This window comes from Quercus robur, chromosome 5 (genome assembly GCF_932294415.1).
Source record: "Quercus robur chromosome 5, dhQueRobu3.1, whole genome shotgun sequence".
In the NCBI taxonomy this organism is placed as follows: Eukaryota; Viridiplantae; Streptophyta; class Magnoliopsida; order Fagales; family Fagaceae; genus Quercus; species Quercus robur.
This window is the reverse complement of record NC_065538.1, coordinates 83,748,936-84,037,293: the sequence shown is the minus strand read 5'-3', so window position 1 is coordinate 84,037,293 and position 288,358 is coordinate 83,748,936. Positions and strand designations below refer to the sequence as shown.

Here is a 288,358-nt window from a genome sequence, read left to right as displayed (position 1 = left end):
CATATCAGGATAAGAACCTTTTACAGAGAAGAAGGAGAAGGAAGAAGAATTGGAACACATGGAAGCACTTCAGCAAACTCTTGTCGCTGAAGAAAGCAAGGGAAAAAGAAAATGGAGGACATGGGTAGGAAGGAGGAGAAGAAGAGGGAAGCAATGAAAAGAAAGTAAAAGGAGCAAAAGAGGGAGAAGAGGAGCCATATTAGGTATGCTCATGAGAGAGCGGATGAAGATGACAAGGGAGGTTTTCGACTCAGTCACACCGGGAATGAGGTGTGACGAGTCCCTGCTTCGGATTTTGGCTAAAAGAATAGGAAGGCAAATCTTGAGTCTCCGCCATCCTTGCCCTGACCGAGCCATCTCAAGTTTTGTTAGGACATGGCGTTTCTGAGAAAGGGAGGATTTATTCATGGCTGACTATTATAGAGGATGTATTATGGGATAAGGAATAACCATACGGAAGAGGTGAACTATGAAAAGGGCCTGAGGGATTCAGATATGAGAGAATCACCTTTTGTCTTCTCTCTTTATATAGGGGAGTAAGACGAGGGTGCGTAACACGTTCTGATCCCCAAGGAAATCTGTGAATAAATGTGCGTCCGTTTCATTCCCCCACGCTATCAGTAACCGTTAGATTGGGGAGGTCTCGTAAAAGGAAGATATTAAAGGCGTGCTACGGAAAACCAAGCGGAATAAGCGCATCACGCGTAAATCAAGGGAAATATCTTGTAGACCGGCGCATTCCTCGTGGAGGTGAAGAGTCGCCAACGTTGATCAAGGGCCGAATTAAATGAGCCGCAGTTAAGGCTCGGTGTTACCAAAACCCACCTTTCCAACCAAGACGTTGGACAGCAGGGTTTTGAGGGGCTATTGTGGGGCCCAATAGTTTATGGGCCCAACTCGCTCGCTTATAGGGAGTCCACAGGCTCCAAACTAAAGGAGGCCAAGGCCCACGCCCAAAAATAGTGAGCCCGATGTGGCCCAAAGATACGTCCGAGGACCGCTCAGTCCTCGGAGGACCCAGAATCCCATTGACGAAAGTGGAGTACAGGCAAACTTAAAAGATCAGAAAATATCTCAGGGAAATAGTCCTTAATACCCTTCATTGACATGACATCACACCTAACAGAGCCGGATTCTTAGGCTTTATGGACCATCTCCAATAATTTCGGGATGAGACTGATGGGACAAACCTCTGTCCTGGAAAAGTCGACCCTACACGTGGACGGGGGATAATGAACGTAGGCTAGTATAAAAGAAAACGCAAGGTAACAAAGTGGGGATCCCCATCTCACTTCATAAAAAAAAGACTCCAGGAATGAGAATGCCCGGATAGTATATACGCTCCACCAGGGATAACCCATCGACGGGTAATCGGAGAAAACATTAGTGCTCCTCGGACATTATCCGAGGAGCCAAATCTCTCAAGCTACAAAGGTGCAAGGCCTGAATATCCAAACTAAAACCTTTTCTGGTTTTGGTTCGTCTGAAGCCCGGCTTGAACTAACGCCCCGTGACCCAACCCTAGCCTTTCAAGCCCACTCTCTACAAATTTTATTGTGAGGGATCCATCACGCGCGAGCCCAACGCCATCGTTGTTGGGACGCCAGAGATTCGTGTCCCTACAACTATTATACATTTTCTTTTGAATATTCTTCTACTCTCCTTATTTTATATAATTTTGCTATTTCACTCGCATTCTCTCCTAGAATATGTGATTATTCTCTCTCTCTCTCTCTCTCTCTCTCTCTCTCTCTCTATATATATATATATATATATATATATATATATTATTTCTTACAACTCTAGTTTAGGGTGATGCATTTTGGTGGTGTGTTTTGTGAGTTTCTCATCACATATACTCTCTCTCCCTCTTATAGTTTTAGTTTGAGTTAATTCTTAAATATTTTGGAAGTGAGAATTTGACAAATTTATTTACTTGAATTTAAGTAAAATATTATATGTTTGATTTTAAGATGTTGTGAGAGTTTGTTTAGACCCCTTACACGGATTGTTTAACCTAATTAATTAGCCAAGTGATTACTTAGATTAATTTCCAGATCTAGGTTCAACACACATAAATCATATCATGCAAAGTTGCAGAAAAGTAAATAACACCACGATATGATTACATAGGAAAACCAATGAAACTAACTGTTTCAAGGTAAAAACCTAGAGAGGATTTGACCTAGCTATCCTCAAGGTAAATCAAATCCACTATAAGAGAATTGAAGTTTTTACAAAAGATTTAACCCTAAATCTAATGCTACCTCATGTAGTAACTTACTGACACGACCACATGCAAGCTCCAAATCCACGGACTCCTTTTCTTGGATTAACAGCAACACAAGCACACCCTTACTTGTGACTTTGAGACTCCACTCAAAGGTTTCAAATTACCATCAGTAGTTGATCTTGAATGCAGCAAGTAGTTCTACCAATCCTTGATTGTAGTTTAAGTTTCGGTAGAATCTTGTGTAGTTAGAAGGTACAAAAGCTCTCAAATCTCACAAAGAGTAACACACAAGTCTTCAAAAAGTCTTCAAAACATAGCTAGGGTTTTCTTTTAATATGTGGAGAAGTTTAAGTGAAACCCTAAACATTTTTGTTGTGATTGGACTGAAATTACCTTCTGCAGAAAACCCTATCTATGATTTTCGATCGGTCGAGAAAGGCAGAACTTGACTTCTCTTTTCTGCAATTAACTGGACTTGAAATCTTGAAACACACTTATTTAAGCACACTCTAAACACTTAGACTAGACATGTTTTGCTCTCGATTTGTCAACACAATACAACCACGATTCTAAACATTTAATCTAAATCTTTAGAACCTAACAATCTCCCCTTTTGACAATCCATGACAAAACATACATACAAAATGTAATACTTAAATAAAAACCAGCTCAAATACAAGTTATTATCCAAATACAAGTTAAGTAGCTCATAAACAAGCTTGAATTTGTTCGACAAGAAAATGAACTAAGCTTGAACATATAATCTTGTTTAGTGATGAGATCAAGCTTGGCTCATGTTCGAAATGAAAATAATTGAACAAGCCTAAAAATTTAATACTTGGCTTGGCTCGACTCGTTTAAATTACTAACAAATTTTTATTTTACAAGGATATATATTTTAATTTTGAGATAAAAAAAATATTATTTATATATATATATATTGAGATAAGCAATCATTTAAATATATATATATATATATATATATATATATATATGGATTTTCATAAGGTGGATTAATTTCACGGGATTTCAACTTTTTGTTATTGTTTTTCTTTATTTTAATTCTTTTATGTAAGTTATGAATTTTTTTTATTTTTTTGAATTAATTAAAAACTTTCATACTTTTAGGAAATAAGTTAAAGTTTTCATGGCCTCTTAGCATTTTTTATTTTTTTTTTGTGACAATGTAGTAGCTCCTCATTGTTATTGATAGTTTCACGTCAATTTATATCATCATAATTTTAACCCAAAAAAAAATAATAATAATGGATGCTTTGAAGGCATTGATTTAGAAATTTTTTGTGAGAAAATAAAAATACAACTAATAATTTTAATAGCATTTAATATTTCTTATAAAAGTGTTATTAAAACTTTCTTAAAATGGTTCATTAGCAAATACCCTAAAAGCACCCGCTAACCAAACCCTTTTCATAATAACATAAATACATTTATGACCCACGAAGATGTTTATGATCTCCATTTTGCCAAATATACAATATTTTTATTTGTAATGCACATGTATATTATCACCATTTTCAAACGTTAATTGGTGCAATGCAAGTCACTATCTTGAAAATGATCAAAAGTCTATTATTTATGTCTTCAAACAATTCACATATTTGTGAATTTCAAAGAACATTTAAAGCAAGAATGAATGTTAATCACTTTATATGGCCAGTTTCCATCCTCATATAGCTTCAACAACTTAATGCCTAGTTAAGATCTTGTTAGTTTGTGGGCCTTAACCTTTAGCACCTTTAATAACGTTAAGGACACAAAAAAAAATTATAATTGTTGATATTGTTTGTTGTTATTAGTGTTAGGACATATGTGAATTATGTTAGGAACATATGTCATTTAGAATTGGCTAATCCTTTGACAAAACGCACTTTACTTGTAATTGGATAGATCTAGGATGTGTTTAATACTTCAAGGAACAAGAGTTCAAGTCCAAGTGTCAAAGTCATGCAAATCTGTCCAAGAATCAAGTGAAGAAGTACTATATTTCAAAACTCGATAGCTAGCTCGATAGATAGTATCTATCGAGGTTTAAAAGGCATGTTTAGCTCAATGCTCGACAACTGCTTGATAGATAACCTATCTATCGATATTTACGAAAAATTAATTTTTCAGATCTGGTTTCACACATATTTGTGTATACTTGTTTAAGCTTTCTTTTCTCACAACCCTAACATATATAAGGATTATTATAAGGGCCATCACACTTGATGAAACTTGATGCAAAGGTTTTGTTCAAGCAAATTGTGACCGAAGACAAATTTGCCCTAATTCATCTTTCTCTTGAAGAAGTTGCTGGGTTTGTACGTCGTAGGGCTTTATGACCAAAGAGCTTTGTAATCTTCATCGTGTGGATGAACTGAAGAACTTTGCAGTCAACATCCTTCTCAAGTTGGTGTGTTAGTTACTTACTAGGACTCGTGTATCGATTGGTTAGTCATATACTGGGAGCTGTGCATTGAAAATGAGAGATTGTCACTACAGAACAAGTTCAATTTTTTACCAAAAAATAAAAAAAGTTCAATTGTGTATTGAGGTAAGGGTTCAATTGTAGGTTAGTATAAGGTACTAGGATTCCTTTACTTGTAACCGCTTGTTGTGATAATAGTAGATTCTCAGGAGTGGTGACCTTAAAATCACCCGATGGGATTTTTGCCTTAAAGGTTTTGCCCATTAGAAAACAAATCACCATGTCAACTTTATTTTCCAGTGCATTTAACTTATTTGGTGATTTGTTTGCGCTACCACACATATTGCATGTTAATTAACTTAATTAATTCACTTGGCTAATTTATCACAAGAAGTCAATACATTCTTGGTCTATCAATTAGAGTAACACAGCCATAAACATAGGCAACATAGTTCTTACACTCTTTTAATGCAGGACTTATTTATTGCCAGAATTGACACAACGTCAATCACAATGGTGATTGGAATATACATGAAATTTCCAGATTTTTGAGATGCAAAAATAGAAAAAAAAAATACATCAAAGAAAAATAATCACACACAAGACAATATTTACATGATTCAGCAATTTGCCTACATCCATAGATTTGCAGAGATTTCATTATTCTTAGGGAAAAATACAGAGTGCGGTAGTACAATTTTCTCTCTCAAAAACAACATAAAACCCTAAAGTACAGAGTTGCAGAGATGTCACTATTCTCAAGGAAAAGTACAAAGTGCGACAGTACAGTTTTCGCTATGACTTGGGCCTATCAACCCAAGCCTCCGCTCCATGGACTAAACCTCAAAAAATCTTCCATTAAAAACTGTAACAATATTATTTCAGGCCGGTTCATAATCAAGATCAAACACAACTAGACTCCACAAAACCCAACAAATCTCCCACCTGGAGACTAGTTCAATCACCAACATCAACCGCAATCCTCCAAAGACAATCCGTCATTACTGCAACTCATCCTCTTGTCCTCAAGTTAGAAGACCAATTGAAGCTACACACAGCTTCAGCTTCTCAATAGTGATACCCTTAATGAACATGTTTGCCACGTTCTTAGATCCACAAATCTTCTCAAATATTATCAGTTTATCTTCAATAAGGTAACGGATAAAGTGGTATCTCATCTGTATATGCTTCGACTTTGAATGAAAAGTTGGATTTTTAGCAAGAAAAATTGCACTCTGACTGTCACTGTGCAAAATGCTCATCTCTTGCTTCTTACCCAATTCATCTAAGAAGCTATGTAGCCAAATCATCTCCTTTCCTGCTTCAGTCGCTGCAACATACTAAGCTTCTATAGTAGATAAAGCAACAATCTTTTGTAGATTTGAAGCCCAAGATATAGTTGTACCACCCAAAGTAAATACAAACCCAGTAGTACTCTTTCCACTATCAATATCACCTGCTAAATCAGCATCTGCATAACCTTGTAGTTTCAAATTTGCACATGTGAAGCAAAAACATGTATCTGTTGAATCTCTCAGATACCTTAGAATCCACTTAACTGCCTCCCAATGCTACTTTCCTAGCCTACTCATGTATCTACTCACAATTCCCATTGCATGTGCAATGTCTGGCCTTGTACACACCATAGCATACATCAAGCTGCCAATAACTGAGGCATAAGGAACCTTGCTCATATGGTCCCTTTCTTCTTTTGTCTTTGGTGACTGTTCTTTACTTAGTCTGAAATGACTACTCAAGGGAGTGCTCACTAGTTCAGCTTCATTCATGTTGAACCTGTTAAGAATCTTCTTCACATATTCTGCCTGTGAAAGCTTCAATGTACCATTAGCCTTGTCTCTAATGATTCTCACACCAAGGATTGGTTTTGCAACTCCCAAATCCTTCATTACAAATTGTTTTGACAATTGCTTCTTCAGATTATTAATCTCCTCAGTGCTAGACCCTTCAATGAGCATATCATCCACATACAATAGTAAAATGATATAAGAATTGTCAAAAAACTTAACATAGCAACAGTGATCAGTTTCACATCTCTTGAACCCAATTCTATTCATAAAACTATCTGTTTGTTCGTTTAGACCCCTTAAACCAGATTGTTTAACCTAATTTATTAACCAAGTGATTACTTAGATTAATTTTCAAATCTAGGTTAAACACAAATAAATCATATCATGCAAAGATGCAAAAAAGTAAATAACACACGATATGATGACTCAGGAAAACCAATGAAACGAACCGTTTCAAGGTAAAAACCTAGATAGGATTTGACCTAGCTATCCTTAAGGTAAAGTAAATCCACTATAAGAGAATTGAAGTTTTTACAGTTAAATTTAACCCTAAATCCATTGCTACCTCTGTTGGTTTTTAGACCCCTTAAAAACACAATTAGATTAACCTAGATAATTAGCCAAGTGATTACTTAGTCCAAATTATAAGTCTAGGTTATCACAATCAAACAATCATATCATGCATAGCAGCGGAAAGATAAATAACACAACGATATGATAACCTAGGAAAACCAAACCGGTAAAAACCTGGAGAGGATTTAACCTAGCTATCCTCAAGGTAAAAAGCAAATCCACTAGAAAGAATCGAAGTTCATACAATAAGACTTACAAGCCCCCACGCTCGACTTCTTATTGCTACCCACCAGTAGAACTTATTAATACGACCACGTGCAAGCTCCGAATCCACGGACTCCTTCTTTCTTTGGCCTTTGCAAAACACAAACACCCTCGTTTGTGACTTTGAGATCCTACTCAAAGGTTTAACAACACAAACTCTCCTGTTTGTGACTCCAAGACCACCCTTGAAGGTTTAGATCATCAGCACCTTTGATGACAAGAGAAGGCAGCAACTTCTACAATACCGGATCTTGAGATTCTTCAAGGAATAGCACCAATAGAAGACATAAGAGAGCTTTTTAGGAATAAAACCCTAAATACAAAAGAGGCACACTCTTTTCTCTCTAAAAAGCCTTATAAAAACGTGCTTAGGGTTTCCTTTATATACTGGGAGAAGTAGATTAGAAACTCTAATCCTAAATGGGCTTGAACTGCTGTTTGGGCTTAATTAAAATTCTGCAGATACGACTTTCGATCGATCGAGCCTGTCTTTCGATCGATCGAACCAGACAGATTATGAAATCTTCTTCCTGCAGCTTGTATGTTCTTGAATCTTGACTTGAATCATCTTGAGCATTGTCTAATAATACCTATAGACTCTAAGATCTATATCTAGACAAATTTGTGTTCACAATTTGCCAATTGTTCTAAACATTTAGAACCTAACAAACTCCCCCTTTGGCAATTCGTGACAAAACTTTCATACAAAATGAAATGCTCAAATACAAGAACAACCCAATACAATAAAATGCCCAATTACATCACAAATCCCAATCTAAGACTCCTAACCTAGAAGTTGCAAGAAGAGGTAGAAAGTCTTGATCAGAATGTACTTGTCTTTCCTGAAACACTCAACAAACACATCACCGCATGTGTGGAAAGAAAGACATATAAACAATAATATGAAACAAGATATAAAAAACAAAAGTAAATTCTAACTCTCCCTCTAAGTTAGATACATCAAAAAGTTTTTATACTCTCCCCCTTTGAAAAACAATTTTATCTCCTCTTAAACAAAACAAACATGATTCCCACATATTCTCACATTTCATCTCCCCCTTTTTGTCACGTATTGACAAAGTCAACCCAATCAGAAGGTCGACAGAAAACATACGCAACATAGAATAAGAGAAAATAGAGACAACTCTCCCTACGAAGAGCAACAACTCTCCCTATGAACAACAAGGGTTAAAAACAAGCTTCTCCCTCTATAAAAATAGGAAAAACACAACAAGTTTTGGGAAAAACAGTTTTGGGGAAAAATAAAGGGGGTGGGGATAAATAAAACGACACAAACCAAGTTTTTTTTAAAAACTAAGTTGAGGATACACATGAAGAAAAAATATTCTCTCTTTCAATAAAATGCAAACATGGCACTATGTGACCCATAAACAATTGCATGAGTAGAGAAAATATTTGCACATTGATTATCCATCATAACTCTTAAGAAAATAATTTTCTACAATTCACACATAAAAATAGCATATACTAGAAAGTACATAACTCAAAAATTAATCAATCAATTTTTAAATCAAGTTGAGTACCCAATTTAGCAAAGTGTATGCTTGTTATGTGTGAAAACAATGAGAGATATGACTGCAAAACTGCAAGATGGATACAGAAACAATGCAATGCATGTGAATCCTAAACATAAATGATGCATGGAAAAATCAACTTTTTGAAAAACAAAACAATTTAATGCAGAAACTCCTCAAAGCACAATATTTCATGAATGAAATGCATGAGTATGAGATTAAAAGTTTTTCAAAAAAAAAAAAACAATTGAATTCAACCCAGATCTTCCAAAAACAAGATTTTTTAATCAATTTGTCTCCAAAACTCAAATATTAAAGACATTTTGCATCAAAATCCAAGAACATGTAATCTTGGATGGCCACAACAATATCACACACAATATAATGTACCAAGTTTAGCAAAGAGTAACTTGTGTAGTGTGTGCAACTAGCAAAAACTTGAGATACATGTGAGGTGATATATAAATAGAAATCAATCACAAAGTCTATAAAATTCATCACATAGAATTTGAAAGAGACTATTACCTAAAGAATTACATCATATAACTCCCACATCTCCTAGATCATAAGCTTGTAATCATGTAAGTTTCTTGATTTTATGCCTCATAATATACACACCAATTTTAATTATTTGATTTTGGCATCTAGCCTAATAGTACACACCAATTTTAAGTATTAAACAATTTAAACCGAGGTTTCACCTTATATTCTTTTCGTGCATGTGTTACACATTCTCGAGCACAAAATCTTATGATATGCACTAAGGTGTTCATGATTGGCTAGTGAACAGTGGTGAGATGGTTATTTATGCCTTTCTCAAAAGGTTCAAGTCCAACAGTCAAAAACATGTGACTTCAAGATCAAAACAAAGTGATCAAAACCATAAACATCTTTCCCACACAACATGTACTACAAAGCTTCAACTAGTAAAGTGCAATAAGTAAGCTCATCAAAGCTAAACAAGGTACATAAACTTGTTATGTAAAGATAATATGGTCAATCATTGATTATAAATCCAAGATGTGAAATACAAAACACAAAAATCTTTTTGATTTAAAAAAATTATGACCAAAAACAAAAAGCACACATTATGCTAAACGAACAATGCAAATGCAATGCATGACAGTGTTTAACTAAGCTATAGAGGGTACACAAACAAGAAATATCAATTTCTTAATTAACCCATGAGTACATGTACAAACTAGTACATACTCATACAAAATCAAAAAATAGCTTAGCACATATATAACACATTCTATTCAAGTTTCTCCACAATGTCAAGCATGTTCTAAATCAAGAGAGAGATATTATAACTCATGTAATCCTCAAGAAAAATAAAACTAGACACAAAATAAATTATTTTTGTCTTTCTGAAATTTTTTTAATGTTTTTGGATTTTTTTTTTTAATAAAAAACAACCTAAAAAAAACAAAACAATCAAAAATAGAAACAAGACATGTCCACAATTAATTGAAAGAATTAAATCAGGGACAAGTCAGCAGCACTCACCTTAAAGAATCTTTTCTCACCCATCTAACACGAGTCTTCGGCTTTGTAGGTGAAAATCCATGAAAAGCAGAGTGTATTTGAGGAATTATACCAATTTTCTGAGAAAGACTAAAATCCTACAAATTCCTTTCACAAGCCAACAAGCTTAAATTTTTCAAAAGAATATGAAACAATTTATATGGACTTAATGGCAGGAGAAATATCATCACAAATCCTAAATTGAAACACAGAATGCTTAAATTTCAATTTATGACAATTAGGACGAATGTGACCATGGACACCACAAAAGTGGCAGACAGGAACATATTTAGGAACATCAGTATTCCTAGTGGGGTTTCCGGTCACAGGCTTAGGTTCTTGCCTCAACAAAGAACAATTTGGTCTAATATGACCAACAACACCACAAAGGTAACAGGTAGGCACAAAAACAGATTTATTATGCTCTCTAACAGTAGGTTTAGACTTAGGTTTAGAAACTTCAGCGTCTACATCAGAATTTTTACCTTTGTCTAACCTAACAAAATAAGCCTTTTCTTTATTATTCCTTTTAAAAGGAGAGATATAAACTTTCTCAGTTTTAGGCTTAAGAGAAACATAAACACTTCTGTTATCAACAGCAGACTTGGTACAAGTCAAATTTTCAATTTTAGCTTTAGATTCAACTAACTCTTGTTCCAAGCTTTTCATCTTCTCATCTTGAGAGGAAATTTGATTTCTCAAAAATTCATTCTTTTTATTAGATTCATCTAATCTAACAACCAATTCCTCTTTTTCAAGATTAACCAATTTTAACTCTTCCTTGAATTTCTTAGCAATTTTCATAGATTTCAATAATTCCTTATGAAGAGTTTCACAGGCATCAATAAAATCAACAGAAGCATGAGTAGAAACATGATCAGAAAGACACTTCAAATTATCCATGACAACAGGGGTCAAGGATCAGCTTTTAGATCAAAAGATCTAAAATAAAAGAGCAACCTGCTCTGATACCACTTGTTGGTTTTTAGACCCCTTAAAAACACAATTAGATTAACCTAGGTAATTAGCCAAGTGATTACTTAGTCCAAATTACAAGTCTAGGTTATCACAATCAAACAATCATATCATGCATAGCAGCGGAAAGATAAATAACACAACGATATGATAACCCAAGAAAACCAAACCGGTAAAAACCTGGGGAGGATTTAACCTAGCTATCCTCAAAGTAAAAAGCAAATCCACTAGAAAAAATCGAAGTTCATACAATAAGACTTACAAACCCCCACGCTCGACTTCTTATTGCTACCTACCAGTAGAACTTACTAACACGACCACGTGCAAACTCCGAATCCACGGACTCCTTCTTTCTTTGGCCTTTGCAAAACACAAACACCCCCGTTTGTGACTTTGAGATCCTACTCAAAAGTTTAGCAACACAAACTCTCCTGTTTGTGACTCCAAAACCACCCTTGAAGGTTTAGATCATTAGCACCTTTGATGACAAGAGAAGGCAGCAACTTTTACAATACCGGATCTTGAGATTCTTCAAGAAATAGCACCGGTAGAAGACGTAAGAGAGTTTTTTAGGAACAAAACCCTAAATACAAAAGAGGCACACTTTTTTCTCTTTAAAAAGCCTTATAAAAACATGCTTAAGGTTTCCTTTATATACTAGGAGAAGTAGATTAGAAACTCTAATCCTAAATGGGCTTGAACTGCTGTTTGAGCTTAATTAAAATTCTGCAGATTATGAAATCTTCTTCCTGCAGCTTGTATGTTCTTGAATCTTGACTTGAATCATCTTGAATATTGTCTAATAATACCTATAGACTCTAAGATCTATATCTAGACAAGTTTGTGTTCACGATTTGCCAATTGTTCTAAACATTTAGAACCTAACAACCTCATGTAATAACTTACTGACACGACCACGTGCAAGCTCTAAATCTACGGACTCATTCTCTCCTTGGATTTACACCAACATAAGCACCCTTGCTTGTGACTTGAGATCCCACTCAAAGGTTTAGCAACCCAAATTCTCCAGTTTATGACTCCAAGACCACCCTTGAAAGTTTAGATCATCAGTTATTGTTGATCTTGTTGCACTAACTTTAGATCTATCGGATCTAATGATATGAGAATGATTTTCGGTAGTGACTTTGAAAGAGGAAGGCATAATACCTTTTAGATCTCACAAGAGCACCTCTAAAGTCTCTCAAAAGCTCTGAAAACGTAGTTAGAGTTTTCCTTTATATACTAGAAGTGTTTCACTTGAAACCTAAACATTTTAAGCAGATTTTGGGCTGAAATAGAATTCTGCAGAAATTTCATGTCTACAATTTTCGATCAGTCGGATCTAATTTTCGATCAATCGAATTTCACTAAATTCGAATTTTTCTTTCTGCAGCTTGTATGTTCTTGTATTCTGACTTGTAACACCTTAAGCATTGTCTAATAAATTCTATAGACTCTAAGATCTATACCTAGACAAGTTTGTGTTCATGGTTTGCTAATTGTTCTAAATTTTTAGAACCTAACACTATCAAATTTCTTGTACCACTGTCTTGGAACTTGCTTTAGACCATACAAACTCTTTCTCAATTTGCAAACTAAACTCTCTTTTCCCTGAACAATAAACCATTCTAACTAACTCATGTAAATGTCTTCCTCTAGGTCACCATGAAGGAATGTTGTCTTCACACCTAACTGCTCAAGATGTAGATTCTCTAAAGCCACCATTCCTAGTACCAGTCTAATTGTTGACATCTTCATAACTGGAGAAAATATTTCTGAGTAATCGATGCCCTTCTTCTGTTGTAACCCTTTGACAAGTAATTTGGCCTTGTAACGTTTGCTACCATCATGCTCATTCTTTATTCTGTATACCCACTTGTTGTACAAAGCCTTCTTTCATTCTGGAAATTTAGTTAGTTCCCATATTTGATTCCCCAACAAAGAATCCATCTCATCCTTCATGGCTAACTTCCACTTGCTTGAATTTTCATCTTGCAAGGCTTCATCATAACTCTTTGGCTCACCGCCATCAGTCAACGGGAGATAATTTAGAGCGGCTGAATAATGCTGTGGAGCTTTAGTGATCCTAGAAGATCTACGGACTTCAACTACAAGTGTACACTGATCTACTTGTGAATTTACATTCCCATTTTCTTCTTCACTCCTTTTCTAGACAGTATTTTCAGTCAATTCATCTAAGTTGACAAACTCATATTTCTTTTGATCTATCTCTGTAACATCTGGCACTACAGTTGATCTATCCTTGTACATAACATGTTCATTAAATATCATATTTCTACTTCTGATGGTTTTATGGTTTTGTTCATCCCAAAAATGATAGCCAAATTTCTCATCATCATAGCCAATAAAAAAACATATTTTAGACTTTGCATCAAGTTTACTACAAGCATTAGAATCAATATAAACATAGGAAAGATAACCAAAAACTTTTAAATTGGAAAACTTTACCTCTTTACCTCTCCAAACATCTTCAGAAATTCTGAAATCCATGAGAATTAATGGTCCTCAGTTCATCAACAGCATCAACCCAAAAAGATTTTGGTAATCCAACATGCAACCTCATACTCTTAGCACGAGCATTGAGAGATCTGTTCATGCGCTCAGTCATACCATTCTACTGTAGTGTCCTAAGAATGATCTTCTTTATCTAAATTCCATGTGCAACACAATACTCAATGAACCCTTCATCTATGTACTCTCCTCCATTGTCTGACCTTAAACATTTTATTTTCAAATCAGTTTCTGTCTCAACATGGCCTTCCACTTCTTAAAAACCTCAAATACATCAGATTTATTTTTCAAAAAATAAACCCATACTTTTCTACTTGAGTTATCAATGAAAGTGATGTAATACCTTGAACCTCCAAGGGATGCAACCGGAGAAAGCTCCCACAAATCAGTGTATACTAACTCTAATTTTCCAGCCTTTGGTGTCCTGCTAGTTTTCAAGAAGCTCACCCTTTTTTGTTTTCCTAAGATGTAGTACCTGCTTTAGCGACTGCAATTATGTCTTTTAGACCAAGGTTTTCAGACCCGGACCGTTCATTGAACCGTAAAAGGGAGAGGTTCAAGGTTTTTGAGGTCAAACCGAGGTCGAACCAGGGTCGAATTGTGATGACGTAATAATTAATTTAATAATTAATTAAAACCTAAATATAGATATTAAATTTATAAAACTAGCAAAATTAACTAATATATCTATATATGTGAGGGAAATTTAATGATTTTTAAGCATATATTTAATAATTAAATAAGAAAGTTAATAAAAAAAATAATAACCATGAAAACATTAAAATTTATGATTATTTTTTGAAGTAAAGTTGAATATCTTTGAAAGATTTTAATTATAATTTTTTTTATTCCTTGTAAGAGATGGATAATTTAATTAAGTAGAATAAAATTGTGTTAAGTTGTTTTTATAAAAAATAAAAAATAAAAAAAAAAATTGCTAAGGGGTTGGACCGCACGATTCTTGCCACCGGTTCGTGCAGTCCAACCCTGGTTTTAGGGGTTCATGGAATTGCCACATATGTCCGGTTCTTTATACTTAAAAAATCGGTTTTCATCCCGATTTCCAGTTTTTACAGTCCGACCTCCCGGTCCAATCCAATTTTGAGAACTATGTTTTAGACTTGAGGTCTGAGTCCAAAACCCAACCAAACAAAGCCTTTAATATAACACATAAAGACACACTTTAACCTAAAAGGCCTAAGCCTAATGGCTACGTGCTTAATTATGTTATATTAACCACTTATTCTTCTCATCTTTATTCAATGTGTGACTTCACTCACACGCATAACCCAACAGATTTTATTAGATTGAACTCAAAAATTGATGTGTTATCATTATAAAGAGACAATTTAAATATTTAGTTACGAGGTTATTAAAGTCCACCAATCACATTTATTATTACATCAATTTATAAGATTTATATAGTAAAACTTATAATACATTTACCATTTTCTTTCACTTATGTTTTTGCTTGTGTCAAAAAAAAAAATGTCAAACCACGTTTTTGTTAGTCAAAAATTTTGACTAATAAAAATGCATAAGAAGACCGGCATTTACGGATGGCAAGCTAGACGTGACTGGAGTCTGGTGCTCCATTATCGTTATGATAGATGTCTTTTGACTAACAAAAACGCATAAGAAGACCGGCATTTGCGGATGGCAAGCCAGACGTGACTGGAGTCTGGTGCTCCATTATCGTTATGATAGATGTCTTTGATGAGTTGACAATAACTTTGACTTTCATGTATTTAGTTTACATCCACATTCATCCCAACTGAATTCTCCAAAAAAAAAAAAATCATCCCAACTTTGACTTTGTCTCCTCAATAGATGTCTTTGACGAGTTGACAATAACTTTGACTTTCATGTATTTAGTTTGGGATAATTACACTTTACCCATCTGTGATTTGTCTCTAATTCTATGTGCCTACCTATGGTTTAAATTTTGACACTTTACCCATCTGTGATTCTCACCATTACCCAGCCGTAACCCACCTCTCCAATTTCCGTTACTCTAACACAGAAAAGGTAAAAAACAGAACTCCACATGGATCAAAACTCACTCTCTTCCAACACTCACTCACTCCCATCCAACCCAACGAAGATCCTACACAATACAATGCAATGCTAGTACGTGTCAAGTGCTTCTTCAAACAACTTAGTAAATCTGAAGCAACAAAACCAAATTAAATCCAAAAAAAAAAAAAAAAAAAAAAAAAAACCCAATAACCAACAAGTGAGAATCAAACCCAAAAATGAAAAAAATCCAAATTTCTGAATTTCAAATTGATTTTCTAATTTAAGCAAATACCCACAAAAAATAAAAAAGAAACTTCAGTTTTCTAATTTAAGCAAATACCCCATGATGTTTGACAAGATCTATATTTTGTGAATCAAAGCGAAACCAAATTTTGACAATAACCAAATATAATCAAGATCTATATTTACGTTTCCCAAGTTTGATCATCATGATTACGATGATGAGGAAGTGTTCGAGGAAAACGAGGAGTTTGAGTTCGAGTTCGTGTCCGTTTGTAAAGCCGAGGACGACGTGGTCGTGTTGGACGGTCAGATCAGTCCGGTTTTCTCAGTCTTCAATCGTGACCTCCTTCTATCTGATCAGAACCCCACCAAAAGTCAACAAATTACCGACGGCCAGGATTTGAAGAACAGAGAAGGAGAAGAAGAAGAAGAAGATAAGGATGTACGGTGTCAGTTTTAATTTGAAGAAGGTTAAATTCAAATTATTAAGCTTCATACACAATTTAGACGCATTTGAAGTGATTTTTCTCATCAAAATTAGAGGGTTTGAAATTTAAATTTCAAAACAAAAACCTGGAGGTGCAAGTCAAGAGATTGGGCCTGATGCTGTGTATATGACTGCCCAAGAAATGAATAAGGAAAACACAAATTTGGATTTAGGGTTTAACATCACTTGGAATTTTCCAGTGGGTTCAAGTGGTGCTTTATACTTGGTTCGATTGCATTTCTGTGATATTGTTAGTCGTGCACTTAACTTGCTGTTCTTTAATGTATATCTCAATGGGTACCTTGCTTATGAGGATCTTGATTTGTCAGTACTTACGTCCCATGTGCTTGCATCTCCGATCTATGTGGATTTTGTTGTGGATCTTCGTTGGGTTGGATGGGAGTGAGTGAGTTTTGGGAGAGAGTGAGTTTTGATCCATGTGGGGTTCTGTTTTTTACCTTTTCTATGTTAGAGTAACGGAAATGGGAGAGGTGGGTTATGGCTGGGTAACGATGAGAATCACAGGTGGGCAAAATATCAAAATTTAAACCACGGGTGGGCACATAGAATTAGAGACAAACCACAGGTGGGCAAAATGTAATTATCTCATTTAGTTTACATCTACATTCATGCCCAACTTTAACTTTGCCTCCTCAATCTACTATCAAGTCGGAAAGGGGTTGACAATAGCTATAACTTATGAGATATATATATATATATAATAAAGATTTCATGTGAGGGTGCATGGCGTCCTACCACGTGAAGTTTTAATTTTACATTTAAACTTTTTTTACCTCTTTTCATTAAGTATGTTTTACTGTTACCCAAAAGTTTTAATTGTCTGGGCTTACATTACACATTTCTCTCTTCTTCATGTCTTTTAGCATACCCACTATTTTAGTATTAAAAACAAAAAGGAAAAAAATAATTGAGTTAGGCATACTTGAAAAATAATAATTGAAAAAATTATAATTAACCAAATAAGGCACTAGAGAGAAATAAAGAGACACAAAAATGTTGTAAACGGTTAAATGAAATACACTGTTTCACTATTACCAAAATAAAAGACATAAGATTCACAAAGAATTTGTAAGAGAGAGAAAGAAGAATTTGAAGGGCTACTACCTCCATCATACTGGCCTCCCACCACTATCAAGCCACCAAAACCCCTACGAGTAATTATTTTTTCCCATTACTGTTCTAAATCATCTATAAGACACATGCTCACACCATATCTTAATGTTGCATTATCGATGAGTGGAAGGCGGTGAGAGGGTTAGGTGTACTTTCCTTTCATGGTATGCAATCTATGAACACAACACAAATTAGTTGATTTTCATGGTCTGTTACTCTTTTGCATTTATTTTTTGTTTCATGATAATAATAATAATAATAATTTTACCTTGAGAATACTACAAATGTACAGTGAAGCTACTAAACTAATTTTTAATATCTCAAAATGTATATGTTTCTTTACTCTAATTTAGTTTACTTTTTCATTATAATATATATACAACATTCTCCAAAACCATCTTACATAAAATATCACAAAATTATTCATGCATCGCAAGGGTAACTTACTAGTTATTAGTAATAAGAATATGTTAATAGGTCTGCGAATGTACTCGTCAAGGAGAAATCAAGCGAGTCTCTTTGCATACAGAAAAAGAAAAAGCTAATAAATAAATATCCTTTTAATTTAATTTTGTGTGACACCTAAAAAAAAGACGATCTATTTTAATAAAAAAACTCAACCTTAACCAATGCAATTGAGCACTTGTTAACCGAGCTCTTTGTAATATTACATAGTTGGTACGCTTAGTTAAAAAAGATTTGACGCGATCTGATATATTAGTATTGTCTGATCAATTATGATCCAAGAAGTCCAATTCAATTATAGGTGCATGTGGTTGTAGAACAATTAAATTAACCTTAGGTTAGTCTATGGTTAAGTAAGATTTATTTAAATTTTTCTAGTATATAAACCAACTAAGTCAAGTCATTTTCGTACTGGATACTATTTCAGTTTGACCGAAGGCAAGGGTAAAAAGTGGTTGAATATATATAGGAATTGATAGAGTGGGATATGGTTAGCTGTTGTTTTGTCTGCCTTTTGTGGAGTAATCTTTAGTGTGCCCCCCTGCCTTGGGTTTAAAGGGCACCCCCACCCACCACGTGCCATCTAGAAACTTTGGCTGACCCAATATAAATATGCAGTAGATTTTGGTCTTCAAACATTTTGTTTTTATTAAAATTCAAACTTTAGAAATAATTTGAGTCAAATATGCAAGCGTTACAAGTTATTTTGATTAGATTACCTTTTGACATGTGAGGTTTAACAGCAAACACATTTCCATCGATTGATTATGACAAGGATATTTACTTGAAAAATTTATAGATCTTTGCTTCCTATCATCCATCAAAGACTGCACGTTTGACTTTTATCTTTCCTTAAAATTCTTATGTTTGGCTATGACATATTCCTTGGAGCTCAGAAAATTATTCATAGGTTACATAATTCTCTTAATACGTTTCAATTATTAGCATATGAGGCTTGCACTCCAGTTATGGATCTTGAAAGGTCGGGAAACTACAATTCACTGAAGTAGGCTGTATAGTGTATACACCAGCATTTATATTTTACTTTTGAATTGCTTGGTACAAAAGGAAAGGAAGAAGGGAGAAAAAAGAGAGAGAGAGAGAGAGAGAGATTATAATTGTTCTTTAATACAAAAAGAGCTAAATGTTAATTTGTCCCACAAATCCTTTTAGAAGCAATTTAGATGCAGCTAACTAAAATCTTTACCTTTAGCGTGCTTCAAACTCAGTTATTGTCACATCATTTATAGAATAAAACCCCTCGCCTGTGATTGATCCCAAATCATTGCCAGTTCTTCTGAAAATGAAAGCAGGCTGTTTCGGAGAAGGAAGAGTTGTTTCACTACTTAGCATGAGAAGAACTGCCAACATTGTTGGTCGATCCATCACATCTTCTTGCACGCATAAAAGCCCAATTTGAATGCATCTCAAGACTTCAAGAGAAACAAATGACTCATTTAGAGATGAATCAACTATATCCAAGGCTTTATCTTCTTTCCATAGTTCCCAGACCTGTGTGGGTCATAAAATTATTTATAAGGGGCTGTGTTATAACTACAGGTGATAAAGATTGTTGCTTTTTTTTACTTACATGTCCTATCAAAGTTAGGGAAGTATGCTCCTGATAAGATAAGTTGTTCTTCTTGCCACTTAAAATCTCCAACAATATGACACCAAAACTAAAGACATCTGATTTTGTAGAAAATTTTCCGAATACTGCATACTCTGGTGACATATATCCACTGCATGTGAACAATATCAAAGAACATCTTAAACTTTGCATAGGCCTTTATTTTCTACATGTGTGTCAAGTGTGCAAGTTTACATGAGTGAGAAAATGTGTTTGTGAGTTGCTTACTATGTTCCAACAACTCTGTTTGTCTTGTCTTGAATTTGGTCCCCTTTGAATATACGGGCTATGCCAAAATCAGAAATTTTGGGGTTCATCTCACCATCTAGTAGAACATTGCTAGTTTTAAGATCCCTATGAATAATTCTTAATCTTGAGTCTTGATGAAGATACAGAATCCCACGAGCAATCCCAATGATGATTTCAAAGCGTTTCCTCCAATTCAGCAATGAACTTCTTGTAGGATCTACAACAACATTTTGCACCAATGTGCTCAAAATGTGATTTAAATAGTGTTGAAATATGTAGCTTTATGTACTTTAAATAAATTATTTGAACATATATGATAAAAGAAAATAAAACAAAAAAATGAAATAGATTTTTAGAAAAATATACCAAAAATGAAGGAGTCCAAGCTTTTGTTGGGCATGTACTCATAAATCAACATCTTTTCTCCCTCCTGAATGCAACAGCCAAAAATTTTGACAAGATTCCTATGTTGAAGTTTCACAATCAAAGTAACTTCATTTTTGAATTCTTCTATTCCTTGTCCTGAACTCTTGGATAGCCTTTTTACAGCTATTTGTTGTCCATTAGGTAATTGACCCTGAATTCATAATCCAAAATAAGCTTACTCATAACTATTAGTTTTAAGCAATTGAGTTCAATGCTTATATTTGCTACTTCAATAAGTTATTTCTTAGCTTTTGAAACTCACTTTCCACCCTCACATAATTGGAATGTGAAATAGAAAGAAAAATAGGCAAGATATCAACAATGTCACTATGAATTGTAACTGTACCTTAAAAACAGAGCCAAAACCACCTTGCCCAAGTCTGTTCGACGGAGAGAAATTGTCAGTGGCAGAAACTATGCAACTTAGATCAAAAATCGACAAATCAGGATGTCTACTATTGTCCTCAAGCTCATTCCCCTCCAAAGAGTCTTTGGTACCGATAAAAAATAATGATTGATTTTGCAAATTTCTCTTCACTGTCCTACAACATATTGATAGAAATTGCTCACTATAATTTTGCAATTAAGCAATTATATACCTCACATGGTGGACTAATCTAACTACGCCTCTGTGTGTGTGAAGAATACAAAGCGATTTGTTACCTTTTGTTTTCCTCTTCATTATCCACATGTAGGCTATTAAGGATACCAGAAACAGTGGCACAGAAACAGATAATATTATAACAGCCATCCGCCTCTTGGGGCCAAGAAAACCTTTGGACTTCCTAGCGTAAGTAGCTGGGAAAAAGAAAACCAATGAATCCACAATCCAAAAGGAAAAAATAGGCAGAAATGAGAATTTATGAAAAATTCAAGCAAGAATAGAGGCTACCTAACTCCATTGCATCCACACGTACATGTAGATCCCACCGTTCATATGTATTCTCCAAAATGTCCATCAATTCACCATACCATGCCAAACAGCGGGTCCCCTTTCCATCAATATTCATGCTGGTAAAAGCTGTGCAGGAACAATTACTCAAGCATGCCTGCTCGCACTCTGAGCTACTCATACTCATTTCCATCCACACTGCATTGAATGAATCTGGACCCTTCAAACGTGTCACCTTCACAAACCCTTCTCCATTTCCACACATAGAAAACCCCAACTGCTTCTTTACACAACCCCCAGAACCATCTCTGTGATACCAATCCTTTGGTGACTTGGGTTCATACCCTGGCAAACACGTACACTCGAACTTATTAAAATTGTCATCCGAATCAGGAACACATTTACCATTTGAACCACAGTGTCCATAGTTGTCACACCGGTATTTAGGCGCTGACCAGGACTCCTTCCATTGAAGATCACCATCATTCCACACAAGGTTCTGGAGCAATCCAGAGTTGTCAACAACTAGTCTAGAAATGATGGAGGGGTCATCCAAAAAGTATGCGTAAGATACCTCATCTTTGCTGTTAACAAAATCATAATAAAAAGGCGATGAGACTGATGCTGCTGCTGATGATGATGTTTTCCATGGCCATGGATCTGACCGCCAATAAAGAGTCGAACCCTTATACAAGGAGACCTGTGGGGAGCCAGTAGGATTCATCTTATAGAAGTAGTCCCCAGTTCCGGGGTCATCTTCTGACTTCCAAGATGTCAGGAACCTGTCTAGCCCATTTATCCGATTCAACCCAAGCCTCATGTTTGGAAGCAAAGTGTCTGTAGGATGGTCAAAGCTTTGCCATAATACTTTTTTGTTATTGCTCTGGACCACAACCAGATTTCCTGAATCTAGAAGCTGAGCAACAGAGGAGGTTGTCCCTTGGACAGAAACATTTGTAGACCAAAGAAGATGGTTAGAGCTGTCATGGAGGACAAGGTTTCCAATCTGGTTAATGGAGAGAACTCCAGAGGAATCTTTGATAGGATCATTCCTGTTCGCAACCCAAACAACAGTTTGTTTTGTCACTTTAACATACCAGATACCAAGATACCGATAGCTGGAGTTGCTGGGGCTGAAGAAGCCTAAGGCAAAATTATTTTCTTCGGAAATCAAAGATTGGCCGTCCTTAATGGATTGGTCTGGTGTGAAGGTGTTAAGGGAAGTGCAAAATGGAAACAAAAGAATGATCAGAATCAAAGACATCACTATTTTTTCAGCATCCATGCTTCAATTAGTGCTTCATCCTACCAAAAATTAGCATGACAAAAAGGATAGGATTGTGAAGTCTTCCTACAGAGAGAGAGAGAATTATGAAGTCTTTTCTCTCTGATCCCTGTCTCTGACTATTTGGTTTGATTGAGAATTATGACATCTTTTTTTCAACAAAAAAGTAGCGTATCAAAATGGATATTGCATCAAGTCAATAAGCCAGCTTACCTTTCAGTAACCATCACAAGTCAACCAGAATTGAGTCTTAGGGACTGGAGGCATTCCAGGCATCAATTTTTCAGTGAAGGCTTCTTTTACCTGAAATGACTAGCAAATTAAATATCACAATACCTAATCTTAAATATCTTTCTGTTTATTTAATGGATGGCTAGAGCTAGATGTTAAAATATCATTAACTTTTTAGCACATATTCCCTACTTAAGTGAGTAGTTGATAGTATGATGATGTCCAGAAAATTGGCTGAGATTAGCGTATTGGGATCTAAAGAGTTATCAAGGCAGGGGGCCAACTATACTGCAGCCTCAGCTGGTAATTGGTAATTTAGCATCATGACTAATCTTTGTCTAGCATCAGCTAACTCGGCCAAGCTTGATGCCCAGAGCTTTCTGCTGTTCTTTGGCTAACCTCATTTCGGCAAATCTCAATGGCTTTCATGAATCAACCTATTACTAGTTGATTACGGCCTTTACAATCTAGTACAGACTATGTAATCTACTAAATGATTTGATTGTATCTAAAAAGAAAAGGAAGAAAACCATGTCCTAAAAGGAAATAAGAATGGGACAAATACGGAAAAATAATACAGCTAATTCAAAGCACAATTTTTTAAATTTTAAAAGACTATTTAGATTCCTAACCAAGCATATGAGATCAAATTATATTCTCTGGCATGTAAGCATTAAGTACAACGTAGTGGACAAGGTAAACTGTATTGCATAACTAAAACACATGGATTTTATAATTTCTTCTATTGACCCATCAAAAGTGTAACATAATAGTTACCTCATTTATCCTACTATATCTCCCATCCATTGCAAAATTTACTATATGAAGATAGCTGATGTAGAGAATTTCAATAAATGACTGATTATGGGCCTCAAGTTAGTAGAAAGACCAAAGCTAATCGAACTTATTATTGAGATATGAGTTGCATTGCACAGATAGCAAGAGTTAGAACTATGAATTTAATATCTTTGAACACAAAGTTTCATCTCCAACTCAATATACTGCCAATCTAAATCACACACACACAAAAAAACACAACACACAGAGAGGGGGTCAATAAAAACATTGACTAACACAGATAATCATAGAAGTTTCACAGTTTAGGGAAACAAAACCACTGATTCTCTCACCTGCTGCTGGGTGCTTCTCCCTGCGACCCACCCTTCTCTTTCAGTTTCAACATACCACAAGGCAGGCACAAACTCTCTCTCTGAGCTCGCATTTTCCTTCAAGAATTGATTTGGGTTTATCACAAAGGACAAAAGCTGGTGAGTATCCCAGCTTATCTTGACTCCAAAAACCTTCATTTTATTTTGTCTTTATGGCCTTTGTGTTGTGTCTCTTGCGCTTCTGTATGGGCTTTTATGATTTTGATTTTGATTCTGATAATTTTGATACTGTCAACTTGTTGATACTGTGGATTAGGAATCAAAAACTTATTTTATTAAAACCTTGGAAAACAAAACCGTGGAAAACATATTATTTTCTAAAAAATATTTTTAATTGAAAAAAAATTTCGGTGAAACAAACACCTAAATTTGCTAATCTAGAGCTGCATTCACTATCATATTATTTAAAAACTAATATGTAACCCATGCTACTGCACGAGAATAGTTAATTATAGTGATGCTATTGGTTCTTTTTTTTCTTTTTTTGGTTATCATGTAGAGGATAGAACTAGACAAAACAATGAGAAAAAATATTGCATTTTATTATTTACAGGATGCTATTGGTATTTTTTTTTTTTTTTTTTGGTTTATTACTCGGAGGATGGCATTAGATAAAATAATGAATAAAAAAAATATTGCATTTTATTATTTGAGCCATGCTACAATGAAAAAAAAAAGAATTAAAAAAACCTATTAACCAACTTAAACATTTCAAGGTCAATTGAGCATCTGCTTACGCATAGGAATGGTCAATAGTAGTGTGGTATTATTAATATTAATTTGGGTTATTAAACATACAAGACATGAGAATAGTAGTGTGGTACTATTAATATTAGTTTGGGTTATTAAACATACAAGACATGAGAGAGAGAGAGAGAGAGAGAGAGAGAGAGAGAGAGAGAGAGAGAGAGAGAGAGAGAGAGAGAGAGAGAGAGAGAGAGAGAGAGAGAGAGAGAGAGAGAGAGAATTAATGTCCATGTTACTTATTAAATTATAGCAACCCAACTACCCTTCTTAGCAACCAAACATTAAGCTGAATTAGATACCTTAAACCTTTAATTCATTCTTCTGATGAATTTATTGATTTATCACTCAAGAATCATATACAATCAGTTCAAAACAATATAAAACACCGAAAATATAAAATACAAAATTGACCCCCAAGTAGGGATGGCAATTTTGCCCCGCCCCACTTAACCCGCCCTTCCCCGCTTCGCCCTACGCGGGTTTTTCCCGCCCCACAAAGGTGGTGAGGCGGGGATGGGTTTAGACTTTTTAGACCCACCCCGCCCTGCGTTGCTAAGGGTTATAATTGTAAATTTTTCATACCCTAAAACCCTACTATTTAAACAAACATATCAATATTAGCTTATTTTATTCTACTCAATGTAATTCTCTGCATTTATTTTATTATGTGTTATTCTATGAGTTTTTTTTTTTTTTTTTGTGATTGTCTAGTTAAATACTTGGATATATTATTCAATTTTTTCTAAAAATTGATTTGATCTGATAGGATAAATTTAGTTGTAATTTCAAGTATATTTTTATTAATGAAATAGGTTTCATTAAAAAGATTGTACTAGTTGTAGGGCAAATTAACAAAAAGTGAAGTTTTACGGGTTGGGGCGAGGCTTCGCAAGGCTCCAAGGGACGGGGATAGGGTGAGAAAGTTTTCTCAGTCATGCGAGGCGGGACAGGGATAGGACAAGACAAAACCATATGGGACGAGAATGAAGACCCCATCCTTCAGCCCTATCCCGCCCCATTGCCATCCCTACCCCCAAGGTGTACGCAAAAGGATAAGCATTTATTTCACAAAATTATTTGGGATTTTTTATGGTATCTTCAATCAACAACTTCAATTAAGAGCTTCATCAGAGGGTTCTAAAGTAAGCAATGATGTACTAGATTCACTCCTCAATCTCATTGAAGAAAATAATTCAGAGATAAGCCTCATCGATATCAAACACTTGTTTCTGGTAATTGACTACCTCTTTAAAACTGTGGTTCAAAGTAAGTACTCCAAAATGACTCATGGCTGTAGTTCTAACCTCAACTCCCCTTCTCCTTCCCTATTATTTACCTAAAAAATAATATATTTAATAGTAAGCTCAAAAACCAGTTTTCTGAAAAATAATTTTGTGAATAAAAACTTTGTTCTCAATTAAATATTATTTAAATTCATCATAATAGATAAACAACTTCTAGAGCTGTAAATGAATTAAGTTATTTATGAATAGCTCGAATTGGACTCAGGATAAAGCTTATTTATGTGTTTGTTTCACAAATAAGCCAAACTCAAACTCAAGTTTAGGCTCAACTAATAAACGAGTCAAGATCAAATATAACACTAATATGAATAAGCTTGTGAACATGATGACTCAATTTAATTATATATAATAGTATATATTTATATGTATACATGTTTAAAAATATACCTATATAAACTTGAGATTGGATTGTATATTTGTAAATAGGTTCAAATAATATCAAATTATTATTTGCAGTTTTGATAATACAAACAGTCCATTCGTAGTAAAAAAAAATATAGATTTGTGAATAGGTAAAACATTTTAGTTGTGGTTACAATAAATTTGAGAAAAGAATAAGCTAATTAAGTAGCTCGTGTTCAAGCTTGAGCTTGTTTAGCAACAAAATGAACTAAGCTTGAATATGTAATTTTATTTAGTGATGAGATCAATCTCAGCTCATGTTCTAAATTAAAATAAACTAGTCGCTAACCCGTGCGATGCACGGGATAATTAAACAAAATTTATACACATTCACTTTTATTGGTACAATCATTTGAAAATAATTCTAACTAATACCCAAATGTAAGAGACACATTGACTTACTATTTAAAGTAGCCTTCTGAAGAATTTACACATATTGTGCAACTGAGCCTTAATTCCATTATCTTTCATGCTATACTTTGTAATTGTACGGAATTAAGTCAACTCAATTTAAGTAGTTGTAATAAAATTGGCTTCTACTATTCTCTATTCTATAGAGATATGAACATATTGGATTTTTCAAACAATTACCGGTATTGTAATAAAATGATTTATTATTGAAAATAAGAAACAAAGAAAATCTGTCTATAGTTTAAGAAACACAATATACTAAAATTAAAGAGATAAAATTTTCGTAGGACAAAATATTATAGATAATTTTAGAAACAGATTATACACTTAAAAGGGTTAATAATTTATAGCACTTACCCCCCACTATTAGTATACAAACACCAAGTGCGGTCGTCGTAACCCTTTGAAAGAACCTTCCCCAATTGGACCCTATCAAAAAAAAAAAAAAAAACACCCAATTAACAAAATTGATCCAAAAGGGTCTAAAAAGCACACAAAATCAATTCAAAAAACAAAAATATGAGACAAAGTAATTACTTTCCGCTGCCAATGAAATTGTCTTTTGTATTGATGTTCCAAATTGCAACACTTATCTCTCTAAGGCCTTCAATTAACGAAAATACAAACTTCTCTTGGAATACCGGAGTATTATGACCATCTATACACACACACACAAAAAACAAAATCAGCATAACTCACTATAACTCTATAGAAGCCTCAAAAATATAAAGAGAAATTAAAGGGTTTGAATTTGATATTTATGTTTGGAGAGAGAGAGTTTGCAGAAACTGTGGCTTTATATTTCTTAACTTGAGAGAGGGGTAAGGTTGCTAGGGTTTTGAGGTGTTATAATGTTTTTATTTTTATTTTTTATTTTTTAAATATTGTGCTGACATGGAAAATTGTGGTGCCAGCAGAGGTTTCGATTTTATATATATATATATAGATGAACAAGTCTAAATTTTGATAATTGGTTGGACTCGTTCATAATGCTAACAACTTTTGCTTTTGTAGGGGTATATATTTTGATTTTGATATATATAGAGAGAGAGACCAGGAATCAATTAAATATATATATATATATATATATATATAGATTTTCTTAATGGGGATTAATTTCACGGGACCTGAATCAACTTTTTGTTATTGTTTTTTTTTTATGTAAGTTATGATATTTAAAAAAAAAAAAAAAAATTGAACTAACAACAAATTTTCATACTTTTAGGAAATGAGTATAAATTTTCTTGGCCTCTTAGTATTTTTTATTGAGACTATGTAGTAGTTCCTCATCGTTATCAATAGTTTCATGTCAACTTATATCATTGTAATTTTGATGAGGAAAAAATTGGCAAATGGTTTGAAGGCATCGGTTTAGAAAATATTTTTTAAAATTTTTATGGAAAAAGGAAAAAAAAACTGATTTTTTTAATAATTTTTTATATTTCTTATAAAAGTGATAATAAAATCTTCCTAAAATAGCTCATTAATAAATGCCCTGCACCTATTAACCAAACCCTTTTGTCAATTGCATTTATGATCCATGAAGACATTTATGACCTCCATTTTGCCAAATATACAATATTGTTTATTTGTAATGCGCAATGTATATGATCAGTTGATCACCTTTTAGAACGTTAATTAGTGCAAGCAACTATCTTGAAAATGATCAAAGTCTGTTATTTATGTCTTCAAACAATTCACATATTTGTGGATTTCAAAGAACATTTAAAGCAAGAATGAATGTCAATCACTCTATATGATCAGTTCCCATCCTCATACAGCTTCAACAACTTAATGCCCAGATGGGATCTTGTTAGTTTGTAGGCTTTAACCTTTAGCACCTATAGTAACCTTTAGGACACCGCATTTTTATAATTGATTATATTGTTTGTTGTTATTAGAGCAATATATAGACATGGTAAAATGGGTCAGAATTTTTTGACCCAACCTGACCCGAACCGAACTTGATTTTTTTCACCCGAAGCAAAAACGGATTAACCCATGACTCAACCTGTGTTTTTTTGCAGGTTAACCCGACCCACAACCTGACCCGTGACTTGAACCATTTTTTAAAACTTTTTTTTTTGTAAAAAATAAAAATAAAATTAAGACAATATTGGTTTAATTGTTTTTTGTGAGCTTTAAGGAAACAATTGAGACATTTATATAACTGCAAGCAAATGAATTGAAAGATAAATGGTTGAGCATTCTATAATGAGTAAAGATTTTTAGGTATCAAATAGTAAAGTACATGCCAAAATAATCTGGTTACAATAGAGTTAAAAACATAAATTTAAAATTGTAGACATATGTGAGAAACATTCATAAGTGTGAAAATAGTGAAACCAAATTGTCAAATTAGAATAAATTATAAATGCTTAGACCTATTTTTTAACAATTTATGCCCAAAATAAACGATTTTTCAAAATAAATTAAATATTTCTTAGAGTGTGTGTTACTTAACAATGATATGATATTTATAAAAGAGGTCATGTATAAATAAGTAAATAATCAAACTTTAATATATATTCTCAAATTGAAATAGAGTGCCAACCACAATTGATAATAGATTATAAAATTAATTTTTTAAGATTGTAAATTTCTTATATGTTTTTATTCTTTGTCAAATGAGTTATCCAATAAGTCATTTGTAATTTTGTTTTATATTTTGAGATGTTGATATTGTATAGAAATAAAACTTGTGTATTTGTTTTACTTATCTTTGTGTTATTTTGTTCAGTTAGCAATGTTGGGATTTGTATAATTTTAAAATTATTGAATAAGTATTAATAAGTTTAACTGAGTTCATTTTTGATAGAAATGGTGAATTCAAAGTAATGCATTTTGCATTAAGTAATTTGTTGCATGACTTTTCAAATGGAAAATACATGTTGTTTTCTTTATAAACCCAAAAAAAAAAAAAAAAAATCAAGTGAAAAAGACGGGTCAACCCGACCCGACCCAACTCAACTGGTAACCCGATTGACTTAAACATGTTTTTAACTCACTTAAAATGACTCATTTTTTACCCGCAACCCAATTGACCCGACCCGACCGTTTACCATGTCTAAGAATTAGACATCTCAAAGTTCCATTATCTTCAAGCTATAGTGAAAGAAACCTTACAGTTGCACCCACCACTACCTTTTCTATTTCCACGTAAGGCTGAGACAAACATAGAAATGTGTGGCTTCCTAGTGCCCAAAAATTCACAAATACTAATAAATATGTGGGCAATGGGACGAGACTTAAGCATATGGCCAAATCCAAATTTATTTATGCCTGAAAGGTTTTTAGAACAAGGCATTAATTTTAAAGGCCAAGATTTTGAGTTGATTCCCTTTGGAGCTGGAAGAAGAATATGCCATGGATTGCCATTGGGTAACAGAATGGTGCATTTGATGTTAGCTTCTCTTGTTCACTACTTTGCTTGGGAGCTCCCAGATGAGATTACGCCAGAAGACATGGACATGGGTGAGCTTTTTGGGCTTACCTTACATAGAGCAAAGCCCCTCAAAGCTATTCCTATCAAATCATTGTAACTTTGATGGTATATTTTCAGTCCAATAATATGTGAATTTGTATGTGTGTTTAATCTAATGCCTTCAATATTAGAATCTTGCAATATGTAGATCTATGGTAAAGTCCTTTGTTGTCAAATAAGGTTTGAATTCCATCTACACCAAAAACTAGTTAGCGTTTTGGACTTATGGTAAAAGGCAATCATGTAATCAGTACTATAAGTTTAAATCCTATCATATCTATCGAAATACATGGAGGTGCATGGTCCAACCCACACTTTATTGTAGTATAATTAATGATTTTGTGACTTGGTGTCTAGCACTAACAATGATTTCTAATTCTATTTCAAATAGTATTGTGCACTATTTAGACAATAATCATATCTAAATTAAAGAAAATATTTCAATAATATAATTTAAAGTGAATTATAACAATATAATTACAAAACTAGTTTGCAACTCGTGCTTACACAAAGAAAAATTGAACAATAGTGAAAAAATAATGTTATTATTTTTATGTTACATGTGACTTCATTATTTGTGAAGAATGACAAATACAACCACTGATGTGATGCAATCTCACATTTGTTGCATTGGATTCTATAAAGGGATCCTTCTCCATTCTAAAAAACGTAAACCAAGACATTGTTTCTGTTAAGCAATTCAAAACTAGTATTCATGTATATTTCTTTCTTTAAATGTTATATAAAATTCACAAATTTCTGATTTTTTTAGAAGAAATTTCAGAATTGCATGAACACAAACAATATATACTTCAATCTTTTTAAAGATATTTACTTGCACCCATTATCGGTCTAAAAGTTACTGTATACTTGTGCAATGCAAATCAAAATATGGTCCAATGAAACTTTCATCGGAACTCAAGTTTGACAAACTCGAGTTCCAACAAACATTTTACATAACTAAATAAGTTTGACCCAGTGCTTTTTCCTAATCTATCTATCTATATATATATATATATATATATATATATATCATATCATATCATATCATAAAAGTTGAGTTTAGAAGTTGTAGTTGCACCTAGTGACTTCACCAAATTGTAGAAATTTTTAAAAAATTTTAGATATAAAAAAAAAAAATTCTTCTCCTATAATTTTTAAGTTAATAAAAATCTTAATTTGATTATAATCTAAATTCTTCATCAAATCCTTTTATTAATATTGTGGGGTACAAGAATTTAAATAAGACACCTATGCCATGTGTCATATCCATGGCTGAGGAGTCCATTGCTAAGCCGAGGAGGCCACACGCTCGGACAATAAGGCCACATCAATGGCACATTGCCAAAGGAGGCCCTACTGCTAAGAAAAAGCTTCGGAGAGGGATTGGCCCTGACATGACTGAAGGGGTGGTGGCTGCTCCCACATTTAATGCATCCCACCAAACCCTTTGGCTGCATTTATGTGGAGAAAACCCCTGAACAGTGCTGCCTTAGCCACCGCAACTCATAAGGGGCTTGGGAATGTGTTTGATGGGACAAGCACTCAAGTGGTGTACTGGACAATCAACAAATGGAGGGTTAAGATCGCCTGAAGGGAGCTATATAATGTGAGAGACCCTCCAAAGGCCAGGGGACACAAAATCTATAGTAAAAACACTGTAATATTAAGAAAAGTGACATATTTAAGAACTACTCTCCTCAAACATTGCCGAGGAAGAATCTCTGTGAGCCACATTTGTCTATTTATTGCTTTTTCTAGTTCTCTTACCATCCTTAGCCCATTAAAGGCGTCGTCCACTTAATTGAAGCCTAGCTTTTCAGTCCACTCTCTACAAATTTATTGTACTGGGCTCTTTGGGCCTTAGTCCATTCGTCTTTTGGACTTAAGAGCTAAAACCCGCCCCTACAAATATAATTTAGAAGTTGATAAAAAATCTTAATTAATAAAAAAACTAGGTAATTATCAATTTGCCATATGTACTACTCTAATTTTTCTTATCTTTTTGATAAAAATTCTTCTTATCAATTAATTTACTTGTTTTTCCATCCACCAAGGTACCAACACTAACTGCCTTGGTGTTGGCATGTGAGTGTATTCCCTTATCTCATCCCCCTTCCCCTATATGTGTGTGTGTGTGTGTGTGTGTGTGTTAGTTAGTATTGTTTATCAAATAAAAAAGATATTCAGTGTTGTCAAGTTATCCCACATTGGTAAGATGTGATATTGAGAAGAGATTTATCACTTGCTCTGCAACACTAACTACCTTGGTGTTGTCGTGTGAGTGTATTCTCTTATCTCATCCTCCTTCCCCTATATATGTGTGTGTGTTAGTTAGTATTGTTTATCAAATAAAAAAGGTAAGTTTATATATTATTATATACACGGTTTTTCATTTATTTATTATCAATAATTTTTTATTTTGTTTTCTAATTAGTACACTATACACACCTATGTTTTTACTCCATTAGTATTTGACTAGCCTTAGGTTTCTCTTCACTACCAAATTCTTTATTTACATACATTCTCTTTATCTTATTATTTTAAAATTAATTAAAAATCTTAATCTCATTATAATTTAAAATCTTACATTAGTTAGACCTCTTTTAAGTTGATATATCATCTTTGGAGTATTTTTTTTTGGAGATTAGAAACTCGCGCCAATATATAAATCCTTGAATCCCTAGGACATAGCCGGTATGCATTTCTCTTCTCTCAAGCTTCTTGCGATTTTTAATTATAAAATTCAAACCATTTGCAAACATGGTTGATTGAAGTTTGATTTTTTTTTTTTTTTTTTTTTTGGGCTTACCATTATGTTTTGATTTGGACAATTTGCACTATTACATCCTATCTTCGTGGTTTGTTTAAAAGCTTTTTGTTGTTTGCTTTTGTAAATATTGTATTTTGATCAAAGTTTTTGCTAAATATGCAGTTGCAGGTTAGATGAAATATTGTATTAATGCTACAAGTATGTCTTATCAATAGAAATAGATTAATTTATTAGAGTATATTCCTAAAAATGAATTTCTTGATTATTTCTAAATACTTTGTTAAATGATTGTTGCAACATCACATGATTATTTTGATAATTTGTTAAATGATTGTTGTTGTTGACCTCACATGAATAACTATAGAATTATTTAAATTAAACTCTTCACGATTTACATATTTATTGCTAATATATCTGTACATCTTACGTTTAATTAAAAATTCTATGTTCTACACTTCTACTTCTATTATATGAGAACATTTTCCTTTTTAAAATTTTTGGCATGCATCAAGTGATTAGGTCTTTCTTTCGTATATTATTTTTTGTATTATGAAAACATGCAAGTCTATAAGGACTTTCCCATTATATTTCGAATCTTAAATTTTAATGTCTTGCAAATTTAGCATATGTTAGCTATGATTTATGTTGATTCATATTGGTGGGTATGGATGCCCAATTAATTTTGGACTTATATATGATTTTTTTTAATAGAAAAATTTTACTTTAGTTTTATTATCTATTTTAATTTAATTTTTATTAAATTAATAAAATATTTTCTTTAATATACACATGATTCTTGATTAAGCTGTGCATCACACGGGTATAATACTAGTATTATATATAAACCGAAACCTCTAACTTTTGGTTGACCTCTTCACATTTTACACATCAGCATTTTAAAAAAAAAAATTAAAAATTGATTTAAAAATTAAAATTTTGACTAAGTTTTTACTTCTCTCCTGAGAAACTTCCTCCCTCGTCCCGATAAACTCTTCCTTCTAAGTTCTTACTTCCCTGAACTATATCTCTTCTCCCCCAAACTATTTCTCCCCTAAAACCCGATACTTCCTACCTGTGGATGTCTCCACTCAATCTTTGTCTCTCTAAAGGTCTCATGGTTGAAGCCTTCTTCCTCTATCACTCTTTCTCAATTTCTCCTCAATGCAAACCTAGTTTGATACTCTGAAATCGCTCACTCCAATCATAGATATAGTCCCATCCATGGTGGGTTAATCTATATATATATATATATATATATATATAATAATAATAATAATAATAGGTAAAGCACAGAGAAAATCTAATTAAGTCAAATTGGAATTTAATTAGAGTCTAATTTTGCATCATGTGTCTCATTTAATCTAAATTTTAGAATTTTGTGCTAAGTAAGTTAATTTAGTGTAAAAATTGAATTTCAATTAGAGTTTAATTTTGTGCCACGTGTACCATTTTATCTAAATTTTTGTGCCAAATTAGTTAATTTAGTGTAGAAAACGATGAGTCCAATATAATAAACCATAAAAAATATAATCATATAACTAAAAAAAATTCAAATTTATAAGTCATCCATATATATATATATATATTAATAGGTAAAGTTTAGAGAAAATTGAATTAGAATTTAAAATTACAATCCAATTTTGCGTCATGTGTCTAATTTATATGGGAACTACACCATAATTATTCACTTAAACTTGTGCCATGTGTCTACTTAAGTTTTTTAATCTTTGTGTCAAGTGAGTTAACGAATGCAAAATATTAAGAATCTAATATTAATAAACTATAAAAAAAATAATAAAAAAAATCACATATACTTAATAAAAATCACCACATGTTTCTCAAAAAATGAATAAAATAAAAATCACCACATAACAAAAATCACCATATGTTCTATCTTATTAAAAATTAAAAAGAAAATGATCATAAGTAGTATTAAATTTAGATAAGAATTTTAATATGTGACTAATTACGTTTACTTTAAAAAAAATTGACTAATTATCTATATTTTATGATAAAAATTGTGTTTAATTTTAAATGTATCAATATGTATGCATGAACGCATGTATTACATGTTTTAAAAAAAATTAATTTGACTAATTTTTTATATTTTTATAATAAAAATTTTGTTTAATTTTAAATGTATCCATGCGTTTGCATGGAGTTACATGCTAGTTGTGATAAACCACTACCAAGAAATTTTGATATTGAGATCTTGATTTTCCACACCATGATATTACACCACCGTGGACCATGAGAGAGAGAGAGAGAGAGAGAGAGAGAGAGGGTTGCTTCTGCGAAAGTGGGGAAGGAGTTTTGCCTTTCTTTTTGTCTTTTATTATTAAGAGCATACAGTTTACAATATATATTTTTGGGCACTAGGTGCTGTTACTTAGGTTCCCTCTTAAGGAACAGTACTCAAGGTACTGTACCTAAGTTTTGTCCTATATTTTTTATCTCACATGGTCCAGGGCCATTAGTAAATTGCTTTTTGCCTTTTTTTTTTTTATAACTAACTGTCAAATTGATAAGAAAAAGATAATTGAATGAATTTTTTTTTTAGAGAATAAGGCATATTTTTAATTTAATTATTTATTATGACATCATCACGATTTGACTATGGTTTAACCTCAAAAATCTTAAACCTCTCCATTTTTCAGTTCTGTGAACAATCTAGGTTTCAAAACTGTGAACTAGGGTGAGTTCTTGTATTAAAGTTTTTGAGATTATTCAAAAGTTCTATGGAAAGTGGTTTAATTGTTTATACTCATGTAAAATATCTCGACTTAATTGTTTAATGAACTTTCTTATAATGATCGAAATAAACGACATGGGCTTAGGTTGCAATAAGGTTATTCTGATGTCTATTTATTTTGTTGTATAGGTTTCTAATTTTTAAATTACATTATTCTTAAAGTTTTTAAGCTAAGATTTAAGCTAAGTATTTGTACCAGTTTAACATCTCGGGTAGTGTTGGGTAGTGTTATCTTTCATTGTTTGTGTTACAGTTGAATTTTCAATTGACTTTAAAATAAACCTTGATTAAGGGTGCATTTGTTTTGGTGGTAAATGATTTCAGGAAATCATTTTCCCCCTGACCCGCGTGTTTGGCAGCTACGGAAAATTCTATTTTCCGGAAAATCATTTCCTTTTGACCAAAATTTACTCCTTTGACCCGGAAATGATTTTACACTTTCATTTTCACTTCAAATCATTTCCAGGTCACGCGCAAAAGAGAGAGAGAGCAAGAGAAAGAAAGAGAGCTCAGCCAGCCACTCCCTTCGATCCAGCCACCGACACCAATCCAGCTCACGCCGGGTCACGTCAAGCTCAGCCAGTCGATCACCGATCCCTCACGGTAGTCCAATCACCGAGCCAAACGACGCAGACCCATGGTGAGTGAGAGCTCAGCCACAAACTCACACCGATCCAGACAAACACACCCGATCCAGCTCACTCCGGGTCACGGCGAGCTCAGCCAGTCGATCACCGGTCCAGCCAGTCCGATCACCGAGCCAAACACAGACTCAAGGTGAGTTTTCCAAAACCGGTTGACCGTTTTACACCTCCGATCCACACACTCACCTCACCTCCGATCCACACACAAGTCCGATCCACATCCCCTCCAACTCAGATATGCCAAAATCCACAACCCATCCTCCCGACCCACCTCCTGGATCCGATCTTATCATATATATATATATATATATATATTTTTTTTTTTTTTATTTATTTATATATTTATTTATATAAATATTTATATAATTATTTATATAATTATTTACTTTTTTTTATTAATTTTTTTAATTATCCATTTTTTATTTAAACTGTGTATTATTCATGGGTTATGCGTATGAAATTTTGGAGCTTGACTGGTTTTTGTTGGTTATTCATGATTGGTTTTTGCTTTGATTTTTTTTAGAATTTTGGAGCTTGACTGGTTATTCATGATTGGTTTCTGCTGTGATTTTTTTTAGAATTTGGCTAGTTAGGTTATGTGTAGAACTTTTGCTGTGATTTTTTTTTTTAATTTGGCTAGTTGGGTTATGTGTAGAAATTTTGCAGCTTGACCCATGATTGGTGTTATTATGTTCTTGCAGTAGAATATGTGTGTGTTTAAACCTTAATTGAAGGTGCATTGGGTATATAGGTGATTGTAAATAGAATGCAATGTGATGGTATTATGATATATCAATGTGCAGTTATCAATGTGATGGTATTGTGATAGAGTAAATATTGATTGTAAATAGAATGCAATGTGATTTGGTACTCGTTATCAATGTGGTTTGGATGTTTTCTGTTTGTGACTGTTTTTATTTACTGTGTAATCAATAGCATGCTTGTTTACATATCTCTTAGACCACAGTGTTTATGTTTTTGTTAAATGAAGAAAAAAACCAAAGCCGCAATTCTTGCCTCAGTTGCATCTGTCCTCCTTGTGGGGGTTGCATTGTTAAGGAAATTGCGACGTAGACGTAGACAACTGCCTAGGGCGCCTTATGTTAACCGTGCCATCGAGAGAGAGGAATACATAAATAGTGTTCTGCATGGAACTGAGAGACATTGTGTGAATCAACTTAGGATGAAGCCTATAGCTTTCCACCACTTATGTCACATCCTCACTGAGGGGGAGCACGTACGCCCGACTATTCACATGTCTGTTACGGAGCAAGTGTTCATTTTCTTACACATTATTGGTCATAATGTGAGGTTTTGTGTAATGGGTAGTCGGATCTATAGATCAACTGAGACTATTCATAGATACTTCAAGGTCGTCCTTAGGGGGGTCCTGAAATTATATAGAGCTCTAATAAGACTGTGTAGCGAAGATACACCCCCAGAGATAAGGAATAGCAGAAGGTTTTACCCATATTTTAAGGTAAATATTGCGACTTGTGTATTTTTGTAAATTGTGAAGATTTGTATAATTTTAAACCATTATGTTTGTCGAAAATTAGGATTGTGTTGGAGCAATAGATGGTACACATGTTCGTGCATCTGTGCCACCTGAAATACAAGGAAAATTTCGTGGTCGCAAAGATGGAACCACGCAAAATGTGTTAGCTGCCATTAGTTTTGACTTAAAGTTCACTTATATATTGGCTGGATGGAAAGGCAGTGCATATGATTCACGTGTGTTAAATGATGCATTTACTAGGCCAGGGGGATTTTTAATTCCCAATAGTATTATACGATTACTTCACCTTTTTGGTTTATTAGTTTAATAAATATTGAACGTTTTCCTAAGCATAGTAGTGATTTGGTTTTATTTTTTAATATATGTAGGTAAATATTATCTTGGTGATGCTGGGTATGGTAATAAAAATGGAATATTGTCACCTTATCGGAGTGTGCGATATCACTTGAAAGAGTTTAGTGATCGTCCTCCTGAGAATGAGCAAGAATTGTTCAACCTCCGACACTCTTCATTGAGAACTACCATTGAGCGAGGGTTTGGATTGTTGAAGAAACGTTTTCGAGTGTTGGATGCAGAACCATTTTGGTCTTTCCCAACCCAAGTGAAAGTAGTGTTAGCATGTTGTGTGGTTCATAATCACATCATGGGGGTTGAACCAAATGACCATATTATGGAAGATGCAATGAACCAAGTAGAGTCTAGTGACCACCAACAAGAAACACAATCACGTCGGGAGTCCGTTGAAGACAGTAGATCGTGGAATGCTAAGAGAGATGAGATATGCCAAGCTATGTAGTCTGATTATACCAGGAGTGGAGAGTAGTATTTTATTTAGATTTCTATGATTGTAATGTGTTTTTTCTTTCTGTTTACTATAGATTTTTGGTGGTGTAATGAAAAAGTATTTTCAGCATTACATTGTTATTTGATGGTATTACATTGTCATTTCCAGTGTTAGCATGTTTCATTCTGTTGTGCACGTTTATAAGCGTGGTTGTATGTGTGTTTGATTTGTTGTTCATGTTCCGAGCGTAATTATTAAATGCTACTCTCACTATACTATTTTCATATGTAGTAATGTCAAAGGGTAAAGAGAAAGTTAGCAGCAGCAAGTAATTTAGATGGCTGCCACCCATGCATGAAATGATGCTTAGGATACTTACAGAGGAGGTTGCAAAGGGCAATAAGCCCTCTAGTACTTTCAAGGCCGACTCCTTTGCTCTTGTAGCGAAGGAGATAACGGCCCAATTCGGGGTTGAGTGCCACCCGTCCTATGTTGACAACCGGATGCGAACTCTAAGGACCATGTGGTCCACTATTCAGACTCTTAGAAAGAAGAGTGGATTTGGTTGGGACAATAATCTAAAAATGATAACTTGCGACGCTAAGACATACCAAGAAGAAGTCATGGTATGGCTTCCAACTATATTTTCTTAATATAAATGATAATATATGTTTTTGCCTTTTATATGAAATTTATAGTGTCATTCTTTTTAGGATTCCATTGCTTTTATAAGGTTTTTCAAATATAACTTTCATGTGCGGATCTATTGTAAAATCTGGGCTTAGCTATGTATTATATCTATACATACCTATGTGTTTTCATCTATCTATATGTGTATATGTGTCTGAGCTACAATTTTCTTTAGTTCTCTATTTGGTTGCTAATAAAATGTTGGAAAAGTAAAGAAAAGATTGATACTTTCTTTTTAAGGTTATTTTTGTAATGAGTTTTTCTCAGCAATGACTTGGGAATAATAGGAAATTAAGGACCCACTGTTTTCTTTGATCTTTCTATTTGGTTGCCAGGAAAAAGTGAAGGAAAGAAAACAAAGTTTTTGACCAAAAGATTTGTGCTTTCTGTTGTAATTTTTTTTTTTTTTTTAATTGGGCTCTCTCAGCAGTGAAGTGTGCATAATAGTAACACAATGTATTGACTTGTTCAATCCTTATTTGAGAGTTTTCTTGCATTACTTGTTTGATTACTGAGAAAATGTAGGAAAAAGTATGGAGTCTTTGCTTTAATTGTTATTTCATAGCCTTTTATATTGAATTTATGAGTGAAGTTATTATTGCATTGTTATATACGTTCCTTTCTCCCTTATAGATGCATCGAAAGCATGCGGACTATCTAAACAAAAAAATTGACATGTATGATGAATTAGCGATTGTTGTGGGGAAGAACACAGCCACGGGTGACTTTTCTAAATCCTATGTGGATATTGAGAATGAGCCAGACAATGGGGACAGTGCAAAGTTTGTTGCAGACAATGTGGAGGAAGGTGTGGTTAAGAAAGGGAAGAATGCAGTTGAGTCATCCACCACTGGGTCGAGAATTTCCAAGTCCCGCAATAGAGGGCGTGCACCTTCTAATGCTGATGATAGTGTGCTGACTGATCTGTCTGATCAGCTGAAGGAAATAGCTGTGGTTCTGAAAGAAATCAATCGGGGCCCGGTAGATTACACAGCTCTGTACAATGAGGTAATGACTATGATGGCAGATGGATATAGCAAAGATATGCTCGCAACTGCCTTCAACCATCTTTGTGAAAATGAGAAGACAGCTCGTGGATTTCTAGCCAAGAATGCTAGGTTGAGGAGGCTGTGGTTAGATGGTTTTTTGTTCTCACAAATTTGATTTGTTTATTTCATGTTGACTGTGATGGTAGATTTAGGAATTAACTTTTGTTGTATTACTAGTATTGACCTACCATTGTATTATATATGTAGTCTTTTGTATTATTGGGACGATACAATTGCCCAAATTATGTATTTGTACTATTCAGATACCACGAATAGGTATCATTTTTGTACACCATGGAGGTGTAATGTCAATGGTGAACGATTGATGTGGCTGTTTTTATATAAATATTATGGGTATATTCAAATGATTATTTTTTATGTTGAAGTGGATGATTATTTTTGTACTATTACAGATATGTCTAGGCAATGCAGGTTCTTGAATTTGAATGATTATTTTTGATGTTGAAGTGGATGATTAGTTTTGTACTGTTACAGGTTTGTCTAGATAATGCAAGTGCTTGAATTTGTAACACATTTCATATTTTCCGTAAAATGATCCACAAACCAAACACCAGAATTGATTTTCCGTAAAAAACGAATTCCATTTTTCGTAAAATGTTTGACCAAACCAAACATGGGAATTGATTTTCCATAAAATGAAAAGCATTTTCCGTAAAATGTTTGGACGAACCAAACACCGGAATTGATTTTCCGTAAAAGGATTTCCGAGACAGCCAAACAGCCTGAATACATTTTCCTTTTCCGAAAATTAGCATTTCCGAAAAATATGTATTTTTTAGAAAACATTTTACAGGATCCAAACACACCCTAAATTATATATGTACTCAATACATTTCCGTGCGCGAATAATTTTTTCCTAAAATTATATTTTTTTTGCCAAACAAAATGCCTAGCATTACTCATGGTTTCATTATAAAATTCCTCCCACACGTGCGACCTCATCTCAAAAAACCAACTCGGCCGAGGAGTGGACCGACCGAGTCAACTTGGACCCATATTTCTCAAAAGACAAAAAGTCAGTCTCTCTCTCTCTCTCTCTCTCCAAAAATACAAGTCCCGACTCAGAAGCAATTCTCCATTCTATTCTTTTGCTCTCTCTCTCTCTCAGGTACACAAACACAACCCAATATTTTTTTTTCTTCTTAAAACATCGTGGTTTTTTTTTTTAATTATTATATTCAATTTGTTCTCGTTTGGCTCCCGGGAAAAACTGAATCAAAAAGAAGAAAATTAATTTCCTTTTTCTCGGCAACCAAACGACACTATTAGGGTTTGTGACCCCTTTCAATTTTTATTCCAAATTCATCGTGTCATGAATTTTGGGTCTTTTATTGTTTAATCAGAATCGCTCATCTGTATCAACTACTACTTATACTCATGAGCTCAATTAACATTGGAAAACTGATGATTATTGTTGTTGTTATCTTATTGTTTATATAAAAAAGATTTATTAACTTTGAAATAGAAATTCAATCAGGGTTTTAAATGATGATGATGATCATGGTGATGATGATTGTTATGATTTTTTTTTTTTAATATTTGTGAACTTAGAAATAGAAACTCAATCAGGGTTTTAAATGATGATGATGATGATGGGGTTATTTTGTTTTTGATGAATAGGGTGTTAAAAGGAATCTGGTGGGGTTGTTTGATTGTGAAAAAGATAAGATAAGATAAGATGTGGGCAGCATCTTGCCTGGCGTCGTGCTGTGCGGCTTGCGCGTGTGACGCGTGCCGGACTGTGGTGTCTGGGATTAGCCGCCGCTCTGCTAGAATTGCATACTGTGGCCTCTTTGCACTTTCTCTCATGGTTTCGTGGATTCTCCGTGAGGTTGCTGCGCCTCTAATGGAAAAGCTCCCTTGTAAGCTACCTTCTCAAAAAAAAATTTCAATGTTGTTTGCTTTTGTTCCTCTTTTAGTATTTTGGTGGTTGTGAATATGTTTTATTCTTTATATGATCTGGAAAATGTGTTTTCTTTGGGGCATTCTGTTGTAAGTGATGTTGAATTTGTAACAAATAGAAACATTGCCTTTGTTGTGATCACACTATGGAAGTTTCATGTATTCCAGCAGCTAGCAGATAAACCGTATGACAACTTGGCATTGGCCGGTTCTGTCATTCGTAAGGAGACTGTAAATGGTTTAGTGCCAATGGTCTTTGCATTTTTTCACCTAAAATTATTTCAGGTTTGAATTGTATATAAGATGTTGTTTATTATACTCTGTTGCGTGTGTAAACTTGGTAAGGGGTAATGGATAAATGGAAAAGAGCTGGCTTTGTCTGCAGCAAATAAAAATAGCTGTAGATGCAATGTACTGAAATTAGCTGAGAGAAGATACAAAAAAATTGAAAGAAACCATGGAAATGTATGAAAATGTTGGGAAACATAAAATAAGATCTCATTAAAATACAAAAGTCAGTGCAGGAGTAATTGCAATTGATCACTATTTGACTGTGGAGCTAATTCTCATAAAAAAAAAACCTAGTATGATGACAGCTTTAAAAAAGAGAGGTTGCCAAAATGTCAATCAAGATTTCTTTATATTTTAGGGAGTTAGAAGTAATAGAAATTTTGATAAGGAAAACGTAAGTTATAACTTAGACTTTTTGCCTATTTTTATTCTTATATGAATTGTGTAACTTGTTCTAAATTATATAATATACATTATTCACATAGATAAAATATGGTTTAACTGTCATCTCAGGAGGCTGTAAGATTACCGTTAATAGAAAACTTGGATATAATTTTTTTTTTGCTAGGTAGAAAACTTGGGTATAACTGTCATAATCTTGGTTTTAACTGTAAAAAATGTACCCAAATTTTCCTTTCATATTTGAATGTTTTTATGTCTGTAACCCTAATGGAATGTCTACAAATGGGCAAAGAAATCCTCTTCGATGGAAGTTTGATAACAATTTACATAGTTGATGAATTTGACTCAAGAATTTAAAGGAGCTAGTGAGTTATTGGTTTTTTTTGTTAGTTAGTCTTTAAAGCTGAGTCTAATGCCATCTTGGTCATCAATGCAGGGATTAATCATTTTCATCAGACACCTAACAGGGAGTGGTTCGAAACAGATGCTGTTCTGCGTGTTAGCTTGGGAAATTTTCTCTTTTTCACTATTCTAGCAGTGATAATGGTTGGTGTGAAAAATCAGAAGGATCCTCGTGATAGTGTACACCATGGTGGATGGATGATGAAAGTCATTAGTTGGTGTATTTTGGTAATCTTGATGTTTTTCCTTCCGAATGAGATTATCAGCTTCTATGGTAAGCAGTATTTTCATTAAGGATTTTATCTAAGCACTAGCAGTTTTCCTTCTTGTTTTTCCTTGTTTAGAAATTTTATTAGACTGCAAAGCAGGTCGTGATCTCTATGATTAGATAAATTTTTAATGTATTTGGGTTTAATGCTCAAATTTGATAAAATACAAATTGTTATGGAATTTCAAGTCTGTCACAATGTTAAGGAAAACTTCTAGTTGTTGTTAATGGTGGAAAAGGGTATTATTGCTCTAAGCTTAAATAGTTTGAAATTTCTCAAGGTCAAGTCCCTACTACCTTCAAGTGACAAAACTTGTAGGCTTCTCAGATGGAGAGTATCAATGATTTAGTATCTGGAATGGTACATTGATGAATATGTACATGACATTCACCCCTATTGGATGTTCAAGTGACAAAACTGGTAGGCTTCTCGGATGGAGAGTATCGATGATTTAGTATTTGGAATAGTACATTGATGAATATGTACATAACATGCACCCCTCTTGGATGTTCCTAAACTTCAACAACATTATTTGTTATAAAGGACAAAACGTAATGCAATATTTAAGATAAAAATTTTAGTTAAGAAAGCTTAAGTTAAGGACATTGCTATATTTTTATGGAAATCAATAAAGTGTTTCTGAGAAGAAGTGTTGTACTTTCTCTTTGATCTGTTTGTATCCGCTTTTTTGCAGTGAGTTTACTATTGTAAACTCATTGTACTTTTCTTATCAATAAAGTTTTTATTACCTATCAAAAAAAAAAAAAAAAGTGTTTCTGAGAAGAAGTTAATGCTTCTTTCCACTATACTGGTACAGGCACTTAAATTTGATCCTATATTTTATGGAAATCAATAAAGTGTTGTACTTTTCATGTTTAATTTTTGGGTACCTGTTGTATATTTCCTGCGTACAGGGGTGGCACCGTTTTCGTTTACTTATTAAAAAAGTGATGATGATAAAAAACTTCATCTTAAATTTTTGGACTCTGGGGGTATAGGTTGTGCAGTGTCTTTTGTCCTGTTTTGTGGAGATTCTTTTTCGCTATCTCTGTTCGTCTGGACAGCTTCAGGTGCTACATCTGACAAATAGTAGCAGTAGCAGTGATTTTGGTGATGGTATGTATGTAAGTGGTGTCTTAGACCCAGCCACCGGTCATTTCAGTTGTTCCTTTTTTTTTTTTTACACTAAAGTATTTTTGTTGCTAACCTTTAAATTCTTTGATGTTACAAACATGTTATACTTTACTCCCTTTGATCCATTTTGTATGTCCAATTTTAAGGGAATATCATTTAATACTTCTGTCTATTTAAGAAAAATATATAAGCTTTCAACTTTGCCCTTGCGACACCTGAATAGGAGAAGGGCAGGGTTATATTAGGAAATTGGTAAATCAGTGACTATTGACTTTTAAAAGTGGCCAATTATTTTGCCCCTGCCCACTCCCCTTGGGACCAAAACTTACTGAAAAAAATAGACAAGTATTTTGGGACAACCAAAAATGGAATATTGGACAACAAAGTGGGATGGAGGGAGTAAAGATTTTTCTTTCTGAAAACATAAAAAGATCATGGGAGACTAACTCTAGGGTTTAATGATCTGGTTTCATTTGATTAATCATGTCAGCTGCCACATAGATCTCTCTAGTGAACTAATCAGTAATTGCATTTTGATATGTTTTTGTGTGCATATAGTTCCTTGCTAGCCCTGTGCGACTAAATTAGTATGAGGCAAGTGGCCAAGACATCCGTCTGGCCTTTCTTAGAGTGATCCCAGGAGAGGTTACAATATTCAGCTGTTATAGCAGAAATGTTACGTAAAGAAGAGCAGATGAAGATTAAAAGAATAACTTGATTCACCAAAAAAAAGAAAAAAAAGAATAACATGAGTTATCTTGTCCTATGGACATCATTCCATGAGATTCTTTTTTTATTAGTTTGACTCAAGCTAACACAGAGATTTTACATTTTGCAGAATCAATATCAAAGTTTGGCTCTGGATTGTTTCTTCTTGTCCAAGTTGTGCTTTTGTTAGATTTTGTTCATGGATGGAATGACAAATGGGTCGGATTTGATGAGCAGTTCTGGTTAGTTTTGGCTTTTGTTATTTCCTTTAGCATATCTTCTTTATTACCTTTCATAGCTTTTTGTTTACTTATTGAGTATATTTTTACACCCCTCAACCAGATTTATCTTCTTTATTTGTATAGGTACATTGCCCTATTTGTTGTTTCGCTTGTTTGTTATGTGGGGACGTTTGTCTTCTCGGGATTCCTCTTCTATTGGTTCACACCATCTGGACAAGACTGTGGACTCAACACCTTCTTTATTGTCATGACCCTGATCTTTGCTTTTCTCTTTGCTATAGTTGCCCTGCACCCTGCTGTAAGTATGCACTTAACTTTTTCTGGTATTCAGCATCAAGGCATTCTCAAATGCAAGTCTGTTTGTATATCTGATGCTTGTCTTGCCTGTTGCACATCCTCTCATATTGTGGTAGTTTTAGCTTTGATGTTTATAGTGCAGAATTTGTTATTATGATGTTCAGAAAAGTCTCTGTAGTATGGTTGTGCTAAGTTCATTGCTAATATGAGAATATCTGTGATCTTTTGCCCTTTTTTTTGTGTTTTTCAGGTGAATGGAAGCATTTTGCCAGCTTCAGTTCTTTCTTTGTACTGCGTATACCTCTGCTACAGTGCACTTGCTAGTGAACCAAGGGAATATGAATGCAACGGTCTTCACAAGCATTCAAAAGCTGTTTCCACTGGCACTCTTACCCTGGGTCTGATTACTACAGTTCTTTCAGTTGTCTATTCTGCTGTCCGTGCTGGATCATCTACAACTTTGCTCTCCCCACCAAGTTCACCACGTGCAGGTAAGGCTTAACATTAAATTTTGTGGATGTGCAGTACTTCATGACTTCAATGTGTTCAAAAGAGTATTATTATGTCCATTTTGCCTCAATAACTGACATTTTCTCTTGAAATATGACAATTCTGGTTTCCTGAATGAAGGTTCAGGGAAGCCTCTGCTTCCATTGGACAACAAGGATGAAGAGAAGGAAGAAAAAGAGAAGTCCAAGCCAGTATCATATTCATATTCCTTCTTCCATCTCATTTTCTCCCTGGCCAGTATGTATTCAGCTATGCTTCTTACTGGGTGGTCCACTTCAGTTGGTGAGAGTGGGAAATTGGTCGATGTCGGTTGGCCTTCTGTTTGGGTCAGGATTGTGACTGGGTGGGCAACTGCAGCTCTGTTCCTCTGGTCACTGCTTGCTCCTATTCTGTTCCCAGAGAGGGAGTTCTGAGCACCTCCAAAAGAAGGGCCTGGATATTGATATATAAGTAATACCATCATATCCATTGCTACATAAACTTATTGTATGTATGTGTGCTGTTTCTGACTTAAAAGGTATATTTCTATCCACTGTATAAAAAGAATGGTTTGTCTTGAATCCAGACATGATCAAGATACCTGTGTTTCTAATATACCATCTTAAACTGATTCTCTTTTCAATAATTTCTTAAAATTGAACTTGAAATTTGTGAATAATGGAGTCCTGTTATTGTAAAACATGTATCCATTGCTGCTTCAAATCTGGCTCCAGATAGGCTTTTTTGACCCATACCAGCCACTAATTTGCATCTTGGGGTGTTGTATATTTCTATTGGATACTAGGTATAATTTTATTATTTTTGGGAATCAGATATTAAGCATAACTTGATGCTGCCTATATATATTATAAATCCTACAAAAATATTGAATAGCTCAAAGTAATTTATTCATGCAAACATGTAAGACTGTCTATGAATACAAGAAAATCTAAAGATGGGGCTACCAAATTCAGTAATTTCTAAATCGGCTTGTATCATATTTGTCATCATAATGATAAAATAGCGATTACCATAGCAGTCAAACACAGAGCAAGTGAGCCAGCGTAGATGATGGCTATAGACCAGTTGGTCGAGTTCCCAAACCAATAGCAAGAAGTACAAACGTGTCATCCAAAGTACGAGTTAAATTTTTATTGTTTAATCAATTCCCCAAAAAAAATGTTGTCGTAGTATAATTTAAAATAGTGTGAACTTTCTAATTAAAGAAACTATTTTAAGTGGAATTATCCTACTATGAGGCCAATCTGTGGACGGGAAAAACTAGTGCTAATTCAACCGTATCATGATAAGATAAATCACTCCTTGATGTAAGTGGTCGCACCATGCTCACACCCATGCTTTTCCTTTTTGGCAAAAAAACAGTTCAGATTTTTACTTTTTACTTTTTTTGTCTCATATTTAAAAAAAAAAAAAAAAAAAAAAAAAAAAAAAAAAAAAGCTAGTTTTTTTTTTTTTTAAACAGGATAACTTTAATCTTTTTGTCTCACATTTAACAAATAAACTACCATAAACCATATAATAGCATTGCATCCAACATATCTAGCCAATCTTTCACAACATGTGGATCTCTCACACATAGTAGGATGCCTTTCATAGCATATGAACCCCACAATTATATAAGATCCATATGTTATGAAATGCATGCTACATATATCGAATACATTAAATAATTATTTGTCTAGTAGAGAGGTTAAGTCCTTTATGTAAAAGACCAAAAGGACGAAGCTAATATAAGTCAACCTTGTAAAACACATTACATATTACCTTCTTTTTTTTAGTTAGATAGTTACAATATGCTTCTAACTTCGTAGCTCAAACTCTTTCCCCCTAGGACCTCCAAGCACTTTGTGCATAAGGAGATATCCATTCAGCTATAAAGCCCTTAGCATCTCTCAGACAACATTGATTTTATACTAATTCCCTAACATTTGAATTTTAAATATCTGAGGTTCCATAAATTATGAAATTAGTCAATCAGTCTCACTTTTAGTTGGAGTTGTTAGAAAGTGATCATGTGCACCCCATGTGACCTCAAAACTTGTGTCTTTAACAGAGGTCACTAAATTGAATATGACATTTTGACATTTCCATATGCTAAATGATCATATTGATGACAAAATGTCTCGCCTCATCCTGACCCACCGTATGTATATTTTATCCGTGTCAAAACCTCCTCATTAAGGGTTGCAAAATGTATCCATTCTGCCTCGCCCTAACCTGACTTGCATCATTGACCTCTATGCAAGATTTACTACCCTTTCAGGCTAGGAACAAGACACCCGTGATCTAGTCCTGCCCTGCTATCAACATTGTGGATTGCATCCTCTCAATTGATTTTTACTATTAAAAACTTAAATTAAAATATTCATAAGATGCATTATTTAAAAGATCTTATTTTTTGATTAATATTAATTTTAAAAATAATAATAATTAAAAAAAAAAAAAACCTTAAATGACTTCATGTACTAATATTTAGATTTGGACACAATAATTAAATTAACTCAGTTAATTATTTACTAATTGATTACACTTGAAATGGATTTAAATGGACCAAAATGCTACTCGATATAGCTTAACATGAGCATAACAATAATAAATGCTATATTTTAGTTTTTAGATATTATTTAGATATAGATAACAGGTATTATTTAACAGTTTTTCAGATCAGTTAGTTATATCTCAAGAATGGAGTTTCCTTTATTGGTGGTGATTGGATTGTTGTGCTAAATTAGGAGACACATTATAAATTGTTAGTGATTCGGTCTTCCTAACTTTCTGGACGCAATAGTTATTCCTTAGTATTATTGGAGGGTAAACTCTTGGAGTTTGTAACCCCTGGGTGTGCCAAACCAAGATTTGTTGTTGGGGTTGCATTTCTAGGGGGAACTGTGACTTTCTGTTGATTGATTTAGAGTTTTAGAATATATTTATATATTTTGTGAGGTACATAATTTATAGTTTCTAACATTTGTAAATGTTTTATAAAATTTGACTTTTTTTTTTTTTGGAGTGGATAACATGTCAAGGTAATTTAACCTTGCAATTAATCACATACTTTAATTTATATGATCAATTTAAGTGTTTAAAACATAAGGGATAAGGAAACACAATGTCCCACAATTACTAGAAAGATTATTATGAAATTATTTTGAGAAGAGTGCATTGAATATATATGTCTCTCTTAAGTGCATCTTGAAAACGCTTATGCTAAACAACATTCTTAGGATGATGAACATAAACATAAACATAAACATTAACATTAATATATATATATATATATATATATCTGTGTGTGTAAACAAACTAACAAATTAAATTTAACAATTACTGATTTATATAAACTAACAACTACTAAATGAATAAATATATACGTTAATAACTTAAATTTAAATGTCTATGTACCACAAAGGACAAATTTAATGAGTTTGAATAGTAATTTTGAAGTTATTTTTTATTCTATATTTTTTAAATATTTGATTTAAAATATCAAATCTTATTCACCTTTTTGTTCCCACTAACTTATTAGGATAACTATTAGGGGTGTATTGATATAAAATGTTTTAATGTTATAGTTAGCAAAATCATATAATTGTGAAGGAAAAATTATTGAAATATATAATGAGAAATATTAATAGATGCCCTAAGGGGAAATTATTGGGTGGTCCATGACTACAAGGTCAGCTGCTGACCTTGTAGTCCCAACCAATAGATTTAAGACACCTCACTAAAATTTGCTTACATAAATTTTTATGCCAAATCAGCTGAATAAACTTCACCCACCTTAACGTCTGTTAACCCGTCAAAATCTGAAGAACAAATTCAAAATTTTTAGAAAGGAATTAATTGGGCGCGTTAGTGAAAATTTTCAGTCCCAAAACTCAAAACTCAAAACTTTCAAATTTCATTTTTCATTGTGCATCAAATCTCCAAGAACTTGCTCTATGTCTCCAATCCACCTCTTCTCCTTCAACTCTCAGATCACTTGCTTCAAACCCAAGCTCGATGAGATCTCCAAGGTTGGCAAGCTAAGAATTTCCCCCCCTCTCTCACTCTTGTGCACCAAAAGGATCCGCTTTGTTTCAATTCAATCTACTTGAAATGCGTGTCCCATCTCCTTATTCTCTTTCAATTCAATCTACTTTTAATGAACCATTTTAGGAAATGATTTTATGAAAAAAGAAAAAAAAATTAATATTTCGACAACTTTTTCAATTATCCATAAAAGTTGTGTTGAAACTTTCCTAAAATGGTTTATTAACAATTAACAATTGCCCGAAGGGCATCCATTATCATGACCCATAAATAAATAAGCAATAAAAGAAAATAAAGCAAAGTAATTAATTAATTTATTAGAATTACATATCCATTGAGGAAATTTCCTAACGACTTATTCATTATATTTGCACAACTTAATATTATCGATGGTTTGTATTTCTTCATTCTCATTGAATAGGTTAGTTAATAGTATATATGATACACGTCTAAGTTAGCATTCATGGTGAAGATCGCAAGAATTATAGTCAACAAATATTTTCCAATTTCTTAACAATTTAACCAATACCTTCCACACCGTAACGTTGAGCAGTTTTCATAATTAATATTGGGAGCCTTATTTATGGATTTTTTTTTTTTTTTCTTATTACACTCTTAAATGGATTATTTTCTTTTGTTTTACTCATTCTTGTCTTTTTTCAAATTAAAATTATCCTTTTGAGAAATTTTAATATTTAATTGATTCAATGCAAGTATGGTTTATATAGCTTTGCTTTACATATGCAATGACTCTTTTTTCTTTTTTTTTCTTTTTTTTTTTTTGAGAAGAAACATAAGCAATGACTTTGATAATTCTATAAACGAAGATGCCTCCAAAGTTTGCGCAATATTCTTAGAGGATGATGATTATGTTAATGGTATTTTTACTCCAAAGAAACACACACAAATGCACATACATACACTAACACAACCAAACATAAACAATACCTTTTAAAATAAATATATAAACATAACCATTAACATATGTATAAACACAAAATAACACACTAAATTATAAAAACAAAAAATTGAATGAATTAATATATACATTAATAAATTAAATTTAAATGCTTATATTCAAATATTCACAATGTAACGAATTGAATGAGTTTTGAAACATAATTTTTTATATTTATTTACTCCTTCGCACTAACTTATTAGTATAACATTTAGCAGTGTATCAATGTAAAAGGTAAATGTTTTAGATGACAAAAACCCATAATTGTGAAGGGAAAAAAATGGAAAACAATAACTAAATTGGAGCAAAGGCATGCAATGAAAGAAAGATAATGTAGAGGGACAAAGAATATAGTCCTCTATTTTGATGAGCTAAGCATGAATGACTCTATAATCTACTCAGCTCATTGGATGATAAACAAAAGCCATGGCTTCAATAGAATTCTTAACACCAGTAATTCGAACGGGAAATCATCTTATGTGCTGGAATTCCTCTATGTTTGTCAAGGATGGCACCATATGGGAAATTGATGAGAACCATTTTTAAGGCTAGTAGGAGTGGTCTGTGTTTTGTTCATACCATTTTTATAAATTTTATTGAATTGTTTTCTATAGGCTTTTGTATTTTGATTTTACTATATATTAACGAATTTGTTTGTTATAATGAAACCAAACAAAGAGAAAAATGGAAAATATGTGATATATCAAAACCATTATCTCTGCTAACTCTATACCACTATAACAAAGGGTTACTATAATGTTATCACTATAACAAAGTATAGTTACCATTTTACATTGCAGTTTTAGCTGGCAAATTTGCCAATTTAAATGTGTTGGATTTTCAGTTCACCATTCTATCTTCTTCTTTTTTCCTTTTTCTTTTTGGTTATACGTACATATCCCTTCAAAAGTGGAAACAACAACATCCCTTGAATATATAATCCTAAATCTGGTCCCCTACAAGGCTCAAAAACTTGCCTCCTCTGTGAATGGATGCCTCAAAAAGTATCGCAAGCTATTAGCAAGAACCTGCAAAATTGGGTAGAGTAAATTATCCATCAGTAAGTACTACAACGAAAGAGTTGTTGGGCTTTGTGGAGCCTAATTTTGTTTGATCCGGTTTGACAACCCGACCCGACCCGAATAATATTGCGTGGTTTTTAATGAAAGATTTACAATTTTTTGGGTCCATTTCATATATATAAACTGACTTTGCCGTGATTAGGGTTTTTAAGATTGTAGGTTGTTGTTGCCGCATTCTTGAGGGTGAGAGAAAAAGTATTGTAGCCGCAATTTTGTACTTTGTATTCTTCCTTGATAATAGTGAAATCCCTACAACTCCGTGGACGTAGGCAAATTGCCGAACCACGTAAATATTGTCTTGTGCGTGTGATTGTTTTTTTTGGCATGTGTTTCTCTATTTTTTTTTTTTTTTTTTGTTTCTCACAAGTTGGGAATTTTGGTTAAATTCCGTACAAGAGCCACAACAGACTCTCAGAGTTGTGATATCATGGACAGCTCAATCTGCTGTGAGCAAGCTCAGCGCAGCACAATTTGATATTATTTTGGGGAATTCAGTGGATAATGAGAGGATCGGAATTATCATTGAGGTTTAAAAAGGAACTTGATTCTCAAAAAAAAAAAAAAAAAAACAAAAAAAGGTTTAAAAAGGAACCTAGTGACTATGATCTTATATTCCTTTTAGACGGTGGAGTTTTGAGGATAAAGAGTTTTCATTTGACACTCTAGTTTCCATCCAAATCTTATCCACTTTTAGGTGGAAGCTAAGTCGGAAGAGATGGGGAAGACAGCTAGTGGGCCTGGAAGGTATATGTCAATAGAATGTTGATCAAAAAGTTTACAATCATGTTTCTCATATTCATTAAGAAAATTAAAAAACATAGGTAGTGGACCTGGGACAAATCAGAATGTTTTTTCAAGTGACACTAGTGACATGGATGTTAGGAAGGTACTTAAAATTCACTTGATATTAGAAAAAACAATTCTAAAGCTTTATTGTTAACAGAATGCTAGCTTACCAGCTGGAGAGGCTTGCTAATGGGTTTTTTTTTTTTTTTTTTTTTTTTTTGACTAAAATGTAAATGTTTAGTTGGCTTGTGGAAATATCATCTAAAATTTATGATGTCACGTTTATGTTATTGAAGTACGATACTGGTAAGTTAAACACTCAGTGAAAATAGTGATATCCTATTAATAGAATTTTATTATAATCCAAATATGTAAAGAAGTTGAGGTGTAAAGCTAAATGAAAAATTACTCTTACAAAGAGCCACATGACAGAATTGCATGATCTCTCACGTGATATTTTTTCTTTCTTAAATTTAAAAAAAAAAAAAAAACCATATAAAATTCTTATATATATATATATATATATATATAGATAATTAGTGCATACTTATAGATAATTAATGTGCATTCAGTTCATTGACACATTCAATGAATTAAAAGTTTTACATAAATGTAAACTTTGATGAGGTGGAAGCCTAAATGAGAGAAGCTCAACAAATATGCCATTTGGCATAACCTCATGCTCTCCTCCCACATGAGGTCTCTACTTATATATATATATATCAAATCTTTTTCACCCTTTTTGTTCTCACTAAATTTTTTTTTTTTTTTTTTTTTTTGAGAAACTCTCACTAACTTATTAGTATAAGTGCCCGTTTGTTTCGGCTTTTTGAGCCCAAAAAGCGCGTTTTGAAAAACGCTCAACCAATTTTTGCGTTTGGTAAACTCAAAACGCAACTTTTTTATAAAAGTTGCGTTTTGAGCATTGAGAAAAAACTGAGAACAAACGCGGAAGGATTATGGACCCTTAGGGGTCCATAAATGAAAACGCGCATAGCGCGTTTTGTATATTACCGTTGCAAATCCGAAAATTACCGAAATACCCATCAATCTCTCACGCCCTCATCTCTCATCTGTGTCTTTTTTCTTCGTCTTCTTCCTCTTCGTCTTCCTCTGCTTCTTCACCGGTCTACCCCCACAATCAACAAAACCCATTTCAACCTTTGATATTCCAAACACAGAATCAACAAAACCAAACCAAAAATAACTCAAAATCAACACAAAAACAACTTAAAATCAACTCAAATCCGGAAAACCCATCCCAAACCCAACTCAAAATCAACCCAAAATCCATAGAAAAAAAAAACCCAAAATCCCAAAATCCTTATCTTCAGCTTCAATCATCTTCATCTTCATCTTCATCATCATCATCATCTTCTTCTCTGGAGTGTGAAAAAAAAAGAATAAAGGATGAGTTCTGGCGTTGGTGACGATGGTTCCGATGTGTTCCGATTTGAAGTGCTAAGAGGAAAAAAAAATAAAAAAAGAGAAAGAAAAGGAGAGAACCTTGTCGAGGTTGTCAATCTGGGAGGAGATGAGAGAGAGGACGCGAGGTCTCTTCGCAATGCTTTGGAGGTGACGGAGCTCCTCCAAGTCTAGCGCCACTTCGTCCGCCATTTTCACTTTTGCTTCTCCAGCTAAACAAAACCAAAATTATTATTTTTACACTATCAAGTATCAACCGCGAGAGAGAGACAGTCTAGAGAGACCGTTTGAAGTGCTAAGAGGCAAAAAAAGAAAAAGAAAAGAAAGAGAGCTAGGAATGTTCTGGACTGAGAAGATGGTAGATGAAAGAAGGAAAAAGGAAAAGAAAAGAGTGTGGTTGGTTACGTGGGTGGATGAGAAAAAAAGAGGAGAAAAAAAAAAGAAAAAAAAAAGGAAGTAGAGCCACGTGTGTGGAGAGAAAAAAAAGGGGAGAAAAAAGAAATTATATCATAATATTTTCACAATATTTTTACAATAAATTTTAAGGTAGGCTATTATTAGCTAATATTGGTGAGAAAAAAATAATTTTTTTAGAAAGAGAAAAAAATAATTTTAATAGTATGTTAAAATTAAAATTACTATCAATTTTTATCACAATATTTTTACAATACTTTCACAATAAATCTTAAGTGGTAGATTATTATTAGCTAATATTGGCAAAAAAAAAATAATTTTTTTAGAAAGAGAAAAATTGATTTAAGTATGATGAAGTAATTGATTTAAGTATGAAACAAACTCACATAAAAAAAAAAAAAAAAAAAATTGAAATAAATTCCCTTATATATACATTGTCCTTTTTGGTCATTTACTCCTCAAAAAGCCACTTTTATCAGCTTTTACCAAACACTCAGTTTTTTCATTATGCACTTTTTAACAGTTTTTACCAAACACTCAGCTTTTTGAAACTCCACTTTTTACATTATGCACTTTTACAAAACTCCACTTTTTCATTATGCACTTTTTCAAAAAGCTGAACCAAACTCACCCTAACTATTAGTGGTGTATTGATATAAAATGTCAATGTTATAGTTAGCAAAATCATATAATTGTGAAGGATAAATTATCGAAATAAATAATGAGAAGTGTTAACAGATGCAGCAATTAATGTTTTGACAGTTTTTTCTATTACCCATAAAAGTTGTATAAAACTTTCCTAAAATAGTTTGTTAACAATTAACAATTGCCCTAAGGACACCCGTTAACATAACCCATAAATAAATAAGCAATAAAAGAAAATAAAGCAAAGTAACTAATTAATTTATTAGAATTACATATCCATTGAAGAAATTTTCTAACGACTTATTCATTTTATATGCACCACTTGACATTATCAATAGTTTGTATTTCTCCTTTCTCATTGAATAGGTTAGTTAATGGTATATATGATATGCATACACGATGGAATTCATTGTAAGGGTTGTAATCACCATACTCAATAGATTAGGTTCCAGTTTCTTAACAATTTAACCAATACCTTCCACACCGTAGTGTTGAGCAGTTTTCATAATTAATATTAGGAGCCTGTTTATGGATTTTTTTTTTTTTTCTTATTACACTTTAAAATGGATTATTTCCTTTTATTTTACTCATTGTTGTCTTTTTTCAAATTAAAATTATCCTATAGAGAAATTTTAATATTTAATTGATCCAGTGCAAGTATAGTTTATATAGCTTTGCTTTACATAAGTAATGACTCTTTTTTTTTTTTTTTTTTTTTTTTTGAGAAGAAACATAAGCATTGACTTTGATAATTCTATAAAACGAAAATGACTCCAAAATTTGCACAATATTCTTAGGATGATGATTATGTTAGTGGTCTTTTTACTCCAAAGTAACACACACAAACGCACATACATACACTAACACAACCAAACATGAGCAAAACCTTTTAAAAAATACATTAACATAACCATTAACATATGTATAAACACAAACTAACACACTAAGGGCACATTTGGTAGACTATAATGGTAATTACATAGGAATAGGAATAGGTATTACAAAAAATACAAGATGCTATAATGTAATACTTATTACTATTAATTTGTTTAGTGACAACACAATAATAGAATTTTGAAGACGATGGAATGAAAGCATTTTAAATCAAACTTAAGATATATTTTAGGAAATATCTTACTCATACAATTATATTTCCAAAAAAAATAAAAATAAATAAATTTGAAAGAGAGATTAGTTATTTTTTATTTTCATAATTGTTATGTGCATATGGAAAATTTGTTTATTTGGAAATATATTAATTTTAGAAATTAAAAAAAATAAAAAATAGCTATTACAACCCTTTAAGAGATAAATAGTAATTCCTCATTTTAACAAATAGCTATTCATAATTCCCTGTAATAAAAACATAACCAAACTACTGAATGCTAAACCATATGAATAACTATTACATTATCATGCCTATTACAATCTACTAAACATACCCTAAATTTAATAACAAATAATTTATAAAAACAAAAAAATGAATGAATAAATATATACATTAATAAATTAAATTTAAATGCTTGTATACAAATATTCACAAAGTAACGAATTGAATGAGTTTTGAAACATAATTTTATACTTATTTACACCTTCACACTAACTTGTTAGTATAACATTCAGTAGTACACAGATGTAAAATGTAAACATTTTAGATGACAAAAACCTATAATTGTGAAGAGAAAAAAATGGAAAACCATAACTAAATTGGAGCAAAGCCATGCAATGAAAGAAAGATAATGTAGAGGGACAAAAGAAAATAGTCCACTATTTTGGTGAGCTAACCATGAACGACTCTATAATCTACTCAACTCATTGGATGATAAACAAAAGCCATGGCTTCAATAGAATTCTTAACACCAATAATTCCAACGAGAAATCATCTTATGTGCTGGAATTCCTCTATGGTTAACAAGGATGGCACCATAAGCGAAATTGATGAGAACCATTTTTTAAGGCCAGTAGGAGTGATCTGTGTTTTGTTCATACCATTTTTATAAATTTTATTGAATTTTTTTCTATAGGCTTTTGTATTTGGATTTTACTATTAACGAATTTGTTTGTTATAATGAAACCAAACAAAAAGAAAAATGGAAAATATGTGAAATATCAAAACCATTATCTCTGCTAACTCTATACCACTGTCACCATTTTTTATCTCTCACTCTTCCTATTGACTCCACGTTTGTGGCCATGGGCCTTGTGGCCTTTTCAACTTTATATTTCTGGTTCCATCCATGTTGATGACCAGTATGCTTTTGCATGCAGATGAATCCAATGCCATTTCTCTCTAACTTTTCATTATCAGCAAATGCCACCAAGGGTTACTATAATGTTATCACTATAACTAAGTATAGTTACCATTTTACATTGCAGTTTTAGCTGGAAATTTTACCAATTTAAATGTGTTGGATTTTCAGTTCACCGTTCTATCTTCTTCTTCTTTTTCCTTTTTCTTTTTGGTTATACATACATATCCCTTCAAAAGTGGAAACAACAACATCCCTTGAATATATAATCCTAAATCTGGTCCCCTATAAGGCTCAAAAACTTGCCTCCTCTGTGAATGGACGCCTCAAAAAGTATCGCAAGCTATTAGCAAGAACCTGCAAAATTGGGTAGAGTAAATTATCCATCAGTAAGTATTGCAACAAAAGAGCCCCAACAGACTCTCAGAGTTGTGATATCATGGACGGCTCAATCTGCTGTGAGCAAGCTCAGCGCAGCACAATTTGATATTATTTTGGGGAATTCAGTGGATAATGAGAGGATTGGAATTATCATTGAGGTTCAAAAATGAACTTGATTCTCAAAAAAAACAAAAAAAGGTTTAAAAAGGAACCTAGTGACTATGATCTTAGATTCCTTTTAGACGGTGGAGTTTTGAGGATAAAAAGTTTTCATTTGACACTCTAGTTTCCATCCAAATCTTATCCACTTTTAGGTGGAAGCTAAGTTGGAAGAGATAGCTAGTGGGCCTGGAAGGTATATGTCATAGAATGTTGATCAAAAAGTTTACAATCATGTTTCTCATATTCAATAAGAAAATTAAAAAACATAGGTAGTGGACCTGGGACAAATCAGAACGTTTTTTCAAGTGACACTAGTGACATGGATGTTAGGAAGGTACTTAAAATTCACTTGATATTAGAAAAATCAATTCTAAAGCTTTATTGTTAACAGAATGCTAGCTTACCAGCTGGAGAGGCTTGCTAATGGGTTTATCCCTGTAACTAACATGAAACTTTGCCTTGGCCAACAACCCCTAGGTCCAAAAAGCAAAACATACAAATAAAAATAATGTCACTCAATGTCCAAATAAAAAAATAATAATTAAAACTTGCAGAGATGAATGAGAAATAACCACCTCAGTGTCAAATTCTCCTGATTGAACGGCAATATTGATGTCAGTTATGATCTTTACAAGATCCACCAATAATCCCGGGCGATCAGCTGTTTCCACAGAAAGCAAACTGCAAAAATAGCATTATGGAGGCGGGCAGGGGAAGGCAACAGGGAAAATATATTTTTTGCCAGCTGCTTTTGCATGTAATGATGTTATCATTCATGCTTAGCAGGCAACCGCTAATGTGAGGGCTTAGCCTCCAAAATAGTCATGGGGAAGATGTTGGGTTGCAGGATTTTAATTGCATGAGAAAGTAAAACTGATAAATGCATTACCTCCGGTTAGGACCATCATCATTGATTCTTATGCGGGTTGCTATATCCACATCAACCTGAGGAATAACAACACAACAAATTTGAATCGGGACAAATACGTGGGACTTCATTAAATGCATTTATTTTGTATGCCCAGGAAATCTCTCAGGATGCATCAACACAATATAGGACTAATAAGATTTGGAAACAAAGTCAATCGGAATATACTATCTTACCTCTACCAGGTTCACACAATTTATAATGAACAAAAACCATTACATGGCACAAACACCTCAATATGGAGTAAAAATCAGAATTTTGTTAATTTGATACAATACTACATAAGAACTCTCAAACGACTGCATTACACTACACATAAGGAGCATAAAAATACATGCAGAACAGTATTTACTTGAAAATATTTCTTTCTTTATTCTATCTATGTATTTAGTTTTTTCTGCTGAAGGGGGGCAACAGGGGGTGCTTCCACTTCCTACAGGGGCAGATCCAACTATGACTTCTTGAATAAGAACATTTCTACCTTGACTATGATGTGAGAAGGTGACAGTCATTGTAAAAAACTGAAAATTATCACATCATTAATTCGCTATCAAATGCACATTTTCATGTACTATTGTGCATGCATATTGGGAGTGTGGAAAAACTCAGAAACACATGCAAAGTGCACATGCACCCTCAGCAGTAGAGACCTCTAACTACTGGTTTGTATAATCGTATTACATGCTTGACTAAGAAAGGTAAAATATAAAAATAATTTTCTATATATGACAGCTTAATTAACTCAGCTAGTTAACTTCACAACAAGAAGTGCTCCACACAGACAAAAATAAATCAACATTACAAAAAAATATATAACAATTAAAAATAAATGAACCTGTTGTTTTGGTGGCACTATTCCAAAGGCTGCTCCCATTGCTAATTGGGTACTCGATTCCTGGACCATCAGTTTGACATGTTCAGGAAGATGGAACTCCAAGAAGATGTTCACTACCAGAGGTTAACTTAATAACATTCTTTTTAAATTTAAAAAAAAATTTAAAAATGAAATACCGGGTGATACTCTATCAAATTGTTTATAATTGTCAAGCGAATTGCCTCAAGCAACTCTGGATCATCTACTTTTCTACCTGTGTCACTGCAAACAAGCTCCACAAACAAATGAATCAAATCAACAAAGAACAGCTAGTGCAATAACTAATTCAATACTAGGAATGAGTCAAATGTCAAATTTTAAAGGTTTTTGAACTCATGTAGGAAACTAAGATTTGAAATCATTCCAGAAACTGCTAACATTTTCTTATCCATGTACTTATGACACCACCACTCTCTGCATCTTTAGGCATTTGCATTTGTTCAAGGATCATCAAATTTGTGATTTAAATACCACTGGCTGTAAGGAAGCTCACTTGAATACATATAAGAAAGTATTATACCTCTCAAGAAAAACCAAGATCTGAACTTTATAGTGAATGAACAAAGGAGTATGAAAACATATTAACCCGAAAATGAAATAGGAAGCAGAAAGACCAGAGTGTAATTTGCAAGTATGAAAACTGTCAAGACAATATACAAAAAGAAGACAAGGCCCCATGTTCAAATGTACATGTAAGGAGAATAACTTACGCTCTAGTGATGGCAAACTTGTTGTGCTTCCCAGAAGAATCCAAGAAAACATTTGCTTTAACAACATTGAGTCCAAGATTTTTGAGTGCATTCATCTGCAACCCATTTGCTGATAGTTAATGTCCACTAGCAGACACATTCTTGAAAACGTATGAAGATAGATCATATTGAATGAAAAAATTTCTCATTCATCAATATACTAAAGACTCAAACATCAAATATCAAACATAAATAACAGAGGTAAGCCTTCATACAGTGTCAAGAAGAGCTCCAAGCCGATCCCCAAAAGTTATCTCCACAACAGTCGCATCTGGATCAGAGTCTTGGTCGATAATAACGACTGGAGTTGGAACGGTATCACTTTCACTCTGACTTGCATCCTGTTTGCCGTCCTATTCCAAAAAACCAAAAGAAAACAGAGAAGTAAGCCACTTAATATGGAAAAATCCCATCACATAGATCAAAATTTGTTTAATACCTCCACAGTGGAAGTCGATGCCCGTGGAGTGATTGTAGTGGCTGAAGATAGCCATCTGACAGAAACCACACAGAAACTTAACACAAAGAATAGCAGCAATGCACTGCCTAAGTTTACTCTAAAAGGCAATGTTAGATAACATTGGTATTATCTAATGATCTCTTTGTGTGCTTATATTGCTTCTTCTTTCTCATTGCACAGTTTGCTGGGGTATGACCCCTTTGCTAGCTTCTGTAGTTTTCTCTCTTTAACACAGATTCTTACTTACCCAAAAGAAAAAAAAAGAAACAGCAAAACTATACAGACTACTTCCAAGTCATAATTTGAGGAAATAAAGAGAATACAATACAACCCAGAACATAAAAGTGAAAAAATTAAGTCACATAACTAACCAAAATAGTTACTTTGATAAAAATAAAACAAAAACAACACAACAAAATCAGTACACTAGTATGATCACATAGGAGCAAAGTCTTAAGTTTTACATAGTTGTGCAATGACATTACAGTTCAAAAGATGTAACAACAACAACAACAACAACAACAACAACTACATCAAATTAAATAGAAATGAAGAAAGAATGTAAAAAGTGAAACAAGGGGCTTACTTTCTCTGATGAAAAATGGAGAAACATTTGGCGCCTCTGATGAAAAACCCACTTGAAACTCGAGTTTCAGAGGCTTTCAGAATAGCATTACTGAGGTGAGCACCGAGAGCACAAGAAGCCATAGCTACAGCCATTTTTGAATAATTTTCTCACTCAAAAATACTATTAAAAAAAAAATCACAAACAGAAAAAAGAAGAAGGAAAGAGGCTAAAAGAGAAGAAACAAAAAGAAAGTAGGCAAGACAAGAACAAAGAGCATTGAGAACTGGCAGTAGATAACGTAGTGAAGAATAAATGGATGTGTGATTTTAGGTTGGTTAGCCTCTAGGAATATACGCCATTGGATTATTTGATGGATGGGATGGTGTACACAGAGTGAAAAAAAAAAACATTTTTTTTTTAATATCCTTAAATTTTTGGATTCTATGTTTTACTCTCTCTTTTTTAAGGTTTTTTAAAAATTGCTTAAAATCGAGACATTTAAATTAGTTTCAGTTAACTCTAATTAATAAAATCTCTAGTGTCTCAAATAAAATATTTAAAGTTCGATTCCAACCTATATCCAAAATTAATTGGCCATTTTTTTTTATAGGAATTAATTGGCTATTTGATCGAATGATAAAAAATAATTATCAGGTATAAACTTTATAAGTTGAAACTATATTTAAAATTAGTTGAATTAAATATAGAATATAATGCAGCTAGATAAAATAAGTCTAATAACACAATATTGTTTAAATTTTATTTTATAATTGTTAATATGATTTATTCTAATTGATTCAAAGTACAAACAGTGTTATAAGGGAGAAATGTGAAAATAATATTATTCCCATTGCAGCTCTACATGTAATAATTTCAAAAAATAAAAATAAAAATGTGCCCAGTGAGTTATAGGCGTCCATTCCTCATCTGATATATGGATTTATTCTCTTTTTATATTTAATTATTATTATGTTCCCGCATTTCTTTTTTTATTTATTATATATATATTTAATGTTAGGAATATTTTGTTCCCATTTTTGCATATACCACTAGTGGTAGTATCTAGTATCTACTTCTATCTACTGCTACAAATATCTGGTACCACAACAGTGACGCCTTTGGTTCAGACTTACGGATAGAAAAAAGTTAAAAGAGACATGAGTTTTGTGCTTTCTGAGTCCGTTCCCAACCTGGCGAGGGATGAGGAATCCATTCATTTCTTGTCCTTTATGAACCAAACAGGGCCCCAGGCTTCAATCTCTAGGCGCAGTTTTTTCTTCTCTTTTTTTCAGTAGATAGTGGGTGGGAGATTTGAATAATTTTAATGTATTTCCAGTTTTTGTTAGCATTTAAAAAAATTAATAAAGAAAGTTAGGACATTATTTTTCAACCTATTTATTAGTGGCGATTTCAGAAATTTTTCTCAAGATATTCCTTAAGAAGCATAAATTATACAATCTAATAAAAAAAGAAATTCATATATTGACAACAACAACAATAAAAAAACACGCAAATACATAAAGTTTACAATTGTCTTCTACCAGTTTTTATATTTTGAAATCAATGCATTATAGTCCCATTATCAATGCTACAAACTATATCTCTTTCAATGTACATAGCCAAACAATCATTCATCCACTGAATATAAAACAAATTATGGTGCAAAATTTAATTTTATTGACATAAAAAAACTGAGGGTGTTCTCAAATTTTATTTGAAGGGTAGATAATTAAAATTTTCTAAATTATTATATATAAAAAAAAATTTTCAAGTCAAGGTGGTCCCTGGCCTTAAGGTGGCGCCGTCCTTGATTTTTATAGAAATTTTTTTTTTTTTGGTAAAATAACTCATTTAAAATTTTTTTTTTTTTTTAAAAACTTTAATATTACTATCGCGTACCCTTGGCCCGATAGTCACTTTACAAGTATAAGTATTTGTAAGATGTGGGGGTAAAGGTCGAAATTCAAGCCTCCAAATTTTACATACATATAAACTTAGATTAGGCTAAAATTGAGTTTTTATCTTATATAAATTAAAAAGTAAAAAACAAAAACTTTAACGTCAAAAAAATAGAGCGCAAACGTCTCTATTAGAGACACAAGAATGTATTAATTGAACTATAAAACTTTTAACTACCTCTTATTGCAATTAACATTTCTTTCAATACTATGTTCTATAATTTAAATGGAATGGAACATAATGACTCAAATTTTAAGAAAAATCTTAAATGAATAAGATTTCATTATAAACACAATTTAGAACGTGGGATCTTATAGCATCATGATATTTTTTATAATTTTACCGATCTATAAATTATTATCTCTTTGTTTAAATCCACATGTATAAAAGCTATAAAGTTGTAAAAATTACACATATTTTAAATTTATTAACCAAAATACATTGTTGATTCTTAAATTTAACCTATAATAAGGGATTTTAGTCAAGTTAATTGACAAAATATTGCTTTAATTTAAATTTTTTTAGAGTTTTGAACCTTTGATACACAATTAAAGTTGTTTGCGGAAACTCAAAACAGTGCTAATTATAAAACTTTTTAGAGCCGAAAAGAACGTATAGCATCAGGTGGCTTAAAGTATTCAAGTAAAGTTGCTTGAGAAAAGTTTATTCAAGTACCCGGTGGCTTAAGTAAACTTGGAGCAATTTGCATTATCATCAGAAAAAAATTTTCATTTTACACTTTAAAGTAAAAAGTTACTTTATCTATTTTAACATATCATTTTATAACTCATCTAACATCTTGTTTTTTATTTTAACATACAAATGCAACACATTAAAATAATATAAAACTAATCCAAAATAAATAAAACTAATTTTTTTTATTTAAAAATAAGAAAGAGAGTTTATCAAAATAAGTTTATAACTCATCTACAATAACTTCTAAATTTAAGAAGTTACTGTAGTAAGGATATTAAAAATTATAAGAATACTCACCTGGATGAAGAGTTTAGTGTTTGAGGATGTAAAATAGCAATTTGGGTGGTATACATTCGTGTTTAATTCTAGTATCTCTCATCTCTCAGTTCTCTTAATTCAAAACTCTTACTCTAACTTATATCTCATAAACTAAGGTGAATGTGTGTGTGTGGAGTAATAAGACTTAACTGAGTTCTGGTGCAACTCAGAAAGAGCTATTATGGCTCTTAAGTGTGGTCTAACTTGATAGAAACAAGTCATGAGAGTGGATCACAGCAGTTTGATTTTAATTTACAAATCTACTACTGTAACTCAGTTTTTATAACCCAAAAACTCATCAAATTTATTCTCAGTTTCCACAATTTTAACTCAGTTTTTTGGGTAATGAGTTATGAGAATTGAGAACAAAAACTAAACCAATTAATCAAACAAACTTGAGATGAGCCCCCACAAAATTTGGGAATTGAACGATGAAAATTGAGAATTGAGTGCAGGTTTTGGCTACACCAAACATTGCCGGATGCTAATAGGTAGTTTCTCCTATCAACTTCCTTTTGGATTTTTTCATCATTATCCCAAATGCCTTCCTTCTCTTGTAATCTCTCGTATCTATTTCTCTATTTGGACTATATGGTCTTCTCGCAATAAAGTACAATTTCATCACCTTTCACTGCCACCACAACCACAACCACCTTCTGCTCTCTTTTTTTTTTATCATTTAAGTACCATTTCATCAAGACTTTATCTCCCTCATTAAGACGTGCTACCAAATTAATATGCATTCAACAGGAAAACATCTCTCTTTGGATTTCTTTTGACCCCTCCTCCCTTCGACCAAGTCAAAAGCAGATAGCAGTTGAAAAAGTAACATCGGTCACTCAACTACTCAAGTCCTTGTAGTCATATCCAAGTTCATAAAAAAACATCTCTTTAGCTAGTCTTGCTTTGAATCTATAATGATTTTGTCTCCTCGCTAAATTAGATGCTATTTATGAGAGGCTTGGATTGGATAAGCGACTAATCGTTTATGCAGATAAGTTAGCAGCCATGAGTGTCTCTTAGGTGTGATGTACTACATTTTTTTTTCTTTGTTCTAGAACTAGCTGCGCATCATAGCGTCAAATCTTATAGAATTTGTCCTTTCCCTTGCTCATAACATTTTATATATATACACACACAAAAATAAAATAAAACGAAGGGGGTAAATATAGTACTAAAATTTTCTTACAGTTATTATCATTTTGAAAACAGTTGATAATAATTTATCAAGGGTAGTGTTTGTAACTAAAATGTCTTCAGCTCACTATTTCAATTTTGAAAAATAAATATAAGTGTGTAACAGTTTTTATCCATTTATCATCGTATTAGCACAAGATCACTAAAAGTAGCATTTCTCCCTTTTATAGTTAAAAGGGAAAAGAAAATTGAGTTTTTCTTCTTTTCTTTTTTTCTTTTAGAATGAAAAGAGTTGCATTTTATTTTGCACGACATATTTATAGGTATTATTTCATCAAGACGAAACGATGAAAGTAGCCTAGTTACCTGGTTTCTGGAGATAATATGATCATGTGCTCCAGAGCTGTTGATTACCCACCATATTTTTTACCAATAATGTATACTTCATGGGGAAAAAATAATTGTAAAACTTAAAATCAGACACCACTTTTGTCACGTTCTCTATACTCAATTTGATAAAAATGAATTTCCTTAAAGAATTTTAGAGTACATAGTTTAGTCCAAACACTACCCAAGTAAAGAAAGGGAGAAAGAAATGAATCCAAGAAACCAAAACTATCAACCCAATGAAGGTATATCATCAATCCTCAAAATCTCCAGCATTCTCCAATAGGTAATTGGCTGCCAATTCTTCATTGCGATCGCATGCCAAAAATGCCTCAATGACTAGGGCTCTATCGAATCCCATTCCCTCCAGCTACAGAATGTGAACATAAATCAATCAATACATATTAATAACATTTAAGGGAAACAGAAAGAAATGAAGAGAGCATTGTATCACATAGAGAAGGAATCCATACTCGTTCAATAGCTTCCTGTTCAGCTGGCGTGACATGGACGGCATGAGGCAAATCTTGCTCGGGCTGATCAAATGCATCCCTGCAAGTAAAAAGAAAATTTATGCTGCCTTGTTGTTTAACAGTTCCAAGTGGAGGTTAATTTGCAGGGGTCAAAGGTGCCTATATCACAGTACATAAAAGCATTTCATCTCAAATCAAAACAAACAAAATCAAGTTTACACCACACACACACACAAAGGGTCAAGTTCCCAAGGTCTCATCCCTGTGCTTCAGAAGAGAGCCTGATCAGGCTTGATACATTGAATTTATCTGTTTATTAGTATAAGTCCACAAGTACCAAAAAAATCTCCAGAACAATGATTTTAGATATCAACATTGAAAGGAGTATTAACTAGAGATGATGACAGCATTGGGTGATCAAGGAGACAAGGACGATGATTATGCCTATAAGAAAAGGAAGGAGGATGACTGCAGCGTCTAAAGATTTCTATAAAATTGAAATGAATGAAGACATCTGACTCTTTTACTTTCTTTCTTTTTTTTCACTCAAAGATTTACTGGATATGCATATACTCACCCTTCAGAACCCTCTAGAGGTTCATTTATCAACTGAAGAAACTCTGCATGGTGCTCCTGAATTAGTCTTAAAAGCTGGGGATTTTGCTTTCCGAGCTCCTGAAGCATGGGCTGTACCAAAAGCAGTAGTTTTAATAATGAGACATTAATTGCCAAAAAAAAAATAGAAAATAAAACTCTAGAGACATCAAAAAGCCAGTAGGAATACAATAAAGAAATGATACAGACCTGTAATATCTGTGGATTTGCTTGCACCATTGATCGCAGTGCTTGAAACTAAAAGGCAAAGTGAAAAAATAAATAAATATATATATTCAGTCACATTGTAAGAGTTCAGTAAGTATAACAGGATGTAAATCAAACAGAACATTTGGTATCACAACTAATTGGCCATAAATGGATTTCAACACAATGCAGAATTGGGCTTAGACAAATCAATGAAAGTAAAAGTCCAAATGACAAGAGTGTGCTCTGGTTTGAGTCAGATGGATGCATGCTTCAATTTTACCTCTAGTCATGCCCTCTCGACCATATCCATTATAATATTGTTGAGGTTATAAGGTAGAGATAAAGAAGCTATAATTGAGAAGATCCAATCCATTTTATCATCCTTATGGGAAACAATTAGCACAAGTATCAATAAAAAAAGAAATTAGAGTGTCAACCTCAATATAGAAAGAAAAAGGTGCCAGCAAGTTAATTTAATTAGAATGCCTATGCTTTCGTAAAATCCCATACATAGAACTCAAAGATTCTTACATAAAAGGGCAGAAGGAAATGAATATAACAGGAATCCAACCTGTTGATTGTTCCTAAGAAATTCAAGGGATCCAAGTCCTCCGCCTCCGCCACCAGCAGCAGCAAGTGTCTCCTGGAAAATTCCAGCTTCTTAAAATTAGGGACCGGATGACAGTGAGTGAGTATAGGTCATGAAGTCCCTACCAAATTTAAAATTTTTTACCTGTGGAAACATATTCAAGGGTGATGAGTTAGGTGCTCCAGAGACAGGTGCAGTGGCACCACCTGTTTCAGTTGCCAGACTTTCTGGGATTTGAGCCACTGGTACTGCAACTTCTGCTGTTTCTGGAATACCCTGTAGTTACGCCAACATTAGTATCTAAATCAAGACTACCGCTACAGCAGAACAATTATGGATTTTAAACATACTGAGTATAAGTAATCCACAGCTCGCTCTGGGTTGTTAAAAGCTGCTCGAAGTGCACGGGTAACTGTTTCTCTGTCCCAGTTGCCACCACCCATATCCATTATTTGTTGAATAGTCTGCTCAAGAGTATTACCAGCAACTAGATTTGAAGCAGCTTGTCCATAGGCAACAGTAGGAGCACTGTAACAAGATATCATATCATGATACTATTATATTAAATTAATAAGAAATTTTGTTCTCTGCAACTAGAAAGGAAGTCCATTTATGTAGATTTGTTACTGAAGGCCAAAAAAATAAGAGAAATAAGAGAAAGACATATCAATCCTACTAAATTTCACATTATTGGTGCATATCTATGATAAACAAGCATGTAGTAAAGCATTTGATCTGGATCATGCATTGTCAAAATTAGAAATAATAATAAATAGACCCTGTCAAATAGCACACCCAAAATATATCTGGGGTTTAAGATTTGATTGGAAACCTTGGAATTCAGCCAGGCAATATAATGGATAACTGACCTCTGAATTTCAGTCTGTGCAAATGGCAAGATTGGACTGACCTCAAAATTTCAACCCAGCCACTTGAACCAACCAAAGTATCAGTAGATAGAAGCCATCTACTGGTTTTTAGACACTAAACCATGGTGGACATGGTTTTGGTACTTAATTTAGGAACAAAATATATACACACTTCAATGTGTACCATTCTTTTTTTTATTTATTTTTTATTTAATGAATACATACACTCCAGTGTTTACCATTCTACAAAATATATACCCAAGAGCTGCATTCTAGTAGTCCACACTATCATGCATTTTTTTTTTTTTTGGATAAGTAATAAGATATATTGATATCAAAAAGGAAACACCCTAGTACACAGGGAGTGAACAAGGGGACAACAAATCAAAAACAAAAATTGCAAGAATCTAGGAAAACAAAAAAAGAAGGGAAAGATTTGTTTTGCAAAGCAAACAACCAATCCAACAAAGTCCACACTATCATGCATTCAACACAGATTCAGCTCCATGTTTGATCCCATGGCTGAGCATGGATTATACCATGCTCTTAATACATGGTATCAAAAATATCGCTTAGTAAAAGGTATATATGAATATGCCACATTTCCAATGAAAAAACACATTTTCTGATCACACCATCACTCAATGAAATATCATCTTGTATGTGATCTAATCAACTTACCAATTATATGATGTTGATAAGCTAAAGAAAATAATATAGTCAGAAAGAAAACAGGAAACCCTTGTCAAGCATTTAAATTAAATGCAAGCAATTTTTACTGTGGCTGAAACTTGACAGAGCATCTTCTCATCTCCACTCTTTTTTTAAGGTAACTGATCAAAGGTTGCTTTCAAATCTTGATCATCATGTTCACCAATTTCAAAGCCATTTGTTCTAACAAAATACTAAGATGAATATCTTAGAGATAGAGCCCATACTTAGCTGCTCCTGTGTCTGAAGCAGATGATGTGCTCTTCGAGGCCCTACAACACATATAGCAAAGTGTATAGATTAATCCAGAAGATCCCCAAAAGCAACAATTGAAAGAAACCTGTCATAGAAACTCACGGTGCTTGTACAGGAGCTTCAGGTGCAGGAGGGATTGAGGTAGGTGCCGTTGTAGGTGGATTTGTAGAAGCAGGCTATCATACAGAGGTAAAATAAGTGGTTTATAAAGAAAACATAAGAAATCAGATGTGATCATTTTGGGGCAACAAATAAAAATGAGCAAGAATACCTGAGTAGATGAGGCCCCTGATGAGCTCAATGTTTTACTCTGCCAAAATGGCAATAGGATATAAAATTAGGGTACATATAAGTATCAAGATGTAGTAAGTATCTAAACTTACGCAAACATACCAGACAATAACAAGCAGAGAATTTTCTTAAGATCCTTAGTAGTATTGGCTAACATTTAGGAACATAATAATACACTAAAAATTGGAAACTCAATCACAATGATGCCAAAAATAACTAATCCAATAGCCAAAAAAGAAAAAGCTATGGTCTTTAAAACTAACCTAGAATTAACACAAAGTACTTTTTCATGATAATAAATAAATAACAACCATGCACCAACTGGGGGGAAAATCAATGATGCCAACACTAGCCCAGGTAAGGCAGGAGAGCAGGGTTGGGAATCCAACACAGGAGTTCAAAACTCTTTCATGTTTGGTGCAATATTGAGGAAAAGCATAATGCTGCTTCTTCAGATTTGTAGTGACAGCCATATGAGACTTCTGGTAACGAGGCTACTCTGCATACTTTTAGATATGTAGAAATATCTAATTGAGTGCATTCATGTCAGCATACTGCTGCTCAAGTTGACTTACAAATCATACTGTTCATAACACACAGAAAGGCAATGAAATAGGTAGTGAGGCTGTTCATTTTTTTAGGTATAACCAGGTTATACCCAGTGATGTAATTGGAAGCATTCAAATAGTCATATATGTCTTCTTTTATGAAAGTATACAAAATAAATACATAAATTCATACTCTTCATAACTAATTTAGGCAAAAAATCCCCAAGGAGTATCGCAATTGGTTGGGGACCACACCTCAAGAAGCAAAATCACTGGTTCAAATTTCCCTCCCAAATCCTTGCATTCAAGGAAGAGGGGGAATATTAAAATAAAAGACAAAATCCACCAATTCTTGATACAGAATGCTCAGCAAAAGCCTTAACTAGTATGTAAAATATTCACAGAGATGGAAGATATGAAATTCTAGCACTGGAAACTAACTTACCATCTTCTAACTTTGAGGAAAGGTAAGGTGTAATGATTAACTTACCTTAAAATTCTAAATGCGAATATTAACTAACATGATGTGATAATAACAAAATATTAATTACTGATTTGTTTGCTTTCATTAATGAAATAGCCTTTTTCTATTTTTACCGGTAGGTGTACATGCACCATTTCAAATATGATGAATACTAAGATATTGTTCATACTTTGGGTATTTATTAAATTTTTTTTTTTTTTATAAGTATTTATTAAATATATTCCATATAAACACATGGAAATAAACAGAAGCTGGATTGAATATCGCATTAATCAGTCAAATACCCAAACTTATAGTGTAGAAGCATCTGTAACATGGTACCCATGTCATGTATCATTTTGAGCAACCTTAAATATTTTTCTTATTATGGAACATATAATATCACATACCATAATATGCACTACCTTAAGTCTCAGTCTCACATAGCTGTAAATAATCTTTAGAATTCACACTTGTTTTCCGGAACTTAAAATATAATTAAATATCATAACAAAAACCAAACATGTTAAATTCACAATACAAACAAAATAAAAGCACGTTATGAAAAAATATACCTTGCTAAGCATGACAACAAGAAAACCATCTTCGGAAACATTGTTGTCCGCTAGCGTGGTTTCATCCTTCAAGACCTTCCCATTGTGAATCAACAACTGCTGTCCACATGGGTAATTGTCTTTTCCTTGCACATCTTCAATGTTCTTCTTGACAGCCATAACCTTTCAAAAATACCACCCATTAGTTGACTAATTAAAGTCCTTTTTTCTGATAATTCAATTATTACAATAAGTAGGGGAGAGGGGATTCAAACCCTGGTTTCCATTGAGTAAAAACACTTTTGACTAATCAATAAACACATAAACAATCCTTTCTTAGTACACCACGTGTCCGTTTTCCATGAGCTCTATTTGTTAATGTACAGATTTTTAAAAGCTCGCCTTTTCAATTACAAGAATACTTCAGCTCAATTCTAGCAAAAAACCAAATAGGCTGATGCCAAACGGACACGTGACCACTATCCAATCAGACATTAAAAAATTTCCCAATTTTATCTCTTTTCCTTATACTAGAGATCATAAAATACCCCTTTAGCTCATTGCCTTAGTGAGCACTACCCTTAAATTCTAGTTATCCATAATTTAATATTAAAAGATAACAAATCACCCACCAGTCCTGCTTTTTTTCTCAACTTACTAAATTTATGTATCCCCATAACCTTTTTTACTTTAACAACTTTAACTTGATCACATTCTGCATTATAATTCTGGTCAAAATTTATTTCTTTGCCACAAATTTAAATTTTTGAGCACCAAATCCTACTCTCTATATAACAATCACAAAAGCAATATACTGAATTAATGAATAAACAACAAAAATACAAATGTGAAACATCTACTGCTCGTTAATTTGGTTAACAAAACCTAAAAAAGATCAATTTTTTTCTTAATTTTAACGAAACAGATTACATGTAAAGCATTCAAAATTTGAAATTTGAAATTTGAAAACAAAAAGTTTAAGGAACTCACGGTGTCGGAGGGTTGAACCCTAATTTCAAAATGGCTGCCTTTGAGAGTCTTCACAGTGAGCTTCATTTTGGCGAGTTATCGATCGAAACGACGGCGTTTCGATAGAGGAAAACCCTAGGAAAGAAACGGCTCTGAGAAAAGAGAGAGAGCGCAGAGAGAAAGAGTGCCTTGTTTGTGTTTGCTGCAGGAAAATAAGGCACACACGCAAAACGAAAAGTAACAGTCTCTCAAAACGTATATAGGGGGACCAGCACGGGCTATGCACGTGACTTTGTCTTTATGATTTTTTATTATTTTCTTTTTTTTCTTTGAACTAGAATTTATGATTTTGTCTTTTTAAGATGTAAATAAAAATTGATTATTGATTGTTATTGATTTTCTTATTAAAAAGAATTGATTATGATTTCAATGAGTTTAGACGATATTTCACAATCTTTCAATGTTTTGATTTTATGCTAATGATAGTGGTATTAGTAGATTAACATAGAAGTAAAAATATTTCAATTATAACTGGTTATTTTTTAATAAAATATTATGTTTCTAACATTATCCTTGTTATTTATTTGATTTTTTTACTTTTTTTTTAACATATCTGATTTATTAAATAATATATATAAGGAAGTGTTGTATTGACCAAACTATTCCATTTCTTACAATGAAACACCTCGAAAACCTTAGAGCATCCACAGCAGTGGAGCTAAAAATTTAGCTTTTTAGCTCCACCAAAAGTTACTTTATCTATTTTACCTACATACATGCTGCAGCAGTGGATCTATTTTAGCTTTTCACACAATAAAATAATATAAACATCACAATAAAATAATATATCAACTACAATAAAATAATATATCTTATATAATAAACAACAACCACAACCACCTTCAACCGCCACCGCCACCGCCGCCGCCGCCGCCACCATTGCCGACGACTTTTTTTCCACCGCCGTCGTCGCCGCCGCCGCCACCGCCACCGCCACGTGACTCCATAAAATTAGAAAAAATATATATAAACTTCCCTGCACACAGAAAATTTCCAAACTAACATTTATATCGACACAACAAATTACATAGATAAATTACACAACAAACTTACATTTATATTACAGAGACATTTATATTACATTTATAGACAAATTACAAATTACAGAGACCATACAATAAATTACAGTGACCCAATACATTCATGTGGTTTTATGCAACACAATAATGTGGTTTTGTGCAACACAACAATTTACAGAGTGTGGTTTTGTGCAACACAACAATTTACAGAGACCACCCATACGTAACTCTGGCTCTGTGCAACACAACAAATTACACTAACAACAAAACATAAAAACTTTCCCGCACAAATTACAGAGACCACATAATCCAGACAACAAATTCTTGCAAATAGAAAATTCCCAATACAGAGACCACATAATCCACACAACCAATTCCTGCAAACAGAAAATTCCCAATACAGAGTGCACAGAATCCACACAACAAAATAACAGAAAATTTCCAAACACAAAATTTCCAATACAGAGACCACATAATTCACACAACTAATTCCTGCAAACAGAAAATTCCCAATACAGAGTGCACAGAATCCACACAACAAAATAACACAAAATTTCCAAACACAAAATTTCCAATACAAAGACCACATAATCCACACAACCAATTCCTGCAAACAGAAAATTCCCAATACAGAGAGCACAGAATCCACGCAACAAAATAACAGAAAATTCCCAAACAGAAAATTCCAAATACAGAGACCACAAAATCACAATAACCCAGAAAAATTAAGCTATGAAAAAATTCACTACAAAAGAAAAGAGAGAGCACTGACCTGAAGTGGATCGGCTGGGACGGCGACGGCATGGACGGCGACGGCGTGGAGAGCTTGATGAGTGAGATGAGAGCTTGCGACGGCAACGGTGATGAGTGAGGGAGATGAGCTGGAGTGCGATGAGTGAGGGAGATGCGGCGACGGACGGCGTGGGCTGGGCTGGTCTGGGACGGCGATGGGTGAGAGAGATGAGTGCGATGGGTGAGAGAGATGAGTGAGGGAGATGCGGCTGGGATGGCGTGGGCTAGGTTGGGCTGGGACAGCGAGGGAAGGCGTGGGCTGGGCTGGTCTGTGGCGGCGACGGTGATGAGTGAGGGAGGAGTGATTTGGGAGTTGAGAGTGAGGGAGAAGGAGATTGAGAGTGACGGTGAGAATGTGAGATATAAAATAAAAGAATGAAAAAAAACTGAGTGGAGTGATTATTTTAATCGGGCTGCTGATTAAAAAAAATTTTTTTTTTTTTAGATGAGTGCTACAGTGCACATCTATCTATAGATGTGCACTGTAGCAAATCAGCCAAATATTATGGCTTTGACTCCACTGCTGTGAGCTTATTTTGCTATATTGGTAGAGCTAAAATAGTATTATAGCTTTTTAGCTCCACTGCTGCAAATGCTCTTACCAACCAATATTATGGTTTCGTTTGACTTTGTAGTAGGCTTGGTAGCTTTAGGGAGAACACAAGCTAACAAATTTGTCTTGTTCGAGTCTTTCTTTATTTCTATTTTTAGCTTTGTTGTTTTCGATAATTCGAAGGATGTTAGCTTCAGCTTGTCCCTGTTGTTTGGTTGTTTATGCACCGGTTATGTACCCCCCCTAAAATAAAAAAAACCAACATAGCTAGTAATTAATGAATCTTCTTATTCCTAAGATAATATTTTGATAAATAGTTTTTTTTCTTAAGTGTATTTTTTTTTTTTCCTGAATGCATATCTTTTTTAAAGAAATATAGAGGGGTAGGGTTTGAATTATTATTATTATCATATATATTTATTGTTGAGAAGAAGGTATGGTTCATTACATACGTGGACATCACAAAGAATGTCTGGATTATTACTCAAAGTCCATATTCAACATAAATTGTAATTAATAAATAAATAAAAATGTTAAATTAACAACTGCATAGTTTAGGATTTAGTTAAGAGTGTAGAGTTGATTTTTTAACTATTATTTATAAGAAAAAGTTTGATTTCAACACGGTTTAAAGTTATATTTTTTTTCAACATACTACTTGACAATTGATGAGTTCAATTATATGTAGTTTTAGTCACATCACTTTTTTAATGAGTTATATGATTTGCAGAAACGGAGCCAGGACTTAGAGTTAGGGAAGTGGCTCTATTGCTAGTTATGTGCGGCAGCTTCGGCCTTTAACTCTACTACTTTATCACTAAAGATTTTTGTTTAAAACTTTTTAAATGGCCAAGTTGTTTGTTTTGGGTAAAATAAATTGATTGGGCTTAATTATTTTTTTAGCATTATTATTGGTAATTTTTGTTGTGGGGCTAATTTTTTTGGACTTGTATATTTTGTTTTAGATATAATCTATTAATTTTTATGGCCTTAAAAAGGTGAAAAATGCTAAAACTACAAAATTTTACAAATTGCTAATATGGTGAGTGGTTATCGATAAATAAAAAGTGATGCAAGTGTGGGAGCCAATAAAAATTTGCTACTTCAATAGTTTGTAAAAATATTGTAAAAAAGTGTGTGACTATAACATTACTCTTAAAAAAATTGATGGCATTGTTAAGGGGGGCAAAATGTAATTTTGTTGAACAAAATTACTAAAATTAGTACCTATTAATATACTAATATTTTTATTGAAAAAATTTAAGGAGGGCCATTGCCCCCCTTAGTCAATACATAGATCCGTCCCTGGTGATTTGTGTAAAGAATACACATGGAAAGTCTTATAATTTGCCATGTGATGTATTGGAAATGACAACTCTATATTGGTTTGGAGCCAAACTTTGTCCTTTTGTATAATTGCAATTGATTTTCAGGTTTGGTACACTAAGATCTTCAAGAACGAAACCAATATTTTAGTTTTGGGGTCCACGTTATAAACCAAAAATTATTAGAATTCAAAAAATGAAAAATATAGTAAGATTTAAGAAAAATATACTTTGAAATATAAACCTAGTATATATCCATTCAATGTTAACAAACTATGGACAAAAGGAAAGACACAAAGTATTTATTTGTTAACATATTATAAATCATTCATTTATCAAAGTGGAATACAACATTTTTTTTAAATCCCAAAAATTAAGTTATGACTGATTGCATATTTTATTCACAAGAATTTCCCTTTCAAAGGACAAAATTAAATTCCCTTAGAAACCATCTTCTGTTGTGTTAAGAAACCGAATGAAAAATTACCATTTTATAGTTTTAATAAAAACAATAAGGGTAAATACGAGTACAACCACTCTATAAACAAGTTGGTAATAAGTTGTTAATATGTTTATACTTGCCAACCATTCAACATTATTCATAAATAAATTATGATAATAAAAACACGTGGGCTATGAAGTTCGGACATACTACTATTTTGGTCAAAATTTTGAAGAAAAACTAACTAATATCAACACCACAATTGTTCCTCCACCCTTGTGTGTATATCTTATCATAGATCCATCCTCATCCTCAGGCTCTTCCTCTACAGCCCCTGATGATATCCTTAATATGATAGAAAACCTTCCCCCAGAGATAAAAGACCAAATAAAGACATTGACCCTTGAAGCTAGATCCAAAAAATTCATTAGAGTCCTCCATAATTACCTTAAAGAGCATCAAAGCCACTTCCTTGCCATTTATCCTGACATAGACCAACCATGGAAAACCTCTTTTGCTTTTTGGGTAACCAACTGGATGGTCATACATTATCTCTATATGTGGTATTTATTCAATGAGTATTATTTGTGTTTTCATTTTGAACCAGAGTTTTACAGTTTTATTTTCCCTTGGAAAATAGATATTTTCAAAAATTCTAGTTTGAAATTCTGAAAAATGATGCTCATAATGGAGATTGGAAAAAGTACCCATCACAGTACATTCAAGATTTGGTCACAAGATTAGTAAAAGATGTTTACTTGCTAAGCTCAATTCCAAAAATGATATCCAAGAAGAAGGAATCTTTCACCCATTAGAGATGCATTGGGTCACTAACCCGGATGACAGACTCCATTCACACATGGACACTTCTTGGGTATCTTGTTACCAAGCTCTTACAAAGGCAAAATCCCTTAATAAGGGAATCTTATCCGAAATAGTACCAACTGACCCAGCAGTTTGTAGACAACAGTGGTTACATGAAGATCATTGGAAAATGCCCAATCCTCTTATTGATTACGATGACCCCTATTATGATAACTATGACCCAGATGTCAATGCTGACGTCGACAAAGAATGGTTCCAAGGAAGAGATGGATGGGACCAGACAACTTTAACACTTAAAAAAAAAAAAAAAAAAAGGGGTCCTAAAAACGTCTTGGAACACGTCTCCCATAATATTGGCCTTATCCTCACCTTACAGGCACACTTATTGCTCTTGCAGAAGAAATGTCCTAATTCATCTCAGCCTTATCTACATTTGCCAGAAAAGCTTATTACCTCTGCAGAAGCTTATCCAAGAGCAGCTAGCCAGGCCCTTACTACCATCAACACTTGTTAATAAGAATCCAAGCCCCTACCATCTTGTGAAAAACAGATTGTAAATTGTATCTGAATATGGTTTGAGTTCCATTGCCTATAAATAAGGTCTTTGTGTCTTTGTAATGGCAAGAAATAGCCTCCCTCTGATGTCCTTATGTCCTATGTAAAATATCTGTTGAATCTAATAATATCAGTCAGTTTGTTGTATATAGTTCTCTGTTCTATTCCATGCTTCCAAGTAATCTCTATATTTCTTTAGCATTATATTTTCTTAACCAATTTCCATAATCTTCTTACACCCTCTTCTTCTCATGTGTATAATATCGAGAAAATATTAAGAATTTTTTTTTTTTTTTTTACTAAATGATTTTAGCAAGATAAAACACCAAAATGCAAAAAAAAAAAAAAAAAAAAAAAAAAAAAAAAAAAAGAAGAAGAAGAAAAGAAAAGAAAAAGAAACAAAAATTCTTGTTTAAAGTTTATTATTTAGAAGAGGGCCACAAGTTATAAGCTAGCTAACCATTTTTTAGCATATTATAACTAATTTAAATTTTATGAAATATATATATATATATATATATTTTTTTTTTTTTTGAGTTTGGAAAGTAAATGAGTGAAGGGGTGTTGGTGCACAAGGTTGTAAATGAGTCAAGTATGAAAAATTCAAGATTGTCTGTTTAATTTTATTTCAAACACAAACTGATCTTGAGCTTGTCACCAAAATAAATCACCTGATCAACTTGGTTCATTTTTTTTTTAAACAAGCTTGAGCTTGTTCACGAGTTACTCGAATAACTTATAATACTTTTAATATACAGTAAATATAAAACTAAAGTGTTGTTTAGGGATTATGTGAATTATTAAAGATTCCCATAGGTTTAGGGATTCATTTCCCCCCCTAACATGTCCATAGCCATTTCCGGGTTCTCCTATAATGTAGTTTAGTGTGATACTGTTTCCCCTCTATGCTAAAATGCTGCTAATTGACAATATGGTTTAATTGTTTAATCTATAATTTATATAAAATCATTTTTTTAAAGAAAAGATGTTTGAATTTTGGTTGACATAATAATATTTTGCCACATAAATTTAAGTTTTTGAGTCTTCACAAATTTACAAGTCAATATTTTAATATAATTTTTTTAATTGAATTTAAATTATATTATATATTTAAACCCTTAATTAGAATGCTTTTAAATCATATTTTCTTTAAATAATAGATTAAATCGTTCTATATACATATACAATCCAAATAAATATCTATTAGTAATTACCCATAATTATATGGTTAATAGTTGCCATATAAAAATACAACCATAATAAATATCCATTAATAACTACCATAATTATCAATTTTCATATTTAATGTTTCATATACAAACAATCAAAATAAATGTCTAATAATAATTATCATAATTACCAAATTTAATATTTATGTGGGGCCCAATAATTCGGGGGCCAGGCCCATTTATTCGTTGGGGCCCAAAGGCCTAAGCCAAGGAAGGTTATGGCCCAGGCTCGGCAATACAAGTACAAAATAGCCTTGGGATACAGCCGAGGACGATTCAATCCTCAACATGTCCGAGGTCTCACCGGAAGGAAGGGTAAAAACGGTATAGGACCAACTTGGAAGAAAATCTAAAATATCTGGGTCAATAGAGAAGGATACGCTGGAAAGTATAACGACTAGGGAAAGCTGTCCTTACTGCCATTCAATACTCTGCACCTGACAAAGCCATACTCTTCAGCTTTTACAACCACCCCCAACCACTCTGGGTATGGGCTGATGGGACAAGTATCAGTCTGGGAAAAATCGATCCTACACGTGGACGAAGGATAAGGAACGCATGCGAGTATAAAAGGAGAAGATTGGAATCCAAAAAGGAGGCTGGGAAAAATGACTAAAAACCAGAACCTCCCAGCCCGCCTCCAGGAGAAAGACTCCTAAGGCGAAAATGACTTAATCATGTATAAACACCACGAGAAACCCATCGTCTGGTGACTGAGGCCTAGCCTTTCAAACTCACGCTCTACAAATGATATTGTTCGGGCCTTTTTACATGCAAACCCAACACTGTTACGGTTCGTTACGAAACGTGTCCTTACAATTGGCGCCGTCTGTGGGGAAGGCTTGTGTGTTGGCATAGGCGGTAGGTCGAGAGAGTTCCCTTGTCATTTCTAACAGCCGGTCATAGAGTTCTAGTGTAAAGTTCCACCAGGGGCTATGATTCTTGACTAGGGGCTACGCTTTGTAGCGTCAATCGCATGGATGGTTCTAGGGTCTTGGCTGAGGAGCTAATTCCCCTAAAGCCAAGACCCCATGCCGAAAACTGAGTTTTGGACAGACCCAAGGTATTCTATGGTCTTCGAACTCAAACCTATGGGGAAACCAACTACTTAGATGAGAAAACTGAGTTTTGGATAGAACCAAGGTATTGCATGGTCCTCGGACTCAAACCTATGGGGAAACCAACTACTTAGATGATGAGAAAACTGAGTTTTGGACAGAACCAAGGTATTGTATGGTCCTCGGACTCAAACCTATGGGGAAACCAACTACTTAGATGAGAAAACTGAGTTTTGGACAGAACCAAGTTATTGTATGGTCCTCGGACTCAAACCTATGGGGAAACCAACTACTTAGATGAGAAAACTGAGTTTTGGACAGAATCAAGGTATTGTATGGTCCTCGGACTCAAACCTATGGGGAAACCAACTACTTAGATAATGAGAAAACTGAGTTTTGGATAGAACCAAAGTATTGTATGGTCCTCGGACTCAAACCTATGGGGAAACCAACTACTTAGATGAGAAAACTGAGTTTTGGACAGAACCAAGGTATTGTATGGTCCTCGGACTCAAACCTATGGGGAAACCAACTACTTAGATGAGAAAACTGAGTTTTGGACAGAATCAAGGTATTGTATGGTCCTCGGACTCAAACCTATGGGGAAACCAACTACTTAGATAATGAGAAAACTGAGTTTTGGATAGAACCAAAGTATTGTATGGTCCTCGGACTCAAACCTATGGGGAAACCAACTACTTAGATGAGAAAACTGAGTTTTGGACAGAACCAAGGTATTGTATGGTCCTCGGACTCAAACCTATGGGGAAACCAACTACTTAGATGATGAGAAAACTGAGTTTTGGACAGAACCAAGGTATTGTATGGTCCTCGGACTCAAACCTATGGGGAAACCAACTACTTAGATGAGAAAACTGAGTTTTGGACAGAACCAAGGTATTGTATGGTCCTCGGACTCAAACCTATGGGGAAACCAACTACTTAGATGAGAAAACTGAGTTTTGGACAGAACCAAGGTATTGTATGGTCCTCGGACTCAAACTTATGGGGAAACCAACTACTTAGATGATGAGAAAACTGAGTTTTGGACAGAACCAAAGTATTGTATGGTCCTCGGACTCAAACTTATGGGGAAACCAACTACTTAGATGATGAGAAAACTGAGTTTTGGACAGAACCAAAGTATTGTATGGTCCTCGGACTCAAACCTATGGGGAAACCAACTACTTAGATGAGAAAACTGAGTTTTGGACAGAACCAAGGTATTGTATAGTCCTCGGACTCAAACCTATGGGGAAACCAACTACTTAGATGAGAAAACTGAGTTTTGGACAGAACCAAGGTATTGTATGGTCCTCGGACTCAAACCTATGGGGAAACCAACTACTTAGATGATGAGAAAACTGAGTTTTGGACAGAACCAAGGTATTGTATGGTCCTCAGACTCAAACCTATGGGGAAACCAACTACTTAGATGATGAGAAAACTGAGTTTTGGACAGAACCAAGGTATTGTATGGTCCTCGGACTCAAACCTATGGGGAAACCAACTACTTAGATGAGAAAACTGAGTTTTGGACAAAACCAAGATATTGTATGGTCCTCGAACTCAAACTTATGGGGAAACCAACTACTTAGATGAGAAAACTGAGTTTTGGACAGAACCAAGGTATTGTATGGTCCTCGGACTCAAATCTATGGAAAGGTCAGCTACTTAATAAAAATTCTAAATTGCTCAACCCTCGGATCAAGTACCAGAGAAGGTTAAAGCTATGAAGGTTATTAGGAAGATGATGAAACGCCTTCCTACTCGGCAACCTGTAAAGGCTGTTCATTCTTAGGTTATATGTCCTCGGATGACTACCTCCTACACCTCCCCGAGCATTCAGCTGTCATTTCGGCCATTTTGGGGTAAGTATTGTTTTCTTAGGTCGGCATTATAATGCCGATCAACTCTATTAAGTTCATAATAATATGTTTTCCTTAGCAAGGGTTTCGACCCTAAGTGTCATTTGTTCAAATTGGCATTATTGTGTCGAACGTCTCTCATAAGTTCATAATAGTATCTTTTATCTTGGTAAGGGATTTTGGTCCTGAGTATTTCTTTTCCAGGTCGGCATTACTGTGACGAACAATTTTATTAAATTCATTATAAACATTATTGTCTCAATAAAGGTTTCTACCCTAAATGCCATTTGCTCAAGTCGGCACTATTATGCTAGATAATTCCAATAAGCACAGAGCAAAATCCTTTTACTAACACGGATTTTGGCCCTAAGCATCATTTATAGTATAAAAACAAAAAAGAGGTCCCAGGATAGTACATCTATTTACGGCACAACCATTTCGAAAAAGAAGAGATAGGATATATGAAATAAAGCAAAGACGTCTTTTATTAATATGAAGATGTATTATAGCGTACAATGAAGGGCTTAAACAAGCCTACATAGAAAACGAGCTACAAAAACAATAAAAAAAAACAACAACAACAATATGACAAATAAACAGTCAGATGTCCTTTTAAGCTCGTCTCCGAAGTCCTTCCAAACTCTGCCCCAGTAGCGCCCATATTGAGAGGAGGACCTTCTTCAGAAGAAGAAGGAGGAGATGAAGAGAAAGAAGGAGGAGAAGAAGAGAAAGAAGGAGGAGAAGAAGAGGAAGAAGGAAAAGCGCTAGGATGGATCTGGCGGTGGAAAGAAGAAGAAAGAGAGAGAAAAAGAGGCACCAGTGAAGGAAGAGAGGAAGAAGCAGGGATACTTTGTCCCTGCGTCAGTCCTGACTCCTAACACGCTGGTGCCATGTTAGCTATGCTCGTAAGAGAGCGGTTGGTACTGATAATGGGTGATCCCAGCTCAGTCGCACCAAAAGTTTGACACGACGAGCCCCTGCTTCGGATTTTGGCTGAAAGGAAGGTAAGAAGGATCTTGAGTCTTCGCCATCCTTGCCCTGATCGAGCCATTTTTAGCTTCATAAGAACATGGTATTTCTGAGAAGTGTATGGCTCCTTCATTACTTACTCCTATTTTCGAAACGAATTACAAGTTAAAGTATAACTAGAGGGTAAAGTAAACTCTGGAGGAGTCTAAGGGTTTCAGATTTCAGAGGGATTAAAAGGGTTTCTGTACAGGAGAAATAACCTCTTACTTTTTCTTTTTATATGAAGGGCGAAACGGAAGGTATTTAATTTGTTCAGATTTCCAAGAAAATCTGTAAACGAGAATATACCCGTTCCACTTCCCCTTACCATCAATAACTGTTGAATTTCAGTGGTCTCGTAAAGGGAAATCATTAAAGGCACGTTTTGGATAACCAAACGGCAGGAATGCGTTGTGAATGAATTCAGAGGAATGTCTCGTAGACCGGTACGTTTCCTGGGCAGATGAAGAAACGCCAACATTAATAAAAGGCTGAGTTAAACGAGCCGTGATAAAGGCTTGGTATTACCAAAACCTTCCTCTCCAACCAAGAAGTTGGACAGCAGGGTTTTGAGGGGCTATTGTGGGGCCCAATAATTCGGGGGCTTAGCCCATTTATTCGTTGGGGCCCAAAGGCCCAAGCCGAGGAAGGTTATGGCCCAAGCTCGGCAATACAAGTACAAAATAACCTTGGGATACAGCCGAGGATGATTCAATCCTCGGCATGTCCGAGGTCTCACCGGAAGGAAGGGCAAAAACGGTATAGGACTAACTTGGAAGAAAATCTAAAATATCTGGGTCAATAGAAAAGGATACGCTGGAAAGTATAACGACTAGGGAAAGCTGCCCTTACTGCCATTCAATACTCTGCACCTGACAGAGCCATACTCTTCAGCTTTTACAACCACCCCCAACCACTCTGGGTATGGGCTGATGGGACAAGTATCAGTCTGGGAAAAATCGATCCTACACGTGGACGAAGGATAAGGAACGCATGCGAGTATAAAAGGAAAAGATTGGAATCCACAAAGGAGGCTGGGAAAAATGGCTAAAAACCAGAGCCTCCCAGCCCGCCTCCAGGAGAAAGACTCCTAAGGCGAAAATGACTTAATCATGTATGAACACCACGAGAAACCCATCGTCTGGTGACTGAGGCCTAGCCTTTTAAACCACGCTCTACAAATGATATTGTTCGGGCCTTTTTACGTGCGAACCCAACACTGTTACGGTTCGTTACGAAACGTGTCCTTACAATTTATATACAAAATTAAAGAGAGAGAGAGAGGAAAAAAAAAACATTTTGTATATAAAATCATATTTTATTAAACTTTCCTATGTATTGCACAAGTGACCATGGTTGTCAAAATCCCAATCTGGATCTTAGGATTCTACGATTTTACGGTCTCACCTATCCAAAACGATCCAGATCTTTTAAGGATCTTAGTGATCATTCAGGATCGTAGAATTCTAATTATTCCAAACGATTCTAATTTCTTGTAATCTTCTTTAACTTGATAGGAGACTTAGTTGGAACCAAATGAAAAATAACATCTCAATAGACTAAGTTTTGCTATTTTAATATAGAGAGATAGAGTATTAGTTGAACCCAAATGAAAAATAACATCCTAATAGAGTGGGAAAATTATTAGGTACTCCCGGAGTACCATAAATGTGTACTCCCTCCTCTCACATGAATGGTGGGTCCCACCATGAATTTAATTAGTGGAACCCACCATTTATGTGAGAAGAGGGAGTACGCATTTATGATACTCCGGGAGTATACAATAATTTCCCAATAGGGTGTCACATATTGAGATTGTTGGCCTCTTTAAATGATCCTTACAAATTGATGTAATGATGTATGGTAATTACATCAAATGAATGCAAATTTTGGTTTTTTATGAATGTATAATTTATGTGATTATTTAACATACCAATTTGTTTTTTTTTTTTTTTTTTCAAATAATGTAGGATCTTATGATCTGATCCTCAATCCACGATCCTACCTACCTCCCACGATCTTATGTAGGATCCTGATTTTGACAACTATGCAAGTGACTGAGTTAGATAAGAATGTCAAATCTGAGACTTGTTTGTGCCGATGATCAAGACCAAGGTTAAAACAAGAGTTTGGCATATTAAAAATGGACCCAAAATTACATTTTCACAATTCACTTCACTTGAGTCCACCACAAAGCAAAGGCAAAGAGGTAACCTCTAGACTTTTCGTTAAAAAAATAAAATCTTACAAAAGTTTTACATCTTCAAAATGAAAATAACTTAAGTAAATTCTATGGGTTTTGCAAGATTCAATGGCCCCATAGTCGGGTTTTAAACAAAACAAATTGAGGTCTAAAAACCAGTCTATCTATTAGCTAAACATGTTGTAGGCATAGATGATTTTATTGTTTGGATGGAAGAGAATCCTTACTTTATTGAGCAAGCTCTTTCCCATGATGTACTTTCAGTTTCTCTTTCGGAATAAAGTTTCAGTTTTCCTATAAAAATAATAATAATAATAATTGGGATCTAAAAAATTCACTCTCTTGTCTACACTTAGATTTGTGTACTTGTGTGTCCTTTTATACACGAATCATATTTTTCCCCAACCAAAAAAAGAAGAAGAAGTTTAAATTATATATAATTAACTTCGTCAAATTATTGAGCAAAGTTTCAATTTGATTCATCAATTATTGTCCTAAATTTTTTTATTATATTTTCAAAAAGAAGGGTAAGTGTGTTTACACTATACGCACACTAGTCTCACTAGAAGTACAGGAAAGTTTCAATTAGTTAAAATTTTGTAATATTAACGTTTTAAAGTTGATTTATTTGTGAGGTTTTTGATTTAAATGTAATATGTTGGCGATTTTGGCCCATTAGCATTGATTTTTAAAATATTTAGGCCCGAAGCACTGTTTGGGAAATATATAGCAATATACCACTTTTTTAGGTACTCGAGCTTGCCAAGCTCGAGTACCATGTTTTTTTAATCCACTATCGCCCCATATTCAAGGAGCCCTATAGTGGCGTTTTTAATCCCTATAGTGACGTTTTCGGGCCCTATAGCGGCGTTTTTAAGCCCCCATACCAGGTTAAGGGGCCTTATAGTGACGTTTTCGGGCCCTATAGCGGCGTTTTCCTGCAAAATTTTTTTTATAAGTCCCCATAACAGGTTCAAGGGGCCCTATAGTGGCGTTTTTAATCCCTATAGCGGCGTTTTCCTGCAAAAATTTTTTTATAAGTCCCCATAACAGGTTAAGGGGCCCTATAGTGGCGTTTTTAATCCCTATAGTGACGTTTTTGGGCGCTATAGCGGCGTTTTCCTGCAAATTTTTTTTATAAGTCCCCATAACAGGTTCAAGGGGCCCTATAGTGGCGTTTTTTTTGCCCGAAAACGCCACTATAGGGCTTAAAAATGCCACTATAGGGCTCCTTGAATATGGGGCGATAGTGGATTAAAAAAACATGGTACTCGAGCTTGGCAAGCTCGAGTACCTAAAAAAGTGGTATATTGCTATATATTTCCCAAACAGTGTTTCGGGCCTAAATATTTTAAAAATCAATGCTAATGGGCCAAAATCGCCTAATATGTTCCTTGATAATATTTAATTCTCATTGGGCTGGAGTCATTGTTGAAGGCATGGGTTACTAATTTAACACGCCGACACAAACACATTCCAGCCCAATATGCTTTCAATTTCATGAGTTATTGGTGCCTATTGGGCTGGAGTCATGGGTTCAAGCATGGGCTAGTAATTTAATACACACACTCTAGCCCAATATTATTTGAATTTGTTTGTAAGAATTTCATTAGGACTCGAAGGCATGAGTTAGTCATGTAACACACAAGTACTAATTTGTGAGGAAAGCAATTTATTCAATAATTATCCATAGCCCAGGGCCGTAGGGTCTCAACTATACCAATACAGGCCTGCCACATCCTAGTGATGCTACCTAGTCATGTATTGGGTAAAGTTCATTATGGTACTTTTGACTATTAATTATTACTATAATTCAGTTCATCAACTATTAGATTAAAAAAAAAAACTATTAGGTATGTAAATTTAATCCTTAAAATTTCAAAAATTATAACTACTGTTTGGTTGTTTTTTCAAAATAGCCAAAAAATTAAGCCTATCAATTCGGGTTCAAAGTAAGGTGGAATCAAGTCCACAACTCGCTTTTAGATCACACAAAGACTAGTGGTGTAAAGCAAAGAAAAACATGCCAAGACACAAGCTCATAATGAAGACAAATGGGACATTTATTAAGAGTCCGTTTGGGAATAGCTTATTTAGTTGAAACTAAAAACTTTTTGTTAAAAGGTAGTTGAAATAGTATGGTGGAACCTATGAATGGTAAAAAAATGCAATGAGACCTATAAATAATAGTAAAAATAAGTTAAATAATAGTAAAAGGCAAATGTTAACAAGTACCGCATATGGTGGGTTCCAGTTAACTCAATTAGTAAAGTCTCTGATGGTTGTATAAGAGATTTGGGGTTCAATCCTCGCCTACACCAAAAACTGATTGGTGTCTTGGTCTGATGATAATGAGCTATCATTAGGAGTGGACGCCATAGATTGAAACTCTCTAAAAAAAAAATACGTCAAAAACAAAAAACAAGTATCGCATATGTGCTTGTTAAGGTTGTACAAAAGTGGGTCCCATTTAATAATAAAATAAAATAAATAAATGAAAAGGACACAAAACTAGTCATTTTGGCTATTTTAATATTTATTCTCTCTACAAAATTGACTCCACACTGAAAAATATAACATAAAACTCCAAAAAAAGACAAAAAATTGTACAAAAAAAAAAAAGTCAAAAGTTACTAGCCGTTAACACAATCCATAGTAAATTATGCTAAATAGTAAAAAAAGCTAGTTTTTTAAGTCAATACTAAACGCAACCTAAGTATTCAACAAATGATACAAATAATTGTCTACTTGTGCCGCCACCCACACAAAACACCATTTATTTGATTTGTTGTATTTATCCCAAGTCATAGTAGTAACGTGTTTGAGAATTAAGTAGAGTTGATGTTGAAAAGTTGGTCCATAATTATCTCATTCTTTTGGGGTTTATAATAGATTAAGAAAGCTTTTGTTGCCAAAGGCATTTTAGCTGAATTGGCACATCTACATGCATAAAGTACTTGGAGGTCTAGGGGGGAAAGGGTTCGAGTTGCGGAACTAGCAGCATGTTGTAATTATTTCTATAAAAAAAGAAAAAAGAAAAAAGGAAAAAAAAAGAAAGCTTTTGTTATCCATCTCTCTATAAGAACTAAGACTTTTAGTTAGATTTTTTTAAAAAAAAAATGGCAACTTTGAGGTTTGGTCTTGGTTGGATAATATGAAAATGATATGAATAGAGATAATGGGTCTATAAATAATTTGGGCTTTATTTTGTGTAAACCTGTAGGAAATTCCCAAAATTTACCAATAATTATTTTGTTTCTTTGGTATAAACTTAGACACATAGCAATTTTTTAGGTTTTCAATTAAATACAACTAAATAACTATAAGTGCTGTGGTCACTCCATAAGTATAAGTGCCTGTAGGGGGTGGGGGGCAAGGGTCGGGGTTCAAGCCTCTAAGAGGGAGCTTCACACACATATACACTTAGATTAGGTTAGAGTAGAAATTCTATCTTGTAAAAAAAAAAAAAACAATGATAATTTTCACAACAACAATTGTTCAATATAGTGACATTGTTAAATTTAACTAAAGTACCCAACATACAGTATCTAATGAACTTTATCTAAATTTTATCCTTATGGTCTCTCTATCTCTCTCTAAATTGTTTCTAAAAAAAAAAAAAAATCTCTCTCTAAATTGACATGCAACTTAACAATAAAATTTGATGCCATTTTCTCAAATTTCATCCTGAATTAAATAAATTTATAGTTTGTGGTGAAATTACAAATGATGTGAAATTTAAGATGAAAAAGTGTCATTCATCTAAAACATAGTATTGTAAACTCTTTTCAAATTACTGAAAAGAAAAGAAAACAAGAAACCAAAAAAGAGAGGAAAACAAAAAATTGACAGAGGTTTTAGCATTGTAGCTTTTAGTGGCGGGTTCATTGGCTTCCAGTTTGACGTACAGCCATGTGACAAAGAAAATATAAAAGATGTTGCCAAATCATAAAAATTTATATACTAATATAATAGTCTCATGTCATGAATTGTGATTATGCTAATGGCTAAGTGCTTATCTTTGATTTGCAACAATCTTCTTCATTATTATTATTATTAATATTGTTTACCTTAAATTAAACTCTCTATATATTTTAAAAAAAACTCCACCATCAATAGTTTCCTCTAACTAAAACTCTATTACCTTGAGTGTCATAACATTCTATTTCAACTAAACATCTATTACCAAAAGTTTCAAATAATTTTTAAAAAAATTTAATATTTATTTTAATTATTTTGATTTATGTCATAATTTTATGATTTAATAATATAAGTAAAACTCTTACCTTACACATTAAAAAAATGATATATTTTTTTCCCAAAAAATCAGAGAAGAAAATTCATTATAATTAAATTTTTTCCCATTTAAAAATATTATTATATTTTTTTTGAGAAAAATATTATTATAGTTTTAATTTATTTACAAATATAACTTTTAATTAAACCCTATCTTGTACCGGCATAATTTTTTTTTGGAGAACCCTATCTTGCACCGACATAATACTCCCAAAGCTAAAAATAGACTAATCCATAAATGATAGATTTTAATTTTAATGACTAATTTGAGTGTATATATCTTCTAGTTATACAAAACAAGAAGAACAACAATGGCACACGTAAATTAATAATTAATCAATCTATCCAAAAAAGTAAGCAAATATACGTAGTCACATGCGCAGGTCACGTGGAAGTTAGTTGGGGAAAGGCCAAAATACACAATTTAGGCTTTTTTCTATTTTTTGTTTTTTAATTTAGCTCCATAATAAATTTGCAAACAAAAGGAAAACTAACTAGTGGCGGGATTTCTGCTTACAAACGTTTTTCCCCTATTTTCCCTCTTTCCCCAGTTCCACCGCCGATCCGATAGCTTCGTTTCCCCTCTCTCTCTCTCTTTTTCCCAAAAACAAACAAAGGAAACAAAAATCACGAGAAATCTGGGGATTCGAGAAGAAAAATTAAAACGAACAAACAAACAAACCACACAAAAAAGAGAGGAACAAAAATAAAAATCTTCGTCAATCGTCATCATTGATCACTGAATAGCCACTTTTTTTTCCTTTTCTTTGCTTTACCGTGACCTTATATTAATAATCACAGCCCTAAACTTTTTCTTCATTTTATTCACTGAATTCGAAATTCTCAGAGAGAGAGAGAGAGGAACAATGGAGAAGAAGAAGTATCCGATTGGAGCTGAGCATTACACGCTTTACGAAGAGGTCGGTGCCGGCGTGAGCGCTTCGGTTCATCGTGCTCTCTGTACGCCTCTCAACGAGGTCGTCGCTGTCAAAATCCTCGATTTCGAACGTGACAATTGCGATCTGGTATTTCCTATTCTACATGTATATGTGTTTGACTGAAGAAAAGGAAACCGGAAGATTTGAATGTTGAGCTCTGTGAATTATAAGTGAATTTCATGATATTGAAATGGCTAGATCCAAAAAAAGTTGGTTGATTGCTATTGTTAGCTAATCTATGCTTCGAGATTTGGTTTTGGTGTGTTTGATTTAAGGAAAATTTGAATGTGAGCTCTGTCAATTAAGTGAATTTGCATGATTGCTACTATTAGTTAATCTAAGCTTTGATGATTTGGTTTCAAAACCGGGAAATTTTGAATGTGAGCTCTGTCAATTAAGTGAATTTTAAGATGTTGAAATTACTAGATCCAAAAAGTTGCTTGATTGCTCATATTAGCTAATTTAAGCTTTGTGATTTTGTTTCGGTGATATCAGAATTGTAGATGTGGTTAGAAAATATTCACGGTTATGTGTAGGAAAAAGGAAAATAGAAAATTTGAATGTGAGCTCTCTCAATTAAGTGAATTTTAAGATATTGAAATATCGAAAAACGATGCTTGATTGCTACTATTAGTTTATCTAAGCTTCGATGATTTGGTTTCAGTATGTTTGATTTAAGTATGTTTAATTTAAGCTTCTAGATTTTGTTTTGGCTGTATCAGAATTGTGGACGTGGTTAGAAAATATTGGCAGTTATTTGTACGAAAAGGAAAATAGAAAATTTGATTGTGAGCTCTCTCAATTAAGTGAATGTTTAGATACTGAAATGATTAGATTCAAAAAAAGGTGCTTGATTGCTAATATTGGCTAATTTAAGCTTTGAGATTTGTTTTTGGCAATATCAAAATTGATGTGATTACAAAATATAGTCTAATTTTTGTGTAGGAGAGAGGATTGAATTTGCGCTTATGTGTGGTACTGATTTAATGGTGTTAGCGACAATACACTAAAAATATAATAAAAATTACAAGAAATTCAGAACTAGAATGAAATCAAATAGAAATGCAAAGATAAAAATTAGAGCAAGAAAATTTTGGTTGAGGCACGAAAATCTCGCTGTCTTTAAGGAGATTCAAGCTCTCTGCAGTTAGTAAAGCTAACAAACCGATATCAATTGAAATTAAAATGTGCCAACAAATGGTATTATATTTGTGTTGCAACTTGGATTACATAGCTCAAATTACTCCAATATGGTTGTGCATATGCTATATATTTTCTTAAGAATGATCTTTTTGTATAGAATTTTATGACCAAATTTTGTCCCTTAATTTCATGTAAACCTTTTTAGGATGAATGCAGTTGGCACAATATTTTTTAGGTTTGGTAAAGCCATTTTGTATTAGAAAATATTTGGGGATTGAAATTTGCACTATTCAGACTGCCTGCCCTTATTATTGTTGCTATTTGCAAAGACTTGTTTTGACATATTCTTTCATATGTGCTCTCCACAGAATAATGTTTCTCGTGAAGCACAGACAATGAACTTGGTTGATCATCCTAATGTCCTTAAATCACACTGCTCGTTTGTCAGTGACCATAATCTGTGGGTTGTCATGCCATTCATGGCTGGGGGATCTTGTCTTCACATACTGAAGGCTGCATATCCTGATGGTTTTGAAGAGCTAGTTATAGCCACCATTTTACGAGAAGTATTGAAGGGTTTAGACTATCTTCATCATCATGGCCATATACATAGAGATGTAAAAGTGAGTATTGATCCTTCATCACGATTCAGTTACTTGTTTCACATATTTGGGCTGACTACTATCCATCTTTGTATAATTTTGCATGCCTAGAACTTTTATTAGGCCTCCTTGTTTGGAAGCTCAACTATTGTTTCATTGTTCTGAACCTAAAATGTTTTTGCTGATATGATCTATCTTATCCATAGTTTTGTATCACTAATATCTAATATTAAGTTCCTACAAATTTTTTTAACCAATGAGCTATATAGCTCAATTGGTACTTCCTCCAATAATAATGGGATGGAGGGTGAGGTCATGGGTTCAAGATCAACTAGGTGTGTGTGTAATTTACCAATCAAAAAACATAAGATGATTTTCTTTTACTAGAATTTTCACAGTATTATAGCTTAACCCTAAATTTCTTGACATGATCTATCAAACAATGGAGGGTAAGTTTGTGCTCCTTAGTTCAATATGTTGGAGGCAAGGCAGGGTTTAACCAATTCAAACATGCCTGCATGCTCTGACATATACCAATATGTTTGGTAGTTTTAATTTTTGATGAAGCCTGATAGTGGGCTATAAATATGAATAATTTAATTTTAGACCCCTTGGATGCCAAAATTTCCAGTCATGTTAATAAAACATGTAGCTTTTCCTGCAGAATCGTTGATCCCACCTAGCTTAGAATGCAAATAGAATGGTAACACAGTGGTATGTGACCAAACTTCTTATAGAAAGAGGATAAGGCCAAGAAGTATACTTTTGGTGAATTAAGGGATGAGGAAGTTGCGACTCTTTATGGGATTTTAAGTTCTTGTGCCCAGACAGAGATTTTGAGTTATTTGGTATTGCATGTTGCTACTTCCTTTAATTCCTGGCAGTGTGTAGTTAGTTGTTATAGAGCTCACAAGATTATTAACAATTGTTTTCAAAATTACTACATGTATATTTTGCTTCTAATTCCTTGCTCATCATCTTATATTATATTTGTCATAGGCTGGGAATATTCTCATTGATGCACGTGGTGGAATCAAGCTGGGAGATTTTGGTGTTTCTGCCTGTCTTTTTGATTCAGGTGATAGGCAACGCATGAGGAACACATTTGTTGGCACACCTTGCTGGTATTCTCTCTCTGCATATACTCATTCCTTCTAATTCTCAGTTCTGTTCTTCTTCAAAATCAAGATTAATGCCATATATTAGCTAGGCCTTGGTGCATCCTTAGCTGACATTATTAATATAACTATAGAAGTACATCATGATTGAATCAACTAACATTTTGAAACTCTAGAAAATTTTCCTTTAAATTAGATACTGAAGTGAATGTTTAAACAGCATAAGGCTCCTTCGTTTATTGCCTTATTGTTTCTTGCTATGAAATACTCAAGGATCAAGAATTTTGAATCTTTGTTTTGCAGGATGGCACCTGAAGTTATGGAGCAACTGCATGGATATGACTTCAAGTCTGTTTAAGTGTCCATTTACTTTTTAAAAAAAATTCTCCTTTTTTGACCCCACCACCACTATCCTCTTATTAGACAATTATGTTTGCTCTAAAATTTCTTCCTGTAGGGCCGATATCTGGTCATTTGGTATAACTGCTTTGGAACTTGCCCATGGTCATGCTCCTTTCTCAAAGTATCCTCCAATGAAGGTGCATAGACTAAAATGTGACATGCTTTTATCAGCATCTTTTTTGAAACACCCAGAAGCTCATTGAACCTACGAAGTTTACTGTTGCCAGGTACTGCTAATGACCTTGCAAAATGCACCCCCTGGCCTTGATTATGAAAGGGACAGGAAGTTTTCTAAGGTATGCTCTCAATAATATTTTTGCTCCTTCAAAAATGCCTTTTAGTTATGGTTCTGTCACTCTAAATGCTTTTTGGTCTTTCTTTATCTTCAGTCCTTCAAGCAGATGATTGCTAGTTGCTTGGTAAAAGATCCTTCAAAACGGCCTTCCGCAAAGAAGTTGTTGAAGCACTCCTTCTTCAAGCAAGCTCGGTCAAATGATTATATTGCACGAACACTTTTGGAGGGCCTGCCTGCTCTTGGTGATCGCATTAAGGCATTAAAGGTTAGCTTATCATTTTTGAGTATATGACCATAATCATTCTATGTTGTTTTGATCTGTACTACTATTAGTAACATCTTTTTCCACTCACAGAGAAAGGAGGAAGATATGCTTGCACAAAAGAAAATGCCTGATGGTCAGAAGGAGGAAATTTCACAGGTTGGAATTCTCCTCTTAAATCAAGAAGAGTAAATGCTGATATATTGCTGATACGGATGTGTGTCGTAAAATTTCTTCTTGTCTCTTTATATGTGTTATGCTACATCTTTTGATATACTTAATCAATATGTGAACAATTTGATCAATTTACAGGACCAGGAGTCATCTGACCGAGATTTAAAGAATAAGTATAATATTATTCAGTTGGGAAGATAATTAACCATGACCTGTGAAAACTATTAGGTGTGTTTTCATAGACTAGAGGAAAGCTTTACAAGAGTTGCCAAGAAAGTTGCTGCACCTTAGATAAAAAAAGGGTCAAATTGCATATTTGGTCCTCAACTTTTGACCTCTGTTTCCAAATCGTCTTTGTACTTTAAAATGTTTCAAAAAAGTCTTACTTGTTATTTGATAGATTGAAATGCAGACATAGCAAATGGAATACATGAAACCAATGTCACTTTGATGTGGAGCCTATGACATGGCATGAATTGTGTTTGCCATATTAAAATTTTTGTCCATCAAATAATGATAAGGATTTTTTTGAAACAAGGTTGAAAGTATAAGGACTAAAGTGAATAGGAAATAGAGATAAGTAATAGGTATGTAGACTGGATAACGTAATCTTTATCCGTGTGTAACTTATTAATTAAAAAACATTGATATCACAAAGCTTTTCTGTTTTACTGTTAATTTCTGTCAGTGTTGATGATTTGCATATTTACTCTGGGGATGAGTATCCTTTTTTATTTTTTATTTTTTATTTTAAATATATAATTTTATGGTTTCACTGTATTTGTATCATGATCAGTGATTTTTTACTTAGGGTATGATCTTTTGTATGCAGCCTGTATACCTAAGTCACTCCCTATGTTTTTATCATCTTTAAAATAGTCTTTACTCATCAAAAAACTGTTGTATCATGATCAGATTGTATTAGTGTCTGTATATGGACATTCTTAGAATTCTTAGAAAGGTTTTTATTTTTTGATGTTGGTGTCATCATTATGTTGTACGAGCCTGTAATACATTCTTGTAATTTTTTGTAGAATGAATATAAACGAGGAATTAGTGGTTGGAATTTCAATCTTGAAGATGTGAAGGCCCAGGCTTCCCTGGTACTGCTGTCTATCTTTTTTTTTTTTTGGTTGGTGATGTAATCATATGATATCTGAGGGCTCCTTAAATTTCATGATTATATGAATATGTTTCTCATTCTGTCAGATCCAGGATGTTGATGACCCTCTAACTGATTGCAACCGAGAGAGCACAAATTCTTTGTCTGCGCTCGATGTACCTGAAAAGCAATTGCAGTTTCAAGACTCTTTTCAAGTTGCAGAGCTGGTATATACTGAGAATCATTTACTTTAGTTGGATATAATGTTTCAGGAGGTTATATGTGTCTTAATACACTCACCCTTAAAAAATTACCAGTTTTTTTTTTTGTTTGGTATATTCTTCTAAGAGTTTCTGTGTGTTCCTGATCTAATATTTCACAGGAAGATAATGATGTGATCCAGAACCAACCAATGCTTTCTCCATTAGTTGACTCAACTATAAATGAAGTCAAGTATGTTATCTGAAATGGTGTTTGCGCACAGCTTTTCTACCGTAATATGTTACTTGCTTAGTTTCTTAATATTCAATTGTAAGAAGTGTTCTAGAAATACAATGGCATTGCTTTTAACTGGGAAGCTTTGTTGCTGTTTTAAAATTTAAATGCCATTTTCACACCTTTTGGTTATGATAATGATTAAATTTATGTAAATTACAGTCATGTTTTTCACTTTCCAGAGTCAAATGTGAAAAATCTGATGACGACTCCAGCATTGCTAGTTCATGCCATGAACAGCACATTTCACAGAATTCTTCACCCCGTCATGATGATCTTGCTGAAAGTAAAGGAGAGAGGTTTGACTCTGAATCTACATAATAATTGGGAGTTTTGGCATGTCTGAAACGGTTGGATTCTTGTAGTTACTGATTACCATCTTATCTGTGATTTTACTAGGGAAAAGTGTAATATTGCACCTTCTCACAATTTCTGACTACCTAACCAATATGAACCTATGTGTTTTTTAATTACCTTATCATAAATTCTAGTTCACACACGCAACTCACCATATGCATATTGTCTTATCTAGTTCTGTGCTTTTCAACTTTCTGAGTGCTGGATCATGCTGAAATTTTGATCTTTCTTCCATACTTTTTTTTTTTTTTTTCCTTTGGATGGAAAAACAAGTAACACATCCATATTTTTTTAACCTCCTAGCTATGGAGGAATCAACTGCTAAAAGTGGAAGTCTTAACTTGACATACAATGGTAAGGAATAAAATATTTTATTTCATAAAATCTTATACATAACTTGGTATTCTTTCAATGAATTGCTTAAAGTAAGAATTGGTCTAACTTCAAAATCTATAAATCTCAAATATCCAAATCTTGTTTGGTCTGAAGTCTCAAGATTAAAATGAGTACGGTATTCAACATCAAATCCTAGATATAAAAATAGTACATCTGCCTATTACTCTTCATATGGTGCTTTCTCTTGGCAATTTCACTACTCAAAGTGGTCATTAGAAGGAGAATACAATTTAATGACACGACAATGGGATTTTTATATCAACGTTCATATAGATATTGAGATCCAGACTCAGTTATTCTGAAAGCTATGAGAGAAAATTTAATAATTCTAGACTTTGTACATTTTCATTTGTAACAATTAGAAGTCAATAATTTCAGAAGTTAGTATTAGAAATGAATTGAAACTGCCTAGTCCTCTTGATTACTTGAAATTTCCAGTCACCTGTGGCCTTTGTAGCCAACTGGTACCTTTCTCCCTCAGAGAGAGGCAGGTCTGATGCTCAACCTATTCATTTAATAGAAACTGACTTCGAAAAAATCTGTGTTTCTTATTAATGATACGAAGTGTCTACTTCTTCTTCTTCTTCTTTTTTATTTTTTTTATATTTATATTTATTTTTCTTTTTTGCCCAGCGGTTGAACAAAATATATGAATTTGTGCACTTTATACTTGTATTTACATATATTGTTCAACTAGTGGTTATGATACTTGTTAGGATATTGATTACTTATAAAAAAAAAAGATACTTGTTAGGATATTGGTTAAGAAATTAAATTCACTATTTCCTATTAGCTTAAGCTTTTAGGACTAGTGGTAGTTTATCATAGTATTTTTTCCTAAACTTTTGGGACATGTGGTAGTTTATCAATACTTTTCTCTATTTGAGTCCGTTGACAGCTTTACTAAACAATTCCCTTGTGATGATAACATTGGCTTAACTCTTTTTGTTTTCTTTTTAAGGAAAAAGAAAATGATTACAGAATTGAATAATGCAAACATAATATGTGATATTTATTACACTCTTCTTCTGAAAGTTCTCATTTCAATTTTAATGAATTTTCAGTGATAAATTGCAAAATCTATCCCAGAACACTACAAATTGCTCTGCAGCGACAGTTATGCAGGCAGTAGATGATGTGCTATCTGAAGTTCCTTCTAAATCATCAGGCATCTGCTAATTTTTTTTCTTGATTTATATTTCATGCGGAAACAATTTTTTTTTGGTTTTGGTTTTGATGCAATTGATTTTTGATTTCTCTAATTTTCTTGGATGGTAATATCTGCCCTTTTTTCAATTAGCCAAATTATTGTTGCAGCAAACAGTGATGAGTTTGATGAGAAAGCAAAGGCACCTGTTGTTCAGCAGAGAGGACGTTTCAAAGTTACCTCCGAAAATGTTGACTTAGAAAAGGTGATTTTGTTAATTGTAGTTTCGATTTACCTTTCTTGTGGAGGCTAATTTTCCCCCTTTCTTTCAGGTGGCCCCGAGTCCCATACTGCAAAAGAGTCACAGTATGCAGGTGAGGTTGGGTTAATTATGCCAAAGTACATTTAGGTTTCTCCTCTCTCTCTCTCTCTCTCCACAAGACCAAAGCCTATGACCTACTCTTACACCATCCCACACTTTTACCACTTGAGGTAAAACCCTGGGGCTTTATTTGCTTGTCTATATTATGGTTCTGGTGTGTTGCTTGAATAACTATCTATCCGAACATTAAAATAGGTAAAAGTTAATTTCTATTCATAAAGTGGACAAATAACTCTCTCTCTCTCTCTTATGAATTTATATTGGTTAATGAGATTGCGTGACTTTTAATTTCTAAAAAAGTTATTGTTTTACATATATCTATATTGATAAGTAAGAGAATAATTTATTAGGTAGAAGGTATGCTCAAATGTGAGCGCCCTTAAAGAATTTCAAATGGACACTCATTAGGTCTATTCTTAATATCTTGCTCAATGATTTCTCTCTCTCCATATGGTTCACATAATGCAATGCGGAGTAGCTTGCCACACAACGGTACCGAAATATTCTGATCTAATAGCTAAATCAAAACTGTCCCCAAAGTGTAATTCAAAATATTGGTGCATAGGGTGTGGATGCAAAACCTTCCTAAAGAAATATAAGATAAATGATCCTGTCTCTTGCAAGATGCTTGTTCTGGCCATACTTATGTGCATCCTTCTGCTATTTCTAGACACACAACTTAGCTATGGCATCTACAATTTTTTTTTCCAGTTCAAGATACCTACTTTGCTTACCCTGAGTTGTCTTATTTTTACTTTGAAATTCATCACTTGGTTTCGAAGGAGATCCTCCTAATTTACTTGCAGGCTTGTAGTTTTAAGAACAAGCAGTGGCTCCTCTTATCTGAAATTAGTTAGAGCACTTTACATTGATATCCTTTGAGATCTTTCCCCTTCCTCTGTTCTGCAATCACTATCGCTTCATCTTACTTCTCTAACACTTAAGCTCCGGCTACCAAGTGAGTGAATAAATTTCATATCTATTTTTATTTTTGGGGATAAGATAACATTCTTTATTGAATTAAAAGAGTGTGTGGGCCAACCACTCAGAATGTATCCTATGGGTACCTCAACATCAATCACTAAAAGTACAATGATCAATCAAACCTAACATGGATAATAATGCCAACATACAGTTAAAAAAAAAAAAAAAAAAAATCTGAAAAACAACATTTTCAGGTCTAAAACAGTCTGCTTGCATCCCTTAAAAATTCTAGCATTTCTTTCCTGCCAAAGGCACCACATTATACAATAGGAATCACCTCCCAAATTTCTACACTCCCCTGTAAACCAAAACACCCTTGCCAACAGGTTTTTGAGTTTCTTCTCTTAGTCACTTGCATATATTGCGATCTCTTTTTCGGGATTTATTGGAATGTTGGTGGTGATTAATCAATATTTTTGTCTTGAAATGTGACCCAGAACAGCATTTTCCCATGTCTTCTGTATCATCTTTATACATCCTGTTTTACAATTCAACTATCCAGGAAGTTTTGATGGTTACCTTGTTTGAAAGGGCATAGATGTTAAGTTGGAGGCTCAACATTAGAAAATCAGGTCTTGAAGTATGGCATACATAATTTTCATGCCAATTCTGGACTTGCACTGTTATGTCTAAGGCTTGAACTGCAGGTGTAGCTAATAAGTCATATTTTATCAAAAATAGATGCACTGGTTTAGGGAGTTTCAAATTTATTAAGGCTAATTTTATTTTCAAATTATGCTAGATTTTTCTTGGACTCTATAGGCTTTACACCTTGACAGGTTTCCTTTGGTAAATTTTAAGGTTTGTGGCTGTTGCAAAGCATGTTGTAACTGTTGCAATGGGCATTAGAGGATTATTATTTTTATTTCAGACCGGATAAGAAATTCATTGGATGTGAAAGAAGAGTGTTAAGCATGGGAAATTGACCATGGAGACTATATTTCTTTTAAATTGTTAAACTACTAGTTTGCACATTATATGCCCTGAAGATATGTTTCTATCATATTTTACTAAATCTTTTGTTGCATTGGGCTATGTAGGTGATTACCCCACATCCTGCAATTCCTCTACCATCAACTCTACTGTCACCTCTACCATCACCTCTACCATCTCCTCTACCATCTCCTTGTGATGCTTCGTCATTAAATCTTTCTGGCTATTATCTTTTTCCAGCATTGAATACTGTTTTGCAGACAAATATTGTTCAAAGGGTATGATTAGCCATATAGTTTTACTTTATATTCTAATTAGGATTGAAGTTTATTTATTTGTCATATTGTTTTCTACAGGAAAGTATTTTAAGTTTAATGAAGCAAGTTGCTGGAGGTGACACTACAGGTTTTGGCAATAAATGACCCTTCCATTTTAGCATTTGAAATTTCATTCAAATTGGTTGATTCTAATGTCATTCCTTCCTACACTGCAGCCAACCGTGCAGCCGATAGAGGAGGCATGCCTGCACAAATTGCTGCAATGGAAAAATCTTTGGTATGTAATATAGGGTTCATGTGTGCTTTGCGTTCCAAACAAATCATCATGAAACTCCCAAAATTTGCATGCACTCTGTACCAAATCTTCTAACATATTAAAACTTGCGAGTGGTGCTTAAGAGCACTTCAGTTTAAAAAATACTGGTGTACATATACTGCAATCACCTTAGTTAAGAGTGTAGATAGTCAGGCTTAAGAGCTACATAATCAAAGTTTTAATTTTTTAATTATTAAAATAATTTTATTAAATGGAGGAAATAGATCAAGTACATAATATGTGTAATGATCTACTGCTAAAGAATTACAAATTCAGATCAGAAGATCTATAAACTCTTGAAAGAAGTCAAAGGGATGCTGCCTCAGACAGTCATCCACTCGTTTAGAGACCTCAGCATCAATTGATTGATTATTTAATTAGGCTGTTCAACAATGTAACAAATTCTTGTATTTCTCTCCTGCCAAATGGTCCACGACACACACATAATGAGGTAGCCTTCATATCTTTGAATTCCTATAACCATTGCACTTTCCTTGCCAACATTCCAGCAACCAAATTACTGTCCTTAGTATGACCCAAGAAATCCAAAAGAGAGTAAATACAAAATGCCAAGTCTGCTGCAAAGGAGAAATGCAAAATAAGGTGATCAACAAACTCTTTGTTGCTCTTACACATGCAACACCAGTCAATAATCATAAGAGATCCTTTCTAAAGATTATCCAAAATTTTATTAAATGCTGCTGTCCAAATGAAGAAAGCGATCTTATGAGATACCTTTACACTTCAAATACTCTTCCATGGATTTTGAGCTCTTCTAGATCCTTTGAGACCTCATAGAAAGAACGAACCTCAAACGTTTCAATTTTAGTTAATCTTCATGAAAGCTGGTCTTCGGGTTGCCGTTGATGAATGTGAGAGTACAAATCAAAGAAACTATCCACAGCTTCCAACTCCCAATCATGGAGAGAGCAGCAAAATTGAGGATTCCATGTACGTCTTCCACCTGAGTACAAAGCAGCAGAAGCATAGCGTCCTTATTTACTGCCAATGTAAACCACTCAGAACATGTCCTAATACAAGAGTCACCGTGCCAAAGGTCATGCTAATACCTGACCCTAGAGCTAACCCCAATAGTAAATTTAAGAAAACTGCAAAAGACATCCCACCCTTTTCTGATGTTGTTCCTTAAGCTTACCCCATGCGATCTCCTAGATATCTTCGTTGTCCAGCACCTCATGTTTCTCCATATTTCATACAAATAAAAATTTCTCCGTAAATGTTCCCTTTCATTTGCAAACATCCATAGCCACTTGCCTAGAAAGCCTAGTTCAAAAACCGTTTTCTGCCAAAACAAATGGAGTGTAAAAATATAAAGGCCTGGTTCTTGTTACATACGATTATGCTCTTGAGTTGATTTCTGTAGTGTTTAATGGTGAGGAAAAATTTTCCATGGTTGTGTTAAAATTGCCATTATTTAATGACAGCCAAAGTTTTATCTGGTGGCAAAATTTCTTTCCAGATTCCTGAGTTGCAACTTACAGACTTGCAAACAAAAAAAAGTTCAAACTAGTGTGTAGGAGCATCACATGGGAACATGCTTCAAGTAAAAAAACATTGAAATTAGATTAGCCAAAAGTATAAAATGCAAGGTGCAATTTAGTTTTCTTTTTTTTGTTTTTGGGCAGGCCGGCAAGTGTAGTATTTAGTCAAATATGTTATATTCATGTGATCTTTCAAAGGTTTGATAAAAAAGAAGCAACTGAATATGATGACGAACAAATGAATAAAAACTGATTGAATTAAGGTGAAAAATCTTGGTAGAATTCATTCCAATGTAGCTAAGAATGATTTTGTAACATAGCAACCTACTATAGGTCCTGTTGCAACAGCTTATAAACTGGAAAAAAGGATATGAATAAAAACTAAAATTTAGTTTGAAAACCTACTTCACATCCATGATGGATAAGAATCACCTTTACTTAAAAGGCCTTGTTGAAAACCCTTGATATATATACATATACGTGTGTGTGCGCGTGCGTGTGCACATGTTGCCATTAGGGTTATCCTAGAGATTATACATTCAAAGATCAGTGAAACTCAAGAAAATGGAGAAATGGTTACTCACACATGCAGCACCCAATCATAGAATGATTGTTGAAAATGGATTTTAGGACATTCATAGGAAGATCCACACAATTGAAGGTCCAGTTAGTCTGTTTTATCCATATATCCCACTTAATGCAGTGCCATATAACATTTCAAATATCTCTACTTTTATGGCATATAAACATTCCTATCCAACATCCAAAAACTTAAAAAACCTTCTCCAACCAAAATCCAATGAACTCCAAAACAACTAAAAATGCTATCCACCACAACTGTTTTGCAGTTGTGCAATATAGCAACAAGTGATCAGATAACACCAATTCACTAGAGTGATCCCTCTTTTGATGAGACCCTATTCACCTGTCCAAATGGAAAAAAACAACTTTCCCAGGAACTTTAGTAGTTGAAATACTCTTCCAAAGAGATTGGAAACCAATAAACCTGAGCAAAGTATGAAGAGATGTCCTTAGCATCCAACCTGTTATATCTTCTCAGCATTGTATAAAGAGACCCTTTCCAAACGATTAATAGTTTAATACCCTCTTCGCATTCCATATATGAAACTTCCTTGATACTTAGAGTTAGAACTTTGGACTATAGTTTGTAGCCCCTAAAACCCCTCAATAGGTTTCAGCCTGTAAACCCCTTCATAAACATAATATTATCTAACCCTTATGTTCAATATAAACTAACCATTCTTGTCATAAAGCCTCAATTAAAATTTTTTTCCCACCTATATTGATTCTTATCTTTTAATTTAAGCGCCATCTTAAATCAGGGGCACTGCTGCCCTTACATAAACCTGAATCATTTTATTCCCAGCCAGATGCTGTGTGTTTAAGATGTGTTTGGTTTAACCACCCTGATCATGCCTGTGTCTCATATTCAGCCCTTGGTATACATGACCAACCTCTATATACTCAGTAATATTCTTATGCAAATGCAATCAGTTTGCTTCTAGAATCTATTTGTATAATTAGATTGTGTTTTGATTTTGGTGATACAGCTGTTTAATTTGTAATTTGGAGCCTAGTACTGATGCTTTACATGAATGGCTCGTGTAGTTTTGCTATGTTACTTCAGCTGAAGAGTGTTCATGTCTGATTGCAGCTTGAAGCATCCCATGATAGGGAAAAAGAGTTACTTCATGAAATAACTGAGTTGCAGTGGAGGTAATTAGATTGATATACCACATGAAAAATCGGTAAATTAATAATCCTCAAATGCTAACATTATTTGAATTGTTGTTTGTTATATGTAGGCTCATATGTGCCCAAGATGAGCTTCAAAAAATAAAAACAGAAAATGCTCAGGTTAAAATGTGATATACTTTTATCACATGCCTTGTTTGGGTTGTAAAGATAGAATTCTAACATATCAGTTTCAGGTATGATTCCACTAACCAACCTGTGCTCGGGTGGATCTTGAACAAATTCTTCAAACTCCAGAATAAAAACTTAGTCTTAAAAGAAAAGGGGGAAAAAAAAGATACATTTACCAGGAGTTATATCATTTACTACTACAGGTTTATATCATATGTATTATAGGTTTGTTTTCTTGTAGTAGGTGATGAGAAACAAATTATTAAGAGTTCTCCAACAAGTGCAGATTCATTATTGATATAATCTTTGTACATGGTTTTAGTATATTTTTTTTAATGTTCTGCTTTTAAGTTGTAAATATGAAGGACCTCTAAGTGAGTCACATTCTTCAACTCTCTAGAATTGGGTTTTCTTGCTCATTTATTGAGGGAGTTTGGATACGGCGTTTTCTTTGCTGCGTTTTCCTCTTTTTTTTTTTTTTAATTATTTTTTATTTATTTATTTATTTATTTTTTTTATTTTGGAGCACGCGTTTTAACCCAACAGCAGTTACTGTTCATGTACTGTACATGAACAGTAGCCAAAACTTTTGACAAGTCTTTCGTGAACAGTGCATCCGTGCACTGTTCACGAACCCACAAATTTCATTTTTTATCAAAACTTTCATTAAAAATAGGTCCCACAGCACTATTTACACATTTAAAAATTATTTTGCTACAGTATTTTCAGTTTTCAGTTTTCAGTTTCAACAGAATAAGTTCTATCCAAACAGACCCATAGTGTTAAAACTTGGTTAAGGGTCTTTCTCTAGCTTGCGTACCTAGGTGCTGATTCAGTGGCAACTGTTGCACTAGGTGTTATCTCCAATAATAAAAGAAACCGAAATTCTTGCGATAGCAATGATTCCCAAGTACAGAAAGAGCTCATGGCATTCTGGGCATCGTTTCTGTTGTTGCACCTTGGCGGCCAGGACACAATTACGGCTTACGCAGTGCAAGACACTGAATTGTGGTTAAGGCATTTGCTTGGACTAGTTGTTCAATCAGGAGTGGCACTCTACATCCTTCTCTTGTCTTGGAAGGTCAGTTGGCTGTCATTTTTAACTATCCCAATGTTTCTTGCTGGGTTTATCAAGTATGCCGAGAGGACATGGGTCTTGAAATCAGCAAATAATCCAAAGTCTATATTGAGTTTAGGATGGTCAGATCGACATGGCATGTTTGATTTTACAGATCCATCCCTGTATTCATGGGATGAGCATGTTAATACTAGAGCCGAATTAAGGGATCCATTTCTATTGTTTAAAATGTTTAGATCTCTCTTTTTAAATCAGAAGGTCTACATCTTTATTAGTCATTTTGGATATTACTCCAATTTTCCTAATTCTCAAACCGCTTGGAGGACGATTGAGGATGAACTCGGATATGCTTATGATGTTTACTACACCAAGGCTCCTTTGTTTTTCACAGCTTGGGGTTTCCTCTTCCGTCTCTTCTCTTGTACTTCCATCGTTTTTGTGTTTGTGCTTTTCCTCATAAAAAAAGGCACAAACACCCTCAGATAGATTTGATTATTACTTATTTATTGTTGGTTGGAGCTGTTCTTATAGAGATATATGCTGTCATTTTACTGTGTGCCTCCGATTGGCCTCTGCATGCCTTCGATCGGCCACAGTATACAAATGGATGGTTAACAGAACATATTACTCATATAAGAAATGGTTTTGCAAAATTGACTAGCAAACAAAGTGGTCTAATTCAATGGGTCAACTCAATCTGCTTGGCTTGTGCCTCAAAGATAAGTCTCTTCAGGATGGCCATGGAACCCCAAAACTCTTTGCTAACTTGAGAGAGTATAAAATGTTGCGAAGACTAAATAGAGAACTAGAGATGCTCTTCTATAGGACCAATAAGCAGGTCTCTGCTGAGTTGAAAGACTTGGTGTTCAAAACGTTCTGGGAAAAACTACGTTCCAACAGCAATGGGTTTTCCGAAGAGTACGACAAATACATAACAAATGGAACTGTAACTGTGGAAACTTATCAAAGCATTATCATCTGGCACATTGCCACAGATCTCTGCTTTTACACAGATAGTGGTATGAACGAGCCTAATTTAAGTCGGAAAGTGATGAGCAAGGATGTTTCAGATTACATGATGTATATTCTTGCGATGTGTCCTCTTGCATTCTCAACAGGAAATGCGAAAGTCGGTTTTGAATCCACTCGCGTAAATGTTGAAATATATTTTCTTCTGAGAAATCTCTCCGGACTGCCTAAAGACCAAGTTTGTGAAAAAATGATATCAGGATATAAAGCTAATGACTTTCTGAAACAAAAGTATTTGTCGAGAGAACAAAAGTATTTGTCGATAGAATCTCTGTTACCTTCAGCAATTCAACTAGCAAAAGAGCTAAATCAGAAGAATGGAAAGTGGGAGATATTAAGTTTTGGGTAGAAAACCTAGCTTATGTTGCAACTCTTTGTCAAGGAAATAATCATGCTCAACTACTCAGAAAAGGTGGGGAATTTCTTACGCACGCCTGGCTTTTGATAGAACAATTCAACCTCACAGAAAGTTTTCAAAAGTCACCTATAAGACCAAAAGAGGAAGAAGCAAATGTTAGTCCTGAGTCAGAGTCAGGTGGCAGCGCAACTGGCTCAGTGTCTGAATCTGATTATGGACAGGGTTCTGGTAATGGATTTACTGCAGTGTCAGGTGCTGATGCTAGTTCCACCTCAAAGACCAATTAAGTGTACTTTAAAGGTTTACTTTGGTGCCAGCATACTCCTTAGTAAATACATTAGTGTATATATTAATATATAAGTCAAGCGAATGCTGGCTAAACTGTGGTTTGGGGCTTGAGTGTTGTATAAAACATGTTGTTGGGGCTTGGTTTGGGGCTTTTATGTGCCTCGAAAGACGCATAAAAGCCTAATCGTGGACTTTTTTTTTTCCACAACTGATAAGATATCTTGTCAATTTTACACAAATTGTATTAGTATAACAAATTGTATTCATAATGTTTCCCCAAAAGTGAACAGGTAAATCCTTATTGTGTATTATGACAACCAATCTTGGATTACCCAATTCTTCTTTTCTAGAACACCATTCTGATTATAGGGTAATCGGAGTAAATTTTTATTATGGATCCTAGACTCGTTGCAGAATAGTTCCAAACTAGAATTTTAAAATTTTCTTCCATGATCGCTTCAAAAACTAAAAATTGCATTGTATTGATCATTTTGGAGCTTTTTGCACAAAGGCTTAGCTTGTTGAAAACCATTGATTTTTTTTTCTCAGCACGACCACCTAAGTGTACCTAGTGAAATCATATACAACAACCATGGTGTACTTCCTCCCTGCCAAACTTTCTATCCTAACTCCAATTGTATATTCTCCTTTTTATCATAAACAGAATATTCCTTTTAGCAGAATTGTACAATGAGCTCTTCATAATATATTTGATTGACGCTCATTAAGTATTATTAAAGGCCATCAATGCATAGCACATCATTTAGGACCTATAGAACAGGAACATCAACAGTCACTTCACCAAGGACATGTGATTTACCACCCTCACCAAAGGAAGCAGTGTCTCCTCTACCATCATTTGGTACAGTGTCTTTCAACAAGGATTTATCACCATTCATGTGTCTAGAGCCTCCACTATCAAGGCATCATACATAAACTTCAAAAGACCTTCTGTGGAGCATGTACCACAAGACATAAGTGATCTTCCTTTGATTTTAATTTGTTGGGTCAGGGCTTTAACTTGGTTTGTCAAAACCCTTTTTCATTCAATTTAGGATAAACTGAATTATACACAGCGTTTGGAAGGACATTCTTCCTTTAGTCCCTGAGGGGGAGTGTGAGATGGATGGGATAGAGAATCCCTCACCAATGTATCATAGCTAGTCTTTTGAGAACAAAATAACTGATTCAAATTTTCCCTCAAGAACTTCTTTAGCAGAGATTTAGAGTTTTCAATTTTCTCACCACATTTCTTAGTTTTCTTTAAAAGAGGCATTTTCTTGTCATTTCCAGTCAACCTCTTTGCTCCATCCGATTCAACCAATTAGACCTTTTCATGGTCTATCTCATTCAAACTCTTTAAGGGAAAGCTTTGAGATTTTATTATATCTATTACATTCCTCAAAAAGATTAATATAGGCTACCTTAAGTCCTTCCTCATCATCAACCTCCTTCTCACTAGATTATTCACAACTCTTACTGGAGGCAGTAAAAGGCTAAGTAGCTATTTGCTCTCTTTATCTATTTTCCTAGGTTTGTAAATCTTTCTGAACTACTTAACAAATACGTCTAGATCCTCATCATTCAACCACTATTCATCTGAGGTACCATTTTCTTCTTCCTTCACTGTTTTTAAGGTAATGGACTTGTTTTTCTTAGGCTGAGGGAAGGAGAATTCATAGGTTTAAAGTGAGCTAACTAAGTTTTCTATCTTAACAGTGTCAAGATCCTTGCTTCCACAATGACAGCCACTTTGGGATGGAACCTCTTAGCAGGGAGAGATCTAATGACTTTCCTAGCTATATTGGACTCAGGGATTCATTCTCCTAGGTTAAAGCTTGAATTAACAGTCACTTAGTTTGGTGTAGAACTCACAAAAGCTTCATCCTAATCTCTTATAACCTAGATGTTAACATTTGTAATTTTGAGTTCTTCGCAGTTTTAATTCCCTCATTAGTTGTTTCCAAGAGATCCCAAACCACTTTACTTTTCTCACACATAAATATATTTTCAAACTCTTCTTGTGAGACAAACATGAAAATGGCATTCAATCCTTTACTACTCCAATTGCTTTCACGTCAATCATCCTTAGACCACTCACCTACACTAGTTTAAGGTTTGGTCCAACCCTCTTCAACAAACAATCATACCTTTTCATCTATAGATTTCGGGAACATTCTTGTGTGAACCTTACAATAAGCATAAGTATTGCCATCAAAGTCTAGACATTAATGGGCCATGCTTTATCCATGACAGCTAGGGCTCAAGCATCAGTGGATCACACTCAGGATAGTAAAACACAACTAATTAAGTGAACATGAACTCATAAAAAATCTTATTTAGACCCACTTATAACTTAACCAATAAATATTCAATCAACTAGATATTTTTATTTTATGCATAAGTAAACAATCTATCCAGTGCCAAATCTATCACAGCAATAAAGATAAAAACATGAAGATTTAGTAACAAAGTTTAAAACCAAAGAACTTCTTCAGTGAAAAAAAAAACAAAAAATACACCACTCCGGGATACTGAACCCCATAAGGCAGTTAATTATAATGAATGATTTTACAGACCCTCACAAAACCTTTATAACTAGACCCTACTAACACAATAGTATTGAGTTCACCACTGGAACTCCAAAAACCTCTACACTTCTTCTACATGAATTCCAAGATATCAATGCAAGCACTAATGTTAAGCAATGAACTTTTTAGTTTAAATAAAATTTGGAACTTGAAGTTAATCAAAGGTATGCCATGAGAATGCAAAGCCCAGCACAAGATCAAGATCAAACCAGGGGAGGTTAGAACTTAGAAGCAAGGAGGCTCTGCAGAGTTTTCTAGAGTGACTTGCCTACCTACTGAGTAAGATGTGCCTTGCTATATTCAAGAAATTGTGCGCATCTTGCTCACCAAGTCATGTTTTATAAAAACAATATCTGACCATCTCGCTTGAGTGAGACTTGAGCAAGATGCAAGCAAAACTTTCGGGTTGATCAAATGATTTGCTCAAGCAAGAATGAAGTTCCCATGTGCAACCTTACTGTTTCACTTGAGCAGAAATTGGTTCCACTCCAGTGAGTTTCCCTAAATTACACATCATCTAGAAATTTCAAGATTTGGCTCTCTCTTCACAAATGAACAAGGATACAAATCATATTGTAGATTACATTGCCAACAAATATTGCCAATCAAAATCTTACCACAATAGTATCTGTAACCCGGAGAACTTTGCAGTAGTTGTACTTCAAGCTCAATGCGTAACTTCCATAAAGTTGCAAGCATTTTTTCTCTACAAAGATTCAATCTTCAAAGAGAGATCAAGGCAGCAAAGACTAATCAAGTATAAGGATCAAGTATACATAGTTTCTGCATAATTAGCTTAAGGCCAAAGAATGAGTAATCAACATTCTTATCACAATTTTAACAATTACCATCAGAAGAATACAGTGTAGAATGCACTAAACAAATGATTTCTGATCCCTAGAGCAGATATTACTTTTCCTTGTCAATGGATACCTTATCAGATTTAGGCTGTGATGCTGAATGAGAAGAAACATACTGCAGAATCTCAAAAAACCTTGTTTGGCCAAAACTCACAGCCTTTTGCCAATACAGAATTGCAATATCCCCAGCCTTAACTCTCAACTCCAATAAGGTGTGATCAATTTCCCCTTCATGTTTAGCCACATAAGGCTGGAAGAAAGAATTATAAACATATGAAGTTCCCTGGAAACAATTAAAAATTATAATGTCAAAGAAACTGTTAGGGATGTATAAGTTAATTAAACAAAATAGTTCTGCAAGTTCAAGATGTCAAATGCGTGCCTTTGTTTTTGGATGCCAAAGATATATAAAGATTGCCAACTTTGCTTCATTGTACAGTGGTAGCCTTGTCCAAAAAAAAAAAAAAAAAGAAAGAAAGTCAAAAATCCAAAAATAAATGCAAAAGAGAACAGGACTATATGAAAAATCAACTTATTGGTGTTGTGTTAAAAAATTGCATACCATGAAATGAAAGTATCCCCAATTCTCTCAAAGACTGTAAGCATAGCAACTATAGTCCTACAAAATTAGAAGATGACACATTTTAGCACTAAAATAAGTTGTACCCTAAGATACTATCATAGTAGCACAACATGAAAATACATACCAGTATTGGCACCAAAAAAGAAGTTGCTCCATCTCTGGCTTATTCTTCTCCAAAGTTTTAAAACACTCATAAGCCGGATAGGTATAGCCAAAAACAAGCCTGCAAATACAAGTTAATGTTGTTAACTTTCCTGTATAACAAACAAGCAAAACTGATGAAAATGGGGAATTCCCATATCACTTTTTGTTACATACAGAGGTGCTCTTGAAAGAAATGACCCCATCATTTTGAGTCCCGAAAACAATTGGTGCATTTATTTCTCAACTTTATGACATCAATTCTATCTGAAATGAGAAAAAAAACAAATCCCTGATAAGTTTGAGGAAGTCACAACAGATATTTCCTAATCATGGGCCAATATCAAAGGTTGATAACTCAGTCGACTACCAAATATACAAGCAAAATTCAACATTTGAACAATAGATGAAGTTATTAAGATAAGACCCACTTGTCAAAATTTTTTTTTATTTTTTATTTTTTTGTGTCTTTCACTACAAATTTTATAATTGCTAAGTTGATCAACTGTGAGTGATGGACACCATTAAGTACTAACATTCAGGGACCCGTCATTTTTTCTCTATCCCTCATAATTGACTAACAGAATGAATGTGAAATCGGTTGTAAAAAAAGGTTAACATTAATGTATGCCTAAAGTCTAGAGAAGTGTTAGTAAAACTTGAAATAAATGCATTAACATATAGAGAGGACAGAGGAAAAGAGCATACAGGTTTAGAGAGAGTTTGAGAATGTGAAAAAGTTGTATTCAATTACGAAGTGGAAAAACTGAATTGACATTTGATCAAGCAGAATGTGGCACGAAACGCCGCGAATAGAGAGTGCCCTTTGGTTTTGAATTTCCTTTTGACAGTTTTTGTAGTTAACCGCAGGACTCCCTCTCGGTTGCCGTGGTTTAGTGCCATATCGATCATATTATTCAATCACTCTGAAACCGCTGTTCATAAGGCCGACTTCTATAAGATCATCACCATGCCTTTGGCTAGTAGTTTTTTAAAAAAAAAAAATCCTTTTTTGACCGGCATGCCTTTGGCTAGCTTATTTGTTTAAAAGCGAGATAAAATAGGTTTTAACCAAAAAAAAAAAAAAAAAAAAAAAGGGAGACAAAATATGATTTTAAGTAAATAAGATAGTATTTTTATGTTCCTCAAAAAAAAAAAAGATAGTATTTTTATTGTAGTTTTGGCTGGGTGCTAAATTATTGTGCCGAAAGAAAAAGGTCTGCATCTAATCTGATACGGCGTGAACCAATTATCAAAGAGAAAACGGAGCTGGGAGAAAAGGGGTTATTTACGCCACCAATCAGGAGCTGCCACGTCAGCTATTCAATGAGGCCTCAGTACACTCTAACACACAAGATTGTAGATCGAACAAAACCAAAATCACCAAACACGTTCTGTCCCTGGAGAAAACAGATTCCGGTTGCAACGCCTCCTCTCCTCTAACCAACGAAGCTCCTCCCCGTCGATGGAGCCGCCGCGGCGTCGATCTAAGCCGGCACCCACGCACCAAATACTGCGGTTTGTTCCGATTTCCCCTTTATTGTTTGATTAGTTATCTCCCCAATATTTAGGTTTCGAAATTTTGATGGGTTTGGGTTATTTTTTGAATATCAATCTGTTCATATTGGTATAGGTTTTGTTGATTTATATGGATTTTGCCTCTTTTTTTTTTTTTTTGTGTGGTATTTTAATGGGTTTTGATTAGATTCTTAAGTGATAGGCCACCCACCTGTACATACTTAAATTTCTTGGAAGTTCATGGATTTCGGTTTTAATGGATACAGACATAAATTTCTTGTACATGTATCCGTGTATTTGATTAGATTCTTAAGTGATTCCATGGTATTTTCACATAGAAGATAGTCTACTCATCTTGCATCATTGATGAAGAAGTGACAACTGAGGAGCCAATTCCAAGGTTACCAAAGGAGCCTAGTTTGATGAAAAGGCCCAAAAATGTGGTCCATGCATTGCCTAGTTGAAATCGTTTGGGAATTGGGAGTTTATTACATAAATTTAAGAATGATACATCAAATTGTTTGTTGATTGGAATCTTTGGATTCCTCTCTCAGTTGAAATCTTTAGTCTATTTGTCCAAATATGCTTCCAATTGTTTCTATTCCATCATTTAGTTAATTAATATAAACATATCGAAAGTGTGCATTATGACATTTCTTGAGACTGAAAATGGCAGAAATTGTCACCTTTGATATATATCTATGTTTGAAATGGGTGCATTCAGAGTTTCAGACAGTTATACTTAGCAAGCTTCCACCAATTTTTAGGTGTTTGGCAGTAGAGATGGTTGAGTTCAACCAAAGCAATCTTGGTTGAGAGAAAACGTTTGGATCACGACTATTGAAATAAATTTGGAGATAACTCTTGAAAGAAACGAAGTAGATACTTTTGGAAATTCAAAATTTGGAATGGATTGGATACAAAGAGATGTACAGAATAGTAAGTAGCAGCTTGTCCAATAATTTCCAAATTCAAACATGATGTGTAAGAGGAAGGGGGTGTTGTATCTGTGCATACCAGGTCCATTTTTATTGACTTAGGCTAATGATATAATTCTTAATGCTTTCAGGCAGCAAAAATTCACTTGACAGAACTGAAATTGGAAATTGACATGCTAGCACCATATCTGTGGTGACCTAACATGTAATGCTGGGCATGGCTTGTCCAAACATATGACTAGAACCCAATCCCCTGTTTTGACTATAGGGAGCTTTACTTTCTTTTTTCTCTCACCTTTTATTTTTAATATCGATGTGTTGTTGATTGCATACTCAACTCTGATTTATGTCATTGACTCATCTCCCCAACAAGTTTCATTTTATCTAGTTGAGGTTGCCACATTAGGTATGCGCAAATTGACAGAGTTTTGTTGTTAATATTTTTTATTTTTTATCATTGCTTGCTTCGTCCAATGTAAACAGAGTTGTCAAATGTAAGAGAGGTGGTCACCAGGTGCTAAGGCAAGGTGAGGAGTGCTCCTCTAATGCCTTTTGAGCTTTAAGGCAAGGAACACCCGCCTTTGGGTCTGAAGTGAGCATCAACAAAGTCAAACTGAGGTTATTTAATTATTATATATTCAATTTCACAATAATACATATCTTTAATGATATTTTCCAAAATGAACTTTTAATTTTTTGAATTAGGAATCTTCGATAGCAAGGTTGAACCCGTCAGTCATAACAAATACATTGCACTCCACAAGTTTTGTATAGGTATATGATGTATTTGATTTTTTTTTTTTACTTAGTATAAATTGTTCTGTAATGGATGATTTTGTTATTTATTCTAATTTGTATTTGTCAATCATCTTTAGGATTCTTTGCCAACTGTGACGCATCCTTCTACATTATCATCATTTACTATGCATATACATCCTAACCAGTCATCATGGATGATATGACCACTTACTGTTTAATTAGAATATATTGAATTTTTTCTTTTTTTAACTGTGCTCATTATATTTTATTTATTTATTATTATTTTTTTATGTAGGATTTATTACAACAATTCCAAGAAAGCTGATGTTCAAACAAGTTTTGCGACCAAGAGAATGCATTGGAAAGCAAATATTTTTTGCTTTATAATATTTTAATTGTGGTGGATAGAACCATCTTCTTGTAGTTTGAATTGAGACAAGTTTTATTTTAAGATGTATCTTCAGTCATATGATTCTCTTTTTGTATTCTGAATCATGACATGTTTTATTCAAGGTGAATGTATTGTCAATTAGAAACTTAAAAAAAAAAATTGTGACTAGTTTTATTTCAGATGTATTTGTAATCTTATGATTCTCTTTTTGTATTCTGAATTACGACAGGTTTTATTTCAAGTGAATGTATTGTCAATTAGAAACTTTTATTGTCTATTGTGACAGGTTTTATTGTCAATTAGAAACTCTGCATTTAAAAAAAAAAAAAAAAAATTTGGGGTTATATGTCATTATCCTGTGAAGTAAGAGCAAAAAAATGCATATAGAAATTTTTTTTTTTTTTTTTTTGGTCTTGTATAGATTCATTCAATCACGTTTTTTACATATTGTTTGAGAAACAAGGGTATCCATGAAAGATTATTTTTAATGCTTTAAAACTTACAAAATAAAACGTAATGCATTCATTTCATTGATTGAACAACGTCAGATTTTGTAGAGAGTGGACAAGTTTGATTTTCCTTGGGCTCAATTCAAATTAGGCTAGGATATATCTATCAAAAAAAAGTTTTGCAACTCAGGGGCTCGCTAGGGCCCCTTTGTAGCTTACTGTGGCTTCGGCCCTTATATATAACTATATAATTACATATTTAGTTCTTTACTAATGATTTTCATTGAGTTTCTTCTACTTTTACAAATGTAGAAGTATAATCTTTAAGGTGAATTGTTGTTTGTTATATGCTTTGTTTTTTCATATAAAGATCAAGAAAATAGTGTAGGCAAATTTCGAAATAGATCATTTCTATCATTCTGCATGCTTAAGTGATAAAATCCACAAACTAAGGAGCTGTTTGGTACGTGATTTTGAGTAACAATTTTCAGTTTTTAAATAATATTACATGTATTTTTACGCACTTTTTTCACTCACACGTATTTCTAAAAAAATACAAATAACATTACTAGAACAATATTACCAATCATCCTTTAAAACTTCCAAGTACATACTGTTCTCACCATGTGACATATCATATCATGGTCAAAAAGGCAGGATTTTATTTTTACTGTTCAAGATTGTTGAACGAAAAAAATCATTTGATTAGAGTGTCTTGGGTATTACGTGTTCTAAATTATTGGAGACATCTTGAAGTTGGGTCAGTTTTTGTGGGGAAACTAATCCACATTCTTTAGTTCACTGTGCACTCTAATAATGTAGTTTGTCACATTAGGAAAATGGTGCTCGAGATTTGCAATATAATAGATTGACATCCATTAAGGTCATTCACTTTTCAATCATAAATAGAAGTATCATGTACATAACAATGTCTACAAACAAAGTTACTAGTGAAACAGGTTCAGGCTAGGGGCTCGGGTCTGGTAGTAGTTCAGGCTTCCAGTAGCACTTGGCGCATTTAAGGTCTAAGTCAAAAATTGATTATCTTGGTTTAGATGTAAAATTATTACTAATTAACATAAATCACGTAGAATTTTTTATTTTTTATTTTTTTTATTTTAGAATTTTATAGACATAAAATTTGGCAAAACTTTTCATACTTGTTGACATGGCAAATAGATAGTGATAAGTAAAAGAGTGATGTTAATGGTAGACTTAAATGAGAAATAGTAAAAGTTTGCAAACTTATCTATTGTGAAAAATGTTATGAATCTTTTTTTATTACTCTATTTTTTTTTTTAAGAAGTGCAACATTCACAATATTTTTCACAACGAATCTTAGGTGTTAAGTTGATTCTTGTTTTCTATTTGAACCCACCACTATAATTATAATTTGCCATCAATAACAAGATAGAACAACTTGCTACTTAGGATTTGTTGTAAAAGTATTATGAAAAATATTGTGGACGTAGCATTTCTCTCACTTTTTTTTTTCTTTTTTTCATTTGATAAAAAATATGCTATTTTATTTATTGGTTATAAATAACTATATTGGGTAAAATTTGGAGGCTATTTTTTTTTTACTTGGGGCCTTAGACGACCTAATCAACAAAATCTAGCGTTCAGGCAGCACTGTCTGATTTTGGTTATGAATCTGCTGTAGTGTTAAGTGCTAATGCTAGTACCATCTCAAAGGCCGCTTAATTGTACTTTGGTGTCTTCTAAAAAAACGACGTACTTTGGTGCAAGCATACTTGTTAGCAAATAAATAAGTGCATCAATTAATAGGTGTAAATGCATTTTTAGTCCTTACATTTTGTAATTTTTTTATTTTGATTTCTACATTTTTATTTTTCTACTTTTAGTCTCTAATCCAATTAACACCTATCATTTTGGTCCTTTTTGTCACCCTACTAACAGTAGAATCAGACGTGGCTTACAGTGCAATTAAAAAATAGATGTAAATGCACTTTTGGTCTCTACATTTTGAATCTATTTCTATTTTGGTTCCTACATCTTTATTTTACTACTTTTAGTCCCTAAAATGAAAAACGTATTCCATTTTGGTCCTTACCGTTACGCACTTAACAGAAATTGCCTATGTGGCATATGGAATGCACAGTCAGCCCTCACAATGTTTACATTGCTATTAAAATAATAATAAAAATTTTTAATTTACCATTTAAATAATGCCATGTCAGCATTTTAACATTTTAAATATTAAAAAAATCACATCAGATAAACAATTAAAACAAAATTCTAAACTTAAGATTTTAAAAAATAAAATAAGTAAAACAATTAAAATAAAATTTCCTTGTCTTTTCATTAATTTTTTGGAAGAACATGTTCTTGTTCTTTGAGTTCTTTCCCCATAACATGATTGTTCATGTTCTTCATGTTGCAAATTAATCCATGTTTTATTTCCTTTTCTTTGTCTTTTTTTGTATTTTCTTTACAACCAAACACATTAAAATTCAAAATTTAGATCAAACAATAATCAACCAATATCAACAGATCTACATATGTGAAATTGAACCTAAAAACTGAACCCAAAAATTGAACCCAAACCGATTTGCGACTACCACATCCACCACCACCAATAACACCCATGGCAAATAGTCAATAACTCGCAAATACAAATCCACATAACACCCAAACCAATCTACAACCTATGAATCTAGTCATTGATCTCGCCACTTTACTTATCCACAAAGCTCCATTTTTGACGCAAACCCGAGCTTAAAATCTGATCTAGAGCACCCACTGATTTGAGAAAAAAACCACTCACCGATCCAAGAGCACCCACTGATCTAAGGCAAAGACCCATCAATCCGAGGCAGAGACCTGCCCCAAGAGCACCCACATGTTCCATTTTTTTTATTATTATTTTAATAGCCATGTAAGCATTGTGAGTGTTGATTGTGTATTTCATTTGCCACATCGGCAATTTCTATTAAGTGAGTAACAGTAGGGACCAAAATGGAACGCGCTAATTGATTTAGGGACTAAAAGTGGTGAAATGAAAATGTAGAGACCAAAATGAAAAAGATGCAAAATGTAGGGACAAAAAGTGTATTTACGCCTATTTTTTAATTGCACCGTCAGCCACATCAGATTCTGCCGTTAGTGGGGTGATGGAAAGGACCAAAATGATAGGCGTTAATTGGGTAGGGACTGAAAGTGGGAAAATAAAAATGTAAGGATCAAAATGGAAAAAGTGAAAAATATAGGGACTAAAAATGCATTTACACCTAGTTTATATCTTTAATGCTTTGTTTGGATGTTAGGGGAAGGAGGGGGAGTACAATAGAGAGAGGGAGAGTAATTAAATTACCTTATTTGGATGTTTTTTAAGGAAGGAGGGGGAGAGATTTGGAGGGGTTTGAAGGGATTTGAACTACTCTTAACCCCTCATTTTTAATTCCCCAAAATTTGAGAGATTTGGAGAGAGAGTTTTGAGAGATTTGGAGAGAGAGTAGAATATAGAAATGCTTGATCAAATGAATTACCAAATTTATTGTTACCATATTAACAAAACCACAAATTATGAAAAGGCTAATTATTCTCATTCCCTTACTTAATTTTAAAAACATCCAAACAAGGTGAAGGATAACCACTCCCCTTTTTACTCTCCTTCCCACTACTTTCCTTCCCTCTACTCTCCTCTTTCTCAAAACTTCCAAACATAGCATAAGTCAAAAGAATGCTGACTGAATTGCGGTATGGGGCTTGAGTGTCGTATGAAACATGTTCTATATGAAACACGTTCTAGATAAGGGCGTAGTCCTTGTGTTATGAGTCTTATGACATAAAAATCTAAATAAAAAAAGATGATATAGTTCTAAATAACTATGTTATATAAGATTGGAAGTGTTTCCAACCTATACATCTGTTGCTTGGTGTAGCAAAATCATTACTAGCCTGACAGTACGAGGGTTATTGGCTGAAGAGATTTGTATCCATAGTATTTTATGGCTTTCCATTAAAAATCAAGTTAAGAGTTATGATATGAAATGTGAAACATAATATCATATGCTTTAAATCGACCAATTTGAGCAATTGCAATATAGTTTTAATTGAGTTTCTTCTACTTGAGCTCTAAGCTTCGCAGTGGCAGAACCAGGGTTTTGACTCAGAGGGCAAGATCAAAAGATAAAATTGAAAGAAAAATGAATGTGAAAAATATTAATGATGTTTATAACAAACTAAGTAAACAATTTTATGGTAATATAATTTTCATACTAAAATTAATGTAAAATTTAATTTATTTTTTTATATTTAGAATTCGTTTTAAAACTCATATTATGATAAGGCTTCTCCATAATCTCAATCAGCTATAAATATATATTTCATATAAAATAAAGAAAATAAAAGTAATCAATTCATAGTTAATAACAATCATGCATGAGAGGATAGTAATTGCAGACATCAAAATTTTATGATGTATTCACAACCGTCCCATTTTTCATGATAAAATATTTGTGATCAAGTTAATCTCCAATTGATGAGGTGGATGATCAACAAATGAAATCAAGCCATATGGCAATGTCAGAAGAAAAGACCTATATGGAAAGTTCTTATTAAATGAGAGACAAAATTAAATAAATAATTAACTCTCAATAAATGCTGAGATAAAATTCAAAATTAAATACGATTGAGTTGCCTATAAATAGGGGCTTCTCATATGAGAAAGGGGGACAAAAAATTTAGAGAGAAAACACTACAGACATTATGCCAAAATAGAGAGTCATCTCTAAAGTTCACAAAAATTCCATTGTTCATCAAGGCCTTTTCGTACTTCTTCAAATCAAAGTGGGGATTCTCTTTTAATCTAGTCCGAGATCAAGTCAACGGCCCTCGCATCAAATCAAGCACGTTCAACTATTCATTCAACTTGGAGACATTAAAGCACGACTCAAGATCAAGCTTTATAGCCCCCTCGGATCGTGACGTTTCTTGGAGATCGAATTAGAGGAATTTATTGTACTCTTTCATTGTAAAGATTCATACAGAAGATTGTATTCATATATACACAAATCAATACAAGTTGATAATTTGTTACACTTGTTCGGAAATTTAGACCCCGATTGATATAATTAACAAGTTTTAAACCCAAGTTGTTAATTAGATTTATTATGAATAAACCTTATTAAAACAAACAAACATCAATATCATGTCAATATTATGCATAGTGGAAAAGTAAATAAGACAAGATATGATGTCCCAAAAAAACCAATGAAACAAACTAGTTTCACAGTAAAAAACCTGGGGGGAAACCTTCCCAAAAAGCAATTTACTATAGTAATGAGAAGTTTCAGATCTAGTACAAAACTTTTATCCCTAGACTCTACAATCCCTGTAGATGAACTTACAACAAAAACCTTCTATCGCTTCAGAACCTCTGAACTCTTCAATATATGAACGCTACCCTTTTGCAGGGATCCCAATATGTGACTAACCAATGATGCATGGTTCCCAATACATGACTAACACACCAACTTGAAGGAGATGTTGGCTACAAAGTTCTTCACTTCATCAACAATGAAGATCAAGAAGCACTTGGTTACAAAACCCTAAGGCATAAAAGACGCAGTAGCTTCTTTCAGAGAGAATAAGGCATTGGTCACCTTTTTCATATGTTCTCCTTGTATTCTATTATGTGTCGGCCTCTAAAATAAGCCTTATATATGTCTAGGGTTGTGAGAAAAGAAACTTTACACAAATACATAAGCATGGGCTAAAAATCAAATCTGAAAATTTGAATTCCCGTAACCTTGATAGATACCTTGATAGCTATCTGTCGAGCCTCATTAAACCTCAATAGATACCTCGATAGCTATTTGTCGAGCAGCTGTTGAGCTATCTGTTTGTAGCTGTCGAGCTGTCTATCTAGCTTTAATGGACAACTTTGCTTCACTTGTTTCTTGGTCCAATCTTTATGGCTTTAATACTAGACTTGAACAACATATTTCTTGAAGTATTAAACACATCCTAGATCCACCCAAATACAAGTAAAGTGCGTTTTTTCAAAGGATTAGCCAATTACACAAAATATGTCCTTAACAATCTCCTCCTTTGGCAATCTGTGACAAAACCACAACAAATAAATGAACATATGAGAGAAGTCATAAAACACTCAATCCATATTCACTTGTTGAATACAATAAAATCTATCCTAACACAAACTCTTGAAAAATTTTGCAAGAAGAGAGTTTATGGCAAGAAAGACTTTGATAACCTATATTTCTGAAACACTTTAAACAAAACTCATAAAGGTATCTTTGTATGAAACTGATATAATAAATTGCATACAAGATATAAGAAGCATTTGTATAAAGATAGAAAAGAAATAACACATGTAAAGGTAGGTGAAAAAGACATATATCATCATCATCATCATATATATATATATATATATATATATATATATCAAAGATAAGCACAATGTATGTAAACATGGTCACAAGACCGGTGTATAAGAAGAAGGAAGTAAGCACTCCCCCTAACAAGATGAAACACATCTACCAATTACAAGGAATGTATTTCTCCCCCTAACATGTAGAATCTTAGAAAGAAACCACATATTCTCCACAATTTCTCCCGCTTTTTGTCATGATTGACAAAGGGTACAAGAAGTTAGAACGCTTCACCCGAGAAATATAAAGATGATTAAAGATGATCAAGGGAGCACAAAGAATCCATAAAAAATGCATGAATGTAATGAAACAAGACGCTATGGATGACAAGATAAAAGAAGGATGCAAAACATGTGAAAAACAATGCATGCAAGAGGATCTCGATCAATTGAGAGGTGTCAAGAAGCTATTAAGCAGACATGAGCTTTCTCAATTGATCCACCTAGTTGTCGAGAGGTGTCTAGATTGCGGTAAGAAATAGCTTAAGAGCTCGACAAATAAGCTAGGTGTCAAGGAGGTGTCGAGGAGCTGTCAAGATTGCTTAAAAACAGTTTTTCAAGGGAGGGAAAAACACAGATATGAATGCAATCAAGCATGCAACTCAACCAATGATTCAATCAACATTTTAAGCTCTCAAAAACATCTCTCAACAACAATTTTAAACACAATGATCTCAAAAACACACACACACACACACACACACACACACACACATGACAAGTCTAACAAATTTTATATTTCAAAAACAAGTTAAGACAATTTAGTGAGCATACATTAACACATATAAAACCTTGTGATGGCCAAATCACATTGTACTTGCACATGTATCAAGAGTAGCAAAGAATATTGCATGTTGTGTGTGAAAAACATCGCAAAATTGCATAAGTGTATACATGTTATGACGATTTGAGATATGAGAAAATCAATTTAACTCACATACAATCATAACTGTTTGATAAGGACTATTACCTTCAAGGTACATCCTATAACTCCCATATCTCCTAGAATACACACTTGCAATCATATTTAAAGCATTTTTGATCTTTTTGCTTTTCATTTTCTTTGCATATTTTTATTTAAGCAAATCATGCATGGGCATATAAGAGAGAGAAAAGAAATAGCCAATGATGTTAAACTTTTGACATTCCAATTTTGCTATGCCGAAACACACAAATGTCATTGACACTGCACTTTTGCTATGCTGAAGCATACAAGTGTCATTTCATGATTGGTGGGCAACAGTGGTGAGATGATTATTTATGCCTTTCTCTTACGATTTTCTAGTCATTCCCATCAAAAAGAGTGATATGAGTGTTAAGTACAAGAGATAACTTAATCTTACTCATCACAAACAAGAGCCACAAAGCTCACTTGCTTAGTTGTGCATAAAGAAGCTCATCTAAGTTACAAAAGATACAAAGTTTAGAAAACTTTGTTTCAATGGTCATCCAAGGTACACAAGTACCAATGTACACAAAACACACACTGTTTTTGTATTTTTTTTTTTTTATGATTTTTCAATTTTTATTTTTATTTTGAAAACAAAACAAAATAAAAACTAAATAACCAAACAAAAACAGACAATCACATGAAAGCATGAAAGAAAGATGCATATGCTCAGGCATGATAGAAGGGTGCAGATGCATGAAAGCATGATTCCAAAGCAGATAAGAAATCAAGCAAGAAAGTCCTACTTTAGATAGAAAGAATTAAAGTAGAGGACAAACAGAAAAGACAATTAAGTCTTAGGTTCCTTTCTCACCCACACAGCATAAGTGTTTGGCCGTGAAGATGAAAATGCACGTGTCCTAGTATGTCTACTGACATAGAAGAATTAAGATTCTTCTAAAATTGAGTTAAAAGGCTCAAAACTTTTAATAACTCTCCAAACAAAGGTGTAGGTCCTTGAGAGGAAACTTGTGACCGTTTGGACAATTACTTATGAGGATACAACTTAAAGCAATTAGGACGAATGTATCCAAAAACACCATAATGGTGACAAACATGAGGTCTAATAAAGGATTTAGAATTAGCCAGATCAGTTTTGGATTTCATACCTTTATTACCTTTCTCAGATTGTGGCACAAAGACAGTCCTTGATCCAAAAGCCGTGGAAGAGAAGGGGCTGGAGGAAACAGCATATCCTAAGCCAGTTTTATTAGAACTAGACATTTAAGCACTCAAGACCTCATCAAGTTTTGCACTAGACATCCTCTCTATTTGAGTTCTAGCTTGACTAAGCTCAACCTTAAGATTCTTGACCTTCTCCTCTAATATGTGTTCTTCACAACAAGAGTCTCAACCAAACTTGTAGTCTCATCTAGTTTGACTAACAGATCAGTTTTTTCAGTTTTTACCTCATTAAGCTCTTTTCTACAAAGATGAGAAGTCTTTTCAGATTTTATGAATTCAGTGCATAGCTTATCATAGGCTTCTTGAAGGGTCAACTTCTTGGGTATTTCATCATCAGAAGAATCCTCACTGTCACTAGCACTCTCCACAATCACCTTATCGGTTGAGGCAACAAAGACCATAACATGACTATATTCATCCACATACTCATCAGAAGAGTCATTCTCAGTATCACTCCAAGTAGCAACCAACCCTTTATCTTTTGACTCCTTAGTCTTTTCCTTCATGAGGTAGTTTGGGCACTCTATCCTCATATGACTGAAACCTTTGCACTCATGGCATTGAATGAGGGGTTTCTCATTCTTGCCCTTCCTTGAGAATTTAGTTTTCCTAGGAGGTTTGCCCTTATCCTTTTTCCTAAATTGAAGAAGTCTGATAATCTCATCAGTTATGAAGGTTAGATCCTTATCCTCATCATCATCTTCATCTTCATCTTCACTTTTATCTTCATCTTCAGAGTCCTCAATCTTTTCCTCTATATCCTTAAGAGCCAAGTTTTTACTCTTTCCACCTTTTCCTATTGAGCCTAATCCCATCTCATAGGTTTGAAGGTTCCCTACAAACTCAGTCAAAGGAATTTGATCAATATCCTTCGCTTCTTCAATGGCAGTGATCTTCGAATGGAATCTTTCAGGTAAGGACCTAAGGATTTTCCTAACAATTTTGGATTCTACAATAGATTCTCCAAGATTGAAGGCAGAATTCACAATATCCTTGAGTTTAGCATAGAGCTCATCAAAGGTCTCATCCTCCTCCATCCTTATTTCTTCAAAACTACTAGTGAGTCTTTGAAACTTCACAATCTTTACTGTCTTGGTACCTTCATAGGTGGTCTCAAGAATGGTCAATGCTTCCTTGGCAACTTTTGTGGATGATATTTTCTTGAATTCCTCATTGGTCACCCCACAAAACAAGGCATTCAAGGCCCTACTGTTGAAATTTGCCGCTATGATTGTTGCATTATTCCAATCCACCGGCACTTCCTTTGGCTTAATCCAGCCAACTTCAACAGCTTGCCATACCTGTTCACCTAGAGCCTACAAAAAATCTTTCATACGAACTTTCCAGTACGCATAATTAGTCCCATCCAATAAAGGAGGAATCAAAAGAGATTGTCCACGATCCATGACAACAAAGGTCAAGGATCACACTTAGGAAATTAATCCAATCAAAGTGTACCTGCTCTGATACCACTTGTTCGAAAATTTAGACCTCGATTGATATAATTAACAAGTTTTAAACCCAAGTTGTTAATTAGATTTATTATGAATAAACCTTATTAAAACAAACAAACATCAATATCATGTCAATATCATGCACAGCGGAAAAGTAAATAAGACAAGATATGATGACTCAGGAAAACCAATGAAACAAACTAGTTTCACAATAAAAAACCTAGGGGGAAACCTTCCCGAAAAGCAATTTACTATAGTAAAGAGAAGTTTCAGATATAGTACAAAATCTTTGTCCCTAGATTCTACAATCCCTGTAGATAAACTTACAGCAGAAACCTTCTACCGCTTCAGAACCTTTGAACTCTTCAATATATAAACGACACCCTTTTGCACGAATTCAAGTACGTGACTAACCAATGATGCACGGCTCCTAGTACATGACTAACATACCAACTTGAAGAAGATGTTGGTTGTAAAGTTCTTCACTTCATCAACAATGAAGATCAAGAAGCACTTGGTTACAAAACCCTAAGGCCCAAAAGATGCAGTAGCTTCTTTCAGATAGAATAGGGCATCGCTCACCTTTTTGCATATGTTCTCCTTGTATTCTCTTGTATGCTCTTATGTGACGGCCTCTAAAATAAGCATTATATATGTCTAGGGTTGTGAGAAAAGAAACCTTACACAAATACATAAGCATGGGCCGAAAATCAGATCTGAAAATCTGAATTCCCGTAACCTTGATAGATACCTCGATAGCTATCTGTCGAGCCTTATTAAACCTCGATAGATATCTGTCAAGCAGCTGTCGAGCTATCTATCCGCAGCTGTCAAGCTATCTGTCCAGCTTTAATGAATAGCTTTGCTTCACTTGTTTTTTGGTCCAATCTTCATGGCTTTAATACTAGACTTGAACAACATGTTTCTTGAAGTATTAAACATATCCTAGATCTACCCAAATACAAGTAAAGTGTATTTTGTCAAAGGATTAGTCAATTACACAAAATATGTCCATAACAACACTATTTTGTGATCGTGTGATTTATCTTTTATGAAAATTGTGTGTACAATAATATTTGAAATGAGTGATTTGGATTTTAGTTTTAAATTTAAATGACTTCAATAATTCATTAGAGGATATTTTTTTTCTTTCTCCATAATCTCAATTAGCTATAAATATATATTTCATATAAAATAAAGAAAATAAAAGTAATCAATTCAGAGTTAATAACAATCATACATGAGAGGATAGTAATATTTGAAATGAGTGATTTGGATTTTAATTTTAAATTTAAATGACTTCAATAATTCATGAGAGGATTTTTTTTTTCTTTCTCCATAATCTCAATTAGCTACAAAAATATATATTTCATATAATTTAAAGAAAATAAAAGTAATCAATTCATAGTTAATAATAATACGTGAGAGGATAGTAATATTTGAAATGAAGGATTTGGTTTTTAATTTTCAATTTAAATGACTTCAATAATTCATGAGAGGATTTTTTTCCTTTCTAATTGATAAAATTTAGAGATGGATTTCAATTTTATTAATATGTGAATTTGAAATGATTAGATGTATAATACTTTTCAAATCTATATTATTACTAGTATTTTTGCTTGATCACATGATGAGACTCTTTATTTTTTTGGGGATTTAGTGTGTCATAATTTTCATTCATCTTAAGAGGTTTATACACATTTGTCTACTAATAATTACCCATTTGTGGACTACTATTGAACAAATCCATGCACAAACATGTGATTTTAATGCTATTTCATTTTTCATTTTTTAAATCTAGCCTTTGACACTTTTGGTTGTATTAGCAGTCTGCAAATGAGTAAATATTAATAGACAAACATGTAAACTTCAAATTGAGATGAATGGAAATTATGACACACTTAACCCCCCCTCCAAAAAATAAAAAAAGAGCCTCATCGCATGCGCAAAGCATGTGTGATGAGGCTAGTGTCTTTAATTCAAGTGAGGGCCCAATTTTGAAATTCTGTAAAGCCAAAAACTTCTTTTGCAGCAACTTCAAGCCCCTTAATCTTTCTCCTGCACATGCAAAACTAGGAATTTTTATTTGGGAAGGCTAAGGTAAAACTATCATATATACATGTCTTCATGCCCCTCACACCCTACCCCTTCTACCATTGTGACCGAAGACAACACCAACACCCTTGATTGCTATAAACCCTGCACAGTGCATGCCGAGGACTCACCTCTAGTCTGATGCCTAATTGCAGCTACCAAGCACTACCTGGCCATAGTTTGACTCCTAACCAACTCCTCAACTTGTTCCCCGCATAGGTACTTCACCTTTAAGTGTAGGGTAGAGGAAACAACTCCCATGGCATGAAGCCAGGGTCTGGCCAAACTAGCAATAAGGGGAGTAAGCATCCATCACAATGAAATCCACCTCCACCACTTCTGATCCTGCTTGTATGAGTAGCTTGATTTGGCCCTTTGGGATAACCGTCTTCCCATCAAAACCCACCAAAGGAGAGTCATAGCTCGTCAGATCCTCGGGCCTCAACCTAAGCCCTTTATATAGATCAGTGTACATGATCTCAGCTCCACTGCCTTGGTCAACTAGCACTCTCTTCATATCATACCCTCTTATCCTAAAGGTAACCATTAGAGCATCATCATGTGGCTGCGAGGTCCTAACCTTGTCCTCGTCAGAGAAGCTTAAAGCTGGTCGAACACCCATTTTGCTTCTCTTCAGATCAAGGGTTAAGTCCTCGGCAAATGAATGATCAATAGACATCACACTGGCTGGAAAGTACTAGTTCTCCCTAGGGCAGCTAGGATTACAATGATTGTACCCAATGGGGGCCTGGAAAAAGCATCTCTTTGTGTTCTTGATCAAGCTTGACTGCTCTACCCACTGGGTTGATACAGAAATTGTTTCAACTTTCCCATCTTAACCAACTGTTCTTAATGATTCCACAAAGTCCTACAATTCTTAGTGGTATGTCCTCGCTTCTGGTGGTATTGACAATGAAGGCTTTGATTGCACTTCATGCGATCCTTTCCCATCTTGTTTGGCTATTTAAAGTATGACTTATTCTTGATTTTTTCCAAGATCTGGTGTACAGACTATTGGAATACAATGTCAAACACCTATGCAGTAGTTGGACTAAAGTGCCCAGCGAAATCTCTTCGAGGTCGGTTGTTGTTATACCTATCCAACCTAAAATCTCTCCGGTCCTAGGGGACTGCCTTAGCCTTCCCTTTTCCTTACTGTTGATCTTCTTCAATCCACTTATACTCATCAACACAATCCATGAGTTAGCGCACACTCCTAACAGGCTTCCTAGTAAGGGATTTCCTCAAATCGTGCTCGGCGGGCAGGCTGACCTTAAAAGTCCTTATGGCCATGTCATTGAAGTCCCCATCTATTTCGTTAAACTTCTCCCAATATCTATTCGAGTACGTTTTTAGGGTCTCTCCCTCCCTCACGATCATGGACAACAGAGAATCTAGAGGCTGAGGAACCCTACTGCAAGTAACAAATAGAGCACCAAATACCCGAGTAAGCTCCTTAAATGAGTTAATAGAACCCTCTCTCAAGTCATCAAACCACCTTATCGCCACAAGTTCCAAACTGGATGGGAACACCTTGCACATCAGGGCCTCATTTTTGGAGTGAACAGCCATTCTCTGGTTGAAGTGACTCACATGCTCCGCAGGATCAGTTCGACCATTATACATGGTGAATGTTGGCTGAGTAAACCGCTAAGGGAGCCTTCCCTCCTCAATTCTACGCGTAAAAGGTGACTTGGAAATCTAGTTAAGAGCCCTACTCATAGCATTGTTACCCATACCTTTATGAGATGGACTCTTACTTTTCTTCTTATAATAGTAATCCTCGTCATATGAAAAAGACTCATTGGGAGGCGTTCTGGACCTGGGCCTATAGCTATCATCCCTATTATCATTGGAAGAAGGGTTAGAATCTAAAAGAGTCCTTCTTCGTTGCTCACGGTGCAACCTCATCCGCAAGTAGTCAATCTCAAGCTGCATACTTCTAGTATTATCTTCATGAGAAAGGTGGCTCCCTCCTCGAGATTGACTCCTACTAGTATGCGTTGTATGCATACTAACTTTTTGGTCCCTTCTCTGTTCAAGATTAAGAAATTGATCTTGACATTGGGAACCAACGGACTCTTCCCTGTTTGGTCTTGAACCCACCATAGTTGGATGTTAAACTCATCAAAGTTCGAGTTTCCTACAGACGACACTAATTGTAAGGGCAGGTTTTGGATCCTAAGCCCAAAAGGTCAGTGGATTAAGGCCTAAAGAGCCCCATGCAATGAATTTGTAGAGAGTGGGTAGAAAAATAGGCTCGGGTGTTTGAGACAATGTTCACAATGGGTTAGAGATGATAATAACGCAAAGATAAGCAAGTGTTATATAAAGAAATTCTTCCTCGGCAAAGTCTGAGGAGAGCAGTTCTTGAATAGGGTTTTCTTAGACTTGATTACAATTACAGTTCTTTGTGCTACGGTGTTTTTCCACAGTTTCTCAGATGATCCCTTTGTAATGAGATTTTTCCTCTTTATATTACCCTCTTTTGCTCCATCCTAGCCCTCCACATGTAGATCAAATGGCTGACTCTTTTTCTTGTCCCACTAGCACCTTCTTGAAGTCCTTAGAGATAGCTGTAAAGCTGAATCCCACTGTTCAGGTATCACCTCCACATAAATGCAGCTAGAGAGTTAGCTACAGAGCATTTAATACGGTGGTAGCAGTTTTCTCTTAGATATTTCCCACTTTCCTCTTACCTTATCCCTTCTTGATGCTTGTCCCTACTAGTAGAATTGTCCATAATGCTGCCCTTGATGGCAGATCAACCCTTTCGACCTCTGCCTGATTAAGTTGAGGTGAAATTTATCCTCAGACATACTTCCTAGAACCTCAAGACAAGACCCCTTTGCCCATCCACTATCTTGCACTCCCACACTCACGTCTACCTGTCCTCGGACTATTGAATGTCCTTGGACAGGGCCTACAGCCCAATACACCCTTTTGGGCTTGTCATCCCTACAATAATTGCTCTAATTGATTTTTTTTTTATACATCTCTATCAATTTTTTAGATAAATACAAAAACTAATACAATCATAATACACGTATACAACTACTAATATCAACCTTTAATTATAATTTTTTATTTTTTTTAAAACACCTAATGGATAGACCCAAAATTATAATTTGTTCTTATTGATTTTTTCTATACATCTCTATCAATTTTTTTTTAGATAAATACAAAAACTTAGTTGTTGTTATCTTTTGTTTAAGTTACATATATGATTTTTAATTAAACTGTGCATCGCACGAGCATAACACTAGTTTTAAATATATCACACTAGCTTAGTTTTATCATCTTTTTAAATAACTAGTATTATGCCCGTTCGTTGCACGATTTTAGTTACAAAATTTTAGTATAATTTTATTGAGAAATAGTAAATTAATAATCACTTGAATTTAGATTATATAAATTGTATATAAATTATTGTTCTTAAAAGTATCAAGCAATCAAACATATTCATATGAAAAAATTTCTAAATTTAATAATTAAAAACCTATGGAAATTTAACCAAAGGTATTTCATTTGCCAAAAAAAATAAATAAAATTCTCTTCTAACTTATCAGTTGTCTTATAATGACATTTTTTTAGTGCACACATAATATTACTAATAACAAAAATAAAAATGAGAAATAGTAACACCAAAATTTTACTATTAAAGAAAATTAATTTAATCTAGCCTATAAGAAAAAAAATGAGTACAAAAAATTCATAAATGCAAAACCAAACAAAATAAAAGAATTAAAATTGACTTTATAACTCATAAACATAGCCATAGAAAACAAAAACAATAGAAGAAAGATACCTCTAATAATGTGGATGGTGGTTTTGATAAAACTGACTACTACTACTACTACTATATATATATATATATATATATATATATATTTATAAAAACTCATATAATAATTGATGTTTGACAAATCATAAAGGTGAAATATTTAAAACTCATAAGCAAAACCATAAAATAAAAACAAAAAAAAAAAAAAGAATAGAAACATACCTGTAATAGTTTTATTTTAATAAAACGTTCTACTGCAAACAAAAAGAGAGGTACAAATTTATTATTACAATGGAGAGAGAAAATAACAATGAATTAGAGATAAGAATGAATTAGATTCTTGATTAATCTAATATTAATCTGCAGTTTTTTATTTCATTTTTTTTATGATAACAATAAATTGGAGATAATAATGAATTAGAGTCCTGATTAATCTAGTATTAATCTGTAGCTTTTTATTTATTTTTTATTTTTTAGAGATACACTTACCTACAATTTTACATGAAGCAAATGTGAAGCAATTTTTTATTTCATTTTTTTATAGAGATATTATGATAAGAATGAATTAGTGATAAGAATGAATTAGAATCCTTATAAATCTAATATATTATTTCTTAAATTTAAAAATATAATAAAATTTCTACAGTTTGGTGAAGCCATGTGGCGCAACCAAGGCGTTTAAACCTAACTTTTATTATATACTAGCCGTGAACCCGCGCGTTGCACGTGATAAATTTTTTGGGGTGGTCTCATTAAATTTATTTTTTACAATTTGTATTAATTTAATAAATAATAATGTATTAATTTATTTTTTACAATTTGTATTAATTTATGATTATAGGAACAATCATAAATGTAATATAGGAACAATCATAGTCATAAATATAAATTTAAACATTCTTATTTTTATTCATTATAGGAACAATCATAAATCATAAATATAAATTTTGTAGTACCAAAATGAAAACAAAATATTTTTTCTCAAAAATTCAAAAGGCAAGTTAACAAAAATATTCATTTTTTTTAATAAAAGTTATTTATAACATTTTGTGAATCATTAAAAATAATATAAAATTTGAAAATTATTCTTTTATTTATAAAAAAACTTTCTAAAACCTTATTTTTTCTGCCCTACAATCCAAACACAGAAAAACGTAACTAAAAAAATTAACAAAACTTAACAATGATTAATTGAACCAATTAGCAAAACAATTTGTTGTTGATAGTCTGTTAAGGTTATTTTCTTTGTTGAAATTGCAATTTCGTCCACCCAAAACATATTATTAGATAAACAATTATTTGCAAAATCTAAGAATTAAATTTCTATATATGTATTGCTATAAAATAATAATAATAATTAAAATATAGTTGCAAAAGCTAAAATATATCACCCTCCCGATTATTTTTGTTTGACTAAACCTTTGCTTCTCTTTGATAAATGACATTATAGAATACTTCTAATACAACTATTAAGAGTACTTTGTCCACCCCAAAGGGTTAAATAATAAACAAAAATTAGTAAAGTCTCATATAGTTTAACATCTAAATTGATCACGATAAAAAAAAAAAAAAAATCAAATTCTAACTCGTAAAACAATTAATTATTAGCCCAATTCAAAACAAACCAATGGGAGAAAGAAAAATAACTTGTGATCCGAAATTAGAATACCAAACTACCTAAACATGCATAAAAGTCAATGCAAATACCATAAAGATAAACACATGTGATGTGACAATTAATTCAACAATAAAAAATAAATAAAAAGCCATTAGTTAAAAAAAAATGGTTGAATCAATAAAAAAAAAATCCACCAAAAAAGAAATAAAATTGGAGAAAGAGAGAGAGTATTGACCTTTTTGTCGTGGGCAACTTGGAAGGAATAGGGGAGAGAGGTGGAAATGAAGTAAGAAGAAATTTATATGAAAATTAAGATGGAAGAGGAATGGTGGAAGTAGATGAAAGGTTGAACAAAGTGAAACTATAGAATTTAAGAAGATATAAAGGAAACTTTTTAAAATCTAAAGGAAATTAAATGAAAATTAAAAAAAAAAAATTATTGGAGGGGATGAAAGATTGAACTAAAAAGAAAATGATTGAAGAAGATTAAAAGTTGAAAAAATTAAATAAGAATTGCACAAAAAAAATGAATAAAAAATAAATTCTAAATTAAAGTAGATGAATATGTAAAGACAAAATTATATATAATGTTAAAACTGTCCAAGATGAATGTATAAAGGCAATAATCTATTTATATATTTTTTTGTAAAAAAATAGGAATAAAAAATAAATAAGAAAAATAATAATTATGTAGCCAATGACATGGCGATGAGGTGGCATAACAGGAGTTTAATTGCAATAAATGCTACGTTTCAGCTTTTAGATATATATAGATATAGATATAGATTATTAGTAATTTTACCACCACGCGATATGTGACATATATAGTTTCATGTTAGTTGTATTAGTGAAATGAATATACATAAACTATGTTATACATTTGTTGAAATCGCCAAACAGATTTCAATAATAATCATGAAAACTTAGTTACTTATTTGTGGGTGAAACATTACAAATCCAATCAATAAGAATTAAAAACTATTCGGTTATCTAATTAAATTTCTAAAATCACATGGAGTACTCATATTAAATGAATTAATCTCCTTGTAACTGGTAGTAGCTGGTTTTAGACACAAATTTTGCAAAGCCACAAATTGGTGGTAGTTGCTTTTAGACACAAATTGTTTTTTGCTCCACATGATCATTGAGAGATTTATCCAGATAAGATTGTTGTTTGCTTAAGCTTTGAAACCAACATAAATTAGATAGCTAGATGCTTTAACCTATAATAGAATAATAATAATTCAACAATTGAACCATCTAACAAAATAATAATGGCAATAATTAAGTAATCAACAAATAACGTAATAGCAATGTCACTGAGGTAAACAAGAAAAAAAAAACATGTTACAATGTTACATTTCTATAGGAGGATTTTGCAATGGGGTACAAATTTCAAATGTAACAATGAAAGTTATAAAATTTTTTTAAAAAAAAATAAAAATTAACAAACCATTAAGCTAAATACAAAACACAAATAACTTTTTTTTTCTTTCTTTCAATGGAGAATATGTAATAATGTTAGTTCATGCATTAGATTAAATGTGATAATGATTCATCAAGTCTATTTATAAATCTCACATTTTGATCATGGTCCATAAAAGAGGTTATTTTTAGTAAGTGGCTCATCAAGCAAAATTATTTTTTGTCTTATTGAAATTAAAAAAGCATGCAACTAAGAACATAACAATCATTTTCAGATCGAATATGATAGGATGATGAGAAATTGTCTAAAACTAACAAACCTTTGAATGAAAATCTAATGCTCTTAGTCTTGGATGGTTTATATATCTGTGTCAAGTTTGTGTATGATATGTTGTTGTATAATGTCAAAGAAGATAGGAAAAAAAGACAACGAGACCTGTACCTTGAGGAGTATTTGAATAGATTATAGTGCCCTAAACTTCGCGGATAAGAACTACAAATTCTGATAGAAGCAAGAACTTGGTCACCTCTCTGGGTTGCATTCCAAAAAAGATCTACATGCTTTCCAATTTAACTTATGAGGAATATGAGAGATGTTGATATGAAGGCACTGTGCACATCTAGCCTGTTCCAAATACTTGAGGGTGTAAGCAGTACTGAACTCCCTTGAACAACCAATAATGGTCCTACAAAGATAGAAAAAACAAATTGGGAAGTCTAGCTCAACCCCTCAGGCAAGGAATAGAAAGCATTAATATTCCCCTTTTAAAGAAGTGTAGAGGGAGGCCAAGAGAGCTAATTTAGGTGGGTTTTGAGTGGAGTGTAGGTGATGGCTGTTATCTGCAATGCCAAATTTTATTTTATTTTTTTTCCAATTAATTTGAAATGCCATCCTTTTGGGGTGAAAATCTAAAACGCCAAATTTTTAATCAATTCGAAGAAAGATGAGCTGGTGAAAAGAAAGAGAATAGAATGACATTCACTTATGTTTCAATAAAATGACACGAGTTGCTATTTTGTGCATCAATTAGTTCTAAGGATTCAACTTTTATAATAGATTATAGATTATATTTTTTCAAAATATGTTTTTAAAGATTTTATGCAATGATTACGGGGGCTTCAAATGCAAGTGATTGTTTTTTTTTTTTTTTTTTTTAAATAATAATTAATTTATTGTGTAAAGTCAATAATCTTTTATTTTTGGTAAAAAAATAAGAATAAAAAATAAATTATAAATTAAAGTAGATGAATATGTAAAAGCAAAATTATATGTAATGTTAAAACTGTCCAAGATGAATATGTAAAGTCAATAATCTATTTATATTTTTTTATTAAAAAAAGAAGAATAAAAAATAAATAAGAAAAATAATAATTACATGGCCAATGATGTGGCGATGAGGTGGCGCAACTGAAGCTCAGTAACAATAAATATTACGATTCAGCTTTTAGATATATATATAGATATAGACTAGTCGCAAACTCTCGTGTTGCGCGTGATAATTTTTTAAATAAAATACTATTTTAGTCCCTAGACTTTATAAAAAGTTTTTTTTTTTTTAAATAGTTTTATCATATTTTTCATAATCTTGTCCATAACATTTTTTTCCATTATCATTATATTTATTGGTTGATGATTTGCATAACATAGACATTAAATAAGAGGTAGAACTATTCATTAAATTATTTTTAAGTCATGTGGTGTATGAAGATTATGATTATATAAATATATATATATATATATATATATTTATATATATATAATTTCCCTAGTTAGAGTTTGATTAGTTTTAAGTTAAAATTTTATATTATTATATTTAATTGTTGATTTTATTGCACTATAAAGTTTTCAATATCCTCTGTATAGCCATCTCTATTTTATTTCATACTCCTCTTAACCACCTTTTTTATTTTCCAAAAAAAAGTTATTAATAGATGTTTGATTTCATTTCTTTTTTTCTTCCTTCATTTATTCTTTATTACTTTGTATGTTCTCTTGCTTGTTGTAAATTTTATGGTTATCAATAAGAATTAGATATCATGGATGGCTTAAATAGTTATAGATGTAGTTACATTAGTGGTATGTCAAAGGGTGGTTGTTGTTGTTGTTGTTTTTTTTTTCCTGAATTTTCAAGGAAATATGAAAGGCATTTCTCTAGTTTGGTCTCAATCAATTAAGATATCTATAATATATTAACGGAAGTAATAATGAGCCTTAAATTTTTTTAATGTATGAAGTGATTAGATTAGTGGTATGTCAAAGGGTTTATAAAAAATTTTAAAAAAATAATTCCAAAGAAATGTAAAAGGCTTTTTTTGAAAAAAGAAATTGTAACTTTTTGAATTGTAGAAATATGATTGTTTTAATTACCTTGTGTATAGATTTCATTATTAAGTTATAAACATCTAAATTAAAGTAGATGAATATATAAATGCAAAATTATACGTAAAGTTACAACTGCACAAGATAAATATGCATAGATAAATTTTTTTTTTTTTAATTATTCATGAATCATTATTTCATTGTTTACTTATAAATATCTAAATTAAAGTTTTTTTTTTTTTGTTGAAAAAAAATCTAAATTAAAATAGATGAATATGTAAAAGTAAAGTTATATGAAAAGTTAAAACTACCCAAGATAAACGTTTAACCACTTGTAGATGTTTGTTTTTGGAAGACTAAAAGTATACACAATTGCTTTGGTTGGAACTATATAATTATGCAAATATTGTTGCAAGTGGTTCCATCATTTGCAAATTATCAAGTTTGGTGGCTTTACAAAACAGATATTTCATTTTGCAAAAAACTTCACATTAACTCTCCTTTTGTGACAACCTTTTTTCTTTTTGCCGAAACAACTTAAGAATATTAAGACTTAAGTTAACACGTGGTAATTGTAAAACACGTTAGTGATATGAAAAATAGAAAGATTTAAATATTTTAAAAAACATTTTTAGTAGATTGTAATATAAAACATTTTTTCTCAATATTTTATGTAATTTTTCCCATAAGATCAATATTGTTGGCATCCTTTAAAGATGATACATAATATTTTTGAGAAGAAGAAGAAGAAGTAGAGACAATGCTAACACATAATATAAAATTATTAAGTTTGCGTGATTTAAATTTGTGGCAAAAAAATGTAGCAATAAATATCAAATTATCCAAGTCATTTTATCTAATATAATAATATTATATTATTATATACTATATGTATAATGCAATAGGATAATATTTAATCGAAGAGAATATAAAAGATAACAACTTAAAACACAAAACTAAATTACATCAACCCAAATTAGAATTCTAATTAACACAAAAATTCTAATTAGTAATATATAGACTAGGTTAAACATATTGGTTAAGGGGTCTAAACACATAATCTAACAGTATGTATTAAACAAACATTTTTCTATTCAACTAAAGCCGAAACTTTTGGGTGGGTAAGGCATGTCATAATTGATAATTCTATAGATAACATATTTTTTTGTCAAAAAGTTGGAGCTTTCACAACGATTTGGTTTCTTGCATTATTGTTAGCATAATTTGAACAATTCATTGGTTTCTTGCATTATTGATTTAAGCTGCACAATAAAATACTAGGTCAGTGACTCTTCCCCTTTCACATGATTAATGGATCTTATCTATGCATTCAACATTGTGGGGCCATTACTTGACCAAGGGGAGTCTACCTAACAATTACACCAAATCATTTATTTAAGGAAATTTATTAAGGAAAAGACCTGGGACTACAATCATCGCTATCTCCTCTAAACCTAATGCTATAAACGAGTCAAGCTAAGTCAAGCCATGTTTTAATCAGGCTTATTCATTTAATTTTATAACAAACATGTGCCGAGTTCAAGTTCGTTACCAAATAAGATTACGTGTTCAATCTTGGTTAATTTACTTTTTGAGCAAGCTTGACCTTGTTCACAATCTTTTTTTTTTTTATTTTTTTTTTTATTTAATTTTTTTAGAATATGAAGTATTTAACACACACACACATGGGGAAAGAGGAGAACGACACACACGGGAGAGGGAAAGGTGTTTTAACACAAAACTACACCACAACTCCATTCAAAAGCTACGGTAACTTTTAAAGGAAGGTGGGACAAGTTATACTACACACAACACACTTTCTTAAGCAATGTGGGAAGTTCACAATCTACTTGATTAACTTATTCTTTTCCTAACTATGACTAAAATGTTTTACTCCTTCACAAATTCATGATTTTTTTTTTTTTTGAAGTGATCAAATTTATGAATTTTGATAACTACAAATGAATTGTTCAAATTATGAATAAACTATAAATAATAATTTTATATTATAGGAACCAAATTACAAACTTATATAATCTAATTTCAAGTTTATATAAATATTTTATTAGACAAGTTTACATATACATATATAGTATTATATATAACTAATTTGAGCTCTCATGTTCACAAATTTGTTCATGAACACATTATTATGTTTGAGATTTGCATGTACAAACACACATAAACAAACTTTTTCTCAAGCAAGTAAAATCCAAATTGAAAAAACCTAATCTAAATTAGCTCATTAAAATCATCCTCAAATTCATCTCAATTCTCCAAACTATTTTTTTGTACACAATAAAAGGGTCTCGTCTATATCTTCCCTCAAACCACCTTCCATCTTTAGAAGCCACATTTCTCCAAAACATCTATTATTGATATGCCCACTTTTTCAATAATCTACATTCCCCTCACGTCCATTAAACTCAAGATTGCAACAACCAAACAATAACACAATTCCATTCTTTCTTGCTCAACAATAACTCGAAACTCAAAATCCCACATAACATTACACTCCATTAGTAACATAATCTTCTCCCTTCTGAAATATCCTTGCTCGCAACGAAAAACAGTACTAAATATGGCCTTACGCTTCAACCATTTTTTTTTAGAAGGATTACTATTCAAATTTCTGCTGGACTGTGCACGTATTTGTTAATTTTATTTTTTGATCAAGATGAATTTAAGAGAGAGAGGGAGAGAGAACCTAAAAATCTAAACGTGTGCTTCAGCTTTTCATTTACTAAAAAAACCCAAACGAGAAATGTCTTAATTTAGTCAAAATATTTTATTGATTTTTCAAATAAGAGAATAAAAAATAAATCTCTGTCTGGCCGCCACTAGCTAATCCATTAAATAAACAATATTAGCTTGACTAATATTAATTGTTAAAATGCAAGTGGATTTTTTTTTAATAAAAAGTAAAGACAATGCAAAATGCATGAATAAGACAAACATGTGGACGGTGCATGTATTTGTTAATTTTATTTTCTAATGAAGATGAGCCTCTACATTTTGACCTTCTAGTGCTCAAAGACCTGATGTAACGTTTGCAAGTTTATGTTGAAATGGAAATTTTTATATTTTATTTTATTTTATATTTTATAATTTATTTAAAAGATAGTTATGATTTGATGCTAAGTGCTAACTCTACAATTTGAACATTTTCCTTTAAACTCTAATGCATTCTGTACATGTAGAGGTGTCATTTAATCTACAAGGCTCTTAACAAAAGGAAATCTTGACTTGAATCTTGAAAAATAAAAATAGAAAGCATGAGAGAGAGAGAGAGAGAGAGAGAGAGAGAGAGTGTTGATGCATCTAACAATGTGCTTCCATATTCTTTTTTTCAAGCATCATTTCAAGCATAAGGTTGGATCTACAAAATAAAGAATGATTGTTGTGAGTTGTGACGTTGTTACCTTCCTTAGTTGAATGGCAAATTAAATGTAATTTAATTGTTGGTCCGTGCTCTTCCAAATTGTTGGATGTACAAAATAAAGAATGACCAGTTTTGAAGTGTGAAGTGGGAGAAAATGGGCTTTTGCCCTTTTTTTTTTTTTTTTTTTAAAATTAGCATTTTGCCCCATATCCCAAATTAATTAAGGAAATGCTCCTCTTATAACTCGATTGTCCAAAAATCGAGTTTCAAAGCACCACTATAGGGTCCTTAAAATGTCACTATAGGGTCCTTAAAATGTCACTATAGGTATGGAGCGATCAAACTTAAAGCTTGAGTTCCAAAATGTCGCTATAGGGTCTTAAAACGTCACTACAAGAATCCTTAAAACACCACTATAGGACTCCAATTTTTTTTTTTTAATTTTTTTTTTCAGTTTGTTATAACTCAATTGTCCAAAGATCGAGTTTTAAACTGAAACCCGATTTTTAGAAAATCGAGTTTTTAAACAGGGGTATTTCTCTAATTAGTTTGAAAAATGGGCAAAATGCTAGAATTTTTTTTTTTTGAAAGGGGCATTTGCAGGGGCGGCGTTATATATATTTGAGGGTGGTCACAGGACTACCCTCAACTTGGAAAATAAATATATTTTATATCTTAAGAGAATGAAAATCTAAATTAATATAGGTTGTTGACCACCCTAGAAAAAAAACTTAAACATCCTAAATAAAAATTTTTCCATTAAAAATAAAATTTTACCTCTCCAAAATTTTGGTCCATTGAAAATTGAACCAAAAAATTGCAAGAAATTCTATGTTCATAATATGTCCTTAATATTTTCACAACAAATCTTAAGTGGTAGGTTATTACTAGCAGACAATTTTTTTTTTAATGATAAATAAATTAGAACTAGGAACTATTGTCAATTAAAATTTATTGTGAAAATATTGCGGACGTAGCATTTTTAAAAAATTGTCCAAACAAACAAATTAGCCTAAATCGAATGTTTAATTGTAATATTTTAAATTGTGTATTCACAAGGCATGTTTTAAAATTTCCATTTAAAAAAAATGCCTATTTTCCAATAGCTAGTCAGTTAGTAAGCACTTTAGTCTTTAATTGAATTTATTGGATTTATGTGATACATCTTGTACATACACATATGCACTAAAATAATACCTCAATACTTTATTGAACATGATTAATGTAACGATTTAATGCCTAAGTTGAATATTATGGATGAACTTGTAGTTTACCCTTTATTTTTTTGTTAGCAATATGGAAAAAATTCTTATAAGGAAATCACTTTTATTGCAAAATTTATCTTCTAAGCAAATTCTTATTCACTTAAATAATCTTCTTTTAGATTCTAAACTATGAGAAAATGTCTCATCTTTTCATCCTAATGATCAAGAGAAAATAAAAAGAGCATATTGACAAAGATGTTCTTGTCAACCTCTTAGCAATGATTTCCCTAAAAAAGAAATTAGTGGAGCATTACATTGATTTAATCCTGATTAGTTTAAAGAATACAAAATATTGGTTGGAACATATCATAAAAAAAATAAAAATAAAAATAAAAAAGATGCATTTTGTTTATGTTGTTACTTATTTAGGTAATATATTAGTAATTGAAAGGGAGTTCGGTAGTTTAATGATTATTTGGTTGTGTATATTAAAAAAGATGTAACTAATAACATTGATAATGAACCTATCATATAGCAATTTCAAAATATGAAAAACTTGTAAAAGGAAATTTTAAAACTTTATGTACTTGCGACTGTTTTTTTTATTTTTATTTTTTATTTTTTTAATGTCAATGTATTAAGTCTTATTTTTATTAAATTTTGTCTAATTTAAATTTCTTAATGACCACCCTCAGCAAAATTTCTAGAACTGCCACTGGGCATTTGTTCATTTTGGCCATGTGAAGTGTGAACCCATGACTATATCTTGATAAGTCAACATGCAATGTCTTCTCGTAAAGAAAAATGGTGGAGGATTTCCAGCGTTGGTCAAGATCCTTTCTCACGCAAAAGATTTTCTCTTTTCTGATGAAGTACATATATATTTTTTTTGGATGAAAAAGCAAATCTTCTCTTTGGTCTGACAGCATTGACCAACGGATGCAGGAATTACTGTGAACTGGGTTCGCAGCAAATCCTCCCCAAAGAAAAAGTTAACATCCAACGTGTAACCCCACCAAGTAGAAGGAAGTATCCCTCTCAATAAGAGCATTGCAAAATGATTGGTACTTCACCTAGTTCTCGTCCACAAATCTCTGGATTCCAAGAAACACTTACCCATTTCCTCGAGAAAAAGGAAGGAGTAGAAGAAGAAGAAGCAAGCTTGCACCAAGAAAACTCACAGGCTGAACGAAGGATGCTGGCGCTTCTAACAGGTATGTTAAGAAAAAATATTTGATATAAGATATATATATATATATATATATATATATATATATATATATATTTATATTTACGGGTGAATTTCAATAAACTGCCCGAGTTTAGCTCTTTGGTTATTCTCAGCCTCTCTTCTCTGATTTCCCTCTCAGACTCTGCTCTACTGAATGCTTACGTTCATGCTAAGTTCTTTGAATTCTTTTCAAAGTGATTACACTGGTATGAGCATGCAATTTGTGATTTTTTAGCTTTTTGTTTCACATTTTTTTGAAAATAATTAACTTCTAGTTCTTTATCATACATTTAATATAAAAATTACCCAAAATAATATTTTTTAATAAATATTGTACAAAAAAGTTACATAGTATACCCATACGGACACAAAATTACATAGTAAAAACACATGTCTAATTTGCACTAAAACATTACCTACAAAATAAGAACACTTTTCCATTAATCTACATCTTCTAAGTAACTATACATTTAAAAAAAAGAAAAAGAAAAATAAGTTAAATAACCCACATTGCTGCTGTTTTTTTCCTTAAAAAAAAACACCCAATGTTTATCTAAAAACAAAACTAAATATCAGAAAAAAAAAAAAAAAAAAACCCCTAAACTAAACTAAACTAAATAGATATATACACTTTTTTTTTTGATAAGTAGATACATCTTTAACTCCCACTAAAATGTTGCTTACAAAATAGGACCACTCTTCCGATGGTTTTCAAATTGCTTTTCTATTTTTTTTAAATGTTAATAATTTGCTTCTATTATAATTTGAAATTACTACATTTTTCAATCACAAAAATACCAAGGAGTGTGATGAGTGTTTTGTGTTTTGAATGAAATAATTTACTTATCACTCCCCTAAGTTTTTTTGTAATTGAAAAATGTAGTAATTCCAAATTATAATGGATTTAAATTATTAACTTTTACCTAAAAAAAAAAAAAAAATAGAAGAGCTCTGTGAGCACGCGTGTGAACACATGCTCAGAGGTTAGTAGTTTTCTAATTGGAGTGTTTTTTTTTTTTTTTTTCCTGTAAATTCAAAAGAAATAAGAAGATATTTGGTAAAAAAAAAAAAAAAAAAAAACAAAGACAAAAACAAACAAACGTGAGATCATGGTTTAAGGAAAGAAAATTCTATAAAAAAGAAAAAAAATTGAAAACTTTTTGTAGGCAATATTTTAATGGGAGTTAAAGATGTATTTTTATTAGGTTGTCATTTAGTTTTATCTGGATCTAGAGATGTGGGGGTATTTTGGAACCAAAAAATTGTCTAGTCCAAATAGGAGAAGTATTTTTAATCCTAAAAGATAGCCACTTAGTTCTATAATGTAGCCACTAAGTATACATCCTTAACAAAAAAAAAATTCAAATACCTAAATACCAAAATAAATAAATTTAAAAAATTCAAATACCTAAAAACCAAAATAAATAAATTAAATAGGAAAGGCTCTCACAATCTCAGCTCTCAGGTTGTTGTTGTTGTTGTTTTTTTTATTTTATTTTTTTTATTTATTTATTATTATTATTATTTTAATTGGAGTTATGTAGTTATATTTAATTAATTCTTAAAATAAAAAATTATAAGAAAGGCCGTCAACATTAGCATGTACTAAGTAATAGTATAGATAAAACAATGTTTTAAGCAAAAAAACACTAAGTGGTTATCTTTTAGGATTAAAAATACATCTTTAACTCCCACAATATTTTAAGTAATAGCATCTTTTAAGCAATGTTTTAGTGAGAGTTAGAGTTGTATTTTTACCGGATTGTCATTTAGTTTCATCTGATGTGGGGGTATTTTGGAACAAAAAAATTGTCCAATCCAAACAGGAGAAGTCCCTTAAATAATAGTATAAATAACAAATAAAATTAAATGAAGAATAAATTTATTTTTTGATGAACATGAGTGAAAATTTTATTCAGACTAGCAAAGACAATGCACTTAGTTCAGTAGGATCAAACAAACATGCAGCCAAGTAGACTATAAGCAAGCACAAATCTAAGAACACGAAAAATTACCTAGACATTAAATACATATTGATGAAATAAACTGAATAGATAGATAGAAATAATATTAATTATATTACCATTTGGGGAGTGATTTGTCTGCCTCATCAAGATATTTATTTATTTATTTTTCAAATTTTTGTTAATGTGGGTGTTCAGTGTTCTTGGAACACTTAAAAACTATTCTTTAAAGTATTTATGGTTCTTCAAGGAATCAAGCACCTGCCACAAGATATAATTTAAGCGGAAGAAAGTTTAAATCTATAATGTAGCATAATTATATATGCTCGTATTAGAAAAACTTATTTCAGTAATTTTTTTATTATAAATCTATTCCATATAATTATTAGTTTTCGTTTAAATCGTGGAGAAGTTTTTAACAGTTGGGCTTTCCTGGAGACGCGAAGGCTTGTTCAAGTGTTTCCAGAGCATGTGCGGAAATTATGGAATAATTGGGAGCTACGAGTGTTGGTTCTTGTCAGTCTCACCTTGCAACTATGTCTTCTTCACTTCGGCAGTCGCAGAAGATATAGTGTTAAAACTTGGTTAAGGGTCTTTCTCTGGCTTTCGTAACTAGGTGCTGATTCAGTGGCAACTGTTGCACTAGGTGTCATCTCTAATAATCAAGGAAATTGCAATGATTCCCAATTACAGAATGAGCTCATAGCATTCTGGGCACCGTTTCTGTTGTTGCACCTTGGCGGCCAGGACACAATTACGGCTTACGCAGTACAAGACAATGAATTGTGGTTAAGGCATTTGCTTGGACTAGTTGTTCAATCAGGAGTGGCACTCTACGTCTTTCTATCGTCTTGGAAGGTCAGTTGGCTGTCATTTTTAACTATTCCAATGTTTCTTGCTGGGTTTATCAAGTATGCCGAAAGGACATGGGTCTTGAAATCAGCAAATTATGATCCATTCCATAAGCTCTCGCGTTTTTTAATTGAGCGTGAAAGGGATGCAATTCCATTAGTAGATTTACCGAGAATGCTAGTTGATGCACCTCCTGATAAATTTAACACTGGAGCGGAAACACAAAGGGCTTCATTTCCATTGTTTGGAATTTTTAGATGTCTCTTTCTAAATCAGAAGGTCAACATGTATATTCGTCTTCAGGGAGATTACTCCAATCAATCAATATCAATATATTACTAAAAGCTGAAGCGTGGCATTTATAGCTGCTGAGCTCCTGTTGCGCCACCTCATCACCACGTCATTCGCCACATAATTAATATTTATTCCTATTTTTTTTACAAATATATATATATATATATATATATATATATATATATATATATATATATATAAATAGATTATTGACTTTACATATTCATCTTTGTCGATTTTAACATCTATATATATTTCTTTTTTATTTCCAATTTTCCTATAATTTTTTTTTTTTACATTCACTTATTTTTTTTTAAATATTTACATTTTCTTCAACCTTTCTTCTTCCCTCACCTTTTCATCCCCCCACTACCCTCTACTTTAATATTGCTATTCATCATTCTCTTCATCTTCCTTTATTTGTCTCTTCTTATCCCTTCCCTCTTACTATAAATTTGTCACTCTTTTCCATTCTTTGCATAATTTTCTCTCACAAAAAGGTTCTCTCTCTCCCTCTCTCTCTCTCTCTCTCTCTCTCTCTCTCTCAATGTTTTGGTGGATTTTTATTTTTTATTGCATCTTCGCTTTAGGTTGATAAAATTTTGTATTTTTAAGAACTCTAATTTATGTTGATACGGTTTAGTTTTGTGTTTTAAGTTATTATTATTATTATTATTATTATTTTGCTCTTTGATTGTTAAATTTTATTCGATTACATTATAAAAAATTAAAGATAGTAGATAAAAATAAAATAATATTCCATTACATAGCATAATTTGGATAATTTAGTGTTTATTGTTATATCTTTTAATTTTTCTTATTGTTTTCTTCTCTTCCATTTTACTCAATATTGAAATTCAACCACATCCTCCTTATCATTAAATTATTTATATTTTCTCTCTCTTTTTGTTTTAAAAAATAAAAAATGTAATATTTTACTTAAATTCAAATAAAAGAAAATTGTGCTCATCAAATTGTACTCTTTTTTTTTTTTTTTAACATTTACACTTTTTTCAACCTTTCTCATTCTCTTTACCTTTTCATCTCCCCAAAAATTCTACCTTGATATCACTCTTCCTCTTTCCTTTTATCTTCCTTTATTTTGTTTTTTTATATTATCATCCTCTTAATATAAATTTATCATTCACTCTTCTATTCTTTACATAATTTTATCTCACAGAAAAGTGGTTATTTCCCACTCTTTCTCCCTCAATTTTTTGGTAGATTTTTATTTTTATTTTTCTTACATCTCTATTTTAGCTTGATAAAGTTTTGTATTCTTTAGAGCTCTATTTTGGTTTATGGGATTTAGCTTTGTGTTTTAAGTTTTTTTATTTATTTTTTATGTCTTTGATTGTTAAATATTATCATATTTCATTATAAATAATTAAAAATAGTATATAAGAATGTACTATTATTATATTACATAGAATTATTTGGATAAATTCGTGTTTATTGTTATGTATTTTATTTTTATTTTTTTTCTCATATCATTTTATTTAACATTTAAATTCAACCACATCCCCCATATATATCATTAAATTATTTATATTTCCACTCCTTTTTTATTTTTAAAAATTTTAAATATAATATTTTGCCTAAATTAAATAAATAAAATTGTCCACATTAAGTGGAGTAATGATAGGGAAACACTCATTCTCACACCCAATGCATCAAAGGAAGAATGAAATACAAAACAAATCAAGTTAGAAACACTAAATTAAATTAAAAAAAAAAAAAACTAATAATGCATATTTAATGTCATAGAATCATCATCAAATTTTGGAAAACAATAGGTTGCCAATGGAGAGAGAGAGAGAGAGAGAGAGAGAGATGGTATAGAAAAAAAAACCAATACAAAGTAATAAAGAGTAGATAAAGAAAAAAAAAACCAAACGTCAATTAGTAATCGTTAATTGGAAAACAAAGAGGTTGTTAGGAGAAGTAAAAAATAAAATAGAGATTACCGTCTGGAGAACATTAAAAACTTTACAGTGTAGTAACATAAACCGTTTAATTCACTTAAAAAATTAAATCAACAATCAATAATTAAATACAATCATAGTACTAAATATATGATAATGGTAAGAAGCGTTACAAATGAGATCACTAAAAAAATATATAAAATTAATTAGCCACTATCATTATGGAGTAGTAGTCTATAATTTTACGCATCCAAAAAAGTGGAATATATAGAGTTTTTTTAAAGGTATGTGTAAAGATTCACTATATGCGTGTGTGTAAAGGTGTAAAAAAAAAAAAAAAAAAAAAAAAAAGGGTATATTTAAGGTTTTTGTTAACTTAAAAACTAATGAAAATCAAATGGTTAATAACTAAAATTATAGTATTAATAAAATATTTAATAAGACCATCCTAAAAAAATTACCGCGCGCAACGCGCGGGTATGCGACTAGTTTTCATAATTCTCAAACCGCCTGGAAGATGATTGAGGATGAACTTGGATATGCTTATGATGTTTGCTACACCAAGGCTCCTTTGTTTTTCACAGCTTGGGGTTTCCTCTTCCGTTTCTTCTCTTTTACTTCCATCCTTTTTGTGTTTGTGCTTTTCCTTATAAAAGAAAGGCACAAACACCCTCAGATAGATTTGATTATTACTTATTTATTGTTGGTTGGAGCTATTCTTATAGAGATATATGCTGTCATTTTATTGAGTGCCTCCAATTGGCCCTGGCCACGGTATGAAAATGGATGGTTAATAAAATGTATTAAGACACTATTTACTCCAATAAGAAATCGTTGTGAAAAATTGACTAGCAAACAAAGGTGGTCTAATTCAATGGGTCAACTCGATCTGCTTAGCTTTTGCCTCAAAGATACTCATGAAGAGACTCATGAGTCTCTTCAGGTTGGCCGTGGAACCCCAAAACTCTTTGCTAACTTTAGAGAGTGGGTCTTCAACCAAATGTTGCCAAAACTAAATGGAGAACTAGAGATGCTCTTGTATAGGACCTATAAGCAGGTCCCTCCTAAGTTGAAAGACTTGGTGTTCAACACGTTCCAGGAAAAGGTATGTTCCCACAGCAATGGGTTTTCCGAAGAGTACGACAAATACATAACAAATGGAACTGTAAGTGTGGAAACTTATCAAAGCATTATCATCTGGCACATTGCCACAGATCTCTGCTTTTACACAGATAGTGGTACGAATAAGCCTAATTTAAGTCGAGAAGTGAGCAAAGACATTTCAGATTACATGATGTATATTCTTGCGATGTGTCCTTTTGTATTATCAACAGGAAATGCAACACTCGGTTTTGAATACACTTGCACATTGGTTAAGCGTTTTGTTCGAGGGGAAAAGCTCTCCAGACAGCTGACTAAAGCCCAAGTTTGTGAAATGTTGATCTCAGAATATTATGCTTCAAGCAACGAGGTAGACAACTATTTGTTGAAAGACAATATGTTATGTATAGCAGTTCTACTTGCAAAAGAGCTGAATCAGAAGGATGGAAAGTGGGAGATATTGAGAAAGTTTTGGGTAGAAAACCTAGCTTATGTTGCAACTCTTTGTCAGGGAAATAATCATGCTCAACTACTCAGAAAAGGTGGGGAATTTCTTACGCACGTCTGGCTTTTGATAGAACATTTCAACCTCACAGAAAGTTTTCAAAAGTCACGAACAAGACCACAAGAGGAAGAAGCAAAGGTTAGTTTTGTTGTGAGCGATGATGAATCTGTTGTCAACATGGTTGTAGATACAGTTACTGTGTTAGAATCAGGTGGCAACGCAACTGGTTCTGTGTCTGAGTCTGGTTATGGACAGGGTTCGGGTAATAAATCTGCTGCAGTGTCAGGTGTGGATGCTAGCACCGCCTAAATGATGAGTAATTCTTAGGTACTCCCGAAATACGGAGAATGGTACTTCCTCATCTCACATTCATGGCGGGATCCACTCATTAAATTCAAAGTAGAGTTCATCATGAATGTGAGAAAATAGAATACCATTTCATTATACTTCGAGACTACCTAAGAATTTTTCCTAAAAGAACAATTAAGTGTACTTTAAAGGTGTACTTTGGTGCCAGCATACTCCTTAGTAAATAAATTACTGTATTAATTCATATCCTTAAGTCAAGCCAATGCTGGCTAAACTGTAGTGTTTTGGGGCTTGAGTGTTGTATAAAACATGTTGTGAGTCTTATGACATAAAAATCTTTAAAAAAAAAAGACAAATGATGTTGTTCTAAATAACTAGGTTGAATAAGATTGGAAGTGTTTCCAACTTATTATATGTGTTGCTTTAGTGTTGCAAAATCATTACTAGCCTGACAGTATGAGGGTTATTGGCTGAAGAGGTTTGTCTCCATGGTATTTTATGGCTTTCCATTAAAATTCAAGTTAAGAGTTATGATATCAAATAAAACGTAATATCATATGCTTGCAATTGACCAATTTGAAATTTTGAACAATTGCTATATGGTTGTAATTGAGTTTCTCTTTCTTCTACATGAGGTTCTGCTATTATTTTATTTATTAATTTATTTTCATGTTTGATTTGGTTCGATTTATAATAGCATCTACAAACAGTTTCTCGTGATCAAGTTCTCAATTTTAGGCACTAATTTCACTTCAAGACAAAAAGATATAGAAGTACTTGCCTTCTTTTAGTAAAGTGGGGTTTTGTCCTCCATTGCCTTCTAACTCAAGTACTTTGCTTTCGATTTCCAAGTACCTTGTAATTAAGATGCCACCACTAGCTAAGATGTGGTTCCACAATTTTGGACTTTAGTTTACAAATCCAACAAATTCTTTAATGAATCACATGGATAGATATATTTGAAATGAGATATTTGGATTTTACTTTTAAATTTAATTGACCTCAGTAATATATGGATTTCATTTTATTAATTCAGGGAGTTAAAATGATTAGATCTAAAATACTAGTTAAATCCATAACCTCACAAGTATTTTTGCTAGATCAAAATCTCCAAACCTTAAACCAATTTGTCTTGTTAATATATAAATTTATTAACAATTTATACTAGCAATTGTTCTTCAAATCTAAGCTTGGCCTAAAAATTTTCAACTCATGCGTGAAGTTGTTTAGGCACATCTCGAGAAATTCTTTATGTTCCTAAGTGGATATTTGGTAATATGTAAAAACTGGAATGGAGTGCTAGTCGTAGTGCAATGTAGTAAAATTCAAAATGGAATGGACGGTCCGATCGGTTTGAACTTGAATAATTGAATATTGAGCTTAGCTGGTCCGATACGTATAAATTCTAAATACCGTAAAATTTGAGCCTTTGATTCTTGGGTTGATTGTCTTCCACTTCTAGGAACAATTCTTGTCCATCAAGCTTAAACATCCCATTTGAATGATATATTGTGTTATAGGTTCTAAAAGTTTAGAACAATTAGCAAACAATGAGCACAAGTTTGTCTAGCTATAGATTCCTAAGTCTATAGGTATGATTAGACAATGATCAAGGTGTTACATGTCAGAACACAAGAACAAAGAAGCTACAGGTTTAGGAATTCGAAACATGCTAGATTCAACCGATCGAGACAAAGGCTTAGCCAATCAAGATGTGGTTCTGCAGAATTTTATGTTCAGCTCATTAGCCCAAACTTGTCCGTGTGAAGCCCAAATCATAATCTTCTTGTTGCAATAAATTAAGGACATTATAAACTAACCCTAGAAGTGGTTTTTTAAAGAGAGAAGATTGCATCTTGTGCCTCCAATTGTTGATCTAGGGTTTTGTACCCAGAGCTCTCTCAATTCTTCTACTGGTGTTATTCTTTGAAGAAACTCAAGATTCGGTGTAGTAGAAGTTATTGCCATCACTAGTTATCAAAGGGGCTAGAGATCTAAACCTTCAAAGGTGATCTTGGAGTCATAAACTAGGGAGTTTGTGTGCAACAAATTCATAATAGAAGAGTCCATAGATTCGGAGCTGCGTGTGGTCACATAAGTAAGTACTACAAGAGGTAGCATTAGATTTAAGGTTGAGTGACACAGGACAACCAGAACAAAATTGAAATAACGGAAAAGTAAAAGATATGACCTAAGAGTCAGCACCTAGGCCTTGCTTGGAGTCAGCACCAAGCGGGAAAACCATTAGGAGTCAGCACCTAGGATAGACCTGGAGTCAGTACCAAACCAAAATAAGACCAAACGGCCATTATTTTCATTCATTAAAATATCAACTATCTCCTCAAGGAGTACAATAGGTTGCTTATAAAGGATTGCTAAACCCTAGTTCTAATTGACTAGGAAACCCTAATTGCCTTATTACAAAAATAACCTTGCTTCCCAAATTAAAATACTAATAGCCTAATAAACTACTAGGACCTAAAACATAAAAATACAATTGACTTGCAAACATAAATAATATTAAATAATAATTTTCTTGCATCTCCCGCATCATTGAGTATATTGTAAAACTTCAATTCTATTATAAATTGTTGCCTTGTGAATTGTTTAAGTTAAATCATCCCTAGGTTTTTTACCTTAAAACTGGATTGTTTTATTGATTTTCTTGGGTCATCATATCGCTTGTATTCTTTACTTTATTGCTTTTGTGATATGATTGTCATTTGTTTAACCAAGATCTATTTTGTTTAACTTGGCCTATCCCAAAATACCAAACTACAGTTGAACTTTCGCTTCAATATCCAATTGAACTTGATCTTGTAGCAGGCTTCTTTCTTTGTTGCACAAATCTCCAATCTATGACTAATTCCTTTGCATGGATCCCAGTACGTTACTAACTCCAGCAACATAATTGATTGTTGTTGGCTGCAAAGTTTTTCACTTTATAAATGATGAAGATTAGGAAGCACTTGGTTACAAAACCCTAAAGTGTACTGGTTACAAAACCCTAAGGTGTGCAAACACAGTAACTTCTCATAGAGTATATGAATTCTGAGTCTCTGTTTCCATACTTGATGACTTTTAAAATAAGCCTCATATATGACTAGGGTTGTAGAGAGAAAATCCCTAATCATCCAAGTCATCATGGGTAGAATTTCAGATCTGAGATTTCTGAAATTGTAATTCTCGATAGATCGAGCTTGTGTCGAGCTTTTCCATTAATCCTCAATAGCAGCTTGTGTCCAACTTTAATGAAACAGTTTTTCTTCACTTATTTCTTGGATAAACTTTCGTGTCTTTAATGATACCACTTAATATGTTTGAACAAGTAAAGTAGGCAACTTAGATCTACCTAATTACAAGTAATGTACGTTTTGTCAAAGGATTAGTCAATTATATAAAAAATATGACCCTAACATATTTAATTGAATTAAGTAACAACTTGGTATTAAATTAGGTTAAACAATCTGAGTTTACAGGGGTCTAAATTTATAACACATTGCCCTTCCATACTTTTTGTGTTTGTGCTTTTATTTTTAAAAGAAAGGCACAAGCGCCCACAAATGGATTTTATTATTACTTACCTATTATTGGTAGGAGCTATTCTTATAGAGATATATGGTGTCATTTTACTGAGTGCCTCCGATTGGCCGTGGCCAGATCATGAAGGGTTAGTGACACACCTTCAGACACTATTTGCTCCCATAAGAAACCGTTGTGCAAATTGCAGAACTGACTACAAAAGAAAGGTGGTCTAATTCAATAGCTGAACTTAATTTGCTTAACTTGTGCCTCAAAGATAAGACTGATCAGGTTGGCTATGGAACCCCAAAACTTATTACCAACTTGAGAGATTGGGTCTTCAATCAAATATTGCCAAAACTAAATGGAGAACTAGAGATAATTTTGTATAGGTCTCTTCTGACTTGAAAGACACGGTGTACAAAACATTCGGGCAAAAATTTAGTTCAAATAGCGAAAGGTTTTCGGAAGACTACAACAACTACATCTCTTATGGAAGTGTAAATGTGGAAATTTTCTATAGTATTATCATCTGGCACATTGCCACAGATCTCTGCTTTTACACAGATAGTGGTGCGTATGAATCTACAAATAATTTACGGGAAGTGAGCAAGGATATATCAGATTATATGAGGTAAATTCTTGTGATGTGTCCCTTTGTATTATCAACATGAAATGCCATACTCAGTTTTGAAAACTCTCGCTCATCCGTTGAGGATATTTTTTCTAGAGAAAAAGCTCCCTAGATTGCCTAAAGCCGATTCTTGTGCAAGGTTGTTCTCAGAATATGTAGCTTCAAGCAATGAGGTAGACATGTATTTGTTGAAAGACTCTGTTATCTTTAGTAGCTTTACTCGCAAACAAATTAAGTCAAATGGATGGAAAGTGGGAGATATTAAGTAAGTTTTGGGTGGAGAACCTAGCTTATGTTGCAACTCTTTGTCAAAGAAATAATCATGCTCAACTACTAAGAAAAGGTGGGGGAGTTTCTTACTCACGTCTGGCTTTTGATAGAGCATTTTCACCTCACTGGGAGTTTTCAAAAGTCATGAACAAGACCACAAGAGGAATAACAAATGGCAAGTGTTAGAATATAAGCTCAATCGGCTTAGATCCAATTAATGTGAAAGCTTGGATTTGTGTTAAAAACACAAGAGCTGTTTAGACGCTAAATTAAAAGATTACAGCTCGGTTGATTTTACTCTAACTTAAACTAAGTGCTGAGTAGAGTAAATGCGAGGGAAAAAACAATAAAACTACTCTAAGCCATATTCATCAAATCACATTAGTAAAAAGAAAGTTAAAAGAGTAGGGAAGAGAAATGCAAACACAAGATAACACGCTGATGTGTTATCGAAGAGAAAACCGAAAAATTTGGTGAAAAACCTCTCCGCCGCCCTCCAAGCGGTAAATCGATCCATTAGACAATAAGTTGGGATACACGAATAACAAGAGACCCTCCAAGCCTAATTTACCTAGTGCACTTAAGCTTTCCAAGCTCTTACTCCAACAAGGCTTCTCGGAAACGTGTCATGTTTAGCTTTCCGGATCCTGCAATGCGCCCAATTGCATCTGCCAAAGCTTGGCTTCTTCCAATGCTTCCCAACAGCACCAAAACCTCACTTGACACTTAAAATGGGTGTGGTAAGTGTTTGGACTATCAACCTCTCAAGGATGTGGATATGGAGAGGTAGGAGTATGAGGAAAACCATAAAGGATTGTGTAGATGATTGTAGGTATACAATCTCTAACTCTCAAGTGTGTTTGCTAGGGTTTTCTCTTTGAAAAGTACTCCTTGCAATATGTGGGTAATGTGGGTATATATAGTGTGAGTGAAGACATGGTGGAGCAGATAAGCCAAAATAGCAAAACAGAATATTTTGCAGGTATCTCGCTGGAAAGCCTTACCCACGAGCTACTTGCGAAAACCAGCTGTCACCAGATTGTCATGACTTTTCACGGGAAGATTACTCGCGAGATACCCACGAAAACCACTCTTTCTTCAATGCAAGCTTGAGTCTTCACACTCTCTCTCACACACAACCCATACAAAGAAATCCCACATAAAATACAGGGTAAACATGATTGAACAAAATTACAATCAAATTTGGCACGGACACAAAATAGTTGTAAATAACAACTTTATAATCTCCCCCTTTGACTATTCCATGACAAAACACCTAAAACAGACTCTAGACTTTGACGCGAGTTTGGAAACAATGGCAAAACTCACTCACACTTAATCTAGAAGCTGTGAAGCACTTGCACGTATACACCTGTATCTTGAAACACTCACATACAAACAAAACTTTCATTAAGCTTATGACAAGTTGAATACAAGGTATGTATAGGAACAAGTAAAGTGCGATCGAGGTAATAAGCAAGATATGAGCTATAAAGCATAACTTGATCATACAGGAACAGTTATTAAAGAACAACTACAATGATCTTTTAACAAGTAAAAGATCATCTGGATATGTATTGCAATTAAGAGCAATGCAATAATCAATTGCATGTCCAAATACACAACCAATGCAAAACACCAAATTATTTGCATTAAGGATACAAGATCCAACAAAGGCACAAGTGTGAAGTACTAAAGATAATATATGCATTAATCTAAAAGTACTTTAAAAAGCTACAAAAGCAAAGATACATAAAACAAAGTACTAACTATAAACTGAAGTTTTAAACTAGAGTACTTTAAAGCTTTAAAAGAAAACAAAATATTGTGCTTTTGATCTTGATTTCCAATGCTCCCCCTTCAATCTAGCTTTTTCTCCCCCTATTATGGACCATCTCCCCCTTTTTGTCATGGAATAACTAGTCTTCATCTTCCTCTAACTTCCTTTGAATTTGATCCATTTGAGTTTGGAGATGTGAACTTCGTGTTGGAACGAATGTGTTGGGAGTACATGATAGATGCAAGTCCAGATAGCTTAGTGCTGATGTCTCGGATAGACGACATGATGTTGTCTAACTTCTCATCATAGGAATGAGAGCTAAAGCTTGAACTAGCATGAGGAGCATGACTCTCTTGCTTGGTCCCCTTCCGGGTGTGACTAATACTAGCATTGAGAGTGCAGATGTTGATTGGATTTGGTCATGGGAATGGTTTTTCATCTTCCAACGAATGAATGCCTTTGACTCAAAAGCCATAGCCTCTTATCCTTCACTAGCTTCAGAATTTTTTAGATAAGGCAACTGAAGGGAAGGCAATTCCTTGAGGCAGTCCCCTCAGCTGTTTTGCTTATGATGTGGAAGATATGAGAGTAGATGTCAATCTCTTCATCATTGACCAGGTCATGAAGAAATAAGGCCTGACCGAGATTCATGTAACTGGTGCTTGAGAGAGGATAGAGGTTGTGGAACATGATTGTTGTGAGAAGCCTTAATTCGGGTGATAGTGATGCAACACTCATAGCTTTTCCATTGGAAGAGAATTCCAAGTTCTCTCCTAGAGTTTCCCGAAGTAAATCTTGCTTGGGATCTAAGTCATCATACACCGGTGGCTTTGGAAACATAGGCCGGTTGATACGCAGTATGTCAGCAAGATAAGTGGGTGTCACTGTGAAGCTCTTTCCTTTAACCCAACATTTCAGCTCATCTCCATCGGAAATGGTATTTGCATAGAATTCCTTCACCATATTCTTGTACAGTTCATCAAAGCTTGATAGAAGAAAATTCCAATCCTTGGTGGCAAACCATTTTGGAATGCTTGTATCGAGAAGAGTTGCTTGCTCAACAGCCCTCTCAACCAACAAGGGGGTATCTTTGAAATATTTCTCATAGACTTGAAATGCAGCGTATAATCTGAACTTGTCAACATCATATAACCTTGTTGATGATCGTGTCCTTTTTGGCTTCGGGGTAAAGCTATCGAGATCAATCAGGGTTCTTTCCCTTTGCTACTATCCCCTTTCACAGCTGATTTCTTGAAGGGAGACATCTGCAAAAAATTCACAAAACACATAGAAACAAGTGCAACAACACAAACACAAGAACACAAACTTGATTAGTACCAAGTTAGTCCATAAAACAACTACAAAGTCCTAAAAAGAACATAAACAAAGCTACAAGATCATGGCACGAGTACTAAACATGTAACAACAATTGTCTAGCATGAGTGATATGCAAAACATGACAAGTGAACAAGAATGTGCATCAAGTGTGCATGTGGTGTTCATATGTGATGCATGATCAAGGCATGACGAAACACATATGGGTCAAAGTGTATAAAACACACAACTAATGATCAAAACATGATAAACATGTATACTTATGGTAATCCCTAAAGTTTGGTACTCATCGGAGTCCAAAACAACACCAAAATGCCATTTGGGCATTTTATCAAACACTTGGTATGCACCCACACAACTAAGATGTAAACAATGCATGAACATGTGTGAATCTTACCTAAATACAAGTTAAAATGCCATAAGGGGCGAACACAACCACAGACAAAACAAATGGGATAGAGCCCAATCAAGAAATTGAATTTTTTTTTTTCACAAAATAGAAGTTTCCCAGCCCTTTTTCAAAAATATCCCAACACATGCAAAATCTAAAAACCAAGGCATAATCTATTGAAATAGAGAGAAAAGATTGAATGAACATACCTTAGAGATGATTTGAAGATGATTTCTCTTGAAATTTAGTTGGGTTTTCGAGGAAAAATTGGTTTTGGGTTGAGAGAGGCTCGAGGGAGGCAAAGGGTGTGTGTTTGAAAAACTGTCATGTTCACCCCTTTAAAAACTGAAAACACGCGTTTTTCGTGGGATATCTTCTCGCGAAGTTACTCGCAAAAAGAGCCACAGAAGCACAAAACTTTTTGCGGGAAAAGCTTAGTCACAAACAGTCGCAAAAGTTTCTGTCTGAATTTCATGTGTTTTCATTTTTTTGCCTATCTCATTTTCGTGGGAAGAGCTTAGTTGTGAGCTTCTCACAAAAATGCCTTTGAAGGAGTTTTTGATGAAAACATAGAAAGTGCATTATTAAAAAAAAAAAACTCAAAATTCAAAAACATAAAAATACTTTCAAAAACATATAAAATACTAAAAAATCTTTTTGGGTTTGATCGACAAGCAATTGAGTATACACATCACATTTGAGCATGTACAATCACACAAATGAAATAAGCTTTCATTAAACAATAGACTTGTGTGTTGTGTATGTGTATCAAATGTGGAATAGTTCTTAGTCTAAAGTGAAGCCTCAATGATCAATTCAATCAAATCATACATAACTAGTAATAAGTCAAGTGGTCTATCTCAATTATAGAAATGAGAATATATGACCTCCCACAAGAAAATGATCACAAAACTTTGAAGCTTCACTATTTAGCTTCTTACAACTTATAACATTTGATCATATAAAAGAACATTACATCTCATTTTGAGATTTATGCTTGAAATTTTGATATTTCAAATTTGTGAGTAAGCCTTTGGCTTTTTGAGGCACCGTACATTTCAATACAAGTTGCTTTCCCTTTTTCTTAGTCAAATACTAGTATGTGTGATGGCCTTTGCAGCTCCTTATCACTTTTCGAGATTTGACATTTGTTGAGCTATATAGCAAAAACATAAAAGACATGGGAAGATATATAGGCACAAGTCTATGTATGTATCAAGACCAACAACACTATTGACTAATCATTCATGACAAGCTTGAAGATCGATTTACAACAATCACACATAGATTTCAAGATTTTTCCCACAAAGATAGATGTGCATACAAAACAAGCTAAGCTCGTAAATGCACTACGCCATTAGTACGAAGGTACAACTCCAAATAAAGCTTTTGTGGCTAGAAAGCTTGTGAATTTGAAGCTTAAGGAAGGGAGATCCATTGCTAAGCATTTAAGTGGGTTCCAAGACTTGGTGAATCAGATGGTTACAATGAAGCTGATAATTGATGATGAGCTTCAAGCTTTATTACTTCTGAGTTCCTTACCTAACAATTGGGAGACTTTGGTAGTGTCAATTAGTAACTCTGCTCCAAATGGTGTGCTACAACTTGCAATGGTCACGGATAGCTTGTTCAATGAAGAAACAAGAAGAAAAGGCATGGGCAAAGATAATGCACAAGCTCTTGTCACAGAGAACAAAGGGAGGAGTAAGACTAGAAATTCTAAGGGGTGTGGTAAATCCAGAAGTTAGTCAGAATCAAAAGGAAAATTCAAGTGTTTCTACTGTGATAAAAGTCACATAAGAAGAAACTGCAAGGCTTGGTAAAATAAACAGAAAGATGAGAAAAATTAGAATAAGGCAGAAGAACAGAATACCACTGTTGTCTCAACAATTGAAGATGTGGTGATCTGTGTAGGAAAGGATGAATGTTGCAATGTTTCACATCTTTATGTTGAATGGGTGATTGACTCAGCCTCTTCCTGTCATGTCACTCCAAGAAAGGAGCTCTTTTCTTCATGCAAAGTAGGAGACTTTGGGAGAGTGAAGATGGGAAATAACAATTATGCTGACATTGTGGGAATTGGAGATATTTGTGTTGAGACTAACACTGGATACACCTTGGCATTGAAGAATGTGCGACATGTGTCTAATATGCGCTTGAATTTGATTTCTACTTATATTTTGAATAAAGAAGGCTATGACAACTATTTTGGAGATGTAAATGGAGACTCTCCAAAGGATCATTGGTGCTTGGTGGAGGGAAGATTTGTTGTATACTTTACAAAACACAAGTAAAGGTGTGCAAAGACGTTGTTAGTGCAACTCAGGAAGATTCTACGCCTAACTTGTGGCATAGGTGGCTGGCTCACATAAGTGAAAAAGGGTTGTAGATTTTTCCAAAGAAGTCTCTCATTCCTTTTGCCAAAGGTATGTCACTTAAACCTTGTGATTATTGTTTATTTGAAAAACAACATAGAGTGTCTTTTCGCATCCCTTCTACTAGAAAGCTCAGTGTGTTAGATCTTGTTTTTTTTTTATGTATGTGATCCCATTGATGTGGAGTCTTTAGGTGGTAATAACTATTTTGTTACTTTTATTGATGATGCTTCATGAAAGGTGTGGGTGTATTTTTTGAAAACTAAAGACCAGGTATTTGAGCACTTCAAGAAATTCCATGCCATGGTGGAAAGAGAGAAAGGGAAGCCTTTAAAGTGTCTTCGTACTGACAACAGAGGTGAATATATGTCTAACGAGTTTAAGAGTTACTGTTCCAAGAAAGGTATTAGACATGAGAAAACAATTCCTGGTACCCCACAGCAAAATGGTGTGGTAGAGGAGATGAACTGCACTATTGTTGAGAAGGTCAGATGTATGTTGAGAATGGCTAATTTGCCAAAGTCATTCTGGTGTGAAGCTGTTCAAACTGTGTGCTACCTAATTAATCGGTCTCCATTAGTTCTATTGGAGTTTGATATTCCAGAGAAAGTTTGGACTGGGTTTCTTACTCTTACTTGAAGGTATTTGGGTGCAAGGCATTTGCACATGTGCCTAAGGAACAAAGATTAAAGCTTGATAGCAAAGCCACTCCTTGTATATTTTTTGGATATAGAGATGCAGAATTTGGCTACAAGTTATGGGATCCTGAGAAAAAGAAGATGATCAGAAGTCGAGATGTGGTTTTTCATGAGAATGAAAATTTGGCAAACCTTGAGAAAACTGAAAAGACAAAGGATGCTGTTGTAGGTGTTCCTGACCTTACACCTACCTCTTCTTCCTTAAATCATGCCACAAATAGGGAAGAGGTGCAAAATGAGAATCTTGGTGATGATTCAATAGCAATTGATGGTGATGAGCCAGCAGGAGTTAATGGTGATGATGCTCAAGATATTGAAGATGTTGAATAGGGGGAGCAGCCTGTTCCCTCTTCTGAGTATATTTTGCTTACTGATGAAGGGGAGCCAGAACGCTTTCAAGAAGTAGAGTCTCATAAGAATAAGCAGAGTTGAATGAAGGCTATGCAAGAAGAGATGAATTCATTGCACAAGAATAAAACTTATGAGTTGGTTGAACTTCCTAAAGGTAAGAAGGCATTGAGAAACAAATGGGTGTTCAAGCTAAAGAAAGATAGTGAAAAGTTAGTGAAGTACAAAGCTCGATTGGTGGTCAAGGGTTTCAGTCAGAAACATGGGGTTGATTTTGATGAAATATTCTCTCCAGTAATAAAGATGAGTTCCATTCGAGTAGTTCTAGGATTAGTAGCTAGCTTGGATCTTGAGCTTGAGCAATTAGATGGGAAGACTACTTTTCTCCATGGTGATTTGGAGGAAAAGATTTACATGGTGCAACCAGAGGGATTTGAAGTGAAAGGAAAAGAACATATGGTGTGCAGATTGAAGAAGAGTTTGTATGGCTTGAAGCAAGCTCCAAGACAGTGGTACAAAAAGTTTGACTCATTCATGGTGGGTCACGGGTACACAAAGACAAATGCAGATCATTGTGTGTATTTCAAAAAGTTTCCTGATGGTAAATTTCTTATTCTACTGTTATATGTAGATAATATGTTGATAGTAGGGCAAGATGCTAGTATGATTGGTGATTTGAAGAAAGATTTGTTTAAGGCTTTTGATATGAATGACTTAGGTCCAACACGACAAATTCTAGGCATGGAAATTACTCATGATACGAAAGCCAAGAAGCTATGGTTGTCACAAGAAAAATATGTTGAGTGGATACTTGAAAGGTTCAACATGAAGCATGCCAAACTAGTCGGTACACCTCTTGGTGGTCATTTCAAGCTAAGTAAAAAAATTTTGTCCGTCGTCCATGAAAGAGAAAGAGAACATGGCATCAGCTCCTTATTCCTCTGCAGTCGAGAGTTTGATGTATGTTATGGTTTGCACATGACCAGATATTGCTCATGCAGTTGGTGTTGTTAGCAGGCTTAAAGTTAATCCCAGTAAAGATCACTGGGAAGAAGTGAAGTGGATCTTCAAATATTTGAGAGGTAGCTCTAAGTCTTGCTTGAGTTTTAGTAGCTCTAAACTAGTTTTGGAGGGTTATACAAATGCAAATATGGTTAGTGACCTTGATGGTAGAAAATCTACTTCTGGGTATTTATTTACTTTTGCAGGGGGAGCTGTATCATGGCAGTCAAAATTGTAGAAGTGTGTTGCCTTATCTACAACTGAGGCTGAGTATATTGCAGTGAATGAAGCAGGTAAATAAATGCTTTGGATGAAACAATTTCTCCAAGAATTAGGTTTGATGCAAGACAAGTATGTAGTTCATTGTGATAGTCAAAGTGTAAAAGACTTGAGCAAGAATGCTACGTTCCATTCTCGCTCGAAGCACATTGAAGTGAGATAACATTAGATAAAACTAGTTGTTGAAAAACGATTGATGCAACCGAGAAAGATTCATACTGAGAAGAATCAAGTTGACATGTAGACTAAAGCTGTGATCAAAGAGAAGCTTGAGCTTTGTGCCGGAACGGCTGACATGAATTCTAATTGAAGAGTTAGGATGAAGATCTCTTTCCTCAATGGGCTGGAGGGGGAGATTGTTGAGGTGCACGGCTGCACCAAGAGTCCAGCCCAATTAGGAATGCAAGCACATAAAAATCCTATTTCAATAAGAAATAGGTGAAAGTGGTCTACATGAATAAAACTTCTATTCCTAATGTAATTAGAAGAGTGGCAGGCGGTGGCAGGAGCTTTTATATAAAGCTTGGGATGTGTATTTCACATAGATAGAGATATAGAGAGAGATTCAAAGAGAGATTGAAGAGTGAAACATAGTTTTGAAGCCGACTGAAGGAAAAAGATTAGTGCTTTGTGCGGAACTGAGGGAAAAAAGAAAATGTGATTTTTCTTTTGCTCAAGACACACAAGGAAGATAAATTGAGAGTTTTTTCTAGGACGATTATTTGGGTGCTACAATCACAGAGAATTGAAGTATTCAATGTGGAAGATCTTGCTACCGTGTTTTGTGGTGAGGTTGTATTTGTTCCTAGAGATATTATTGTATTTTTCCAATTTATTGTGAACTCAGGTTTTAGGTATAACTTGAGTGTTGAAATTTCTATTTTATTATAATGGATTGATTAGATTTTCCCCATGGTTTTTCCCTCTACACTGGAGGGTTTTCCATGTAATTTCATGGTGTTCTTGTTGGTTGATTTTTTTTATCGCTTTCGTAGATTTCTATTTTCTCTGTTGCTTGGGTTATATTTAATTTAATTCACACATAGATGGGGATTTATCCCAACAATTTCTTTTGATATAACTCATTGTACATCAGTAAAAATAATTGAACCACGCAAGCTCATTCGATCTTTTGGCTAGCCGCATACTGGGGAAGACCTGAAGTAGCCTTTCTTAGCCACTTGATTCACATTCCACCTCCTTAGGCGATCCAACATCTCCTTAAAATTAAGGATTGTAGTGTTAACCAACCATCTTCTGCTCATAAACCAGGCCAATTTCGCGGTCATGACTCATGATTAATGATACAACTTAATTAAATCTTCTTAACTTGCGAAGAACAATTCTCATAAACACTACAATGAACTGTTACAATCACTATGAACATCTTGGAATAAATCATACACCACAAAGAAAAATGGAAAAGCAGCTGTAAACTCAATGGCTTAAATCATGATCTAATGTTTGAGAATCAAACCAAGTCATTCGCAAGAAACGTAGCTCAGCAAATACCAAAAATATGTACATGATCATATTACATTCCTAATTACTAAAGGAAGAATAACGATTACATGGAGAGAAACCATTTAATAGCAGTAGAAAAACACCAAAGCTCTTGTCCATTTGTTAAATAAGCTACTTTTAGGTCCCCTAAAGTTTAAAAATTTTGATTTGGTTCTCTAATATTATGTATCACTAGCTTGTAACTCCATGCATATGTATCGATATACTTAAAAGATACACATTAAGATGCATAGTATAATAATCTTACATATATAATTTGAATATTATTAATAGTCATTCTTATTTTTTTTTTTTAACTCTTTAAAAAGTCTTGTAAAAATGTTATTAGGTAGAAAATGTAAATTGTCTATTTTTATGTTCATTAATTCTAGACTCTTTGGTTTTTGTACACAACAACTCACTTGAATGGATATTTATGATATGGTCCTACATTTGATTCCAAAATTAAGAAATAAAACTCTCTAAAAATAAATAATTTAGGACACATGATGCAAAATTGGACTTCAATTGTAAAATCTAATTAGATTTTCTCTAAACTTTACCTATTAATATATATATATATATATAAATATAATTTTTGTGCCAAATGAATTGTTTTTAGTTATAAAAAGGCTCATAAATATAAAATCATTGAAACTCTCTCTTCCTCTAATTTTATATATAGTGTTAGATATATGATTTTTTTTTTATGATTTATTTATATTGTACTTGTCATTTTCTACTCTAAATTAACTCATTTGGCACAAAAATTAAAAAACTTTGATTAGATGGAACACGTGCCATAAAATTAAACTTTAATTGAAATCAATTTTTTACATTGAACTAACTAACTTGGTTCAAAATTTTAAAATTTTTTATTAGATGGGACACATAGCGCAAAATTAGACTCTAATTAAATTCCAATTTAACTAATTGTATTTTCTCTCAGCTTTACTTATATATATATGACTTATAAACTTGAATTGTTTTTAGTTCTACAAAAAAAAAAAAAAAAAAAAAAACTCATAAATATAAAATCATTCAAAATTATATTTTTTATGGTTTACTTATTTTGGACTTCTCATTTTTTACACTAAATTAACTCATTTGATACAAAAATTAAAAAATTTAGATTAGATGGGACACATGTCGCAAAATTAAACTCTAATTGAAATCCAATTTTTACATTGAATTAACTCACTAGGCACAAAAATTTAAAAACTTAAATTAGATGGGACACGTGGTGCAAAATTAGACTCTAATTGAATTCTAATTTAAAATCTAATTGAACTTTCTCTCAGGTTTATCTATTATTATTATTATATATATATATATATATATATATAGAGATTTTGATGCAAGCCCTTTCATCCCTTTCTATTAATGAGGTGGCCGTCAAGCACTACCTTAACTCAAACCGACAGAGTTTTAATGTGTTAAAATTATGTTATTTTGTTTAGACCAATGACATTGACAATGTGACCCCATTGCCAATTGTGGCGGTTGTACTGTAGCAACCGCAAGATCTTGTTTAGCACTATGAGGGAAGCGAGCTTGCATTGGTGGCTTGATTCAACCAGTCACTCGAGAAAGAGCTCTCGGTGTTGTTTTGGACGGTTGAAGCTGAACCACCGCATGTGATGGCTGAAATGGCATCAAGTTAATGCTCTCTTTTTAAAATAAAAAATAAAAAAAAATATCTATAAAATCTTGATCTTCAACTTCTCGTGATTTTTAATTAAGAGTTTGATAATACATATCTTGATTTTTGAATTGAGAGTTTAGTGATTGTGGAATGATTGTTTCGGTTTTGGAATCTTGATCTCCGTTTGGTTCCCAAGAAAATGAATAAAAATAACTGGATGAAAATTGGGATCATACCGAGATGTTCGGATACCTAGAAAATGTTTGGATGAACCACAGAGTGGGATCGTAAAAAAAAAATTGTTGTGTGCCCATAAAATTGAGCTCTATTGGGATACTAGAAAATGTTGTAAAGGAAGAAAAAATAATTATTTTATTTTATTATTATAGATTACATATTTTCAAATTTTAGAATATTTAGTTTAATTTTTGAAGTATTTTTAATCTATTTAATTGACATGTAATTAAAATTAATTGGATCAAAAAACACATGTGGCAGGTTTAGGTGGTAATTAACGACCACCTCATTAATAGAAATGGATAAAGGGTCAAATCATAATGATCGATAATATTAGGAGACCAAATGGAAATTTTAAAACTTTAGGGGAGACAAAATTAAAATTACCCAAAATTTTTAAGGTTTTAATTTGTAATTTAGTCAATAATAATATAATTATGGACAGTAAAGCTCTAATTACACTCCTACAACCTTAGGTGGCTCTTTCTCACAAAAATTACTCCCTCACTTCACATAAAGTACGTTTCCACCTCATATTTTACAAATATTACAATTCTATCCCTCTTTCACACAAATTGGCAAATTGCATTTTTACAAAAGTTATGTTTTCTCCCCTTATTTCACAAAAATAAAATAAATAAATAAATAAATAAATAAAAAAACGTTTTCACACACAACTTAACAAAACCCAAGGTTCTACACTCTTTTCACAGAAATTACAACATTACCTATTATTTAACATAAATACATCTTCATCCAGATCCTTTTCACAAAATTAAAAATTCCACATACAACTCGGCATTTCTCCAAAGTTGGTGACACGTATTTTAAATACTTGCACCTAATAAGTACATAGATTTTTGTTGATGGAAAGTGGGTTATTTCATGTTAAAAGAAGTTAACATCAATGATTGGGATTTTTTTTTTTTTTTTGGCCATAGTGATTGGGATTCTAAAGCGCAGTTGCTCATCATGCATATATAATTTATGTTACTACCAATGCTAGGTCAAGAGAGGTCTTCGAATTTCCTAACCATACAATTTTTTTGTTTTTATTTTTTTTGTTATAGATATGATATATTTTTAACTATGTCATCAATTTCATAATAATTGCTTTTTTATCATTAGGTTAAGATATTAGTTGATTTTCTCCTTTTCGATGTAAGCAAGATTCAAATCCAAAATCTCTTATTTCACGATAAAAGACTTTTTCAATTGAGTTAACTGTCCACATCCAAACAATATGAATTAGAGTATGCTATTATGAAAAATAAGTCTTGTTTAATGTGGTAACAACATCAAGCTTGAATGGTTTAAGGGATCAATTTTCGTTATAATAAGAAAGAAATTGTGACCCTTGGAGAGCAACTTTTCACACATTTATATCAGTAACCCTTATAAGTTTAGATAACTTTTTTGTTACAAGTTACCTAGTAACTATATTGTAATTAAATATACGTTTGTAGCCATAACCAAGGGACTATTAAATAAAAGTCACAAATGTTAAATAACTCTCAATTTAAATAAAACCTTTTTTTTAAGGAAAATGTTGTACCCTGTAGCATTTTGTGTTGCGTAAGCATTGATGCAATGTAGTACTTTGATCCAAAGTCATATATTTTAAAATAGTTGGGACAATTTATTCTATTGGTTTCAAATTAAAAATATCTATCATATATATTTGCAAAAATCCATTTTATCCTCTAAGCTTTTTCTCTCTCTTTATAAACACAAGTTTTTTGAATAATGTCTTCCATGTATAATGTTGACCATATATATTGTCTTGACATTAATAAATAGTTCAATAATTTGAACTCTATATATTCTAAATGACTTGTTTATCACGCTTTTGGAACTAATATTTTTCTTCAAAAGCTATTAAAATGGGTTCTTTGATCTCATAAATTTTCTATAGTTTGGAATGCCATAATTCATAAAGAAAACTTACTTGAACAAATATATTTTAATAATAAATCAAATTACAGTTTAAACTATTTTTATTTCAAATGTGTCAAATCATCAAATGTATATAAAGTATAAGGTTTAAATGCTAATTATTATTTTGAATTTGACATCAAAACAAGAAATTTTGTAAAGTAGGAGAATATCGATGGATAAGAAATTTATGAGAACACTTTTGGTGGTGATTATGGGTTTAAGGGCCAAAATGGACAAATGCCCTTTTTGCACAAACAAAATAGCATTCTGCCCCCTTTCTGAAACTAATTAGGGAAATGTCCATCTTTTGTAATTCGATAATAACAAAATCGAGTTTTGTGAAGAACTCGATCATATAATGATCGAGTTAGCTTCAGCTTTATGCCACGCTGGACAGCCAGTGTGGCATTTTCTATTTTCAATCCCTAAATAACTCGATTATTCTAAAATTGAGTTATGTAATTGATTATTCAGATATCGAGTTATACTCTTGTTAGACCTATTTTCAGATTGTCTTAGTGTCAAGCGTACGGGTACATGTCTTTTAATATAACTTGATTACTTTAATGTCGAGTTATAAAGCATACTCGAACTCCGTAAAATCGAGTTATTCTCGTATAATAGCTGCATATCTCTTCCCATTCAGAGTGTCTTGCATTCCGTCTGAACTGAATTCCACTCTACTCCACAGATCCACAGCTGCTTCTTGACTCAACTGAAATTTGTATCACCTCAGGTAAAAAACTCACACCAGAATTTTAGGGCAATGGTATTTGCATTTGATATTGTACTGAATTTTTATTTTTTTGGTTGAATGAGTGTGAAGTAAGTACATTGGTGTGATTTTAGTTGTTTGTTGTAGTAAATGTTGGTCACAAGAGAATGAAATCTTTACTATAGCAACATTTTGTATGGCACATAATCATCCTTGGTCATAATCATATAGGGGCGTGTACATAATTATCATTGGTCAGACATTAACAACAACATTTTGTATTGCACACAATGTGTAGACATTAACAACAACATCTAATGTTTACGGTCAAATGTTAGTGTTAGTATTTCATTTTTAGCATGTAATAGTACACAAATTTATGAATATTTTTGTCGTGTACCATCTTATGCAGCATTACATTATTTACCAACAGTTGATGCACACTGTTAACTTGATCATTTGATGTTATTGTATTCAGCGTCAATGTTTGGTTTTGACAACCCACAACTTTATAGGCCTCACGATGTGTTCACTGCTATAGGTCGTTGTTGGGTATTGGAAGATGAGTTCAGCTATCCAATCAATCTGAATCTGCGAAATAGTGCTTACGTTCACAATACCATGAGACAGGAATGGGCTTGGTTATTTCGTGAACAACAAATGTTTTATGATGAGTTAGTTGGTTTTAAGTTGCCAATGCCTCGACGACTCGCATCGCAGATGCCCAGAGACATGATTGATGAATTTTGTAAAGCATTGAATCGCATAAAAGAAGAAAATAATCGAATGAAAATACATCTTAATCGATACCGGACCCAAGTCGAGATTTGAGAGTCAGTGGAGAGAGGGTGGTACAAGCACACACAGTTCATGCAATCACTTCTTGTTGATCTCATTTATCAGTCAGATGTGGAGATGTCAGATGAAGAGTAATTGCGTTGTGGTGTAATTAGATTTTGTTGGAGAACTATTTTGCTTAACTATGTTTTATATGTATATGTGTCACCATTGTTGCATTTGTACTATGTAAACCTTATTATTGATTGTGAGGAGCATGCACGTTATTCGTAATCTAGATTATTCTCACATAACGTATAAAAGTTAAATATTCCCACACATGATGTTTTTCAATAACCACCTATGACATAACATAGAAAACTTAAAATAACTTACACGATGCCACCAATATGCATATGCATTGCATATTGAACACTAACGCTACTAACATTATTAACTTAACCCTAGACATAACACACACACCACATAGGCATTCACTCGGATAGGTAATCCTTGTAGTTGAGGACAATATTACGTTCCGCCAGAATGAGTTGCTTGTTGGCTGCGACGGCTACACCTACAGCATAGCACAGAAAACTTAAATATTATTACACGATGCCACCAATATGCATGCATTGCATATCAAACATTAATCCTACTAACATTATTAACTTAACCTATAGACATAAGATACACACCACATAGGCATTCATTCTGATAGATAGTCCTCATAGTTGAGAATATTGTTACGTTCCGTCGAAGTGAGTTGCCTGTTTGTTGTGGTAGCCAACTCCTCCACCAGTTGTAGCATGTGATACCTGGACCTACGGAATATCATAAGATTATTATTATTATTTTTTTTTTATATATTATTTTAGTCACTGCAGGCTCATATTGGTGCATGTTTCGCCGTGGCAGTGTGAGCGAGCTACGGTCGACAAGAGGAGCTCCGAATCGCACGAGATCATCATGCAGAGTGTTGGACTCGTTCACGCAAAAGTCCCACTCCCACAACAGTCTGGCATAGTATTCCCTTTCGTCGGAATCTCTTTCCCTTCTGTAGTTATCTGGAAAACGAGGTAACATCCAATTGTGCATTGACATTGGAAAATGTGACTTCAGATCGGGATGTGTAGATGTTTTGCAAAGGTAGATATAAATGGGATTTTGGTATGTGTAGATGTTTTGCAAGGGTAGATGTAAATGAGACTTTATATAGGGGTTTTGCAAGAGCAAGTATTCATGTGGATGTGACTATATGTAAGGGTAAATATTCACATGAATAAAGATGATATAACTCGACAGTATATTGTTTAGTAGCGAGGTGTAGAGGAGCACATGCAAAACTGCGAACATGACTTGGTTGTACAGTGGCGTCTATTGGTGCATGTGGTTCACTGAGGTAGATGTTTGATATGGCTATAGCTTGTGCTACAGCAGCGGGCTGGTGATGTGTATTGCAAAAGAGGTTGCGTATTTATTCACATGAAGACTATTCAGCATTCCTGTACTTCATCTGACATGACTTGACGAGACAGTGCCGAGCTATGTTAAATTTATCATAAACTTTTCAAGGATGCAGAGCATCCTTGAAAATGATGAATTGTAAAAGGATGCATATCTATGTATTGACGTGCGTGTAGGTGATATGACTGGACAAGGTTCAACAGTGCGAAACTGTTAAGCAGCACATGTAGCACTACGAACATCAGTGTAGCAAGGGTGGACAGCTCACCCCCAAAAATTGATGCATAAACTTTTCAGGGATGCTCTATGTATTCATCTGAGTATGGATGGGTACTTGTGGTTAGGGTTCAATAGTGTTGAGCTATCCACCATAGCTACACTCATTGCTCCCTATGGTGGTATTTGGCAAGTGGGATTGAAGAAAGCTGATAACAACATTTGGTTTTGTAATGGTTGGCAGGATTTTGTTGAATACCATTCTATCTGTTATGGTTATTTTTTAGTTTTCAGATATGTAGGAAATTCAAGCTTCCATGTTCTTATATTTGATAAGACTGCCACTGAGATTCAATATCCACCCAGTAAGAACTGTAAATTGGAAGATCATCAGGTAGAAATAATAAACTTAGATGAAGATGATACAAACATATCTTCCTCAATGTACAGACCCACAAAACATGAAGTCAGTGAAAATTTTGTTATGAAAAAATTTTCTAGCATGTCCAAAGGATGAGAGAGAGCAATCCAAGCAGCCGAAAAATTCAAGCCTAAAAATCCTTCTTTCATGGGTATCTTGTGGCCGCATAATATGGTGAGCCTTTATACATAATGTGATCATGATGTTCTCTTAAATATGACCTTGAAACATATATGCTTTAATGCTTAGTTGTTTCTCCTTCTTGTGTAGTATGTACCTGCTGAATTTTCTACCAAGTATATTATTGGGAAGCAATTTGTCACACTTCAATGTCTTGTGCTATTACCCCTCATCAAAACATATTTAGCAATGAGATTCAGGAAGGGATAGGTTGTATTTTCGAAAGACAATAATTTAGAAGAAGGAGATGTCTGTGTCTTCAAGGTGATCGAGAGGAAGTCTAATGTGCTTAGTGTCTCAATATTTTACGTGGTTGACCATCAGAGTTCGGACTAGGATAACCTGTTTAAATTTTAAACTAGTGATGTTTATGCTTATATTTAATTAGGGACTTTGATCACTAGTATGGTTTATATTTGTTGGATGCGGTTTTAAGACTTTTCTTTGACCAGTTTGGTATGTCTTGTTGAAGACTATTCAGCATTCTTGTGCTTCATCTGACATGACTTGACAAGACAGTGCCGAGTTGTGTTAAATGTATCATAAACTTTTTAGAGATGCTTTGCATCCTTGAAAACGGTGCATGTTAGGGGGAGAAATACATGCCTTTCTAAGGGAGAGTTGTGTTTCATCTTGTTAGTGGGAGTGTTTACCTCCTTATTGTTTTAGGAGCTTCTTTTAGCTTCTTCTTCTTGTACATCGGTCTTGTGACCATGTTGACATACTTTGTCCTTATCTTTGATATATATATGATGATGTATGTCTTCTTCACCTATCTCTCCATGTGTTGTTTCTTTTCTATCTTTATACACATGTTCTTATTACTTGTATGCAGTCTTTTACTTCTGTTTGACACTAAGATGCCGTGATGAGTTTTGTTTAAAGTGTTTCAGAAATATAGGTTGTCAAAATCTCTCTTGCCATGAACTCTCTTATTGCAAAGTTTTTCAAGAGTTTGTGTTAGGATATATTTTATTGTATTCAACAAGTGAGTATGAGTTGAATGATTTATGACTGCTCTCATATGTTCATTTGTTTGTTGTGATTTTGTCACGGATTGCCAAAAGGGGAGATTGTTAGGACATATGTAAATTATGTTAGAAACATATGTCAATTTAGAATTGGCTAATCTTTTGACAAAACACACTTTACTTGTATTTGGGTAGATCTAGGATGAGTTTAATACTTCAAGGAACAAGAGTTCAAGTCTAGTATTGAAGCCATGCAAATCTGTCCAAGAAACAAGTGAAGAAGTTCTGATTCATTAAAGCTCAATAACTCTCGACAGATAGCAATCTATCGAAGTCTTAACAGCTGTTGACAGATACAGCATCTATCGAGAATTACGAAATTCAAATTTCTAGATCTGATTTTCAGCCCATACTGACATATATGTGTAAGGTTTCTTTTCTCATAACCCTGGACATATATAAGACTTATTTTAAAGGCCATCACGTATGAGAATACAAGGAGAACATATGCAAAAGGTGACCGATGCCTTATTCTATCTGAAAGAAGCTACTACGTCTTTGCGCCTTAAGGTTTTGTAACCAAGTGCTTCTTGATCTTCATTGTTAATGAAGTGAAGAACTTTGTAGCCAACATTCTTCCTCAAGTTAAGCAGTGAGTCACGTACTGGGATTCGTGCAAAGGAGTTAGTCACGTACTGGGATCCGTGCAAAAGGGTGGCATTCATATATTGGAGAGTTCAAAGGTTCTGAAGCAGTAGAAGGTTTCTGCTGTGAGTTCATTTACGGGGATTGTAGAGTTTAGGGACAAAGGTTTTGTACTAGATCTAAAAATTCTCTTTACTATGGCGAATTGCTTTTCGGGAAGGTTTCCCCCACAGGTTTTTATTGTGAAATTAGTTTGTTTCATTGGTTTTTCTAGGTCATCATATCTTGTCTTATTTACTTTTCCACTGTGCATGATATTTACATGATATTGATGTTAGTTTGTTTTAATAAGGTTTATTCATAATAAATTTTATTTACAACTTGGGTTTAAAACTTGTTAATTCTATTAACCGTGGTCTAAATTTCCAAACACATGATAGTCTTGGCACGCTTGTAAAATTGAATTAGACAAAATAATGAAATTCATCTTTTGGAGTCATGATTTCAAATGAGTCATGTTTTCAAACTACCTAATGGACATTAAAATACATGGTAAATTGCAAATTACACCCCTAAAGTTTAGGAGTGATTGGATTTTACACCCTAAAGTTTCAGAATTTAGATTTTACCCCATAACGTTTGGGGTGTTTATATTTTATACCTTTACATTTCAAAATTTGGATTTTAGCTCCTTTATTTTAGGGGTGTTTGGATTTTACCCCCTAAAGTTTGGAGATGTTTGGAATTTATACCCTAAATTTTTTTAATTTTTGGGTGTAAAATCCAAATACTCACAAACTTTAGGAGGTGAAATCCAAATTCTGAAATGTTAGGGTGTAAAATCTAAACACCCCAAACTTAAGGGAGGTAAAATCTAAATTTTGAAATTTTAGGGTGTAAAATCCAATCATGCTCAAACTTTAGAGGTGCAATTTGCAATTTATCCTAAAATATATCTATGCTGCATTCTATTTTTGGATAATCTGTTTGGCCCTTAAGCAAAATTAAAACTATGTCGTTATTTGGATAACTTTACAACTATCCCAAATAGGCAATGATGGAAGGATTACATTGAATAACAGTTTTTTTTTTTTTTTTTTGAAAGTGGACTGACTTTTATTAAATTTTAAGCATATCCAGATACAAAGCTTCTCGTGCAGGAGGAGAGGTTTCCTCTAGCCAAAAAGTCTTATCAACTAACCCTCTAGCATACTTTGCCAAACAATGAGCCACTTCATTGGCTGTACGGCTAACCCACCCAACAGACACAACACGTAGACCAGCACACAAAACACTTTATATCTTCATACAAGTGCCCAAGTCGTGACCCATTAGGCTGTGACCGTAAAATCCTCTGCATAACTGAGACGTTATCCCCCTCTACCAGCAACTTGGTGAAACCCGCATCCACGGCGAACTCCAAGGCGTTGCGGTAAGCCAGCACCTCAGCCTCCTCACTACCTGAAATATATGGTCCTTTCGCTGCCATGACTTCTCCTTCCCCGTTGCGAATTACTGCCCTGAAACCTGACGCATTTAGTTCATCGAAAATGGCTGCATCAAAGTTTAGTTTAAACCCATTTCTTGGCGGTGGCCTCCACTGAACTTCTCTGGCAACCTGTCTTCGAGTAACCAAGTGTTGTTGGGCTTCTCTAAATTCTTTCAAGAAGTCAGCTGCTCTCTTGTTCAGCCGAGATGTGTCCTACAAGCTCCTCCCGTGGAAAATTGTATTCCGTTGGTTCCAAATCAACCAAGCCTGGACGAAGAAAAACTCGAGCTCCTCGGTATTTAATTTCTCCATTAGCTTCTCCACAAGCTGCAGCATATCAAGCTGTCCTCCCCCACATTTCTGCAACCGTCTCGCACACCCCGCCCACACGTCCTAAGCCACACTACACTCCCACAAGGCATGGATTGCAGATTCCAAGCCTCTTTTGCAAAGTCTACACCTGCCATCGTTGACAATTTGTCGTCGAGCTAGCTTCTCCCAAGTTGGCAAGATATCATGGCAAGCTCGCCATGCAAAAATCCGGACCTTATTTGGTATGTGGAGTTTCCAGAGCTTGCCCCACTCCTTGCTGCACCCCATTGACGAAGAACTCTCTCCATTTACATCATGCTCCCTTCTAAGCTCTCTAGCCAAATGGTACCTTGTTTTGACCGAATATTCCCCCTCTATTAAGTGCAGCCAAAACAGAGTATCATCATTTTGTCTACGGCTCAATGGAATCCGAAGTATAGCATCCGCATCTTCATGGTGAACCTCCTCTCAATTAAGCCTCTATCCCATAGCTTGAGTGACCAATCAATTAACTCCGAAACACGCCATTCCCATTCTTCTTCCTCTGGTGGATGCAACACCCTATTTGTGGGGTGGTTCGGAATCCATTTGTCTTTAAGCACCCGGATTCCAGAACCATCACCCACCCTCCAGTAACAACCTTTCTTCAGAATCGGTTGAGCCGCAATAATCCTCTTCCACACATAAGAGTTATTATTCACGTCCCCTGCCTCCAAAAAATTACATCGCGGGAAGTACTTTGCTTTGAAACACCTGTAGAGCAGAGTATCCTTTTCCTTCAGTAACCTCCATCCTTGCTTGGCCAGCATTGCTAAATTAAAACACCGGATATCCCTAAAGCCCATACCACCTTCCTTCTTTGGTTTAGATAGTGAGTCCCAACTCTTCCAGTGAATCTTCCTCTCATTACCCACCTGCCCCCACCAAAACCTTGTACACATGGTGTTAAGCTCATCACAAAGCTTTACAGGAAGCTGAAACACTCCCATAGTATAAGTTGGTAGAGATTGAGCAACGGCCTTTATCAATACCTCCTTTTCGGCTCTAGATAGCATAATCCCCTTCCACCCTCGTAGCTTTTTCCAGACTTTATCCTTTAGGACAACAAATGCTTGATATTTAGAGCGCTCAATTAGAGTTGGTAGTCCCAAATAATTCTCAAACCGGTCCACTTCCTTAACCTTCAGCCGAGTTTTAATCCAATTTCATTGTCCACCATCTGTATTGCTACTGAAGTCAATGGAAGATTTGTCAAGGTTTATGAGCTGCCCCGAAGCTGAGGCATAGAGCTGTAAAATATCTACTAATGCTTGAACTTCATCCCGAGTTGCTCTGCAAAATAGTAGAGAATCGTCTGCAAATAGCAAGTGGGATATACTAGGAGCTCTCCTACATATAGACACACCATGCAACCTATTCTCCGCCTCAGCTTTTGCAAGTAGTGAGGAAAAACCCTCTACACATAAAAGAAACAAATAAGGAGATAAAGAGTCTCCTTGTCGGAGCCCTTTGGAAGGAGTGATATTACCAAAAGATTTCCCGTTGATACGGACAGAAAACGATGGTGTCGAGACACAACACATGACCCGCTCAATCCACACCCCAAGGAAGCCCAGTTTTGTCATGATACATTTTAGGAAAGCCCACTCAACCCGATCATAAGCTTTACTAAATTGAAGCAATCAAATTGAAAGTTATAAAATTGAAAATAAAATTTTAGACGAAGTTAAAGAGTTTAATTTGTACTTGAGCAGTTGAGCCTATATTCTATGTAATAATAAATGAACGGTTAAGATTAGATATGTATGAATGATACATTAAAAAAAAAAAAAAAAGTGTTTATTTTATCCATGCGTAGACAGGCATTGAAGTCAGTGGAGATTCATTATGGGCCGAAGCTAAAGCTGCGTTATTAGCGTTCTCATCTGCACATAATTTGGGCCTTACTGCCTGGGCTCCTTTTTGTAACAGTTTCGGGGCCACTTCCATTTCCATCTCCATTTTTCTTCCCTTCGTGAAACGAACCTGGAAATTGGAATTACTCTTTTTATCCAACCTGTAAGTAAGCTAGTATCAAATAAGTCCTGTCCAACACACACTAAAGAAATTATATATTTTGGGAAAAAAAAAAACGAGTAATAAGGAAATATATAAATATTAAAAAATGCAGTTTGTAAAATAGAAAAACAATTCTACTACAAACATGCTACTCACCTTATTTGGACCACCACAACAAAAAAAAGAAAAGATATGGCGTGAAAATTTTGAAAGAAAACTTAGTGCCTATAACTTTTTCCATTAAACAAGATTTATGATAATAGAGTAAAAATGTAAAACAGATTTAGAGCTCATTTAGTAGGGTATCTTAAAATATATATACATACATATATATATATATATATATATATATATATTTATATGTTTTAAGAGGACCAAAGTGGATCAAATAAGACCAAATGGATCAAATAGGGCAAAAATTGTTGAATAGACTATTTCTAGCAAAATATTAGGCGCATGGAATGCATTCAAACTTATTTCGTTAGTTAGACTCTTTTTGAAAGTCGAGTTTGGCAAACTCGACTTTGGGCTGGAAAGCAAACACTATAATGGCATATTTTTTAAGTGGTGTTTGAAAACGTCACTATAGTGTTTGCTTTCTAGTCCAAAGTCGAGTTTGCCAAACTTGACTTTCAAAAAGAGTCCAACTAACTAAATAAGTTTGAACACATTCCATGTGCCTAAGAAATAGTCTATTCAACAATTTTTTCCACCAAATAGAATCAAAGTGGACAGATGGACCGAATAGGACTAAAGGGGATTGAATAGGACCGCATAGGACTAAAGTGGACCAAAGTAGACCATAGAGGACCAAAGTGGACCGAATAAAACCATAGTGGACCGATTTAAACTGAATAGAAACAAGGTGGACTGAATAGGACCAAAGTGGACTGAATAAGACCTAAGTGGATCGAATAAGACCGAATGGACCAATTAGAATCAAAGTGGACAGATAGACTGAATTGGACCAATTGGACAGAATAGGACCAAGTGGACTGAGGAGAACCGAAGTGGACCGCATAGGACCGAAGTGAACCGAATAGGACCGAAGTAGACTGAAGAGAACGGAAGTGGACCAAATAAGACCGAAGTGGACCGAATAGGATCAAGGTGGACTGTATTGGACCGAATAGAACCAAAGTGGACCGAATAGAAACAATGTAAACCAAATCGACCCAATAGGACCTATGTGGACTAAATAGGACCTAATACAACCAAAGTGGACAGAATAAGACCGAACTAACTGAATTGGACCAAATAGAACCAAGGTAAATGGAATGGACCGAATTAGACATTGGGGGACCGAATGGACCGAATATGATCTAAGTGGACCGAATAAGACCAAAGTAGACTGAATAGGACCAATGTGAATCGATTATGATGAAAGTGGAAAAAATAGGACCGAATGGACCGAAGTAGACAAAATAGACTGAATAGAACCGAATAGGACCAATTTGGATCGAAAAAGACCAAAGAGGACTGAATAGAACCAATGTAGACCGAATAAGACCGAAATGAACTGAATAGAGCCAAGTTGACCAAATAGGACCGAAGTTATAATAACAGTTTTATAATAGGGGCGTTATTTATTTATTTTATATCCTCTTTCAAAAAAATTGTTATAAAAAAAATCCTCTTTCAAAAAAAAGTTTATATGCTCTTTCAAATTCAAAATAAAGAACAATTGATATGAAAAAAAACCAAACAAACAAACCGTGAGATATATTAGGGAGTAAGGGGAGACGAAAATTCCAAAAAAAAAAGAGCTTTTTTTTGGGTTAAATTGTTTTTTTAGTTAAAATTGAGCTAATAGAGAAGCTGAAGTTAATGCATCGGGCCCGTTCGTTATTTATTGTTTGTATTTTGTTGCTTTTTTCAGCTTCTGTTTAAGTAAAAATCTTTATTCAGAAAAAGAAAAAAAACAAAAAAAAATCCTCACCACTTAAAAATAAACAAAACAAATTCATTTTACATTTTCATTAGTAGACAGTGCAAATTCAAACATTTCAGGAAGAGACAGAGTTTGAAGAAGAGACTAGAGACTAGTAGCAGCGAGTAAGTGTAAGAATTCTAATAACTGTTTCATCGTTTTTTTTTTTTTTTTTGGGTTTTCCTAAGTTTATGTTTTGGGTGTGTTATCGACAAAATAAATCTGTATCTATGAACTCCATTTGTTGCTTCTCTTCTCCTATGTTTTCACTTCTGCAAACTGCGTTTCCTATGTTGAGATTTCATGTTTTGGGTTTCTTGAATCTGTTTTCAGGTTGTTGATTACATGGGTGACATCAAACTTGAATGACTGGGGGTTTTGTTATTTACTGTTAGCTCTTAGAATTCACATTTCACAATGAAATTTGCTCTTATAAGCACTAATTCCACACACCCATTTGCTCCATTTTGTGCCTGTGCCTACACATCCTCTCACTCTAAGCCAAAGTATCAGAACCAGAATCAGAATCCAAATCCAATTACAACATTTTGCAAACCCTTTACTTTGCCCACCATACTCTCCTCGAAATCATCTCATTCTAAACCATCCAGATTAGTTGCGCTTTGTGCTTCCCGTGCTGCTAAACCATCCAATGCCAAATTGGAGAATAGTAGGTTGGATGAGGAGGTGTTGAGTGAAGAAACCATTGTTGAAGATGAGAATCCACAAAGCCAGTGGAATGTGGAAGTGGGGAACCCCATTGTTCCAGCCAATGTTGTCAAATTGAGCTTGAGTGACCAAGCCTTCTTGCTATTGGCGTTCATTGCCTGCACGGTACGAAGTACTAGTTTTTTAGTGTTTATTGTGTTGTGAGGCTTGCAGCCTTCAATAGCTTTAATGGGGTTTCTTTGTTTGTTTTAAGACATGTTTGGTTGCCCCATTAGAATATAATAATGGATCATTTTGATTCTCCATCATATTGGAAGTGAAAATTAATCGCTATTCAGAACAAGATGAAGCATTGAATGACAAGATTTTAACTTTTTCAACAAATTACAGGTTTTATGAGGAAATGAAAATGACATCCAAAGTTTTGCAAAATTTACAGTTCCCCTTCGTAACGTTTTTATAAATATAAAGATATACAACTGAAATTCCTATTTCACCCTTGAGTTACCCTATTTTTGTGTAGTATCTTGCTTTGGTTAAGTGATAAAGTTCCTAATTTTCCTTTGGCTTATGAAATCCTTATTTTCCCCTTCTTACCTGATTCTCCAAAAAAAGAGGAATGTTTAAATTGGTAACTAAAAGGTCAAAATATGCATTTCATGGTATTTGTTAGGGAGGGGGCTATCTTTTTTGCAAAAATTTGGGGTTCACTTTCATTTCCTTATATCTTAAGGGAGGTTGGGGTTATTTTCTTAAATTTTTTATGTATATTGTAGCAGTGGTTGTATCTCTAATGACTTGTCCAATTAACAACAATGATTTTTTGAAGACTTATAACCATAAAGATATATCTGTTCTTGAGGAACAAAATTTAGTACTTCATACTAATCAAATTTGTTCAGGTAATCTCATAGTCCCTAGAGGGGGAAAATGAAAACAGCAATGATGTTATTGGGAGTTTACAAGGGAGTGGAAAATATTTTCAGCTAATGACTTACCTTTTAAAAGTTTGAAGTAGTTCAATGAAAGTTGGGCATTACTATGAGCAGTAAAATGATTATTGTTAAAATCTAGCAAGCTATGTTACTTCCATTCTAATTTGCAGGTAGTCATGTATCTTAGAATTAATTAATATCTTTTAGTAATCTTTGGGAAAGGGGTATATGACAGAAAAAATGGTTATGATCTGAGTATGCTTTGATTTAAACTTGTAGTAGGCACTAAGTGTTCTGTTTTTTGGGACATACTTGCTAGCTTAAATTTTATTGAATTGACTATGGTTTATGTTAATTTTCTCTTATTAATAATCATGTATAATTTTCAATATGTGCAGACTTCTGTGGCATTTACTAGTCTCGTTATTGCTGCTGTCCCAACACTATATGTAAGTTGTCTTATGTCTGACATTATGTTCCAATGATTTCTATAACTTTTATGGCTCTTAAGTGATGTAGAAATTCGACAGTTACTACTTACTATCCAGTTTATGTTGCCATCTTCACCCATCCTCTTTTTGACCTTGCTGCCTTATTGGTCCCATAGAAGCTGATCAAGTGTTTTGCCTTTGGTCCTTGTTAGGCCTGGAATAGGCAACAAGATACTTTGCTTTCTTCATGATCAATTGTTTTCTTTCTCATGCTCTTTTCAGCTAATCGCTACAGTTTGATCCACCCCCCACTACACAGTAACCACCTAATCTCCTTCTTGCCAATAGATTTAATAGCCAGTAACAACTCTACCTTTCCTTGTGTCCTGACTAACTGTTTATGAACGCATATGATATACAGAAACATGCTCTATATCAGTCTGATATGGAAGATCAATAGTGTCAAATCTGGTTTATGTAATATAACAATAGGTGCTAACTTGTGTAGGTATGCATATTCTTCTAATTTTGATTGCCTAAATAAATAAATAAAATGATATACTAGGTAAAGCTTGCTTATACCCTACTTTCTAATAGTTAAGGGTTTTTTCCACTTTGTGTTTGTGCATGAGCGTTTGAATAAAGAATGATTAATGCATCATTAGGATTTGAAAATTTATCTGTATTCACATTTTTCACTTTTTTCTAGGTAGGTTTTGTTTACGCACTAAATTATGGGTATGAAAATTGGGATTTTAACATTCGTGTCATGTCTCCTAGAGAAGAAAACTTGAGTGTCATTTTTTATTGTATGAGGCATTGGTTTAGGTGCTTCTGCTCTCTCTCTCTCTCTCTCTCTCTCTCTCTCTCTATAAGTAATAATGATTTATAAAAGGTGTTCTGCATTTATGTCACAGAAAATATTGCTATCATCAGCAAATCAAAGATGAGAAATTAACAAGCTATTAGGAAATTTATTTCTTGCTCCAAAGCCTGATGCATATGCATCCTCCACAGCTCTCACCAATGTTCTGCTCAATACCTCCTCCATAACTGTCGTTTTTCTAATAATTAGATTTCACCATGCTGTTTTTATATTTTTTTTAAGATGTCTATCTATATATCTGTGTGTCTTAGTGTATTCTTTTCAACACTCATTTTTTTAAGATCCCACTCAAGCTGTGTCTTGTAATGAATTTTTGGCTTTTTACTCATCTTCCTTTTCAAGAATTTTGGGATAGTTTTTTTGTCCTGATTCTGCTTCCACTTTCAGTGGTTGTAGGGCATCCATAGTCTTGTCTTTTCGATTGATTCTTGTAAACTTACCTGCCCACTGACCCCCCTCCCTCCTTCCCTTCCTCTTTTCCTTTGGTAAAAAAAACTCTGTTTTACCTGTTAGTTGAGATGTATCTGGTGGTTGTTAGATGGTTTGAGAAATGCTTGTGGTGCTCGAATTGTAAGAAGGTTGGCTTTGCCACTGTAGATTATCTCCAGAAATATATTGTCTCACAGCTGTGGTGGGGATTGTAATGGAAAAACTCTCCCATGGGTGATAAGAATGTTGCTTAATTGACTTTATGCTCGCTGTTGGCTGGCCAACATTAATGTGAAGCTTTGGTGGTGCATAGTAATGAAGAAGCCCTCCATACATGTTGCTTTTGGGGCCATGCTGTAAAAACTGGCTTCTCAGTTGCTAGATAGGTGGACTTGCTGAGGGTTTTGATTTATTGTGGACATTAATTTAATTTGATGCTCTTTGGATAATATTTTCCTCAAACACATCCAAATTTTTTCTGTTTAAATGATCTGATTATTTTTATTGATTAGTCTATGAATCTGTAAATTTTAGGGGCAACACCAAGATCTTTAGGTTCTAACGTTAAAGTCCAGAGTTGTAAAGATATGATTTTGATTATTGATATTAAGATATACTACTGCCTGAGAACAATGTTAGAATTTTTTTGTGTGGGTAGTATCATATCATGTCTTAATTTTGGAGATACTGCTGCTATCTGTGTTGGACTAATGCCCTCATTTGATTCTCTGGTCTGACATAATAATGTGAGTTTTCTTTTATGTCCCAGATATAGGAATTCTAGATGGTCTTAAATTTTTATTTGGCCAATACTTCATGTTCCTAAAATTTGCATTATTGATCAGAAAATTAATAATGTTTATCAGACTTCAATTTGCGATCTGTTTCTTGCAAATTTGATCATTTGAGACTTGCAATTGTGATAGACATTTGGAAGTGTCTTTATTCTTGCACCATAATCTGTTAATGGCATACTAATAACTCTGAAGCTAATTTTGTTTTAGCTTAAGAATTGTGCAAAGCATCTCCCTTTCACGTTTTGAAGAGGTTTTCAAGTTATTATAATTTGGAAATTATAAGGTTCATCAGATTGAAAAGCTTTATTTATGCCTTTCTATCTGCTTCATTCTGATGTGTGGGATTGTCTCTTGCTCCCCACCCCAACAACACCCCCCCCCCCCCCCCCCCAGCCCTTTCTCTCTCCCATCTCTCTTATTTTTAGTAGATTCTGATTGTAGATATCTAAATCATCTGAAGTTTGATGACAAAGTTATTTTTCCCCTTTAAACATTTGGTTCTTATGCATCTGTTTTTCCTCTATATCCTTAAGGCAATGGGGAGAGCTGCAACATCTCTTTCAAAGCTAGCAGATACAGCTCGTGAGGAGCTCCCTAGTACTATGGCTGCCATTAGGCTATCTGGCATGGAAATCAGCGACCTTACACTGGAACTAAGTGATTTAAGGTGATTATAAGCTCCCTACTTTTGATTATCCTTCTAATTTTTTTTTCTTCCTTTATTTCAATTTTTGGTTGTTTTGTGGAATGCTACTGGTAAATTACCATAGTTTCTTTTTTCTCTGTTGCACATGTTTATCATTAGCTATACATGGACTTCCTTCTGTAATCTGAAAGGACCTTCCTTAAATTGTTACTTGGGTCTCATAAAATGTAAACTGGAACCCTTCTGTTACCTTGACCTTCTTCAGGGTTATATGGTATCTATGTATAGTCCAGAGAAAAAACCAGGAGTCCTGTAGCCCCATCTTGCTGGGTAAAACTCTTCTTTGCTTCTTAATTGAATAGTTTATTATGGAAATGATTGCTGTACTATGTTTTTATTATTCTCACTTCCACTGTTTCATCGATGATGCTTTGATATTAATATATGTTTATTCCATTTGGTGCTCAGCCAAGAGATAGCTGATGGGGTCAGCAAATCTACTCAAGCTGTGCAAGCAGCAGAAGCTGGAATTCGACAAATTGGTGCAGTTGCTCGCCAGCAAACTATTTGTATGTTGGAGCTGCAACTTTTCTTCCTCTACCTCAAACAACACCACCCCCCCCCCCCCCCCCCAAAAAAAAAAATCTCTCTCTTGCACCCCAAATCTCCTTTTCAATTTTGTTTCTGGTTATTAATATTGTTCCCCTTTCCTATTTTGAGGACTGTTATGTTTGTATGATACAGCAATGATTCAAGAGAGAGCAAGCCTGCCCATCATCTCTTTGCAACCTGTCGTTGCTGGAGCTGCAAAGAAGACTTCTCATGCTGTTGGCCAAGCAACAAAGACCTTCATGAATATGATCTCTCGGGGGGAGTTCAACCCAGAGAATGAAGACGACAGTGGAATTGATAGAGTGGAGATTTAAAGGTTTGCTGCTTCCCAATTATGTGTGGCCTTGTGTACATATTGCAGTGAACATAGACATTAGCTTCAAATGAGTGTGATTATGCAAACGCCCAAAAAATTTTGGGCTAATTTTAGTCATTTGTCTCATATTATTTTTCTTCTTTAAAACCCCAATAAATAAATAAAAATAATAATAATCCGTTTAAGTAATGCCTTATATTTTCTTAGCGGTTCCTCAAAAATAATAATAATAATGCCTTATGTGGCAGCCAGATACCCTTTGAGCAGTAGTATTTGGGCCTCAATTAATTTGTATATGGGCTATATCTTAATCCTACCAGTTTTGCTCCAAGCTTCACTTGGTTTTTGTCTCAACAAGACTTTACTTGCAAGTTTTCCCCTCTCAGCTACCTTGTGTTTTTCTCTCTGTCTCTCACTCTCTAGTTTTTCCAACCTCTATCTGTTTACCCTCTTTGACCTTTTATAGTCTCATGTTGGTGGGGTGATCATCATTATTCTCTCACTTCACACATATTCCCACGTTCGTTAGAATCCCAAGGGATCCTTGCAACTTTAGAGGATTCCCTTTTAACTTGTTCTAGACGCCAAATGATGTTCAGTTGTGAATTCCCCAATGGCACTGCCAGTCCTCGGTTACCGACCTCGCTATGTTCGTGTTTTATCCCGACTTCCCTCGTCACTAGTCAATATTAAGCCGACCAATTAAAGACTTCCTCAAGTGGCTATCCCTTTGACCCGTCACTCCGACCTTTGGATTGGGCCCATTGTCATAGGGCTCGGAGTTAACTCCCTCCATATGTACCATACTTAGCTCCTCTAATGGGCCTTGGGTCCCATTTTGGGTTTTGATTAGGTGGGCTAGCACGGGCCTTCTGGACCCAACCTTCCACACCTTATTTTATACCATAGTTTTGGAAAATGCTAAAACCATAAACTATTTTACAAGTTACTGATGTACTGAAAGATTATTTATTAGTAAAATAGTGTTGTTTTCAAATGAGAATTAGTAAAAATTTGCGACATCAATAATTTGTGGCTATCGTATTACTTCATAATTTTTATGCATTACAAGATAATGCATAAAGCTTGACCCTAGTAACAAACAGCTTACAATGTTTTTCCATCTGCAAACTTGTATTATACATATTCCAGCTCAAGTGAACAACTTTCAATGCAATTATTACTGCTATCCTATATCTGATGTCATCACAGAAATGAAAGTACCAATGCCTCAATTCCAAAAGCTTGTAACAAATCCAAGTCCGATGCTAGCATTGAAGAATAACCTTTCAGGATGATCCTAGTTAGATTAATGGATGAATTCAAGATACTCTATGCAGAGAGGCTTGTTATCTCGTCAAGGATTCTACCTGTAAGGTTATTTCCAGAGAGGTCTATGGCATTAGATTGCTGCCACAGTCGAGATCTCTTTGTAATAAATAATAATATTGTTGTATGCTTGTGTAATAGACTATAGTTCTAAGCAAAACTACTATTATCATAGAACAAAGTACTCAGATTGCCAGACAGTTGGGAATTAGTCCAGAAAACTTGTTATGTGCAAGATCTAGGGAGTGAAGAATTGGTAGAATGCATTATTGTTTAGGAATATATCCACTGTAATGTTGGACTTTAGGCTTAAAATCCAAATTTGTGACATGCTTTCTCACATCCATGAGGGTAGGCTTCTTGAAAACCTATACCCTTTGAGATCAATGCACTCTAAATTTGTGCAATTCAACGAGGAAAAAGGAATTTCAATTTGTTATTGCTCGACATAGATACACCGATGGAACTTGGAAATGAATTGAATTTGGAATACCTACTTGTTGCCTAAAGGATTGGGAATTGAAATGTTTGATACTTTGATAGTAATTGGAATATAGGGAAAAAGTAAGTACTAAAGCTATTATAATTCTGTTTTCATAATCCAGAAACACAAAAAATCTGTTCTCATTTTCAATTACTTTAACTCATTTTTTTGAGTTTGAGGGATAAAAAGTGAGAAAGAAAATCAAGCCAAACAAGTTGAAATAATGTGAGTCTTACGAAAAATGAATAATGGATGATGAGAATTTAGCGAAGAAAATCACTCAAACCAAAGATGGCCTTAACTTTGTTCGAGTTAGTCTTGCACAAGTTTCTTGATCCAAATCTCATGTCTCGTCCTCTGCATGTGTATTGTGCACTGATGGGCTGGTTTGCAACTTTGGGCTCATTACATTGCTCTCTCTTTTACAGCACCTTGTTAATACGGTCAGAATATACTGTTGCATGCTGTGACATTTAACTAGTTTTAAATTTGACATTTTTTTTATATATATAAATTAAACGTTAACTTTTTTTTTTTTTTTTGAGAATCAATTAAACGTTAACTTAAATTAGCTATTACTTTATTTTAGATAAACTATATAAAGTAAATGGTAAATTAAACCTAACCTCCTTCAGGTTTTATGAGTGGACTTTTTTTTTTGGTTTGGTTTTAAGATTTGTATAAATGTAATAGTTAAAACCATGAGCACTTATCGTATGACTTTTTTAATGGAATATATATATATATTTTTTTTTAAATCAAACAATGAACAAAATTACACTCTTCCATGAGATAGGTGATAAATGACACCTATTCTTAAAGATTTGTATAAATTAGTAAGCTTTTTTTTAAATATAACTTTTTCTAAGAAAAGAATTAAATATTTAATTTGGAAAGTAACATTATGTAAGGATATCTGGTTATAATATTTTTCATTCATACAAACCTCAATAAAAAAAGTGACATTTCACTCATAATTAAGAAGTCAAATTTAGCCAAACCTCAAGTGGGTTTGACTTGTTTTATATAAAGTACCTTAAAATATTAGGGAAAAAACAAAAACAAAAATACCTTAAAATAAATAAAACCAACTCAAGTGAACTTGGCTGTGATTTTGATAAACATTCACTAAAGTTTTTTTTTTTTGATAAACATGAATCTTAATAATTTAATAGCTGTTTGATAAAGAACCCAAACCAAAGTGTCTCCAAACTCCAAAAAGCGGTGACCGTGTCAACACCCCTACCAAAAATGAAGGCCATAGTGATTACCAGTCCTGGAGGCCCAGAAGTGCTGAAAATACAAGAAGTTGATGAACCCCAATTCAAAGACGATGAGGTTCTCATCAAGGTCGAGGCCACAGCGCTGAACCGCGCTGATACGTTTCAGAGGAAAGGTGTGTATCCACCACCCAAAGGTGCCAGTGAGTACCTTGGTCTTGAATGTTCTGGGACCATCGAAGCTGTTGGTAAAGCCGTTTCCAAATGGAAAATAGGCGATCAGGTCAGTTTTTCTCGAAAGTTTGTTCATTTCTTTCTTGGGTTTTGTGTGTTTGATGGGTATTTTGCTTTTGGTTGATGAGAAAATGAGAAGGAAAAATGGAATATTGGGTGTGTTTAAAGTTTGAAAATTTGAGGGAACTATTTGGATTTAGCTTGGTTGAGATCTAGTGGGTTTTTCTTTTTCTGTTTTTATTTTATCTTAGAATAATGTTTTGGAAAGTTTCATGTAATGAAGAATCTGAGGCACAACCCATAAATTAGTTTTGTTTGGTTAATGGTTATTTATGATAATTGAATATAATTCTCCTTGGAATTTGGAAAGATAATATGATTGTGCTATTTTGATCAATGTAGACTTGTTTGAATTTAAATGGGAAACATAATGTATTGCACTTAAGAAATTGTACTTTTTTTTTTTTTGATAAGAAAGAAATTGTGAGAGGGAAGGAAGGAAGCTACCCATTTATGGCGTAAGGAAATAGCCACCAAATATGGAGAGGGTAGTGGAGGTTGGTGTACTAGAGTTGTGAGAGGGACTCATGGTTGTTGGTTATGGAAGAATATTAGAAAATGTGCAGACAATTTTTTCGGTCATGTGGTGTATGTTGGGGAGAGGGCAATCGTATTTGGTTCTGGCACGACCCTTGGAGTGGTCCTATTCCTTTGAAAGAATTATACCCGGAATTGTTTGCCTGTGCTGTGGTTCAGGAAGCTCTGATTTCTAACATGGTTATTTTTGCACTAGATGGGGGAGGTAGGAGTTGGAACTTCCTTTTCCGTTTCAATTTTAATGAATGGGAGTTGTGGAGATTATATTCTTTCTATGAGCATGTCTTTGCCAGGATACCTAGTGGGGAGGGTGAGGATATCTTGATTTGGCAGTTGAATCGTAGTAGTGTTTTTGATGTGCGATCCTTTTATATTGCTTTATTGAAAGCCCCTTCAGTTTCTTTCCCTTGGCAGAGCATTTGGTGTGTAAAGGTATCTAAAAGGATATATTTCTTTCTTTGGACTGCTGCTAGGGGTGGGATTCTTACAATAGATAACCTTGTTAAGAAGAACTTGCCCCTTGTTAATTGGTGTTGTCTATGTAGGTGTGATGAGAAAACTGTAGATCACCTTTTGCTTCATTGTAAGCTTGCATCTGCTTTGTGGAGTGAGGTCCTTATTATGTTTGGGGTTCAGTGGGTGATGCTGGGTTCTATTGTTTCGCTTCTTTTTGCTTGGAGGAATTGGTTGGGAACTTACTCTTCAAAGGTTTGGAATATGATACCAGCATGCCTTATGTGGTTAGCATGAAAGGAACGCAATGCCCAACTTTTGAGGACATTGAGAGACCTATAGATATGTTGAAGAACTTGCTTGCTAGGACTTTGTTGGAGTGGTCTCGTATTTGGGGTCTTACGCATTGTAGTTCCTTGTCTAATTTCCTTATCTCTATTAGTCTTTCCTTATGATTTGTTTGTATTTGTTTCAAGGGCAGTGAGTTTACAATCGTAAACACATTGTTCCTTTTCATCAATAAAACTCTTATTATCTATATAAAAAAAATGGTTATTTATGATAATTAAATATAATTCTCCTTGGAATTTGGAAAGATAATGTGATTGTGCTATTATGATCAATGTAGACTTGTTTGAATTTAAATGGGGAACATAATGTATTGCACTTAAGTTTTGTTCATATGATAAATTATTAATGGTCCAAAAAGCTTAAGCTATGAGATGAAGAACTTGATCATTTAACTAATATTGCAACACTCCTCTCATGTGCGGGTCGAACTTAATCATTTAACTAATATATATCATGCACATGTTCCTTGGACTTTTCTGGTTTATTTTGTATTTTACAGTGCTTTAATTGTGGTGAAGAAAGTTATGACCAAGGATTTAAGGCTTAGTGTGTCTTTATAGCTTAAAAATGAGAAGAGAAAACAGAAAGGGATATTAGATTATTTTATCGGATACAGTAATGTAATTATAAGTTAATGGGTTTAGTGATGCAACACCAAAACTCTTTGGTAGGCCAGCTACTTGTTAAGCCTTATAATACTATTCTTCCATCAAAATGATGCAATGCTTTTTTGTTAATATAAATCAGAGTATATGAGAGTTGAGCCACTGTGGAGTGGTTCGTTGATGGTGCTTACAGGTAGAGTTGGCCTTTTAACATGATTGAATAGCAGTAGTACACTGTATCAAATTAACTAGTCATAATATTATAGGTATGTGCTCTTCTTAGTGGAGGAGGGTATGCCGAGAAGGTTGCTGTTCCAGCTGGACAAGTTCTTCCTGTGCCACCTGGTGTTTCTCTCAAGGATGCTGCTAGCTTACCTGAGGTGGCAGGCACTGTTTGGTCAACTACTTTTATGATGAGTCGGCTATCTGCTGGGGAAACATTTTTGGTAATTTCTAAGCCAACTTTCTCCAATTTCACTTTATGATTATGGAGCATAATTTATGGTCCCAATCATAAATGGTTCAAAATCACTGGGACCATCTTGTGCGGCTTTTTTTTTTTTTTTGGTAAAATATTATAATACACAATTTTCTTTTAAATTTTTTCGTTCCCACATGAAATCTGAAATGTCTATGGTAACAACATATGTGATTGATAGTAATAACCACTGTGTATGATACATGCTCTAAACGATAATTTCTATCTTTTTTGACTTTATCAAGATGGTGCCTCCAATGCGTAACTGATTAATATTAAATTTTCAGGTTCATGGGGGCTCAAGTGGTATTGGTACATTTGCAATTCAGATGGCGAAATACCAAGGGGCAAGAGTGTTTGTTACTGCAGGTCCAGTGTCACTTTTCTTCTGATGCATAAGCTTAGTGTCCATGTATTCATATATTTTTAGATTGTTAATGGCAGGGAGTGATGAAAAATTAGCTGTTTGCAAGGATCTTGGGGCTGATGTGTGCATCAATTACAAGACAGAGGACTTTGTTAAAAGGGTAAAGGAAGAAACAGGTGGAAAAGGTATTTTCTTTAATATTGAAAAATCTTTCCTCAATGTTTATAGAGATTGATGTTTTTATTATTATTCTTTTTGCAATGATTATTAGGTTAATAACTAACCAAATGTTCAATGGCAGGAGTTGATGTTATTCTTGATCATATTGGAGCATCCTACTTAAAGCGAAACCTTGAGAGCTTAAATTTTGATGGGAGGCTTTTTATTATTGGAACTATGGGTGGCTCTGTTACAGAGATCGATCTCCGTGCTCTTCTTTCGAGGCGCCTCACAGTGCAATGTATGACACTTGATATTGGGTCTTAGTACCATAGCTTTGGAGTTGGATAAATTTGTTATCTCTCATTCTTTTTTGTTTTAAGTTATATAATATGTACAACTGCTGAATTATTTAACCATTTCAGATGTCATGTTTTACTTCTTATAGATGAATATGTTTCTGTCATGATAATGATTTATGACATATTTATTGATATATGGGAAGTAAAACATGACATCTGAATTGAGGCTATGTGTTGGAATGTACAATCTGTGTAAACCGAGCTATATAATATTGATACTGGGTAAACTTACTGACCAACAATTCTATAGTAAATTTTTTGAAGGATGCACCATCACTAGAATGTGAATGTTGCTGGGTACTAAGAAAATTATGCCATCAAGGGGGAAACTATATTTACCATAAATTGCTTTCTAAGTTCGTGTTTGGAAAACCATCTCTAGATCACATTTTAAGTTCTGGAAATTGTTGTTGGCTGTTCCTAACAAGTATGTCCAGTATGAGTGTTTTTCTTCTTAGGTTGAGAAAAAGTGTGGAGCGGGATCAGAAAACGTGTCCAAAACATGAAGTATTTCATTCTAATTTCTGGAAATAGTTGTTTGGCAGTTCCTATTAAGGATTTCCTGTATGAGTATACTTTTTTTTGGGTTGAGGAAAAGAAGAGGGAGGATGAAAAAATCTATCTAAAACATGAAGGAATTCAGGTTCCCTAATGTTTTCACAATAAATGAACCTCTTTAATTTTGGCTCTGAAGACTTTTCTTAATTTTTTGTCCATCTTTTTGTTAGGATTCTTTCTGCATTCATAATTATGCAAATTCTCTCACATCTTTTTTTATCCTTTAATTATTTGACATGTATCTGTATTACAATTCATCCTGCATACTTACTATGGATAGTTCCAAATTTGATGGTAAAAGTAAATTTGTATAGATAAATGTCCTATTGAGAAGTGTTTTTTCCCCCCTGATTATAAACACTTTCTTAGTATATGCTTTTTCTTTCCCTGCATATAATTATTGTCTTCTTCTTTATTCTTTTTTATTGTATGTAGCGGCTGGCTTGCGATACAGGAGTACAGAAAACAAAGCAGTGATTGTTAGTGAGGTTGAGAAGAATGTTTGGCCTGCAATTGTGGCAGGCAAGGTGAAGCCAGTGATATACAAGTATTTCCCATTATCAGAAGCAGCAGAGGCGCACCAGCTCCTGGAAACCAGCGTTCATATTGGAAAGATACTGCTTGTTCCTTGATTTAGTAGATATTCTTGTGGCTCACATGGTTGATATGGTTATAAGACCTTTTGCATATATGTTGTGGCAATGCTTTTATATGTGTCTTTTGTCTTGTAATTTGGGAACAAAGCAACTTAACGGCAATGGATTTTGGACGTTCCATGTTACCTACCTACGTTGAATAGATTGAATTTGTGCTTTCTAATAGTAGCAAATGGCATGGTTGAATCTAGCTCATGTTTTAAAGTTCAATAAGGTATTTAAGGGTATGTTTGGTTTGGGTGAAAAAGTAGAGAGAATTGTTGGGTGTTGGTTTTTTTCTTCTATTTGGCTGTACTGAAAATGGGTGGATTTCAATTAGCTTAATTGGTAAAGTCCAATCGGGTCCACAAATACAAATTGCCCAATTAATGAGAGAATGAAAAGGAAATTAAGTTAGCCAAATGAAATATCAATTTTGCTCATACATGCTCAATGTCTCTTTAGTCTTTACTGGCCAGAAAATTATCGAACTCCTCCAATTTGTAATCATGCTTTGCAAAAAGAGTATTAAACAGAAAAATTCTGCACACAGGGAATGTGATCCAACCATCTTTCATAAAAGACAGAGGGAAGAGGATGGTACATGTATCAATGGCCCTTCAAATGGAAAGAAAGAAAGCAAAAATGGGAAGTAATAGAGGGAATTACAATGAGCTACTAGCTCTCACCTTCGCTGCCAAACCCATCACCATCAAGCTGTTACACACTATGTCCGTACACACATTGCATGCAAAGAACTGAAAATTTACAATCACGATTTTCAGTCGTTTGCACCCTGTGTGTGTACATACATACACAAAATGTGTGCAACATTCAGTAACGTAGGGACTGTCTTTACATTTTTTTAATGTACAACGGTTTATACAATGTCAATATTTTGCACGCGTCAGCTGATATCCTGTTGTGTGTTCAAAACACAATGTTATGGGACGGGAGTTTGCAACAAGAGCGTGTCAGTTGATATCCTGTCGTGTTTATTTTATGGGACGGGAGTGTGTGTGCGCTACAAGAGTGTGTCAGCTGATTTCCTGTCATGTTTTCAAAACACGATTTTGAGTGTGTAACAAAGATTTTTGCATTTTACAAAATTTACACACTTTCCCTTGGGTGTGAGTGTGTTAGGTAAAGTGCACTAATCAGTGCTCGTTAACTTTAGCCAAACGAGTGTGTCCAAGACTCAAGACTCGAAAGCTGTGTGTAAAGTGTGAAGTCAACGCCCAAAAAATGAAGGCAATAGTGATAACCAGTCCGGGGGGGCCAGAAGTGCTGCAACTACAAGAAGTGGATGAGCCAGAACTCAAAGACGACGAGGTTCTCATCAAGGTCGAGGCCTCGGGGCTCAACCAGGCTGATACGGTTCAGAGGAGTGGCGCGTACCCACCGCCCAAGGGTGCCAGTCACTACCTTGGTGTTGAATGTTCTGGGACCATCGAGGCTCTTGGTAAATCCGTTTCCCGTTGGAAAATCGGTGATCAGGTCTGTTATTTTCATTTCCCGTGTTCATTTTATGAGTTTTTACTTTCTTTTGGAATGAGAAGGAAAAATGGAATATTGGGTTTGTTAATGTTAGTTGGTCAAAGTTTAGCTCCAAACATTTCGAGTTATTTTTTTCAATCTATTATGTGCCAATTTATAAAACTATATATGTGTATTATTTAAATAAGTTGTATGATTTATTACAAAGGTTATGTAACTAAAACTATATATGTATAGTCTCTTTAGTTACAATATAATAGGTTGGAATAAGATGGCTCCGAAATGGTTAATCCCTCCATTTGTTTTCGAAGACCCATTTTTCTGGAAAACATTTTCTAGAAAAGTTGTCCTGTGTTTGGTTGTGACCTTGAAAATGAGCTAGAAAACGCTTATGTGGGTGAAATTTATTTGTGGTGGTTTGTTGAGTATGTGATGGTCCCAAAAATGTTTTGTCTGTCATATTGAGGTTGTTTTCTGTTGAACATGAAAAACGTTTTTCTCTGACCTACTTTTTCTGATCTGACTTCAAAACCTGTCTCAACTTTACCTTACAATTAAAAAGTTATAAGAAGTTAAAAATCTCAGGTGTTGCATCCCACTTCTTGGTAGGTCAGCCACTTGTTAATGCAATGCTTCTTTGATCTTATAAATCAGAGTATAGGAGAGTTGAGCACTGTAGTACGATTCTTTGAGGGTGCTTACAAATAGAGTTAGCATTTTAACATGATTGAATAGTATTAGTACACTGTATCAAATTAACTAGTCGTGGCATATATATAGGTATGTGCTCTTCTTAGTGGAGGAGGGTATGCCGAGAAGGTTCCTGTTCTGGCTGGACAAGTTCTTCCTATCCCACCTGGTGTTTCTGTCAAGGATGCTGCTAGCTTACCTGAGGTTGCGTGCACTGTTTGGTCAACTGTTTTTATGATGAGTCAGCTATCTGCAGGGGAAACATTTTTGGTAATTTCTGAGCCTTAATGATAATTTAGTATAATATATGGTCCAATTTACAAATAGTTTGATAATTTATGCATGATACAAGCTTAAAATGATAATTTCTATCTTTTTTGTTTGTTGCAACATGGTTTCTCCAATGCAAAACTGATGTATATTAAAATTTCAGGTTCATGGAGGCTCAAGCGGGATTGGTACATTTGCAATTCAGATAGCTAAATACCATGGAGCAAGAGTGTTTGTTACTGCAGGTCCAGTATCACTTTTCTTCTAATGCATATGTTTGGTTTCCAAGTATTCATACATTTTTAGATTGTGATTGGCAGGGAGTGATGAAAAATTAGCTGTTTGCAAGGATCTTGGGGCTGATGTGTGCATCAATTACAAGACAGAGGACTTTGTTAAAAGGGTGAAGGAAGAAACAGGTGGAAAAGGTATTTTCTTTAATATTAAAACCTTCCTCAATGTTTATAGAGATTAATGTTTTTCATTATTCTTTTTGTAATGATTATTAGGTGATAAAAAAAAGAACAACTAACTAAATGTTCAATGGCAGGAGTTGATGTTATTCTTGATCATATTGGAGCATCCTACTTAAAGCAAAACATTGAGAGCTTAAATTTTGATGGGAGGCTTTTTATTATTGGAACTATGGGTGGCTCTGTTACAGAGATCGATCTCCGTGCTCTGGCTTCGAAGCGCCTCACAGTGCAATGTATGACACTTGATATCAGGTCTTAGTACCATAGCTTAGGAGTAGGATGAATTTGCTATCTCTCATTCATTTTTGTTTGAAGTTATATAATATGTACAACTGCTGAATCATTCAACCATTTCAGATGTCATGTTTTACATTCCAAATATCTATATATTTCTGTCATGATCATTCAATCATGATCATCACAGAAATATATTCATTTATGGGAAGTAAAGCATGGCATTTGAAATGTAGCTCTTTGTGTTGGAATGTATGATCTGTGTAAACCAAGCTACATAATATAGATACTGGGTAAACTTACTGACCAACAATGCTATAGTAAAATATTTGAAGGATGCACCGTCACTAGAATGTGAACATTGCTGGGTACCAAGAAAATTACGCCATCAAGGGGTTACTGTATTTACCATACATTACTTTTTAAGGAGGATTTTAGAAAACCATCTCTAGATCACATTCTAAGTTCTGTAAATTGTTTTTGGCTGTTCTTAACAGGTATGTCCAGTATGAGTGTTTTTCTCTTTTGGTTGAGAAAAAGTGTGGAGGGGGGATCAGAAAATGTGTCCGAAACATGTGGTGTTTCATTCTAAGTTTTGGAAATCATAGTTTGGAAGTTCCTATTAAGGATTTCCTGTATGAGTATTTTTTATTTTGGGTTGAGGAAAAGGAGAAGAGATGGAGGGGGGAGGGAGGATGAAAAAATCTATCGAAAACATGAAGGAATTCAGGTTCCCTAATGTTTTCACAATAAATGAACCTATTTAATTTAGGCTTTGAAGACTTTTCTTGATTTTTGTCCATTTTGTTATGATTCTTTTTGCATTCACAATTATGCAATTTTATTCTCTCATCATCTTTCATTATCCTCTAATTATTCATCATGTTTCTATTTTACATTTGATGGTAAAAGTCATTTTGTGTGGATAAACGTTGTATTGAGAAGCGATTTTTTTTTTCCTGAGTAAATACTTTCTCAATGCTTTTTTTCAAGCATATAATACTCTCTCTCTCTCTCTCTTAATATTGTATGTAGCGGCTGGCTTGCGACACAGGAGTCCAGAAAACAAAGCAGTGATTGTTAGTGAGGTTGAGAAGAATGTTTGGCCTGCTATAGTTGCAGGCAGGGTGAAACCAGTGATATATAAGTATTTCCTATTATCTGATGCAGCAGAGGCTCACCAGCTCATGGAAAACAGTGGTCACATTGGAAAGATACTGCTTGTTCCTCAATTCAGTGGGTGATCTTGTGGCTCAGATGGATGATGATATGGTTTTAAGACCCTGTGCATATATTTTGTGGCAATGCTTTTATGTGTTATAGTCTTGTAACTTGGGAACAAAGCAAAGCTTAACGGTAATGGATTTTGGACGTTCAGATTTACCTCCCTACTTTGAATATATTAAAAAAATCCTGTGGAATTGAGTTCTTCTTTCTAATATTAGCAATGACATGATTGAATCTATTTCCTATTTTAAAGTTCAATAAGGACTTTAAGGATGTGTTTGGTTTGGGTGAAAAGAGAGGAGAGGATATGGTTAGCTGTTGGTTTTTCCTCTATTTGGTTGGACTGAAAAGGGGTGGAAAAAGGGAAGACCAGGTGTTTGCCAATCGGGTCCAATACAAATCTGCCTAACGAATGAGAGAAAATGGAAAGGAAAATAAGCTAGCCAAATGAAATATCAAATTTTTCCTACCCGTTAACAATGTCTCTTTAGTCTTTACTGGACGGAAAATTATCAAACTCCTCCATTTCGCAATCAAGCTTTGGACAGAGAGTATTAGATGGCAAAAACAATTGCACACAGGGAATGCGATCTAATCATCTTTCAGAAAAGAAAGAGTGAAGATGGTAAACTCAGACAATGACACTACAAGTGGAAGGAAAGACAGAAAGCAAAAATGGGATGCAACAGAGAGAAATACAATGAGCTGCTAGCCCTCACTTCCATTGCAAAACCCATCGCTGGCAAGAAGCTTTACAATTTCACCTTCAAATGGATAGATTCCCACCACCCAAAATGATGCCACTAATGCCATGTAGGGATTTTCTGTACTCTATATATGAGGCTTGCCACATAGGAGTCTTTTTACTTGCCCTAGTGTTAAACATCAATAAACACAATCCTTCAAATTATTGGTTTAATTTGCAGCTAAGTGGTTCTCCAATAAGTTCAAAGAAAAAGGAGGATGCAAGACACCATATGAAATAGAAATTGTAAATATATCTTGCTTATAAGTTCAAATAAAAGGGAGTACAAAATATAGAATTTAAAAAGCTCGAAAAAAATTGGAGATTGACTGGCTTAAGAAGGTTATTTTGGCTATGACACCTAGACTAATCAGAGCATATCAAGAAAACTGTCCGAAGCACCAGAGTGTCTTGTGATCAAGGATCTGTTTGCTTTGATTTCTCCTCTAAAGAAGTAATTGAAACATTCAAACACTGCAAAGAGCTTCAATTGCTAAGCTTTTTAGCACTTGAGGGCATGGGTCACCAAATTTGGTAGTGGAGATTGGGATTGCACACCCCTCCTGGCCAATGCAAGCCTGCAAGTCCTCAATATGTGAGAATCAATACTAAGCAAATAATTCAGAAGACAAGCTTAGGCTGAAATGAGATGGGCTGCTCGTACACTCTATATCAGACCCTAGTCAGGTTCCAAATATATGTTCTTAATCCACATGTATATGCTATATATAAAAATAAAAGTGTAACATTTAATGTTGCTACACTCCAATTGTGTCACATTATCTACCACAACATCAATAGCATTATCATTCTTTTTTTCTTTTTTTTTTTTCTTTTTTTTTACAATATTAAATAAATGAATAGATGAAATTCACACATTCATCTTGAGCTTGGGTGGTTTTAACTATACATATATCTTTGCCTTTATAAATTAATCTAATTTAATTTAGAAGTTTATAACTAAAAATTGAAATGAATGAAGAATCAAAAACTTTGCCATTATTCATCTACTTTGATTTAGATGTTTATAACTAAACATTGAAATCAATGAAGAATAAAAAGTAAAAGATAATTTTTTTTTTTAGAGATAATTATAACATGCTGCTAACCCCGCAGCTCGAACCCTTTCCCCCTTAAACCCCCAAGCACTTTGTACATGGAGAAGTGCCAATTCAGCTACAAGGCCTTTGGCAAAATATATTTTCTATGCATATCATCTTAGGTGGTTTTAATTTTACATATGACTTTGCCTTTACATATTCATCTACTTTAATTCGATGTTTATAACTAAATAATGAAATCAATGAAAATATTGTTTATAAAAAGGTATTTACAAATCCTGCTTAATATTTGATGGTGGAGATGATACAACCTGTTGGAACATTTTAATATTAATTAATTAAAATTGATTTATATTCAACATAAATGTAAAGATGTGAAAGTTAATATGGAAGATGAGGAGTTAATGAAAATGTTTAATCACACATTGAAAATGAGAGAGACTATTTTATTATTTTTAATTGTGGTGATTAATAGGCTAATATGAATTGATTTAGATATTGGGCTAGAAATGTACACAAAGAGGAGGTGAAGGGAGGAGATGAGGTTGTACCGTCGTTGTTCTATCCTTAAATAATTATTTTGTGTTCTATAATGCAAGTTTTTTTTTTTTTGTTATTTTCTTTATAATGTTGAATGCTTTTAATGAATGGTGTTTATTGTTGACCTAAGTAGGGAGAAAATTAGATTATAATGTGTCTTATTTCATGTTTTTGTCAGGTTTAAATTTATTTTGTATAACAAGATGTTGAGGAACAATTTGTGTAGTTAAAGAAAATGGTCTACACAAATTAATCAATAAATTCTGAAGATTAAAAGATTTCATCATTTTAGTCGCTTGGACTTTAGTCACTTTTTCATATTCTTATTGATAATTATACAACTTATTCGACTCTTCCACTACTAATTTATTTATATTTATGAAATCAAAGAGTTTCTCCCATTATTTGCATGTTATAAAATCATGTTATAGCTGACAAAGAAAAGTGAACCTCTAATTTTACTCTCCCATTTTGCCCTTTCTTTCTCACTCAATGCCAATATGCTTTGAAGCTTATATCTTCCTCTGATAGCTGTGCTTCTGATCCAAACTTAGATCTGCATTTCATTCTTTCTTGGCTAAACTCAAGGTGTTCTTTGCCTTTTATTGTTTTCTCTCCTTTTTTATTATTTAAATAGTTCTGTTGTTTACTTGAATATCAAATGGGTATTTTGTACACAAAGTGTGTGTTAGAATTCTTGAGTGTTTTGCTCGGTTTTTTAAAAAAAAAAATTGATTTTTGATAACATACCTCCTATTTCATTTTACCAACCCCTAATATAAATGAATAATAGGATGAAATTACCCTAAACCTTTAACTTTTATGATTTTACTTTACTGTTATATAAATCTCCACATGGAACAAAGTCTTAGGGTAATTAAGCTTTACTCCACTTTATTGCATTTGAACCATTTGCACAATAGAGTGAGCTTAGAAACCTTTTGTTGTGTGTGGTAATGGAAGAAGTGAAAGTAGAATGCACGGATTTTGTAAAGCTCTCAGATTTTTTTTTTTTTTTGTTGTTGCTTATTGTATTGATGTTAAGGACTTAATGTCAACTTATTTTGTTTAGGTACTATTGTTTTAGTTGTGTGGGAAAAATTTGATGGGTTTTGACGCTTGTGTTTGCAGTTCACAAGTAGAGGGATGTCGCTACACTGGAAGTGAATGGCAATGCTAGGGTCTCAGACAAAGATGATGAGCTACATGTCTTCGATATCAAGATTTCTAATTTCCTTTTATTGGTTTCAGTTTTGCTCAATATTTTTTTTTGTTAATTTTAAATTTTTTCTTTTCAGTTATTATGCAAAGATTAGTCATTTTTTTTCATAATAATTATGTTAGTAATATGTCTTCTTTTGTTTTTGTACAGATAAATCATCTATGGTGGTGCTTAATGCTTTCAAACATTGGAATCTAATCACAAGTAGCATATGCAATTAGTACTTTCCTAAGTCCAATACATTCTTCTTTTATTTTTTGTTTAGTGACATTTAGTGCTGCCCCTATTTAACTAAAAGTGAATAGGTAATTCATTTTTTGTTTTATTGAAGTCATCTGCAATTTGTGGAGCCAAGGATAAACGTTATGTTAATGGAAAATTGTATTGATGTAGCATGTAACTACAATTTGTTTCGCTCAAAGGACACTTAGTGTTGCCCCTATTTTACTTCAAGTGAGTTTTGTTTTATTTTTGAAGTCAAGGATAAATGCTATATCAAGCAATTCTAATTGAAAATTAATTTAACTGCAATTTTTTTTTTTTGAGTTGATAAAAATGTGTTACTTCATGTTATTACTTTAACATGTGTTCAACATGCTACTTAATTTTCTTATATAGCAGCTTACAATATTATCCATGTATCGCACAGATAACTTACTTACTAATTTTTATAATATTCATAGCATTACTCTATTAACAATTTAACTACATGCAAAAAAAAAAAAAAAAAAAAAAAAATCAGAGTGGCAGCCATATGACTTTGTCTTTTAAAACTCTCTCTCTCTCTCTCTCTCTCATTGTCAAAATTTTTGTCTAACTTTTTAGTGGTAAGTTTGATGTTGGACTTTTTTCCCCTTGAGATTTTAGATCACAAACTATTAATTTTTTGTTGTTTGCTTCCACACACACCCCCCCACCCCCCCCCCCCCCCCCTATTAGACAAATAAAATTTGTTTTTGGGATTTTTATTTTTGCTTAAAAGGGTCAATGATATTGCTAAGGAATGTCAAGTTTTAATTTAGTTTGGCTTAATTCCTTAAATCAATCACCTAAAAAGGATTTGAGAAGTGCTAAGTCCATAATATTTTTACAACAAATCTTATGTGATAAATTGTTTATTAGTTCTAATTTGAACTCACTATTAAAACTATTTTTTTTTTTCTATTGTAATAGTCAATAACAACTTGCCACATTAGATATTGTAGGGATAAGGGCCCAAAATCATATATTGGGCCTTGAGCTTTGTCCGAGGACGTTAAATGGTCTGAGGAGGGACAAATAGTTATGAGGGGTTCTAATTTAAAGTCTCATGAGTAAAGAACGAATGGAAGGTGGTCCGAGGAGGAACTCCTCTTCGAATATGATGAATACAGCTCAAGTATGTATTTCAGCAATTAGAGTGACTCTCCAAGAATCTCCAATTATAGGGACGTGTCTCATGAACATACGAGAATGAAGGAAACTCAAAAATATTTAAGGGAAAGCTGCTACCACCGCATTAAATGCACTACATCTATTTTTCTGGCCGCATTTATATGGATAAGACCTCTGAACAGTGCTGCCTTGGTTACCACAACTCACAAAAAGTCAAAGAGGGTGTCTGATGGGACAAGTACTCAAGTAAGGGTTCAAATGATCAACAAGTGTAGGATCAAGATAGTCCAAAGGGAGCTATATAATGTGAGAGACCCTCCATGAGAAAGGGATCGGAAAAATATAGAAAGCATACTGTAGCCATCAGAACTATACTTGTACTCAATTGTAATTGATTTGTATGACAAAATACCTCCTCGGACAGTGAATTCATTCAACTCTATTTTCCTTGTTCTTGCTTGATCACTTTTAAATCCATACTAGCCGTTGTCAAATTCATTAGGGCCTAGTTTTTCGATCCACTCTCTATAAATTTATTGTACGGGGTTCACTAGGCCAAGACCTCATACATCTTGGGCTTAGGCTGCAAAACGTGTCCTTACAGATATATTGTGAAAGTATTATGAAAATGTTATGGATAATTTTTTTTTTTTAATTTAGGGTGTTCATTTTTCATTTATGATGGACAGAAGAAAAATATTTCAAAAATAATATATATATATATATATATATATATATATATATATATATATATATATATATAATTTTTTTGTTATGGTCAGGCTGCACCCTCACCATAATGTGGAGTTGCCCCTATTGAGCAACCTTACTATTAATAACAATACACATAAACATAAACAAAATAAAACAAATATTAACAATAATATTAAAACTTAGAATGAAAGTAATTATGATGGTGGTACTTCTTGATTCATAAACTTAAGCCTTCATTGTTATTTTTTTTTTATCAATAATTATAGGTTGGCAAATATGCATTAGAATATGGATACTTAATTATTCTTTCTTCATGCATTTTTATCTTTTTATAATTAGGACTTGAAATATGGTAAACCCAATCAATGTGCTTGGTAGTGGAAAATTGAATTGAATAATTAATATCAATTTTGATTACATTTGTATTTGAGAAATAAGTCACCATGTACAAAATAAAAATTAAATTAAAAAGACAATTTCAACAATTGATCTCCAAGACAGTTTTCAGAATTTAATGGATATTAGAAAACATAATTTTGTAGGGACTCTCTTTTGTAAATCAGGGAAGAGTTCGAAAAGAATTGCTATTTTCATAACATCAAATTAGTTTTCTAGATATTAAGAGTTCATTTGGTAATGTTGTTCTAGTAATGTCGTTTGTATTTTTGGGAAATACGTGTGGGTGAAAAAGTGTGTGAAAATACGCGTAATATTGTTTAAAAACTAAAAATTGTTGTTTAAGTTGTGGTACCAAATACCCCAAGTCTTATGATGGAATATACAGCAGGAATGGGGTGCCTTATAGTGATAGCTTTAAGAATGGCACGCAAGGGAAGAAGCAAAATATATTTTAACATATAACTACCATGTAGTTTTTGTTCCTATATCTACATAATCTGAAAATCATACAAAAACCAATGTTCAAGCCTAAAAGTTGTTAAGACTCTTATTTATGTCTTCAATAGCTACTTCGTCATGTCATTTTGAACTGCAATTAGTAACCATGTCTTTTTAGTAATAAATAAATAATGGAGAATGAAAATAACTTTTTGTGATAAAAATATCATTTATATAATATCATGGAGTTGGTCCCCATAACAAAAGTCAATAGTTACAGAGGGGATAAAAGTACAAAGCTACAAATCCTGAAAGAAGTTTATTATAAAAGGTGCTGATAACATTATGAATCTGTCTCATAATTATAAGCCTAACTCCATCCCACTTAGGAAAGACCCTTTATCACAATTCACAAGGGTAGAGCTCATATATGAAATAATGTGATACGGTAGACAATTACTATGAAATAATGTGATATTCTCATCGGTTTTTATATAGATAATTATAATGGGCTTGTAGGATGAATAATCACCATGGGTCTTGTTAAACATAATTTGATAGTTTTTGTTAAACATAATTTAACAATTTTTGTTAAACATAATTTGTTAAATTATGTTTAACAAGTCTTGAATATAATTACTATAGAGATGAGTTTTTGAGATATAAGATAAATAGTAACCATGAGATTTTTCAAGATAAATTCCATAGATTTTCAATAAGTTATGAAGTAAATAAGTATCATAGGTTTAAGATAAATAACTATGACTTTCCATGGGCTTTTTAAAGATAATTGCCATGAGTTTTAGAAATAAATATTATGAATGTTGTGATATAAAGATAAATAGTGACCATGAGTTCTTATATAAATTCCATGGGTTTATAATATGGTACAAAATAAATAAATGTCATAAGTTTAAGATAAATAATCATAACTTTCCATGAGCTTTTATAAGATGATTGTCATGAGTTTTGAGATTAGATCATTTCCAAAGATTCCATGGGCTTCTAATATTATAGTAATAGGTTTAAGAACTTAAAACATTGTTCATCATTAGAGTTTAAGCGAAATACTTATGATATAGTATTTTCCAAGTGGTAATAACCTTAGGCTTTTGATAAAATGGTATCATGTAGCGATGGGCTTTTAATGGTGACAAATAATTAGCTTGGGCTTTAGTGGTGCCAAGTAGTTAGCTTGGGTTTTTGATGGCGCTAATAAAAATTGGGATTTGATGTTGCCAACAAAAATTGAGCTTTAATGGTGTCATGTAGCAATAGCCAATAGGCCTTGATGTTGTCTTGTCAATAAGAATTGAGCTTAAATGGTGCCATGTAGCAATGGGCTTTGATGCTACCAATAAGAATTGATTTTTAATAAATAATTAGTCATGAGCTTGAACTATGGGCTTTAATTATTGGATTTGAATTTCATTGATAAAATTGTCATAGGTTTAAACTATGTGCTTTGATTATGAAATATTTCCATGCATAAATAGTCTTCAACTTTAAAAAGAATGAGATGTGCACATTGGGCTCATAGGGCTAATTTGGGTTTAACTAAATAATGAAAAATAAAATTGGATAATATATGGATAATACTATTAAAAATAGTTCAATTTTTTGGAGACAACAGATTATCTTCAATAAATTTTAGATAATAAATTATACATTATATCATATTACAAAATAATTATATATTATCACGTATCGCATGGATCTGCAACTAGTTCTATTAAAAACAAAATTGGTGACTGTTACTCATTGTCTCATTATGTATGAACAAGCAACAGTGTCTTTACCTGCTGAACAATTAATGTCACGTTTACATGGCAAATCCCTGGAGTGAATGTACCACAGTTTCCCCTAGGAGTACCAAAGCTAGCAAAGTTGATCGTGTTGATGTGCCATCCTTGTTCACAGTTTAGTCGAACTTCAGGGATTTGAGACATGAACTCCAAGTTTGATTTTCAAGAATCAGCAGGCAGAGGATCGACTATGATACATGTGCACATATCTCTTGGCCAGTTCTTGTTAACAAAGAAATCATTGAAAGGTCACCACCAAGGTCTTCATGAAGAACCAGAAGGTTCTCTCCATGATGAAACAAGTACGTGGGATATGATACCTGAACATTACTCTCTCTTCACGATTAGTTATAAATTTACCTATAGCATACACAAAAGACTCTAGTACTGATGGTGATATAGTAAAGTAAAGTAATATATTTTGAATTATTTAAAATGCCAGAATGTTATAATGTTGGTTTAGAAGAGACAAATCAATATGTTAACAAAAGCAAGTATATGTGAAAGCTGAGGAATAAACACATCGTGTCATGTTGATTGAATGATTCAACTTACTATTCTCATAAAGAATTACTTATAAATTTCATCAATTGGTAGATATATGATATATCTATTGCATTCCTTTTTTATTTTTCTATTCTTTTTTCTCATAAGTGTAATAACTTCATTCTGATAAATGAATTAGTGCCCTTAAATGGATAGAATAAACTTGATGCACTATCCAGCATGAAGTGCACTAGTCTAATCTAATGGCGGGTCTAGAAATGTTTTTTAGGGTGGTCACTAAGAAACTTAAATTATACAAAATTTAATAAAAAGACAATTTGAATATATCAACATCACAAAAAAAAAAAAAAACATGTAAATACACGAATATTACAATTTTTTTGTACTAACAAAGAGAATAAGAAAAAAAAAGACTAATAAAAGATAAATTGCAAATTGAAAATACTGATTTGAGAATAATAAAGTGACCACAACAATTTCATAACAAATCTTATGCAATAAATTGTTGGCTTGTTATTAGTGGGTAAAACATGTCAATATTGAACCTGAATTAGAATTAGTAATAGCTTACCACATTAGATTTATTGTGAAATTATTGTGAAAATGTTATGGATGTAGCATTACTCTTATATTTATTGAACTCAAATTTTTATGAGTCTCAAGTAAAAGTGTTCAAAATTTTTATTAGGGCAGTCAAAATAGGTTAATTTAGTAAATAATATATATTTTTAAAATATATATATATGTACAATTTTTTCAAGTCAGGGTGGTCACAGAACATAGTAGTTTAAAATAATTATTTATATAAATTTTGTTTGCATGTATAAATTTTTTTTTTTTTGACAAGTGAGGGTTGTCCTAGGACCACGCTCACATACAAGCAGAGCTGCCAGTGGTCTAATCACTAGGTGCAGAATAAACTTGATGCACTATCTAGCATGAAAGTGCACTAGTCTAATCACTAGATGCGAATACGACCCCAAATTTTAATTACAACTTGATTAATTCTAAGCCAATTACAATTAATGTAGAATTTACGTAATTAATCGATTAATCAACTGAACCACCTAACAATTGCATGGATGAACATAAAAGTGCAATGCAATAAAGTAAATGGCAGTAGGGAAAAGAATGTCAAACCCAAGATAACACCCGATGTATTATCAAAGGGGAAAATTGAAGAACTTGGTGTAAAAACCTCTCTGCGGCTCTCCAAGTTGGAAATGATCCATTAGGCACTAGTAACTAAGTTGGAGTACAAGGATAATCAAAGAGTCTCTCCAAGTTTAAGCTACCCAAAGTACTTGAGCTCTCCAAGCTCTAGCTACCAACGGACTACTCAAAATAATTATAAGTTGTTGGTGATATTTCTTGATTCTTAACCTTAAGCCTTCATTATTTATTTTTTACCAATAATTATAAGTTGGCAAAGGTGCGTCAGAATATAGATACTTTATTATTCTTTCATTATGCATTTGTTGCTTTAATCATTAGGACTTGATTTGATAAACCCAATGAATGTGCTTGGTAGTTGCAAATTGAATGGACTGGTTAATATCAATGTTGGTTGCATTTGTATTTGAGAAATAAGACTCCATATACAAATAAAAATAAAACTAAAAAGGAGATTTCAAGCATTGACGTCCAAGACAATTTTTTGAATTTAATGGTTGTTGGAAAACATGATTTTTAAGGGACACTCTTTTGTAAATCAAAGAAATTATTTGAATTTTAAAAAAATAAGGTAAAAATTGCAATCACAATTTTTATAATGGAGAATAAAAAATATCTTTCATTAATAAAATATCTTTTAATATCATGGAGTTGGACTCTATGGCAAAAACGATAAATTTGTAATTCTATAAAGCCTGAAACAGGTTTGTAGTGAATCTATATACCATGTCATACATGACAAAGATCAAACGTGAAGATTATAATGATGACTACAACAATTTCTTTTTTGATTCCCCTTTCACAGCTTTTCTGATATGAAGATTGCCAAGAAAAGGGTAATGACTTCGGGGAGCCATCCAATTAGGAATATTAACAAGGCTGATGCATCTCCATAGATGGCCCTCTCATATACCTCTACCCTTGAATTGTTATTATTATTATTATTATTATTATTATTTTCAAGGAATTAAATGGAACTCTTTTCTTCTAATTACACTTAGCCAAAATCTACCCAACCATTAAATATTCTTCGTTGAGATGAAAATTTCTATTTTATTACTATTTTTATTTGCTTAACTTTCAATAATATATCACTAATGAGTGTTTTTGGGGGCATAGTGCTACTAATAACAATAGACATAAACATAAACAAAATAACAATAAAATCAACAAAAGATAAAAACTAATGATCACCCTAAACTTCCAATTTTGGCTAACGTATCTTTGATTGTTGAATGAAAAAAGATTAAAACTATTGATGATAATGATACCCATAATGTTATTTCAAATAAAAGTGAACTATGAAGATTAAATTTGACATAAAAATAACCAAAGAAATGCATAAAGACTGAAATTGGATAGACATAATATGCATGATTGTAGTTACAGGATATTTTAGAGGTATTTTTCTTTCCAATTCCATTAAAAACGAAATTAGTGATGGTTACTCTATTATCTCATTATATATGAACAAGCAATAGTTTCTTTACCTGCTGAACAATTGATGTCACATTTACATGGCAAATCCCTTGACTGAATGTACCACAGTTTCCACTAGGAGTTCCAAAGCTAGCAAAGTTGATCATGCTGATGTGCCATCCTTGTTCATAGTTTAGTCGAACTTCAGGGATTTGAGAGTTGAACACTTGGTTTGGTTTCCAAGAATCAGCAGGCGGAGGATCAGCCTCTGATACATGTGCACATATCTCTTGGCCAGTTCTTGTTAGCAAAGAAATCTTTGAAGGGTCACCACTAAGCTCTTCATGAAGAACTAGAAGGTTCTCTCCAGGATGAACCCAAGTACATGGGATATGGTACCTGAACATTACTCTCTCTTCACGATTAGTTATGAAGTTACCAATGGCATACACAAAAGACTCTAGGACTGATGGTGATATATAAAAGTAAAATAATATATTTTTAATTATATCACTTGCCAGTGTTATAATTTTGGTGAAGAAATAAGTCAATATATTAACGAAAGCAAGTATCTGCAAAAGCTGAGGAATAAACACATCCTGTCTTGTTGATTGAATGATTCAACTTACTATTCGCATAAAGAATTACTCATTATAACTTCCATCAATTCGTAGATATATCCATTTCATTCTTATTCTTCTTCTTCTTCTTTTTTTTTTTTTTGGCTCATATGTGTGATAAATTCATTCTGATAAATGAATCAGTACGCTCAAATAGATGAAATAACTTGTCTAACTTGATGCACTATCCAGCATGAAAGTGTATTGGTGTAATTACTAGGTGCAAGTATGACCCCAAATTTTAATTACGGATAAAATAATTTTAAGCTAATCACAATTAAATGAATTAATACATAATTTATGTAATTAATCGATTAATCAACCGAACCACCAAACAATTGCATGGATGAACATAAAGGTGCAATGCAATAAAGTAAAGGGAAGTAGGGAAAATAATATCAAACCCAAGATAACAACTGATGTATTACTGAAGAGGAAAACCGAAAGAACTTGGCGTAAAAACCTCTATGTAACCTTCCAAGCTAGAATATATCCACTAGTAAATAAGTTAGAGTTCAAGGATAATCAAAGAAACCCTCTAAGTCTAATTTACCCAAAATACTTGAGGTCTTCCAAACTCCAACTACTAGCGAACTACTCTGAATCTTGTCCTTAATAGCATTCAGAATCCTGCAATATCACCCAATTGCAACAACAAACTTTACCGGCTGAATATGTGATTTTGCACACAGGAAATGTGATCTAACAATCTTTCATAAAAGAAAGAGGGAAGATGGTAAACGTAGACAATCACCCTACAAGTGGTAGGAAGGAAAGGAAGCAAAAATGAGATGTAATAGAGAGACATACAATGAGCTACTAGCCCTCACTTCCATTGCAAAACCCATCACTGGCAAGGAACTTTACAATTGCACCTTCAAATGGATAGATTACCCCCCAAAATGATGCCACTAATGCCATGTAGGGATTTTCTATACTTTATATGTGGCTTGCTACATAGGAGTCTTTTACAGTACTTGCCCTAGTGATAAACATCAATAAACATAAACACAATCCTTCAAATTATTGGTTTAATGTGTAGCTAAGTAGTTCTCCAATATGTTCAAAGAAAAAGGAGTATGGAAGACACTATGAAATCAAGATTGTAATATATGTTGTATATATAAATATATATAAGAATAGGTTGTAATAATGATGTTTGAGTTTGGAGAGTATGGTTTTATAAAGTGAAAATTCAAGTTCTGGAATTTTCTAAGTGAAAATTCGAAAATCTGAATTTTTTCGAATTTTCTGGTGAGTGTTTAGAAAGGTTGAAGAGGTTTCAATCTTTGTTAACTGTTTTATGAAAAAATAACTAACTCTCCATATGTGTCTTTTCATAAAACATAACCCTATGGGTATGAATAAAGACTTATGTTCGCTTGAAAAAAAAAAAAAAGTTTGAGAGAAACACAAGAAATCCTGTGGTCATTCTCCAGAATTGCTATCTATAGAACCTAATATTTTGGTTGTATCCTAGAGACAAATTTGCAATAACCCTTTAACAACAAAAGTATAAAGAGCAAATATTGTCTAAGGAAAACGATATAGTGCCTCCAAGTTATCTATTTTCTGTTTGTCTTTTATGTTAATCTTGTTCTTCCAGTATTACTTTGTGTAATATCATCATCAATCTTAGACAATATTTCCTACAATGGAAGAAACAAGTAATGTTTCAACGTTAAAGATGTTGAATTATGAGTTGGTGAAATTAGATCGCTTTGATGGAACCAATTTCTCTTAATGGAAAGACAAGATGAAATTCCTACTTACTGCATTGAAACTTTTCTATGTCTTGGACCCGAATTTGATGCATTTTCCTACTGCGAGTGATGAAGATACTGATGAAATTAAGGCACAAAGAAAGAAACGGGAGGAAGATGAATTAATATGCAGAGGGCACATTTTTAATACTCTTTCGGATCGTCTCTATGATCTCTACACATCAATGAAATCACCGAAGGAGATTTGGAATGCTTTGAAGGCAAAGTACAAAATTGAGAAAGTAGGTACGAATAAATTTATTATTTAAAAGTATTTTGATTATAAAATGCTTGATAATGTCTCAGTTTTAGATCAAGTGCATGAGTTACAGATTTTGGTCAATAAACTTCGTGATTTGTCAATCAATATTTCTGAATCATTCCAAGTGGGTGCAATCATTGCAAAACTCCCACCAAGTTGGAATAATTTTAGGAAGAAGCTTCTGCATATGTCGAAAGATCTCACTTTAGAACAATTCGAACAACATCTTTGAATTGAAGAGAAAAGTCGGGTTAGAGATGTGACTAACACCGATTCTAAAGTAAATGTGAGCAATGTTTAAAGTGAGAGTTTGAGTAAGACCAATAAGCACTTGAAAGTGAACAAAAGTGGGAGTGGTTTCAAGAAGATCAACTCTAAGAATTCCAATAAGGACAAGAAGAATCGAGCATGTTTCCATTGTGGAAAGAAAGGTCATTACATTCGCGAATGTAGCCTCTTAAAGAACAAGAAAAATGATGAAGAAGGCAATGTCATTGAAACGAATTTCATTGAGGACATTGTTGCTATGGTAGGTGGCATACATATTGATATGATCATTGAAGTTCATATGACAAGAAGAATCGAGCATGTTTCCATTGTGGAAAGAAAGGTCATTACATTCGCGAATGTAACCTCTTAAAGAACAAGAAAAAGGATGAAGAACACAATGTCATTGAAACAAATGTCATTGAGGACATTGTTGCTATGGTAAGTGGCATACATATTGATATGATCACTGAAGTTCATATGGCTGTGATTGCAAATCCTTTTGATTGGTGGTTCGATTTAGGTGCAATGGTGCATGTGTGCAACAAGTAGGAGCAATTCAAGAATTATGATGAGTTTTCCATAGAACAACAAGTGCTAATGGGCGACCATAATAAAGCAAACATTCTTGGAAAGGGTACCGTTGAAGTGAAGATGAGTTTCGGCAAGATGATGATCTTGACCAATGTTTTTCATGTACTCGATATCAAGAATCTTGTGTCTGCTAATTTGTTATGTAAGAGTGGTGTAAAAGCTGTACTTAAATCAGAAAAGTTAATTTTGTCCAAGAATGGGATATTTGTAGGAAAGGGATATGCTACTGATAGCATGTACAAACTAAGTATTATTAATAAAGAAGTTTTTGGTTGTGCTTATATTGTTGATTCTTCATATTTGTGGCATGCTAGATTAGGACATTTAAATTTCAAATACTTGAAGTTTATGTCAAAGCATAGTATGATTTCATATAAGCATGATGATGAAAAGAAATGTGAGATTTGTATTCAAGCAAAGATGATAAAGAAACATTTTTCTAAATCAGATAGAAATTCTATTATGCTTGAACTTGTACATTCTGATGTATGTGAATTGAATGGTGTATTAACTAGAGGAGGTAAAAGATACTTCATTATATTTATTGATGATTTCTCTAGATTTACATATTTGTATTTAATGAGAAATAAAGATGAATCCTTTGACATGTTCAAACATTATAAAATTGAAGTAGAAAATCAAAAAGATAGGAAAATAAAGATCCTACGAAGTGATAGAGGCGGTGAATATTTTCCTAATGATTTTTCTACATTTTATGAGGAACATGGTATAATACACTAAAGTTCAGCCCCTTATACACCCCAACAAAATGGTTTGACTGGAAGAAAAAATAGGACTCTTGTAGACATGGTAAATGACATGATCTTAAATGCAGGGCTCCCATTTAATTTATGGGGAGAGGCATTGCTTACAGCATGTCATGTGCACAATAGAGTACATTCCAGGAAAAAGTATCTCCATATGAGTTATGGAATTAAAGGAAACCAAACCTTGATTATATCAAAGTGTGGGGGTGTTTCACCTTTTAGAGAGTGGTTGATCCTAAAAGAACAAAATTAGGACCAAGAACTATGAAAAGTATGTTTGTAGGTTATGCTGAAAATTCAAAAGCATATAGATTATTAGACTTAAGCTCTAATACAATGGTGGAATCAAGAGATGTTGAGTTTATTGAGGATAAATTCAGTAAAGATTCCATAGATGCCTTGATACCTACTCAAACATGTCAAGGTGACTCTAATCCTAATACTACTTTGAGTGGTACTAAAAGGATTGAAAGTGGCTCACCAAGTGAACAAAGAAAAAGTCAAAGGATAAGAAAAGTAAAGGACTTTGGTTCAGATTTCATTTCTTATCAAGCTCAATTGTACTTAATTGAAGGTAATAGACAAGTGATCCTAAATAAAATACCCATAGTGTTTAACACAAAGGATGATCCTAAAACATTTGAGGAATCTATGGCTTCTAGAGATTCAGCTTTCTGGAAAAAAACTATAAATGATGAGATGGACTTAATATTATCCAATAATACATAGGTCTTAGTGGATCTACCTACTGGTTCTAAACCAATTAGTTGTGAATGAGTATTTAGAAGAAAATATAATACTAATGGATCAATTCAAACCTTTAAAGCAAGATTAGTGGCAAAAGGCTTTAAACAAAAGGAAGGAGTAGACTATTTTGATACCTATGCACCGATGGCTAAGATCACATCTATTCGTGTGTTGTTAGCACTTGCATCCATATATAAGTTGATTGTACATCAAATGGATGTTAAGACAACTTTCCTAAATGGTGATCTTGATGAGGAAGTTTACATGGAACAACCTGAGGGTTTTGTACTTCCTAGAAATGAAAAGAAAGTTTGCAAGTTAGTCAAGTCTTTGTATGGCTTGAAACAAGCTCCAAAACAATGGCATGAGAAGTTTGACTCAGCAATTTTGTCAAATGGCTTTGTGCATAATAGTTCCAACAAATGTATGTATTCCAAATTCATAAAGGAATATGAAGTCATTATATGCCTTTATGTGAATGATATGCTTATATTTGGTACGAATATGAAAGGTATATGTGAAACCAAAAATTATCTTTCTTTTATGTTTCAAATGAAAGATTTAAATGAAGTAGATACTATTTTGGGAATCAAAATTAAAAGACATAGTGAGAGTTTTGCACTATGTCAATCTCATTATGTTGAGAAAGTGCTTCAAAGATTTGAACATCTTAATATAAAGGAAACAAATACACCTTTTGATTAGAGCATAAAGTTGGGTGAAAACACTGGAAAAGCAATAGCACAGCTTGAGTATGCTAGTGCTATTGGTAGCATGATGTATGCTATGCATTGTACAAGATCAAACATATCATTTTTAGTGGACAAACTTTCTAGATTTACAAGTAATCCAAGTGTGGATCACTGGAAAGCAATTGGTAGAGTTCTTAGTTATTTAAAGAAAACCATAAGTTTGAGACTCTTTTATTCTGAATTTCCAACTGTGTTGGAAGGTTATTTAGACGTTAGTTGGATTACTAGTGTGAGTGATAACAAATCCACGTTGGTTGGATATTTACTCTTGGTGAGGGTGCCATCTCTTGGGCATCAAAGAAACAAACGTGTATTTCTCACTCCACCATGGAATTATAATTTATAGCCTTGGCGGCAGCAAGCAAGGTAGTAGAATAGCTAAGAAATATGTTGTTAGACATAAAGTTATGGCCACAACCAATACCAACCATTTCGGTGTATTGCGATAGTGAAGCCACCTTAGGCAGAGCATACAATAAAATGTATAATGGTAGGTCTAGACATATAGGTCTAAGACATGATTATATAAGACAATTAATAGAGTCTGCTACCATTTCAATTGTCTATGTAAGGTCAAATAATAATTCGGCAGACCCTTTAATCAAAACAGTGTCTCAAGATATAGTTGGGGTAACATTCATTGGGATGGGACTAAAACCCTTCTTTTAACAGAATCACCAATAGTGGGAACCCAACCTCAAATTGATTTAATCTAAAGAGGTTTAAAGGGTAACAACAAGCTATTGATATGTGGTTAGTAAGACCACTCATTTTGTGTCTCATTCAGGATGGATTAGTGCAAACTGTTATGATGTAATTGAGGATGAGTTTTACACTCTTAATGAAGTTCATAAAGAATAAATGTCTAAGTAACAGGGACATAAGAAGGAACTTTACCTTTGTGAACATAGAAGTGGTACCGCTTCTAGCTAGAGTAAAGGGTTTTCTCTTGTAAATGTTCACTAAACTAGGAAGAGCACAAGGTCATAATAGTGCTAACAACAGTGGATTTCTAAATGTGTTGTGGGTGTTCTCATGTGTGTGTTGTTTCTGATTTCAACACATAAGACTTTTAGTTTAAGCACTAAGCCACCATTAACTCTATTGATTTCTTGAGCAATTACACTAAAGAGAGGTTTAAGTTGAAAGACACATTTCATTATACATGATAGGATATCAATCAAGTGAGACATACTATTACAACCTAATGGGGGATTGTTGTATATATAGATATATACAAGGATAGGTTGTAATAATGATGTTTGAGTTTGGAGAATATGGTTTCATAAAGTGAAAATTCAAGTTCTGGAATTTTCTAAGTGAAAATTCAAAAATCTGAATTTTCTGAAATTTTCTAAAATTTTCTGCAGAATTTTCTAGTGACTGTTCAGAAAGGTTGAAGAGGTTTCAAACTTTGTTAACCGTTTTATGAAAAATAACTAACTTTCCATATGTGCCTTTTCATAAAACATAACCCTATGGGTATAAATAGAGGCTTATATTCGCTTGAAAAAAAAATAGAAAGTTTGAGAGAAACACAAGAAATCCTATGGTCATTCTTCAGAATTGCTATCTCTAGAACTTAATATCTTGGCTGTATCCTAGAGACAAATTTGCGATAACCCTTTAGCAACAAAAGTATGGAGGGCAAATATTGTCTAAGGAAAACGATATAATGCCTCCAAGTTATCTATTTTATGTTTGTCTTTTATGTTAATCTTGTTCTTTCATTATTATTTTGTGTAATATCCCCATCAATATATCTTGCTTACAAGTTCAAATACAAGGAACTACAAGATTTAGAAGTAAAAAGGTTTGAAAATTTGGAGATTGACTAGCTTAGGAAGCATATTTTGACGATGAACAACTAGACTAATTAGAGCATGCCAAGAAAACTGTCTGAACACTCTGTGTTTTGTGATCACAGTCCTGTTTGCTTTGACTTCTCCTCTGAAGTAGTAGCTGAAACGTTCAAGCACTGCAAAGAGCTTCAATTGCTAAGCTTTTTAGCACTTGAGGGCAAGGGTCATCAAATTTGGTAGTGGAGATTGGGATTGCACACCTCTCTTGTCCAATGCAAGCCTACAAATCCTCAAATATTTGAGAATCAATACTAAGCAAATAATTCAGAAGACAAATTTACACTGAAGTGAGATAGGCTGCTCATACACTCTATATCCGCATCTATATCTATATATTTGTATGCTATATAAAAAAATAGAAGCCTAGCATTTAATGTTGCTATACTCCAATTGCACCATCTTGTCTGCCACCTCATTGGTTGCTTCATTATTCTTTTTTTAATTTTTTTTTTTTACTCCTAATTTTTTGTTTTCACAATATTAAATATATGAGTAGATGGACTTTACACATTTATCTTGGACGGTTTTAATTATACATATAACTTTGTCTTTATATATTTATCTAATTTAATTTAGATGTTAACTAAACATTGAATTGAATGAAGAATAAAAAACTTTGCCTTTAAATATCCATCTACTTTGATTTAGATGTTTATAACTAAACATTGATATTAATGAAGAACCTAAAACAAAAAAAAAAATATATATATATATATATATATATATATATATATATATATTTTTTTTTTAGGGGGGAAAATATATATATTGTTTGTACATTCATCTTAAACAATTTTATCTTTACATATAATTTTGTCTTTACAGTTTACATATTCTTCAACTTTAATTTATATATTTATAACTAAAAAGTAAAATCACTAAACACATTGTCTATAAAAGGTATTCACAAATTTTGCTTAATCTTTGATGGTGGAGATAATACAACCTGACAATTGTCCTGTAAGAAAAGATCAAATCAAGGGTGTTATAAATCTACAAGAGGTTTAACCCTCATTGTCCAATCCTTAATAAATTCGTATATGTTCTTTGATGCAAGTATTTGTTTTGTTATTTTATTTACAATTTTGAATGCTTTTAATGAATGGTGTTTATTGTTGACCTAAGTTGGGAGAAAATTATATTATGATATGTTTTATTTCATGTTGCTGTCAAGTTTTAGTTTATTTGTATAACAATAAGATGGTGAGGAATAGTTTGCACAGCTAAAGAAAATGGTCTATAAAAATTAATTTTGTGTAGTTTCCCCTCTGTTTTAAATATTCTGTTTGAAAAATTAGCAAAAAATTTTTATGTTTTTTGTCATATGATATTCCTAGATATCTTAGTGATTGTTTTAAGTATTTACAAATATTTTATTTGGTCTTCATCTTCCTCAATTCATTATTGTTTTCTCTGAGATTTTTAAGAAAATAAATTCATTTTTGTATTAAAAAATTATTCATTTTTATGACAATATTTTTTTTTCCAAAAATTTTCCTTTACCTTTTTTCGCCTTTGGAATTGTACTCTAGGTTTTTATATTAAAAAGAAAAAAAAAGTTATAATTATCAAGTATATGCCTATAAGGTTACAACCAACACTTCTGCTTGGGATCAACCACCTATTTCTATTGCATGACTTCAAAACCTTATTAAAAATTTTGAATTTAATTATGCAATCCTGCAATTTTTGTGTAGTGCAACATAAACTATATGAAATAATTTTGTTTTATCTATTTCTTATAGATGATATATTCTCAATAAGAAAATGAACAAAGATCCCAAAACATACTATGTTTTTTTTTACCCCAATTCTTTCTTCTCATCTCTTATTCCAACTTCGGTCTTAATGTCATATAAGAGGAGTTGATGTAAATCTCTTTTCACTTTGGTTTTTAACAGTAGGTCAGTAGCTTTGTTCAGTTTTATTTATTTTTGAGATATGTTTCCAGTGTTTTGAATTGTATTAAGAAAAAATTGGGTTTGTGAAAGTCAATTTAGTACTAATAGAATAATTTCCAATTTCTAAAGTACTTTTTAATGATGCGCAAAATCTTATAAATAACTGTTATTAAGAAATGAATATATTCCCTAACTTACCTTTTGAATTCTTGAGAAAGATTGAATTATTTTCCATTTTGTGATGGCATAAATTGTTCTACCATATATATATATATATATATATATATATATATATATATATATACATATATCACACAAATTAGTGACTAGGTACTATTAATAACAATACACATAAATATATATAAATATCAACATCAACATAATATTAAAACTAATAATGATGGTAATTATGATGGTGGTACTTCTTGATTTTTAACCTTAAGCCTTCTCTTTTTTCTTTTTTTTACCACTAACTATAGGTTGTCAAAGGTGCATCAGAATATGGATACTCTATAATTCTTTCATTATGTGTTTTCGACTTTAATAATTAGGGCTTGAAATGGTAAACTTAACCAATGTGCTTGGCAATGGCAAATTGAATGAATTGGTTGATATCAATTTTGGTTACATTTATATTTGAGAAATAAGATACCTCATACAAATATAAATGAAATTAAAAAAAAAAAAAAAAAGATTTCACGCATTAATGTGCAAGATAGTTTTTAGAATTTAATGGCTATTGGAAAACATGATTTTTAAGGGACCTTTTTTTTTTTGTAAATTCAAGAATTATTTGAATTTAAAAAAAATAAATTAAAAATTACAACACCAATTTTTATAATGGAGAATAAAAATAACTTTTATTAATAAAAATATTTTTTAATACCAAAGAGTTAGCCTCTATGACAAAAGTCAATTGTCATAAATGGGATAAAAGTAGGAAATTCTAAAGTGAGGAATGTTCTAGGAAGGTTCTTCAAAACATGGGAATCTTCTACCAACTTAGTAAGATACAACTCACACAAACTAATAAGAGCATTAGCATTGGGAAATGCTAATGCTACTCTATTTTACAATTCTAAAAACTCACTTTATCATTATACCATCTTATTTTACAATACCTCCACATCCCAAATTTCTATTTTCCTCTTTCACTCATTAAAATAATATATTTACAAAATAAAATAATATATATCAAAATTATATCTGTTCTCTCTCATCTCTCTCCTCTCTTCCATTTTCAGCTCTCTTCCAGACACAGCAACCCAGAAACCTCACAGAAACCTCACAGCAACCCACACAGCAACCCAGAAACCTCACAGCAACCCAGAAACCTCAGACCCGAAACCCATGGCCACCACCATCACCACGGCAACCCCCCACCTTCACCACCATGAACCCACATGACCCATAATAAAAACCCCACCCCCTTCCACCACGCCACCACCCCACGGCAACCCCAGAAACCCATGGCCACCACCATCTCCACGGCAAGCCCCTACCTTCACCACCACGAACCCACATGACCCATAATAAAAACCCCACCCCCTTCCACCACGCCACCACCCCACGGCAACCCCAGAAACCCATGGCCACCACCATCTCCACAGCAAGCCCCCACCTTCACCACCACGAACCCACATATGACCCATAATAAAAACCCCACCCCCTTCTACCACCACCACCACCACCACGACAACCCCCAACACCACCACCATGAACCCACCAAAAAAAAATCCATCCCAAAATCAAATCAAACCAATAGCAAATTCCAAATCCACAAGATGACCCACAAAAAAAAATCAAGTCAAAATTTACACAAACCCAGCTACAAACCGATCTCGCCGCTGCAAACCACACCGGAAACCCAGAAATCGCCGCTGCAAATCAAAAATACCCAGAAATGGCCACCATACCACGCCGATCGGACTTCCCAGTCTCACCTCCACGCCGGACCCACGACCCACGCCATAAAAGCCCACCGTGAGAGAGAGACGTGATGAGAGAGAGAAGCCGTTATGGTGAGAGAGAGACGTGATGAGAGAGAGAAGCCGTTGTGGTGAGAGAGCCGTTGGGGAGAGAGGAATGAAAAGAGAAACAAAGGGAGAGAGAGAGTCAGAAGAAAGGGAATAGAAAATTAATATAACTTATACAATTGTGCTACAGTACTATTCTACCTTTAGAATTGTATTGTAGCACAATTCTAAATATTTTTGCAATACTTCCTTATAGCATTCTCTGATGCAGTGGTTATTTGGTCCATTTATGCTAAAATACCCTTAGATATGGCTTTAGCATCTTCTGATGCTAATGCTCTAATGAAGGCCATGGGGAGGGTAATGACTTCGGGGAGCCATCTTATTAGGAATATTAACGAGGCCAATGCATCTCCATAAATGACCCTCTCATAAGCCCCCATTCTTGAATTTTTGTTTTTTTTTTTTGTAAGGAATCAAATTAAACTCTTTTCTTCTATTTACACTTAAACGAACTCTAGCTGACCATTAAATACTTTTCGTTGAGATGAGAATTTCTGTTTTATTATTTTTTTACTTGCTAAAGTTTCAATGATACATATCACTAATGAGCGCTTTTAGGGTCATAGTGCTACCAATAACAATACACATAAACATAAACAAAATAACAATGAAAAAAAAAAAAATATATATATATATATATATATATATATATATAAACACTAATGAATATCACCCTAAACTTCCAATTCTTGGCTGATGTATCTTTGATTGTTGAATGAAATCCTTTTTTTTTTTTTTTTTTTTTTTTTAAAAAAAAAAAAAAAAAGAAGATTAAAACTATTGATGATAATGATACCCATAATGGTATTTCAAATAAAATAAACTATGAAGATTAAATGTGACATAAACATATCCAGAGAAATGCATAAAGAATGAAATTGGATAGAAAAAACATGCATGATTGTAGTTATGGGATATTTTAGAGTTTTTTTTTTTTTTTTTTTTTTTTTCAATTCCATTAAAAACGAAATTAGTGATGGTTACTCATTGTCTCGTTATATATGAACAAACAACAGTTTGATTACCTGCTGAACAATTGATGTCACGTTTACATGGCAAATCCCTGGACTGAATGTACCACAGTTTCCCCTTGGAGTTCCAAAGCTAGCAAAGTTGATCACGTTGAAGTGCCATCCTTGTTCACAGTTTAGTCGAACTTCAGGGATTTGAGAGTTGAACACTTGGTTTGGTTTCCAAGAATCAGCAGGCAGAGGATCAACCTCTGATACATGTGCACATATCTCTTGGCCAGTTCTTGTTAGCAAAGAAATCTTTGAAGGGTCACCACCAAGCTCTTCATGAAGAACTAGAAGGTCCAAGATGAGCACAAGTACGTGGGATATGGTACCTGAACATTACTCTCTTCACGATTAGTTATGAAGTTACCAATGGCCTACACAAAAGACTCTAGGACTGATGGTGATAAATTAAAGTAAAATAATATATTTTGAATTATATCACTTGCCAGAATGAAATAATGTTGGTTTTGAAGAAACAAATCAATATATTAACAAAAGCAAGAATATGCAAAAGCTGAGGAATAAACACATTTTGTTTGCTTGATTGAAAGATTCAACTTTCTATTCTCATAAAGAATTACTCATTATAAATTTCATCAATTGGTGGATATATCCATTGCATTCCTTTTTAATTTTTCTATTCTTTTGCTCATATGTGCGATAACTTCATTCTGATAAGTGAATCAGTGCCCTCAAATGGATAGAATAACATCTCTAACTTGATGCACTATCCAGCATATATGACGATTTTCATCAACTATCAAGAATATAAGAAACCTCATGAAAATGGGAAAATAATACATTGGGCCTCTGTCTTGTCCGCCGCATTAGGAAGGTAAATAAAACATGCAATGTGTTGCACACTTACAGAGTTTGAGCAGGTTGACCACAGTCCTTCAGACATTTATATGGGTCATAAGTTCCTCTATAATCCCAATTGTCGGTGCAGCCAGTTGATGGTGAGAGATACACGGTCCAATATCGCCCTATGCTCTGACCATTAACCCAAGCTTGACCCTTCCCCATGCTAGCAAGGTTTAAGGCTAGGGGACCCTTCCCTTCAGGTGCAAGGAAGATAACCTGAGGATGGAAAAAAATATAAATAAAAAAGATATAAATAGGCAGAGAAAAAGAACATCAAAACAGTCATCAGTATCTTTGTAAGTAGACTGAGCAAAAAAACCTAAAATAAAAAATTTCATCATGTAATATCATGTGCTGCCAAATTCCAACCATAAATACCTGTTTACAATCAGAAACTTTTTATGTGCTAAAGTCTGCTGAGACCTACGTGATGACAGCAAGCACATATATGTTGAGTTGCCATTTGCTAAGACAAATGTTTCTGTAATTTGTGGTTGCTTCATTTGAAAGGTCTCAGCAGGCTTAGCACTGAATAAGTTCACTACTCAAAATTGAATGCTACAGAGAATACTGAGATGTTGACTTGATGCCATGTGCAATCCATAGAAACCTAAAAATATGTTTGGATACTAATTTATTATTTAATAACATGATTTATTACCACGATTTATTACCACATCCACCTACCTTGTACCATATCAAACTATGATTAACTGGTAGAGCAGTCCCCTGAGTCCACAGAGAACCATTTGCAAGACTAACTTTATCTAGTCCAAGGTATTCTCCTTCAAGTCCCACCTGAAAATATGGATACATGTGGAGTTATATCATATTTTGAGCATCAAGTAGAGATCCTCTAAATGGTGAATATATGTGAACCAATATTTCCTCCTTTTTTCCCTTTTTTAACTTGTTCATTGTCCAAGTATGTTTTTCTTTTCAACAAAATGAGATGTGCATAGCAAGCGAGGAAACCGTGACCCTGGCTCATAATCTGTGTTTGTATAAGATTGTATTCAAGACCTGTTGAACAACAATGAGGGAGCATCTACCCAAGAGGAGAAATTGGTCTCACAGTCCCACCTAGCATTTAACCAGGCAATATTATTTTTGCAAGTTTTACCCATCATAACCTCCTTTTTAATATTCTTACATCATATTCTCATCAGAATGATCTGGCGTGTTTCTAATATACTAGTGACATCTCACCTTTAGTCAATCTACCAAGCACAGTGAGATCAGGAATGACACTCAAAATAATTTACTTCCATTTGTCAATTGCTGTACAAGTTTATATGTATCCAATGGCAAGCTTATTTTATCAACATATATAATCTGACCTAATAGGACCATTCTCCATAAGACAGATAATTTTTGCCATCCATTCAGTCACTAAGAATGACAGAATAAATTCCTGCTCCCGCAACATCAAACCACAGCCCATAGTTACAGAGATAGAAGATCTTTAGAATCCTGACATGAAGAAAGTAAGATCCACAATAGAAAAATTAGCTAGTTTATAATTGCTCCACAAATAATGTAGTTTAAGCAAGTAGACCATCCCACCCTGAACTATCATCTTGCTAGAAGTATTTTCAGAATTAGCCATAATATGTATCATATTAGTGTCATTGTAGTGTAAAAATGGGTAGTCTGCTGAAACTTTTAAGGCTTCCATTTGTGTTTAAGTAGCATGTAAACAAACACTAACATATGGTTTTCCTATTTATGTTCAAGCACCTCTAGCAGATTATAAATACATAATTCCCTTATTCAAAGATATATTAAGTCATCAATTAGCCAAAAAGGAGAGAAGAAACAATAGCTTAAGCCTATAAAGAAATGTTTTCAATATGATGCACTCATCAGTCTCATCATATTTCAGTAATACGTTCTTGTTGCATTTCAGGCACGTCACAATTTTAGCATAAGATGCACATTGAAATTCAGCCTGTTTCTGACTGATTATACCAGTTTTCAATGGAAAACAACCAAATGTTATACTGAGAGCAAACTGTTAGCCTCTCTTTATATTATTTTTCGGACTACCTATTGATATATCTTGCTCTTGGGTGATAAACATTACACATGAAGATGAAGCATTATGAACAACCATGTCGAAACTAAGTTTAATTCGTAATCTGCATGTATAACTTCTTGTAGCCATCAAGTAGTAGTTCTCGATTTGGAGAGAATTCAAATGCAGGAAAAATATATCAGAGTCCATGATCATTTTATTAAGAATGGAGGTCCACTAATGGATAGGCTAGAAATTCCAGCAGACTGATTCCTATATGTTCAGAAGCTCATTTCATAGAAACAAAACATAAAAAGCATCCACACAAGATAACAGTATTTAACGTGGTTAAGCCAACTCAATTTACAACCATAAACAATGTTAACCAAAATCCACTACAATTTGGATATAATCACTAACATACTCTCACAAAAAACACTCAGAAACCTCACAAATACTTAATAACCTTACGAAATGAACACTCTCACAGTCCAAAGCCCCAATACACCCAATGGTGCTCTCTCACTCGAAAAATAAACAAATTATCAACTCACACACATGGGTGTCTTTCAATCCCCAAAGAACTACCAAACTGCCCTTTTAAAAAACCTCACTCCATACTTTCTAAAAGTCTGCTCCTTTCTGTAGATGGGAGGACCTCTTAGGCCAATACCACCAAACCTTTACAGGACTATTTATATGTAAGACTCCAACTTCTCTTCAGTGGTGGACAAGAAATACTAAATTACTTCATTGACAAGGAACAAACTTTCCTTCCCCACACCAAGAATACTTAACAAATAACCAAGACTAAATAGGATATTGAGTCAATTTGTAGCACTATCTTTGTGTAAAAACTAAAATTAAACACAATACACAGAAAAGAAGATGCTTATGTGCAAGAAATTGGTCAAGGTGATATTATGAAACGAGGAAAATTTATATACCTGTAGACCAATCATCATACTCAGAACATCCAGAGTATTGTTTCCATGGTGAAAAGTAATTTTCTTAGTGAGGTTGAAGCTTTCATCTTCATGATTACCATATCCAAATCCTGCATTATATTCCACATACAATGTTATCAATCATTATATTCACACACACACACAGAGTAAAACAGTTTCCAAATCTGCAGTCCGACTGGAAACATTGTAAGTAAATAGTAGATGGGCATAATTATGAACCTTGAAGCCTTTTGTTTACAAAAACAAGAGCTGCATGTGATGTCCCAAACTCTCTATGTGCAATAAATAATCTTTCTCTTTACCCGGCATAATGTCCTCTTCCACATTGATACTGCCAGAATAGTGAAGCATGTCCATAAAAAAAATGTAACAAGAATTGAAAGGTAATAAAAATAACAGAAAGACAAGAATGCCAAAGATTTGTGTTAGATAAGCCTGATGAGCAAAACACTTTATTGAACTTATATATTCTTTACAACAACTAAATTAAATTAATTTTTTAAAAAAAAACACAGATACGGGCAACGCATTGTCAATTATAGATCTAGTTTCTTATTTGAAATCATTTTTGTATTTTATCCTACCAAATGAATCATGAATATTCAGAAAACAGAAAGAAGAAATTCTTGAATGAACGTAACAATCTACAATCAACAAAATATATCCGTAAAAAATTCTCGAACGACCTTATAAAAATTCAGAGCAGAGAATTATGGCAAACTTGTGCTTGATAATAATAATCAATGCAATATCAAACTCATCGTCAAAATTTGGTACGTTGGAAATTCTTGCCCTCTTCTGGAAAGTGAAACCTTTCATTAAGATTTTATCTCCACACATACCGGCATTGCATAACTAATAAGAATGATTAAAACTGAAAAATTACCTTGTTGTGTACCATAAATAATCACTAGTGTCTTTTGTTGTATCTATATGCCCCAATAAACTGGACTCGACAAATGAGTTGTTACTCCAGATACCCACTTTTTCTTTATACCAACTCCATGCGGATGGTGCCCGTAAAAGCTCATTAACACTATGGGCAGATGATATAACTTGAAGATTTCTTTGTGCAACAACCTAGAATCATAGCCATTGTTGCAAGAAACAAACTTAATAGATATGACATATTCAAACAGTTTAAAACATAAATTCTGAGAAACATCTGACAGAGATGTGAGAGAGAAGGAAGACTGAGGTAAAAAAAATTATTCAAGCGATGTAGATAGAGTCAATTATATGTATCTCCAATCTGGTAAGACAAACTATTTTAAGCCATGTCTTCTACTTGGGTCATTGGAATTTGAGAGTGTACATCAGTTGTAGGTTCAATAAATCCTATAACATATAGGTTCAATAAATCCTATAACATATTTTCTGTGCTAAAATAAATGCAAATTTGATTGACCAAAGGTCTAAAAAATGCACCTTTGCTGTGTTAAAAATGACATTCTTGCAATCTGGAAGGATGCTCACTGACCAAGCAGGAAGTATGAATTCCCATTAAATGTGACATTTGCATCTAAACTGCTGTCATAATTTGCAAGGAAGGCCGCACAGTCATTGGAAGTTTTGGAGTAGATATGTGCCTAATGAAAGAAGCAACTATGGTGTCAATTAATTAGTTGGATGCAAGAGAATATAATAGTGATAATTATTAGGGCCAAAATGCATAACTGCAAGTGATAATCCAATTGCTATCAGCATGAGTTCCAAAAGGAATGGCACCCAAATAAAAAATAATGGCATCTAATAAGAGAAAACTGAAGAACCATTTGTCCTGAGAACACAGGCAAGCACTTTAAACCAGATTATGCAGAAACTTGAGAATGTCATATAATGTGAACTATAACTCAATTACATCAGCAAGCTTGGCCTACATTGCATCATATTTCATAAATAGAATAAGATCATCATATCCTTTTGTGACTGGATGAAGGTTAATAGGTAGTCAGCTAGACACCAATAGAAAGGCTAAACACTGTGCATATAAGAATCTATCAGCCCGTAGGTAGTCAGATGACTTCAATCTTATTTTCTTGAGACAGCATCATATACATATAATTTTATGTTATCCATTGTATCAAAAGGTGATCAAATAAATGCAATACCAGCATCAATGAAGTAAAAGCGATTATAAACTTTATGCAGCAGGAGAACAGAAACGTCAAGCTTGCGTTACAACAAGAAGAATGCAGAGATTTGTTTACTCTACAATACTTTGTAAATGAGGATGTTCTTCATTTTTTTTCTTTAGAAAGTTTGAATATTGTTTAAATTGATTAAACAGTCCCCCTAGCCTTATACAACGTCTTTCTTCTATTGTTCAACGTCACTCATACTAGGATTTTTCATCAGTTTAGACTAGAGAAGAACTGCTAGAGCTGCAAGAATCACTGCTTAGAATTTAATTTGATGGTTTCTTTCAATTGTACATAGACCAGCTACATTTAGAAATTTATATCAAGTTACATACCTCTAGATTAGTGCCAAGTTGCACTTGAATTGGATCTGAGCTGATCAAATGTTCTTCACACAGCTTTATTGCCTTGTGCAAGTCAAGTAGGTGACTCCACTTTGGTTGTCTAATATAACCTAAATACAGTATTTCAGCCATTAAAAAATAAATAAATGCATAAATCCTACATATAGTAAACTTCACAAGATGAACATCTTCAGGTACTTGTAAGGTAGTTCTGAAGTTCTGAACTTAGCCATTGCAAAAGGTTGTCAACTGAGATTCACGTTGCCTCTAAAGGTTGTACACATGAAGTATCACAGAAATTGCTCAAAAAATTGGAGGCATATTCTTATACAGTCAAGGCCATAACATTACATTACTCAGTTGGATTGTCATTTATCAGATTCTCGACAACTTGGTAGTTCTGCTAAAGATTAAAAATAATTCTAAAGAAGAAACATTAAAATGCAGTCCAACCAGTTGATTTACTGGTTGAACGATCTACTAATTTTGAAAGAGCATAAAATTTTAAATTTCAGGTGCTGAAAAATGTACCATATTCATCTATTGGAGCATCATAATCATAGCTTGTTGCTACCAGAGGGCCTCCAGCCGTTCATCCAAAGTTGGTCCCACCAAAATACTGCAAGGAAAAATCAGCAGAAAATCATAATGATGTTGATGAAGTTTTTACAAATTTGAAATAGAGAAGTTATAGCTTACCATATAATAATTTTGAAAAGTGCCTCCTGTTTCAAAAAACCGTGCAACAGCAAAAGCAAGGTCCTCAACAGGTCGATAAGGAATTGCATTGCCAAATGCAAGGAACCTACAACACTAGATAGGATACTTAACACTATCTCAGATGAATCAAAAGCTAGAAATCTCGGCTACATTAATGCATAAACAAACAAGCCGATTTAACTAAAGTCCATTACCATCCACTGTAGTTCTCTGTCCACATTTTAGGTTTGGAAGGGGAATTGGGGGAAACCGTTCACAATAAAATCCATTGCATGTGTTTATCTGCAGGTAAATTTTAGTTAGAGAAGAATTGAACACAAATATTGGAAAACAAGAACATCAAGGAGGAGAAAACTTGATGCATTGTATGTTCAAGTATAATACATGTTAAAATGATGAGCAACAGCCAACAGCTTTAGTCCATGACAGATTAATTAAATCACTTGCAATTGGATCAGGTGCATCATGTTGTGCGCACATCACCCAAGGTACAGTCATGTTCAAATTAACAGCAGTTTCTGCTGCCCATTTGACATATAACTCTCCACCAACTCCATATGACCCCTCAATATTTCCATATTCATTCTCAACCTATCACAGCACATATGAGATGTGAAATTAAAATAATAATAATAAATATCCCTAAAACAATTTTTTTTTAATTGTCTGACAATTAATTATCATAAACATGAACTGGAATGCGTAAGATGACAAATCATGCAAGCAATTGTGCAACTAAGCAGAAATGAAGCTCCTAACCAAAAGAAAAGGAGGTATAACTGAAGACTCCAACCAAAAGAAAAGGAGGTATAAGTATAACTGAAGCCTTCAATAGGACACTTGTAAAAATATAACACAATGTAACAGAAAGCTAGTTATTAACATGATAGGATAAGCACTCAGCAGGCAGCATGTTATAGTCAATCATATAAATGCTAGCAAATTCTAGTTCTGATATGCATACAAAGAATTTCTAGCAAGATTCACTTTAGCATATTTGCTACCCATTGCTTTTTTAAAATACAAAACAAAAACATAGCGAGTAGAAAATGTGACAGAATCCAGTATCATGTACTTTTTGTCTGGGTAATTATGGTGTCATTGATCAAAAGATAAAGTTGAATCTATTAAAGAAATCATCAAATATTGATTGGTTTTTAGCATACATTCATTAACTAAGAACTTGAATAAATCCAGCATGACTAGATACAATGTCTGAGCAACAGCGCCATGACATGAGTGCCACTGTACATTTTGATCGACCGATTCAAACAACTACATGGAAAATTTATTTTGAAGAGGCACATGACTATTAAATATAGCCTGTTCCATTAACAAGAAACAGGAATATACTATTAAGTAAACACAGAGTCTAAAAGTATGTTGAAAACAAAAATGTCTAGAATCAATGAGTTTGTTCCAATACTTGGCTATAACATAGTAGGTAATTACCTGTACCAGAATTATTGGCCCTCCTTGCGATGCAAAGAGATTCTCATCCTTCATTAATCCAACAATTTTAGCTAGAAAAAGCTTCATTTCTTTCTGCGCTCACAATTAGACGAGTTGAAAGATCTACAAAAGATCAAATATATTAATACCTTGAAAAGGTTATTTGTCGTCCGAAACTGAATTCCAGGAATGAAATGTAACCAAACAGGGAATCCCCTGCCAAAAGAAAATGGAGTTTAAGAATATGTGTACAATAAATTGGAGAGAAAATTATTTCAGGTTCAGATTTGAAGCAATTCTCCACAATAGAGTGAAACTCTCAAGCAACTTTATTAGGTTTAATTAAAAAAAATCGAACAAACTCTTTTTGCCAATATAAATTTAAAGACCATGAATATATGAATCTACAACATTAGCTTGACTATATAACAGTGCAGTGATCAACCACATATTTTATAGTTAGGCAAACCAAGGCCAGACACAACACACTTTCAGTTATTATGATTGGTAAAATAGTAGTACAGGAATAAACATACAAAACTATGAGAGAGAGAAAAAGAGTGAATGTACAGCATCACAAAAAGAAAGCATGTAATAGAAACAAACCCATAGTTCCATTCAGCACAAGCATATGGGCCAATCCTCAAATGCACCAAATGTCCAGCTTCCTGCACTGTCTTCACAAACCTTACCAAGTCAAACCTGCCTTCAAAGTAGTACTACCAGAAGGGGAAAAAAAATCAATCAACAAGAATAATAATATATTAAGAAAGACAACTGCCATATTATCAATTAAAAAGCCAAATAAACTAGGCAATCAGCCATTGTAGACATCATAAATTGTTCCATTACATTTAGAGAGGCCTAAGCTCCATACCTTTCCTTTCACAGGCTCATGATAGTTCCAGAAAACTAACTCTCAATTGTTGAAGTGGGCCGTGTGGCTTGAATTGCCACAAGCCCACGTCGGTCACTATTGACCAAATCCTATTTGTAATAGGAAAGTTTACTCCTGCCGACTTTAACATATATATATATATATATTATATTTTAAGGGCTGCCGTGTGAGATCAAAAAAGAAAGAAAAATTCCAATTAACCTAGTGAGCAGCCGCATGAGAGAAAATAGAGAAAAGAGAGGCAGCCAACTTATATTCTTATTTTTTCTGTGAGAGAGTGCTAGGATGTAATTGGGATTTGGGTTTCTTGAGAGTGTTCTTGTGCACTATTGTATTTTCCCTGATAATAGTGAAATCCCTGCAACTCCGTGGACGTAGGCAAATTGCCGAACCACGTAAAATATTGTCTTGTGCGTGTGATTATTTTTCTTTGACGTGTGTTTTCTCTATTTGTTTTGTTTCTCACAGGTTGGAATTTTTGGTTAAATTCCCTACAACTGGTATCAGAGCCTAGGGTTAGGTTTGAGTGGGAGCAATGACAGAGGAAGCAGGAAAGGCGTCTGGAATAGAAAAGTTTGATGGCACAGACTTCGCGTATTGGAGGATGCAGATTGAGGATTACCTTTATGGGAGGAAATTGCATCAACCGCTTCTAGGGGAAAAACCTGAGGCTATGAAGGCTGAGGAATGGGCTCTTCTTGACAGACAGGTACTAGGAGTTATCAGGTTAACTCTGTCTAGGTCTGTTGCACACAATGTTGTAAAGGAGAAGACCACAGCAGATCTGATGAAGGCTTTGTCTGGTATGTATGAAAAGCCGTCAGCAAACAATAAGGTGCACTTGATGAAGAAACTGTTTAATCTGAAGATGGCAGAGAATGCATCAGTAGCACAACATCTGAATGAATTTAATACTATCACAAATCAATTGTCGTCTGTAGAAATTGATTTTGATGATGAGATTCGTGCTCTGATCGTCTTGGCTTCTTTGCCAAACAGTTGGGAGGCAATGAGGATGGCAGTAAGCAATTCTACAGGAAAGGAAAAACTCAAGTACAATGATATACGAGATTTAATTCTGGCTGAGGAGATTCGCAGAAGAGATGCAGGTGAATCCTCAGGATCTGGTTCTGCCCTAAACCTTGAGACAAGAGGCAGAGGTAATAACAGAAATTCAAATCGGGGCAGATCAAAATCCAGAAATTCTAATAGGAACAGAAGTAAATCTAGATCAGGCCAACAAGTACAATGCTGGAATTGTGGGAAAACAGGTTACTTTAGGAATCAATGCAAAAGTCCTAAGAAGAAGAATGAAGATGATTCTGCTAATGCTGTAACAGAAGAGGTACAGGATGCATTACTTCTTGCAGTAGACAGTCCACTTGATGATTGGGTTTTGGATTCAGGAGCTTCGTTTCATACCACTCCACACCGAGAAATCATACAGAATTATGTTGCAGGTGATTTTGGTAAGGTGTATTTGGCTGATGGTTCAGCCTTGGATGTTGTGGGTATGGGAGATGTTCGAATATTGTTGCCCAATGGGTCTGTTTGGTTACTGGAGAAGATTCGACATATTCCTGACCTGAGGAGGAATCTGATTTCTGTTGGACAACTTGATGATGAAGGACATGCAATACTATTTGTTGGTGGTACTTGGAAGGTTACAAAGGGAGCTAGGGTATTGGCTCGTGGAAAGAAAACTGGTACTCTGTACATGACCTCAAGTCCAAGAAACACAATTGCAGTTGCTGATGCAAGTACTGATACAAGCCTATGGCACCGAAGACTTGGTCACATGAGTGAGAAAGGGATGAAGATGCTGCTGTCAAAAGGAAAATTACCAGAATTGAAGTCCATTGATTTTGACATGTGTGAAAGTTGCATCTTAGGAAAGCAGAAAAAGGTGAGCTTCTTGAAAACTGGCAGAACACCGAAGGCTGAAAAATTGGAGTTAGTACACACTGATTTGTGGGGGCCTTCTCCGGTTGCATCCCTTGGAGGTTCAAGGTACTACATCACTTTTATTGATGACTCAAGCAGAAAGGTATGGGTTTATTTTCTGAAAAATAAATCAGATGTATTTGAAACTTTTAAGAAGTGGAAGGCCATGGTTGAGACAGAAACAGGTTTGAAAGTAAAATGTTTGAGGTCAGATAATGGAGGAGAGTACATAGATGGAGGGTTCAGTGAGTATTGTGCTGCACAGGGAATTAGGATAGAGAAGACCATTCCTGGGACACCACAGCAGAATGGTGTGGCTGAGCGCATGAATAGAACTCTCAATGAGCGTGCTAGGAGTATGAGGTTGCATGTTGGACTACCAAAAACTTTTTGGGCTGATGCTGTTAGTACTGCAGCTTACCTGATAAACCGAGGACCTTCAGTTCCCATGGAGTTCAGACTTCCTGAGGAGGTTTGGAGCGGTAAAGAGGTAAAGTTTTCACACTTAAAAGTTTTTGGTTGTGTTTCTTATGTTCATATTGATTCTGATGCTCGTAGTAAACTTGATACAAAGTCTAAAATATGTTTTTTCATTGGCTATGGTGATGAGAAATTTGGCTATAGGTTTTGGGATGAACAAAACAGGAAAATCATCAGAAGTAGAAATGTGATATTTAATGAACAGGTTATGTACAAGGACAGGTCAACTGTAGTGTCAGATATTACAGGGATAGATCAAAAGAAATCTGAGTTTGTCAACTTAGATGAATTGACTGAAGGTACTGTCCAGAAAAGGGGTGAAGAAGACAAGGAGAATGTAAATTCACAGGTAGATCTGAGTACACCTGTAGCTGAAGTTCGCAGATCTTCCAGGAACATTAGACCTCCACAGCGTTATTCACCCACTTTAAATTATCTCCTGTTGACTGATGGTGGTGAGCCAGAGTGTTATGAAGAAGCCTTGCAAGATGAGAATTCAAGCAAGTGGGAGTTAGCCATGAAGGATGAGATGGATTCCTTATTGGGGAATCAAACATGGGAACTGACTGAATTGTCAGTAGGAAAGAAGGCTTTGCACAACAAGTGGGTATACAGAATAAAGAATGAGCATGATGGTAGCAAACGTTACAAGGCCAGATTAGTTGTTAAAGGGTTCCAGCAGAAGGAAGGCATTGACTACACAGAGATATTTTCTCCAGTTGTGAAGATGTCAACAATCAGACTAGTACTGGGAATGGTGGCTGCAGAAAACTTACATCTTGAGCAATTAGATGTGAAGACAGCATTCCTTCATGGTGACTTGGAGGAAGACCTTTACATGATTCAGCCAGAAGGGTTCATTGCTCAAGGACAAGAGAATTTAGTTTGCAAACTAAGAAAGAGCTTGTATGGCCTAAAACAAGCTCCTAGACAGTGGTACAAGAAATTTGACAGTTTTATGCACAGAATTGGGTTCAAGAGATGTGAAGCTGATCACTGTTGCTATGTTAAGTTTTTTGACAATTCTTACATCATATTATTGTTATATGTGGATGATATGCTTATTGCAGGGTCTAGCATTGAGGAGATTAATAATCTGAAGAAGCAATTGTCCAAACAGTTTGCAATGAAGGATTTGGGAGCTGCAAAGCAAATCCTTGGTATGAGAATCATTAGAGACAAGGCTAATGGTACATTGAAGCTTTCACAGTAAGAGTATGTGAAGAAAGTTCTCAGCAGGTTCAACATGAATGAAGCTAAACCAGTGAGCACACCCTTGGGTAGTCATTTCAAACTAAGTAAAGAACAATCACCGAAGACAGAAGAAGAAAGGGACCACATGAGCAAGGTGCCCTATGCCTCAGCTATTGGCAGCTTGATGTATGCGATGGTGTGTACAAGGCCAGACATTGCACATGCAGTGGGAGTTGTGAGTAGATTCATGAGTAGGCCTGGAAAGCAGCATTGGGAGGCAGTCAAGTGGATTCTGAGATATCTGAAGGGTTCATCAGATACATGTCTTTGCTTCACAGGTGCAAGTTTGAAACTGCAGGGTTATGTAGATGCTGATTTTGCTGGTGATATTGATAGTAGAAAGAGTACTACTGGGTTTGTTTTTACTCTGGGTGGTACAGCTATATCATGGGCTTCAAATCTACAGAAGATTGTTACTTTGTCTAGTACAGAAGCTGAGTATGTTGCAGCAACTGAAGCTGGAAAGGAGATGATTTGGCTACATGGTTTCTTAGAAGAATTGGGTAAGAAGCAGGAGATGGACATTCTACACAGTGACAGTCAGAGTGCAATCTTTCTTGCCAAGAATTCGGCTTTTCATTCAAAGTCGAAGCACATACAAACAAAATACCACTTTATCCGTTACCTTGTTGAAGATAAACTGGTAATGCTTGAGAAGATTTGTGGATCTAAGAACCCGGCAGACATGTTGACTAAGGGTGTCACTATTGAGAAGTTGAAGCTGTGCGCAGCTTCAATTGGTCTTCTAGCTTGAGGACAGGAGGATGAGTTGCAGGGATGAGGGATTGTGTTATGGAGGATTGTGGCTGATGTTTGCAGCTTGTGAGCCCTTAAGGGCTAAGGTGGAGCTGATGGAGGAGTTTGCTCGTGTAGCTTGATCAATTCAAGCCAAGGTGGAGATTTGTTGAAGTGGGCCGTGTGGCTTGAATTGCCACAAGCCCACGTCGGTCACTATTGACCAAATCCTATTTGTAATAGGAAAGTTTACTCCTGCCGACTTTAACATATATATATATATATATTATATTTTAAGGGCTGCCGTGTGAGATCAAAAAAGAAAGAAAAATTCCAATTAACCTAGTGAGCAGCCGCATGAGAGAAAATAGAGAAAAGAGAGGCAGCCAACTTCTATTCTTATTTTTTCTGTGAGAGAGTGCTAGGGTGTAATTGGGATTTGGGTTTCTTGAGAGTGTTCTTGTGCACTATTGTATTTTCCCTGATAATAGTGAAATCCTTGCAACTCCGTGGACGTAGGCAAATTGCCGAACCACGTAAAATATTGTCTTGTGCGTGTGATTATTTTTCTTTGACGTGTGTTTTCTCTATTTGTTTTGTTTCTCACAGGTTGGAATTTTTGGTTAAATTCCCTACATCAATTACATCCAGCCCGCCTTCCTTTGATTTCTTAATAATATCTGGCCACATCTACATTGCATCCCAATTTATACAATTTAAATTAAGAAGTAATGATACATCTAACAATACTAGATATCACCAAGAGCCTTGTAGCTCAGTGGCATTATCTAGTTCTCCCATTCTCATAGAGTTGAACTTTACTTTCACCCTCCCCCACTTAATGTAAGTACACACACACAAAAACAGCTATCAACTTAGTCAATAAAAAACTCCATCATATAGTAAGAAATAATGAATATGAAAAAATTCACCTCAGGAGTGCTTCTTGGATAATGAATAGAACCGGACTGCAAAATCTGTCTCTTCCCATCAATAACAAGTGCTTTATGGTCATATGTCACAGTGGTAGAATGTCCTTTCTCCCAATAATAACCTTCGAAGACTAAAACAACTAGTAGAGCTATTACTCTCACTTTCTTGCTTCCCATAATTTGAATTCAATAAAGCTCACAGTACCCAGAATGGCAAATATAGTGAAGTCTAAACAGACTTAGCAAGACAATCCAGACAGCTCAGCAACATCCTCAACCAATACTAGGACAAGGCTGTTTTCACCAACATGAGCAAAGTTTAATACTTTAAAAAAAAACCCAAAAAAATTTAAATATTTTTGAGATTATCAAAGACGTATATTTTGATGATTGAGGTCAGTGGTGATAGTGGGAGTTGTTTTGTTTCATTTGTTAGCATCGAAAATGTATATGCCAGAGCTACAAAGGTTGGTTTTGGTCCTTTTGGAGTGAAGCTGTGGTACTTACTGACCCAGAATTGTAAATTTAAGGGTTGCTTTCAAAGGGAGATTACAAAGAATATGGAACAAAAGGTAGCATTTACAAGTTTCTTCAGCTTCAGCCGGCAGCTGAGAACTAAAAGACAGTTAACACTGTTCTTGTTCTAAAATATTTTAGGAAATTATTGTGGTAAGATTCTACACGTATGATATTGATAAGGCACAAGCTCCAAACTAGAATCTATATCAAAAGAGACCAATGCAAGTCCACAATGGTATATACAAAGCCTAATAGGAACACACTCCTAAGCATTATGTGACTAAGAAATAACCTACTAGTGCTTAGAAGACGCCGACATATAGAACAAAAGACAACACATTTTCGAGGTGCCTGTGGCTTCCATTTCAATTTGAAGGGAGTAGCACTGTACCAGACCTTATATCCATCCATATGGTTGTAGGTTTTTTGTCATTTGGTCTGTAATAATGTATAATTAATCATTACTTCTTTGCAGCCCCGTACCTTGATAATGGAGTATATTTAGAAATGAGGGGTGTAGTTATACACTTAAGTTGCGTTTGGATTGGGCGGATACGTCTGCGTCTGCGTTTTGTTTGCTTTTTTTTTTTTTTTTCACGCGTTTTTTCAGATTGCGGTTACTGTTTATGTACTGTTCAATGAACAGTAGCCGTAAACTTTGACTTTTCAAACTTTTTTGGACCCATAAGTGCACATCGTGTACTGTTTATGGACCCACAAATTTCACTTTTCAGTAACTTTTTTTATTACAAATGGGTCCCACGGTACTATTTACACATTTAAAAATTATTTCGCTACAGTGTTTTTCAGTTTTCAGTTTCAGTTTTCAGTTTTCAACTGTATTCAAACGGACCCTTAGTGTACTGTGTACATACACACTTTTTGAAAACAGGATTTGACATCATTTCATAATTATAACTGAAATTGTGTTTCGAAATACAATTTCAGTTGTAGTGTGTATAGCAATATGTAACTTAGTGTGTACAACAATAATTAGCTTTTAAAATGATTATTTGGTGAATCAAATAATTTTTTTTAACAAGAGTTTTGAAAGTGGAGTAATTATTCACTTTGGAAATACAAGTCTTACTAATTAAATTCATGGTAAGATCTATTATTTACATGAAATAAGATATACGGTTCAATTCCTGCCTACACCAAAAATTAATTGGTGTATTGGTATGATAATAAAGAATTATCATCAGAAGCGAACATCATAACTTGAAACTCTCTAAAAAAAACATGAAATGACATGTTATGAGATATGGTGCCCACTTTATTTCAAATATTTTAATAGTATGGATTTTTTTTTTTTAAATAATTGTTACAACAACAAAGGGATTCCAACTAGTTATTACAAAAAGGGATTCCAACTAGTTATTACAAAAGGGAAGGGGATTCTAATAGTCAGGAGCCATGCCCCTGGCCTCCACCCTCCTCTAGTGAAAGGATATAATACACAGCACAAGGTTTTTTTTTTTTTTTTTACTGAGCAAATACATTGTACAAGTTTAACCTATTGAAATATAAAAATATGATCAATGATCAATCAAATTAATAATTAAATCCTTCTCAAAAAAATTAATAATTAAATATAAATATTAATTATTGATTTGGCATTTATTATATAATTTATATTTATTATCACATCATTTTTTTAATTATATTCTAATAAAATTCATCCTAAGTTAAGCATTTTTCTTAACATTTTCCTAGTTTCAACTTTCAAGTCTCAACTTGTCCACTTTTAGACATTGCCACATATCAGTCAACAGTCAACAGTCAACACAACCATACGGTGGCCCACATGATGAGTTGGCAAAATCTTACTCGCTATCAGAATTGTACTTTCAACAGCAAAAAGCAGCATATCCCACCACCGTCTCAAGCATCCTACGACTCTTCGAGTTTATACGAAGAAAAAATCAAAATCCATTTTTTTTTTTATAATCTGAAAATCTCTCAGCTTTCTTCGATCCACTCGTTCCAGTGATTAAAGGTGAGTTCGGTTAACTCTTCGCCATTCTTTGTTTGTAGTTTTAATAATATTTTCATTGCTTTAGAAATCAAAAAAAAAAATTGCTTTTATTTTTGCTTCAAAATAAGTGCTAGCTGAAATTCAAAGTGATACCCAAATGGTGACTAATCAAAACTTTCTTATATTTGCTGATATTGAACCGTGTTGGGTTCTTTCAATTTTGTGTATTTGTTTGATGAGTGTCAATAATCACAGGCATAGCAAACTTGATATTTCACAATTGAAGATGTTTGATTCAGTAATCTTAAAAGTTAAAACCATGTAGTTTTAGTTTAGTAGAGTGGGTTTTTGCACTTGTATGTTTTTTGTTCTTTTAATCTGACATACATTTAAATCTGAGGTTATAATCTTAATGGGTGTATAGAATAATTATACTATTTCAATGGTTATAATGGTACCAATAACAAATGTAAGAGCCAAAGGGATTCTTTTTCTTTTTTTAATTTTTGATTTCCATTAATTGGTAATGTTTTGTGGACCTTGACTAGTCTATTGAGAATCCATAGAAAAGTCGTACCCCGAGCACAAAACTCGCACTTTTGCAGGGCTTGGAAGTTGGGAGAGGTGATTGGTAGTACCCCTTTATTTTTGAGAGGCTGATTCCTAGACTTAAACTTACAACCTATCGCTTTTAGTGGAATGCACTTGGCTTTGCACCAAGGCCCAACCTCTTGTAGAGAATCCGTAGTTAGCTCTATAATCTTGGGACTAAGGCTTGGTTGTTGTTATTGTAGAATTAACTAGTAACATTAACTTATCAAAAAATTAGAATTCACAGGTAATGTTTTATATGTTGATTTCTCTTAGACCCATGTACTTTTTTGTTTACAACATGTGGGGTTGAGGGAAGTTGTACCCAGATTCTCCCCATGGAGAGAATTAGGCAATGCCACTAAGCCATAGAGCTCTTGACCAGTCAGACTCTTAAACTCGTATTATAATTGTGCCTTTAATAAGAATAGTGCAGCTACAGCACCATATCGATTAGTAACTGTGCTGTCAAAATATGGAATTGGGTTTGCAAGATTCAGATGGGTAACCATGCCACTAAAATAACATATGGAATGTAGTGATGAATGAGATAGCTTAACAAAATAAGTTATACATGCTGCTAAAAGCTCTTCATATGATGACTTAAATGCATCATAATTTAAACTTCACATTTTTTTCTTGCAAACTCTCCTAGAATGGAGCATGGTTTTGTCTCATTTTTCTAGTTTTTCCTTTCCTGTTTTACATGATCATTGTAATTTTGGTTCCTAATTTTTGCCCCCACAATACATCTCCAATGTACTCGGGTTGGCTATTTTTTTTAATAATGTTTTACATTACCTATCAAAAAAAATTTAGAACTTTACATTCATCTCCCTAGAAGCAGCAGAGGATTTCTCATCCACCATCACCTTCTATTTTGAAATCAATTATTTTGAGGGTTAATGTACTTTTATGCATACGTGCATAAATATGTGGCTGTGATGTTTTCAGTATGACTTAGTTCAATTTTTTGGAACTCATGCATTTTATTCTTCAACACACTTAAATATGATATGATTATTAATTTTTATGGTAAATAGTTAAGGCAGTGATTAGCTTTTTGGAAAATGCAGTGTCAATATCCTAATGTTGATATCCTTTTAAGTGTGGCACATGTTCCTATAGAATGGATGAGAAAACCAACAGTCAAAATATAACCTAGAAGTACTAGCACAATGTAACATGGAGATTGCTGGAGCCTTATATAATTGTTTCTGTTATGAATATATACTTGGTTTCTTCTCCTTGATTCTGCCACATTACTTGGTATATGGCTGAATGCTTAGTTCCATGCATAATAAAATGAACATATAGATCCTGATTTTCTATTTTTTTGAACTCTGTTGCAGATCCTGAGTTAGGTTCTTGTCTCTCTAGTTAACAATGGATATAAGTAAAATGAGTCGGGGAGAAATGACTCTTTTTGGATCTGCATGTTGTTCAATGCTTACGATGCATTTCACAGTACAGTTATTGTCACAGCATCTGTTTTATTGGAAGAACCCAAAGGAGCAGAAGGCCATAATAATTATTATCCTTATGGCTCCCATATATGCAATCGACTCATTTGTGGGTTTGTTGGATATCCAGGGAAGCAAAGCATTTTTCATGCTTTTGGATTCAATTAGGGAATGTTATGAGGCGCTGGTGAGTGCCTTCCACTCAGTTTTGATTTAATTTTGTTTTTGGCTTATCATCTCATGTCTAACTTTTCATTTTTTTTTTCTTGCAGGTGATTGCTAAGTTCATGGCTTTGATGTACAGTTACCTGAATATATCTATTAGTAAAAATATTGTACCAGATGGCATTAAAGGAAGAGAAATTCACCATTCATTTCCAATGACTCTTTTTCAGGTGCAAAAGTCAGCTTCTACTTTGTAATATTCTGAATTTTATCTTGTTATGGGAACTATATTTACAAATAGTGTATGCTAGCATCATGAATGGGATTTTGGCCCACATGGGGACATGGAAAGTAAACAATTATGTTTTCGAGATTATGTCATAATTGCTTCATCATAAACTTACCAAATTTCAGTTAGGAAGGGACTGAAGCACATCATTCCTTTAATGCTGGTGTTTATTAAAATATTATTTTCTGAGATGATGTGTTGAAACATGTCAGATCTAAATACATTCTGCAGTATTGTAAGCTTTTCCTTTCTTTACAGCATCATTGACCCAATCTCTTAGGTCCATTTCTGTTTAAGTCTATGTAAGATAATTGAAATGTAGTGGTTTCACAAACTGCAGCCTCACACTGTCCGGCTAGACCACCATACCCTAAAGCTCCTCAAGTATTGGACATGGCAATTTGTCATCATCCGCCCAGTTTGCTCCATTTTGATGATAGCACTGCAAATGCTTGGGATGTACCCCAGTTGGTTGAGCTGGACATTCACCATCATTCTTAACATTTCAGTTTCATTGGCCTTGTATTCTCTGGTGCTCTTTTACCATGTGTTTGCAAAGGAACTGCAACCCCACAAACCACTTGCAAAGTTCATGTGCATCAAAGGGATTGTCTTCTTTTGTTTTTGGCAGGTAAATTTTATTGTATGTTATTTATTATTATTTTTGTGTGTGTTCTTTGTTGTTTGTGCTTATGTTTTTTAGGCTACTTCATCTTCTCTGATTGAAGCAGCTCTCACACTTAAGAAAGATTTCTTACCTATCCAAAAAAAATTCTCATCCCATTCATTTTTTGGCATTTAAGCTAAATTCTTCACACAACCCTTCCCCCCTGAAAAGAAAGAAAATTACTCTAAAAAGGATAGAATGGAAGCCTAACACAAACTTATGAAATGCACCAAGGACACAAAAGAACTCCCAAAGTTTGGACAAGAAATACTTATCAAAAAAAAAAAGTTTGGACAAGAAATCAAAGCATCTCTAAAAGCCTAAAAGTTGGACATAAAGACACCAGCCTTTTTCAGTCCCTACAATTATAGTTCATAGCCTTTATAGTTGAAAGTCCTAGGTGAAGATTTTTTAGTTTCCAAGGTTAAAAAAAGGCTCCTAGGATTTGGTGCCTTTTAGATATAAAAACTAAAGATAATATGCACAGAAGTCTACTTCAAATGTACTCCACCGTGAAACTCCTAATGACCAACTTAAGCCAATGGTTCTAACCATTTGAACTTTTAAGGACTATTTAACATGCTTGAATTCCTTTCACCTCCATGTGGCTGAATGATATTTCTAAGTGAAACATCCAAATTGGGCACCCGAGGTCTTCACTATTATTTTTCCAATTTAGTTAGACTCTCAAAGTACTTGTTAGCTTGGTAGTTTGTGTTTATAGACTAGCACCCAAGTCTGGCTTGAATTGATAGGATGCCTAGAGATTCTTTAAAGACGCAAACTAGCAGTTGATTTTAAACATCATATGCCTTAGGCTGCGTTTGGTTGAATGTAAAATATTTTTAAGTGAATATTTTCGGGAAAGGAAAATATTTTCAAGTGTTTGGTTGCATTCCAAAAAATACTTTGGAAAATATTTTCTAGTGTTTGGTTGTGTTCCTGAAAATGCTCTATAAAACCCATTTTTATCATGTTTCTCATATTTTCTTAGGATCCAAACAAATATTATTACAGAGAATCAAGATATATAAACAATCAAAGAAACAAAAATCAAAACAAAAAAATCAAAATCCCAAGATCAATCATGAGAGAGGGACTTAAGTGACAGAGAGAGAGAGATCGAAACAAACGGTGCTATGTGACGATGAGGAATGGGTTGGCGGAGTGGGTCGTTCACTGGATCAGCTCAGGGTGGGTTGCTTAGGGGTGTCTCAGGGGTGGGTCAGCTCAGGGGTGGGCTGCTCATGGCGGTCCGATTGGCTCAGGGGTGGGTCGTTCATTGGGTCGGTGACGATGAAGAATGAGTCGGCGGAGTGGGATGGGTCTTCTTTTGCCGAAGTGGGATGAACAGAGCACTCACCGTCGCGTGGAGGGGACAAGGACGGCGATCTGACCGGCACGATCGTGGGTTCGATGACGCAATCTCTCTCTCTCTTTCTCTCTGTTTGCGCGTCTGTGAGTCCTTCTTTCTCTCTCTCTTTCTCTCTTTGTGCGTCTCTGGAAATGGTTTGAAATGAAAATAACAACAGAAAATATTTTACGCCCCGTTGCCCTTATTTTACAGTCAACACTGAAAACATTTTCAGTTTGACCCAATTTTCAGTAACAACCAAACACCCATTTTTACGGAAAAGCATTTCTAGAAGTGGTTTGAAGCCAAAACAAACGCACCCTTAATCTTTAACATAATTTTAGATGCTTTCATGTAAACTTATTATACTATTGGAAAATTAGTGTGGATGTTTTCTTTTTTAATAGAGTAGAAAACTTAAGTGATTCTAGTAACTTATACCTTAAGGGTAATCCTGGAACATTGTGTTGATCCAGAATACCCAAGCATTGTCATTTGCACTTTGAATATCTTAATGGTTATTATCTGATTACTTATTTTCTTAAAAAAGGTGTTCTCTGGGTCCTGGGTCTTTGTATTGCCTTAAATGACACTTAAACAGAACATAGTGTATGACCTTTCTGCCTCAAAATTTTGTTCTGATACAACTCTCTCTCTCTCCCCTATTTATTTTTCCTTCTTTTTTTCCTCTAATCTATTTTGAATTTCTTCTTTATAAGCATGGAAATAATATGTGGACGCCTCATGTCAATACTTGTTTACAAATTTCCATCTTTGACCAAACGCAGGGAGTGGTGCTTAAAGTACTAGCTGCACTGGGTATCATTCAATCTCATCATTTCTGGTTAGATGTGGAGCACACTGAGGAAGCTATTCAGAATGTCTTGGTATGTTTAGAGATGGTTGTCTTTTCTGTTCTCCAGCAATATGCATACCATGTTTACCCTTACAGTGGAGACGTTGAATCGAAGTTTAAATTAAATAAGAAGGACAAATGATTTGAAAAGGCTCAAGAGGAAGCAGGGAGAAATCTATAGTAATATTTGCTTTGAGAATTGGCCTGACTCCTGTGGTTTTGGAGACATGATAATGTGGATTTGAATGTAATCATGTATGTGTATTTTTTTTTTTTTTTTTTTCTTTTCATAGTTTGAAAGACAAGGCTAATTCCAGACATTTTATAATGCATTTTTGGTGAATGTAATCATGTATGTCATATGATCACTTACTCTTCTCCTTATTATTTCATACTAGTTGCAAACTCAATGATAATATAATGTAAAATTTGTAAGTTAATAATGCATGTCATTTAAAAGTATTTTTCATTTTTATAAATTTTATGTAATGGAACAAGTAATGTATTTTGCATAATTATAATATTTTTTTATATAAATAGAGAAGATGTTATTAAAAGGAATTTTTTAATAATATATCATAATCAATTGACTAATTTGAACACATCCAAGATTATTTAAAAAAAATATATACTCTCATATTCCATGGAATACATATAACATGTTACATTAAGTTTAAATTACTATATCTAAAAAAGTTTAAATTATTATATAAGTTTAGATTTGTAGCACTTTTTTTTTCTTTCCAAATATTAGTATAACGTCTATATTATTGAAACTTGAATAACAAGGTATTCTTTTAAATATTTATCATTTTTATTGCCTATTTAGGTCCATATCTCTAATTTCTATTTCATTTCATTTTGTTTGTATTTTTTAACCCAAAAGTAAAGAGTTTAGCCCAGATGGAATAAAATTTCATACTTTTCAACCAGAAATGTAAGGAAAAAAAATGTTAAGCCAATTAAAAATGAAACCTACAAAAAGAATCAATTTAAAGCTCAATTAGTTTAAAATAGATAGAAATGGTCCAAAGTTACCAAATATATCGCAGTGGACCGAATGAACCTAAGTGAACCGAAATTGACTAAATTGGACTTAATAGACCCAAGTGGACCAAACCAGACCAAAGTTGACTGAATGGACCAAAAAAAATACCAAAATAGACCAAATGGACTAAGGTGCTACATTGATGTGGCTCAAAACAAATGCAATAACAATAAATGATACGCTTCTATTATATAAATATAGATATGTAAGACTTATATGTAATAAAATTTGTACTAACTACAATATCACTAAAAAATAATTAGGAATTATGTTTATTATGTTGTTGATGTGAAACTAACAAATTATGTCACTTTGTAGTTAGTAAACGGTGCCGTTTAAATATTCTTTTATATTAAAAATCTAAATGAAAACATTCATAAGATGCATTATTATCATATAAAAGATCTTATTGTTTGATTAATATTAATTTTAATAAAAATGCTTAAATGACATCATTTACTAATAGATTTGGACAAAATAATTAGATTAACTCATTTAGTTATTTGCTAATAGATCTTACAATTAAAATGGGCCTAATGGATCAAATGCAATATTATTATATAAAAGACACATCTCACTCTTATTTTTTTTAAAAGAGTTTCAACGTATAGCATTCGTTTCCAATGATAACTTTTTATTATCAAACCAGGATACCAATCAGTTTTTGGTATAGGTGAGAATTGAATCCCAGATCTCTCATTCAACCATAAAAAACTTTATCAATTGAGTTAACTGAACCCACCACATCTCACTCACTTGTCTACCCAACAAAGCAACAATTCTGTTTCCATGAGCTCCTGGATGCGTTCATCCAAGCCTCACCCGACCGAATTAGTCATATACCCAACGTCTCATCCTGTGTGTACACAGCACGCACGCACGCACAAGGAGCCGCTTTGTTGGCAGTTTTGAGGCCTAGCAAAAGCTTCGAATCTGGCTCCCTATCAAGAACCAGGACCCAAAAATCCTGTGTCATCCTCTTTGACACATTTCAACACCAAACAAAAAGACCACTGCTCCCAAAGTTGAAAATTTACCCTCTTTGACTTTTGATGGTAAAAGCTACATGCAAAATTCAAATGGTTAGGTCAGGTAATACTAATACATATATTCCCAGAAGATACAACCTATGATTATGCATGGCGTACACAACAACAGTGTTGTCATGATGAAACTCACTGTTTCCTATCCAACTCCATAAATTAATGCAAAGGGACTTTTGTAATGAATTTGCTTTAATGGTTTGGTTGAAACCAGCATCAGTGATAAGGAAAAGGATCTTTCGTCAATTTCTCAATATATTAAATATTAGAAGTTTACATTTTTGTTTTTTTAGTTTTATTCTTGTATACATCCCGTGTATAGAAACCTTTATGACTTTGGAAATAAATCAGCAACATTTACAGATTTTATGAATAAATAATGCAATATTAAAAGACATGCCAAAAGCATTTGATTCACAAAAACCCCAACAGGAAAAACCAACAAACTGCCCCACATCAATAAAAAGGAATTACTGCATTCAGATTACAGAGGAGCTTGTGTCAACCAAGAAAATACTTGTCACGAAAGCACAAAACAAACATCACCACCTTATAAAGAAGTCTTTCTTGGACAAGGACAGCAGCTGCTCAATCACATTCTATGACTAATAGATCACTCAATAACATGCTAATCTTATGAATTAAGATGCAAATCCAAAAACACAAGTTAAATCATTTAATTCCTAAAAAGCCTAACAGGGCAAAGCAAAACTGATATTATTCTACCCCGGCAACCATAGTTGGGTCACAATCACCGTTAATCGGTGTCCCAAACCAACAAGAGACATTACCACATTTGAATAGGATGAGCTTTTCAGAAAAAGTTTAACAAAAATTACATGAGTGCAACACAACAGGAAAAGAATTCAATGAAAGTTCAACCAACACAGAGTTAGATTAGGATTGTAGGAGAGAACAATGAAAGTGGGAGGAAAAGAAATCTATGCTACAATATAAATACTTTACTTTCTAGGCATTTGGAGTAGTAATGTTTAAAGAATGCAACTCATAACACATGCGACTGCCCCATGATGACAAATCACAAAATTTACAAAGCTCCGAAAAGCATAAGGCTGTAGTGCTAAAAGACCAAATGAATGATCTCAAGTTTTGAAAGGTTATGATAAATGATAGTAGATGGCAATCAAATAAGAAACCACAAACAGTCTACTAGCACACTGACCTTCTATGAGTAGGAATCAAACTCAAAAACTTAATGCACCAAGAGATGCAGGAGTCGCCAAACAGCAAATAAAAGAACTATTATATTTCATAAGAATCCAACAAATATAAAGATAAATCCTTCTGGTGGATCTTAAAATAAATACAAACAAAAGTAACGTGCTTGTGCAATACTACAATCATCATACTGGATCTCTAGATCTTTCACAAGAGGTAGTTGTTTCATTTAATAACAACACAATTGAGGTCTTTGTATAAGGAAAGATCCACACAATAATAACCTCATTAGGGACCCAACAATACAGCTTCCAATGAAGTATATCCCTTCTTTACACTGATCAAATCATTCCTATATCATCTTGCAATGCCTGTAAGAATAGTGACTAGTCTAAAAAGATGACATGGCATGGGAGGGATCATGCAAGTGTAAAAAACTATTATGAAAATTGGAATGCAGTAAGTATTCACACCAACCCATTATCGTCCCACTGAAATTAGCAAGACATCCAAGCATAATATTTATCCAAATCCTCTGAGTAAGGGCATTTGAAAAAGAAACAAGCTCTACTCTCATTATTGTTTCTGTATAAAACAGATCACCTTTGAAACCCCACTGCAGTAGCCAATGGTCAGTATGCAATCTGCTTCTAATTGCTGGCAAGCCTAGAAATGCACCTAACAAAATAAAATGAGAGAAATACTCACTGCTAACAGCCAGGGGACCAATTACAAAGAGAAATACTTTGGACTTTTTTATTCTCCATGTGCAGAGGTAGACAACAGATTCCAAGACATAAGAGTTGGGTACTTAACCACAAAGCAGATTGAAAAATCAATTTGCTTTGGCCAATTTTAATCCTTAAAAAATGATTAACCTATTGGAATACAAGTTGCCAAAAAAGAAAAAAACTAGAAAAGGAGTAATTTGAGAGAAGATACATGAGATAATTAAATTTAAGACAATTAAAAACTGCCACCCACAAGGAAGGCATTTTAATATGAATAATTTAAGGTTTGCAAAAGAGAAAATGGGCTATCATATTGTTGGGACAAAGGAGTTTAATTAGACAAATAGAAAATTTCCAAAAACACGTCAACCCTACAAAAACTAGATAGTCTGCAGTGAGTCCTTTAATAAGTTATCCAATTCAGGAAACAGGGATGAAACAGTTAACCTAAACAACCTTTAGTTGATGTTGTACCAGATCTCTAGAGCTTTCACAAGAGATAGTTGTTTCATTTATTTAATAACAAAAAAAATTGAGTTTCCAGATTATACAAAACACGTTTAACATCCAAAAAAACTGAAACAATAAGGCTACACATGGTAATTCAAGGTCTTTATACAAGGATCCACATTTTGATGAAGTATATCCCTTCTGTACACAGATCAAATCATTTGAAAAGAGTACTATTTTGACTAGTTGATAAGATGACATTAAAGAAAGTGAAGAAGGAGAGGATAGAGAACGGGTTAGAGGAAGTTAGGAGAGAGAAAGAGAGAAGCTGGCGTGAAAGTGAAGAAGAAAGAAAGAGAGTTGATACTTGATAGCATGCATGTTTACTGGGTTTGTGAGAGAGAATGTGAAAGAAACCGAGTCTGAGTAAGAGTAGTTAGAAAGCGTGTTTACTGTGATGGGGTTTGTGGTTTGTGTGTGCTAGAGATAGATTGCTAACCTAAGAGCATTTAAAGCATTGGAAAATGTTAATACTACTCTATTTTATCATTCCAAAATCTCACCTTATCATTATACCATACCATTTTACAATACTTCTAACATCTCAAAACTCTATTTTTATTTAAATATTATTTTTTAATCTTTTTTTATTATTTCTTTCTAACTCTCACTTTTTTTCAGTTTTTTCAGCTTACCTATGATTTCCAACGGTCACATTTTGCTGGGTTCCGCAACAATAGTTTCACACTGATATAATTCACAACAAAACTTATATAATTCACCAAAATATCCAACACATATGTATCCTAATCAAAATATCAAACCCGAAAACCCAGCAACACCAAATCAATCCCTTCTCACTTTAGCATCAATAGCCCAACTTTTGTCATTATTCAATATCAAACCCGAAAACCCAGCAACACCAAATCAATCCCTTCTCACTTTAGCATCAATAGCCCAACTTTTGTCATTATTCAATATCAAACCCGAAAACCCAGCAACACCAAATCAATCCCTTCTCACTTTAGCATCAATAGCCCAACTTTTCCCATCTGAATAATGACAATAACATTCACAGCCTTTGTAACATTCAAACATTCAAACATAAGACAAATAAAAAACCCCTCTTCTCTTTAACAGCCTTTCAAACATATCACAGCCTTTGTAACATTCAAACATTCAAACATCACAACTGAATAATGACAATAAAAAACCTAAGTGTTGAGGTAATCCAAGTGTTCATACAACAAGTGTCGGCAATAGTTACTAACTGCCATACAACAAGTGTTCATACAACAAACTCAATCCTTTGTAACCCAAGTGTTCATACAACAAACTAACTGCCATGTTTAAGAGTCGGCAATAGTTACTTCCACCTCCACACCAGGCTCAATCGTAATGGAGGTAATCTGCTTAACAACATCTGGGGAGCTAAACAGGTCGATAACACGCTTGTGGATACGAAGTTCAAATCTATCCCAAGTGTTGGTACCTACAAACCAAAAACGAAAAGAATTCACAATAATATTCATACAAGGAAATGAACAACACAAAAACATCTTTCATAATAGATACATTTCTCACACACTTACCAAGTTCCTACAACTCCCCTTGTAATTGCCATATATGCTCAATGAGGTCTGTTTGGAGTTGAAAATGATTTTTATGGTCTCAAATACATTGATGGGTTTCAATGAACTCCGTAAATGTATTTGTGTGCTCCCGTGACAGTTGTATAGTAGGATTGTCATCAATTTGCTCATAATCTAATTCCACCGCTCCATAATGACCCAAAGCCCAACCCAAATTAAGTAGAGAAATTTGAGTTAATAGCCCGTATGGACCAAACTTACAGTCCAAAATGGAAAACCCACGTAGCAAACCAGCCCATAAACAGCAAACCGTAGCCTCCATGAAAAAGTATTTTGTATCAAATAATACCATGTCAATCGTATCAAAACCTAATAAATGAGTAGCATGTGTATAAAAATAATTACACACTAACACATGTCTTTCATTTATTAGTGGAATAATTATTTTTTGCTGACGTGTTTCACAATTACTATATTTTGATACCACTGACATAGAATCATTTGATACCAAATACCTTCTCGGCCTCCACACCCTCACAGCTTACTCATATTTCATTTCTTATCTAATATCTCTTCCACCGCTTAGGCTCAGCTGAGTTAGCTCTAAGGTCAGTTTGTCTCATATAAAAATAAAAAATAAAATAAAATAAAAACAACTAAACTCGTAATAACTCAGCATCTCACTCTATACTCTGTACATGTTTGAGAATATAAAAAAAAAAAAAAATATATATATATATATATATATACAGATACATACACACACAAGTATAAGTACTTGTGGGGCATGGGGGCAAGAGCTAGGATTCAAGTCTCAAGGAGGAAGCTTTACACACATATACACTTAAATTATACTAAAGTAGAATTTCTACCTTGTATTAAAAACAAAAAGTTACTTTTTTTGGACTCCAAACTCAATCTATCCTCTTTCTTTCTCCTTAGAAGATTAAGATTGTGCGAAGAAAAAAAAAGAAAAAAAAAAGAAATTAAAGACTAACATCATCTAGAATTATAAACTGGGAAAATTAAGATCATCCTGGGATCTATGGCGACAAAACAGAAAAAGGAAAAAAAAATAAAAGCTATAAAATAGAATAAAAATATGAAAAAAAAAAAAGAAAGAAGAAGAAGTTAATATCAACTATTATGCTTTTTATTTATATGATTTAAGATTTTTGTTCATTCTAATATCCATTCCGTATATTGATAATCAAGGAGTTATATCTAAATCTAGAAAATCATGGAGGAGCAAAAGAGGCAATTAGACCTTTTTTTTTTAAAAAAAAAGAAGAAAATTATAAATGTTTTCAATTAAAAAAATAAGAAGAATTAGATTACACTACATTGCTACAATTTAAGATGTATTGGACCTATTTTTTAGTGTAGTATACGTTGTTGCAATTTAAGATACATTCGACCTCTTTTTTTTAGTGTAGTATATGTTTCTACAATTTAAAATGCAGTAGACCTCTATTTTTTAGTGTTGTATACATTGCTGCAATTTAAGATGCATAAGACCTCTCTTTTTTAGTGTAGTGTATGTTGCTACAATTTAAGATGCATTAATCCTCTTTTTTTTTTCTTTTTTTTTTTATAATACACAACACATATATATTTTTAAAATTTAAAATTTTAAAAACAAATTCTGCAATATGGTGAAGCCACTTGGCACAATCATAGCTTCTAAACTCAATTTTTCTTTTATATATATGTTGCCGCAATTTAAGATGCACTAGACCTCTTTTTTTTCTTTTTTTTAGTGTAGTGCATGTATATATATTTTTAAAATTTAAAAATTTAAAAAAAAAAATTATGCAATATGGTGAAGCCACTTGACACAACCACGGCTTCTAAGCTCAACTTTTCTTTTATGCGTTGCATGATTTTAGTTACAAACTTTTAGTATAATTTTATTGAGAAATAATAAATTAATAATCACTTGAATTTAGATTATATAAATTATTGTTCTTAAAAGTATCAAGCAATCAAACATATTCATATGAAAAAATTTCTAAACTTAATAATTAAAAACCTATGGAAACTTAACCAAAGGTATTTCATTTGCCAAAAAAATATACATAATTCTCTTCTAACTTATCGGTTGTCTTATGATGACATTTTTTTAGTGCACACATATAATATTACTAACAAAAATAAAAATGAGAAATAGTAACATCAAAATTTTACTATTAAAGAAAATTAATTTTATATAATAATGCACATATAAGCATAACTCAAATACAACCTAGATATAAAAAATATGAAACCCTTGTTGTAGGAGAAAATACAAAATTTGATCATTCTTAAATAATAAATAGATAAAGCCTATAAGGAGGAAAAAAAAAAAAAAAGGATGAGTACAAAAAATTCATAAATGCAAAACCAAACAAAAGAAGAAGAATTAAAATTGATTTTATAACTCATAAACATAACCATAGAAAACAAAGACAAAAAGAAGAAACATTCCTCTAATAATGTGGACGGTGGCTTTGATAAAACATTACACTACAAACAAACTCAAATAATAATTGATGTTTGACAAATCATAAAGGTGAAATATTTATAGAGGTTCATATAATTGATTTCATAGATTTAAAATTGCATTTATAACTCATAAGCAAAACCATAAAATAAAAACAAAAACAAAGAATTGAAACATACCTGTAATAGTTTGATTTTAATAAAGCATTCTACTGCAAACAAAAAGAGATATACAAACTTATTATTAATAATGGGGAGAGAAAGTAACAATGAATTAGAGATAATAATGAATTAGAGTTCTGATTAATCTAATATTAATCTAAAGTTTTTTATTTCATTTTTTTTTATAATAACAATGAATTAGAGATAAGAATGAATTAGAATCTTGATTAATCTAATATTAATCTGCAGTTTTTTATTTCATAACGCTCAAGAGGAAGCAGGGAGAAATCTATGGTAATATTTGCTTTGTGGATTGGTCTAACTCCTGTAGTATTGGAGACATGATAATGTGGATATGAGCGTGATCATATATGTATTTTTTTTTTTTTTTTCCTTTTCATAGTTGGAAATACAAGATTTATTCCAGACATTTTATACTGCATTTTTGGTGAACACCCCCCCCCCCCCCACACACACACCTCTGTATGTTCAACTAAATGAGTCATGTCTCTTATATAAAATTATATTAGTATTATACCCATGCGATGCACGGCTTAATCAAAATTCAAATGTAAACAATTTTTTTTATTAATTTACTTAAAATTAAACACTAAAATAGACTATAAAAAATAAATGAATATTTTACTTTTGAGTTATATAATGAATGCATATTGTGTGAGACTAAAGTGTTATAAAAGCATATATATGTCTAAAATAACTGAATGGAAGATGGTAGATGTAACTAATATAAAATGAGATACATAAAAGAAATATAAAAGGATTTTGCATAATATATTGAGATTTAAGGCTCAAGTAATATTTAAATGAAAAAACCTTGAATTTAATAATTAAAAGCTATTAAAAAAATGATTGAAAGTATATTTAAGCAGAAACCTCAATTCAGTAATTAAGAACAATCTAAATAACTAAACATTTAAAAATCTGAAGTAGAGAGACTTACATGAAAATTTAATTTTTGTTCTTGAAAGCAAGGGAGAAGACACCGAAACTTGAGTGATTTTCACCTAACCAAATGAAATAAATAAATAAATTCATTAGCATTGAGATATGATGAGAATTGAGAAGTGATACCTTTCAGTAGGTTGTACAGAAATTATTAGTGTTTACAGATTTTCTTTTCATTGCTTTAGATATAAGTGTCTGCAACTGTGGTAGTTCTTCAATTTTGGATGCTAAACATTTATACATAACACAAAACGTATGTTTAAGAACCTAATGACTGTCTTCATTTGTTGACATTAGGATATTCTATTGATGACCCTATGTACTTGTTTATCTTAATGACAAAATGTTTTTTTTTTTTTGATAAGTAATAAAATTTATTCAAAATGAAATCAACAAGTACACAGGAAGTATACAATCTGAAGGTAAAAGATTCATGTGCCATGTAGGATATCCTACAACCAAATTCAAAAAAAAAAAAATTCAAGAAAAAAAATTCCACTTTCTCCTGTGGTAGATAATATAAAAGGCATATTCACCAATATAATGATCACCTCTCTATATGGAGAAGGTATTTGGTATCAAATAATACTATGTCAGCGGTATCAAAATCCAATAAGTGTAAGACATGTTAGCAAAAAACAATCAATCCAATAACAATTGAAAAACATGTGTTAATGGGTAGTTATTTTTACACACGTTTCTCATTTATTGGATTTTGATACGGATGGCGTGGTATCATTTGATATAAAATACTTTTTCCCATATATGGGGCAAGAGGAGCAACAGCAATAACCCACGCAACTTTACCTAAATATATAGACCTGTCAAGCTTATCTGCATCCAGTTTGGTAGTATTTAAACCTGTTGAACCCAAAAACAACAATTTTGACACAACAAATATAAATCAATGAGCCCCATAAATCACAATATTAGTTTGCTCTGAGCCATTACCCAGATAGAGAGAGGGGAAAAAAAACAAACCAGCAGCAACAACAACAGACAAAAAGAAGAGAAAACAAAGCCAGCCCACGAACCTGAAAGAATACATCTGAGGTGGTTGGAGCATGTACACATGAATCATAAATAATCATGAACTGATAAAGTATCAAGTTCAATCCAAAAAAAAATAAGAGAAAAGGCTTAATCAAAAAACGATCAACAAAGGAAGCACAGTGCTTTAAACCTGAAAATGAACACCAAATATTTGGAAGCATGATGATGTAGAACAGCATAGGAAAATAAAGATAAAAGAAGAATGAAAGTATAAACAGGACAACCCCTAGGCTTCACCACGCCCTAGGCATCACCACCAAACAAAGAGAAAATCATCGAATTATTCTAATTCAAATTGTAATGCCCTTCAGAATTACAAGAGCACTACTTTAATGGGGTTTAGGGATTACACCAATATGGGAAGTACTTAATTTAATCCCTTAAAATCCTCAACATCAGAAAAACTAAAAATTCAAAAACAAAATTCATTTCAAATTCAAAAATAAAATGATTTTGGTGCTCCCTACATCACATGAAACTCTAATTAAAGTGCAAGGTACCAATAAGATACTGATGCATATTTTTGGCTAATGTCTGCTAGCTGGCTAGTGAAGCACTTTGAAGGAAAAACAAATAAAAGGCATCTCATCCTCATCCCTTTTGCCTTATAATTTGTTGGTTTCTTCCCTACAAGCTCCAGTTTGCGAAAATTTTAGAATTCTAGACCAGGTTGGCATCCAAAAACTTGAATCAAGACAAACTCTTTACTTTGTTTTGGTTTGGGAGATGGGGGGTAAAGATGATGAGAAACTAGTAGCTTAAGTAGAATCATAACTTAGGTCTGACAATAAAAAGTTATAATGAATGTCAACTGCCCAAAACCTATCCTTTAAGCTCCGAAATAAAATTAAAAAATAAAAAATAAAAAATAAAAAAAGCGCCCCTGATTAAAATAAGCAAAGGAAATGATAATAAATAACCGTACAATGGAGCAGCAGGAAAGTGAAATGGCAATGAGATGAATGATAATAATTAAATGTCAGTAATACCTAATCTACAAACTGAGGCAAGGAAACATAGAGAAACAGGGATATAGAGAAAAATAGTGGTTCAGCAATAAACAAAATCTAGGGATTAATCATCAAATCAGCACACTAAAACATTCTTGTGAGGAAATGAAAGGGATATTATCATCAGAGCTACTAAGTAAGAAGCATATGCTAAAAAATAATAGGCGGGCAGTGCAAGTCTATCTCAGGATTAATACAATTAATTTACCACCAAAACAAGAAGAGAAGCTTGCACGACTACAAGCTGACTTATAACTAGTGTCTGCTATTCTCAGCTGCACTCTCTTCCTACCCAAGTGCAACCACTAATTCTTTTAGGATGGCTTCAGTTGGCTGGTGTGAATTCTCTACAGCCTTGGATATTGCTTGCCATTTCTCACCATGCTTAGGTTCAGCAGCAATGCATCTCTTTAACACATCTTTCTGGCTCTCTTCACTCCCATGCTGAAGTTCGAATTTATAATATAATGCCCAGAAATCTCCAATATCCGGGGCAAGTGTGACTGCCCTGTTAAGCCAAGTTCGAGCTTTATCTACCTTCCTATCAAGCCAGAATAACTTGGCCACAGCAGCAATCACATGGGGATCATGATCACATTTCTTGAGAGCATCCATACTCTTGGATTTTCGTTGTGGACGGGGGACCATCTCAAGTGATGCTGCCCATAATATACCGCTGTTGGGACACTCCTGCAATGCCTTTGCCATCAAAATATCAGATTCCTTCCTATTACCATGCCTCGTTTCAGCTCGGACAGCAGCAAGCCATAGCTCAGGGTTCTGAGGATTTTTCTTCCTTGCCATGGTGAGGACAGCTCGAGCTTTACTCAATCCATTCATCCTCTCTTCCAGATTAGCAAGAGAAAGCCAAAGGTGTATACAATGAGGGCAACGCTTCAAACCCAACTCGTAAGTTTCCTTGGCTTCCTCCAAGTGACCTAGCCTTTCCTCTAGCTGTCCAAGCATCAACCACAATTTAAAGAATGCCGGGAAGAGTTTCAACCCTTCATCCAACAACATCCTCTCCTCGTCGGTATTCCCCAATTCTCTCTCAACAATAGCAGATTTCATCCATAATCTTTTGGTGCCACCTCTCTTTCTAGCCTTAGTAAGAAGACTTCTAGCTCTCTCGGGCTCATAATTCTCGAATTCAAGCTTAGATGCTGCGAGCCAAATATCCTCAGAGTTAGGAATGGCAGCATAAGCTTCTTGAAGGATTGCTCGTGCAGAATCCACATCCCCTGCAAGCCACTTCTCTTTAGCACCCATAAGCCACAAAACCTCAGCCTGTGGCCTGTAAGTAACTGCCTTACGAAGCAAAGCATCAAGAGAATCCCTAGTTCCATGACTCTTCTCCAGCTGTGCTGCCTTAAGCCATATGCTCTTCTTTGTCAAGAACACATTCAATGCATGAGCATAGATAGCTCTGGCCGTCTCAATTGAACCCCTCTTCTTACACTCCTCCGCATCTGCCACCCATGTCCTCTTCCTATCCTCTTCCTCCACACCAATCCCAATTGTATTCTTAACAATGGCTTGACAAGTCACCACAGAACCTGCCCGTTCCGCGGCCTCTGCCTCTCTCATCCATGCCTCCCTATCAATTGCCAAACCCTCCCTCTGCAAGGCCCTTATACCCCTCTCAATAATCTTCACCACCATTTCTGTATCCCCGTTTGCCTCTTCCAACTTTGCAGCAGTTATCCAAATAGCTGGCTCCTTTGGCAGCCTCTCCCTCGCCCTATTCGACACTTTCTTTGCATGATCATATGTCTCTAGTCTTGCCAATGCCAACCACAATTCAACGTGCAACGGACAACACTCCACAGCCCTGTGCAGTAACAGTCTGGCATCCTCCTCATTGGCCAACTCTACAACCGCCTTCCAAAGCCGAACCGAATCTGGAATATGCTCTAACCCTTTCCTTAACACTCTGCTCTTGTTCATCTCATCATGCTCCAATTTCGCTGCCTGTAACCACAGCTTAACTGAATTGGGTATGGATTTCACACCTTTTGCAATAACTGCCTTGGCCTCATCCGGGCTTGCTAATCTACAACCCTCCAACCACACATCCTCGCTCTTCGGACATTCCTCACAACCCTTTTGAATCAACTGTCTAGCTGCCTGAATCTTTCCAGCCACCTCTTCCAACCTTGCCGCAGCAATCCAACCCGGTGGATGCTTGGGATTCGTTTGAGTCACACTCTTCAACAACAATCTCGCCTTCTTAATATCAGAAATCTCCGCATCACTCGTGATCTTCATACTCTTCAAATCAGTGAGATAACCTTTTGGATCCACCACAGTTTGTCCCGAAACCGAATCCGATAACCTATCCAACTTCAATGACAACACAGTACCTCTTCCTTCACCCACAGCAGTCAAATCCGTGACCGGAGTTTGCGCCCACGGTGTCTCAGTACCACCAACAGCTCTACTCTTGGGGTCCAATGCCGTAACATGCTCTTGCTCTTGCCTAGCTTTTTCCAGTAGCGTATCCGGCACAGGCACGAAGCTCTCAAACCGCTTCTTCTTGTTTCGAAGCGAATAATCTCCGATTTCAGGAATGCTATCCCACTCCTGAGTCGATAAAGTACACAATTTCCTCTTCAAATCGGCAAATTGCTCTGTGATTTTTGGATTCGACGCACGGTACTTCTCGATTTCCTGCTTCAACCTAGCTTCTCTCCTATCCTTCCGCCGCGAATCCATTCGCTTATCAATCGCTTCCCAAACAGCATCAGCCTCCTTATCATCTTCATCATACTCACCATTAGCAAACAGACCAACATCGTTTCCTTCAAACTCGTCAAACTTCTGATTCTCATCGTATCCTTTCTCGTCCGCATCGTCGCCATCTTCACCTTCGTCAGGCTTTCCTCCGCGGCCCAGGTCCTCTCCAGAGGGCCCGCCGATGGTAGTGGCGGTGCGGTCAGGGGCAGCACGGGCAGGTCCGATATCGGAACGGGTGGTGAATCCGGTGGCACCACGGCCGAGGCCGGCGACGTAATTGGGCGGAGGCTTGGAGTTGAGGAAGTCGAGTTTGGAGCCACCGAGGAGAGGGAGGTGGAGAGAGAGAGTGGAGTAAGGGGTGATGCGGAGGCGGGAGAGGAGGATGGCGTCGTTTTGAGAAGGGAGAAGGTGGGATTGGGAGAGGTAGAGGCGGTGGAGGTGGTGGATTGGGATGTGAGTGTGGCGGTGGAGAGAGAGTTTGAGGGAGTGGAGAGAGGTGGTGTTTGGGTCTAGGGTTAGGGATAGGGTTTTCTGGTTTGGGATGGTGATGAACACCATGGTTATGGTTTTGAATTTGATAGAAGAGCAGAGATGGATCAAGAAGGAGAAGGGGATGAAGAACTGATTATTTGAATTTGATTCATTATTTGTTGTTTTTGTGTTCGTATCGTGTATGGGATTTGATAACTGTGTTTTCTTGATGGGTGTAAAGCTTTGATGATTTCTTTTTGATTTGTTTGGGGTTTATGGGTATGACCCGAATATATATAGTTGATTGAATAAAAGTCCTGCTTGTAGTCGGAGAGTGTTTTTTTTTTTTTTTTTTTTAAATGAGAAGACTAGACATTTTATTCATTATTCCAAAAAGAGAAAACATAATGAGTACATGCAAGCTCTACGTGTCTAGGACACTCCTCTAGCCATGCAACGTTGTTTTCTATATTAGCTGCATGTTGGGCCAACAAATGGGCAGGGACATTTCCCTACCTTTTTGTATGGGAAAAAGCAATAGTTCTGCACCGAAGATGACGTCTCACCCATTCCTTGGAGCGCGTTGCATAGAGTCTCCCTCTAACATTACATCCCTTACCCCAACGTCCATGGCGAACTGAACCCCGACCTCTATTGCCTTAGTTTCTATCTCCAATGCCCCTAGGGGAAGAGCAAGCTTCCGGCTGAGCGCAGCAATCACCATGCTTGCCGAGTCACGTATTATCACTCCAATACCTACCTGCTTCCGTTTGGAGAATACTGCTCCATCAACATATAGATCCTGATTTTCTATTTTTTTTGAACTCTGTTGCATATCCTGATCGAGTTAGGTTCTTGTCTCTCTGGTTAACAATGGATATAAGTGAAGATGGTAAGATATAGATCTTGACGGGCCTACTCGACGGGCCTACGTTGACGGGCCTGACGGGCCTACCTGACGGGCCTGCCTGACGGGAATACCTGACGGGCCTGCCTGACGGGTATACCTGACGGGCATACCTGATGGGCCCACCTTAATGGGCCCGACGGATCAGAACTGTTGGGCCTGTGTAAAGATTATCCCATGCGCTTTGAAGGCCCATCGCTGACAAACACAGTAAGGGCTCATGATCCGAAATCTCTATTGCCTAGAAAAGCCCTAAGATCCGAAAATGGAAATCCTTGCTCACCACGCTCAGAAGAAATCGAAGTAGAGTCCCACATGGAAAAGATTTGGAGACCAAGAAGGAAAAGTCAACTCCCTACCACTATAAAAAGACCTAACACCCACGCAAATAAGGTACATTTAATCGACCCTCTCTAGTGCTCTAAAGTGGTGAGAAGAACTCTAACTTGACCTTCGGAGAGTGTTTGGCCGGCACCACACCGGTGCTCTCTAGAGGTTTTTCTTTCGATTGCTCTTGTTGTGCAGGTTCGCTTTGAGTCGTGAGTGCGGTGTGACCTATTGGTGATAATTTTCAATGTCATCAGTTGGCGCCGTTTGTGGGAACACGTAGCACACTATCGCTTCCTAGACAAAAGAGTTACATGGTACTCACACGCTCGATGGCAACCACTAACGACGTTCAAGAAAAGGAAGCCCCTACGACTGCCCTTGAGAGACAAGTCAGGACGCTCGCCGCAGCCGTGGAGCGCCTCACCAAACAAAACCACGACCTAGAAGAGCAGCTAAACCAAAAGAGTGCAGCGGTCAATAACCAAGGAGCGGATCAAGAAGGGACCAGCGCTGAAAGGAGAAATCAAGACGGACCACAGGAGAGTAACGCCCCGAGCAGACCAGTGCGACGGGACACTAGCATCCCTTCAGTGACGGATACGGCTCCACAACCCATCATCACGGAGATGCAGGCGATGAAGGAACAGATGGAAGTACTGATGAACGCTCTCAAGGGGCGAGTGTCCAGTGATCTTGACGACCTTGTCAACCGGACTGACTCGCCATTTACGACAACCGTCAATTCCTTCCCCCTGCCGAGTAAGTTCCGCATGCCAAGTATGGATAGTTATGATGGAATCAAGGACCCTCTAGATCACCTAGAGACCTTCAAGACCCTGATGCACCTTCAGGGAGTGGCAGACGCGATTATGTGCAGGGCATTTCCTACGACCCTAAAGGGCACAGCAAGGATTTGGTTCAGCCGGCTAGCACCAAACTCCATCAGCACCTTCAAGGAGCTAAGCGCTCAATTTACCACGCACTTCATCGGAGGACATCGGTATAAGAAATCCACGGCTTGTTTAATGAATATCAAGCAGCGAGAGGAGGAGACGTTACGGGCCTACATATCACGCTTCAATAAAGAAGCGCTCTCGATCGACGAAGCCGACGACAAGATATTGGTGGCAGCGTTCACGAACGGGCTGAAGGGGGGTAAGTTTTTGTTCTCCCTATACAAAAACGACCCAAAGACCATGTCAGAGGTGCTTTACAGGGCCACCAAGTATATGAACGCTGAGGACGCACTATTAACCCGAGAAGATAGACCCAAGAAAAGAGACAGACAAGAGGATCCCCGACAGGACCAGGGGCGGAAGAAAGGAAGGATGGGAGACCGGAGGGAGGAGAGACGTCCAAAACCCATGGGCGGAAGGTTCACAAGTTTCACCCCGTTGACCGCTCCGATAGACCAAGTCCTAATGCAGATTAAGGACGAAGGATCCCTAACGTTTCCGGGAAAGCTGAAGAGTGATCCAAACAAAAGGTCCAGAGACAAATATTGCCGCTTCCACCGTGACCATGGTCACGACACGGCCGATTGCTATGACTTGAAGCAATAAATCGAGGCCCTTATCCGACAAGGAAAGCTGAAGAAGTTCGTCAGTAAGGAGAGAACGGATCAACCCCCATAAGAACAACACCCCCGTCGAGAAAACGAGCGACCAAGGCCCCCATTAGGGGACATAAGGATGATAATCGGAGGAACAGCTGCGGCCGAATCGTCAAAAAAGGCTCGCAAAACATACCTTCGGATGGTACAGAATGTCCAGTTGGCGGGTACAGTGCCAAAGATGGCAAGAAGGGAAAGCCCCATTATCGGGTTCTTGGAAGAGGATGCACGGCGCCTACACCATCCACACGACGATGCCCTCGTCGTCAGCATGCGGGCAGGCGACTACAATATGCACCGAGTGTTGGTCGACAACGGCAGCTCGGCCGATATCTTGTACTATCAGGCGTTCCAGCAAATGAGGATTGATAGGGAGCAGCTAATGACAAACGCCCCGCTCGTTGGTTTCGGAGGGAGTAGGGTATTCCCTTTGGGCGCGGTCACGTTATCGGTGACAGTAGAAGATTACCCCCAACAAATCACCAAGGACGTAACATTCTTGGTGGTCGATTGCTCGTCCGCCTACAATGCTATTATTGGACGACCCACGCTCAACTCGTGGAAGGCGGCAACATCAACTTACCACCTGATGATCAAGTTCCCAACGGAGTATGGCGTAAGAGAGCTACGTGGAAGTCAAGTTGCCGCACGAGAATGCTACGTAGCTATAATGGAGATGGAAGACCAAATCCAGGCCTTGAATATAGAAGAGCACCGAACGATGGCAGAACCCACAGAGAAGTTAGAGGAGATAACTCTCGACAGTTCCAACCCGGACAGAACAACCAAGATCGGAACGCTTGCCAAACCCGCAATCCGTCAAGAGCTCGTAGCTTTCTTGAGGAGCAATAAGGATGTGTTCGCCTGGAGTCATGACGATATGCCAGGAATCGATCCCTCGGTCATGGTACATAAACTGAATGTATTGCCTTCATTTCCACCCGTCCGACAAAAGAAGAGAGCATTCGCGCCAGAACGAGACCAAGCGATAGCGGAAGAGGTCCACAAACTCCAAGAGGCAAGCTTCATCAGGGAAGTCTACTATCCCGATTGGCTGGCGAATGTGGTAATGGTAAAGAAGACGAGCGGTAAGTGGCGGATGTGCGTGGATTTCACCGATCTTAACAAAGCATGCCCCAAAGATAGCTATCCCCTTCCAAGGGTCGACGTCCTGGTAGACTCGACGGCTCAACACCAATTACTAAGCTTCATGGACGCTTTCTCGGGTTACAACCAGATCCGCATGCACGAGGCCGATCAGGAAAAGACTTCGTTCGTAACCAGTCAAGGACTCTTCTGTTACAAAGTAATGCCATTCGGCTTGAAGAATGCGGGAGCAACATACCAAAGGCTAATGAACAAGATGTTCGCACAGCAAATCGGGAGGAATGTGCAAGTCTATGTCGATGACATGCTGGTGAAAAGTCGGAAGGAGGAAGACCACCTGGAAGATCTTAAGGAAACATTCGGTACGCTTCGATCCTACAACATGAAGCTCAATCCGGGAAAGTGCGCATTCGGCGTAACGGCAGGCAAATTCCTAGGATTCATGGTATCCCAGAGGGGGATTGAGGCTAACCCGGACAAAATCCGAGCCATAGTAGAGATGGCCCCACCGAGAAATGTGAAGGAGATACAAAGCCTTAACGGCAAGATAGCGGCATTAAATAGATTCGTGTCGAGAGCCACGGACAAGTGTTTGCCCTTCTTTCGCACGTTAAAGAAGTCTTTCGAGTGGACGGACGAGTGTCAGCGAGCATTCGAGGAATTAAAAGCATACCTATCCTCACCGCCCCTATTGAGTCCCTCGCAACCTGGTGAAGAACTTTTCCTCTACTTGGCTGTCTCCTCTTTGGCAGTAAGCGCGACCTTAATTAGAGAAGAGGATAATGCACAGAAGCCTGTATACTACGCCAGCCGGGCGTTCCGCGGTGCCGAAAAAAGATACCAGCCTATGGAAAAACTCGCTTTTGCATTGGTCACGGCGGCTCGCAAGCTCAAGCCCTACTTTCAAGCCCATACCATGAACGTAATGACCGACAAGCCCTTGCGAAGGGCACTGAGTAACCCTGAAGCCGCGGGTCGACTAACGCTGTGGGCAATAGAATTGAGTGAGTTTGATATCAAGTACCGTCCACGTGTGGCCATTAAAGGACAAGCTGTAGCCGACTTCATAGTGGAGTTTACGTGTGACGAGGACAAGGGGGCAGAAGAATTCCCCCAGTGGAGCATATATACCGACGGATCATCCAATCGGCGAGCCGGAGGGGCCGGCATAGTATTGCTGTCACCTGAAGGAGACAAGATTGAATGTATGGTCCGTCTCGACTTCCCCACCACCAACAATGAAGCGGAATACGAAGCCGTGGCGCCAGGACTCGACCTAGTCAAAGCCGCCAGAGCTGAAAATGTGGTGGTTTACTGCGACTCTCAAGTCGTGACCAATCAAGTAAACGGAGATTATGAATGCAAGGGGGAAAGGTTGAAGAAATATCTTGATCAAGTAAGGGCGAGAGTCGACGGACTAAAAGCAATGGTCGTCCAAATCCCCAGGGGAGAAAATGAGCTCGCTGATCGACTAGCCAAAGCCGCTTCAGCAGAACATATGGTGACACCGGGTAATGTACTTTCTTTTGTTCAACTTTTTCCACTAATAGACCCCGACAACATGCAGGAGATACGCTCCGAAAGAAACTGGACCACACAGATAACTTCATACTTAAAGGACGGGTTACTGCCAGAAGAAAAGGAGGCAGCAAGAAAGCTAAAAGTCCAAGCGGCAAGGTTCGTCTTAATAAAAGACATTCTTTACAAGAGAGGTTTCTCCCGTCCTTATCTAAGATGCCTGGGGGCTGAAGAAGCAGACTACGTAATGAGGGAAGTACATGAAGGGATATGCGGGAACCATTCTGGATCGCGGTCGTTAGTGCACAAACTGGTACGAGCTGGGTGGTATTACTGGCTAACCATGCAGAAGGATGCCGAGTCTTACGTTAAAAGCTGCGACAAATGCCAGAGGTTCAGCAATTTTATCGGACAACCAGCTGAGGAACTAACCCCTATAACGGCTCCATGGCCGTTCGCTCAGTGGGGACTAGATATCATGGGACCTTTCCCAACGGCGATAAGGTAGCTAAAGTTCTTGGTAGTGGGTATTGATTACTTCACAAAATGGGTAGAAGCGGAAGCCTTGGCCACTATTATAGAAAAGAACATTAGAAGTTTTGTCTGGCGATGCATCGTATGCAGGTTTGGTATTCCTAGAGTCCTTGTCTCCGATAACGGGAGGCAGTTCGACAACGGCCACTTCCGGGATTTCTGCACACAGCTGGGAATAAAAAACCACTACTCATCACCCGCCCATCCTCAGGCTAATGGCCAGGTTGAAGTCACGAACCGATCTCTGTTAAAGATTATCAAGACTCGGCTCGAGGGGGCAAAGAGCATATGGCCCGAAGAATTTCCGAGCATACTGTGGGCATACAGGACAACGGCGAGGACTCCAACAGGAGAGACGCCATTCCGACTGACATACGGGAGCGAGGCCGTCATCCCAGCAGAAGTTGGGCTCACAACTTACAGGGTTCACAACCATGACGAGAACAGGAATGACGAATCTATGAGGCTACAGCTGGACCTGATAGATGAGGTTAGGTCGGCGGCGGAGCAAAGGATCGCTTGATACCAGGACCGCATGGCCAGGCATTACAACTCCCGGGTCCGACACAGAAACTTCCAAGTAGGAGACCTCGTACTCAGGAGAGTCATGGGTGCAACTAGAGACCCTACACAGGGAAAACTCGGCCCCAACTGGGAAGGACCTTACAGAGTTACGTCATGGAAAAGGAGAGGAACATACCACCTGGAGACAACAGATGGAGAGAAGCTACCGCATCCGTGGAATGCCGAGCATTTGAGAAAATACTACCAGTGATAGAAACACGGCGAACGGCAACCAATTTTCTTTTTTTTAAGCTTTTTTATAAGTTTTTCTTTTAACTGTTTTTCTTTTGCTACAATCTTGTTGTGCCTTTTTTAAGCCCAAGGGGGCAGGCACTTTTCCTTTACGCATTTCTATAATCAGATGCAATTTTGATCTTCTACTTGGATGTCATTACAATTGTCCACAAAGTTAACGGAAACTAAGTCAAGTCCACAAGATGGACGGATACAATATGAAGTCCACAAGATGGACGGATCATCCTACAAGGACGATCACTTTAAGTCCACAAGGTGGACTGACACAAAATGAAGTCCACAAGATGGACGGATCATCCTACATGGACGATCACTTTAAGTCCACAAGATGGACGGACGCAAAATTAATTCCACAAGATGGACGGATCATCCTACAAGGACGATCACTTTAAGTCCACAAGATGGACTGACACAAAATGAAGTCCACAAGATGGACGGATCATCCTACATGGACGATCACTTTAAGTCCACAAGATGGACGGACGCAAAATTAAGTCCACAAGATGGACGGATCATCCTACAAGGAGGATCACTTTAAGTCCACAAGGTGGACGGATACAAAATGAAGTCCACAAGATGGACGGACCATCCTACAAGGACGATCACTTTAAGTCCACAAGATGGACGGACACAAAATTAAGTCCACAAGATGGACGGATCATCCTACAAGGAGGATCACTTTAAGTTCACAAGGTGGACGGATACAAAATGAAGTCCACAAGATGGACGGATCATCCTACAATGACGATCACTTTAAATCCACAAGATGGACGGATACAATATGAAGTCCACAAGATGGACGGATCATCCTACAAGGACGATCACTTTAAGTCCACAAGGTGGACGGACTATCCTAAAGGGGTGATAACTTAGTCCACAAGATGGACGGATACAAAATAAAGTCTACAAGATGGATGGATCTTCCTAAAGGGATGATAACATCCTACATGGATGATAACTTAGTCCACAGGATGGACGGATACAAAATGAAATCCACAAGGTGGACGGATCATCCCAGGAAGATGACCACTTAAAATTCACAAGTTGGACGGATCATCCACAACGTGGACAGAAATAAAATAAAGCAAACAAGACGGACTGATCATTTTACACAATAAAATAGTATCCACAAGGTGGACGGAACATTCCACAGATTTCCAAAGAATAAATTTTTAAGATCAAAAACATACCTACACATGAACGAATATAAATAGGTCAAGCAATGACAAAATTCAAAACATATAAAATGAAGTGCACGGATTCATTTAACAAAATAGGCCATTAAAAGGCAATGTTTACATATCATCAACAACGGATGAGAATTGTTCCAAAAAGTATATATATAAAAAATAAAAAAATAAAAAAAAAAATCCCTCTACTGAGCTTTGTCCGCATTGTCGACGGGCTGAGGAACCGTCTCCGTGTCAGGCTCAGCTTGATCAACTTTCGCTGGTGCAAACACCCCGTCACCAACGGCATCGTCGACATCAAAGAGGTCATCTGTATCCTCTGAGGCAACAGGCACGACGGATGACTGAACCGGGTCTTCAACTTTGAACTTGGAAGTGCCCACGTCTGGATAAGCTTGCTTGACTTGACGGAGGGCATCCATGAAGCCCTGATGGAAAGAATCGCCTAGCTCAGTAATTAGGGCGTCGGAGTCACGGTATTCACGAACCGCAACGTCCTTAGCCTGACGGACTTCATTTTTTAGCTCTGCTATCTCTTTGTCCTTGCTCTCTAGAGCCTTCTTTGCCTCCTCCGTCACCTGTTCAAGGCTCTTCCTTGCCTTCTCCGAAAGCTCAAGCTTCTTCTCTATCTTGGGTTTCCAGTTTCGCAACTGGAGGAGTTCTTCCTCCGTCTGCTCCGCCTTGGCCCGTACACGATCCAAAGCCGTCTCATGGCTGAGGCACCGTCCCATCAGCCCCTTCATCATGACCATTGCCTAAAAAATAACAACATAGTTATAAAACGAACTTTCGGCAGATGATTTAATTTGTATTTGAATAGTAGACGGACTATCTTACCTGTGTAATTGCAAACAGGCCCGTCTCACCCATGGCCTCCGTCGAGTGATTGCCTAAATCTTCATAATCCTCCGCCGAAATGATGGAGGAAATCTGTTCTAAGGCATGCTTAGAATCCTCTCGAAGAAGGACGGGCGGCTTCTCTTCATCCTTCGACGGGCCCTTCATCAGGCCCTTGCCAACCCCGTGCTTGGTTGGAGTGACCGTCTTCGGAGGCTCCGCCATGAGTCCCACGACGGGATCTAAAGACACTTTGGCCTTCTTGGCCTGACGATCCGCTTTGGGCTGAGTTTTCCGCTTCGCAGACGGATTGCTTGGGCCCGTCGCAGGGGGAGCGTCGTCAGCAGTCTTCTTAGCAGCCTTTGCCCGGATCATGGCTCTTCTCTTAGCGTCGTCCATCTCTAAAACATGGACGGGGGAGTTAATTAGCAAAAAATAAGATACATAATTTTTTCAAGTAAAGGGTGACGAACTTACGCCTCCTTATCTGTGCTTCGTACTTGACGGCTGCCGCTGTAGGTTCCGGTCCGTCGCAATACCAGTGAATGGTATTTAGTGTTACCAACTTCGCCCAAGTCCTTTCCTCCGGCTTGGTCTTTAAGAAAATTTTCTCAAGGAAAGCAAACTCCTTAAGGTCAATTTGGGGGCGTCGTCTAACTACAAAAGAAGATAGAGGACGGTTAGATTATATTCAAAAAACTTAGTAATGTTAAAGTTTGAAGGATAGTCCATACTAGACGGGTCCAATATGCCCCAAGTAGTGTCGACGGGCATGAAATCCGTTTCCCCCGGACGACCCATCCAACCGTCGCCTTCTAGGAAGAAGAACCGACTCTTCCAATCTCTATTTGAGTCCGGCGTGTCATAGATGACTTTCAGCAACGGACTCCTGGGGACGAAGCTATATATTCCCCTGGATTTGTCAATTTCGTCCGGACGGTAGCAGTGAAAGAACTCCCTAACCGTCAGCCTTTTCTCTCCGTTGGACATAGCACCGTACAAGACTTCCATCGCTATAAAAACCCTCCAGGCATTAGGGGAAATCTGGTTCACGGATAACCCCAGTTAATGGAGGAGCGAACGGTGAAGCGAACTCAATGGGAATCTGAGTCCGGCCTTCAACATTTGCTCATATACCTCGACTCCCTCTACCCCGTCATAGTAACACTTCTCTGATTCGTAGGGTAGACGGATCGTAACATTTTCTGGAATTTGATAATTATCCCTAAATGTCTTAAAGTGCTTTTCTTTGATAACAGACGTGAAGTAATTCACCGTCCACTCCGGTAGCATGACGAACTCCCTGAGCCCATCAGCACCAATGACGGATCTGACAATCTGATCCTCACCGTCACCAGGTCCCTCGTCTGGATCAACCACCTCCAAATCCTCATATGTTAAGGACGAGGAGGAGGTGGACGGACTACTATCATTTGGACTACCTTGTTCTCGATGACCGGACGGATATACTTCCTCGTAATCCAACCCGTCACGAATAACCAACTGATTACTCGACGCACTAGACATTTCCTACATGAAACGACAAGAGCCTAAGACTCTGACGGTCTATGTGTCTATAACGGGTGTGGATTGTAAGGAAAATTAAAACAAGTATTAGCTTTAAGAAGAGCACTTACCAGTTTTGCCAACGAAGTGATGAAGGATGGCGTTGACGATTAAGGTAAATGAACGGATCAGCAGATTATGACGGGTGCGCTCTGACAAGAGTGACGGGTACGCTCTGACAGCCTGATTTCTGCTGAAACTGAAGAAATGAGAGGAATCACTCCCTTATTTATAAGAGAGATGCACGGAAGTCGAAGCGTCGCTTCGATCCGAGACAAGATCCAATCAATTTGTGACACGTGTCATCAGCATTAATTACCTTCGTACAGCCTGTCTGTAGTTGGTGTGATCGACGGACTCCTCATTTGCACCGTCATCCTATCTTGCATAGATCCGTCAACCCGTTATGACTATAAACTTAACTCTCCTTTTGTCTCATGGGCCTCCTTCCATCATAAAAATAACCGTCATACCCTCACGTTTGGATCGTCACCCCATCGATCCTTTATCCTAAATGATGACGGACCATTGGGGTGAAGGGGGCAACTGAAGATGGTAAGATATAGATCTTGACGGGCCTACGTTGACGGGCCTACGTTGACGGGCCTGACGGGCCTACCTGACGGGCCTGCCTGACGGGTATACCTGACGGGCATACCTGATGGGCCTACCTTAATGGGCCCGACAGATCAGAACTGTTGGGCCTGTGTAAAGATTATCCCATGCGCTTTGAAGGCCCATCGCTGACAAACACAGTAAGGGCCCATGATCCGAAATCTCTATCGCCTAAAAAAGCCCTAAGATCCAAAAATGGAAATCCTTGCTCACCACGCTCAGAAGAAATCGAAGTAGAGTCCCACATGGAAAAGATTTGGAGACCAAGAAGGAAAAGTCAACTCCCTACCACTATAAAAAGACCTAACACCCACGCAAATAAGGTACGTTTAATCGACCCTCTCTAGCGCTCTAAAGTGGTGAGAAAAACTCTAACTTGACCTTCGGAGAGTGTTTGGCCGGCACCACACCAGTGCTCTCTAGAGGTTTTTCTTTCGATTGCTCTTGTTGTGCAGGTTCGCTTTGAGTCGTGAGTGCGGTGTGACCTATTGGTGATAATTTTCAACGTCATCAATAAGTAAAATGAGTAGGGGAGAAATGACTCTTTTTGGATCTGCATGTTGTTCAATGCTTACGATGCATTTCACAGTACAGTTATTGTCACAGCATCTGTTTTATTGGAAGAACCCAAAGGAGCAGAAGGCCATAATAATTATTATCCTTATGGCTCCCATATATGCAATTGACTCATTTGTGGGTTTGTTGGATATCCAGGGAAGTAAAGGATTTTTCATGCTTTTGGATTCAATTAAGGAATGTTATGAGGCTCTGGTGAGTGCCTTCCACTCAGTTTTGATTTAATTTTGTTTTTGGCTTACCATCTCATGTCTAACTTTTCATATTTCTCCTTACAGGTGATTGCTTAGTTCATGGCTTTGATGTACAGTTACCTGAATATATCTATTGGTAAAAATATTGTACCAGATTGCATTAAAGGAAGAGAAATTCACCATTCATTTCCAATGACTCTTTTTCAGGTGCAAAAGTCAGCTTCTACTTTGTAATATTCTGAATTTTATTTTGTTATGGGAACTACAAATAGTGTATTCTAGCATCATGAATGGGATTTTGGCCCACATGTGGACATGGAAAGTAAACAATTATGTTTTCAAGATTGTGTCATAATTGCTTCATCATAACTCATCCAAATTTCAGTTAGAAAGGGACTGAAGCATATCATTCCTTTAATGCTGGCGTTTATTAAAATATTATTTTCTGAGCTGATGTGTTGAAACATGTCAGATCTAAATACATTCTACATTATTGTAAGCTTTTCCTTTCTTGACAGCATCGTTGATCCAATCTCTTAGGTCCATTTCTGTTTAAGTCTACGTAAGATAATTGAAATGTAGTGTTTTCACAAACTGCAGCCTCACACTGTCCGGCTAGACCACCATACCCTAAAGCTCCTCAAGTATTTGGACATGGCAATTTGTCATCATCCGCCCAGTCTGCTCCATTTTGATGATAGCACTGCAAAAATACTTGGGATGTACCCCAGTTGGTTGGGCTGGACATTCACCATCATTCTTAACATTTCGATTTCATTGGCCTTGTATTCTCTGGTGCTCTTTTACCATGTGTTTGCACAGGAGCTGCAACCCCACAAGCCACTTGCAAAGTTCATGTGCATCAAAGGGATTGTCTTCTTTTAGTTTTTAGCAGGTAAATTTTATTGTATGTTATTTATTATTATTTTGTGTGTGTTCTTTGTTGTTTGTGCTTATGTTTTTTAGGCTAGCTACTTCATCTTCTCTGATTGAGGCAGTTCTCACGCTTAATAAAGATTTCTTACCTATCCAAAAAAAATTCTCATCCCATTCATTTTTTGGCATTTAAGCTTAATTCTTCACACAACCCTTCTCCCCCTGAAAAGTAAGAAAATTACTCTAAAAAGGATAGAATGGAAGCCTAACACAAACTTACGAAATGCACCAAGGACACAAAAGAACTCCCAAAGTTTGGACAAGAAATCAAAGCATCTCCGAAAGCCTAAAAGTTGGACATAAAGACACCAGCCTCTTTCTGTCCCTACAATTATAGTTCATTGCCTTTATAGTTGAAAGACCTAGGTGAAGATTTTTTAGTTTCCAAGGTTAAAAAAAGGCTCCTAGGATTTGGTGCCTTTTAGATATAAAAACTAAAGATAACGTGCACAGAAGTCTACTTCAAATGTACTCCACCGTGAAACTCCTAATGACCAACTTAAGCCGATGTTTCTAACCATTTGAACTTTTAAGGACTATTTATGTAATACCTCGCATACTTTTATTTGAGATTATTATTAAGTTTTCTTTTAAATATAATTGGTGAGCCATAGATTTTCTTTTATTTGTAATTGTAGCCCGCTACCCCATTAAGCCTACATCTTTAATACAAACTACAGGGTAGAAGAAGAGACAGTCAGGATTTTCATAAAAAAGGTTTTATCAAAGAGGTTAAGAGGTTTTTCTTTGGAGTTTATAGTACCTACAAGTGAAAGGGTAATCAGATTGTTCAAGGTATGATTTCTCACCGTTAGAAACAAGAATTAAGGAGTTAGAATTTTTATTATAAAAGAAACTTTAGTGATGTTTAGATTGTTGAATTGGTAATTTCTTAGATTATGGTTTTACGTGGTTTCAATTATTCAGAAATCTTGATTGTCACTGTTCGGACCCTTGAGCAAAAGCCGAAACTGTTAAACCCATGTATAAAGCTAGCGTCACTTTTGTAGGGCCATATGAATTTTTGGGCTGCCATAACTCTAATTCTAATTTGCTGGAATTTTGCACCTGACCCCACCCATATGTCACTTGTTATCTCTCATTTTTGTCAGGATCCCATTCTTCTTATTGTAGCTTTAATGGTCTATAGCCTAGGTGTTGACTAATTCCAAACAAAGTGATACTAAGAGCACTCACAGCAGTGGTGCTATATAGGTATAATGCTATTTTTTAGCTCTTCTATACCCAAAAACCATTACACAGCAGTGGAGCTAAATCTAAAAGATTTAGCTCCTCAGCTATAGTGCACATCTAAAAATAGATGTGCACTGTAGCTCAAAGCTAAAAAAAATATATTTTTTTATTACATCTCTCTCTCCTCTTTGATTAAAATAGTCCTATCCTTCTCTCTCTCTCTCCGGCTTCTCTTCATTCTTCTTTCTTCCTCAAAAAAAAAATTTTCTCTCCAGCTCACCGGCCTCCCTCATCCCTCAGCTCGCCGGTCTTTTTTTTTCTCTCTAGCTCTCAGCTCGCCGGTAAATTTTCTTTTCCTCTCTAGCTCTCGCCGGCCTCCCTCATCTTCCTCATCCCTCAGCTCGTCGGCCAGCTCCCTCACCGCCGACCTGTTCCACCGACCCAGCTCGCCGACCCATGCCAAGCCCCATCGCCCAGTCTGCATTCCTCCGCCGTCCTCAACGTCACCGACCCAAGCCCCCAGCCGCCGATCCATGCCTCCGTCCAATCCTCTGATCAAACCCACGCCGCCCAGTCCTCCCCACTCCGGCGATCAACGCCTCCGCCCAGTCCTCCGATCAGACCCACGCCATTCTCTTTGCTGTGATTGAGTTTGTTTGTTTGTTTTTTTTTTTTTTTTTTTAATGTATTTTCATGTGGGAATGATGTTTGATTTTTGTTTTCTTCTATGGGTTTGATGGCTGTGGTGGTGGCGATGGTGGTTGTTGTGGCTATGGTTTGGTGGTACGGTGTTTGGTTTTTTTTTTTTTTTTTTGTGGGTTTGGTTGTGTCTGCTGGTGGTGGTGATAGTGGTGGTTGCGGGTGTGGCTGATGGTAGAGGTGGTTGTGCACGGTGCTGGGTTGTGTTTTTGGGTAGTGGGTTATATTATTTTATTATAGGGATATATTATTTTATTGTGATGTTTATATTATTTTATTGTGTTGATAGCTAAAATAGATCCACTGCTGTAGTATATGTGTAGGTATAATAGATAAAGTAACTTTTGGTGGAGCTAAAAAGCTAAATTTTTAGCTCCACTGCTGTGGATGCTCTTAAGGTCCAACGTCTACCATTCTTTAAAAGGTTAATGACAGGTTTGTTTCTTTTGTCCAAATTGTAATTTCATCCCAAAATATTGTGGTATTAAATCCATTAGGGTCAATGAAATTAAGTCCTTGAGCAAAGTCATGATAGATGTGGCCCACAGTTTTTCTTTGGAGTTATATAATTAAATCGTATAGTATTAGCTGCTGCCTATGGGTTTTGATAAATTCAAGGAAACACATTTTTGGGTAGAGATGCTTGGCATTAGTGCTATCATTTAGTTCAGCAAAGTATTTTACTCATGAATCAGTTTGTATAGGTTAGTAAGATTTATATTTTATAGAGGATATTAAGTAATTTCCATGATTGATTTTAGGTCTCATCTAAGAGTATTTTGATACTATTTGGAGGGTGTTTCAGCTGGACTTTCGGAGTGATTCAAGTGCTGTAAGTAATTATGCAAAATATGCACAAGTTTTGTCATTTAGGTTCTTAGATGTCAAGGTTTTTCAAAAGTCATATTTTTAAGTTAAAGTTTCCTAAAGTTTATTGAAAGCATTTTTATATCATTAAAAGAGAAATTTCGAATTTTAATTAATGTTTTGAATATCCGAATCTCATTTAAAAGATGATTTCTAAACTAAACTCTTTTTAGAAAATAATTGAGTTTCATTGTAAGTTTCCAAAATGGTGTTTGTTCTTTAAATTTGTTAAAACCAAGTGATTTTAGTCATATTCCTATTCTCCAAATGGTATTTAAAATGTTTCTTTTAGCAAATTAAATTTTTAGATTTACTCAAGAATTGTAATATATTTATATAAACTCTTCAGTCCTTATTCATTCCCTAGGAGAGTCAAGCATCCTTTGATTTATGTTCTATTCGATTTTGTGATCTTTGATATGTCTCTGTATTTGAAAAGAAATTGTTAATATCAAGTAAATTATTATATTTTGTACAAACTTTGCTTTGTGATATGTGACTCAAAATAAGTGTTTTTAGAATTGATCAGATATATCAGATATATGTGTAAATCCGCTCACAGGATTGTATGTGAGAATATGTGTTGATCCCTCACCAGCAGGGGTTAGATGTTGGTATCCGCTCACAGGATTGTATGTGAGAATATGTGATGTGTATATATGAAACTGTGCTCTGATCAATTTTATGTATATGATTTCAAATGATTTTAAGATGTGATTACATATGTATTAAGTGATTCATTATATGCTTTGTGGAATAATTATTTTTGATATCATTGAATGATTTTGTAAAAAAATAAAATACTCGTCCTTTGCTTGACTCTATTTCGTTGTGTATTCTGTATAATTACTTACTGGATGTGTGGCTCACCCCATCAATTACAATTTTCAGATTAAAGTTGGTTGGGGAACAGAACCTTTGGATTGCTTAATAAGGTGCAAGGTAGAGCGTGGGAGTTTTAGGCGAAGTCAATAATACTTGAAGTCTTAAAAGATTATTAGTTATTTCTAAATTTGAGAAGTTTGGATTTTTGTAAGAGATTTATCAATAGCATTGTTTATTTGGAGTTTTGAATTATGTTTAAATTAATCATGTTTATTGAGTGATATTAGTTCAACAAGTTAGTCATGCATCAAAATTCATGTTCCATGGATTTGGGTCGTGACAATTTAACATGCTTGAATTCCTTTCACCTCCATGTGGCTGAATGAATATTTCTAAGTGAAACATCCAAATTGGGCACCCGAGGTCTTCACTATTATTTTTCCAATTTAGTCAAAGTTCTTGTTAGCTTGGCAGTTTGTGTTTATAGACTAGCACGAGCACCCAAGTCTGGCTTGAATTGATAGGATGCCTAGAGATTCTTTAAAGACGCAAACTAGCAGTTGATTTTAAACATCATATGCCTTAATCGATCTTTAACATATTTTCAGGTGCTTTCATGTAAACTTATTATACTATTGGAAAATTAGTGTGGATTTTTTCTTTTTCGATAGAGTAGAAAACTTAAGTGATTCTAGTAACTTATACCTTAAGGGTAATCCTGGAACATTGTGTTGATCCAGAAAACCCAAGCATTGTCATATGCACTTTGAATATCTTAATGGTTATTATCTGGTTACTTATTTTCTTAAAAATGGTATTCTCTGGGTCCTGGGTCTTTGTATTCCCTTAAATGACACTTAAACAGAACATAGTGTATGACCTTTCTGCCTCAAAATTTTGTTCTGACACAACTCTCTCTCTCTCCCCTATTTATTTTTCCTCCTTTTTTTCCCTCTAATCTATTTTGAATTTCTTCTTTATAAGTATGGAAATAATATGTGGAAGTCTCATGTCAATACTTGTTTATAAATTTCCATCTTTGACCAAACGCAGGGAGTGGTGCTTAAAGTACTAGCTGCACTGGGTATCATTCGATCTCATCATTTCTGGTTAGATGTGGAGCACATTGAGGAAGCTATTCAGAATGTCTTGGTATGTTTAGAGATGGTTGTCTTTTCTGTTCTCCAGCAATATGCATACCATGTTTCACCTTACAGTGGAGACGTTGAATCGAAGTTTAAATTAAATAAGAAGGACAAATGATTTGAAAAGGCTCAAGAGGAAGCAGGGAGAAGTCTATAGTAATATTTGCTTTGAGGATTGGTCTGACTCCTGTAGTATTGGAGACATGATAATGTGGATTTGAATGTAATCATGTAGGGAAATTATTGTGTACTCCCGGAATAGCATTAGTACCATAAATGCATACTCCCTCCTCTCACATAAATGGTGGGTCCTACTAATTAAATTCATAGTGAGACTCACCATTCATGTGAGAGGAGGAACTACGTATTTATGGTACTCTGGGAGTATCTAATAATTTTCCTATCATGTATGTATTTTTTTTTTTTTTTTCTTTTCATAGTTGGAAAGACAAGGCTAATTCCAAAACATTTTATACTGCATTTTTGGTGAATGTAATCATGTATGTCATATGATCACTTACTCTTCTCCTTATTATTTCATACTAGTTGCAAACTCAATAATAATATAATGTAAAATTTGTAAGCTAATAATGCATGTCATTTAAAAGTATTTTCCATTTTTATAAATTTTATGTAATGGAACAAGTAATGTATTTTGCATAATTATAATATTTTTTTATATAAATGTAGAAGCTGTTATTAAAAGGAATTTTTTTTAAAATATATCATAATCAGTTGACTAATTTGAACATATTGAAGATTATTTTCAAAAAAAATATACACTCTCATTCCATAGAATACATGTAACATGTTACGTTAAATTATATATCTATCTAACAAAGTTTAAATTATTATATAAGTTTAGATTTGTAGCACTTTTTTTTTCTTTCCAAGTATAAGTATAATGTCTATATTATTGAAACTTGAATTTCAAGGTATTGTTTTAAATATTTATCATTTTTATTGCCTATTTAGATCCATATCTCTAATTTCTAATTCATTTAATTAATGGCTAGACCTGACCCATTTGTTTTTGGACCTAACTAGGCTCGATTTTTGGGTGGTGGTGGTGGCTGTGGTTGGGGGTTGGGTGGTGGTGGTGGTGGCTGTGTCTGTGGGTTTGTGGGTAGTGGTAGAGATGAGATAGTGAGGAGATTCTTCGAAGTGTCTGAGAGAAAGAGAGAGAGTGTGTGTGTGGGAGACTAGCTAAAAACGAAAAGGCGCTAAAAATGAAGAGGGACAAAAAAAAAACAGAGGGAAAATTTAGGTCCAGGTGGGGGAAATGTAAGGGCCTATTGCGGCGGGTCATTGACACGTCGCTATATCTAAGCTTGGGGCCGCTAAAACAAGTCTATTACGGCAGGTTATTGGCCTGCTGTTGTAGTACGCCACAAATACTATAACTATTGCGGAGGGCTATTGGCCCGCTGCAATAGATTTCATGTACAGTAGTAGGCCCAAAACGCACCGCAATAGGGGACCTGTAGCGGCTGTTTTTGCATCCATTGCAATAGGCCCGCCGCAACAGCTCGTTTTTCTTATAGTGTGTATTTTTTTTAACTCAAAAGTAAAGAGTTTAACCCAAATGGAATAAAATTTCATACTTTTCAACTAGAAAGGTAAGGGAAAAAAAATGTTAAGCCAATTAAAAATGAAACCTACAAAGACCCAATTAATATAAAATATATAGAAATGGTCCAAATTTACCAAATATATCACAGTGGAGACTAAATTGGACTTAATAGACCTAAGTGGACTGAACCAGACCAAAGTTGACTAAATGGACCAAAAAATATCGAAATAGACCAAATGGATTAAGATGCTACATTGATGTGGCTCAAAACGAGCGCAATAACAACAAATGATACACTTCTATTATATAAATATAGATTTGTAAGACTTATATGTAGTAAAATTTGTACTAACTATAATATCACTAAAAAATAATTAAGAATTATGTTTATTATGTTCTTGATGTAAAACTAACCAATTATGTCACTTTGTAGTAAGTAAACGGTATACAAAGCATGTCACTTTGTAGTTAGTAAACGGTGCAGTTTAAATGTTCTTTTATATTAAAAATTTAAATAAATACATTCATAAGATGCATTATATAAAAGATCCTATTGTTTGTTTAATATTAATATAAAAAATGCTTAAATGAAGTCATGTACTAATAGATTTGGACAAAATAATTAAATTAACTCATTTAGTTATTTGCTAATAGATCTTACAATTGAAATGGGCCTAATGGACCAAAATGCAATATTATTATATAAAAGACACATCTCACTCAATTTTTTTTAAGAGTTTCAGCCTATAACCTCCACTCCTAATTATAACTTTTTATCATCAAACTATGTTATTGGTATAAGTGAGGTTTGAACCTTAAATCTCTCATTCAACCATCATAAAATTTATCAATTGAGTTAACTGAAACCCACCACATCTCACTCACTTGTCTACCCAACAAAGCAACAATTTTGTTTCCATGAGCTCCTGGATGAGTTCATCCAAGCCCTCACCCGACCAAATTAGTCATATATATACCTAACCTCTCATCCAGTGTGTACACAGCACGCACGCGCAAGAAGCCGCTTTGTTGGCAGCAGTTTAAGGCCTAGCAAAAGTTTCGAATTTGGCTCCCTATCAAGAACCAGGATCCAAAAATCCTGTGTCATCCTCTTTTTGACACATTTCAACACCAAACAAAAAGAACCCTGCTCCCAAAGTTTAAAATTTACCGCCTTTGACTTTTGATGGTAAAAAGCTACATGCAAAATTCAAATGGTTAGGTCAGGTAATACTAAATTACTAATACATATATTCACACAAGATACAACCTGTGATTATGCATGGCGTATACACAACAGTGTTGTCATGATGCAACTCACTGTTTCCTATTCAATTTCACAAATTAATGCAAAGGGATTTTTGTAATGAATTTGGTTTAATGGTTTGGTTGAACCAGCATCAGTGATAAGCTTTTACATAGTGTTATTATGTCAATTATATAACCTCGCTTCTCCCAGCTTTGCCATGTGCCCTCTTAACTTGTTCTACCTAGTAAGACCCAATTGGTATAAAGATTGGTTTAATGTTAGATTACATCCTATTCCTAGCTGAAGCTATGATTAGTATTTAATTATGGTCAATCTTAATAAACTATAAAAGAAGAATGGAAATCTTTCTTTTCTATATCCTTTAGACCATCCCAATATGGTTTGAATATGAAACAACAATGAGCATTATGTGGATGTTCCATGAAAATAGAATGATTTCATTCATTTTCCAAAGCTTGAAGGAGTTAATTGGAGCCAAAATAAGTCCAAATATTGCACATAAATGGAGTACCTGAGCTGTAACATTTGACTTCGGGGGGATGCATTTCTATTCAATCATTCCTAGCTTTTCATATTTTCCTGAGTAAGCAATCAACAAATTATATATTCTTGGTCCAAAGTTTTGATATTTTGCAATGACACATTCTCAATTACCAAAAGTCAACACGATTAAGATTAACACTAATTGCTCATTCGCACCAATGTTCATTTGCAAGTTATAAAGATGACTATGACTTTCAAAGTGATGTTATTCCATCAGAGTCATGCTCAGCTGACTAATATGAAAAGTCTATAATAACATGTCCAACCAAACCAAGTCTAGGTTTCTTTTCTCTGTTGTTTATATAAAATTATTCCACAGCCAATATCCCTATGTATATACAGCTTTCCTAGTATGATTGATTCGTTGCCCAATCGATTAGGTGGAGAGATTCCTATTGATGACTATTGAATTTTCTTAACATCATAATGTTCAATTTCAGATATATTTTTGTAAAGGAAACACAACATTTTATTAAATATATGGCCTAATTGTTGGTGTCAAAAACAAGATACATACATAATATATTGATATCATCTCCTGGGACTCGTACTCTTTATTTGAAAGTCATAGAGACCTCCTTTTGCTTGGGCAATTAGGTGTGGGCGGCCAGAGAAGTCCACCTTCTTCGAAAGACTTTGGCTCACATTCTTCTTTGATCTTTCGTCAATTTCTCAATATATTAAACATTAAAAGATTACATTTTTGTTTTTTTAGTTTTATTCTTGTATACATACCGTGTATAGAAACCTTTATGACTTGGAAATAAATCAGCAACATTTACAGATTTTATGAATAAATAATGTAATATTAAAAGACATGCCAAAAGCATTTGAATCACAAAAACACCAACAGGAAAAACCAATAACCTGCCCCACATCAATAAAAAGAAATTACTGCATTCAGATAACAGAGGAGCTTGTGTCAACCAAGAAAATACTTGTCACAAAGCACAAAACAAACATCACCACCTTATAAAGAAGTCTTTCTTGGACAAGGACAGCAGCTGCTCAATCACATTCTATGACTAATAGATCACTCAATAACATGCTAATCTTATGAATTAAGATGCAAATCCAAAGACACAAGTTAAATCATTTAATTCCTAAAAAGCCTAACAGGGCAAAGCAAAACTGATATTATTCTACCCAGCAACCATAGTTGGGTCACAATCACCTTTAGTCTACCTGTCCCAAACCAACAAGAGACATTACCACATTTGAATAGGATGAGCTTTTTAGCAAAAGTTTAACAAAAATTACATGAGTGCAGCACAACAGGAAAAGAATTCAATGAAAGTTCAACAAACACAGAGTTATATTAGGATTGTAGGAGAGAACAATGAAAGTGGGAGGAAAAGAAATATATGCTACAATATAAATACTTTACTTTCCAGACATTTGGAGTAGTAATGTTTAAAGAATGCAACTCATAACATATGCGACTGCCCCATGATGATAAATCACAAAATTTACAAAGCTCCAAAAAGCATAAGGCTGTAGTGCTAAAAGACCAAATGAATGATCTCAAGTTTTGAAAGGTTATGATAAATTAAAGCAGATGGCAATCAAACTCAAAAACTTAATGCACCAAGAGATGCAGGAGTCGCCAAACAACAAATAAAAGAACTATTATATTTCATAAGAATCCAACAAATATAAAGATAAATCCTTCTGGTGGATCTTAAGATAGATACAAACAAAAGTAACATGCTTGTGCAATACTACAATCATCATACTGGATCTCTAGATCTTTCACAAGAGGTAGTTGTTTCATTTAATAACAACACAATTAAGGTCTTTGTATAAGGAAAGATCCACACAATAATAACCTCATTAGGGACCCAACAATACAGCTTCCAATGAAGTATATCCCTTCTTTACACTGATCAAGTCATTCCTATATCGTCTTGCAATGACTCTTAACTATTGTGACTAGTCTAATAAGATGACATGGCATGGGAGGGATCATGCAAATGTAAAAAAATATTATGAAAATTGGAATGCAGTAAGTATTCACACCAACCCATTATCGTCCCACTGAAATTAGCAAGACATCCGAGCATAATATTTATCCAAATCCTATTTGAGTAAGGGCATTTGAAAAAGAAACAAGCTCTACTTTCATTATTGTTTCTGCATAAAACAGATCACCTTTGAAACCCCACTGCAGTAATGAATGGTCAGTATGCAATCTGTTTTTAATTGAGAGCAAGCCTAGAAATGCACCTAACAAAATAAAATGAGAAATACTCACTACTAACAGCCAGGGGAGCAATTACAAAGAGAATATTGTGGACTTTTATCCTCCATGTGCAGAGGTAGACAACAGCTTCCTAGACATAAGAGTTGCAGAGAAGTTGGAACTTAACCATAAAGCAGATTGAAATCAATTCTTATGAAATGCAACACGATCAAATCCTTCCTACTTGCTTGCAACTTTAACAAAATCCTCATCCTAATCAACAAATCGTGGTCCTATGAGAACCACTTTCTGCTGCACATTTGAACAGATCTCTGATTTTGATGTGGTAGCTTCACAACTATTGCAAGACTTCATCATGTATTGGCGAACAAATTCCTGCAAAATTTTTTTTTTTTTTTTATGAGTAAAAATATTATATATGCCAAAAAGGCTACTCTATGCAGAAAAAGCACAGAGCAAACCAACAATTACACCCAAAAAAAAAAAAAAACTATATCTATATATATATATATATATATATATATATAAGCTAAAATATAACATTTATTGTTGCTACGCTCCAATTACACCACATTAGCATTCACGTCATTATCTATGTAGCACGGGTGCATTTCGGGACTCAGGTGCGGGTGCGGGACTCGGCAATTTTTAAAAAAGGTGGGTGCGAGTGCGGCGGGAGAGCGTTGCACGCAAAAGAAGGTAGAGAATGCCGAGAAGAAAGCTCTTTCTTTCGGAAAGCACATTTGTTGGTCGGCGATTAAAAAATTATTAAAAATATTTTTATTTATATTTTTAATATATTGCTAAGTATACTTTTTCACATTATACAAACATATACCAAATTTAAGAGCAATAGACAATAGACAATAGTGTTGATACTTGAGTTAAGAATGCGTGAGAGAGAGCTGAAGAAAGAATGAGCTGAAGAACAGAGTCACAGCAAGCAGCCAAGCAGAGACAGAGGCAGAGATCAGAGCACAGAGAGAGTGAGAGACGAGTGAGACGAAATGAGAGAGAGGCAGAGAACTAATGAGAGTGAGAGACGAGTGAGCCTTTAGTACAGTTTAGTATTTTGCTCAAACGGTGCGTTCTGTGCCTTTTTTTTTTTTAAATTTCGGCCGTTTCAGCCTGAATCGGCCATTTCGGCGGTTTCGGCCAATATCTGCCGATACGGCCAATACGGCTCGAGTCGACCCAATTCAGCGCTAATCGGCCCGAGTCAGAGCCGTGTCGGCGCAAGTCGGCTAAAAAATATAAAACGCCACATGGCATGACGCGGTCGGACGCGGCCGGATGCGCGGGCAACAGCGTCCCTCGCGAGTCGCTGCATCCCGCCGCGTCCAACGCGGGTGCAGCACCTCCGGTGCCGCGTCCATGCTTCATAGGTCATTATCTTTTTTTTTTCAATTTTCCTATAATTGTTTTTAACATTTTTTTTTTAATATTTACACTTCTTCAACCTTTCTTCCTCCTTTACCTTTTCATTTCCTCACTACTTCTCCAACATTTCTCCCTCCCTCACCTTTTCATCTCCCCACTACCCTCTATATTAATATCATTCTTCGTCTTCCCCTTCATCTTCCTTTATTTTTGTCTCTTCTTATTCACACCCTCTTACTATAAATTCATCATTATTTCTTCCATTCTATGCATAGTTTTCCCTCATAAAATAAAAAAGGCTCTCTCTCAATTTTTTGGTGGATTTTTTTTTTCCTTATATCTCTACTTTAGGTTGATAATTTTTTATGTTCTTTAAAATTCTACATTAGGTTAATGTGATTTAGTTTTTTTTTTTTTTGGTTCTCTTTGATTGCTAAATTTTATCTTATTGCATTCTAAAGAATTAAATATAGCATATAAAAATATAATATAATTCTATTATATAGCATGATTTGGATAATTTGGTATTTATTGTTTTTTTTTTTTTTGGTTCTCTTTGATTGTTAATATTATATTATATAACATGATTTGGATAATTTGGTATTTATTCTATTACACATCATGATTTTTTATAGTGCTCAACTTAAATGTTAAACTTTTCTCAAAAAAAAAAAAAAACTTAAATGTTAAACTATGAGATTTACTCATTTTTGTTTATTTTTTAATCCTTTGTGGCGGAAAAAGTACTCTTAATAGTTGTATTAGAAGTACTCTATAATGTCATTTATTTGGTAAAAAGCAAAGGTTAACCAAACAAAAATAATCAGATGGGTAACAAATTTTAGCTTTTGCAATTTTACTTTAATTTTTATTATTATTTTATAACAATACATATATAGAAATTTAATTATTAGATTTTTATAATAATTGTTTATTTGATGATATGTTTTAGGTGGATGAAATTCCAATTTCTAAAAATAAAATAACAAAAAATTGTTTTTCTTAATTGATCCAATTAATCATTGTTAAGTTTATAAATTTCCTTTCACATTTTTCGGTGTTTTGGATCCTAGGTAGAAAAAATAAGGTTTGAGAAAGTTTTTTTAAAACTAAAAGAATAATTTCTAAATTTTATATTCTTTTTAATGATTCACAAAATGTTATCAATAACTTTTATTAAAAAGTGAATATTTTCATTAACTTGCCTTTCGAATTTATGAGAAAAATTGTATTGTTTTCATTTTGGTACTACAAAATTTATATATATGATTTATGATTATTCTTATATTACATTTATGATTATTTCTATAATAAATAAAAATATGATTATGAAATACATTTTTCTTTATTAAATTAGTTTAAATTGTAAAAAAAAATAATAATAATAAAACCAACATAAAAATAATTATCACACGCAATGCGTGGGTTCACGACTAGTTGAATTAATAACGACAAACATACATTTGAAGATGAGTGCAAGGGCTGTATGAATTGGATAACCAATTCCTGAACGAATGAATCTTGAAGCAGAATTTCTATAGCAGGAAGGTCCTCCAAAATCATATCTATAAGCACCATTAAACCTTTGCAATCTAATGAAGGAGAAGCCAACCCGTTCATTGCCAGTATAGTTAGAACCTATGTAAAAGAATATAAATTGGGTAAAATAAAATATTCAAAGCAAAATCACATTGTACACTTGATTGCTTTAGATTACTTTTCACTAAATACAATAGACAGTAAACATGTAATAAAATGTGTGTACAAACATGTTTTTAGTGGTGTGTGGTGATGACATTGTTGGGTCTGAAGGGAAAATGAAAGTGGTTGTGACGTCTCTCACGGGTCATTTCAGCACAAGAAAATGAGGGCTGACCCAAAAGAATGTGCACATCAAAAGACATTGAAAGCTCACTTAATATATAAAACACTTGTAAATGTTTAGACCCCAAATTCAAAATTTACTACATAAACTTATATTCAAACAATATATGTGCGGAAAGATAAATATAAGTTATACCCAAAATGCAAACTACTCTAAGCCATAATTTAATCACAACTCAACAGTAATTAAAAGCAAAGAGTAAAGGATAGAGAGAAGCAAACACAAGATAACACCGACACGTGTTATCGAAGAGGAAACCGAAATACTCGGCGAAAAATCTCTCCACCGCCCTCCAAGCGGTAAAATGATCCACTAGAAAATCAGTTGAGATACATGAATAGCAATAGACCCTTCAAGCCTAACCTATCCGATGCACCTAAGCCCTCCAAGCTTCTTGTTCCAACAAGGTTATGCCTAACCTTATCTCCTCTAGCTTGGGATCCCGCAATTAGCCCATTGCATCAACCAAAATGAATTGGTTCTCTCTTGAAACTACTTCCTAAACACTAAGAACCTTCTCACAACTATGAATGTGGTGAGGTAAGGATTTGGCCTAAGTTCCTCTCAAAGGTATGAAAATGGAGAGGGTGAGAGTAGAGGAATTTGGAGAATCAAATGTGTAAAATTGTGGATGAGCTAATTTTGTTTTTCTCTAGGGTTTCTCTCTCAAAATTCTCTCTGGAAGCTCTCTACATTTCGTGGGTTTAAAGGTATTTATAGTAGGATATGAGAGGAATGTGAAAAATCATTTTTCTGCAAAACAAGGTGTTCTAGCAAGTCACTCGCGACTGGGATGAGTTGCGAGTTCCAGTCACCAAAAAATAAAATGGTCAGATTGTACTTTTTGTCCTGTAGTGATCTAGCTATCCTGACCCTTCAACTTCCTACATGCTCCACATGTGTGCCTGATTCTGGCGGATGGCCAGTCGCGAGTCAGTCGCGAGTTCCAGTCGCAAGTTGCCTCTTTGATGCACACTCTCTCGCACACAATCCTTACATAATTTCCACCTAAATACAGGGTTTCTAAATGCTGAATTAAAAGCAAATTTTGCAAGAAATAAAGCCAAAACATGGTTGAATAAATTCAACCTTACAGACAGGTAATAAAGCTAACTGTAAATACTTCTCACTTCTCATTCATCATGTAAAAGCTTCTGGGCCAATTGAGAAAAGAGTTCATCACATCTCCTAATTTTTTTAACAATATTGTTCTAGCATTTGATAATTATATAGAGAGTGTGCTCTCAATAGTCAAATCTCGAAGGGATATAAATGTTGTGTAAGAACAACTGCAAGAAGATGATTCTCTACGAATTTTAATTTCAACATTTACTATCATCAATCCTTCCATGTCCCCTATCTTTTGTGTACAAAGAGAACTCGAAAAGTGTAATAGCCATACTCAAAGATTTTGAGCTTTAAGTAGTACTCTAGTTGTCTAGCTTGTCACATGCCTAAATCAATTGACAAATTAATTGATATTGCAAGCCCATTAACTAATTAAGAAGTGCAGCCTATTCTAGTCCATTGATTTGAGTTGATAACAAGTTGGCTATTCATGCAACCAACGTTGCAATTTAGTTCCCAATGAAGCAAACTGGCTATGTCAGAATGCAATTCAAAATGGAAAACAATTGATGAGGAACATAAGTGGTAGCCCACTTTGACGACCAAACTATAGCATAATAATATAGTGGTTAGCAGCCTTAGATTTTGGGTAATCCCCATTCTCATAGGCCCATATAATGATTAGAAATGAGTAAAATGATGACCAATAAGTGTTTTTGAATCAAGTCAATTTTGTACAAAGAATTAGAAATACCTTTACACACCATCCTCTAACCGTGATGTCTTTGGCATGGTTCACACTTGTAAGAAATTTTGATCATCCATGACTTCCATTAGATTGTTGTTTGTGATAGAGATTATATTAGAGACAATAAGCCTAACTTTAACCAAAGTCAATACATCCTTTATTTGAATTTTCCTGACAAAATTAACACTGCCTTCAATATGAAGTGACTCAAGTTTTGGAGCCACAATTTCTAGTTCTGACAGTGCTAACATGTGCTTAATTACAATCATAGTGTTCAAACCCTCAGAGATTATATTGCACACTCCTGTACAGGAAATTAATTTCATCGTGTGTAGTTTAGGCCTGCCTTTTAACACATCCCTTATTACACCAACCCCAGAGCTCATATCCCTCAAATGCAGTTGCACAAGTGAATTCCAATTCACATAAATTCCTTTTTCTAGGGTTATTAGATAGTCATTCAAAGAGATTTCACAAAGAAAGGGATTTGTATAGAAATTTAGAGGTAGAACATACTTGAACAATATAAGGCTAAGATTTTCTACTCGGGCATTGACAGCGAAGCTAATCCAACTATCAACGTTTGGCTTATGATGTGGCTTGGCTAAATTGTAATGGACATTGGAACTTTCTAGTTTTCTACCGAGGTATTGGCACAGAGTATTATCAATAGCATCGGGTACGTGACTCCTCCTCATGTCCTAGAAATGGAGATAAGGAACAAAGCTCCATAGATTGCCCCATCCTCGTGACAATGCACTCGCCCGTATGACATCCCTTGTATTGGATTCATCAGCCAAAAAGAAAAGAATGAGGAGCTTTAGCTCATTTGATAAAACACTCAATCGATCTTCATCTGCAGCGATGTCGTCTTCATCAAACATTGGTATTTCATCCAATAATTCAGAAGTTTATGTAGAGAGCTTGGGGGTGATGGTAGAATCATCTTTCTGTGTAACAAAGAAAGCATGGCACTGTCGGAGAAAGCTTGTTTCTGTTTCATCCTCCTCAGCCGGAGAGAGCTTGGTGGTGTCGATTAGGGTTTTGTGGATTGTAGGTAAGTCGCTCAA

General features: G+C 34.3%; 17 protein-coding genes and 1 pseudogene across 21 annotated transcripts; 9 read left to right on the top strand and 9 right to left on the bottom strand.

The window, feature by feature from the left end:
• Positions 1 to 19,220: 19,220 nt before the first annotated feature.
• LOC126727458 (G-type lectin S-receptor-like serine/threonine-protein kinase RKS1) lies at positions 19,221 to 24,329 on the bottom strand. The gene is made up of 8 exons (XM_050433135.1): positions 24,067 to 24,329; positions 21,421 to 23,008; positions 21,192 to 21,326; positions 20,875 to 21,065; positions 20,469 to 20,679; positions 20,082 to 20,319; positions 19,815 to 19,965; positions 19,221 to 19,735 (listed from the first exon to the last, which is right to left on the bottom strand). Exons 2-8 carry the CDS (start codon positions 22,703 to 22,705, stop codon positions 19,433 to 19,435), a joined length of 2,514 nt encoding a protein of 837 aa, XP_050289092.1. The 5' UTR covers positions 22,706 to 23,008; positions 24,067 to 24,329; the 3' UTR covers positions 19,221 to 19,432.
• A 17,324-nt stretch (positions 24,330 to 41,653) lies between these two features.
• On the top strand, positions 41,654 to 47,467 carry LOC126727457 (uncharacterized). The gene is made up of 7 exons (XM_050433134.1): positions 41,654 to 41,793; positions 42,306 to 42,547; positions 43,717 to 43,956; positions 45,924 to 46,035; positions 46,159 to 46,333; positions 46,583 to 46,823; positions 46,963 to 47,467. The coding sequence occupies exons 2-7, from the start codon at positions 42,364 to 42,366 to the stop codon at positions 47,253 to 47,255; spliced, it is 1,245 nt and encodes a 414-aa protein (XP_050289091.1). The 5' UTR covers positions 41,654 to 41,793; positions 42,306 to 42,363; the 3' UTR covers positions 47,256 to 47,467.
• A 5,275-nt stretch (positions 47,468 to 52,742) lies between these two features.
• Positions 52,743 to 62,893, bottom strand: LOC126727456 (ACT domain-containing protein ACR11). Of its 2 annotated transcripts, none has more exons than XM_050433133.1 (10): positions 62,574 to 62,893; positions 61,967 to 62,021; positions 61,743 to 61,880; positions 61,489 to 61,583; positions 60,916 to 61,000; positions 60,740 to 60,799; positions 59,866 to 59,921; positions 59,552 to 59,657; positions 59,381 to 59,449; positions 52,743 to 52,860 (listed from the first exon to the last, which is right to left on the bottom strand). In XM_050433133.1, the coding sequence occupies exons 1-10, from the start codon at positions 62,705 to 62,707 to the stop codon at positions 52,798 to 52,800; spliced, it is 861 nt and encodes a 286-aa protein (XP_050289090.1). In that variant the 5' UTR covers positions 62,708 to 62,893; the 3' UTR covers positions 52,743 to 52,797. The 2 variants fall into 2 exon arrangements, with proteins under 2 accessions (XP_050289090.1, XP_050289089.1); XM_050433132.1 differs by lacking the exon at positions 52,743 to 52,860 and adding an exon at positions 58,454 to 58,790.
• A 4,283-nt stretch (positions 62,894 to 67,176) lies between these two features.
• LOC126727455 (ubiquitin receptor RAD23b-like) lies at positions 67,177 to 73,819 on the bottom strand. The gene is made up of 12 exons (XM_050433131.1): positions 73,600 to 73,819; positions 72,631 to 72,792; positions 71,025 to 71,063; positions 70,856 to 70,929; positions 70,726 to 70,770; positions 69,269 to 69,446; positions 69,063 to 69,194; positions 68,901 to 68,972; positions 68,330 to 68,377; positions 68,103 to 68,212; positions 67,526 to 67,604; positions 67,177 to 67,422 (listed from the first exon to the last, which is right to left on the bottom strand). The coding sequence occupies exons 1-12, from the start codon at positions 73,663 to 73,665 to the stop codon at positions 67,306 to 67,308; spliced, it is 1,122 nt and encodes a 373-aa protein (XP_050289088.1). The 5' UTR covers positions 73,666 to 73,819; the 3' UTR covers positions 67,177 to 67,305.
• A 17,499-nt stretch (positions 73,820 to 91,318) lies between these two features.
• LOC126727454 (serine/threonine-protein kinase BLUS1) lies at positions 91,319 to 105,926 on the top strand. Of its 2 annotated transcripts, XM_050433129.1 has the most exons (21): positions 91,319 to 91,836; positions 93,261 to 93,515; positions 94,494 to 94,618; positions 94,916 to 94,960; positions 95,070 to 95,151; positions 95,242 to 95,310; positions 95,404 to 95,574; positions 95,665 to 95,730; positions 96,780 to 96,848; positions 96,955 to 97,074; positions 97,230 to 97,300; positions 97,525 to 97,641; positions 99,160 to 99,263; positions 99,413 to 99,507; positions 99,575 to 99,616; positions 101,649 to 101,819; positions 101,898 to 101,946; positions 102,035 to 102,096; positions 105,313 to 105,374; positions 105,464 to 105,515; positions 105,590 to 105,926. In XM_050433129.1, exons 1-21 carry the CDS (start codon positions 91,678 to 91,680, stop codon positions 105,593 to 105,595), a joined length of 1,992 nt encoding a protein of 663 aa, XP_050289086.1. In that variant the 5' UTR covers positions 91,319 to 91,677; the 3' UTR covers positions 105,596 to 105,926. The 2 variants fall into 2 exon arrangements, with proteins under 2 accessions (XP_050289086.1, XP_050289085.1); XM_050433128.1 differs by having other exon boundaries at positions 105,464 to 105,926.
• Positions 105,927 to 107,257: 1,331 nt separating this feature from the next.
• LOC126727450 (uncharacterized) lies at positions 107,258 to 150,331 on the top strand. The gene is made up of 2 exons (XM_050433125.1): positions 107,258 to 108,043; positions 150,248 to 150,331. The coding sequence occupies exon 1, from the start codon at positions 107,285 to 107,287 to the stop codon at positions 107,978 to 107,980; it is 696 nt and encodes a 231-aa protein (XP_050289082.1). The 5' UTR covers positions 107,258 to 107,284; the 3' UTR covers positions 107,981 to 108,043; positions 150,248 to 150,331.
• On the bottom strand, positions 107,712 to 113,439 carry LOC126727451 (HVA22-like protein i). The gene is made up of 7 exons (XM_050433126.1): positions 113,161 to 113,439; positions 112,630 to 112,719; positions 112,436 to 112,534; positions 112,291 to 112,347; positions 112,111 to 112,174; positions 111,486 to 112,011; positions 107,712 to 107,798 (listed from the first exon to the last, which is right to left on the bottom strand). Exons 2-6 carry the CDS (start codon positions 112,686 to 112,688, stop codon positions 111,778 to 111,780), a joined length of 513 nt encoding a protein of 170 aa, XP_050289083.1. The 5' UTR covers positions 112,689 to 112,719; positions 113,161 to 113,439; the 3' UTR covers positions 107,712 to 107,798; positions 111,486 to 111,777.
• Positions 128,891 to 129,226, bottom strand: LOC126728856 (uncharacterized). Its single transcript, XM_050434615.1, has one exon. The coding sequence runs from the start codon at positions 129,224 to 129,226 to the stop codon at positions 128,891 to 128,893; it is 336 nt and encodes a 111-aa protein (XP_050290572.1).
• Positions 143,319 to 146,777, top strand: LOC126727453 (uncharacterized). The gene is made up of 2 exons (XM_050433127.1): positions 143,319 to 143,552; positions 145,946 to 146,777. The coding sequence occupies exons 1-2, from the start codon at positions 143,396 to 143,398 to the stop codon at positions 146,143 to 146,145; spliced, it is 357 nt and encodes a 118-aa protein (XP_050289084.1). The 5' UTR covers positions 143,319 to 143,395; the 3' UTR covers positions 146,146 to 146,777.
• Positions 149,122 to 150,519, top strand: LOC126728854 (uncharacterized). Its single transcript, XM_050434614.1, has one exon. The coding sequence runs from the start codon at positions 149,122 to 149,124 to the stop codon at positions 150,517 to 150,519; it is 1,398 nt and encodes a 465-aa protein (XP_050290571.1).
• Positions 150,520 to 176,088: 25,569 nt separating this feature from the next.
• Positions 176,089 to 176,658, bottom strand: LOC126728853 (uncharacterized mitochondrial protein AtMg00310-like). The gene has a single exon (XM_050434613.1). It carries the CDS (start codon positions 176,656 to 176,658, stop codon positions 176,089 to 176,091), a length of 570 nt encoding a protein of 189 aa, XP_050290570.1.
• A 2,959-nt stretch (positions 176,659 to 179,617) lies between these two features.
• Positions 179,618 to 185,567, top strand: LOC126727449 (uncharacterized). Of its 2 annotated transcripts, none has more exons than XM_050433124.1 (6): positions 179,618 to 179,782; positions 179,991 to 180,491; positions 181,660 to 181,710; positions 184,338 to 184,471; positions 184,919 to 185,019; positions 185,195 to 185,567. In XM_050433124.1, the coding sequence occupies exons 2-6, from the start codon at positions 180,075 to 180,077 to the stop codon at positions 185,374 to 185,376; spliced, it is 885 nt and encodes a 294-aa protein (XP_050289081.1). In that variant the 5' UTR covers positions 179,618 to 179,782; positions 179,991 to 180,074; the 3' UTR covers positions 185,377 to 185,567. The 2 variants fall into 2 exon arrangements, with proteins under 2 accessions (XP_050289081.1, XP_050289080.1); XM_050433123.1 differs by having other exon boundaries at positions 179,624 to 179,788.
• A 2,791-nt stretch (positions 185,568 to 188,358) lies between these two features.
• On the top strand, positions 188,359 to 193,421 carry LOC126727444 (uncharacterized). The gene is made up of 6 exons (XM_050433119.1): positions 188,359 to 188,694; positions 190,918 to 191,097; positions 191,417 to 191,498; positions 191,574 to 191,681; positions 191,798 to 191,956; positions 193,011 to 193,421. The coding sequence occupies exons 1-6, from the start codon at positions 188,443 to 188,445 to the stop codon at positions 193,205 to 193,207; spliced, it is 978 nt and encodes a 325-aa protein (XP_050289076.1). The 5' UTR covers positions 188,359 to 188,442; the 3' UTR covers positions 193,208 to 193,421.
• Positions 193,422 to 194,199: 778 nt separating this feature from the next.
• On the top strand, positions 194,200 to 197,809 carry LOC126727443 (uncharacterized). The gene is made up of 6 exons (XM_050433118.1): positions 194,200 to 194,707; positions 195,488 to 195,667; positions 195,831 to 195,912; positions 195,988 to 196,095; positions 196,218 to 196,376; positions 197,413 to 197,809. Exons 1-6 carry the CDS (start codon positions 194,456 to 194,458, stop codon positions 197,619 to 197,621), a joined length of 990 nt encoding a protein of 329 aa, XP_050289075.1. The 5' UTR covers positions 194,200 to 194,455; the 3' UTR covers positions 197,622 to 197,809.
• Positions 197,810 to 198,815: 1,006 nt separating this feature from the next.
• LOC126727448 (beta-galactosidase 8-like) lies at positions 198,816 to 237,055 on the bottom strand (annotated as a pseudogene).
• A 1,652-nt stretch (positions 237,056 to 238,707) lies between these two features.
• LOC126727447 (uncharacterized) lies at positions 238,708 to 276,751 on the top strand. 2 transcript variants are annotated; one of them, XM_050433122.1, is made up of 5 exons: positions 238,708 to 238,861; positions 240,784 to 241,081; positions 241,167 to 241,289; positions 241,689 to 241,979; positions 276,527 to 276,751. In XM_050433122.1, exons 2-5 carry the CDS (start codon positions 240,818 to 240,820, stop codon positions 276,734 to 276,736), a joined length of 888 nt encoding a protein of 295 aa, XP_050289079.1. In that variant the 5' UTR covers positions 238,708 to 238,861; positions 240,784 to 240,817; the 3' UTR covers positions 276,737 to 276,751. The 2 variants fall into 2 exon arrangements, with proteins under 2 accessions (XP_050289079.1, XP_050289078.1); XM_050433121.1 differs by lacking the exon at positions 276,527 to 276,751 and adding an exon at positions 244,158 to 244,668 and having other exon boundaries at positions 238,709 to 238,861.
• LOC126727442 (protein STABILIZED1-like) lies at positions 255,980 to 259,416 on the bottom strand. Its single transcript, XM_050433117.1, has one exon. The coding sequence runs from the start codon at positions 259,232 to 259,234 to the stop codon at positions 256,229 to 256,231; it is 3,006 nt and encodes a 1,001-aa protein (XP_050289074.1). The 5' UTR covers positions 259,235 to 259,416; the 3' UTR covers positions 255,980 to 256,228.
• Positions 267,322 to 268,928, bottom strand: LOC126727446 (uncharacterized). Its single transcript, XM_050433120.1, has 3 exons — positions 268,479 to 268,928; positions 268,002 to 268,402; positions 267,322 to 267,919 (listed from the first exon to the last, which is right to left on the bottom strand). Exons 2-3 carry the CDS (start codon positions 268,398 to 268,400, stop codon positions 267,350 to 267,352), a joined length of 969 nt encoding a protein of 322 aa, XP_050289077.1. The 5' UTR covers positions 268,401 to 268,402; positions 268,479 to 268,928; the 3' UTR covers positions 267,322 to 267,349.
• Positions 276,752 to 288,358: the final 11,607 nt, after the last annotated feature.

What these genes read in the sequence shown, in the direction of transcription:
- LOC126727446 (XM_050433120.1), bottom strand. Translation starts at nt 268,400, where the DNA reads ATGGACGACGCTAAGAGAAGAGCCATGATCCGGGCAAAGGCTGCTAAG. An exon ending in GCCTGTTTGCAATTACACAG is followed by an intron (nt 267,920 to 268,001) that starts GTAAGATAGTCC and finishes GTTATTTTTTAG; the next exon opens with GCAATGGTCATGATGAAGGG.
- LOC126727450 (XM_050433125.1), top strand. Translation starts at nt 107,285, where the DNA reads ATGGGTCAACTCAATCTGCTTGGCTTGTGCCTCAAAGATAAGTCTCTT.
- LOC126728853 (XM_050434613.1), bottom strand. Translation starts at nt 176,658, where the DNA reads ATGGGAGTGTTTCAGCTTCCTGTAAAGCTTTGTGATGAGCTTAACACC.
- LOC126727453 (XM_050433127.1), top strand. Translation starts at nt 143,396, where the DNA reads ATGATTGGTACTTCACCTAGTTCTCGTCCACAAATCTCTGGATTCCAA. An exon ending in GATGCTGGCGCTTCTAACAG is followed by an intron (nt 143,553 to 145,945) that starts GTATGTTAAGAA and finishes ATCGTGGAGAAG; the next exon opens with TTTTTAACAGTTGGGCTTTC.
- LOC126728856 (XM_050434615.1), bottom strand. Translation starts at nt 129,226, where the DNA reads ATGGGTGTTCGACCAGCTTTAAGCTTCTCTGACGAGGACAAGGTTAGG.
- LOC126727456 (XM_050433133.1), bottom strand. Translation starts at nt 62,707, where the DNA reads ATGGCTGTAGCTATGGCTTCTTGTGCTCTCGGTGCTCACCTCAGTAAT. An exon ending in ATTTGATAGAGTATCACCCG is followed by an intron (nt 60,800 to 60,915) that starts GTATTTCATTTT and finishes CTGATGGTCCAG; the next exon opens with GAATCGAGTACCCAATTAGC. An exon ending in TTAGCAAGCCTCTCCAGCTG is followed by an intron (nt 52,861 to 59,380) that starts GTAAGCTAGCAT and finishes CCAATTTTGCAG; the next exon opens with GTTCTTGCTAATAGCTTGCG.
- LOC126727447 (XM_050433122.1), top strand. Translation starts at nt 240,818, where the DNA reads ATGGATATAAGTAAAATGAGTCGGGGAGAAATGACTCTTTTTGGATCT. An exon ending in TTCCAATGACTCTTTTTCAG is followed by an intron (nt 241,290 to 241,688) that starts GTGCAAAAGTCA and finishes CACAAACTGCAG; the next exon opens with CCTCACACTGTCCGGCTAGA. An exon ending in TCTTCTTTTGTTTTTGGCAG is followed by an intron (nt 241,980 to 276,526) that starts GTAAATTTTATT and finishes GACCAAACGCAG; the next exon opens with GGAGTGGTGCTTAAAGTACT.
- LOC126727451 (XM_050433126.1), bottom strand. Translation starts at nt 112,688, where the DNA reads ATGCACCAATTGTTTTCGGGACTCAAAATGATGGGGTCATTTCTTTCA. An exon ending in CTTTTTTGGTGCCAATACTG is followed by an intron (nt 112,348 to 112,435) that starts GTATGTATTTTC and finishes CTAATTTTGTAG; the next exon opens with GACTATAGTTGCTATGCTTA. An exon ending in TTTGGCATCCAAAAACAAAG is followed by an intron (nt 112,012 to 112,110) that starts GCACGCATTTGA and finishes AATTGTTTCCAG; the next exon opens with GGAACTTCATATGTTTATAA.
- LOC126727442 (XM_050433117.1), bottom strand. Translation starts at nt 259,234, where the DNA reads ATGGTGTTCATCACCATCCCAAACCAGAAAACCCTATCCCTAACCCTA.
- LOC126727443 (XM_050433118.1), top strand. Translation starts at nt 194,456, where the DNA reads ATGAAGGCAATAGTGATAACCAGTCCGGGGGGGCCAGAAGTGCTGCAA. An exon ending in CTGCAGGGGAAACATTTTTG is followed by an intron (nt 195,668 to 195,830) that starts GTAATTTCTGAG and finishes TTAAAATTTCAG; the next exon opens with GTTCATGGAGGCTCAAGCGG. An exon ending in AAGAGTGTTTGTTACTGCAG is followed by an intron (nt 195,913 to 195,987) that starts GTCCAGTATCAC and finishes TGTGATTGGCAG; the next exon opens with GGAGTGATGAAAAATTAGCT.
- LOC126727458 (XM_050433135.1), bottom strand. Translation starts at nt 22,705, where the DNA reads ATGGATGCTGAAAAAATAGTGATGTCTTTGATTCTGATCATTCTTTTG. An exon ending in GTTTTGGCTCTGTTTTTAAG is followed by an intron (nt 20,680 to 20,874) that starts GTACAGTTACAA and finishes TTATGAATTCAG; the next exon opens with GGTCAATTACCTAATGGACA. An exon ending in AACAGAGTTGTTGGAACATA is followed by an intron (nt 19,966 to 20,081) that starts GTAAGCAACTCA and finishes GTTCACATGCAG; the next exon opens with TGGATATATGTCACCAGAGT.
- LOC126727457 (XM_050433134.1), top strand. Translation starts at nt 42,364, where the DNA reads ATGTGGGCAGCATCTTGCCTGGCGTCGTGCTGTGCGGCTTGCGCGTGT. An exon ending in TGAGATTATCAGCTTCTATG is followed by an intron (nt 43,957 to 45,923) that starts GTAAGCAGTATT and finishes TACATTTTGCAG; the next exon opens with AATCAATATCAAAGTTTGGC. An exon ending in GGATTTGATGAGCAGTTCTG is followed by an intron (nt 46,036 to 46,158) that starts GTTAGTTTTGGC and finishes TTATTTGTATAG; the next exon opens with GTACATTGCCCTATTTGTTG.
- LOC126728854 (XM_050434614.1), top strand. Translation starts at nt 149,122, where the DNA reads ATGATTGAGGATGAACTTGGATATGCTTATGATGTTTGCTACACCAAG.
- LOC126727449 (XM_050433124.1), top strand. Translation starts at nt 180,075, where the DNA reads ATGAAATTTGCTCTTATAAGCACTAATTCCACACACCCATTTGCTCCA. An exon ending in TGGCGTTCATTGCCTGCACG is followed by an intron (nt 180,492 to 181,659) that starts GTACGAAGTACT and finishes CAATATGTGCAG; the next exon opens with ACTTCTGTGGCATTTACTAG. An exon ending in CTGCTGTCCCAACACTATAT is followed by an intron (nt 181,711 to 184,337) that starts GTAAGTTGTCTT and finishes TATATCCTTAAG; the next exon opens with GCAATGGGGAGAGCTGCAAC.
- LOC126727455 (XM_050433131.1), bottom strand. Translation starts at nt 73,665, where the DNA reads ATGAAGCTCACTGTGAAGACTCTCAAAGGCAGCCATTTTGAAATTAGG. An exon ending in GAAGCTCCTGTACAAGCACC is followed by an intron (nt 70,771 to 70,855) that starts GTGAGTTTCTAT and finishes TATGTGTTGTAG; the next exon opens with GGCCTCGAAGAGCACATCAT. An exon ending in CTGTGGATTACTTATACTCA is followed by an intron (nt 69,195 to 69,268) that starts GTATGTTTAAAA and finishes GCGTAACTACAG; the next exon opens with GGTATTCCAGAAACAGCAGA.
- LOC126727454 (XM_050433128.1), top strand. Translation starts at nt 91,678, where the DNA reads ATGGAGAAGAAGAAGTATCCGATTGGAGCTGAGCATTACACGCTTTAC. An exon ending in GGGACAGGAAGTTTTCTAAG is followed by an intron (nt 95,311 to 95,403) that starts GTATGCTCTCAA and finishes CTTTATCTTCAG; the next exon opens with TCCTTCAAGCAGATGATTGC. An exon ending in ATCGCATTAAGGCATTAAAG is followed by an intron (nt 95,575 to 95,664) that starts GTTAGCTTATCA and finishes TTCCACTCACAG; the next exon opens with AGAAAGGAGGAAGATATGCT.
- LOC126727444 (XM_050433119.1), top strand. Translation starts at nt 188,443, where the DNA reads ATGAAGGCCATAGTGATTACCAGTCCTGGAGGCCCAGAAGTGCTGAAA. An exon ending in AATGGAAAATAGGCGATCAG is followed by an intron (nt 188,695 to 190,917) that starts GTCAGTTTTTCT and finishes ATAATATTATAG; the next exon opens with GTATGTGCTCTTCTTAGTGG. An exon ending in GGAAGAAACAGGTGGAAAAG is followed by an intron (nt 191,682 to 191,797) that starts GTATTTTCTTTA and finishes GTTCAATGGCAG; the next exon opens with GAGTTGATGTTATTCTTGAT.